Source organism: Periplaneta americana, chromosome 11 (assembly GCF_040183065.1).
Source record: "Periplaneta americana isolate PAMFEO1 chromosome 11, P.americana_PAMFEO1_priV1, whole genome shotgun sequence".
In the NCBI taxonomy this organism is placed as follows: Eukaryota; Metazoa; Arthropoda; class Insecta; order Blattodea; family Blattidae; genus Periplaneta; species Periplaneta americana.
This window is the reverse complement of record NC_091127.1, coordinates 175045717-175307521: the sequence shown is the minus strand read 5'-3', so window position 1 is coordinate 175307521 and position 261805 is coordinate 175045717. Positions and strand designations below refer to the sequence as shown.

General features: G+C 35.9%; 3 protein-coding genes across 6 annotated transcripts in view; all 3 read left to right on the top strand.

The window, feature by feature from the left end:
* Window positions 1–6609, top strand: part of LOC138709628 (uncharacterized) — a 539469-nt gene extending 532860 nt beyond the window's left edge. Inside the window, exons 4-5 of the mRNA XM_069840532.1 lie at window positions 1335–1503; window positions 4701–6609. Of these exons, the coding sequence (XP_069696633.1) occupies window positions 1335–1503; window positions 4701–6408 (1877 nt within the window). The 3' untranslated portion in view covers window positions 6409–6609. The remainder of the gene's footprint in view (window positions 1–1334; window positions 1504–4700) is intronic.
* Window positions 6610–20926: 14317 nt separating this feature from the next.
* Window positions 20927–138861, top strand: LOC138709625 (excitatory amino acid transporter-like). 2 transcript variants are annotated; one of them, XM_069840528.1, is made up of 11 exons: window positions 20927–21337; window positions 88098–88194; window positions 92656–92854; window positions 98650–98857; window positions 100511–100574; window positions 105595–105697; window positions 106564–106690; window positions 111646–111879; window positions 124383–124577; window positions 133370–133504; window positions 138130–138861. In XM_069840528.1, exons 1-11 carry the CDS (start codon window positions 21213–21215, stop codon window positions 138326–138328), a joined length of 1686 nt encoding a protein of 561 aa, XP_069696629.1. In that variant the 5' UTR covers window positions 20927–21212; the 3' UTR covers window positions 138329–138861. The 2 variants fall into 2 exon arrangements, with proteins under 2 accessions (XP_069696629.1, XP_069696630.1); XM_069840529.1 differs by having other exon boundaries at window positions 21152–21337; window positions 88103–88194; window positions 138130–138467.
* Window positions 138862–155297: 16436 nt separating this feature from the next.
* Window positions 155298–223636, top strand: LOC138709624 (excitatory amino acid transporter-like). Of its 3 annotated transcripts, none has more exons than XM_069840524.1 (11): window positions 155298–155579; window positions 157161–157260; window positions 160365–160563; window positions 163972–164179; window positions 165316–165379; window positions 166683–166791; window positions 168857–168983; window positions 169145–169378; window positions 171681–171875; window positions 174133–174267; window positions 181116–184307. In XM_069840524.1, the coding sequence occupies exons 1-11, from the start codon at window positions 155485–155487 to the stop codon at window positions 181357–181359; spliced, it is 1710 nt and encodes a 569-aa protein (XP_069696625.1). In that variant the 5' UTR covers window positions 155298–155484; the 3' UTR covers window positions 181360–184307. The 3 variants fall into 3 exon arrangements, with proteins under 3 accessions (XP_069696625.1, XP_069696628.1, XP_069696626.1); XM_069840527.1 differs by lacking the exons at window positions 157161–157260; window positions 160365–160563; window positions 163972–164179; ... (5 more) ...; window positions 174133–174267; window positions 181116–184307 and adding exons at window positions 196515–196611; window positions 200797–200995; window positions 202801–203008; ... (5 more) ...; window positions 216784–216918; window positions 221408–223636 and having other exon boundaries at window positions 155470–155579; XM_069840525.1 differs by lacking the exons at window positions 155298–155579; window positions 157161–157260; window positions 160365–160563; ... (6 more) ...; window positions 174133–174267; window positions 181116–184307 and adding exons at window positions 193641–193865; window positions 196515–196611; window positions 200797–200995; ... (6 more) ...; window positions 216784–216918; window positions 221408–223636.
* Window positions 223637–261805: the final 38169 nt, after the last annotated feature.

The following is a 261805-nucleotide window of genomic DNA, read 5'->3' as shown; positions in this document are numbered from 1 at the left end:
GGCAGAAACCCAACACATGTCCTGGTGTGAAAAAACTAAGCGTAAATTCTGGAATAAATGTTCTCATGTATTTGACCCCATAGAGGTGTTGTTTTTTCGTAATGCTTTCAATGGATGGAGGAGAATTGATGAAATCGTAACAGTAAAGACGGACTTAATCCGAGAAATCTATTTCATCACCACCATTGTCCTCCACAAATTCCATTTCAAAATATCCGAATTTTGATCTGGAACTCCGATGTGGAAAACCTACTGATCGAAACTGTCATTATCATCTTCAGGGCTAAGTTCTTTGCCCTGTTGCTAGCTTGTGGCGTAACTGGTACAACTTAATAAGCTGACTGGAACTGGAGACAGAAGAAGAAGAAGAAGAAGAAGAAGAAGAAGAAGAAGAAGAAGAAGAAGAAGAAAATGCTCTAGCTCTACGACAGAAATTCTCTAAGAAAATATTGTCATCATTTTCGTGAATTAAGAAGTGGGTCCCACATAAGCTCATCTCGGCGTAATGCATGATAATTTACGGGTAGCATGAAAACAACCCCGATTCATGGATTGTATGAACTTAGAATTTATTGTGGTGAGACTATAGAGGCAGTGTTGTCTCAGTAAACTTCTATGCGGTATGAATTTTTATGGAAAAAACAACTTTTCACAATATATTTGACTGAAAAAAATGGCTATAGAATAATGAAAATTGCAGTCTTCCATGAACTGGACAAGAAATTTCTACAAAAAAGTCACGAAAAATATTTTTAATGTTTTGAAGCTCGAAAATTGATAACTGTGATAAAGCGGCAAAAAAAATTGTATCTTTCAAATATTATAGATTTAGTGACCTGAAAGGAGATGATAATAATAATAATAATAATAATAATAATAATAATAATAATAATAATGTATATTTATTTATTCTGGAGAAGTTAAGGCAATCAGGCCTTCTCTTCCACTTAGCCAGAAACAAAAGAAGCTGATACAATTTTACAGACTAATATCGCCAGCGCTCTTTGAAATTCTCCAATTTAATTTCAAAAAAGAGACTGAATTTATCATTTATTGTAGTTGCTACAGTAATAAGTTGGTTTGAACAGTTTAATCCTTCATGAGAACGGAACAAGATTGTTTGTGCTTAATCAATATTTGGCTGATGATGATGATGATGATGATGATGATGATGATGATGATGATGATGATGATGATGATGATGATGATAACGACGACGATGATGGTGATGACATTAAAATGTTGCTATAGATTTCAGAGCATTATTGAATTTGTGGAACTAGTGCAAAAAAAAACGAGTTATTTTTAGAGCTGTATGGTACGTTCATTTGCAGAAATAGACGCCCGTGGATTTCACGAGTCGGTGTTCGATGGCCTTGGAGACTACTATCCTCCTTGGAGACGGCAGAAGAGGGATCCACTAGGAATCAACTCTCGTGGGTTTCATGATGACGTGTTCAATCGAGATTTCGGCAGTTTCCATCCCGTAAAGAGAGCAAACACGTAAGTCACAATGTAATTTAGGCTGTAGTATAGGCTATCATTTTTGTCGATAGTAATCATTACCGTTAAGTAACGGTTTCTGTGTCTGGCCATGCCTTGGACTAGCTCTGGTTCGAGTCTCCATGGGGGAAATATATTATCTCATGATATTTCGGCCTGTGTATTAGACCGATGCCCACCCAGCATCATGATGGATTTGGGTACAGTGAACCTGCTGTAACGCCTATGGGGATCATCGTGCTAGCCACACGTTACTCCCTATTGATTGGATGATCGTTCACTTCTGCTAAGTGGAAAAAGTCATACCGTACTTTAGCCCATCAAGAAATCTCCTACTTTCTGCTGTCCACTCGCTTGTGTTTCCTTTACTCATCTGAAGAAGAAGACACATTCAATCTTTGATATTATCTGATCTGTCTATTTCACTAGCAGCTTTAAAAACACAGCCCAAAATTCTTTTAGTTCAGAAAGTTTTCTTTCTTATGTACCGTGTTATCGATAATGATCGTGATTGTGTTGATGATGATAAATAAATAGTTGTAAAATAACTTTAAAAGAAAGATAAATAATAAACTTTTGTGAAATGCATGTAAATGGATAAAATACATCCTAATATTGCATTAACATTCTCTGATTATGGTTCTGGCCGACATGTAGGCTACGTCTTTCATCGGACAGTGCATCTCACTTGACGATATGTGTGAGAGGAAGAACAATTGTTTGTATGCATCTGAATCTGACTAGTGTATATGTAGCTAGTCGATGATGTATGCAATGGAGGGGGAAAGGAACTGGCTACTCTACCCCATTATCTCCTAGCCTAGTTGCCTCATAAGTGGTGCCTTCTTGGTCTGTCTTCGGACAGTTGACTAAGCAACAACAACAATTCATTAATCTACAAGTTTGTAATGTAGAGGCGAGTTGGGTAGTATCGGACAGTTAAGGATTGATTGGATTTATGGCCTACAATTAATTTTGAATTGAATAATTAATATACCATAAGAAGAGCATACTTATTTTTACTAAAAGTGAATAACAAAATTATGCAATGGTAACTTTAACATATGAAATTTAAATTCAGAGTAATGTTCTAAAATAGTGAAATCAAGAAGAGTGTCGGCTAGTACCGGACACAACCTAAACATTGTTACTTTTTATTATCTGTGGTTAGAAAAGTCAAAACCAATTCACTTTTGTATTTTTTTCTGTTATTTAATACCAATCACATTTGTAAAATACTCTAGTTCATTCGGTGTAAGCATAGTTCTCATGTGCCAAACCCTGACAGAAGTCACACTTGATCCAGCTTTCCTGGAAGGTTCACCACAAATGATGCATTCTGTTTCCCCTTCAAAATGTTTTCCGTCCATGGTTTTAGTTCTTGTTTCGACTTGTTAGCTCTTTCATTTGTGCTGTCTTGCATTAACCCTTTCTTTTTCCATTCTTCAAAACCTGTATCTATTCCAGCTGAGTTTTGTTAAGGGCTTGATGAGAGTAGCCCACTTCTGGCAGCTCGTCTCCTTCTCACATTAAGTACTCGTTGAGCAGCTTCTGCAATTGGTGAAATCTGTTTAATGATGCGACTAAAATAGGGAGTCAGAGGTAGTGTGTTTGAGCGACATTTTGACGTTGACGTTGATGCTGGATCAAGATGCTAATTGGGTGATTTCGAGCATGAAGCATGTGTTATAAATCCAAAAGATGATTGTTTTGAACTTGAGATTGGGAACAGCTGGAAAGAAGTGGACTGCTTGGCAGTGCACAAAGTAGGTTCTGGCTTAAATGCTGAAGCTTCTTGTACTTCTGGAGGCTGAGGAATGTCCTCTACAGTTGTCTCAGGACCTTTAGATCCACCATTCCTGGACTCTTCAAGAAAACATCAGGAATATCAAGACCCTTCAGATGGCATGTAGCCTAAGTCGGTGAAAATGTTTCAGTTGATGAATGTCAGCACATTCAAACCCTTTTATTGCTAATCCATGCGGCATATCCGTGAAAAACCAAAGTTGACCAGTTCTGCGACTTTATAATCAATAATTCTTGAGAAAGGATTTCTGGGCATCCATCCAGAGCAAGCTTCATTATAGGCATCCTTGAAGGACTTCATAACTCTTCTGTCTAATGGTTGAAGCCTATGCGTTGTATGAGGAGGGGGACCCAATATGTTTTTTAAAAATTGTCCGATAGTACGCGATAAAGTTCTGTCCGATACTACCCGAATTACACCGTCATTATATTGGCACCCAAATTTAAACTATATAATAATTTTCATTGTAACTAATACACCAATCTATTATTTAAGAGTAACTTTACACTGTATTTAAGATATATTGTATCAATACTTAAAGTGCGAGAAAGGTAGACTACCAAACTTAAGTCGATGCAGAGAAACTAAACCACACAAACACAAAATGGCATCTGCAAAGTGTACTCGTCGGGCGAATGATTTCAACTGAAAGCAGTGGTCAGATGTCGCATACAGAAACGTAACCATGTCACTTAGGTACTACCATCTGGTGGTAGATGAAAGAAACATCACTGTCCGATATTACCCGATGTCCGATACTACCCAACTCTCCCCTATAAGGTGTTCTGTATTAACCCTTTCAATGTCAGTTCACGAGTACAGTACTCTAATTACGAAAATTGTCATGCCACTTTTGTTGAAAATGCATATATTGTAAACAAAATTTTATCGTCACAAATTTCAAGATGTAACGCGGGAAAAATTAGGTTCAGTTCGTAGGTACTTTCTAATTCAAAATGACTTCTTAAAAATCTGTTTTAGTTTCGATACAGTACGCACAAAAATTTCACAATCAAATAAAAAGTCCTGTCCAGTAGAATAACCCGTGGCATTTTTTGCACTGACTGATTAGAATCGCTGGCCGGCGCCTAAGGAGTTAATTCTAGCATAAGACAATTGTTTTTCTCCAGCATCACATAAATGATTTAAATAATGCCAGATTTTTATAAAGTGACTACGTATTTTACTAAATAATGGTTGGAGATGTCATAAGATACTAGAAAGATAATGACATCAAAATACATGTCAACTTTTGAATTAGGTTGCAAGATATTTCATATAATGCCTGGGGTGATTCTATAGAGAGCCTGCATTGTACGAATAATACAGACATATCTTCTTCATATACAATTTTACTACTGCTTACATTAATTTATTTTATGCTTTCTAGGAGACATTCTTCGCCTGACGCTGCGGATGCAATACTACAGAAATATGTAAGTAACTTCACCCCAATACAACGCAAGAAAAGGGAGACTGGTGGAACTCATACTCCGACTGAAACACACAAGATGAAAGAAAATCAATTCGATGAGCAAAAGGAGCAGCATGAGTCCGCATCGAAATACCGAAGAGATACTTCCAGCGTCGATATGAACGACGCAGCTGACAAGAGACGGCCCGAGAAGGACAGTTCCGGCTTCCATGGGGACACCTTCCACGGAGGATTCGGGGACTTCTGGACGATGAAGAAAAAAGGAGACCAAAATTCTTCAGGGCAATATAACCTCAATGATTACTGGACCCAGCACAAACGAAGACTTGGAATGGGACCTTCAGGGTTTCATGGGGACACTTTTACTAGTGGATTTGGAGACTTCTCCACAATGAAAAAGAGCGAAATAGGAGATAGCGCTGATGACAGTGCTATCCAGACATCTAAACGGAAACCAGAAATGGGTTCTTCCGGCTTCCATGGAGATACCTTCACCCATGGATTTGGAGACTTCTGGACAATGAAAAGAAATACAGAAACAGAAAAGGATGAAAGCCCTCTTGGCCGTATGGAACACAAGAGGCGTCCTGAAATGGATGCGTCTGGCTTCCATGGTGATACTTTCCGTAATGGATTTGGAGATTTCTGGACCATGAAGAAGAGGAGACCGGAAATGGATTCTTCCGGTTTTCACGGAGACACGTTTAATAGTGGCTTTGGAGATTTCTGGACCATGAAGAAGAGGAGACCAGAAATGGATTCTTCCGGTTTTCACGGGGATACCTTCAATAGTGGCTTTGGAGACTTTTGGACTATGAAGAAAAGAAAGCCTGAAATGGATTCCTCTGGTTTTCATGGTGATACATTTCGCAACGGTTTTGGAGAATTCTGGACAATGAAAAAAAGAAAACCAGAAATGGATTCCTCTGGTTTTCACGGAGACACCTTCCGTAATGGCTTTGGAGAGTTCTGGCCAATGAAGAGAAAACCAGAGATGGATGCTTCGGGATTCCACGGTGACACTTTTCGCAATGGCTTCGGAGATTTCTGGACTATGAAAAAAAGGAGACCAGAAATGGACTCTTCAGGTTTCCATGGCGACACGTTTAGGAACGGTTTTGGAGACTTTTGGACAATGAAGAAACGTAAGCCAGAAATGGACTCCTCTGGTTTTCATGGAGATCTTTTCAAAGGTGGTTTCGGAGATTTTTGGACTATGAAGAAACGGAGACCAGAAATGGATTCTGCAGGCTTCCATGGTGACACATTTCGGAACGGTTTTGGAGACTTTTGGACAATGAAGAAACGAAGACCTGAAATGGATGCTTCTGGATTTCATGGAGATACGTTTAATAGTGGATTTGGAGATTTTTGGCCTATGAAGAAACGTAAACCAGAAATGGATTCTTATGGTTTTCACGGAGATACTTTTAATAGAGGATTTGGAGAATTCTGGCCAATGAAGAAAAGAAAACCGGAAATGGATTCATCCGGATTTTATGGAGATACTTTTAATAGAGGATTTGGCGACTTCTGGACAATGAAAAAGCGATCTAGATCTGCGAATAATTCAACCAACGGCCATAACGAACGAGCCTGCAGCGGCTGCACAGATGGTTCAACAGACCTTGCACACAGCACGCAGAGTTCGACAAGCCATTAATATTGAAACACAGAAAAAGGATAAAAACTTGCGTTCCATTTTATTAGTACAACAATGTATAGCTATACATACATAAATATTCCAACCTAGTTATTCTTTATCATGTTGAAATGGAAGTGATAAATAATTACTTCTCTAGTAAAATATTGGTGGAACACGTGGAAAGTCAAGAAAGTCTACACTGAAACGATTTTTTTTGTAGCAGGTAGGCCCTAATTTGTAAATATGTTTTCAATGAAAATATTATTAAAATATTTAAAACTTCAAGGATATATACTTTTATGCGAATGTATGCATAGTTAAAAGTTATGAAAGAAGGTAATTATTATAGAGCATTTCAGAGCAACACTCCATATTTATCTTGAAGAAAATACATACTTAATTAATATTTTTATATATTTCCGCAATAATCATTTGTATTAAAATCAAATAGTCTATCCTTTTTTTTTCTGAAACAGTTCAACAATACGTACGAATAGAATATGTGACATCTTGAATTGTTACGTATTTCTTGAGTCTCACTCGTTTGACATGTATATAGTACATCCTCTTTAATATGATGCCACTATTCCACAGATTCGTGCCAAAATATTTGTAATTTTCACATAAGTTAAATGATACGAACTTATACAAAACAGTTCGTGCTATTATTTACCAGATAAGCGGGTACATATTTAAAGAAAACAATTGAAAGAAGAGATTATAAGATTATTTAAATTTAATTTCTAATTTGAATGTCAGTTAGTTCTAAGTTGCAACTAGCTGTCTTTATATGAAATGCATATTTAAACTTTAGTAAATATCTTGTCACAATGATTTTAAACGATTTTCCATGTGTTCCTAACCCTTTCCTCTTTTTCTGTAGATATCCCGAAGACAGTATATGAATGTAATTATTTTTCTGATGAAGTAATCAATGACGTCAATTGCAATTATCTTAGACGCAATTAAGAAACCAATGTGAGAATTGCTCTCTTGACTGATATTTCGATAAATTAACAGCCTAAACCAAAGTTAGTGTACAATAGATTGTAAGCACTGTACATGTTGGCAGGAAGAAGCCCTTATTATGACAGTACAGAGTTTATTCACACATATATAGCCTGCTATATTCCTTCTAACATTTACAACATGTTTAAGGTATTTAAAACTTAATGTACTGACTACATTATACGATATACATAAAGTTTCGAAATAATAAAACCGCAGTAACATCTGTTATATAGGGTATTTTTGTGGAAGAAAGGAAGAAGTGTTGTTATGAAATTTATTTTCTAGTGATTATTTACAAAACATGATATTGAAGTCCCGGCTAGAATTCCAAATATGTCCAACGAAAGTTCTACAATGTATATGTGAAAAACGTAATAATACGAGCAAGAAATTTATTCAGATGTTCATTTATTTATAGTGTTATTTTTAATGTTCAATTTTATGTATGGATACTGTGTTGTGAAGAAAGAATTTTAACAAAAAGAAATATTTCCGCCGCCTGAAATTATCACATTTATATGCACGGATTTTATAAACACGATCCGTGGCAGATATTGTGCAATTCCATACTTGTACATATTTGCAAATATTAATTCGTCACAAAGTTACGATATCCTATCATTTTGTGAGTTGGTGGATATCATAACCAGAACACTAACGTCAATTTCACGAATATTGTAGGCGAAAATAATTTCTTTTTGAAGTAAACCGAATTTTATGCTGAGTAAATGTGCGCTGTTTGTTCCTAAACACAGGAAACTGTGAAAGCTTCACAATATTTTGAGGTTGACATTTCTTTAATACGATAACTATTACCGTTAACAGTTACCTATATTGTTACTTCACTGTAGCGCTGATTGTGCTCTGCAGTTCCTTCGAGGAAAGTATTACAACATATAGAAATAGCGTTAGCACTCAATCCTGTTGGACAAAATTAACAAGATAATGAGGCAAATCCATTGCCGAGAGATCGTTGTAAAAGCTACAATATATTTAATTACGTCCACATGTACCTGAGTCATGGCCAGGCAGATGTACTGCTGATTGTCAGACTGGAGCACTCTGTTCTTGGCAAAAAATAGTTTATTTTCACCATTAAGATGTACTAGTTCTCAAAATTTTATGGATAACATTCTATTGCTGGTTCAATGGATGACAAACTTAAAAAAAGAAAAGTCGTTCTTCGTCAGGAGATGTTCTTTGTCTGCGAGTAAATAGTTCCGAGTCTTCTTCTCTATGTAAAACCTCAAAAGCAAATTGTGTGTACATAGCACTGCAGCTCGAGCCGACGCGACGTGTGCTAGCATCCTTGGAGCTGTGACTACTTATACCATGGGAAACTCCTTTTGGAAGAAAATGAGAAATAAAAATATTATTAAAACTATACAAATGTTTATTATTTGTAAAATATTGTATTTGCAATAGCATGAGTTACTTCTCCATATTTTCTTCCAATAAAATAAGTTCCAAAGTTTCCCGTCCTTACACTCGATATTTAAAAGGTAAAGTACGAATATCCGAAGGAGACTGTTAAAAATTAATGTAGAGTTAGCCTATCTTGTCTCTTAAGGAATATTCAATTCCTTACTTTTGAGTGTAAAAATATAGTAGAATATATAAATCAAACATAATTCACTCTCTGCAGAATCGAAGACAAACAAATATGACATTAAATGATTTTCCAAATAATTCAGAAGACTGACTACACATGTTTAACATAGCATTATTATCAGAGTGCTGCATTGGAGTTTAATCGCTCGTTTGAACTCGGTCGAGTGTCCCACCCTCGAGTGAGATAAGATCGGTCGTGATACGCTCGTAATAAATAGAAGCACAGTACAAGGTCATCTCACCGACATATCTTATCTTGTATGGAAGACGACAGATAAGATACACATATGTTTTGCTCACACGGTAAAAATAAGGCTTTATTTTCTGCGTTTATGATAAACGTTTAATGGAACAGTCAATGGAACGTACCAAAACAGGAACATGAAGTTATAAATAAAATAGTATGAAAAACTTCGATATACAGTTATTATTGCTAATTGATAATTATTCAATATTTGATTTACCACATAAATAATATGATGGGTCCTTAAATAATGTTCCGCCTATATACTGCGACAATGTAGAAACGTTTTACAAAATATTATTAAATAGCAGTAGATTAATAACAATATTAGTACAGAGATAACGTCACAGGAAATATAATAAAACGAATAATCATGCTGCACAACTATTACAGACGCAAAGATTGATACACTAATTATTATTATTATTATTATTATTATTATTATTATTATTATTATTATTACTACTACTACAAAACTTGGTACGGTTCTTGCATTATCGTGATTGTGTTCTCCGTTTATAATAATTACATTTACATCCAATAACATCTATCAGATGTGGCAAAATCAAAATCACTCCTGTAGGGGGGGGGGAAACATTTACCTACAACATGTATATTACATTTTAAAGCAAGTTTTGTAGTTGTACTATGGAGAGGTTAATTAAACACTGTAAAGTTTTGAAATGATAAACATCTATGACGTTACTACACAGTTCATCACTGTAACAAGAACGAATGTCTAACGCTCGGCTTATACCGTTCGAGGATTTATCGCTCGTGACAATTTTACCCATCATGCATGTGCGCTACCTATCGGATTATGCTATGAACTACTTGGCGCTCGAGCGAAAACGTCCGATGCAGACCTCTGATTATTATAACGGGAAGACATTCACATGGACGCTAATACACACCCGTGATTGATTCTACCTGCGAAATTATTACATACTTCCCACATGTCTGGACTGATATTTAGGCTGCCTAAACAAAAATTAACGTCTGGGACAGAAAGGCTTAAATCAGACACCCTGTACATATCAGTCACAACCTGAATCAGAGGTACACACTATACTAACAGTGGTAACATACTCATTTTATCACCTTGATTAACATGTATAAAACGCGTTATATCACGAACAGACCGGAAGCTCCTTGCAAACCCAAAACACACTTCCGTATTTTTCTTTTTTAGTTGGTTACTTTACGACTCTGCATCAACATCTCAGGTTATTTAGCGTCTGAATGAAATGAAGGTGATAATGCCGGTGAAATGAGTCCGGGGTCCAGCACCGATAGTTACCCAGCATTTGCTCACATGAAGTTGAGGGAAAACCCCAGAAAAACCTCAACCAGGTAACATACTCCAACCGGGAATCGAACCCGGGTCACCTGGTTTCGCGATCAGACGCGCTAACCGTTACTCCACAGATGTGGACACTTCCATATTGTGTCTTATGTGTTAAGTACTACTTAACAAAATTGTGTACCTAACATAATTTACACATCCAGTTAATAACAAGTTCAATCTAACACATGCATTAAAATTTTCGAGAAAAAATATTTAGTAATAAATATGAACTTTCACTTGAGCTTGATTTCATCAATCAGCTCTAACAGGAAGTAGGGTCAGTGACGTATCATTTTAAAATTTCAAATGAGAGTCGGGGTCAAATATGGTACCATTTGATAGAGCTCTTCAAAACAAACAACTTTCATAGGAAGGGTTTTTATTAATTCCTATTCTTTCAATGAGAAAACGTACGAAAAGACTATGGGTGATTCGGATCACACGTGTCATTAATTTCGGAATCTAGTGCATTAAAATTTTCGAGACAAAAATATTTATTACTAAACCACATGTGAACTTTCACTTAAGCTTGACGGTTAGAAAACATCGTTTATCAAGACTGTCCCACAATAAGAGATGGCATAAAACAGCGAATCCGGGAGACCTGCCAGTCACTTGACCACGCCGAAGTATTAGGAGTCACTGACAGTGTTAGAAGAAGAGTACAGGTGTGTGCTGCTCAGAACGGCAGACAGTTGAACATTTATAAAAATTAATGGAATTGTCCAGTCTTTCAGTACAATGTTGACATTAATTGTCTTGTTTACATTTTCGTCTTTTAACATTTCTCAATATTGATGGCATCTTTTTGTACGTTTTCTCATTGAAAGAGTAGGAATTGGTAAAAACGTTTGCTATGAAAGTTGTTTGTTGTGAAGAGCTCTATCAAATGGTACCTTATTTGACCCGGACTCCCATTTGAAATTTTAAAGTGATACGTCACTGACCCTACTTCCTGTTACAGCTGATTGATGAAATCAAGCTCAAGTGAAAGTTCACATGTGGTTTAGTAATAAATATTTTTGTCTCGAAAATGTTAATGCACTAGATTCCGAAATAAATAACTACGTTTGGTCCGAATCACCCATTGCCTTTTCGTACGTTTTCTCATTGAAAGAATAGGAATTAATAAAAACGTTTCCTATGAAAGTTGTTTGTTTTGAAGAGCTCTATCAAATGGTACCTTATTTGACCCGGACTCCCATTTGAAATTTTAAAGTGATACGCCACTGACCCTACTTCCTGTTACAGCTGATTGATGAAATCAAGCTCAAGTGAAAGTTCACATGTGGTTTAGTAATAAATATTTTTGTCTCGAAAATGTTAATGCACTAGATTCCGAAATAAATAACTACGTTTGGTCCGAATCACCCATTGCCTTTTCGTACGTTTTCTCATTGAAAGAATAGGAATTAATAAAAACCCTTCCTATGAAAGTTGTTTGTTTTGAAGAGCTCTATCAAATGTTACCGTATTTGATCCATACTCCCATTTGAAAGTGATACGCCACTGACCCTACTTCCTGTTACAGCTGATTGATGAAATCAAGCTCAAGTGAAAGTTCACATGTAGTTTAGTTATAAATATTTTTGTCTCGAAAATTTTAATGCACTCGATTCCGAAATAAATGACACTTGTGGTCCGAATCACCCATTGCCTTTTCGTACGTTTTCTCATTGAAAGAATAGGAATTAATAAAAACGTTTCCTATGAAAGTTGTTTTTTTTTTTTTGAAGAGCTCTATCAAATGGTACCTTATTTGACCCGGACTCCCATTTGAAATTTTAAAGTGATACGCCACTGACCCTACTTCCTGTTACAGCTGATTGATGAAATTAAGCTCAAGTGAAAGTTCACATGTGGTTTAGTAATAAATACTTTTCTCGAAAATTTTAATGCATTAGTTTCCGAAATAAATTATTGTTACGGGTGGTCTGAATCACCCTGTATACTTACGCGTTTCTCTGACTTTTCTTTAACATATGCCAGACATAATTTATTTTATGCAAATTCTTGTCTTGACATATTTTACATACCCACCCGTCAATTATTTTGTGTAGAAATAACAATGCAAGTTTAAAGAATTAAATTCATTCTGAAGAGTAACCATAGAAATACATTTAAATTAACACAAGTGAGTTGCATCTAGGCAAGTCAACATGGAGCCAACATATCCACAAAATTCACAACTGAGAGAACTGCTGCGTCAAGAATTAATATTCCGAGAAGAAGCACGTTCCCAATTAGACAACTATAAACAACTTATAGAGAAACAGCTAAAATCTCTGAGGCGTATAGCAGAGGATATGAAAAGCTCAAATCTTGAATGTTCTACTAAGGAAATCTTGGTAAGTGACGAAAGCAATGACTTGGACAAAGATTTGTGTACCGACAAAATATCTACTAAACAACACCAAAATAATGAAAAGCCTTTTGCCTCTCACACGAAGTTAGGTGCAGTGCCAAAGGCATCTACTTCCTTAACAGAAGCTTCGCAACCAAAGCCAATGGCAATCAATTCAATATCTGGACATAGGATGCATTTCAAAGAAAGATTTCCTTTTCATTCATCACGGAATGAAGTTCATTCTACTTTTCCTGTCAACATAAAGCCATTCAAGGAGAGATTTCCCGATCACTTTTCAACTGAGCAGAACAATAGACTTAAAATGGCAGCAGAACACAAAAAGGTTGAGTTTGATAATCAACGAGAAACAAACATGAGCGTGAATGATGACATCAGTAATTCAGCATCTTCAAGCATATTTAACATAAATTCACAGCATTCAAGATCTTCACTTGAGATGAACGACCAAAAACATTATTTGGAATCGATGTACGAGGTAAGAAACAGTCTTCCTGGTCTGAATGAAGGGAAATGTAGCGGTAATGCGTCAGGCGGTTATGAACGTCGGGAAGTCAACATGGAGCTGTTACCCAAAATCACACACAGTTCCAGAAATATTAATTCTGTCACTGGCGAAAACGGAGTTACTACATTTATTATACCCATAAACGAAACAAATTCGTCTATTAGCAAGAAGCAACATCAACTTTCCGAAACGAAAGAAGATTTGAAGGCACTGAAGACTAGGATGAATGAGTTGCTATACAAATACACCATTTGCAAAGAATAACTTACAATGATAAATCTCGATTTGATCTTTACGATAAGTTAAGCTGAAAATTTTATGGGTGTTGCCTGAAATAACTGAATGAATCAAGTAATAAATCTACAATGCTATACTGAACTTAATAAATATTATTGTTATTATTATCATTATTATTATTTTGTTTGTGGTCCACCCCTAGAACATAATACGTCTCGTCGCCCTCGGTAGCGTAGTTGGTATGGCGCTGGCCTTCTATGCTCAAGGTTGCGGGTTCGATCCCGGCAGAGGTCGATGGCATTTAAGTGTGTTTAAATGCGACAGGCTCATGCCAGTAGATTTACAGGCACACTGGCGACGCTGATATATCACCTCTGCAGTTGCTAGCATCATTAAATAAGCCATAATTTAAAAAAATAATTTTATTTAATTATTTAATTTACTATGTTTAAATTTCACCCTTAAATACTATCGACAGGTTAATATGTAGTGACCACTATTTCGAATCTCATCTATGGGATTAGTAATTTTCCGTTATTAATTTTATATAGATTACTTCTGATTGAGGTTCTGGCTAATATGTACATCTATTATCAGGCAGTACATCTCACTTGACGATATATGTCAGAGAAAGAACAATTGTTTGTATGTATCTGAAGTCTGACTAGTGTAATGGAGAGGGAACACATCATCGAAAGTCCATCTTTTATAATTTACGCACAGTACCAGGTTCAAGAGCGGAAATACTGTCATCCTCTGAGGAGTTTAGTGCTGAGAGGAATGCGGTTCCGACTAGTCTAGCGCGGTACTGGAGTGGGAGGGAACAGTGACAGCGGCAGTCTGGAAGGAAGTACAATCATACTGGAAACATTCGCCCAATTTACGAGAGCAGTATGCCTATTAGTTTTCTAACGTATTTTTGGGGAGTTAGAGATACAACCATTCGTACTTACGTGTTCAGAGAAGAAAAATATTGTAGAAAATTGTATTTATTTATTACTTATTTATTATTTATTTTGGTGAAGTCCACACCTGTGGAGTAACGGTCAGCGCGTCTGGCTGCGAAACCAGGTGGCCCGGGTTCGAATCCAGGTCGGGGCAAGTTACCTGGTTGAGGTTTTTTCCGGGGTTTTCCCTCAACCCAATACGAGCAAATGCTGGGTAACTTTCGGTGCTGGACCCCGGACTCATTTCACCGGCATTATCACCTTCATATCATTCAGACGCTAAATAACCTAGATGTTGATACAGCGTCGTAAAATAACCCAATACAATTTTGGTGAAGTTAAGGCCATCACACCACCAGAAATACAAATACAATAAAAGAAATAAAAAAATCATAATACAACTACAATAATATAAATGAAAAGAAGAATCATACTATAAAATTTAGTGATTAGTAGAATTGAATTAAATTTGTAAAGTAATCAATTTCAATATACTGTACTGCTGAACTCACTTGAGAAGTATAACTACTTGATTTTGTATTTTAAGATATCACCAACAAATGATTTTCGCATGACATTACAGGAATCTGTTTTTCACGATACCAGTCACAAATATTCTAAAATTCCAATAGAATAAAACCAAAGATTTTTCACAGCATGTTTCCTTAAAAATGACTTGTAACGGTGAAATATTTAATGAGTAATTTATATAATATTAACATAGCTAACATCAGGGAGAAGACTGAAGACTGCATATTCTTGGACGATTATAGTCTGTGTGATGTATCGTGTCTCACTGTGAAAAGAGAGACTAAGGAGATATGTCTTACTTCGTCTGTATTGTTATGGCAATGGGGGAGTGGAACTTTGCCGTCCATCCATCCAGTGGCGGAAGGGACCAGTTGATACATTCTGTAGCGCAAAATAAAATTACAAAATATCTCTTCGTACTGTGTAGTTCCGTCACTGAGCTTGTCTTTCAAGTAATTGAGTTCCGGCAGCCTGTACAATAACAAGGTTTTGAAAGGAATACTGAAAATTTACAACCCTCCTATAATCTCCACCCTCATTTGAAGGGACTTGGTTTTATTGCTACTGAGACAAGATAAACCTTACCAGGTATAATACTTCCCACTCCACTCGGCTCGGCTTGGCTGTAGCAACAAAAGAATCTACCTGCAACCCCCCGCACCGATGGCAAGAATACCTCAGGGCCAGCGCTAAACTCGTCGGAGGAAGACAGTATGTCTTTGGATAAAACATCGGCAGCGATATACGAACCTTTGAAATACTGGATATAACTTTAAGTATCATCATGGACATCATAGTTTGAGATCATGAGCCCTGTTTCATCCACATTTCAATTAAGTTAGGAACTAGTCAATCCATTTGTTTTAGGATATTAGATATCTTTTATGTATTGTTGCTGCGATGTTTTTGGATATTTGCACTGTTTTAAATGTAGAAACACCCAACATTTCGGAGATACATATCAGCTCCATTATCAGAGAAGGCAGAGAAAGTGAAACCTACCTGTTGGATAATTTACCAAAAAATAAGTTTCCCCTGTCCCCTTCCCTGATAATGGAGCCGATACATAACTTCGAAACGTTGGATATCTCTACAACTAGAGCAAGCTGCAAATATACAAAAACCTCGCAATACGCTGATCACAGCAAAAGTTTGAAATCATATCTCGCTTTCTTATTTGGAGCTCAATGTATGATTTATAGGGACGTCGTCAATTTATATAATCATATAATGTGTTCAATACACTGATTATATTAATCAGCTTATACGATGTTTTACTCCGTTTATCAACTACTACAGTTATCTAGCTTCTGGGTGATATAAAAGTGATAAAGCAATCGCGGACAGCCATAAGGGGTGGTCCTCCAGCTTAGGGGTTGGACGAAGGGCTAACAACCCATCGTCCAACCCCAAAATAAGCCTCGGAATGGTACCGATTCTCTGGCACGACCACAGACCTTTGGGGAGGCCGAGACGTAGATGGGAGGATAATATTAAATTGGATTTGAGGGATGTGGGATATTACTGTAGAGACTGGACTAATCTTACTCAGGATAGGGACCGATGACGGGCTTATGTGAGGGCGGCAATGAACCTGGTTTCTTATGGGGACCCGGACATATTTTTTCTATATTTTCAACATATATACTTTTCCTTTTTTTCTCTGGAAATAACAAAGATATCTGCATGGAATTTTTAATATAGATTTACAATAGTACAGTAAATAATAATAATATTAAACTGCCCCCCCCCCATTGAGAGTAGCCCTTACGGACTCAGTATATCCTAAAAAACATTATTAAGTTACCGTATACATATGTAAACATAGATATTAAATTTTAAAGAAGGGAAACAAAGAAAAGGGCGTGAAAAATTACAATTACTATTAATGTGGCACCATGTGATTAATTAAGATTTGGTAGGATTTTTTTTAACACAATTAGGCTATCACGATGTCATCCCTCAGAGATGTTGGCAGAGCAAACTGATGTCGAAATTCTTCGAAAAAAGCTGGTATAGTCCCTCGAGCACCTATGAGCAAACCGAATACCTCAACGTGAATTAAGGCATATTTCAGCTTGAAATAGTTGACTTTAGGCTCATAGATCGACTTCTTCTCAAGGTGGACCTCGGCTATCTGATGACATTCTACTTCAAAACATATCGTGGGGTCCACAATGATGCCCTGTTTAGTGTCAGCATTGTACGCTAAATACTGAAAAGTACATTGAAGTTGGAAAAGTAGTTTCATCACAATAATAATTAAAGAAATAAAAGAAAATAAAAAACAATATCGCTTTCAAATATAAGTATCTCTGGATGCATTAATCACATGGGAGAATATGTCATTTCCTTGTATCAAGAATGAGGAGGAAATTATAATATGCCTAAAATTATTACTATTGAGGTCATTATACATGGAAAATTAAGTAATGAAATTTTCTAATTATAAATTAATAAATTTAATCAATTTTATTAATTAATTTTCCATATATAATGATCTTAGTAATAGTAATTTTAAGGCATATTATACAGGTAATTTTCTCCTCATTCTTGATACAAGGAAATGACAAATTCTCCCATGTGATAAATAAGCTTATGTCCAGAGATATTGGTACTTAAATTCGACACTGTTTTTAATTTTGTTTTATTTTTATCTAGAATTAAGATTTTTATTGTGATCAAATTACTTTTTTCCAACATCAATGTACTTTTCAATTTACTCACTGTACTATTGTAAATCTACATTAAGGGAAGAGGATGGTATTTTTTGTGAAAAATGAGTAAATTAAAAAAAATTCTTTAAAATACCCTGTGATATGTGTGGAATGCATAGCATAACATTTTTTGGGTATTTGTGTCCTTGTCGGATGTTGAGTCGCCATTTTTAAACTTCCTGCGCTATGGATTTTTAAATGACACGCCCGCTTTTATCGGTTTCCAGTAACTTCTTTTTTTTTTTTTTTTGATACATTGCCAGACAAAAATGGATATAATTTCTGAACTATTAAAGATACATGCATGAAATTCAGAACACGCATTCTTTAGACTATTAGGAAACTTTTCTCTGTAATAGAAGTTTGTTAATTGATTTCATTTTAAAAATACATCCGATTGTTTGCAACAAAAGGAATTCAGAAAATTGTTATTAAATTTTAATTGTTTATTTTACAACCGTACGCACAAATATCAAAATTCTGTTACAGACAGTTTGTAGAACATGCTTTTGCAAATACATTGAAAAAAACTGTTTGAATCTATCTTTAAAAACGGTTTAGATATATTGGTTTTAGTACAATCCTGCATTGGGTATTATTTTTTTTCACATTTGGGCCCCCAAAATTTTTTTTTCAAAATATTTTTATTTGGTTGAATTGCCACAGCTATGAGCTCTGTATATACAAAAAATTAATACTTTACACCAAATAGGAAAAAACTTAAAAAAAATACCATCCTCTCCCCTTAAAAATTTCATGCAGATATTTTTTTATATTTCAAGAGAAAAAATGAAAAGTATTATTATATGTGTGTTGAAAATGTAGAAAACACACGTTCGCATCTCCTTAAAGCCGTCAGTAAGTAAGTAAGTAAATGTCAGCGAAATGAGTCCAGGGTCCACCGTCGAAAGTTACCCAGCATTTACTCTTAATGGATTGAAGGTTGACGTAAAAACCTCAGCAAAAACTCCAACCAGGTAATTTGTCCCAACCAGGATTTGAACTCGGACCCGCTCGTTGCACGGTCAGGAATGCTAGCCGTTAGTCCGTGGAGGTTTTATCACTGTTCAGATTGCTGGTATTAAATATGCAATTGAAGAGCCCACTGCAAGAATGATGGATGTCACTTTCTTGTCGATAATGAACCAAGACTGTCAATGCATAGTTTAAGACGTATACAGAGTGATTTATATAGAACTGGCACATTTCTTTCATTAATTGTTTCAAAACGAATTGTGCTAGCGACAACTTATTATACCTAAAATGTAGATGAAGTTTGGGACATTATTTACCTCTATAGCAAATGTTGTCCGACGTTGTCAAATCCGGAAATCTCGGTGGCCACAGGTTCCTGGAAATTATTCGGTCGTCACATAACCGGATAAATGGAACCATGCTTCATCTGTGAACCATGTGATGGACAATATGGCAGGATTTTGCACAATGAACGTCTGAAACCAACAGCAGAATGTTCTGGAGTTTCGATTCCTTGTCACTAGATGCGCAGATGTTTATGTTTTCTTCCTATTGTTGGCAGCTGTTTTCGACATTTTGTGTCAACGTGAAAATGCAGTACACATTAAATCAACGACTCTTCCTTGTGAAGCAATACTGGATTACGAATTCAATTACAGCTACTCAAAGGGCATACCAGAGAGAATTTGGTGTTCGCAATCCTCCCAAAAGAAACACAATACTGGGACTGGTAAAAAAATTGAAAACAACTGGATCTCTGGTGAGTGAAAAGGGCAAGCATCGTTCATCTAGGCTTCCCACGGTTGTTGTTGACGTAAGAGCACGACTGGAGCAGTCACCCAAAAAATCACTAAGACGTTTGTCGCAGGAGACAGGGTACACCTACTCAATGTGTCAGAGAGCCTAAATCCATATAGAGTTACGGTTGTTCATCAGCTACAGGAACCAGATAAAGATAAAAGATTGAATTAATGTCGTTGGTTTCAGACGTTCATTGTGCAAAATCCTGCCATATTGTCCATCACATGGTTCACAGATGAAGCATGGTTCCATTTATCTTATGTGACGACCGAATAATTTCCAGGAACCTGTGGCCACCGAGATCTCCAGATTTGACAACACCGGACAACATTTACTATAGAGGTAAATAATCTCCCAAAATTCCTCTACATTTTAGGTATAATAAGTTATCGCTAGCACAATTCGTTTTGAAACAATTAATGAAAGAAATGTGTCAGTTCTATATAAATCACTCTGTAGGATGTACATAGAGTTATAAAGCATTAACACTGATAGTCATTGTCCAGTAATAATCGGGAAATCACAGTTAAGCTTTGAGCACTAAGCAGTTCAAACTTTCAATTGCTTCTCCTGCAAAATGTATTCCAAATGACATTCTCAAATATTAAATTAATTATAATTCATTGAATTAAATTAGCTCATAAATTAAGTTACTACTTTACCTTATAGATTTATCTAAATTTAAATAAATGTGTAGTGAAGATTATTGCTGGAGATCCTTTTAAGTGTAATGAAAATATTTGTAATTTAAATTTATGTATTGTATTGATTAAGGCTGGTTGAGTGGAAGAGAAGGCTTTATGGCCTTAACTCTGCCAGCGAAAATAAAACATTATTATTATTATTATTATTATCCATCATTCTTGCAGTGGACTCTTCAATTTATTATTATTATTATCATTATTATTATTATTATTATTATTATTATTATTATTATTATTATTATTATTTTGTTCTAAGAGATCAACGGTTTCCTTGCGACACACAGATCTCGCTGCTGCCGAGTGCGATCTCCCGCCAGAGGCCGTAACTTGGAGGGTGGAGTGTACAGGCATAACCAAATATTAGCTCATTGATTCACGACCTTAATTGCTCGAAAAATTCCAGTACAAGCGAAAATAAAAAGATGTGGCAACGGAGCAGAGTACCCATTTCCTGCCACCATGCAGGCAGGTTATCGGTGGGCGGAGAGGGCTTGGTTTAACCAGGTTTTCCTGGGGGGAACAGAGAGCGCTATTATCTCATTGCCAGCATCCATCCTGCCGCTGCAATCACTTCCACCGCAGCAGCGGGGACACTCCGACTCGTACACTCGGAGTGGCAGCAGGTGAAGAGCGCTAGGTGGCACAACCAGCGGGCTCGGGGCCCCCGCCTCCCCACATCCAAACTTTGGCCGGACAGGAATTAGAACCTTCCCCCTCTCACAACAATGGTACGCTGACAGACGTCGGCCTCGGGATGTGCTACCTGCCGCCGCTGATAGCGTGTGATCGTGGTCGGTGTTGAGTGTCCACCTGGCGGGTGGGGATGTCTTCTCTCGGACAGCAGCTCCAAGGTTCGCTGTCTGCCGTCGGGCGAGCCATCAGCGTCCTCAAGAACTCCACGCAGGTCGGCAAGGATGGGGGAGAGCAGCAAGCCGCCGCTCAAGACGCGTGAGTATCTGCGTGCCAACCTGGGAGTCACACTACTCAGATCCGGAGATTCCGAATACTACAACAGAGGCATGTTTGTCGGCATTTGACAGATTGTACGGGCTATTCCATCTCAAATCGACCGAAATATAGAGAAAATTGACCTTACAATTCAAAAATACAATGAAACTTTTTCTGTCCGTAGACAACTGTCATACAATGCTATGTGCAAAGTTTGAGGCATCAGAGCTTCATAGTGTTTAAATTAAAAATATTTAAATTTATCGTATTTTCATAAAATTTGCAACTTTAAACTGTTGTGGCTCCGAAACCCTTTCACCCAATGATCAAAATCATGGTTTATTTTGATGCTGAAAAGTTAAAGTTTATATTGACATGTAAACAGATTTTCTTACTTTTTATGGAAATGGAGAAATTTAGATTTTTCTTAATTAAGACACCTTTGCCCACGAAAATTTTTTTTAAAATATATGGTTAGATTCCGCATTGAAAGTACAAATAAACACATATTTTTTTACTGGTGCAACGTTGATAAGAAAGTATTGAAAAATAAAATAAAGAAAATAAATAGTACGCGCGTGAGCTAACCAGCTGACTGTGAGGCGGGAGCTAGCCTAAGCAAGCAAGGCCAGGAGACTTCAACACGTGATGTTTCGTCTAGTAGCGCATAGCTGGGCTAGCATTATCACAGGTTTTCATAAACAAAGGAGTAAAATGACGCCCAATGCTCGCCTATCTTCAGCTCTCGGCCAGTGCGTGCGGTACTGCGCCGTTCAAGTCTAGGCGTGTGAAAATAATCTATTTAATACCCCCGAAACTTATTGCCGTGACAATAACCAAACAATGCCGAATCCCTCTTAATAATGCAAGGTTTTTTCTCAATTTTTTTTACATTTTTACAAATTGGCAAAAAGCCTAAAAGTAAGTAAAATCAGATTATATGTCTCTCTGTATACAATAAAAATAAGGATTACTTCTTAACATAACCTACCAAATGTCAGCTTCAAAATGAGCTCTCGTTCAATGTTCTGCAGTAAATGGTTCCAGAGTTCTGAGCGCTGAAAGAGGCTTGTTTTTATAAAATACGCTAAATTTGTCGCTCAACAACACGATAACCGTTTGACTTTCGATAGTATATTTTTGAAAATGCACTCCCCTCAGCACCTTGTATAAATAGGGAAAAAATTAGAGTATAAAAAAATGCGAGTTTTTTTACTGATCGATTTCATATGGAATAGCCCGCATGAGATTATGAAAGCTAATCGATGGCTAAGAAGTGATACCTCGTATGTGTAAATTTGCAGGCGATTCAAACAACTGCTACAAAAATTAATTTTTTCCAGATTAGACAACATTTTGTATAAAATGTTTCTGCTTTGCAAGATCCTCTACGCGAGGGCAAAATATTAGATAATTTTCCAATTTTGTGAACATTAATAATGTGGTTTAACTAAATGCTAATATTTGTAGATACAAGGTATCATTTCTTAGCCATCATAATAGTTTTCCTGAATAGTTAATGTTAATCATGCAAAGCTTTTGCGAAAGAAACAATGCTTTAAAAAGAGAAATATTTATGAGGTTTCTTTTCTGACAATTTTCATTAAATCTATTGTGTGTAGGAACCAAGTTCTTCTTGAAAAGAAACATATTCTTAAAAAAAAAGGCTTTACCCTATAAGAAATTGAGTTTAATATTTTTGCAGATTATCAGGCCATACATAACTACTCGGTTTGAAGATAAGCAATCAAAAAATTTGCAGAATCTTTTAACGCGACAAGAGAAAAATCAATGAACGACAACTAAAATAAGGCTTCAACAAGTAACACATTAAAAACAATTATTAATCATCAAGTATTAAAGTTTAGGTCGGTTAATAATAACATTAAATTAATAATAATAACAGATATGTAATTCATGATATAGAGCTGAATTAAATCAAATATTTTAAAGTGGAAGCAAATTACTCTGAAATGAAAGACGTAGGTAAGGGAAATTAAACCATTTCCATACTAAATAAAACACTTGCTACTGAATTAATGTAAAAAAGTAAAGAATTTTGTAAATAGGCCTACATCTCTTACCGTTAAAACCTGAAATGCATAAAAACCAATTTCAAATATTAAAAACTAGTTTTAAAAATGTAGATAGAGAGAAAGCAAGTTTTCGTAAGATCTAGAATAAGTGACGGGTTATATTTGGTTTCTTTAGGCTTTACGAAACAAACACCTAAACAAATCAAATCTAACCTGTCATTGATTCTAGATCTTACGAAAACTAGCTTTCTATCTACCTACATTTGTTTTGACGGATTTCAGGTTTTAACGGTGACATCTAGAATAGTAACCATTTCAGAATTAAAATATGACTAAGAAACGGGGACTTCTATCAAAATACCTTTATAACGACTGAATTTTTAAATAATTATTATAACATAAATTTGAGTTATATATAAATGAATAATTCAAGTTATTATTTTTCTTCATTTTCAAATGCTTTCACAACTATCTGAGAAAATTTATTCCTGGAATATCGATATTTCAGTTTCATATCTTGGCCCGGTTGCAGAAACGCAAATCAAATCAGTCCCTGATCGCCAATCAGCTGATGTCTGATTTATTTGATTGTTCATTGCGTTGCATAAACGTGAATCTCCAATCAACTTGTTTCGATTTACTAATTGCTGATTTGAGAAAGAAATGCATTTGACAACAGCGCTATTTAGCAACCACGGCCAATTTGATGCTCTTTAAAAGCAGCGAAACGAATGCATCAAGTGGGCGGTGACTAGGAAAACAAGCGAATGCTTTGCTGTTTTGTTGCTTTTTGTAGAAAGGAAACAGGCGGATTCTATTTGTATATAGACTACAATACAGTGAAAAAAAAAATGAAGCAAAAAAAACGTGAGGGGGCTTCTGTTGTGGGATTTGCTAGGGGAGTCGACAAGATATTGGAATATGCATAGCCTCCATACCCCAAAATAATTCCATTTCCCATCTCTCTATTTACAAATGGAGTTCGTAACCTACTCATTAAAAATATTGTGTTGTCGTGTGTAGAACCCTGCCAACGGGCTACAACATTCCAGAATTTCAATGATGGTTAGACTACATATTGCCTGTATATTCACAGAAAAGGAACCTTTTCTATTTCGATAAAGTTCGGCATCATTTCAACCAGGTGACTGGATGGGGATGTGGGCAGTCTATACAACCAATATTAGGCTACTCTTGGAAATCCTGACATGGCTGAAAATTCTCTCTGGATTTCAAATCGTTCCCTGTCTGAGGTTGGAGGCTTTATGAGATCCTGCGATAACAAAGCATTTTCATACGTAGCATTCCTAACTAATCGGCAAATAGTTGATTTGTGGACCCCAACAAGATCACCCAAGACTGAAAAATTCTAACAGCATAAAATCTCAGCGTTATTAGAACTTCGTTCATAGGAGAAAGTGGAAGGTTTCGATTTGTCGTCTGCATAAGTTTGTTTCAATTTTTGAAAGTAACATAACACACGAATCCTTACTTAACCTAAATCTTTGCTCAAATTCTCTATCATTATACATAAAAACAATTCATGTCTATCACGGAAATGCCTTCTTCTTAATAATATTTTTATATTCTAAAATTTTTTCATCAGAAGAATCCATTACCGGTATGTAGAAAACAATATTGTTACGCTATAACTATTTACTATATAAATTACAGTAACAGCACTATAAAGAGAACAACATAAACACTTGATCAATGGTGAGTCACTTAACCAGAAAAAATCTGTCGATCAAACCTGATGGAAGATTGATCTCCGATCAAATACTGATTGTTCTTTCTGCAACAGAAATAATGGCCAATCAAACCCTCCTTGATCGCCAATCATATTTGATCGGTGTTTCTGCAACCGGGCAAGAAATGAAAAAAAAAAAAATGCTGAAATTTCATCCTTATTACAAACCCCACTTTTAACACAGCGATGTACGAGTATGTATTATAATATCAAAGAAATTTTACGTATTTAATTTGAATGTTACGATTTAATAAGAAAGAAAAAAATCCTTCTTTTTAACTGTTGAACCAGAGATACAACAATTTCAGGGAACGTTTACTCTGACCTATTTACATTGCAGATGAAAGATAGAAACTCAATATTTTATTGTGTTGGTTGCCGACGAAGATTCAAGCTGTGCTGTTTAAGAAGAGAATTTGAGTCTAGTACTTGGTAACGACTTTAACAAACGTTTCCTTTCTATGTTACCCTGATGATGCAGCCGATACGTAGCTCCGAAACTTAGGGTATTTCTGGATGTGATACTGTGTGGAATCGAAAATATCTCTCACCACCTGCAACACTGTGAAGTCTAAAATCATAAGAAAATAATTATGAGATCGATCCGTTTCCAAACTTCCATCTTCTGACGAGGCATGAGAAAAGAAGTTAAATTTAGGACACGAGTGACGTAACAGTAAAAGTGCATTCCAATATTTAAAAAAAAAACTAAGGGGCTTTCCCGGATCACGAATACAGAGTCTTAATCCACACGAATATTACAATCCGAAGATAAAAGTCCAGTCAAAAAAATGTTGGCATAAATGGGATAATATTATATTATAACTAGATAAAAGAATTATAACGTCACACTTAGGTGCCATAAAGTGTTGTATCCAACTCGTGGATAATTTTATTATGACACTCACTATCGTTCGTGCGACAAACATTCACTCATGCAATAATCATCAAAATTATCCACTTGTTGTATAAATAACTATCTATACTAATAATAAATCTGTAGCCGAAATTTTTCTGGTAATTTTCGATTTTCCAAAAATAATTGGTCCTAACATATATAATTAACCATCCTGAAACCGAAAATCGCTTTTTAGAAATTTTTGTTTGTATGTCTGTCTGTATGTTTGTTACCTTTTCACGCGATAATGGCTGAACGGATTTCGATGAAAATTGGAATATAAATTAAGTTCGTTGTATCTTAGATTTTAGGCTATATGGCATTCAAAATACATTATTTAAAAGGGGGGTTATAAGGGTGCCTGAATTAAATAAATCGAAATATCTCGCTTATTATTGATTTTTGTGAAAAATGTTACATAACAAAAGTTTCTTTAAATGTAATTTGCGATAAGTTTTATTCCTTGAAAAAGTTTGATAGGACTGATATTTAATGAGATAAATGAGTTTTAAAATTAAAATAACTGCCATCTAAGGCCGTGTAATGAATTAAAAAGCAAATGACTTCGTCTATAAGGGGCCTTGGACAGCAACAATCGAAAGCTATGAAAGATAGCCTACAGAGAATGTTTCTGTGTTTATATGAAGTAATATCGAAAGCTAAATTAACCGATTTGTATAATTAATTATTATTTCACCATTGGAAAGTGTAGTTTCTCTAGATGGACATAATGCTATAATGTTATTACAGTAACATCTGATATAATATAATGTAATATAATATACTATAATATAATATGTAATATTATATAATATAATTTGTTACTTAAAGGATTCACAACCATATTGGGCCAAGCGCCATTTACTGAATACGTAGAAAACAGGGGTTAAAATTAAGTTATTACCATAATTAAATGGAAATCTATAACAAGTAAAATAAAATATACACATTAAATCTAAATGTCAATCTTCATTAAACTATGGTTGCATGTAATAAAAATTAAGAAACATGTTAAAGGAATTGTCATTGCACCAAATGAGTGTCTCTGGACAAAAATGATCGCATTTTAATTATTTGGATGCAATTTAAATTAAGTAACATATTAAACGATTTATCCTTCTATCAAACACGAATTTTCCCTGGATCAAATGTCCTATTTTAATTATGTAATTACTTTATATTTATTTCTAACGGGTGCAGCGGAGAGCACGGGTACGGCTAGTTATACAATAAATTATCTTATTTTAACTGGTTTTAATTTTATAAACGCAGCATTTTAATTTCGTACGAACTTTTAAATTTCTATTGACACCATGGCGAAGTGTAACTTCAATTCCCTATTCAAGGTTATCCACCACTCAGCTGAATCACACTCATACCCTATCAGCATCGTCTAGTGCATCAGCACACTTTACTATTCGATAATATGGATCGTTTCATTGACCGTCATTTTCTGTTCTCCTACATACTTCTGAAGGTGCAACTTCAAGCAGTAAATGTATTAGTCCTGTAGTATAAAAGCACGATTATATCTCTGTCAGTGACACCGTTGATTATCAAGTGCCTTATCTTGGTCGTGGGCGTCAGAGTAATAAAAAAAACATAACAAAAATACCTGGTTGCCTCGATTCCGATGCTCTGGTCACTGATTACCTGACAGTTTAGACATAATTTTTCTCACAGATTAGTATAACCTTTTGTCATCTTTCATAACCGATATCGTAAACTCTTACGTTGCACAGAGGCAGAGATATAATTTTACTGGGTTATTTTACGACGCTGTATCAACATCTAGGTTATTTAGCGTCTGAATGAAATGAAGGTGATAATGCCGGTGAAATGAGTCCGGGGTCCAGCACCGAAAGTTACCCAGCATTTGCTCGTATTGAGGGAAAACCCCGGAAAAAAACCTCAACCAGGTAACTTGCCTCGACCGGGATTCGAACCCGGGCCACCTGGTTTCGCGGCCAAACGCGCTGACCGTTACTCCACAGGTGTGGACGGCAGAGATATAATACGAGATCAGTATTTAAATAAGCATTTTTTTTATTTATTCCTTCAAATTATTATTATTCAATCTCCATAGGATGTCGATGTTTACCTTCTATATCTGTTGCCTTGTGTTGTCTTAGACGGTGATCTAACGCCATGATGATCACATTAACAACGTAATGGTGATTTTTATATAATCGCATTTTCAAATATTTTTTTCTTCAATGAGGTAAAAATCCTAAAAGCAATGTTTTTCCGTGGTCCAAAATTTTGTGTGTTTTCGCATGTTATCACAGGCGTAGAAACATTCAACGTTTCGGATTTACGTAACTACCCATCATCAGGATAGGCAAGGAAAGGGGACCCTATTTGTGTGGATTCGTTGCTAAAAACTGAATGGCTAATGAACAGCTCATTTACCGTTAATGAAATCGACAGGAATTTCCGAAACGCTGCCTATTTTTACATCTATGACACAGGATAAAATCTATGATTGAGAGGTGCTCTGCAATAACAAGTTATGTGTAAGAAGTGGGTGTCTGACACTAAGTAAAGTAATATTGTTTTCATTGACAAAGAAAGGCCTTCGCAAATCTGCGCTTTTGAATTAATATTATTGATAGTTGGCTCGTGTGGCAAGAGTCGTATAAACGAACCTAAAAGGGAGAGGTTAAACTAAGGTAAAGAAAGAAATTATTGATAGTTTATATGTATAAGTTTCATGTATTATTCATCAAAATCTCGTTACAGAGTTTGTTATTTTGATACATTAATTGTGGCGACTATACCGAGATATGTGTACATACCTTGTTATTGCACAACACCTTTCAATTGTCGCACCGCGTTGCACAAAGCTTATTTAATGTTTTCTTGCACTGAAGAAAACAGTAATTTATATTGGTTAGTTGAATACAGTACAGAAAAGTGTATGAATTTTTGTCAATGAAGTCTGAGTAACATTAGATATATTAAGTACGGTCATACAGATATACCTTTTGGACGCTGGAAACGGAAAGACAGCTCTAACTTCTATAAATATGACTTGCGTAGTTTTAATAGAGGGTGAAAGGGAACTTGTTAAATTAATTCACAGATCAAGTCAATGCGAACAAATCTGGCCAAATGTTCTGATTCGTCCAATAGATTTGAGAATACGAAAGGAACGTGTTGCAACGCTGCAACGCTCCTTGCGGTCATTGCTCTGCAGTGAGGGTGAGAGTAACTGCAATCACTCATTCCGCAAGACTTGCGAGAGGAAAATGTAAACAAAACGTTTCGATCAAATTACTGTACGGGCTATTCCAAATGAAATCGATCAGTAAAAAACCTCGCACATTTGATACTCTAATTTTTTCCCTATTTATACAAGGTGCTGAGGACAGTGCATTTTTAAAAATATACTATCGAAAGTCAAACGGTTTACGTATTATTGAGCGACAAATTTAGCGTATTTTATAAAAGCAAGCTTTTTTCAGCGCTGAGAACTCTGGAACCATTTACTGCAGAACATTGAACGGGAGCTCATATTGAAGCTGAGATTTGGTAGGTTATGATAAGAAGTAATCCTTATTTTTATTGTAAACAGAGAGACAGATAATCTGATTTTACTTACTTTGTAAAAATGTAGAAGAATAATGAGAAAAAAACCTTGCATTATTAAGAGGGATTCGGCATTGTTTGGTTAGTGGTACGGCAATAAGTTTCGAAGGTATTAAATAGATTATTTTCACACGCCTAGACTTGAACGGCGCAGTACCGCACGCACTGGCCGAGAGATGAAGATAAGCGAGCATTGGGCATCATTTTACTCCTGTGTTTATGAAAAACTATGATAAAGCTAGCACAGCCATGACTGCTAGACGACACATCACGTGTTTGTCTCCTGGCCTTGCTTACCTCGGCTAGCTCCCGCCTCACAGTCAGCTGGTTAGTTCACGCGCGTACTATTCATTTTCTTTATTTGATATTTTCAATACTTTCTTATCAACGTGCCATCAGTAAAAAATATGTTTATTTGTACTTTCAATGCGGAATCTAACTATATATTTTTAAAATATTTTTTCCTTGGCAAAGGTGTCTTAATGAGGAAAAATCTAAATTTCTCCATTTCCATAAAAAAGTAAGAAAATCTGTTTACATGTCAATATAAACTTTAATTTCTCAGCATCAAAATAAACCATGATTTTGATTATTGAGTGAAAGGGTTTCGGAGCTACAACAGTTTAAAGTTCCAAATTTTATGAAAATACGATAAATTTAAATATTTTTAATTTAAACACTATGAAGTTCTGATGCCTCAAACTTTGCACAAAGCATTGTATTACAGTTCTCTACGTACAAAAAAGTTTTATTGTATTTAGAAATTGTAAGGTCAATTTTCTCTATATTTCGGTCGACTTGACGTGGAATAGCTCGTACATTCGTAACACTTAGCATATTACTTAACATTACTATAAACTTACATTCTTTTCTAAATTAATTTATTTTTAATTTCTTCACAGCTAATAACTTAAATGGAGATTGAGTTACAGAATGTGTATTTGTAATAATGTTATTTTGAGTTTTCATCAAATTTAAAGAAATATGCAATGGAAATAGCTTTGTTTTATAGAATATACATTCTTTACTATTTTTAATTACGTAAAAAGCAGAGAAATCAACAGATGCTGTGAATGATAAATAAGTTTCATGAATTAAATAAAGTTGAAGAGGTTACAGCGTAATAAAGAATGTTAAAACAATCTGCGTAATCAATTTATTCAATACTTCACGTTTTCATTTACAGTAATGATCTCAAAGAGCGTTGCACGTTATATTTCGTAGTCTGAAAACTACTGGACGTATCAAAAATCTTATTTTACAAAACTTGTTCGCACTGGCTTAATCTACTGACACCGTAAATTAATGTAATAGATTATTTATTTCTTAACACATTTTATTTTTTCATGTTGTTAAGGATAATAATAGGAGTGCGTTATATGGCAGTAAAAATTTAATAGCCTCCCAATGGATATAAAAAATCAAACTCAAAACATAAGATTGTTTAGGGCCAAATTAAAGAAGTACCGTCAACTCGGGCTACTCTGACCCTTAAGGTGTTACTTGAACCCAGAAGAAAAAAATGTTTTCGTCGATGTAAAATAACAGTTTGGTGTCGAAAGTTGTGGTCTTTTTTTTTTCTCTGCAAACTTTCATCTGTACAAATATTTTCACTTAAGTTACTCCAATGATAAGTAAACATTTTTTTCTTCTGGGTTCAAGTAACACCTTAAGGGTCAAAGTAGCCCGCGTTGACGGTACCTAATTTCTGACGCTTTCTATTCTGTAGGTGAATTTATGACACCCAACAACGCTGATGAATATTTTTGTCTTGTATTAAGTATCGATACTAACACCTTCTGTTGTAATAGTATATACTGAAACTCTTCTGTATATACAGTATTTCAACTAGACAGTGACTATAATTAAGACTTTTTAAAGATTTTTTTAACATGTCCCATATTCCGAGGCTTATTGTAGGGAATATTGACTGCCATTAGGAAAGTTCAGGATAACAGGCAGGGTTTGGAATTGAACGGGTTACATCAGCTTCTTGTCTATGCGGATGACGTGAATATGTTAGGAGAAAACACGGAAAATTTACTTGAAGCAAGTAAAGCGATAGGTTTGGAAGTAAATCCCGAAAAGACAAAGTATATGATTATGTCTCGTGACCAGAATATTGTATGAAATGGAAATATAAAAATTGGAGATTTATCCTTCGAAGAGGTGGAAAAATTCAAATATCTTGGAGAAACAGTAACTAATATAAATGACACTCGGGAGGAAATTAAACGCAGGATAAATATGGGAAATGCGTGTTATTATTCGGTTGAGAAGCTCATATCATCCAGTCTGCTGTCCAAAAATCTGAAAATTAGAATTTATAAAACACTTATATTACCGGTTGTTCTGTATAGTTGTGAAACTTGGACTCTCACTCTGAGAGAGGAACAAAGGTTAAGGGTGTTTGAAAATAAGGTGCTTAGGAAAATATTTGGGGTTAAGCGGGATAAAGTTACAGGAGAATAGAGAAAGTTGCACAACACAGAACTGCACGCATTGTATTCTTCACCTGACATAATTAGGAACATTAAATCCAGACGTTTGAGATGGGCAGGGCATGTAGCAGGTATGGGCGAATCCAGAAATGTATATTAGAGTGTTAATTGGGAGACCGGAGGGAAAAAGACCTTTAGGAAGGCCGAGACGTAGATGGGAGGATAATATTAAAATGGATTTGAGGGAGGTGGTGTATGATGATAGAGACTGGATTAATCTTGCACAGGATAGGGACCGCTGGCGGGCTTATGTGAGGGCGGCAATGAACCTTCGGGTTCCTTAAAAGCCATTTGTAAGTAACTAAGTAAGTATGTCCCATATTCCAGCTGTAAGGCGATGTACAAATTCCAAGAAATGTAAGTAAATACAATACAATCCAATACATTTCAGGAGTGGATCGAACGTAGTAGGGTGCTATGGATTGGCTATCACGTTATCTGTATCTATTTTATCTACAGGAGATAGCTAAGCATGGCAAAAGTACATTTCTCATCCTCAACAAACTTGGACGACTTGAAAATGCATCTAATATCAATAATGGAGATAAATCTTTATTGTCATGCATTATTTCGTGAATCGCTTATCAAGTCGTGTCTGAAATGTAGCCCTATTGGAAAAACGAAACACTGTTTGCAAATACATATACAGGGACATCATTTTATTTTTACTTCAATTTTTATTGTACCTGAGTTTTTGAATGTACTTCACTCCCACCCCTTCTACTAATGAAGTTCCAACTCCACACATTACCAAGACCGCAGATAGTAAGCAGTACTGAGTTACTGGGTATAGTACGTTCCAGAAATATCTTCGCGTTTTCCAGTGACGAAAGAGCTTTCAATATTGAATCATATTTTCGCACAGGTACTGTCCGTTTGCCTACGTCGCATCCCGATTTCCCCCACCTGCTTCTGCTCGCCCCTCTGTAAAAGCTGGGCTGTCTTAGCTCTTTTCTGAAAACATTAATTCCTCTTAGGAATTGGACGTTTACGTAATATTATACAGCTGTTTAATTTAACTTAAATAAAAGGGCCTCGTTAAGTAATTAACTGTCACGTGATTTCCTCCCTTTCTACAATCCTGCGGCATAACTACTTGGACGGACAGTAGATAGCATGTCTGAGTAATTTTATATTTTCGGGTCGGGCAGAAGTGAAGATTGAATTCACAGTACGTAGAGTAGGTACAGAATTATTTCAACATGAGTTACTAGTACGAAGGACGAAACTGGCAATTGGAATTAGATGCAATAGTCTATAGTGCGATAATATGCACAAAAGAACTGAAGCCTGTATCGAAATGAACGGCCACCATTTTCAAAATTGTGTTTAAATATTCATATTATGATTATTTTTCAATTTAACTTCTTTCTCTATATTGTACGCTAATGTGCTGTAGACAGTATAATATACACTGCATAATGAAAACGTCCGCATGGATAACTCACTTCGTGAGTAAAAACACTTATTCTTAATACAGTACTGTACTTTGATTAAAGAAAAACCTAATGAAAATTATCAAACTCAAAATCGCGATATTTCCTAGTTTACGTAAATGGATGAACTACTTCTCTTCCTTCCTATACCTAGTAGAGTGATTTGTGTTTTACGCCAGTATCATCGAACTCCAGTCTTGGAGGGGGGAGCAAGCGGTGTTTCCGGTTCTCTAAAGGTATAGACAGTTTAATATTAAAAATGTTGGTAAAATAAAATGATGTCCCTGTATAAACAATGGAAGTTAGATAAGTGAAATTTTACACGTGAAATAAATTATTGTGTTGGAGAAAACTGACTGTGGCGCAACAACGCAATTTGTTTGAGGGGTAAGAATTTTGTTGTGTGCAATTTCCTTCATAAGTCCTGCCATAATTGAATACTTCCACGGAATATGGTTGTAATCAACAACACACGTTTCAGGAGAGAAAAGAAAATAATTTCAGGGCCAGATTTCCTTAGGCCTATATTTACTACCAGAACTCTTCGACTAACCAAGGATACAATTTTATTTTGCTATTGGATGCAATAATTTATTGTTATAAATGAATGCTTCAAAATTACTTTTTCCTCTGAAGTCACATATTTAATTAATTTTTGGATACAACCTTTTTCCGGGGAGTTCTTCAATTGTGATGGAAGATTAGAAAAAAAATTGAATAATGAAAAAAGTAATAATTCCATATTATGAAATTGATTTGAAATAAATGTTTTAGAAATATTACGTTAAATGCTAATTTTTATAAAGTTGAATATTACAGAATTACAAAAAAAAAATGAAACATGTTTAAACTTCATCTGAGTAGCTTAATAATAATAATAATAATAATAATAATAATAATAATAATAATAATAATAATCCACAACCGATGAGCGAAAACACGGGAATTTTACTGGAAGCAAGTAAAGAGATAGGTTTGGAAGTAAATCCCGAAAAGACAAAGTATATGATTATGTCTCGTGACGAGAATATTGTTCGAAATGGAAATATAAAAATTGGAAATTTGTCTTTCGAAGAGGTGGAGATGTTCAAATATCTTGGTGCAACAGTAACAATATAAATGATACTCGGGAGGAAATTAAACACAGAATAAATATGGGAAATGTCTGTTATTATTCGGTTGAGAAGCTTTTATCATCCAGTCTGCTGTCGAAAAATCTGAAAGTTAGAATTTATAAAACAGTTATATTACCGGTTGTTCTTTATGGTTGTGAAACTTGGACTCTAACTTTGAGAGAGGAACACAGGTTAAGGTTGTTTGAGAATAAGGTGCTTAGGAAAATATTTGGGGTTAAAAGGGATGAAGTTACAGGAGAATGGAGAATGTTACACAACACAGAACTGCACGCATTGTATTCTTCACCTGACATAATTAGGAACATTAATTCCAGACGTTTGAGATGGACAGGGCATGTAGCACGTATGGGCGAATCCATAAATGCATATAGAGTGTTAGTTGGGAGGCCGGAGGGAAAAAGACCTTTAGGGAGGCCGAGACGTAGATGGGAAGATAATATTAAAATGGATTTGAGGGAGGTGGGATATGATGATAGAGAATGGATTAATCTTGCTCAGGTTAGGGACCAATGGCGGGCTTATGTGAGGGCGGCAATGAACTTCCGGGTTACTTAAAAGTAAGTAAGTAAGTAAGTAAGTAAGTAATAATAATAATAATAATAATAATAATAATAATCATCATCATCATCATCCTTCACGAATTAGGCCTCTGTAGACCTGTTTCGGCCCCATCTAGCAGTCTTCTTAAAGGTCTTCCTGGTCGACGATGTCCTCTAGGTTTATATTGCATCGTAATTTTTGGGATTCTTGAATGTTCCATTATTCTTACATGATCTAGCCAATTGAATTTCTATCTGCTGATTTTTTCTTCTACTGACTCTACTTCTAATTGTTCTAAAATTTCTTCATTCTTTTTTCGGTCTAAAAGAGTATATCCTGCTGTCCTCCTGAAAAATTTCATTTCCGTTCCTTTGATTCTGTTCATGTCTTTTTTCTTTAATGACCAAATCTCGCTTCCGTATAAAAGGGAGGGTAATGCTAGTGTATTATATATTTTTATTCTTGTAGATTTTTGTACTAATTTAGCTTTTAATGTAATGTTTATTATTCCTAGAATTCGTGTAAATTTGGTAATTTTCTTGTTCACATCTTTTTCATTTTGATAAGATATTTCACAACCCAGATAATAATAATAATATTAATAATAATAATAATAATAATAATAATAATAATAATAATAATAATAATAAACCAAAACCTTGCACCACCACCAAATAAACTGATGATCACATAAACAAGAAACAGCATGTTGATCGTCCGACTTCGATAATGTTGATACTTCTACTGCATTCGTTGTTGTGATGTATTTAACCACAGACAAAAAGTACGAGTACATTCGTGTGATGGTCGCAATTGTTCTAATTTTTTTATTATAATAAAGTGACTTTGAAGTTCTCAATAAAATAAATAAATTATAAACTTTAAATGTTGGTCACGAAGGAGAACTATACTATATTATATCTAATAATTTAGGAGAGCAATATTCACCCCTCTGAATTTTTAGGGGGGCATATTTGATCTCCTTGCTCCCCTGTTGTTACGGTTCTACAAACTGAGTTTTACGACACTCTGTATATTTTTGACTGAGAATATATCCATTTCAATATGTTTATTTCCTTTTCATTCTCATATGTTTACAAGTCTACAGAGGCCTAAGTTATTTTACTGCTCTTCAGATTCATTCGTAACTATAATCGCGACGCTGTTATTTCCGGCGTGACTCCTCCTCTTTGCTTACATCTTAGGAAGTGAAGACTCTATAAAGTCTAGGTAGGTAGTATCGTTCGCCATTTTTGTTCCTTCGTTGCCGAGCTACCAGACGAGGAATCTATTTGCCACACCGTTAAACATTATCATATCGTAGCTCCTATGATAATAAATCAAACGCACTGTAATTCATCAAATAATTGAGCGGCAAATAACGTCCTCGTGTGCTTTTTGCGGACGCCAACGAAAGAGCCAAAATGGCGGGCGATTATATTAAGTATTTATCGAACCTTAGGAAATTCATAACGTCTTCATCAGCGAATCACTAGACGCACACGTTTAAATGTAGCCGATCTGCAACGTGATTGGCTACCGGAAATTAGAGCGACAGGTCTATAGTTGTGAGCAGTGTCACCAGTTAGAACAACACCGGACAAACACCAAACGAGGGACACACATGCAGTTACTATAAAAGAAAGATGTTTGCTTCCCAGCCGGGAATCGAACATGAGTCAACTGCCTTTTTGATCTCACAGGCTACAATTTTTACCAAAATAGAGAATTGGTTTACCATTGTCGGCAACGCGTTAACTCAAGTTATAAACCGTTAAACTTCTGAGATTTGGGGGGGGGGGAATCACCGCTTATCGCTACCAGTTTAGATGAAACGTTCCAGGCTTTCAAGTATGGGCTTGATTCGATCCTCAGCGCGAACTTGACACATACTCGTGACGTCACTGATAGAGTCTACTTACTGTGAGAGGCAACAGAAGTTGAGCTGACCTTCGTCATTAATAGCCATCAATCAATGTCGCAGTGGCGGTAATTACTACACGGCTGGCTTATGTACGCAGGTCAGTTAATCTGTGACTGCTTTAAATTTGCTTGTGATACAATTTTTCTTAACATGTGTTATACCGTCGAACTTTCAGAGATATCATGAGGTACTGCGCAGCTTGTCATAAGAAAGTACTATTCCTCATCTTATATACAGGGTGTCCGGGACAAAATTTACCAATAAGAAAGTTTAATAACTCACCAAATAATTGATGGATGAAAATGCTGTTTGCGGGAATTGACAAAGGGACTTCCAAAGTTTCGAATGACCACTAATAAATTTCTATGTGTGCACCTCTTGTAGCACGACAGATGTCCAGACGATATTCAAGTCCTTGCCATGTGCTTCGTAACATCTCTGGAGTGACAGTTGCACAAGCAGCGACAATTCTCCGACGCAGATCCTCCAAATCTGCCACTACAGTCTTGTACACAATGTCTTTTATGTATCCCCAATTATGCCTGTTGACGATCCCACAGACGTGGAAGGTGGACTCATCACTAAACACGAGCTTCTGCAGATATCCATTTTCAATATCAATTTTCAACAGCATGTCACTAGCGAAATCATATCGTGCAGGCAAGTCGTTTGGTTTCAACTTCTGAACCAATTGAATCTTGTATGCTTTCTATGCCAAGTTGTTATTGTGTGCCTATCTGGTGGTTGCTTCTCAGGCCACTGTTGTCTAAATCTTCTCTCCACTATCTTCAGATACTTGAATTCGGCAAGCCAATAGCAGCATTGAACTTTTTGTTGCACTGTGAACGCCATTTTAATTACAGCTATGTCAACAACAATGACCAAATGTTGCCAACATCACACATAAAACTTAAAATGTCCGTCTTTCATTTGCCGCAAATTTCATTTACCTATCTCCATTATTATGCGAGTTATTAAACTTTCTTATTGGTAAATTTTGTCCCGGACACAGTGTATAAAAGTCGATCTCGCTATGTATGTATGTATGTATGTATGTATGTATGTATGTATGTATGTATGTATGTATGTATGTATGTATGTATGTATGTATGTATGTATGTATGTATGTATGTATGTATGTATGTATGTACTCTATACAAATCTACACGCTTTTACAGATATTTGTCAAAGTTTCCACATTTAACCTTCATAACCAGGAGAAGAACATAGGCTACATTAAAATCGGACAAATGGAGGTTAAAAATTAATTAAAAAGATAAAAAATAAAAATAAATACGATGAAACATTGATGTATAATATTAAAATGTAATCTTATACAGTCAATTGTTCTTTATTATTGTCTGTTGTATTCAACATCGACTTCCATGAGGCCATGGAAAAATAACACGACATGAAATAAGATTGTTGATACATCATGAAGGCCAAATCTAGACGATCTAGATTGTGTGATTGTAGCCTGTATATATTTTCATTTGGTTTTACTTTGTTTATAATTTGATTTTCTATTATTTTATTCATATTTCTGGCGGTGTGGAAGAAGGCCTAATGACCTTAACTACGTCAGAATATAAATAAATAGATAAATAAATAAACCAACAAACAAAAACAAATATACATATTATATTAAAAACAGTTGAACGTAAGGCATATGACGAAATACTTGATCTACAGGTGATTAATTGAGTTAACCCTGGCAGGCATTTGGCTAAGAAGTTCATTAGTTCAAGTACGAGAACGCTATAGAAAGATTCACCTTTTAGGGATGAGGAAAGCTCAGTAAAGACAATTCGTTTGGGTTGTCTGTAGTTGGATTTCCGAGATTTCCGAAAAGCCTAACAACCAGTTTAATTAAAAATAGAAGCAGAAAGGAAAACACAGGCAACGACGGGTTATTTCAGCTAGTTTACGATATTTACCACAACAAAGTCTTTTAAATATTAGTAAGTTGTATTGAAATATTTAAATCACAAGCACAGTGCCATAGAAATCCATAATACAGAAATGCAATGCCATTTCAATTCTATTCAATTAAAATAAATGTATAATGGCGAAATCTGTACGTTGAGACTACATGGATAACGCGTGCGCTTCCCAACCAAGCGTTCCGAGATTCGGTTCACGGTGTGGGCAATGGAACGAGACTGGATGTTCCTTCGTTATCTTGTGATGGTCCTGTGATGTCTCTGCGGTAGCCCTGCGTCACGTCGATCCTATGACCGTGGAGGCCGGCATTTGTGACAGTCTAATGTACGATCAGATGAATCCTCCTCCTACCGACAGTGGTGTGTAAGTCGGATAACATAGGAGGTTAAGAAGTGTTAACAGTAAAGAAAGGTGGAAGATAAATTTCCAATTTGTTTCAAATCATCATTAAGAAGAATATACGAAAATGGAAGATTTTTAGGGTGGTATTCATAGACATTTCGCAGCACGCGCTACGAGCGTACTAAGCTAGCCCCGGCTATCCACTGGTTACTAGTACAGAATTCAAATCATATCCTATCGCTAACACTGGTTTATGAATACTAAAAACGCTGATAATCCACCGAAAGCCCGCGCTAAAAATGTCTATGAATACGGCCCTTATTGTCTATCGTAATTGTCTAGTCTTAAAAAGGTAGGAAAAGGAATATAAATGAAACATCCAACATTGGACTATTTATCCTGTGGAGTTTTCATGATTGCAAATCACAAAGTTATGGCTGTATAAATTCATCATTTTTTTTACATAGTATTTGTTAAGGTAACGCAGGTCTTAGCTGTTTACCTTCGGACTACAAAGTTCTAAATACGTAGACTCATTATTATTATTGTTATTGTTATTATTATTGCTGTTAATAATAATAATAATAATAATAATAATAATAATAATAATAATAATAATAAGCAATAAAATCTGTCCATTAATATGATATGACATGATATGATATGATATGATATGATATGATATGATATGATATGATATGATATGATATGATATGATATGATATGATATGATATGATATGATATGATACGATATGATACGATATGATACGATATTATATGATATGATATGATATGATATGATATGATATGATATGATATGATATGATATGATATGATATGATATGATATGATATGATATGATATGATACGATACGATACGATATATGATATATGATATGAGATATGATATGATATGATATGATATGATATGATATGATATGATATATTTCTTCACAGCCCTTCTTTACATGTAATGGTGTACCTCACATTTCTGTATCCGGTGCCACCATTAACATATTATTACAATAACACATTATTTGCAGTACACGTCTACACAGATACTCCCAATTCAACTATGTACCTTTTTTTGTTACTTGGTCAAACTCGCCTTCAGTATTTGTCCTACATTTCATTTGCTATTCTCTATTTCTTCATTAATCCTAATACATCTAATATTCTATACTACTTTCAAACCACCTTTTTCCTCTAACTACTATTCACTAAAATCTCAATTTCAATTTTCCTCTATAAATGATCGTATTGAATTATTTGTCCTATTTGTTCTTTGACCTTTCCTCCTATCTTTCTCTTATATTCATTTACTGTTCCAACGTTCAAATATTAGTACTAATTTTATGTTGTCACTTGTACACTTCTCTTAACCCTTTCTCACTATTTTCACTCATTCCTATTTGCGCTCACTTTCACTTTCTCACTATTCTGCTTACACCTAATCCTTTGTCACTATTCTCACTTCCTATAAATACCTATATTTTATTCTACACATCTGCTTATACACTTTCTTTCTCCTCTATACTTCTCGATCTTTTCCAGTTTCACTTGCAGTTTTTGATCACATCCCCACATTTTTTTAAACGTATCAAATATCTCTGCTATATCCTCAGCTGTCGCAGGTTCTGACCTTTCTTTACTGTTCGTCTCTGCCTTATTTCTATCTCTGTCTTTCTTTCTATTTATTTCTTCCTCTATTCCTCTTTTATTTTTCCCTCCCAAGCTTTCACTTTCACATACTAGATTTCCACTTACACTTGGACCCTTGTTCTTTTCACTATATCCATTAATAGAACAAATGACTGTACACAACTAATAGACGGAAATGAAACAAAACACGCAAAAACAAAAAAATAATATCTGTAATGCTCGTGTTACGAAATAAACTTGAATTAAATGTATCATTCTCCGGCTATTTTAAAAGCACAAAATTCTCGCCTTCGTTGGACGGGAGATTGAGTGATTGAGTGAAATTCGTCCTAAATATAACGCGAAGAGAAAATCCTTTGCCTCCGGCGAGAATCGATTGCATTTATCTCCAGTACACTTTGAGTTGTTTTGCCGACTGAGTTATTTCGACTAATATGGGGTGAAATATAAATACAGAATGAAATGGAAAACTGTTTCAACACATACGTTTATCTTTAAATACTTTCTAATGTTGAGTTTCCCTTCATGTTACAAAGAGCATGCAAAACTCACTCTAGAAAATGTTAACAGCGTATTTATTTAATGAAAACGCGGAGGTGAATTTCTCTCAATGTTTGCATTTTGTCTGTGTTTCTTGCTAAGCTACTGCTAATGTGATTTTATAGAAGCTATTGTACAGATTTTTTTAGGTTTAAAGTCATTTAGCCTTTTATTTTAATGAAGACTAAATTGAATTATAGGTCTGAATTTGGTGGCTGGAAGTAAAAATCCGCTCTCGTACAATTTCGTAACTATTAACAATTATACTATTTCACGTAAGAGATTCTTAGCCAGCATACATAGGCCTACCTACATACAGACTTTTGTGTTACAGTAAAATCTTCCTTTCCCGGATATTCACATGAAATTATATTTTGCCTTTAATTTAAGATGTCCCATTTTTGATCCTATATTTAAATAATTTAAATGATTGGAATGACCTACCTGCAGCGGTCTTTGAGGGCTGTCCTTCCTTAAGGAGATTCAAGAATAACTTAAAAAGTTGTGTATAAAGTGCAAATTAAAATTAAGCTGACATTTAACATTTAATTTTTTAAGGTGACATGTATTTATTTAGCTTGACGAGTTACTTCCTTCGTTTGAATTGTAAATTACTTAAAAATAGCGTGCAAGAGGGCCTTAGACTAGAAATGATTAGCTTAAATGTAGTTCTGTTTATAAGTATGCATAAGAGTGTAATTATTTGACTTATTTGAACTGTTGTATCAGTGAAGCGAGGTGAGTCAGTGAAGTTATGGTTTTACAGTGCAGTGAATAGTTCCGAACAGTGATAATTTATAGCGTCAATGAAATGTGTTCTATAGTGTCAGTGAAATGTGTTATAGAGTGTTAGTGAAATGTGTCGTAAAGTGTCAGTGAAATGCATCATAGTGCCACTACAGTGAGTGAGATGAGAGTAAAGTGAAAGACTACTGAAACGTATGTAGGGCTTATACATATGTAGGTTGTATTGTAAAATTAGGTATTTTATTTATGTTTTAATATTAATTGTAATTATTGTGTTAAATTGTATTGTGTATTGTATAATTGTGTTATATAGTGTAAATTTTATTGTGTATTGTTTATGATTTTATTGTGTATTGTTTATCATTTTATTTTGTACTGTTTATATTGTGTATACCACTGCCACCTTCGAGCATTAAAGTAAATAGAGAGGGCGTTGAATACTACTCTACCGGATGAACGTGGCACCAAAATAACAGCTCTCTCAGATCAGCTGATCTCGGGCAAAACATTACACAGTATGCTGTACGTATATGCAGTTTATTACAATAATTGTGGATATGACAGCAAATCCTAGAATGTATTAAGATAAAAAAATGTTTCGGTAGATCCTAATGGAACAAGTGTCTTGTTTTAATGCCTTGTTTTATAATAAAACATGAAATAACTTAAAGATAAGCCTACTATAAATGTCTTATTAACGTATAGGATACTTTTACTGTCGACGTTTTAGTAGGGAAATTGAAGTTACAAGTTACTAAATTGTATTAAGTAAGATTGAAATGAACGAGTTGACAAAAGAAAGGACACTATTGTTAAAAAAAAATAATTATGACAATTTCTTTGCGACATTCGACAGTACTTTGCATTTCTTAGTCTGACAAGTACCCTCACTTGGGGGGAGTGAAAACATAGGTTATGTAACTTTTATTGATCTGAAAACTGTAATAGTGTGAGAGAGATGTGTCTTACAGAATAGCCTATTACATATAATAGCTTTGATTTTGTGATTAACATCTTGACGGCTCTACCGAGCCTTATATTCTAGAAATTATTCGTAAGTTCGGGAAGTTTATTTACTAGTAAAACTGGAATACAGGCCTACCGTGTCTTTATATAATACTTTAATTCGCAGATTAATTAAAAATATAATTATGTAATCCCATAAACAGGAATAGGTCACAAACTGGCAACTACTTATACAAAGAGTAATGGGAAAGAACATGATTTTTCGCTCTTTAACATAAAATGAATGTTTGAAAAAATGTAACGAAACATGTTAACCCATTATGTTTTAAAATTCCCTTGGTAATTATACGTAGGTAACAATGAAACTGGATGTCTTGTAAATTATAATTAAATCCTCACAATAGACCTTATAACTAAATATAAAACAATAATAATAATAATAATAATAATAATAATAATAATAATAATAATAGGCTAGGTAGTGTTAAAATGAAAGCTTACAAATGAAATCATGACACAATAATTATTTATATAAAAACTAGAGGAAAATAATATTTCTAGGTTACGTCACATAAATTGGATATTTATATTGGAATAAAAACAATTTACATAACAGTGTAGGCCTAACATTTTTTTTTATTTTCATACAATGTATGGTGGTTTTGTATGTATGTATTTATTTACACTGCAAGAGGGCAATCACCCGGTGGCAGTGGTGTATACAATATAAACAATACACAATAAAATGATAAGCAATACACAATAAAATTTACAATACACAATACAATTTTACAACACATATACAATTTTATACACAATACAATAAGAATACACAATACAATTTAACACAATAATAATAAAACATAAATAAAATACCTAATTTTACAATACAACCTACATAATTATGTATAGGTCCTACATAAGTTTCAATAGTCTTTCACTTTACTCTCATCTCATTCCCTGTAGTGGCACTATGACGCATTTCGCTGACACTTTAGCACACATTTCACTGGCACTCTGTAACACATTTCACTGACACTATAGAACACATTTCATTGACGCTATAAATTATCATTGATCGGAACTGTTCACTGCATTGTAAAACCATAACTTCACTGACTCACCTCGCTTCACTGATACAACAGTTCAAATAAGTCAAATAATTACATCCTTATGCATACTTATAAACAGAACTACATTTAAACTAAACATTTCTAGCCTAAGGCCCTCTTACACGCTATTTTTAAATAATTTACAATTCAAACCAAGGAAGTAAACTCGTCAGGCTAGATAAATACATGTCACCTTAAAAAATTAAATGTTAAATGTCAGCTTAATTTTAATTTGCACTTTATACACAACTTTTTAAGTTATTCTTGAATCTCCTTAAGGAAGGACAGCCCTCAAAGACCGCTGCAGGTAGGTCATTCCAATCATTTATAGTTTTGTTTCAAACCTGGATAAAACTGCTCTTGAATCAATTCATGCCCTTATAAAATATCTATGTTTTCTACCCATAGTGGAAGTGGACGCTTCAGTCACAAGCTTCGTGCACTTCTTAACTAGCTCAGTGTGACAAGGAAATAAAGAAAGCTCCAACGCCGAAATTTCTTTATCATTGAGCAGTACTTCGATGCCATTTTCTTGACATAAGTTTGAAAACTGGTGGTGCTGTAATTCAATTTTCGGCTAAACTAGCACTGAGGTAGTTCCCTTTGTACTCAGATTATATACCTTGCATATTCGAATCTGAGAAAGGTTAAGTTTGGCTAGTTTAGGCGTTTGTTATGCCTTGCATATACGATCAACTGCATATCCACAAAAAAATCCTTCTATATGAAACGATTTTCACTTCCAAAATCACGGGAACTACCTGAACGCTTACCATTTCTACAATTTAATAGGACACCGTAGTTACTTTGTTGAAATAACCTGAGACGTATTGAAGATTCGATTGCAAAACTGAAACAGGTAGGCCTACACGAAACGAATAGGGTAATTTGGTAACTTGAAGTAAGCCTAGGCCTATTTGTTTTTCTGTATTTGAATTCGTAAGCGTAATTATGCGCATTCGATAAACACACACAAATCTGCTCCTTTTTTAAAGATAAATTGCTGGCAGTGAGGAAATCGTACACGCATTGGAGTTTTCCAAAATAAACATTATTAAATAACGTTATCGCGCTTTAATACATTCCAGTGAGGTTATTAATATGCATCAAGTGTAACCACATACGAAATATTATCGTTATTTCTATTTTTTGTGCCAAAATCAATCCAAAACACTCATATTCCGCTAGACATACATTGGCCTTTCTATAATCCATATCGCTTCTGCTCTAGATCAGCTGATCGAACTCTGGTGCCACTATCCAGCAAGCCTTGCCCCTTCTATCTATTTTATGTTCGAAGACTGCCACCTTGTGCTTGCCCACTTGCAGTGTAAATACATACATACATACATACATACATACATACATACATACATACATACATACATACATTTCTTCAAAGTTACTTTCAACAAAACTATACAATTACCACGAATCTATACTAATAATAAATCTGTAGCCCAAATTTTTCTGGTAATTTTCGATTTTTCAAAAATAATTGCTCCTAACATAATAATACATATATAATAATATAGGTTTTCTACTTATTTAAATGTGCCCTATCATCCCTTCATTATACAAAGTTATTTCACTTCCAGTCTTGCGTAAACCTGCCTACAACTCAATTGGTTGGGATTGTCCCAATTTCGTGTTTGTGTTTTTTTTTCTACATATGTTCATTCGACATTATGTCTACAAGGCCATAGTTCTAAAAAGTGTTTCAATATTTACATTATTAATCACCAAATACTTTATTTCCTTTTACACATTTTTTTGATGGGAGCCATATAACAGGCGATCCTGTGCCAAATACAAAAGAGAAATGTTGTGGAGGTGTTCCAATAGACATATTTCCACAGTAGGCTCCCTAGAGGCAAAAGAGTTGTCGTTTAGGAGACTAATTACGGTGGGTGGGAAAAGGTGGAAGTGAAATAACCTTGCAAATTGAAAGGGACGTTAAGGTACACTCAAAAAGAAAGTAAACACAATTAATTTACAAATTGAAATGCAATAGTTGCCCACATTTTTATATAGGACAAACAGGATGATCCTTTCAAAGAAGCTATAAAGAACACATTAAAGCTAGGTACAGGGACAACATTTTATTTTTACTTCAATTTTTATTGTACCTGAGTTTTTTAATCTACTTCACTCCCACCCCTTCTACTAAGGAAGTTCCAACTCCACACAGAACCAAGACCGCAGATAGTAAGCAATACTGAGTTACTGAGTATAGTATGTTCCAGAAATATGTTCGCGTTTTCCAGTGACGAAAGAGCTTTCAATATTGAATCATATTTTCGCACAGGTACTGTCCGTTTGCTTACGTCGCATCCCGATTTCCCCCACGTGCTTCTGCTCGCCCCTCTGTAATAGCTGGGCTGTCTTAGCTCTTTTCTGAAAACATTAATTCCTCTTAGGAATTGGACGTTTACGTAATATTATACAGCTGTTTAATTTAACTTAAATAAAAGGGCCTCGTTAAGTAATTAACTGTCACGTGATTTCCTCCCTTTCTACAATCCTGCGGCATAACCACTTGGACGGACAGTAGATAGCATGTCTGAGTAATTTTATATTTTCGGGTCGGGCAGAAGTGAAGATTGAATTTACAGTACGTAGAGTAGGTACAGAATTATTTCAACATGAGTTACTAGTACGAAGGACGAAACTGGCAATTGGAATTAGATGCAATAGTCTATAGTGCGATAATATGCACAAGAGAACTGAAGCCTGTATCGAAATGAACGGCCACGATTTTCAAAATTGTGTTTAAATATTCATATTATGATTATTTTTCAATTTAACTTCTTTCTCTATATTGTACGCTAATGTTCTGTAGACAGTATAATATACACTGGATAATGAATACGTTCGCATGGATAACTCACTTCGTGAGTAAAAACACTTATTCTTAATACAGTACTGTACTTTGATTAAAGAAAAACCTAATGAAAATTATCAAACTCGAAATCGCGATATTTCCTAGTTTACGTAAATGGATAAACTACTTTTCTTCCTTCCTATACCTAGTAGAGTGATTTGTGTTTTACGCCAGTATCATCGAACTCCAGTCTTGGAGGGGGGAGCAAGCGGTGTTTCCGGTTCTCTAAAGGTATAGACAGGTTAAAATTAAAAATGTTAGTAAAAATAAAATGATGTCCCTGTATAACTAAACCATATATCACATCAAATTACGCAGAACATATTATCACCAATAATCATGACTACAATAATATAGAAACAGATATGGAAATTCTACACATCACACCAAAAAGTCCACAGTTGAACATCTTAGAACAATACGAAATATACAAACATACAAACATTCTCACAATATATACTTAATACACAATCACAGTTCAATACCCACACATTATTCGATATCATGATAAATAGTACACAAACAAACACCCCCCCCCACCATAGGAGCAATATATGATCCACATATCTTAATATCTTCTATGATCTGATATCTTCTTCTACCCCGAACTCTTCTCCCGTTCACCATTTCTTCCAATGCATCCTTCAATAGACAGTTTCTTCTCAGCCAGTGACCCAACCAAATTCTTTTTCTCTTCCTGATCAGTTTCAGCATCATTCTTTCTTCACCCACTCTTTCAAACACAGCTTCATTTCTTATTCTGTCTGTCCACTCCACACGTTCCATTCTTCTCCATATCCACATTTCAAATGCTTCTATTCGCTTCTCTTCACTTCGTCGTAATGTCCATGTTTCTGCCCCATACAATGCCACACTCCATACAAAGCACTTCACTAGTCTCTTTCTTAATTCTTTCTCCAGAGGTCCGCAGAAGATGCTCCTTTTTCTATTAAAAGCTTCCTTTTCCATTGCTATCCTCCTTTTGACTTCCTGACAACAGCTCATGTTACTGCTTATAGTACACCCCAAGTATATGAAGCTGTCCACTTGCTCTACTGCCTCATTTAGAATTCGCAAGTTTATCTTCTGTATTTTTCTTCCTCTGACCATGGTCTTCGTCTTGTTTGCATTTATCTTCATCCCATACTGCTCACAGCTGTCATTTAGCTCTAGTAGCATATCTTTCAGTACCATTTCCTCTTCGAGACAAGTTTAATAAATAGTTAAGAGACATGAAACTGATGAATGGGTAAAATTTATACACATTCATACGTAAAATTTAATGATCATTCGGAATAAGTTAATTTTAATATAGGGTGCCATTTAAAAAATAAAATTTACTATCACATTCCGTATGCCTGAATAATTAACTATTTTCGAACCCTGGTATCATATTGCATGGTTTATCTCCAACACCTTTTGTGTATATATATATTGTAAAATTAAAATTTAAGAAGTTATAAGCAATATTCCATACTTACTGTCCACTCTGTATATTTGTGTTCTGTGTATAGTGATCAAAACTGACTGACTGCAACGTGTTCATAATGCGTGTGTTCGTTTCATTTGTAATGTCCGCTACTACGATCACATTTCGCCTTCTTTCGAAAAATTATTGTGGCTCAGGTTAAATGAGATGAGAAAGTTACATTCCCTTTCTCTCTTATACCGAATTTTGCACACCTCTACTCCCTCTTACTTATCTGTCCGATTCCACAATCTTTCTCGGTATCATAACTTAAATACTCGGTCACAATGTGATAACACGCTAGAAATACCACTGCACACATCACCTCTTTATTCTTCATCTTTCACTGTTGCTACTTCTCGTCACTGGAATTCTCTGCCGTCTGAAGTCAAGGGCTGCCGAACTTTAATTTCCTTTAAATGTAAATAAGAAAAATATCTTATGATGAGTTGCCAGACCTAACGCGTTGCAAATATTTAATGGAATGTGTTCCACTGTATTTATTTATTTTTTTTTGTTTCTTATTTTTATTATCTAAATCGTGTTTATTTATCACTTAACGCCAGTATGTATCCCACTGTGTTGTTGTTTTTTTATTATTAATCTATTTTTGTGTACATTTTATTCAATTGTTGGTTTCTGGTTTAATTATGTAAATCCTACTTAATTGTAATCTAATACTAATATGTATACTAATGTGTTTATTTTTATTTTTACTGGTACTTTTTTATTGAATTATCGGCTTCTGTTTTTATGTGATTCGTATTTGATTCTAACAACATTAATATGTATTTCACTATGTTTATTTTTATTTTATGAGGTAAATTTTATGTAACTACCTCTTTTGATCTCATTATGTACCTAAATTGTATCAGTATGTAATTACTTAATTCCGATCCAGTTTTATGTTCAACTGTGTAAGCAAGTTTTAATCCTGGTTGAGTGTAAGAGAAGGCCTTACGGCCTTAACTCTGCAAGGTTAAATAAAGCCATTATTATTATTATTATTATTATTATTATTATTATTATTATTATTATTATTATTATTATTATTATTATTATTATTATTAGTATATTAGTGCATGCATGGATACCTTAACATGAATTATTTGTTTCATAATATGAAAGTTTTATGTACGGTATATTTATCCCTGTTTGATTTTTATCATATCAGTGTTGGGACCACAGTTCGAAGGGCTCAGAAAATTCTTTAATATTTTTCTCAGTATATGAATCATATGCGGAGACCGTTTTATGTCAACGCCTAGCGAAGTAACAAAATTCCTTATTATCAGTCCAACGCCTGGTAAGACCAGATTGTTTGTGATAATTTGTATTCTAACTATTATTTCATTAGTACTGTAATTACTATTTTCATTCATGCCTCTATACAGTTAAATAGGAAACAGAAAGTTGAAATCAATACAACTATGAAATTTGCATCGACATGGGGAACTATTAATAATGGAATTCATCAAGGATCAATATTAGGTCCCCTACTTTTTCTAGTGTTTATAAATGATCTTGCCCCCCTAATAAAAGATATAGGTCATCCCATATTATTTGCAGATGACACAAGTATCGTAATTACAGCCAATAACTCCAACACATTCCAAACTTCAACAGAGTAAATTCTCTTAAAAATATGTGACTGGTTCGCAGTCAATAAATTGGTAATGAATTGTAACAAAACTAACATAATTCAATTTAAATCCTGTCCAAATTCAACCTCGCAAATTTCTAGCGCAATAATTAACAATAGATCCCTATTAGAAACAACAACAACCAAATTTCTTGGCTTAAAAATCGATAATGCGTTTAATTGGAAAAATCATATTAAAGAAATTACCCCCCAACTAAATTCAGCTTGTTTTTCTAATTAGATCTATGCAAAAGATAGTAAATATCAATACCTTAAAAACAATCTAAAAATTAGAATAATTTTAGATTACAATATAGATACATAATAAATTAAGAAATATCGGAAGTAGAGGCTATAGCAGTGCCACTGAATTGTTGAGCTAATATGGACTATTATTATTATTATTATTATTATTATTATTATAAATAGACGTGCACTCGTACTATCTACATGAAATTCAATCGCAATTCCAAAGGAACGCACAATGTTATGGATATGGAGCCCAAGGATATTTACAGCTTTTAACGCAGGTGATGTTTCCTCATTTCGATAATCAACTGAGGCCGTAAAACAAAGCCACAAACCGGGGACACACATGGCTATTAATTAAAGCTGTTTTATTCATTCTCATTTTCACGTGTACCGAAATATGAAAGGTTATTTCCATTTCCACCGTCCGCGGGTTAGGAAACTGACAAGCCAGCAGGGGATACAATGAATGCAAGGAAGTCCAAGATTGGATCGCTACGTGTTGGCAGAATAATATCGCGAAAACTTCAACATAAATATAATAGCTTTCTCTTCTCAGAATAGTGTCATCTGCAAAGACATTTACGTTCTCATTACACATTTTCTAGTTCCTGTCATGAAAAGTAAAAAGTCAATCTCATTTTTCGTTCTAAACATATGTTACGAATTTTGCCACAGTCATGATAAACAGCAGTGGAGAGTACTTATAATAAATTGATTTCTCTTATTTTAAAAATGTGCTAAATAAACGTGGCTATAAATTTATATTCATCATTGTCATCAACATTATCAAAGATGATAATAATAATAATAATAATAATAATAATAATAATAATAATAATAATAATAATTTATCTTTTGAAGAGGTGGAAAAATTCAAATACCTGGGAGCAACAGTAACAAACATAAATGATACTCGGGAGGAAATTAAACACACAATAAATATGGGAAATGCCTGTTATTATTCGGTTGAGAAGCTTTTATCATCCAGTCTACCGTCAAAAAATCTGCAAGTTAGAATTTATAAAATAGTTATATTACCGGTTGTTCTTTATAGTTGTGAAACTTGGACTCTCACTTTGGGACAGGAACATAGGTTAAGGGTGTTTGAGAATAAGGTGCTTAGGAAAATATTTGGGGCTAACAGGGATGAAGTTACAGGAGAATGGAGAAAGTTACACAACACAGAACTGCACGCATTGTATTCTTTACCTGACATAATTAGGAACATTAAATCCAGACGTTTGAGATGGGCAAGGCATGTAGCACGTATGGGCGAATCCAGAAATGCATATAGAGTGTTAATTGGGAGACCGGAGGGAAAAAAGACCTTTGGGGAGGCCGAGACGTAGATGGGAAGATAATATTAAAATGGATTTGAGGGAGATTGGATATGATGATAGAGACTGGATTAATCTTGCTCAGGATAGGGATCAATAGTGGGCTTATGTGAGAGCGGCAATGAACCTCCGGGTTCCTTAAAAGCCAGTAAGTAAGTAATTAAGTAAGTAAGTAAGTAAGTAAGTAAGTAATAATAATAATAATAATAATAATAATAATAATAATAATAATAATAATAAATCACATCCACCTCCACCGTACGAAGTATTACTTAGGATTACACATTGTGTTTATGCCTATAATACTCTTGATAGATCTATCGTGTTGATAATGACGGTCTCGTGGAAGATAAGAACCTGATCATTTCACAATTCTGTATCTTTCCACGTACTGTAATGACTATACCAGGGACGAAATTATGATCACGTAAGTCGTAATGTATTGTGAAGCGGTTAGGCGTAATTTCATGAAACGCATTTGTGTTCTATCTGAAAATTCCTTCTATTTAAAGTCAAAATTTCTGAACCGTAACTTACTGAAGTTTTACTTTTGATGATTTCATTTTTAACAGTTATTTTGTATGAACGTTATTTATTTATCTCTAAATAAGCCATTTACGTTACTGTCGCGGCTGGGGGATTGTCGTGCTAACCACACATTCCGTATAGGTTAGAAGGTGAGCGGCATGTGAACGTCCATGAGTTGTGGTGCCACGGAATTACCTGTCTATCTATCTATCTATCTATCTATCTATCTATCTATCTATCTATCTATCTATCTATCTATCTATCTATCTATCTATCTATCTATCTATCTATCTATCTATCTATCTATCTATCTATCTATCTATCTATCTATCTATCTATCTATCTATCTATCTATCTATCTATCTATCTATCTATCTATCTATCTATCTATCTATCTATCTATCTATCTATCTATCTATCTATCTATCTATCTATCTATCTATCTATCTATCTATCTATCTATCTATCTATCTATCTATCTATCTATCTATCTATCTATCTATCTATCTATCTATCTATCTATCTATCTATCTATCTATCTATCTATCTATCTATCTATCTATCTATCTATCTATCTATCTATCTATCTATCTATCTATCTATCTATCTATCTATCTATCTATCTATCTATCTATCTATCTATCTATCTATCTATCTATCTATCTATCTATCTATCTATCTATCTATCTATCTATCTATCTATCTATCTATCTATCTATCTATCTATCTATCTATCTATCTATCTATCTATCTATCTATCTATCTATCTATCTATCTATCTATCTATCTATCTATCTATCTATCTATCTATCTATCTATCTATCTATCTATCTATCTATCTATCTATCTATCTATCTATCTATCTATCTATCTATCTATCTATCTATCTATCTATCTATCTATCTATCTATCTATCTATCTATCTATCTATCTATCTATCTATCTATCTATCTATCTATCTATCTATCTATCTATCTATCTATCTATCTATCTATCTATCTATCTATCTATCTATCTATCTATCTATCTATCTATCTATCTATCTATCTATCTATCTATCTATCTATCTATCTATCTATCTATCTATCTATCTATCTATCTATCTATCTATCTATCTATCTATCTATCTATCTATCTATCTATCTATCTATCTATCTATCTATCTATCTATCTATCTATCTATCTATCTATCTATCTATCTATCTATCTATCTATCTATCTATCTATCTATCTATCTATCTATCTATCTATCTATCTATCTATCTATCTATCTATCTATCTATCTATCTATCTATCTATCTATCTATCTATCTATCTATCTATCTATCTATCTATCTATCTATCTATCTATCTATCTATCTATCTATCTATCTATCTATCTATCTATCTATCTATCTATCTATCTATCTATCTATCTATCTATCTATCTATCTATCTATCTATCTATCTATCTATCTATCTATCTATCTATCTATCTATCTATCTATCTATCTATCTATCTATCTATCTATCTATCTATCTATCTATCTATCTATCTATCTATCTATCTATCTATCTATCTATCTATCTATCTATCTATCTATCTATCTATCTATCTATCTATCTATCTATCTATCTATCTATCTATCTATCTATCTATCTATCTATCTATCTATCTATCTATCTATCTATCTATCTATCTATCTATCTATCTATCTATCTATCTATCTATCTATCTATCTATCTATCTATCTATCTATCTATCTATCTATCTATCTATCTATCTATCTATCTATCTATCTATCTATCTATCTATCTATCTATCTATCTATCTATCTATCTATCTATCTATCTATCTATCTATCTATCTATCTATCTATCTATCTATCTATCTATCTATCTATCTATCTATCTATCTATCTATCTATCTATCTATCTATCTATCTATCTATCTATCTATCTATCTATCTATCTATCTATCTATCTATCTATCTATCTATCTATCTATCTATCTATCTATCTATCTATCTATCTATCTATCTATCTATCTATCTATCTATCTATCTATCTATCTATCTATCTATCTATCTATCTATCTATCTATCTATCTATCTATCTATCTATCTATCTATCTATCTATCTATCTATCTATCTATCTATCTATCTATCTATCTATCTATCTATCTATCTATCTATCTATCTATCTATCTATCTATCTATCTATCTATCTATCTATCTATCTATCTATCTATCTATCTATCTATCTATCTATCTATCTATCTATCTATCTATCTATCTATCTATCTATCTATCTATCTATCTATCTATCTATCTATCTATCTATCTATCTATCTATCTATCTATCTATCTATCTATCTATCTATCTATCTATCTATCTATCTATCTATCTATCTATCTATCTATCTATCTATCTATCTATCTATCTATCTATCTATCTATCTATCTATCTATCTATCTATCTATCTATCTATCTATCTATCTATCTATCTATCTATCTATCTATCTATCTATCTATCTATCTATCTATCTATCTATCTATCTATCTATCTATCTATCTATCTATCTATCTATCTATCTATCTATCTATCTATCTATCTATCTATCTATCTATCTATCTATCTATCTATCTATCTATCTATCTATCTATCTATCTATCTATCTATCTATCTATCTATCTATCTATCTATCTATCTATCTATCTATCTATCTATCTATCTATCTATCTATCTATCTATCTATCTATCTATCTATCTATCTATCTATCTATCTATCTATCTATCTATCTATCTATCTATCTATCTATCTATCTATCTATCTATCTATCTATCTATCTATCTATCTATCTATCTATCTATCTATCTATCTATCTATCTATCTATCTATCTATCTATCTATCTATCTATCTATCTATCTATCTATCTATCTATCTATCTATCTATCTATCTATCTATCTATCTATCTATCTATCTATCTATCTATCTATCTATCTATCTATCTATCTATCTATCTATCTATCTATCTATCTATCTATCTATCTATCTATCTATCTATCTATCTATCTATCTATCTATCTATCTATCTATCTATCTATCTATCTATCTATCTATCTATCTATCTATCTATCTATCTATCTATCTATCTATCTATCTATCTATCTATCTATCTATCTATCTATCTATCTATCTATCTATCTATCTATCTATCTATCTATCTATCTATCTATCTATCTATCTATCTATCTATCTATCTATCTATCTATCTATCTATCTATCTATCTATCTATCTATCTATCTATCTATCTATCTATCTATCTATCTATCTATCTATCTATCTATCTATCTATCTATCTATCTATCTATCTATCTATCTATCTATCTATCTATCTATCTATCTATCTATCTATCTATCTATCTATCTATCTATCTATCTATCTATCTATCTATCTATCTATCTATCTATCTATCTATCTATCTATCTATCTATCTATCTATCTATCTATCTATCTATCTATCTATCTATCTATCTATCTATCTATCTATCTATCTATCTATCTATCTATCTATCTATCTATCTATCTATCTATCTATCTATCTATCTATCTATCTATCTATCTATCTATCTATCTATCTATCTATCTATCTATCTATCTATCTATCTATCTATCTATCTATCTATCTATCTATCTATCTATCTATCTATCTATCTATCTATCTATCTATCTATCTATCTATCTATCTATCTATCTATCTATCTATCTATCTATCTATCTATCTATCTATCTATCTATCTATCTATCTATCTATCTATCTATCTATCTATCTATCTATCTATCTATCTATCTATCTATCTATCTATCTATCTATCTATCTATCTATCTATCTATCTATCTATCTATCTATCTATCTATCTATCTATCTATCTATCTATCTATCTATCTATCTATCTATCTATCTATCTATCTATCTATCTATCTATCTATCTATCTATCTATCTATCTATCTATCTATCTATCTATCTATCTATCTATCTATCTATCTATCTATCTATCTATCTATCTATCTATCTATCTATCTATCTATCTATCTATCTATCTATCTATCTATCTATCTATCTATCTATCTATCTATCTATCTATCTATCTATCTATCTATCTATCTATCTATCTATCTATCTATCTATCTATCTATCTATCTATCTATCTATCTATCTATCTATCTATCTATCTATCTATCTATCTATCTATCTATCTATCTATCTATCTATCTATCTATCTATCTATCTATCTATCTATCTATCTATCTATCTATCTATCTATCTATCTATCTATCTATCTATCTATCTATCTATCTATCTATCTATCTATCTATCTATCTATCTATCTATCTATCTATCTATCTATCTATCTATCTATCTATCTATCTATCTATCTATCTATCTATCTATCTATCTATCTATCTATCTATCTATCTATCTATCTATCTATCTATCTATCTATCTATCTATCTATCTATCTATCTATCTATCTATCTATCTATCTATCTATCTATCTATCTATCTATCTATCTATCTATCTATCTATCTATCTATCTATCTATCTATCTATCTATCTATCTATCTATCTATCTATCTATCTATCTATCTATCTATCTATCTATCTATCTATCTATCTATCTATCTATCTATCTATCTATCTATCTATCTATCTATCTATCTATCTATCTATCTATCTATCTATCTATCTATCTATCTATCTATCTATCTATCTATCTATCTATCTATCTATCTATCTATCTATCTATCTATCTATCTATCTATCTATCTATCTATCTATCTATCTATCTATCTATCTATCTATCTATCTATCTATCTATCTATCTATCTATCTATCTATCTATCTATCTATCTATCTATCTATCTATCTATCTATCTATCTATCTATCTATCTATCTATCTATCTATCTATCTATCTATCTATCTATCTATCTATCTATCTATCTATCTATCTATCTATCTATCTATCTATCTATCTATCTATCTATCTATCTATCTATCTATCTATCTATCTATCTATCTATCTATCTATCTATCTATCTATCTATCTATCTATCTATCTATCTATCTATCTATCTATCTATCTATCTATCTATCTATCTATCTATCTATCTATCTATCTATCTATCTATCTATCTATCTATCTATCTATCTATCTATCTATCTATCTATCTATCTATCTATCTATCTATCTATCTATCTATCTATCTATCTATCTATCTATCTATCTATCTATCTATCTATCTATCTATCTATCTATCTATCTATCTATCTATCTATCTATCTATCTATCTACTGTACATTTTTTAAACTTCATATTTAAAGCATTTCCAAGGCAGTAACACAAAAGAAATCCTTAGCTTTTAATCTATTTATATGATCTTCGTTACTTATATACTGTTACCATATATTGCTTTTGTTTCAGGTTATAAAGTAGAGAGTTCCATGTCATACGGTACTTATTTTAAGTTTTGTTTATCTGGTGATATGTAAATTTTACCTCGTTTCCGGATTTTGCTCTAAACAATTACTTGCTTATAACTTATTCATATTATAAGTCCACACCTGTAGAGTAACGGTTAGCGCGTCTGGCCGCGAAACCAGGTGACTCGGGTTTGAATCCCTATCCGGACAAGTTACCTGGTTGAGTTTTTTCCAGAGTTTTCCCTCAATCCAATATGAGCAAATGCTGTATCTATCGGTGCTGGACCCCAGACTCATTTCATCGGCATTATAATCTTCATCTCATTCAGACGCTAAATAACCTAAGATATTGATATAGCGTCGTAAAATAACCTACTAAATAAAATAATTCATATTATAATATGAATTATAATTTGAATTGTGTTATTTCTTCTAGTTAAGTTCAATTCTATAGATCTATAATGTCTTACTATTCTTTAATTTTTGGGTATATACAGTGTGTTCTCAAAATGCTGGTATCAAATTCTGGGCGGAGAGGGGAGCGAGTTTATATAAAAATAACTAAAAGTTAAGATAAGCAAAAGTTCGGAAACGAATATTTTTAGAGATCTGTGGCTCATTTGCACATATATACTTTACGGAGACTATGTCAAAGCATATGTTCGAAATGCATGCCATCCGTTTCAGAATAAGTGTGAACATGGTGCTGCATTAACTTCTTACACGAAACAATATCCCTACTTGTACAGCGAGCTTAGAGTAATATAAACTAAACCAAACATTTCAAATCTCCAGACGAGAACAATGTATATAGGCATATTGGTTGAAAAGGTAACACGTTAGCCCACCTTTTATTGGTGCTGATCGTGAGAAAACCTGCGGAATGCTTGGTGATGTAAAGTTCTACGTCCTAGGAATTTTTTCTCGTAGACTCGGACTTCCTTCTCTTTCGTTATTGTTTTCTATAAACGTAAGTCACGTGGCATTTGTATAATTTTAGATTAACAATAAAATAGAAGTACAATTAAACACTATGTACTAATAGTACATTATGCAACGAGCCTATAGTGATAGTAATTAAGATGCGAGGATGTTTATGAAACGAGCGCAAGCGAGTTTCATAATTTTCATATGAGCATCTTAATTATCATTATAGGCAAGTTTCATACGACTTTTTATGCTCGACCATATTTCTAACTTGAAATTATTCATAAGTATTCATGTTATTCCTTTGTGACTGGGGAGCGAACTGACCTTGTGCAATCTCGTAAATTATGAGATGTGCGCAGACGCGAAAGTATTGATTTTTTCCGGGCAACGAATGTCGACGACCTTGATATAATCTAGAGAGTAAAATAAACGTTAAACTTGATATAACCTTGAAATTGAATTCGACATTGAAAAACGAGATGCCAAATTGAATTTATTTGAATATTATTTACAATTAACAATAATTATTATAGTAACAGAGCATAACCTTCTGCGACAGTATTGGATTTCCAGCCTGCGTGACATTTTGCTAGTTGTCTTTCGATTGCATATCCGAGAATAATCGAAAACCTGAACTTTAATGAATAGATGTACTTTAGTGACATGCTTTAAAGGGCTGCTACCAGGTGTGTAATTACTACATTTCGGCATGGTCGAGCATAAACAATACATAGGAATAATGTGCGAATGTACATGGTTCTGACCCCAAAGGTCGGAAATGCAAATCTAGCTGAACAAAATAACTTTGATACAAATTTACCGATTTAAATTAAGTCTTATATTTATATCTTTTTAGAGATATTTTTATATTTGTAACGTAGGTTTTTACTTTAATTCAATAAAAATATTATCTCTTTATACTCCAGTGAATTTCCAGTTCTTTTCACTCTGCGCCGGTAAATTTAGGATGTTTTGTTGTGTTATTCGTCACATGACATTACGGCTTGTATAAATTATGCAACTGTCTACATTAACGAAATGTTCGATCCTTTAGAAAACGGTTGAAATATTTTATTTGAATACGTAGGAAACGCACGGATCCTATTATTTAACATGGCTAAAATTCGATTATTCAAAATGAACATAATAAAGGGTAGCAAAAAGTTACAGTTTTGAATAATGGCAGATTGTCTCTTCACTTCAGCCCTTAAGCTTTGACGCTGGCAGATATTTTATCTCATTAAAGCAAGCCTCTAAAATGGAATAATCTTCTTTTTCCTTCCCTTAATAACTACTATTCAGGAATAACTTTTTGGTAACCTGCAGTTAATGTTTTTATTCTTCTCTTAAGTGGTAAAAACTGTACTGACTTCCAGGTACGTCATTCATATTACATTTGTAAAACTGAATTATCTTTCTGTTGCTAGTTTCTACTTTTAAATAACCTGATAACAAAATTGTCTAATATTTTGTTTATTTATCACTTCAATTCCATTTTTTCTCAAATATTTTTATTCCCCGGCTACTAAGAACGTAAATTAAAACGCATGCATATTTGCTTAATTCAAACCTTTCCCCTCACCGTACTTTAATACACTCGACGCTAGATAGCAAAGTCAGAAATGAAAATAACATAACCGGCGAAGAGACAGCTTGGGCAGCGAATTTTCGCTCATGGAGTTAGTTCAAGTGTTATTCTAATCCTGAAGGCAGAAGTATCTGGTTGTGCTCACTCGAATCTCTTTATAAATCAATTCAACTGAATACATTCAGCTAATTTGTGACAATGCCACCACAGATTCTGTAAGACTCTGAAAACTATTAAATTAATGCAATTAATTATAGTTATAGCAAATTTATATCTCAAAACAACTTCTTCACATACGAATAATTTCAAGGGAAAAATTGTTCCGGGGCCGGGTATCGATCCCGGGACCTCTGGTTGAACGTACCAGCGCTCTTTCCAACTGAGCTACCCGGGAACTCCACCCGACACCGTCTCAACTTTTCCCTTTATATCCACACAACTCGCGTGGGCTGACGAAACGCCAGAGACCCACATCGAGTGCACACAATCTGTGTGACTTGGAATTGTGGTTTTCTGTTAACGTACACAGTGACATATATTATGCAAATCTAGTCTTTCAGGTAAGGCTCCCTGTAAAGCAGATTTGAATAATTTCAAGGGAAAAATTGTTCCGGGGCCGGGTATCTTCACATACGGTTAGTATACTGGCTTCTAGATCTGCATCTCCTGGGTTTGATTTCCGGGCTGAGCTATCGGGAAATTTTCCTTGAACAAGGAACGTTCCCTGAGTGTCTAGAATCTGAAAATTTGTATGAATGTAGTCTGACGGGTCATTAATTAACCAATCTTCAAATACATATCAGGACTGTCACTGGGCAGAAACCTGAAAACAGTTTTCAACGTTATATTGTTGGCAAGTAACGAAATCATTGAGTACTATGAGGAGCCACTAAGAGATGCTACGGAGTTAACAGTGAACAAAAAAAGAAGTCTTTGTACATTTTTATTTTAAGCGTTTATATATGAATTCAGGAAAAAAATCGATGAAGACCCATTCTGAATTACGATTTATATTCTTTTGAATAAGTGTTCATTATTTCTTAATAACATTATATTACAGGTACATACGACAATTCAACCAAATCTGTCCAATAGTATAGAATAAATCAATTTATCCGCACAATCAAGTAATCACAGATAGCACACCAGGGACGCTGGACGTTTATTTCCATGAACATTCTGTACAGAATCCCAATAGGCCTACTTTCTCTTCATGCATTGGACAAAGAGAAATTGCAATAAGAATTTATGTTTAGCTGTCCTAAATTCGTTAATTTATTAAGTGCAATAATATTATAAAATTAATTAATTACTTATACATATGAACTATTTTGAGCCACAATAATCAGATTACTAAAAATCCAAAGGGATTCATTCATTCATTCATTGTTTTCTGCCATAGGGTAAATCTTTCGTAGCAAACCCAGCATTCTCCAATCTTTCCTATTTTCTGCCTTCCTCTTAGTGTTCTCATATGATCCATATATATTTATATCGTTTATAATCTTACACCTTCTTCTTCCCCGAACTCCTTTTCTGTTCACCATTCCTTCCAATACATCCTTCAGTAGGCAGTTTCTTCTCAGTCAGTGACCCAACCAATTCCTTTTTTGTTTTCCTGATCAGTTTCAGCATCATTCTTTCTTCACCCACTCTTTCTAGCACAGCTTCATTTCTTATTCTGTCTGTCCACTTCACACGCTCCATTATTTTCTATATCAACGCTTCAAATGTTTCTAGTTGCTTCTCTTCACTTCCTCGTGATGTCCTTGTTTCTATTACATACAATGCTACACTCCATACAAAGGAGTTCACTAGTCTCTTCCTTAATTTTTTTTCTAGAGGTCCGCAGAAGTTGCTCCTTTTTCAAGTAAACACTTCCTTTGTGAATTGAATTGAAAGAGGTGAATTGGGAGGACAAATTTAAAAGGTACGCAGTCGCGTCGTTGCAAGGGGTTCGGGGCTGCAAGAAACTAAATATGTGAGCTCCAAGCCTGTTGGCCACTAGTCTCACTCCGGGTTACGCTGCTCCATTGAAGGAGCTCTAGAAAATTTTGAAGGAGAAAACCGACAATGGACGTAACCTCTTAGGTACCACATACGCAAGGGGGGCGGAAATGTGATCAAAATGATCACGGGACGGGACGAGGAGGAGATGGCTGGTGTAAATCTGCACATTGAAATGAACTTCCTTTGTCATTGCTATCCTCCTTTGGACTTCCTGGTAGCAGCTCATGTTACTGCAGAGATGTTTCCATTTAAGGTGGTTTGAAATCCTTAATATTGAAGACTGATCAACCACATCGCCCATTTCTATAATGAAGTTGATGATTGTAATGAGGATGACGATGGTGGTGGTGATGTGAACAAGCAATATCGTGCTAATAATTAAAGAACATCAGAGAATTACAAAAATTAAACAAGTAATAAGAACTGAATATAAATTATGGGATGTAAATCATTTTACATTATATTTTGCTGATATATAAATAACCGACATTTACACCTGAAGTGGTAGAATTAATGTACAATGCTACTTCGACGTACAAATATCCACAGTTCGTCTACTCTCATCTCTGAGGAATACATCTAACAGTTAATTCTCGTGCCATGGAGCAACAGGCATCCGGTAGAAAACCTTATCTTTCAATAGTTGCATGCTGAAAACGATTAAAATAATTGCAACTTGTTTGTAAACAAAATTCTGGCAAATTTTTATAGTAACATTACACGAAGTGACTAAACCATTCTTAGTGGTTCCAATCTGTCAGTATACAGTGTTTTCTCTTTGTCCACCAAATCTGCGCTATTATCATGTCACATGATAATATTTTCAAGAAGCATTCATGCCAAGTAAAGAGTCGTTAGCTAGTAGATACACTTATGAGCAAACGAAGAAAAACTGGCGGGGCAAAAAAAGGAAAATGGCTTTGACTAGCCTGGATTCTTCTTTCCGCTGTAAATTTACAAAACGTGATCTCTGGTTTTACTTCTCGTCCAAAATTTAAGCCACGGTAATCGCTGAGAGCGAGATCCGGGCAGTAGGGTGGATGTTAAAACACATCCCAGCGGAACTCCTGCAGAAGATCTGTAGTGTGCAGAGTCGTATGTGGCCGAGCGATTACTATCGTTTCTTACACCTCAAGAAATTCCTGTCCGGTCAGTATTTTCACAGTGCAGAGAAATGCAGATGGCTGGCACACACTGGTTTCGATCCCAGGCGGCAGACGTGTACGACACAGGTATACAAAAGTTGATCCCACGGTATGACAAATGTCTCAATTCCGGTGGGGAATATGTTGAAAAATAGCTCAACAATTGCTGTATTTGTTCTAACAAATCTTTCCATGAAACTGTGTTTTATTTCTGTAAACGGCCACAGGGAAACTTACCACAATTGAGCGCTGCAAGCAATGGGCAAAGACTATTTTTTTCTCCTTAACGGTGCTTCATCGAAGGAAAAGAGTAATAAAAGTTTTGTTATATTTAACATACAGAATCACTTCTTAAATTTTGGTGCATCGGTCTCCTTCCACCCTGTACAGCGTCTAAGCCGATCTAATTTAACTTTCCGTTAAATCCAAGATCATGAAATCGACTTCCACATACATCATGGAAGTTTCTCAGTTGCCAATATATCTTTTTCCTGTGATATTCATATTGTTCATCTCATGTTCATGTTCATCTCGTGTCTGTCTGAATTCAGGTTCAGGCACGCAAAATTCTTGTTACGTATGTACAATCTACTACAGAAAATTAAAATCTAAAAATCTTGTTATATTCTATTGTATATGTGTCTTACAAAGTCAAAGTCAGTCTATCAAAGTTTCTACTAAGAAAAACTGTAAACGTTTGCTTCATTTCATATATTATTTATCGTGTCTCACTTAAAACAACAATAAAAATGGCTATAACTTAAAATACACACTCCACAGATAAATAAGGCGTATATATTTTAAGCTACAGTCATTTCTTTTATCGGTGTTTTAAGTTGGACGCGGTATATATTACACTAATCTAAGAGCAGACCTTTAGAGCAATCGAATAGCGTCTATTCAATCGTTCATTCTCCGTCACACATAGCTATGTATGCTGACGATACAGTTCTCTTTTATTCTCATAGTAACCTAAATACTGCAATCAGTACTCTTCAGACATCCTTACAGGAGCTGTCTAAATGGTTCTCTGACTGGAGATTGCTACTCAACATTACCAAGACAGAAGCTAAAACCTTCTCTTTAAGGCCTATTCATAATCCACCTCCTTTGATTCTTCTAAATGAAAAAGTTACATGGCTCTCTATTCAAGAAGCTGTCAAATATTTGGGAATATTATTGGACACGAAACTTACATGGAATGCCCATATAACTCGCATTGTTACACTAACCTCTTCTAGAATTCGAAAATTATACCCTTTGGTTAATAGACGTTCACAAATTGGATTGGACTGTTCAATGCTACTCTACACCTCGCTTGTACGACCTCTTTTAACTTATGCAGCGCCAGTGTGGGGGACTGCAAATAAGACACACATGCATCGCCTACAAGTTCTCCAGAACAAGTTCCTGCGTACTGCAACAAATGCCCTCTGGTTTGTAAGAAATCAACAACTGCATCAAGAATTGGGAATTCTTCCACTAGAACAGTACATCCATTCAATGTCAAAATCTTTCAACAAACTTCCTGGTGTTCCTGGAGCTGTGACACATAACATTGGAGCAAGATCTTGTCAGCCATCTCGAATTAAAAGGAAACTCCCTCAAGACATCCTTCTTAGTGATACTGACGACTCTTCATAAATTTAACACAGAAAATCGTCATATTTTTATTCACATAATTCACAAAAATGTTTAATTAATTAATTTAAATTAATTAGAGGAGCCTTTAGAGCCAACCTCAGCATGATATTCTGCATGTGTTATTCCATAATTTAACAGTGGTCTGTATAGCAAGTTTGCTGGTCGACCAATATGAAACATAAAAAAAATCGTTCATTCTCTCTGTGTTAGGGATGATAAGTTTTCCCGTTCAACATTTTTATCTAACACTTACTGAAACAAAGCAGCAAGCTGCGGTGATAGTCTGTTCTGGATAGCTTTTATAAATTGCACTGAAGTAAGTTATTATGGAATTACCAGCAGTTACTGGTAATTAACATGTAAAAAATATTTTAGAGCCTCAAGCAAAATGTAGGCTACTTCTAAAAGAAATACAGATTATGACATCGGAATGTTATAATTTTTTTGTAGGTTATTTTACGACGCCACATCAACATCTCAGGTTATTTAGCGTCTGACTGTAATGCCGGTGAAATAACTCCGGAGTCCAGCACCGATAGTTACCCAGCATTTGCTCATATTGGGTTGAGGGAAAACCCCGGAAAAAACCTCAATCAGGTAACTTGCCCCGACCGGGATTCGAACCCGAGCCATTTGGTTTCGCAGCCAGACGCGCCAGAAATGTTCTTATGTGTGTAAAGGAATAGATAGTTCAGTACAGGATGGTTTGCGTTTTGAACATAAGCTTGTGGTACGTAATATTGTAACGTCAAGTGTTTCGTTCAAGGTACTGCCGCAAGAGAAAAAGCGCAGCATGACAACGCTTTCTGCGAAATTAATTTCATGCACGTGCAGACTCTCTCGTTTCAGAAGATGGGCGTCAGGGAATTGAAGATCCTAATTTCCGCTGCTGATCCAAGAATTGGATTCTACGAGAAAAAATTTCCATCTCATCACACATTGGCCGAGTAACCCAGAAGACGGAATAGTCTGTACAGTAAAGCGAACTTTCTTTTACTACAGCAGTGGATCACATACAATGTTGTTAAGCTTTTATTATTTTATTAAGATTGAACTTCCATTATTGCTTTACATTAACATTTTCATAATCATTCTCTTCTTCATCGCCATTATTTTTCTGTGTGGTCTCCACCATCTCTTTACTTCTCTTTTTCGTAATCATATTTACCATTTTCCCCATCATTATTTATTCTCTTCTATACTTACTTACTTACTAGCTTTTAAGGAACCCGGAGGTTCATTGCCGCCCTCACATAAGCCCGCCATTGGTCCTTATCCTGAGCAAAATTAATCCATTCTCCATCATCATATCCCACCTCCCTCAAATCCATTTTAATATTATCTTCCCACCTTGTCAAAATATTAATGTTAAAAATACAATTATTGATTATAATCAAACTAAACAATATGTGGACATTTACTTACTTACTGGCTTTTAAGGAACCCGGAGGTTCATTGCCGCCCTCACATAAGCCCGTCATCGGTCCCTATCCTAAGCAAGATTAATCCAGTCTCTACCATCATATCCTACCTCCCTCAAATCCATTTTAATATTATCTTCCCATCTACGTCTCGGTCTCCCCAAAGGTCTTTTTCCCTCCGGCCTCCCAACTGACACTTTATATGCATTTCTGGATTCGTCCATACGTGCTGCATGTCCTGCCCTTCTCAAACGTCTGGATTTAATGTTCATAATTATGTCAGGTGAAGACTACAATGCATGCAGTTCTGCGTTGTGTAACTTTCTCCATTCTCCTGTAACTTCATCCCTCTTAGCCCCAAATATTTTCCTAAGAACCTTATTCTCAAACACCCTTAATCTCTGTTCCTCTCTCAAAGTTTCACAACCATAAAGAACAACCGGTAATAAAACCGTTTTATAAATTCTAACTTTCAGATTTTTTGACAGAAGACTAGATGACAAAAGCTTCTCAACCGAATAATAACAGGCATTTCCCATATTTATTCTGCGTTTAATTTCCTCCCGAGTGTCATTTAGATTTGCTACTGTTGCTCCAAGATATTTGAATTTTTCCACCTCTTCGAAGGACAAACCTCCAATTTTTATAGTTCCATTTCGTAGAATTTTCTGGTCACGAGACATAATCATATACTTAGTATTTTCGGGATTTACTTCCAACCCTATCGCTCTACTTACTTCAACAAGAATTTCCGTGTTTTCCCTAATTGTTTGTGGATTTTCTCCTAACATATTCACGTCATCCGCATAATTTATTCTCTTCTATAACCTTCTTAAACTTTACAGTCATTATTATCAATTTTTCTTTTTCATATTATTCATATCTCCCTTTTTTCGTCTTCCCCATCATCATCATCATCACCAGCAACAGCAGCAGCAACAGCAATTTCTTCAATATGTTCTTTCTGTTTACCTTCTTCTTCGTCACTCGCATGTTTCTTCTTCTGCATTCTCACCGTTTATTTTTTTCATTTCCTCCACTCTTTCTTCGGTTATCTTCTCCTTATCTTCGTTTTCTCCTTTATCTTCTTCATCTTTCTCCTCTTAATTTCCTATTCTTCATAATTGTCGCCTTAGTCTCTTTCTTCAATATCATCTTCATCTCGTATATTCTTTTACACCATCATCTTCATCTTTTAGATCATAATTTTCTTTTTCATCATCATCATCATCATCATTTTCTGTTTTCTCCTCTTCTTCATTACATCATATTATTAACTTAATATTCTTCATCTTTATTACCATCAGAAACCTTTAGTTTTTCGGTCATTTTAATTTCCTTCGTAATCATCTTCACTGTCGCCTTCTTTCTTCCCACCAACTTCACATTTTGCTTTTCTTCCACATCCTCATTTTACCTTTCTTATTTTCCTCTTATCACTTCACTACCTGCAATCTCATTCTTTAAGTTAAGGTGCGCCTTAATTGCAAAACAAAAATAGTATTTCTTAGTCGCTAATCGAGGAAGAAAACACACAGTTTAAGACAATATAGATTTTGAATAAGAAGCAGGCTATAAAGCGCGATTCAAATCGATTTTCACAGATTGATGCAAACAACTTTATATACAGTAGTTCTACCTAAGGGATTATTATTGTGTGTCCGATAAGATATCACGGGAGCAGTCATATAAAAAATGAAACTGCACTTTATCAAAATATCTGATTTGTCAGAAAAGACGAAAAACTAGTGCAGTTAGGCCGGGTGCACACAGAATCAGACCCGGCGCGGGTCTTTGCGACCCTTTTTAGTGTCTCACAACGCCTCGCGACAGCTTAACACTGTCTGCTCACAACTGATCTGTTGGCGTGTGGCATTTTTTTTTTTTCATTTCATGTGGTGTTCTGCCTAAGGGCAGGTGTTTCACTGCAAACCAACTTTCTCTAATATTTCCTATTTTCTGCCTTCCTCTTCGTTTCCTCATATGATCCATATATTTTAATATTGTCTATGATCTGTTATCATCTTCTACCCTGAACTCTTCTCCCGTTCACCATTCTTTCCAGTGCAACCTTGAGTAGGCAGTTTCTTCTCAACCAGTGAACCAACTAATTCCTTTTCCTCTTCCTGATCAGTTTCAGCGCCATTCTTTCTTCACCCACTCTTTCCAACATAGATCCAATTCTTATTTTGTCTGTCCATTTCACACGTTCTATTCTTCTTCATATCCACATTTCAAATGCTTCTAGTCGCTTCTCTTCACTTCGTCGTAATGTTCATGTTTCTGCCCCATACAATACCACACTCCACACAAAGCACTTCACTAGTCTCTCCCTTAGTTCTTTTTCCAGAGTTCCGCAGAAAATCCTCATTTTTCTGTTAAAAGTTTCCTTTGCCATTGCAATCCTTCTTCTGACTTCCTGGCAGCACCTCATGTTACTGTTTATAGTACATCCCAAGTATTTGAAGCTGTCCACTTGCTCTACTGTCTCATTTAGAATTTGCAAGTTTACCTTCTTCATGTGTTTTCCTATGACCATGGTCTTCGTCTTATTTGCATTTATCTTCATCCCATACTGCTCACAGCTGTCATTTAGCTCCAGTAGCTAGTATCATCTCCTCTTCTGCTAACAACGCCAATCTTATGCACTTTATTCTTCTTCCTCCTACTATCATTACTTCCATGTTCTGAAAACAGTTCATTACTAAATCCTCCAAGTAAATTTATTGGGTTTTTTACGACGCTGTATCAACATCTAGGTTATTTAGCGTCTGAATGAGATGAAGGTGAAATGAGTCCGGGGTCCAGCACCGAAAGTTACCCAGCATTTGCTCATATTGGGTTGAGGGAAAACCCCGGAAAAAACTATACCAGGTAACTTGCCCCGACCAGGATTCGAACCCGGGCCACCCAACGGCTGACCGTTACTCCACAGGTGTGGACTCCTCCAAGTAAATTTTGAACAGGGTAGGTGATAAAGATCATCCTTGAAGTACTCCTCTCAATTTCACTTACTTCTGACATTTCTTCTCCTATCCTGACTTTCATTCGCTGTTCACTGGCCTACGCTAAAAATGGCGTCAATGAATGAGACTGTTTATATGAGAAATTCTATTGCATTTGGGTATTATTTCCTAAGGACGTTTAATATGCCTAAAAATCTATACAACTGAAGGCGTCTTGTAATGAAATACTACTAATGTAGTGCACAAACGTCATTTTCTATGTTTATGGCTACTTCACAAGCCACAATAATGAAAAATATATTAAATCAACAATGAGTGATAGTACAGACCATAGAATTAGACCTACTACAACTTATTATTATTAATTTTTATTCACTAATGCTTTTACCTCATTTGAAATTTGCTCCAATATTTTTAGAAACCACATTACTGTCGTGATATTGATTCAAAGTGAGATTGTACGGAACGTAACTAAATTATCCGCATCGAGATCCATTTTTGAATACTGTGCACTACACAACAACAGTATCTGTAGATAGAGGAAGCGTGTATTCCTGGACGTGGATACTCACGCATGCGCAGTGCGCTGCAGTTATCAGACCGTCTGCTCGCGACGGAGTTCAATCAGTCATCCAATCACAGTTTAGTACAGGCATGTCAATTGATGCCCACAGAAGCAAGCGCGCGCTTTAGAGCCCAGGAGAGTCTGAGCGCTTTACAGCGGAAACGAAAGAGACAGACGAAAGAGGTGGTAGGCTATATGCCGCTTGGTCGAGCTATATTCAGGGATGGCCAGCATTGATTCAATAGATAAAGGGAAGAGAACTTATTAAAACTGTATCCATGTTAATTTTCAGATTTGTCTGAGAAGTATAAGTGCATTATAAGAATGCAAGTTTTAATTTTAATGCTCATTTTTCACAAGTTTGATTTTTTTTTTTTTTTGTTCAAAAGGAATATTTTCTCAACTTTTCGTATACAAAAGTGAAATTTTCAGGTATAGGCCTATTTATTTAGTAGCCTTACAGAATGTTTTCGTAAATCTAAGATACCGTATATACGTATTACTGAAGATAGCGTATTGAAAATTTTGAAAATATTCGCATGGAAATTGTTTGTAAGGAAATGAATTAACAAAGCAACTACTGTTACATCATAAGCAAACGATACGTGCCCATGTGTTGTAAAAATGTCAGCCCTATAACTTCAGCAGATTTCGAGAAAATAATTTAATATTCTGATGATAGGAAGTTGCTCACAAATATCACCTTAAAAGCATAATGCGATAAGAGTTTTGTGACGTAATAATTATTACTTACACTTAAAACAGATACAGTACGTAGGTAACTTTGCTTTGTACTGTAATATTGTTTTGATTAGTTTATTGATTGCTTTTGTAAGGCTAAAGATACCATAAATATAAATTCCAACTTATCATGTCATACTCAATCTCTTTCTTTGGAATATCACTTTCTTTATGAATGATGTGTTTCATCCACTTAATACGGTATAATATTATACCACTATGGAATTTAAGTGAATATTCCTTCTTAACTCTCTATTATGTTATTAAGATTTAAAACACAAGTGAAATATTAAGAAATCAGTGTTAGTACTTTTGTTTTACAGACAATATAGATAATATTAAACAGAAAGAAGCCATAGAAAAATAACCACATAAAATTTCACGTTCCGTTTGAAGTTCGTGCACCATTGTTTTCTTAATCCAACAGGCTGCTTATTCATACACACAACCCTTCTACTTTCCATACTTAGCGCTTGCTGCCCGCGCACGAAGTCAAGGTCAGAAAAATGCGCTTGCTTTGACATCACTGTACTAGGCTGCGATCCAATGTTGTCTCCCCGTGTCTCCTTCTATCTGTTCGCGACCGTGTTGTCGCGTCTGATTGTGTGCATCACATCATGCGAAATCAATAGGAAAAAAGTACCATCGGACAAAATGTTGCGTCGCGCCGCGCCGCGCCGCGCCGCGTCTGATCCGGCCTGAAGACTCCAAACGGTGATTTTACCACTGAAGTTAAGGCAGATAAATTCCAGTTTGATTCCAAATGAGCAGTTTAACACATTCCCTGGAAAATGGAGTTGCTGTTTCCCATGGCTAAATTGCAATGAAAGGGCTAGAACGAGTTAATGGGATAGCGTGTTGCGCAAAAACTGAAGAAAGACGGCTACTTGGACGCAAAAACTACAATTACTGTACTTCTACGAACAGTCCCAACGCGCGTTTCTAGTCATGACTGTCTTACTCCAACAATGCAGTGCAGTCTTATGCGAATGTCTCCAAAGTAATATAGTACAGTTTCATTTTTCCAAGTAGGCCTATTACTAAAGCTAGAGAAATTAATTTTAAATGCGCCATACTTCTGACTTTCTTTTAGTTGACATTGTTAAGCTATAGAATCTTCTTCCTGTACTCTATCTTCAAAGTTCAACAGAAGCTGCCCTGTAAAACATAACACAGATAAAAGCGTTGACACAGAAGACTCGTGTTTGTTACGTTGCAAGTTACCGTGTAAACAAATTTTTACTCTACTACAGCGGTGGCAAAAATGTAATCGTGCGCCGAGCCACTGTGTAAGCTGCAACGTGCATAGCACCTATGGAAGGAGGCGGACACCCGAAGGGGAAGTGAAGCAACTGTCTGACTTATTAACGGATTTTCATTTTCCTTACGTCAAGCACTTAAATATAATTTTATACAGTACAAGGCTACAAACTAATGTTTAGTACGTGTAACGAAGAAAGAAATGAACAAGAAAACATAGGACAGATTATCACAACCTAAAATTAACTGTCTTCAGAATGTCTCAGCGACAAAGTTTCAAAATCAGGAATTATGTCACTTACTGCCAGTCGTAGTTGATCACGAAGGTATTTGTCTGTCAGTCGTAATCTAAATTTGGTTTTTACTATTTTAATTGTTGAAAATAATTTTTCACGAACGTAAGTTGTAGCGAGCAAACGAAAGAACGAAGCTTCGGATATTTATTTTTTGGCAAAGATTTGAAAAGTCCAACATTTGTCAACTCCTTACATCTAGCTTTCATTTGACATCACATAGTAAATCAGTGAGTTCAAATTGAAGATCTAACCGCATTATTCGTACATCTGCTGAAAAAGGGTCGACATACAGAGATGATGATGATGATGATGATGATGATGATGATGATTATGATAACAACAATAACACTTAACCTTTTAATGTTTAATCAGTAACATGTAGTATAATGGCGTTTTATGTTATACAACCGTTTTCCTCGTAATACTAGTGAACAAATCATACATTTAATATTCTCATCATATTGACAGCAAAAAAATGCGTCCTCCCATCTTACTTGGAACCTTCGTACATGGTTTCGAGGGAGACATATGCCACTCGCAGGTCAGAGACAAATACAAATGGAACGGAGTTTGACTCCAGTGAGTGAGAGGGTGGGGGTTGGTGGAGGTTAGAAGCAAGCGAAATGCACATCTATCACTGCGAGCCACAATGCCTTGCGAGTCACGTTCTCGCCACGGCTGCTCTACTACATTAATATTTGAACCTTACTTATATTTCCTGCAAATTTCACTTATCTCCACCGGATGGAGTGGCTGAAGCAGTGGAAGTATAATCTTGTATAGCCCATTATATGTTGGGATATATTCATAGGCGCCTATATTGGGGGGGGGGAAGACTCTGAAAAAAGTCTGATAAAATTTTAATTGCGTTTCTGAAACATGTCGTTACGTATTTTTAAGAAAATAATATCGTCTGATTTGTTACATAATACATACCCCAATATGGTTGAATACTACGGTCTTTATACACAGCCTTTTCCCTTCCACCGCTTTGTTAAGCGTTTGTTTATTCGAGCATGAGCTATTAGTTTTACTGCTACTACTACAACCCACTTTATCATTGTGTCCGTTCATTGTATTTTTATTTTCGACAGTTTTATTTATTAAAATCTATTCATTACCAATAGTTACATCGCGATCGCTAATGAGTTAACAAGCTCACACTCGCGACGACGATCATCATAAGAAACTGCATGTTGAAAACAGTTATTTTAAAATTTAGACACGAATTTAGTTGTTTATGAAAAAATGTTGAACATTATTTACAATTTGGTAACTATTAGGTGAAAATACAGTAAAGTACATTATTAACTGAAATACTGTGGTTCGGATTGTTTACTGTTAGGTCTACACAATATTCCAACCATTTATACTTTCAGTCTCATTCTCCTTAATGAAGTGTAACATTATTAAATCAAATCACTCCACATTACGTACTGTTGAAATGAAAGACATCTACTCTACTTCTTTGTTAATGAAGGATTTATCATAAACTACTCCTGAATTTATTACTAAAAGATTACACGCTTATAACCAGGCTTCGAGACTTCGGACCCGATAGAGCAGTTCAATGGGAAATCCGCATAACGGCGCACTGAGTATAGTGGTAAAGCGTACAGTGGGTGGGGGTACCAACAAATACGCAAAGGAAAACGCTCTGGATTGAAGGTTCTGGCGAATAATTTGGTTTTCATACAAACTGTGTCTGAAACTATTACACGGTTAGAAAAGTCAGAGCAAGAGATGCCGGAAACCCTCAACTTAATTTAAAAAATGATGCAGAGAACTAATGACACATCAAGTACACCGGTTACTGAACGTGTAAAACAGAAGTGGAAATCAATTTTATGTAAAAATAACGGATATGGAACAGTGTGTAACATAAACAGCAAATTAGTGGACATAGAGTCACCCGAGAATAAAGGACTGTCTCTTAGAGACTGCAATGATGTTAGGTTTCTTCGTTTTGCTCCTATCACGTCATGCGACGTAGAGCGCAGCTTTCCACAGTACAAACTTTGGCAGATAACCGAAAAAGATTTACGTTTGAGACACTGAGAATGTATCTTGTAGTAGGTACATTGCAATTCGGGACTGTAACTGCACTTCCTAAAGACGACCAATAGGATAAATGAAAAAATTAAAATTGCTACATGCTTATTTCCACCCAGAAGAACTACAGTCAATGCTCCAACAACTCTGTACACAAAGCAAAACCGCAGGTCTATCAATGAACATGACAAAAACACAGCTGATGACAAACAGACAAGAAATCCCCATCTCAATTGACGGAACAACGCTACCATATGCAACGGAATACACATACCTAGGCCAACTAATTTCCTTTAAAGACAAGACTGGAAAAGAAATAAGAAGAAGAATATCCTTAACTTGGAAATCCTTCTGGTCCCTCCAGTTCATACTTCTGGATAAGACAATCAGCAGAAGACTCAAATTCGAAGTACTACAAACCTGCGTCTACCCAACACTACTTTATGGATGCCAAACATGGTCGACAACAAACAGACAGATGAATGCGCTAGAAATATGCCAAAGGAAAATGGAACGAAAGATATTGGGAATAACTATGAGAGACAGAATTTCCAATGATTCGCTGTCCCAAATGGCATCAACAACAAACGTCACACAAAGAGCAAACAAATTGAAGTGGAAGTGGGGAGGCCACATCGCGCGGATGAAAGACGAAAGATGGACATACAGAGCCACCATGTGGGACCCGCGCACAGGAGACCGGCACAGAGGCAGACCAAGGAAGAGGTGGGCAGACTTCTACACAACACAAGCAGGCCAGCAATGGTCCAGAATAGCAAGAAGCAGGGGAACATGGAGAACAATTGGAAGTCGACTACAAACGAAGACAGTGCCAGCCACAAACAACATCCCAAGTTGACTCAGTGATAGTGCATTCAATATAATAAAAGTGTTAGTGAAATCAAATTAATCAAAGTGACAGCGAAATCAACTCCAACCAGACAAAGAAACACTAGACACAACCTAACGCGGAGTAGCTCACCGCGTTAGTGAAACAGAGCTACCCTCTAGCAGGAGGCCTTTGCCCTTCAAGGGACACATTGGGCTATTATTATTATTATTATTATTATTATTATTATTATTATTATTATTAGTAATAGTATTATTATTAGTATTATTATTATTATTATTATTTCCACCATTAACACTGTGTATAAACACAAATGCTTATAAAAGACAGGAGAATAAATGCTTTTCACATTCTTTTGGCATTATCATTGTGTAATATATATTTACTTTCAGAATGTACTTATGTGTGTTTCCCCATACTACAATACTCTATTCTAAATAGCAACGTTGTTACCTCAACACATCTCTATCTACCTGCAGCGAGTCAACAACCTATAGTGCATGCACAGTAAACTTATTGTATCGGGTCCAAAGTCTCGAAGCCTGCTTATAACATAACTCTTGAACGGGTATAGACATATAATAGCGCAGGAGGCAGAGACCACCCTTGCTGAACGCGACTTTGGATTGCAAGTTGAAGCACGCTGCTACGCGCACCTCGCCGATTGCATCACGACGTGTATCTCACGCAGCTCCCTCTGTATCACATCCGTGATTCTGATTACGATATCCCCTCGCGGAAGTCGCATGGTCTAACCCTGCCGCGTATTTACAGACCCTCTCTAGCTACGGCACTAACAAGCCGTACATTCTGATTGGCAGTTTTAATTTATGCTTTAAGTACAGAATGCTTCAAGTCCTACCCGCCATCCTGCCTGTACTTAAGTTCTTGTGGTTTCCCAAAAGTCAAATGTCGAAATGAATCCTGCTAATTGTTCAACATATAGTTTGCATTATTGGCCTTAACCCAGATATGCCGAAAATTTTTCACTGAATGGCAAATTTTAAGTGCAGATGCAAGAATAATTTAGCGCAACTCCGCAATGAATTGACCGGTAATCATGAAACAAGTTCTGGGTATATCTTAGCGTATATTATCATAATAAATACATAAAATACAAAATAAATGTGCATAGTAATACATGTATAAAATTAACAAAACAGGTCCCATACTGCGGTGCATCTATCTGGCATGTTGCACCACCGTTTATTTTACATGGGCCCTCCCCGTCCAAACCCACAGGCAGCAGTGCAACTAGCCTCTACGGAAGAGCGACAAGGACCGACTTTCAAGTGGCTGACACCAAATTACTACATCAGGGAAATAAGCATGCAACACATATCAAATTCATGCACACTAAGTCCTCCAAGTAGATGCTGAACAGGGTAGGTGATAAAGGACATTCCTGACGTACTCCTCTTAGGGTAGAATAGCATAAATCGCACCGCTTCCTAAATCACACCACTGCTAGTTTAAAACAAATTACTATAGGCCTAGTAGTGTGGCATCTAGTGGTATTGTTACACTCTACCATATGAACTTCCACCATGTCACTTGACTTCTGCCACTTCTTTGTGTCAGCAGAGTGGTGATAGTGTATCTAATATAATCGCTCAGATGGATGTATATTTAGCTAACATTTTGTAACTAAATAACGGATTTGTATGCAAAGGAATCCATAATCATAAGATGTTATTCGCTTAAAGAGATATTAAAGAACATTTAACTTAGTACGATTTTCGAACATGTGGTGATTATAGGCTAGGATGAAGGAAATAATAACTTATGGCGTAGTTTCTCAATTCGCACCACTTTGTAGGTGCCTAATTCGCACCGCTGCGATATGAGCAACTGTAGCAATTCTAACCGTACAAAAGAAGGCCCCAAAAATTTTAACTGAACCAGGAATGCATCAGGTGGGTGCAATATCAAGTGGTGAAAAGGGCGTTAATACAACAAGTGTGTGTTGTACAAGCGCACCAGGTATTTTGTGCCACCTGTGAAAATTTTTAAACATCAAATAGTGCATCCTTCATTATCAGCTGGTGTTCCACCAAGATCGTTATTTGTTTGCTCTGAGTCAGGTTACATCAACAGTGAACTATTTGTCGAATAGCTCAAACATTTTATTTGCCACTCAAACCTGCCATAGAAAAAAGTGCTGCTTCTGTATATCCATCTATACGACCCATTCCAAAAATGTAGAAGCTAGATTATCTCGGGAAAATGGTGTGCTCCTGTTTCAGCTTCCTCGTCATAATACTCATAGGCCCAGCCTTTAGATGTTTCTATCTTCAAACCATTTCAGACAGCTATATCATGAAGCAGTTCTTAGGTGGCTTCGGGATAATCGTGGAGAAAAGATGACGCAGTTTACAGTCTGAACTGCCTGGTGAAGCACATGGCAAATGTGTAACAATAAAAAACGGATTCAGAAAGTTTAAATGTTACGTAATTTACGCTCTATTTTTTCAATTTCATTTGAAGATACGTTACTCTCTTTCATTAATTTCAATAAACTTGTAATTTGCATTTATTACATTACTTACTTATTTACAAATGGCTTTTAAAGAACCCGAAGGTTCATTGCCGCCCTCACATAAGCCCGCCATCGGTCCCTATCCTGTGCAAGATTAATCCAGTCTCTATCATCACACCTCACCTCCCTCAAATCCATTTTAATATTATCCTCCCATCTACGTTTCGGCCTCCCTAAAGGTCTTTTTCCATGCGGTCTCCCAACTAACACTCTATATGCATTTCTGGATTCGCCCATACGTGCTACATGCCCTACCCATCTCAAACGTCTGGATTTTAAGTTACTAATTATGTTAGGTGAAGAATACAATGCGTGCAGTTCTGTGTTGTGTAACTTTCTCCATTCTCCTGTAACTTCATCCCGCTTAGCCCCAAATATTTTCCTAAACACCTTATTCTCAAACACCCTTAACCTATGTTCCTCTCTCAGAGTGAGAGTCCAAGTTTCACAACCATACAGAACAACCGGTAATATAACTGATTTATAAATTCTAACTTTCAGATTTTTGGACAGCAGACTGGATGATAAGAGCTTCTCAACCGAATAATAACACGCATTTCCCATATTTATTCTGCGTTTAATTTCCTCCCGAGTGTCATTTATATTTGTTACTGTTGCTCCAAGATATTTGAATTTTTCCACCTCTTCGAAGGATAAATCTCCAATTTTTATATTTCCATTTCGTACAATATTCTGGTCACGAGACATAATCATATACTTTGTCTTTTCGGGATTTACTTCCAAACCGATCGCTTTACTTGCTTCAAGTAAAATTTCCGTGTTTTCCCTAATCGTTTGTGTATTTTCTCTTAACATATTCACGTCATCTGCATAGATAAGAAGCTGATGTAACCCGTTCAATTTGGCATATTCCTGAGCGAAATTAAAAGTAAAGGTGATAGTGCATCTCCCTGCTTTAGCCCGCAGTGACTTGGAAAAGCATAAGATAGAAACTGACCTATACGGACTCTGCTGCATGTTTCACTGAGACACATTTTAATTAATCGTACTAGCATTTATTACATTATTCATTCAAATACTGTTCAATATGTTCAATATTAAAAGCTTTCCTTCATCCTGTTCCCTGCAGTTAAAGAGGTGCGATTTAAGAAACCACAGGTGCTATTTAGGAAACTAGTTGCCTTAATGGCACCACTTACATGTGTTTCGAAAATGTAATTTTAATTAAAAAATATTAAATAAAATTCAATGATTCTTTTTTACGTCAAAGCTAAATGTTCTGGGAATGTATCTCTGTAAAGGAATGCAGAAAATAAAAACTGTACTGTTGAATAAAAATTATAAATGCTAAAGTGGTGCGATATAGGCAACCTTACCCTATAATCAAATATAAGTCAATAATAACTCGAATATGAGAATCTTTATAGAAATAAAATTAAGGTATGTACAGATACGGAAATAAAATTTGGAACGCCCTTACTGTGCAAGTTTCGCTTACAACACACTGCGCATGTGCAGGAAACAAGAGCGCCTGTATATATGCTACTTGTGGACAGTCTTGTAAAATTGTTGCCTACATACAGGTGTACACCCATCACGACTCGCTCCAAATTTTAATTCCGTATACGTATTCTTTTCGTTTTGTTAAGAGCTTTTACACATTGCGATTTGATTTGGGCAGACAGCTGTTCAGACACGTTGTCTGCTGTACTGCAAGTTACGCAGTGTAAGTGGAGAGTGACCTTTAGCCACTATCGATGTAATGCACACTTCCGCGTAATTAACGTTGCTTATGCAAACACACTCATGAACTTGTCGATCAACAATGTAAGATTGCAGTACTTCGCATACATGGAGTTTGTAACGAAATACAATGCAAAGCAATGCAGCCCGAACGTCGAGAGGTATAGTGGGGCTCACATAACAGTAGTTCCTAAATGACTAATTTGGCCGTATCTTCAGTGTTGCCAACTAATACCAGATATCACCAAAGAAGGTAAAATCACAATGCCATGCACTGAAACATTGTAATAATAATAATAATAATAATAATAATAATAATAATAATAATAATAATAATAATAATAATAATAATATGTATTAACAACAATAATATCTTGCTTATTTACTTATTCACCATATGTCATTTTTATTTTGGGAGGTGTTTTCTAAACGGTCCAATATTTTGTGAAAGAGTAGGCCTATATAGGCTGATCCCTTTTGGTATGGATAATATTAATTTATTCGGAATATGTATGATAAGAATTTTTCTTGTGTAAAAATTTTAACGTACCTTGTTTACATGTTTCGACCTTTTATGGGTCATCTTCAGAACTGGTCGCTGTTGGTCTTGGCGCCTCTTGTTGTTTCCTGTGTGGGTGCGTTCGTAGTGTAGAGTCAAAGAGTGTATGTGTTTTGAAATTTAGTTGTGTGTTGAGAATATCGTTGGGGTGTGTTTTCGTGTGTCTGTATATTTCATATTGTTCTAGCGTGTTGAGTTTCTGGCTTTTTGGTTGGATGTGCAGTATTTCCATGTCTGTGTTGATGTCTCTGTAGGTGTGGTTGGCATTTGTGATGTGTTCTGCATTTGTGGAGGTGTTTTGTAATTCTGTTATGGCTGTGATGTGTTCTTTGTAACGTGTTTGAAATGATCTGCCTGTCTGTTCTTTGCAGAAGTTGTTGCAGGTGTTACATTTGAGTTTGTATACACCTGTGTGGTTGTATTTGTTTGTTTGTGCGTTGAGATGTTTTTGTAGAGTGTTATTTGTTCTGTATGCGATGTTGTAATTTAATTTCTTGAATGGGGTTGCAATTGTATGTGTGTTTTTGTTTTGGTATGTTAGTGTGATGTATTTTTTGTGTTCTTGTGTTTGTGTCGAAATAGGTCGAAACATGTAAACAAGGTACGTTAAAATTTAACACAAGAAAGTCTTATCATACATATTCCGAAGTGATACAGTGTTAAAAGTTGTGTAATCAAGATGTATTAATTTATTATTGTAAAACTATCATGATAGTATAAGAAATATCTTGCTGGTAATATCCTACTTAAAAGATGGGAGTTTCCATACATGGCAAGAATGAAAATCAACAACGCATAATGTGAAATGAAAATCGTAAATGATTTAAAGGGGCTGCTACAAATCGACAGCGGGTACAATTTGCTCTTTGTTATGCTACAAATTTGAGAGTGTTTAACAGTTCAAAGAGAATTTCGACGTGAATATGGTGTACGTTATGTAAACCTAAATACAATTCCTTAATGTTCTGTTTTGTGTTAAAAAAAAACATGTGGTTCGTTTCAATTTTGCATCCATGATGTGCCAACAGATTGCATAAGATGACGGCTTCTTAAACAAATGGCTATTTACAGATGAAGCAGCTTTTCATGTTTAGTGGGAGAGTAATCTCACACAATTGCATGTCTCCTACGAGCTTGAAAAGACCAAAAGTTCACGTATGGTGTGGAGTGGGCAGCAATAAAGTGTATGAACGATCCTTCTTTGCACAAAAGACAATACGCTATGGATTTTACTTGGATATGTTGCAGTTGTTTCCATTGAAGACAACAATATGAACATTGCATTCCAGCAAGATGATGCACCCCCTCACTAGGCATGGGAGGTTCGTCATTTTCAATCGTATGTGGTGTTGTCGTGATGGACCAATTGCTTGACCCCCAAATTTCCCAGATCTAACCCCTCGTGACTTCTTCGTGTGGGGTTTTGTTATTTTAATTTATTGGTCTGACCCAATATTTTGGGTTTGCCCTGCGACACAGAATAGCTCACAATAAAATTTAAAATGAAAAATGATATAAAAAAAAGGTTTCAGACAAAATTGATTAAGACATAAGAAAAAAAAATAGAACCAAATATAATTTAAATTGAAAGTACACCATAAAGATGCTGACGAAATATCGCTACAGAAATCTTGAAGATCTCTCGTCAGCTTGTATTTTTCCCTCCGCTTTACAAAGGCTTTCGGAATGGTGCCTCTCGTTCCGAAGAAGAGACCGGTAACTGCGATTTTTTTATGTTGTATTTCGCCGATAAGTACTGAATCTTGGGTTCGTAGATTTTCTTTTTCTCTTCGTTCACTTCAGATGGTTGAATGGCTGAGATTTCAAATCTGATTGTAGGATCAATTATTTCGCCTATCTGTTTATTTCTATTTATAGCTATGATATCGATCCTACGATTGCTCCCACCATCAGCAATACAATGAACTTCCTCGTGAACGTCTAGATTTCTGGATCGAAGTGCATCTGCGATCATAGAACGTATGATGTTGTGACGTTTTATTCTGAGTACTTCTCCCTGTGGGTAACTTCCAAGCACATGTGGTAAAGTTTCATACTCACTGCAGTGCCTACAGTGGATTGTGCCTGTAGAGCGACCAGGGAGAGAACGTACTGGTGCCACCATCGCAGTCATTTTTAGAATACTGTCATACTGTCTATTCACAGAAACCAAGGAACATTGATGATCTAACAAACCACCCCGCTAATGTATTTCAACGGACATGGGCTGAATTGCATCACCGTTATGAGTTGTGCAGAGTGAGCACTGGAGGTCATGTAGAGTTCTGAGAAATATCCCATCTTTCAATGCTGTATACACAAAGTTTCAACTAATAAAGTTCAATAGTAAATTTTAACAGTGGTTTTTATTTATCCATAAACAAACTGATCACCCTGTATTTTCCTCCTGTACCTCTCGCACATTATGTTGGTAATTAGTAGATTAAAATGATCTAATAATGTATTTTGCTTGACAACATAAAATTCATTGCTTTGACTAAACGGTTTACGATTCACGAGTCCTAACCTGTAATGTATTCTGTTTGATGACGTGAAATAATTTGTATTAATTCCGAAAACAGAATATCACTTTGAAGTGTATACCCTACTCAAAAAAGTCGCTACGATGCTATCTCTTGGACATTTCCACAAAAATTTGAGCATTAAAAAATATATTTCTGTCCACTAGCCACATGCATATTTTATTCAAAGTAGTCCTATGTCTGTAAGTTATATATTATTTAATTACACTTACCTGGATATGGTGTTGAATTGGAATCACTACGCGACACAACTAAATTATGTATTGGTATTAATATTAATAGCCTGCCGGTATTACTAATTAATTATTAATTACGTTAAAATTTCACAAGCTTATTAGATACTTCCATTTCACCAGATTCCTTCTACCGCAAACCAAAAATATTGCTGCCAACATAACAGTTACAAAATAACCACCAGTTGTCGTATTTGTAAGTACTCGAAATTTGAAACCAAGCTGGTAAAAGAAAATTCAACATGATATGTAGAAACGCACTATAATCCACTAGGATATTTAGTAATAGGAGAGAAATGATTAGGTATCACACTTAGGGTATTAAGTAAGCTGATCTGGACTATACACAAAACTATTGACAATATAATTTATTATTGAGAGAAATATACTAGTTATTACACGCTGATGACATTGTAATTATAAAAAAATAGAGGTCTTTACGTCACTTAAACAACGTATGTAAATATTATGGCATTAAAATCTCAGTAGAAAATACCAAAATGTTGAAATTCTGGGGAAAATCACTAACACAAGTAAGGATTGTATTTGAAGAAAACTCTGCCGGACATGTTAAAGATCTTAATTATCTAGACTACGACATAAGCACAATAAATTAAACATAAAAATATGTAAACAATAAAATATCAAACTTTTAAATGATGTATAAGGGACTATTCCTGCAACATTTAAGAATAAAACAAGAAGGGAGACCAGAATAAATTTTTATAAAACAATGGCTACACCTCTTCTTCTCTATAGGGCAGAAACATGGATATACAATCACAGAAAATTCTGAATAAAATTAGATGTGCTGAAATGAATTTTAAGAGATGAAAAGGATGTAGCCTACTGTACAAGTTTAGATCATATAAAAATGTTGGCATAAGGAGTGAACGGCAGATCTCTAGTTTGTATGATAACAATGCTGTAATAATTGTTCAGCATCTAGATAGGATTATAGCATGAGGTTATAAAAATAGTGTATAAAACCAACAGGAATAAAAGGCATAGGGAGACCGAAAATACGTACAAATGATCAACTGTGAAGCCAGAACAGACAAATATACCTACTCCGTGTAATGAAGGAGAAAAGTATATCAGTACTGTACAATATGATGTATCAAATCGTATTATGTCAAAGAAATAATGTTTTTACAGGAATGAAGAAAAACTGAATTACTCGTAAACCGGACGTTTTTTCATTACACTACCCACAACCATTTTAAAGTACTTGTTTCAAGGTTTACAAATACATCGACTTGAAACTTCACAATATGAAAGATAAAGTAAGGAAAAATAACTAATTCAATTTCATCCACCGGTGGACTTAATATGTTTAGAAACGATGTTGCTCATATACAATATGTTAGACGAAACCCAATTTTTTGACGACACGTTTATGAATTAAACAAATTAGACATAGACAACATAGACATAGTGAATGAAATAAAAGACAAACAAATCTCACACAATACAACATTAGCAACTTTCGACATAACTAACCTATACACAAACATACCGTACCCATAAAAGATACACTATAGATACTATAACAAATGCTCAAAAACAACACACCACAAGAACACATTAAAGAAATCATCCACACCACAAACATCATCACAAAACAAAACTACTTCACATACAATAACAAATATTACACACAAACTGAAGGCCTACCCACGGGATCACCCATTTCCAGCATACTAGCAGAAATATTCTTACACCACGTAGAACAGACATACATATTAAACAAAGACAACAACAAACACGCAGACAACATCATATATTGGCACAGATACGTAGATGACATACTAATACTATACAAAGAAAACAAAAGACAGATCCAAAACCTGCATCAACACATAAACAAAATACACCCAAAGCTACACTACACATTAGAAATGGAAAACAACACATTCCTAAATTTTCTAGACATCACAATAACAAAAGTAGACAACAAACACATATTCAAAGTGTACAGAAAACCCACTACAACAACAACACGCATACACAACACATCCAACGACCCCACACAACACAAACAAGCTGCATTCCGAACAATGGTACACAGACTACTCAACATACCTATGAACCAACAGGATTACAACGAAGAGCTAAACACAATCAAATACATAGCACAAGAAAACGGATACAACCCTAACATAATAGACAACACAATACGTAAGACAAAACATAATCACAAAAAACATAAGAATACAACACAAACGCAAGAACACAAAAAATACATCACACTAACATACGAAAACAAAAACACACATAAAATTGGAACCTCATTCAAGAAATTAAATTACAACATCGCATACAGAACAAATAACACTCTACAAAAACATCTCAACATACAAACAACACAAACAAACAAATACAACCACACAGGCGTATACAAACTCAAATGTAACACCTGCAACAGCTTCTACATAGGACAGACAGGCAGATCATTTCGAACACGTTACAAAGAACACATCACAGCCATAACAAAATTACAGAACACCTCCACATATGCAGAACACATCACAAATACTAACCACACCTACAGAGACATCAACACAGACATGGAAATACTACACATCCAACCAAAAAGCCAGAAACTAAACACACTAGAACAATATGAAATATACAGACACACAAAAACACACCCCAACGAAATTCTCAACACACAACTCAACTTCAAAACACACACACTCTTTGACTTACACTATACCACATGAACACACCCTCACAGGAAACAGAACAAGTGGCGCCAATACCAACAACGACCAGTTCTGAGGATGACCCATAAATAGGTCGAAATTTAACACAGGAAAGTCTTACCATACATATTCCGATGTTATACAGTGTTAAAAGTTGTGTAATCAAGATGTACAAACAAATTATATGACACATATGGTAAAATTTGTTTTCGAGATGTATTCATTGAATGAAACTTTCATTTGTAGGGGAATACATGACGAAGTTGTGAGGGTGAAACATGAAACCAAAATGTTGGCAATTTAGTGATATCTCTTCCACGAATGACACATGGCCATTAGAACTCTGTCATAGCTGACAGCTAACCTACAAAGTGAATTATAATAGACAACGCCCATAGCTTATAGGTAAGGTTTACACTACTCTGTCGTGGAATTTAATGTGCATGTGGCAGAATAGATATATCTGCGACACAGAAATATTATAGTTCCTGTATATGCATCCAAAGGAAAAACGTGACATTAAACATCAAAGGGAAGGAATGATGAGCGAGAGAAATGTTCGGGGCAGAAGATACCGGATGATAGGCAACATTAAGGTACATGGAGACAAAGAGGAAGACGAGAGAATGCTGCATTTACAGTGAAGGGCCTGCCCTTGGGCAGAAAACTGTCATTGAGTGAATGATAGGCAGTCTTTTCTCGAACACCGACGTAGCTCAGGCGGAAGCACGTTTGCCTTTTCATCCAAGGATGCATCCCGTCCGCTTACTCCAATTCCGTTTGCACTGATCACCCTGAACAATACCATCTCGCTATCATCAACTTCACTGATGCTAGATAATCTCACAGCTGCTATAGCGGCGGTAAATAACAGACTTACAAAGTATTTTCTTCGTTGTGGTTAATGAGGTTGAGCATCCCGCTACAAAATCAGCGAAGCCGTTCGATTTCTTAGAGGGAGAAGCGGAAATGTTCTTCTTTATCATTATTAGGATCAGTCGTATTCCCGCTCGTTTATATTGTGCTGCCTGAATTTGTGGTCTTGCGCCATGGTGGCGACATGATTAAAAGTTTCGATATTTGTTAGCATTGAGTATTGATTAATAAATTTCCATAAGCTTTAGAACTCTACAGGCCGAAGGGAGTCAAGTATTGAATATTACAACGATAAGTGGCATTTTAACTTTTTTGCACGTTACAGCAAACTGCTACCACGATTAAAGTTGATTTTACTGAATTCAGAGTTGCCAACCTATTGAAATAATACAAATAACTGCTCTAGGGTTATAATGAAAACCACTGTCTTCTATGTATGCTGCAATGTATGTTAAATTCATATGCAAAAGGCAATGTTAATTAATATACATTATACGAAACAAATCACAGCATTTGAAATGTAGTGAACTTTATTTAAAAAATTCACACTTCACTTAACAACAATAAATAAATAAATAAAAAATAAAAATTATTCCAATTGTACACGAAATATGACAAGTACTTGGTTCATTTTTATTCCTTCACATCGATGTTGACGGTGAAGTTCGCACGTTGCCCAGACTGCTAACATCAGTCAGCTGTTAATAGTTTTTTCAGTAGTTATTTTACGACGCTTTATCAACATCTAGTTATTTAGCGTCTGAATGAGATGAAGGTGAAGCGGCTTCCATTTGCTTCGATTTACATGAAACTTTGCAAGAATACTCAGAATATTGCAATACACAAAGCAGTGCATGGAATCAGCTCTTCATTGAAAAATTTTCATGATATGATTTATTTTTAACTTCTAAAAATTATGGAAAATTATCAAGCAAACATTATGATTTGTAAGATGACTTCTATCTTATGAATCAATTCTCACATTTAAAAATCCATGTGCAGTTTTCTTTATCATGAAATGTAAGCCCTTCAAAGAAGATATTTAAAACCAAAAACAATTCTGAAGCCGTTAGGGATGTTTAGAATTTATGCATAATTTAATATCATTAAAATATGAGAAAATTAGTATCTAAGGATTTAATGAATAAAACTTGATGAAAAAAACTTGGTACTCGTGGAGTTTTGAAGACAAGGGATTTGCTTTGATTTTTCAATATTGAAATACTTCTAAAAATCATATTTCCAAGAAAGATCTTTCAGTATTTGAAGTGATGTAGTGAAAAATAAGGATAAAGGACAAAAAAAAGGAATCCCAAAAAAAATATACAAGTTCAACTGATTGGTCAGTGACCGTACTCGAGGAAATGAACAGACCAAGTTAAACAATGCTTTCATAGCATCGCCCGTTTCTGTTGCAGGGCAGATATGGGATCTGGCGAGGATGACGAGAAACAAGAAGTCTTCCAGAGTCACGTGATCAACATGGATACGTCCGCCAGGTCTAAAGTTGACTTGGTATGTATTTTGCAAAAGTCTACTTCAAAATTTCAAATAATATTCAACATCTAAGCAAGCCTTCACATCCTGTCACACTTTTTTTTTTGTTAGACTTTCCATAATCAAGTTTAGTTTGTCGTCTTTAGGCCCGGTTGCAGAAACGCAAATCAAATCAGTCCCTGATCGCCAATCAGTTGATGTCTAATTTATCTGATTGTTCATTGCGTTGCACAAACGTGAATCTCCAATCAACTTGTCTCAATTTACTAATTGCTGATTTGAGAAAGAAATACATTTGACAACAGCGCTATTTAGCAACCACAGCCAATTTGATGCCCTTTAAAAGTCGCGAAACGAATGCATCAAGTGGGCGGTGACTAGGAAAACAAGTGAATGTTCAAGTGAATGTTTTGCTGTTTTGTTGCTTTTTGTAGAAAGGAAACAGGCGGATTCTATTTGTATATAGACTACAATATAGTGAGAAAAAAATGAAGCAAAAAAAACGTGAGGGGGCTTCTGTTGTGGGATTTGCTAGGGGAGTCGACAAGATATTGGAATATGCATAGCCTCCATAACCCAAAATAATTCCATTTCCCATCTCTCTGTTTACAAATGGAGCTCGTAACCTACTCATTAAAAATATTGTGTTGTCATGTGTAGAACCCTGCCAGCCGGCTACAACATTCCAGAATTTCAATGATGGCGTAAACTACATATTGCCAGTATATTCACAGAAAAGGAACCTTTTCTATTTCGATAAAGTTCGGCATCATTTTAACCAGGTGATTGGATGGGGATGTGAGCAGTCTATACAACTAATATTAGGCTACTCTTGGAAATCCTGACATGGCTGAAAATTCTCTCTGGATTTCAAATCGTTCCGTGTTTGAAGTTTGGGGATTTATGAGACCCTGCCATAACAAAGTAATTTCATAGGTAACATTCCTAACTACTCGGCAAATAGTTGATTTGTGGACCCTAATAAGATAACCCAAGACCGCCTGAAAAATTCCAACAGCATAAAATCTCAGCATTATTAGAACTTGGTTCATAGGAGAAAGTGGAAGGTTTCGATTTGTCTGTCTGCATATATCAATTTTTGAAAATAACAAAACACACGAATCCTTACTTAACCTAAATCTTTGCTCAAATTCTCTGTCATTATACATAAAAACAATTCATGTCTATCACGGAAACGCCTTCTTCTTAATAATATATTTTTCATTCTAAAATTTCTTCATCAGAAGAATCCATTATGTCGAAAAAATATTGTTACGCTATAACTATTTACTATATACATTACAGTAACTGCATTATAAACAGAACAACATAAATAGCCTACTTGATCTATGATCAGTGACTTAACCAGCAAAAATCTGTTGATCAAATCTGATGGAAGACTGATCTCCGATCAAACACTAATTGTTCTTTCTGCAACAGAAATAGAACTGATGGCCAATCAAACCCTCCTTGACTGCCAATCATATTTTGATCGGTGTTTCTGCAACCGGGCCTTAGGATTGGAAAAAAAAAAAAGACTATCGACACGACGGAAACTTTTGCTCATACTAAAACTGTCATTGTTCTTATTTCTCTTCCCTTCCTATCTTCTTCTTGTTAATATTATTCCCTCACTCACTCCCTTTCTTTTTTTTTTCATTTCCCTTTTTCACTCACTAAATGTCCCTTCAGACCAGACCACTTTTAGTGGCGCGTTAGTAGCGCTGCTAACGGACGACTCTTGGGCCACGAATTCCCTGCTCCATCACGACAGTGTACAGGCTTAATTAGAAAAATTTGCCACGGCAGAATAATATAGAATTACGATGGTAATAATAATAATAATAATAATAATAATAATAATAATAATAATAATAATAATAATAATCATTGGGGAGACTGTTGTACCTTTAAACACTTGATACTTTATTTTTTTTTTTAATTTTGAGAAATGAAAATTTTTTAATGAAAAAATGCTTGAAATAATTATTGATGATTCCTTTACAACTTCCTGTATGTATTTTCCTGTTTTACAGATCTATTAAGGATGGAAAAAATAAAATGAAGGGATATGTAATGTGTTCAAAGGTACAACAGGATCATGTACCTTGGAACATACACTCTTGTAAATTGGGACACATGGAATATAGGTGGGAATATAGCTGTAAAAACTGACAATCGTATTTAAAATGTATTTGCAATCATAAACCAGAGCAGGCTTCTCTGATTGAGATTTTATTTCCTGGAGAAGCAATAATTGCTTCAACAGCTTTCTTCAAGACATCCGGATCAATTGGGGATCTCTTAACTCCAGACTTACTTCGTGACATGACCTTAAAATAAAAGAAAAACAAAAACCGATAGTATCGTGTAATTTGGAACATGTTTCATGGTACAAGATGTTTTGTGTTCAAAGGTACAAGAGGGTGCACGTTTAAACAAATATGGCTCCGAAAACTAGAGAGTCAAATAAATCATGGAAATTAAAATGTGTTATTACTCACCAGATGATAGGGAACACACCGTACTTGAAAGATATTAACAAATGCAATCTGGTTTTGTGTTAGAAAACATACATCAATGAACGAAATGTTTACTTTTGGTACTAAAAAAATTCTTTTGTCCACGGAACTCACACTTTGCAGTAAATCAAACTGAAACTACGACCAGAGTTACGTAGCGGCTTTCTCTACAATCTACTTCATTTTGAGTCCTCTAGGTAGCAGCAAAAATTAAAAAACAAAAAATGTTCAAACGTACACTATGCTAAAGGTACAACAGTCTCCCCTAATAATAATAATAGTAATAATAATAATAAAACCATAGACTACAAAATTGCTGGACTAGTGCGAATTATGGATATATTATTTATTTATTTCACGTTACAATAAAAAAACGCATCTAAAATAATGTACTAAATAAAATATTAACAAACAGATGAAAAATTAACTGATCTCAGGTTCGAACCTGGGTTCAATTACACCACGCCTTTGACTTTGCCATTACCCTACAGACACCAATTTCTAGTATATTGGCTGAATTACTTGTACGTGCTGTGATTGGTTTCATGTTTGGTGCCTATTATATTTAATTTTGAATTCTTAACAGGTAAACAAAATGTGTAATTTTAAATTCTGTAATTCTGATGTATATCATCAAACAAGGTATGGGATAGTCCTCAATTCTGTCTTTCTAAAATTAATGGATGGACTCAAACTCTTCTTCTATTTTACGTCTATTCTTTCTCCGTATGAGCAAATTTGCCAAAAGTATATCTCCTTCTACTAACATGCGTTCGCAGCGCCACTAAAAGTGGCCTTGTCTGAAGCCACCCTAAAACAATCCTAAGATTTTAGCATTCGCTACGTCCTTCTTCAGAAAAGAAGATATATTGTCCGTAATAGAATTCAGCCTCCTACGGAATATCACTCTTGTTATAGCTTCCTTCCCTCTTCCCCTGATAGTTACACGTTATTAACGTAAGGTTTCCATTTAGCAGTCTGTTATTTTCTTATTCTCAAGGTACGGTCACACGTCGCTACTTTTGCACCGCTGCAGTACAATAAACTGCGCAACTCTCGTACTGTGACGTGTGAACAACGGTGCAACCCGAAAAGTAGTGGCTGCCGAACCTGCTGCCCGCTACTTTTCCATGCTGCGCGCAGCTTAAAAGTAGCGACGTGTGAACAGGGTTCTCAGGGTTGCAGCCGCAGCATTTTTGATATCGGTTTTGTTGAAACGTTTGCTGCGGTTGCGACCAGTGTTGCCACCCAAATGTGTCAATGATACTTTTATTGTTTGGATGTATTTTAGTGTTAGATGTGATGAAAATCAATTATTTGTAACAGTTATTAAATGCACAACACAGTCTGAGCATATTTGCTGACGATATAATTCACTTTTTAAATTTTCTGTAGCGTAGTTTCAAACAGGACGGTTGCCAACAATGATTACGTGAATATGCTGTTGGTTATCATTTAAGTATATAGGCGTTTTTAAAAGCTTTATAGTAAAAATAATGTCAATTTCTGAATACTAGTTAGGACAGAAAAGCAAATAATAAATAAGTAAGCTTTCGCATGAGTTTCTTAATAATGCGAACATAACCACAAAATGTATATTGAGAAGTCAACACGGAGATGGAAACCTGCATCATGGCTGCGGCTGCAAAAGTAGCGCCTTGTGTGTGAACAGACTCGCAACCTCCAGTTGCAACTTTTGCAGCACTCGGGTTGCGCAGCACGAAAAGTAGCGTGCAGCGCTCTACTTTTGGCTTACGTGTCAACACGACACGCAACTTTTGCAGCTGCAGTACAAAAGTTGCGCAGCAAAAGTAGCGACGTGTGACCGTTCCGTCAGTGTTCTTTAACAATATAGGTCTATGGTACATTCCTTGTATTACCTTTCTATTAAATTATAATTTCATTCTTTCTATTGTTGTTAAATAACCAACTATAAACACACATTTGGTTCGTTCAGGTGTTGGAATGGCTGCGGACCAACCTCCTGCTCGCCCTCACCGTCGGTGGAGTGGTGGTGGGGGTGCTGGTTGGATTCCTGGGGCGCCTCGCCAGGTTCTCGGACGAATCTATCATGCTTGTCTCCTTCCCTGGAGAGATTCTCATGAGACTGCTCAAGATGTTCATCCTTCCGCTCATCATCTCATCACTCGTATCAGGTGAGCACCTATGTACTCGTAAAATACACACGTGGTTAAGCCACGACGGTCTAGTGCAAGCATGTCAATTGATGCCCACAGGAGCAAGCGCGCGCTTTAGAGCCCAGGAGAGCCTGAGCGCTTTACAGCGGAAAGGAAAGAGACAGACGAAAGAGGTGGTAGGCTATATGCCGCTTGGTCGAGCTATATTCAGAGATGGCCAGCACTGATTCAATAGATAAAGGGAAGAGAACTCATCAAAACTGTATCCATGTTAATTTTTAGATTTGCCTGAGAAGTATAAGTGCATTATAAGAATGTAAGTTTTAATTTTAATGCTCATTTTTCACAAGTTTGATTTTTTTATTCAAAAGATATATTTTCTCAACTTTTCGTATAGAAAAGTGAAATTTTCAGGTATAGGCCTATTTATTTAGTAGCCTTACAGAATGTTTTCGTAAATCTAATATACCGTATATACGTATTACTGAAGATAGTGTATTGAAAATTTTGAAAATATTCGCATGGAAATTGTTTGTAAGGAAATGAATTAACAAAGCAACTGCTGTTATATCAAAAGCAAAAGATACGTGCCCATGTGTTGTAAAAATGTCAGCTCTATAGCTTCAGCAGATTTCGAGAAAATAATTTAATATCCTGAAGATAGGAAGCTGCTCACAAATATCACCTTAAAAGCATAATGCGGTAAGAGTTTTGTTATGTAATATTAGTTACACTTAAAACAGATACAGCACCTAGGTAACTTTACTTTGTACTGTAATATTGTTTTGATTTGTTTATTGATTACTTTTGTAAGGCTAAAGATACCATCAATATAAATTCCAACTTATCATGTCATACTCAATCTCTTTCTTTGGAATATCACTTTCTTTATGAATGATGTGTTTCATCCACTTAATACAGCATAATATTATACTACTATGGAATTTAAGTGAATATTCCTTCTTAACTCTCTATTATGTTATTAAGATTTAAAACACAAGTGCAATATTAAGAAATCAGTGTTAGTACTTTTGTTTTACAGACAATATACTAGGTAATATTAAACAGAAAGAAGCCATATAAAAATAACGACATAAAATTTCACGTTCCGTTTGAAGTTTGTGCACCATTGTTTTCTTAATCCAACAGGCTGCTTATTCATATACACAACCCTTCCTCTTTCCATGCTTAGCTCTTGCTGCTCGCGCACGACGTCAAGGTCAGAAGAATACGCTTGCTTTGACATCACTGGTCTAGTGCATGCCTGTTGAACTCGTGTTCTCAAGGCGCGAACGACTACGGAGGGGGTGGTTACTGGTCTACTGACTGCTTCATGCCTCTTGCATTGCCTCAACATAAGATAGGTCAGGGCGCGTGAACGTAAACAGAGCTGATGTACTAGTAACAGTGGCGGCTGGTACTGTGCATACACAGACTCCTTCAAAAAGAATGAACCAGTTTTGAAGCTTTATTTCGCAATACGCAAGCAACGCATCGGAACGAGTCGCATGGCATTACAAAGAGCGTATTTTCAAGGTTCCAATAGTTGCCGGTAGAGTGCTCTGTCGTGCCCCCTCCTCCCGACCTGCAGCTCACAGTATTTGCCGCTTGAATCTCAGAATGGCAACACCTCGGCAAAAAGCGTTCTGTGTTCTCGAGTTCGCAAGGTTAAATCTCCCACGGAAAGCACGTTGCACTGTGACCACACTAATCTTATAGCGATGGCTAAACACATACATATGTCAGATGCGCGAATTGGAATGTTTACAGATTTACTCAAGGGTAATTAATGAGGCAGGCCCTAGAAGACAAATTGTGAAAAGACTGTGATCGCACTTTGAAAGATAAGATGAGCAATATGAGAAACACAGAACAATTCCATATTTCAATGTAAATGAAATTATTGCAGGCAGAAATAAATTAAGAATCGATGTACAGCACACAGGGTAGTGGTCACAAGTTGTAAAGCTGCAGAGTCGTAAAATAGAGAACTCTAAGCATACGGAATGTAACTTCTATTCAGATTTTATATAACAAAACTTAACTTTATTTTTTACTGCACGATAATTTATTTATCTATTTAAATCCACCAACAACGCTTTCAATTACAGGTGGCTTACACAGATACATACACAAAATACATAATAAGAAAAAAAAACAAACAACACAAACAAAAGAAAGAAAATACATAACGGTAAAAGATGCTAGAATATAATATTGCAGTTAATATAGTGCCAAATGTCAATATAATGATGCAAAATTATTTAAAAACTAGAGTAAAAACATTATAATACACTTCTTCATAATTTAAATATCTAAGGAAATACAATTCTTTGTAATATTGTATGAAATTTTTCAACTGTTAAACTGAAATCTAATTGAGAATCACAGTTTAAAGACAGAGAGTTGTAAGTATTACACATAACAAACAATGGAGAGTTCTTGAAGAAAACAGTTCTAGGAATGGGAATGACAAAAGGTTGCCTATGACGTAATTATGTTTTTTTTTTTACATTGAACTGAAGGAATTTAAGACAATCACATTTATTCAGTATACCGTTAACAGTCTTATAGAGTAAAATTTGACTATTTATTATTCGTCGAGATTTTTAAGTTTTATGATTAAATTAAAAAAGTAACTGATTATATGAAATTTGCTTGTCATAAGACGACACGTGATGTTTTTTTAAATATAAATAACGTAAAAATCTTTTCAGTATCCTTTCTATTTGCATCTGATGGGACTGGAACTGATGTTACCATATTACAGACGCATACTCTAGCTTACTCCTAACTAGAGTTTTATATAGAGCATCAATAGTATTTAGATTTTTTTATTCTTTTATATTTCTGATTATAAATACTAATTTTCTACATGCATCAATTACCACGTAATTTAATTTACATAATTAAAAATTCGGGATACTACAAGAACACTATTGTCAATAAACCATAACTAGAATGTCAGGAAACGAGCAGAACTTCCGAAAAGAAATTAACAAATCAACGTTTCACTTGGGATGAGTCAAAATGGAGCTAGTAGCTGAGACGGATAATAATTATATTTGTGACTGACATTATGATTATCATTATCATAATTAGTGTAGTGAAAGCTATCAAAATAGTTACAATTAGGCACACCGAAAGGATTACAAATCGTAAGGTAATATACCAAAACTGATAATAATTGTATCATAAGATTAAATATTTTTAGAAACATTATGATTACGTTAACATGATTGAAGCTGAGGCAATCGCAATACATAAGGCCCGTTACACACTTGCAGAGTTTTCGCCAGCGAGAAATGTGTTGCGAGAAAATTAAAAAATTGATAACATGGATTCAAATGGACGTCCACACACTGGAAGAGATTCTCGTTCGAGGCAAAAAAAAACCTCGCGCGAGTTTCTCGCTGGAATCGGTAGCTCAGAGAATTTTCTTGACACATTTATCAAAGATGTTTGACATTTATACTCATTATGACGATTGAATGTAGAAAAAGATATGACAGGTGGCGATGAATTGTATTGTTTTTATTTGAAAATGAGGAAGATGGCTGATAATTGTAGTCAGAAACTTATCGAACTTGTACGATGTCACCCGTAGGCCTATTTATATGATACACGGGATGAAAACTATAAAAACACGAAACTTAAAGAAGAAATCTGGAGACAAATATCAGATTATCTGAAAATAAATAGGGTTATATTTTATTTTGATGAGATTTAATAGTATTGATTAAACATTTGAAATAATGTATCTATATGTCTTAACAGTTTACGTAATTTTAATCAGAATATAGCAAAGAATTCTCTATCATATGAATGGCAAAAAAAAAAAATTGTGGTCCATTAAACCCGAAATTACGCCTAAACGTATCATCATTCAAATCGAAACCAGTGTCCAAAACTCGTCCTTATTTTCGTAAGATACAATGTGATTTTCAGATATTTCTGGCTTTAATTTTAGGCTTACTTTTTCTTTTCATTAACAAAATATGTTCATGTAACTCCATTTCCTCATCACCTGAATACTCAGATTCAACATAGCGTTCGTACGTAATTTGTAAAGTACGACAATATACTTACAGGTTATATATTTAAGTACGACAATATACGTAAATACATAACCTATAATATTTCCCCCAACGAGTCATTACTACAATCAGAAAAATGCTTTCTGCATGAAAGCAGTGCATAGATGATCATAGCGAGAACTCGCCAAGTGTGTGGAGGTAGACTCTTCGCCTCTTTCTCGCAACACATTTCTCGCTAGCGAAAACTCTGCAAGTGTGTTACGGGCCTAATGTAGGTTTTTGAACCCTCGTTTCATAAGCAAAATAGTTTCAAACTGAACTGAGTTACATTTCGAGAGGGGAGACTACCAACCAGCACTGCGACTTTTTACAATCTATTGCGCTAACCCTCAAGCTAGGTGCATTCCCAAACTCACATCGACTAACTAGTACACTACCGTTTTCGCGCTACGAGTTGGCGCGCGGAGTAGATAGGCGGGACGGGGGAACTTAACTCTTCACTCTGGCCTGAAAACTTCGGTCCACTTACTTGGCTACAAGGGAACGAAGTCAGACATAAAAGATTCCGCGTCTTCGGTGTTGTCGCTATGACTATCATTATCCCAGTTTTCAAAATTGTTGGAGTATCATCTGTCCATGATAATCGTCTGTTTATGTTCCAGCCGTGTATATTATTAACTCGAATCTCTCAACAAAGCCATTAGCCCCACCATGATGGATAACAGTGTGTCTTCTGGACACATTTATGGTAGTCAAAACTCCCGTAACATTTTTATCCTGCCAGTACTTGTAAAAAGTTAAATTGATAGGCCTATCTATCCGCATCTCGTCCAGATACAAAATAAGTTTTTCCACTTTCCTAATCTTTCTTATTTGCTGTAGATATCTTCACATATTCTAATTTACAGTGTTTTCCTCTTCCACTTTTTTTCTCGATGAACACTTCTTCCATCTGAAATCCATTTCCTTCGGCATTCGTCTTAATGTTGTCTTTCATTTCAAATCCAGGGATAAAAGTTTGTTGCAGCTTGGCACTACTTTTTTTACTTGGTTATTTAACGATACTGTAATAACTACTAGCTTCTTTAGTGTAGATTGAATTGATGATGGCGAGATAATATTTGGCGAAATGAAACTAAGGATTCGCCATAGATTACCTGACATTCGCCTTCCGCTTGGTAAAACCTCGGAAAAAACCCAAAAAGGTAGTCAGCTCAGGCGGGAATCGAACTCACGCCAGAGAGCAACTGCAGATCATCAGGCAAACGCGCTACCTCCTGAGCTACACCGTTGGCGTATTATCAACACTAAAAGCACACGATAACTAAAGCAATACAAAGACTTGCGGTATATTGAAAACAATTGGCCTGTTGAAACAAAACACTACAATAAAAACCAAAACTATTATTTCACAAAGTCGCAAAGACTCTTAGACACGTGTAGTAGATGTTTGTGAAACAGGAATATTGCAGCGAACAGCGCGGTGCGCATGCGCGACTGTTTCCCCTCCGCCCCGTCTAAGTACTTCAGGCGACTTCTCCTGGCGTGACAACAGTAAGGTTCGCTGCGTAATCTAGTTTTCGAGCGGGTAACCACACTCGTTCCCAGGCCAGCCCCCTCCGTGCGTCGCCAGTCGGCGTTCGGGGAATGCTATGGAATGACGACGAAATGGAGAAATGTTGACGAAATGATGTATATGCCTAGTCACTACAGATTTGTCAAAGACAGGCTGAAATTCTGACCTCAGTCGCCGCAGTAACTGTGTCTGTGACGCAGGCATGGCACAGCTGGATGCCCGGTCATCCGGTCGAATGGGCTCGCGCGCCCTGCTGTACTACATCACCACCACCATCCTGGCGGCCATCGTGGGCATCTTCATGGTACTCATCATTCATCCTGGAGATCCGAGCATCAAGACGCGAGTTGAAGGAGGCTCTACCGACACCAAAGTATCTACACTGGACGCCATATTGGATATAGTGAGGTACGCATGGGTTGTACGTTTTAAGCTTACACACATTTATATTAATTGGCATCAAAATTATATTAATAATGATCCGCTTCTAAATTACATGAATAATTTCATAACTAATTTTTTTTTATTTTATAGAGAAGTTCTTTATAAACGCCACCGGTTATCGCTTCCCGCACAGTCGTTCATAGTTAACCCAGCGTATAGGTAACTAAGTATGGACACTTCGCGTCGGTACCTTTGATGTAGATTGTAGCCGGACTGATTTCAATGACCTTCAAGACAGCTAGAGCGTGAGATTCTGCTTTCTCCCTAGAGTTGGCGCTGACATCACACCAGCTAGCAGTCGACACAGCGGAAATATAACACATAATTAATACATTTAGGTATATTATGTACTCAAATAAAATAAATTGGATCCATAAAATAATAAATCCGTCATTAACTGTAATGTCTAGACTCTAGAGTTCCTTTATAATGAGAGTTGAGACGTTGACCCCAACAACAATTAAAATATGTAATGATTTGAGAGCAGTGAAAATGGAAAAATAAAACTCTTATGAGAAGTAAAACCATATACCTATATTATATTATATACAAATATTAAACGAATTTGATACATAATTTTATAATATAATTTATTATATCTGAAATATAAAAAAAAATATTATTACAACTAGTTTGTCACTCAGAAATAAGGAAAAGCTGTTAACTTGAATTTATTTGAAGCAAAGCCTTACTGGATTATGCAATAAGGTAGGCGATGTTTGAATCCTGTGTCTCAACTCTGTTCTCAATTATTATCTTTGCGTGTGCTCGATTACACTAACCTCTAGCGCTTGAAAGTAGAACTAAACGCCGGCGCACAGAGAAACAAAATACAGGAAAATTCGCTCAGTGTCCATTCTTTATAATCCCTATTCGCTGGTTAACCCTTAACTTTGCAAAGCTTCATTTCTGACACTAGTTTATTAAATCTTGTCGGACCGTAAAGAAAACAACTATCGCAATGTCCATATTTTTATATATTGTACAATATTATAGTATTGTGAAATTTTAATTTCCCTACCAATTGTTTTCTATTGTTCTATTAAAATTATAGCGTATAGCCTATTAACCTGCTGTATCCTATAGGGTACACTGTCAATTTAAGGGTTAACTTGGAACTCGCTTTCATGATTGTTACCTGCTGCATGTCACGCTTGGGCTATATGATGTCCTACTTTTCAGTACGATTCAAGTCTTTAAAATACGAGGGCTGATCAAGGAAGACTGAGACTATTTTTTTCACTGATGTGTATTACACAACTTCAGATATTTTTGAAAGTAGTCCCTTTCTATTTGAATGCACTTGTTATAGAGTTTCTTCCAGTTCTTGAACACATGATGCAGGCCATTCTTTGCCAGACTTAGTAGGCCTATATCCAACACAGAATGCTGTAGTATGCCTATCAAAATCATCTTATCCTAAAAATTATCCTAGCAATACTGCTGGAAGTGAAAGTCACAGAAAATATCATTCTTTCAGTCAATGATGTTCTTTCTTCGTTTTATGTTTACTGACTTGATTTGCTTATTACGAAGATAGTTATACTCGTAATGAGGTATGATTGAAGTACAGGTCTCTCATGTATCATTTTGTGAATCTGTTCTTCTCTAATACAGGAACCTGTTTCCAGACAACTTGATGCAAGCTTGCTTTCAACAAGTGCAGACAACTTATAAAAAGGTGATTATTAGTACGATATATTATCAGTTATAACATATACGAACACAATGCGTGTGCAAAGTACTTATATGACAACTGGGAGCCTCAAGATTTTCTTTTGTACTATCTTAAGTGATAGTTCTGCAACATATAACCAGGCAGTAAGTCACACAATTTGTGAGTGTTCATTATTGATTTATAATTATAGTGCGTATTCGACGGAATGAGGCAAAGGACATAATCTCTCAAAGTACATGATTATCATCAGAACTATTTAATCTGCAATGAACTACAACAGTACAATAATTGCTCGAACATGCAATCACTTTAATATTGCTATAAATGCAACATCTAGGGCACTCAGCTTTAAGCGTGGCTTCGAATCCTATCTATGTAGAACAGACGTGGCGAAAATGTGATCGTGCGCCGAGCCACTGTGTAACCTGCAACGTGCATAGCACCTATGGAGGGAGGCGGACACCCGAAGGTGAAGTAAAGCAACTGTCTGACTTATTAACGGATTTTCATTTTCCTTACGTCAAGCACTTAAATATAATTTTATACAGTACAAGGTTACAAACTAATGTTTAGTACGTGTAACGAAGAAAGAAATGAACAAGAACACATAGGACACATTATCACAACCTAAAATTAACTGTCTACAGAATGCCTCTGCGACAGTGTTTCAAAATCAGGAATTATGTCACTTACTACCAGTCGTAGTTGATCACGAAGGTATTTGTCTGTCAGTCGTGATCTAAATTTGGTTTTTACTATTTTCACTGTTGAAAATAATTCTTCACTAATGTAAGTTGCAGCGAACATGGCTTCAACAGAGCAAGCGAAAGAACGAAACTTCCTATATTTATTTTTTGGAAAATATTTAGAAAGTTCAACATTAATTTGTCAACTCCTTATCTCTAGCTTTCATTTAACATCACATTGTAAATCTGTGAGTTTATGAGTTTAAATTGAAGATCTAACCGCATTATTCGTACATCTGCTGAAAAAGGATCGATGTACAGAGATGATAATAATAATAATAATAATAATAATAATAATAATAATAATAACACTTAACCTTGTAATATTTCATGAGTGACATGTAGTATAATGCCATTTTATGTTATAGAACCGTTTTCCTCGTAATACTTGTGAACAAATCATACATTTAACATTCTCACCATATTGGCAAAAAAAAAAAGCGTCCTCCCATCCTACTTGAATTTTCGTTTTTGTAGAGGTACATGGTTTCGAGAGAGATATTGCGACGATACGCCACTCGCAGGTCAGAGACAAATACAAATGGAACGGAGTTTGACTCCAGTGAGTGAGAGGGTGGGGATTAGGGGAGGTAGGAAGCAAGCAAAGCTATCATTGCGAGCCACAATGTACTCGTGAGTCACATTTTCGCCACGGCTGATGTAGAACATTGAAATTAATGCGATGTCAGTGTTATTTTGTAAGAGGTGGAGACCCGGCGTCATGCTGACCCAACATGACGGAGCCTCACATTTTTCAAGTAGCGTAGAATGATTATAATAAAAAGGGCTTAGGGTAAATTCCACTAGTGTTACTAAACGCTTAACAGAGTGATAGATCAACGAACAGGCAGAAGACAAATAACACAGTATAAGATAGGTAGACAAATGACAGACGAATGTAGATGTACATTATAAACAGCATTTTTTATTTTAAACTTTACTATTGTCAACATACCCATGAGGCAACAACACTACAATAAAGAAGTGAACACAATCAAATACATAGCACAAGAAAATGGTTACAACCCAAACATAATAGACAACATCATAAGGAAGACAAAAGAAAAACTCAACAAACACAAAACACACAAAACACAACACAAACACAAGAACACAAGAAATACATCACACTAACATACGAAAACAAAAACACACACAAGATCGTATCCTCATTCAGAAAACAGAAATACAACATAGCATACAGAACAGAAAACACACTACAAAGACATCTCAACACACAAACAACACAAACAAATAAATACAATCACACAGGCGTATACAAACTCACATGTAATAGTTGCGACAAGTTCTACATTGGACAGACAGGCAGATCATTCCAAACTCGATACAAAGAATACATTAAAGCAATAACCAGAAGACACAATACATCTACATATGCCGAACACATAACCAATGCTAACCACACATACAGTAACATAAATATAGACATGGAAATCCTACACATACAACCCAAAAACTCAACACACTAGAACAATATGAAATATACAGACACAACAAAACACGCCCTGATCAAATTCTCAACACACAGATCAATTTCAGAACACACACACTATTTGACACAACTCTTCACCACACGAACGCACCCACACAACAGGCAGCGAAGTTGAGATAGCGCCGAGATCTAGTAGGCTCTGAGGATGGTGTCGAACAGCACCGAAACAGCTGTAAGCCGCACATGCTTACATAATTAACACGAGTAAGATCGCCATTTAATCAATTATTAACTATTGTATTGTTATTTCAAGTAAAATTTGAGTATTGATGTCTGAAAATAACTACATTTCCTACTTGTGTTTTCAAACACATTATTTATCCATCTCAAAACATAAAAGCACGCATGAATTGCAAATTTAGAAGTGATTTTAAATTTAATTGCGTATAACAAATTATTAATCTACTACATTGTCTTCATTGACGAAACTGACTAAGACGTAATGCTGCAAAACTGCACAGCAAGATTGATATACAAAAAATTAACCTCGGAAGATCTGCTAAAGAAAGAAGAATTGGTGTCTGACCCATGACGTTAGCGGCAATTTTTAAATGTTTCAGGTTGACGACAACATCACGGTACATTCATCACTCTGTCAGATTCTAATTGAGATAATGTCAAACATAATTAAACAGAAATCTGCTGTAAAGTAACTTTCACTCTCAGTTTGTTTTACTCAACGTCAACTTGGACTGAAGACAAAAATGACATTTACAGCAACTGTATTACACTTCTTGCGAACATAAGTTCCGAAATCAATCTTCTTTATCTACTTTCGATCTAAAAATATGAAATTATTAATCATTTTATAATAAAAGTTTATTTTATTCTTTGGCGATTAGACGACATTTATTGAACCTTGTCCACCGCTGTGGAATACCAGTTAGCACGCCTGACCATGAAAGGATCGGGCTTGGGTTAAAATCCTGACAACAATATGCGTACACATTACAACAGCATGTGTATATTGTGAAACGATGTTTCAAACAAAGAGTGATATCACGGTGCGTCATGAATTTAGAGCGAAATTCGAGTACACAGAATCATCGAGCAGGTAAGTTATAAAGACATTAGTGAAGGAGTTATAAAATGTACAGGATATCAAGCAGTGTATCATCTGTGAGAAATGGTCAGTTAGAACGTCGGAGAGCATTCAGTGTGCTATTCAAATTTTGATAAAACGTGTACAGTTCAACAACTCGATTTGTCAAAACGTACAGGATGATTCCGAAAGATGTAAATCTCTCTCCGTACAAAATTCAAACGAACCAAGCCCTTCATGCAGTACATAAAGCTAGGAGTAGTTTTAAGATGTTTGTGAGAACTAATTGTGAAGTACCTACAAGTACTTCAGAATATATGGTTGGCTGACGAGGCTCATTTCCATTTGAGTGGGTACGTCAACAACCAAAATGTGCGTGTTTCGACCAGTGAGCTCTTGCATACCATAATTCCTTCAAAATGCTCAGTATGGTGTGTCGGATTACCATTGACATTCATTCACAGTGTTCTGTCCAAGGGCATATCTTTCACTGCAAACCCAGTTTTCTCCAATCTTTCCTGTTTCCTGCCTTCCTCTTAGTCTCCGCATACGATCCACATATCTTAATGTCGTCTATCTTCTGATATCTTCTTCTGCCAGATTTTTTTCTCCCGTTCACCATTCCTTCAGTGTATCATTTAGTAGGCACTTTATTCTCAGCCAGTGACTCAACCAATTCCTTTTCCTCTTCCTGATCAGTTTCAGCATCATTCTTTCTTCACCTACTCTTTCTATTACAGCTTAATTTCTTATTCTGTCTGTCCATTTCCCACGTTCCATTCTTCTCCATATCCACATTTCAAACGCTTCTAGTCGTTTCTCTTCACTTCGTTGTGATGTCCATGTTTCTGCCCCATAAACGTACTGTTGTCCGACAGGTTTCCGGAACGATTGGGTTACGAATGATCCTGGCCACCATACTCACCTGACTTCAATCCCTAGGATTACTTTTTATGAATTTCCTCAGACTCTTGTGAAGTTGTGGAGAACTTCAGAAATCGGTTACACATGATCTTGAAGACGAATAGAATGCATATGACAAATATTTTCACATGATTACCATTTTACCAAGTTTACTGATCACATGTACACACAAATCGTCAGGCTTATTTCGTAGTTTTAAGTAAAACTGAGTTAAAACTGAAGCGTCTTTTTTTATAATTATATTTCCATATTAATTTATGTAACTGAAATTTAGACATTGAATCAAACATGTAACAGTATTAAAATAGCTTCTAATAGTAAGATCGAATGCAATCTAAGGCCAGTTTGTTCGATACTATTAATTAGAGAACATGGAATTAAAATATTACTTTCTCTCTTGCTCCTAAAGTTGGATCTTTTATTTGACCTCTCAAAGTTCATTTTCTCTATTATGCAACATATCTTACCTCTTTAACTCACAGTAGCCAAAATTAATAATTTTGTTTTAATAACAATAAATAAAACATAGAGAACTTTCTAGCACGACTGTTTAGTAAATGACAACAAGTTCCTTTTAATTGGTGTAAACTGTGATTTCTTCTAGAGACAAGGGTCTATGCCTTTTTGTTTTGTTAAATGTAGAAATTATATAGCCTACATGTGTATTTGAGAGACAATTTCACAATACAGATCAAAGATCGTTTCTACTCACATTAAAAACTGTCAACATTTTTTATTTTTGTTTTAACTTCTATATCAGTAAATTACTTAATTAACTTCTGTTTTAATTCTCTTCAGGTGAACAAACCGTTAGTGTTTCATGAGCCCAATTCTTCCGACGATTCGCCTGGCTTCATTCTCAAGCCACAGCTTGTCTACAAAGATGGTACCAACGTCATGGGTGAGGAAATTCTAACCTTCACACTACATTACTTCCACTATACTATTCCTGTCATGTGTAAACTGAAACAAAGATGGACTTTAATTTAAAATGTAGTACAGCTAACGATATTTCAGTATTAAGACAGTATAGTGTCAAATGTGTTTTAACAGTGTGATATTGTATTTTTAACTGAAAACTTCTCAAGCATAAGCAAAATTAATTAAAATTTTGGGTCTCCTATAACACGCGACACTGAAGGTTTTTTTTTTTTTTTTTTTTTTTTTTGACGAAAGAAATGGAAAAATGGTATAATTTTCAGAGGGGAGATGGTTTTGAACGTGAAGAATTCATAATGCCAGCTGAATTGAAAACATATTAGAAAGTAGGTAAAAATTGGAAACAATTGATCGGTGTAGGTAACCTAAAAGTGATTATTTAATAATACTTGAAATAAAGAGGTGGAAACACTTCAAAATGAACGTGAAATGTATATTTCACTTCACTTAGTGTATGGATGGCACAATAAAAATCTAAACTAACCTAACATAACCTGTCACAGATTCGTATATGGAAGGCATACCAAAAGTCTAAACTAATCTAACCCAACTGTGAGATTCGTATATGCAAGGCATACGAAGAGCCTAAACTAACCTAACTTGTCATAAATTTCCGCAGCATAGAACATATAAAAGTTGAAATTATATATATATGATCAGGGCTAGAACTTAGAAAAATGCAAGCTGGAAGTTTCAGTGTCGCGTAGCCAAAATTTTAACATATAAACAATTCAGAGACCTCATCTTTGACAAAATAGTAATTAACGTAATTATTTTTACAAAGTCACGTACCATGTCGATCTCAACGAATTAATTGTAATGTTCCAGGAATGATTGTGTTTTGCCTGGCATTTGGACTTCTGGCTGGTCAGATGGGCGCGAAAGGCAGGCTCATGGTTGATTTCTTTGTTGTGCTCAATGACATCGTGATGAAGTTAGTGGGTGTAGTTATGTGGTAAGTTCTGTTACGAATGAAAATTCTCATAACTTATATACATCTACAGGGTGGGGCATGGGAACCAAGTGTTTTTAATGGCCTGTACTCGGTCATTATGAAATGGAGAGACGTGCTGCATGTGACATTCCATTCCGTGGCTCATAGCACTTCACCTGCAGTCGGCATCATGGAGCAGTGGACGCATGTTTGCGTAAGATTGTTTTGTTAGAAATGACGAGTCGGTGACCGCGATACGGCGTGAGTTTTGCTACAGATTCAATATTAATCGCAATGATTCTGTTCCCGTGCGTGACACAATCTTATGTTGGGTTAAAAAATCTTAAAAAAAAAAGTCGCAATACTAAAGAATAAATCGCCCGGCCCCCAACACAGAGTCCGTACTCCAGAAATTTTTCAGTCAGACAAGCGATACTGCGCAGCCCAGGCCGCTCTGCTCGAAGGCATTCAGCTGCTCTTGGAATCAGCAATCATACGGTAAGACGGATTTTGCATGGCGATTTACATTTACACCCAAACAAGATGGGTGGTTTCAGCAACATGGGGCCACGGCGCATATCTTCAGAGCGTCAATGGCAGTTCTTTGCCTCCTGTTTTCCAATCGTCTCATTTCGAGATTTGGTGATGTTCCATGGCTCCCTCGGTCCCCTGACTTGTCCACGTGATTTTTTTTTCTATGTGGGTACGTGTTTACGATGATAAGCCTCGAATATTAGATGAATTAAAGGACACAGTACGTCAACACATCACTCAAATCAACAGAGATCTCCTGGAAAGAATAGAGGTGAATTTTCGTCAGCGCCTTAAACAATGCGTCAACACAGACGGACATCACATGCCAGATGTAATTTTCCGCTCATAATTGAAATGGTATGTTCTCACAAACGTTATTCTACCAATAAAATGTATTGAAAACAAAAACTAACTGTTCTATGATTATTTTAAAAACACTTGGTTCCTTTGCCCCACTCTGTACATCCATTTTTATCTATCCATATGTTTCCCTTCTATACTTACACATTCATTTACTTATTATGTCCGCATTAACGTCATCAGGAATGGAAAGCTGCCGCTCTTCTGAGCGATACGTCATACTTCCTCTGCATCTTTATATACAAACTTCTTTAGGGTGTAGCTAGTGAAACAAACACATGGACATTAGTTTCCAGTATTGCACCGATATTTCAGTGGCTTGGTAGCATTGCAATAAGAGACACTCCTTACCAACTCCGCAAGGAATGTAGAGATGAATATTTTTTGTGTAGTATGTATATTGCACATCTGGCGGTCAACTAGTTCAGTTGTCACACAACTGACTACGGACTGGAAGATCTCAGGTTCAATCCAAGATGGTGACGAGATTTTTTTCGTTGCCGAAACTTCCAGGAAGGTCCCAGGATCCACTCACTCTCCTGTCAAATTGAGTACCGGATCTTTCCCTGAGTCAGAAGCCTGTCGGTACCGACCACATCATCTCATTCAGTGCCGAGGTCAAGAAAGCATGCAATTTACCTTCATATCTTTTATAGGCCTTAGTGATGTCTAAAGAAAACACATTTCTATTTTACGTCAATAAATACTATCGATAAAAGAAAGAAACTGAACAATTTAAAGAGGTTTTTCGTGAGGGGTTATACGTAATTCAAGTACAATATAATATATTAATTAGTTTTCGCGATAAAATAGGATTTGTTTTATAGTACCATTATCAGACGAGGATTTTCCTAATCTATGTTCATTTATAAAACGTTTACTTTGTATGTTTGTCCCATTTGAGCAGTTATTCTTCAAAATCAACTTATCAAAAGCGTGTCGTGTGCTAGCGTGATAGATTTTCACTTGGCTGGTTCCCTCAAACTACGTTAGTGCTGTCTTCTATCGATACTGACAAATTGGTGAAAGAAAGAAATGTCATAGGTCTTCAGCATGCCATGAAAATTAGTTATAATTTGTTTATATATTGTAAAAGTAACGGGTAATTTGAGAAAACCCCAATGATTGTGCGTAACGTTTACACAGGAATTAGGATAATGGACTTAGGATAAATAAATACAATATATTGTAAGATTTAAGCGTTTCTATCGAACGGAATGAAATAAACTATGAATAATAGTCAATCCTATAATAATAATAATAATAATAATAATAATAATAATAATAATAATAATAATAATAATAATAATAATAATAATAATAATAATAATAATAATAATTATAATTATAATTATAATTATAATTATAATAATAATAATAATAATAATAATAATAATGACGTATTAAAACAGATAGTAATATTAAGAGGAAAGGTAAATAACGTTTTTGAGCCAAAAAGAATTTTATTAATAATTAACTAGTAGGCCTATACTATATTTCAGCACATGAGAATATCTCGTAATTATAGTTGTTGCTATCCCACGTGTATATGAGTAATGCCAACCTTGTGGTAAATGTCTATAAGTTATAGTTATGCATTAGAGATGAACAAAACTAACTGCTGCTCTCGCTCGCTGTATTTGTCTTTCGAGTCTCGTCTCGTCATTCTCGTGCGCTTCGAGTCCCGCTCTTCATTCTCGAAATAGCATTTGGTCGGCGTGGAAAGATTTCGTAACTTTGAATAACATACATCGTTGAAATAAATAACATAAATGTTTAAATGACACAAAAAGACAAAACAGAACAGTATCTTAGTTATCAAAATGTTCTGATTCTATTATATGATATTACCTATGGTTATATAAATAGAAAAAAAAATTCTAAAATAAATTTGCATTTCTAAGAATCATAAAACATAACGTTAATATCTTTTTACTCCAGATTACGTACTTTATCGCAAACATACGGAAAGAAAATTCCTAGTCTTTTAATAAGGCCCTAATAATTAAATAAAGACTGGGAAACGGATTATTATACACTGAAAGGTAGAGATGATGTTTCAAATAGGCTACTTGCTTGTTTATACATATATAACAGTTGCCAAAGTAGATGAAAGTTCAGTCAGGTATAAAAAACAGTGGCCATTCAAGGCTGCTTGACGTTCGGGACTTCGGGAGTGATCAATCTCGACGTCTCGAAACACTCACAAGCAGTCTTTACGTCAACGACGCGACGTATACAACATTGTCGTGCGGGTTTTCGGCTTTGCGGGCGCTGTTAGTCTTGATTTCTCGATCGTTGTTCATCTCGATTACGCATGTATCGTGTACGTGTCCATTTCGCGTGCAAGTCAAAGCACAACTGAATAAAATTAATATTTTAAATAGTATATTGAAACTTTACATGGTTTATAATAAGTTCTTCCAAGGAAGTGATGTATATATATATATGGATTTCCCTTGTGTATAGGAATGGACTCGTTCACATTAAGTTTATTGTATATGACTTAAGCATTTCAATGGCGACCAGCGTGATTTCCCTTCCACGAAATCCTTTGATTTCTTCTATTAATGTAGGTTGAATACAGAACCATTGCCCATGAAGTTGATATTCAAAATGAAAATATCATAAAAATATGAAGAATGTGCCAACAAGTTACCGTTTGCGCAAGAAGTAACATTTTCACGATGTTTAAATAAGAACATGATGGACTTGGTCGCTATTACTGTTCCTTCACGTCGTTCTCGGTGGAATAGAGTTTACCATGCTGGCCGTTTGATGCGAGATTCGCGGGTTCAAATCTGGCTAAAAACGATAGAATTAAAAGCGCGATAAAATCCTTAATATGGCTTCTCCCGGGATGTAAGTAAAGCAATGGTTCTTCGATTCGGACTAGATAAAGATAATCATTTTGGGTGCTATTCATAGACATTTCGCTAGCCCTCGCTACGAGCGTGCTAAACAGGATTCATATCATATTATCATATCGCTAACACTGGTTTATGAATACGAAAGACGTTAGTTCGCTGATCATCCACCGAAAGCCCGGGCTAAGAATGTCTATGAATACGGCCCATAGATTTTACACAAAATATAGACTGAAATAAAATACACAGTATCAGCACACAGTCCATGAATGTATTAAATTTGTAGCGAAGTATCTGAGAAATAGACCGACCTAGTTGCTCTGAGACTTTGGATAAAAATGAACTTTAATGTACTCGTGCATGGCAAATATGATCTATCTCAGTGATGCCAACGAGAGCGCAAGCGTGCCTCATCGCCCGTATGCGCTGTGGAGAGCACGTACGGCACGCAGGTACAAGTCACTGATGAACTCAAGGGTTGTACATTGCACATTGAGGAAGAAGTCGTTCAGTAAGTTTTAGGCTGACTGGACTCCTGACTTTTTATGGGTGAAAGAGACGAAAATGTTCTTTGTCTGATATATGGAAAACATTTAGTTACGAAGTGGAGCAATGCGAAACGCCTGAAATTATTAATTGATGTACATAATGATGTACTGAAATTTTGTTGTTTTATTGACATTAAATAGAATAAATATAATTTAGATGTACTGTAGAGGTTCTTCCTCGCTACATTGCATTTAAGTTTACAGAATAAACTACAAAATTATGGATGCTAATAGCGTAGACTCGTTATGAATTCTGTCTAAAAATTGTGAAGATATGTCGTCTATAGATTTTCAGTTTGACAATGGTCCTTACCATTGTGATGTCCTTTGGTTAAGCCGAGGAAAAGTTCTCTCGAGGTTCTTTGAAATGCGTGAAGAGTCAAGTTGGAAGTTCGCTTTGCATAATTCTTTGCATTTATTAGAGAGGTACACTCTACAAAACACGTACTGATTTCTTGTCGTCTTGTAAGAATGTAACACGTTATCTATTTAAAAACAGTTTAATTTATCTTGCAGTGACAGGCCAATAGACTTCACTTTGCTCACCCTTTCTTATTCTCTGTTGCTGCCTGCATTGCAACCAGTGAGCGCTTGATTGCACGCAGAACTGTCCACGTGCTCCTGACCTTGACATCACTGATCTATCTCGATCGTGACGTGTGTTCAGGTACTCTCCCTTCGGAATCCTGTGTCTGATCGCGGGGAAGATCATGAGCATCGAGAACCTGGCGGCCACCGCCCAGCAGCTGGGCCTGTACATGATCACCGTGATCCTGGGGCTGCTACTGCACGCCCTCATCACGCTGCCCGGCATCTACTACATCTTCACGCGCAAGAACCCCGCTGTCTTCTTCCAAGGCATGCTGCAGGCATGGGTCACGGCGCTGGGAACTGCCTCCAGGTAAGAAGGCTTCCGTGCACTCGAAGTTTATCAGAGACGATTGGTGAGCAGGCGGTTCTAAAAACTGTGCAGAGTTAAATAGCAGGAAACTTTCCATCCTCTTCCATGGTAACCTAACCACGCTGGCAAATTTTATAGCTTGCCTTTCTCCAAAATTTTCACGTCATTACTTTCTTGTCTTTCAATTTGAACATGTTTCTCAAAGATGTGATATGATATGGCAGTTTATTAAAGAAATTACAGTAGAACCTCTACTATCCGTGGTAATGATGGGGTTAGACTGAACAGTTAACCCTTTCTAATCCAAATTAAATTTACAAGCAATCCATGTTGAAACAAATAGCTGTATTAGGACCAATTCAGTGACCAAGTTACGGGAGTGGCAACATTTGAAACAAAACTACATTGATGAAAATGTATTGAAATAGAAGTTATCCAGCAAAATTTACCTTCATATGTAACACACAAGTATATAAATGCTATAAAGTTAATTATTGCCATATGGTATCTATAGGTAAGAAAGGGTTAATCGAAAAAATCGGATAATCCGTACCCTAAAATATTTTGTAATTTTCTCTGTTGTGTTGTGTTTAACAAGCTAGGTAGTGGATCAGTTCACTAATTTCAGTCTGGTTGTCAACAACGGATTTTTTAAGAAGCAAGAAAACTCCTTGTAATGGCTGTGTACAGAAAAATAGTAATAATGGAGCTCTCATTTGTAGATTTACATACATTATACACTTTATATATATATTTTTTAAATAAAGCAGTTATACAGTAACTTCAATCTCGTGTTCTGATGCGAGATGAGCCATAGTTTTCCTTTCCCAAACCATTCAATTATTTGCACTTTTTTTTCGATACGTTGTCTCTTTACACACATGGAAGACATTTTATATAGAAGTTATACAGTAGGTCCACCGCTGTGGAGTAACGGTTACCATGGACGACCGTGAAATGAGCGGGCCCGGATTCAAATCCTGGTTGAGGTTTATTCCTGGGTTTTCCCTCAAACCATTAAGAGCAAATGATGGATAACTTTAAGCGCTGGACCCTGGTCTCATTTCGCTGGTATTATCACCTTCATCTCATTTTAACGCTAATAACCTTAGAAGTTGATAAAAACGTCGTAAAGTAAACAATTAAATAAAATAAAAGTTATACAGTACGGCAATTCGAATAGTAGACCATACTGTGTAGGCTACCGATAAAGGATTGTAATAAGGCTCTTTTGATAAAATACGTAGGCCTACTAATACAAATCTGGGCGTCATTAACTCGATTGAGCCGCTGCAGATCACCCCTTAACTCCCTACTCCACCTTCCCCTGCTAAGACACTTATGTTTTGGTACGGTACAAGCGGAGAGGAAGTCAGTGACGGATTTTATCAGGCCTTCACGAACTTACGGCTCTCGCTGGTCGCCTAAAATCCAACACTGCTGCACAGAGCCTTACTCTGCTTTTGTTTATAAGCGATAAGGACATGGGTGAAGATGTCTTTGTTCTTTTCACTTCCCGTCTTATGCCAGGACTGTACTAATGTAATGTAGGATACAAAACAGTATTTCACGTAAATTATTTCTGAAATAAAAGCGAAACAAAAACAGTCGGATAATCCGCCAATCGGTTAATAGGGTGACGGATAATCGGGGTTCTACTGTACGAGAGGAAGTTCTGACAATGTGGCCGAATGACAATCTGAGTGCTTGTTTCTTTGACAGCTGTATTAGTAAACACTACTGTCAGAGTCAGAATTAATCACTGTCCCTTGCCTCTGCAACTATACTGTTTATTGTGCCTAAAGCAAGATATTGAACTTCCAATAGTAATTATTTCTATACTCCGTTCAATAATGTCTGACAGGAGATGTAAACATTGCCGGCAGTGTAGGAGAGAGGTATAATTATTGTTATTCCACCAATGGCAGAAATCTTGAAGTTGGGCGGTCTGAAGCGTTCTACCCCCGCCCTACTTCAAAATAAGCTCGCGTTTAAATATAGCTACTCATTGGGGCAAGTTACCTGGTTCAGGTTTCTTCCGAGGTTTTCCCTCAACCAATCGAGCAGAACTGCTGGATAACTTTCGGAGTTAGACCTCGGACTCATTTCGCCATCACAATTACACTTCCCCTCTTTCATCATCATCTCCGTTTCTTTCCTAGGTTTCGAGCTTGCTTCGATATAGAATCGGTTGCGGGTCACCGCCGTTGGACCCCGTGATATGTGGTCATTCGTTGTTGGTGGTAGTGGGCTCTCCACTGAGCTCATGGTAACTCATGGGACAGAGGATGAGGAACCGTGGTGAGACCTACGCGGAAAATTAAAGGGATCATGCAGGCTGTAGGGGAGTTCGGAGGCGGCGCGGAGGGGGATCTGTGGTGCGGGGGGACTTAGGCCATGCATACCATTCCATCTCCGGTAGTACAATGGGCCCATCCGATCGGCCTGCGCGCGAGGACAGTCCCAGTCAGTGCCCTCCCCTGTAGGGGCACTAGTAGATAGGGATCCAATAGAACAGCGAGAGAAAGAATATTACTTACGTTTGTTATGCATATGTACGTAAAGACCAATACGAAAACCTGTGTAGCTACTGTACTGGTGAAAAGAATTAATTATATTACAGAGAACAAGAAATATTGACAAATGTGTCCATAAAACTTCAAATATACATAAAATTCCACACTGACGAAATAAATGTTGCAATAACTAAAATTGAGGCGGTAGCCGGAAAAAGGTCCCATAAGCAAAAGTCATGTTTCGAGAAAACAATGATTGAAAAATTTATTTGTATGTCATTGCGATTTGGATGCACTTTTATCAGCATAACAATTTTCATACTGTTACAATAACATTTGTCTACAAGTTTTTGTTAAATAATATATTCCGAATTTAATAGTGTTAATAAAAGAATATATTTTATTGAAGCATTTTATAGGCCCTTTTTTCAGAGAACAAGTTTATTTTATCAAAATATTTTCAGTATGATTATATTTTAGCAAAATTTGATATCATCATTGAACGGCGCACATTACAGATGTTTACGATTTCTTAATAATTTTAGTAAAATTATATTTCTTACATATATCTCATAATTACGTCATAAATTGTACCGAATTCGTAAGAATCAAGAATATCTACTGGGTACAGAATACAGATTACAAGTTATTTAATATTAATCTAGAATGTATTCACACTCAGTGCAGTTTACACTTCAGTGCACATCCTTGATGGACTCACACACACTTTGGGAATCATCTAAGTAGGCCTACATTGATGTTTTCTCCCACTCTCTTCAATATGTTTTGCACTTCACATTCAGTTTTTCACCAGTCTTTTCTTTGTAATAATCACAGAATAACCCAAAGAGAATCTTGATACTTAGGTTTGGGTTAGTGGACAATAAAGGATCTTGCTATGTGGAATGGATTGCAGGTGTGACTGCAGTAAATCCCATTATATTGTTGTTAATTTTATATGGTCTGTTTTCATGGGAACTCCTGTTTCCTTCAAATCTTGCACTTATTTTCCCTTGTATTACTCTCAGTCTTTTGACAAACATTTTTAAGATTTCCAAAATCATTTGACGACACACTTCTAGCTGAACGCCACTTCGACGCAGAGAATATGTCCATACATTTTCACGACTTACTTTTGGATTTTAAGTTACATTTATGACAAGTTTTTTTTTTAATAATAAGCCTGCCACTGTAGCATCCTGCAGTAACTTTGTTTTCCCACTGTAAAATATTTCGAAGAGATCTTTCTTTTCATCAGCAGTGAACTTGGAGAAACATTCCTTCTGGCAGCAGGAGGTATTGGGTGCAAAAACTTACCTTCAACAATAGCACCTTTCGAAGTTACATACGTGATATCATGTTGTTTGTTCATTTTTCTGTCTTCCCGTTTTAAGTTCATTTTTATGTCCTGTCTCCTCTTTTTTCGTTTATGTTCATTTCATTCCATTTTGAAACAATTCAGATCGCACACAGATCTCAACTGCTACACACAACACAATTATACTGCCTGCAGTGCCAGCCTCAAGCTGACTGTGTTGATGTTTGCTGCATTTCACAACTACGCAAGAGTCGATGGGTTCATTCAATTAGCTACCCTGCCCTCTGTGTACAAGATATTGAAACGAAACTATGTAAGCAAATAGATTTTAGCACGGAGAACCGATTTAAACATTCTCCCGAAAAAGAGCCTATAGACCCATGGGCCCCTTTTCCGGCTACCGCCTCAATTAATGACGATCTGGACTCAATCTGGACATGGACACGGAAATTCCGACTTAAACCAAATCCAGAAAAATCACAGTCAATCATTGTGGGCCATTCAAGTTTGTTAAGCACTATTACCATACCAAATTTGTCCCCGATTAAAATATACGGCACCGAAATTCCGTTCAGTGAATCAGTAAAGAATCTAGGTATTTATATGGATAAAAGTTTAAATTTGAACATTCAAGTTGCAGAAACGTGCAAAAAAGTATTCTCATTAATCCACTCGTTTAGGCGATTGAAGAATTTTCTACCCTTTTCCATGAAAAAAATGTTAGTGCAAACACTCGTGATGCCCCACTTCGATTACTGTGATATTCTGCTTACTGACCTAAGCGTTACTTCGGCGCAGAGACTACAACGTGTTCATAATATGTGCGTCCGTTTCGTCTGCAATATTCGCCGGGCTGATCACGTAACACCATCCCTCGAAATGTTGTCCTGGCTCCGTCTAGAAGATCGTAGGGAAATCCACTGTCTTTCCCTTCTCTTTCACATATTGCATTTCTCCACTCCTGTCTATCTTGCGTCTCGTTTTCAAAATTTATCCACCCATCATAACCTAGACACACGATCACAATACTCCTCAATATTATCCATTCCCTCCCACCGAACATCCTCATATTCATCTTCTTTCACTGTGGCTGTTCCTCGGCTTTGGAATTCCCTACCGAGTAATGTCAGGGACTGTCAGACATCAAACCAATTTAAGAATAGACTAACGAAATACTTTTCTAACAATTCTTGTTAACAATAATAGCTGTTTCATATTTCTCAATGTTTAATGGTTATATATATATGAGATAAATATCTAAATTAGCTCATTATTATTATTATTATTATTATTATTATTATTATTATTTCTTACCAATGTTTATTATTGTCACACTAACATTAATTATCCAACTTTCATTATTTACTTTCATGTTGTTTTATGGTCTAGCTATTACTGTAATAACTAGACTCCGTGGACTTGCGACGAGAATCGCAAGGTTTACTGCGCACGCGGTATAGACTGTATGAGAAGGGGGCGTCCAAAGGATGGAGTACAGTTATAATGTAAACACTGAACAGTATACTACGGTTACAATAAAACCTGTATCCTGCATTCAAGAAATATAATGAATGATCATTGAAGTAGAAAATGTCTAAATATGTACAGTACATACACAATTATTTTGTAGTGAGATATATTAACTCTTAAAATTTAATGTAATACACTCATATCATCCTTGAATATGTGCATTGCAGTGAAGAGTTACGTACATTTTGAGCGACTGCAAAGTAACCTCCTCCGATGGTCACTTAAACAGTTTTTATATTGGGAAATGTACGTTCAACATCACACGATGTAATACGTGCATATTTGAAGAACGGAACGTCACAACTTTTTAGTACACCAACTTCAGACTTCTTGTCGTTACCTGATAGTACATCATTTATAATACGAAGTTGTGCATAGGCAGAATTTTTAGCAATAATGTTTCTCAACTTACATTTCACTTTTTCTGAAACTAGTGAATTGTTATTTTGGATAACGGTTTGTGATACTTTATCCACTATATTAAGGGCTTCTGAGAGTTGTAGTTTAGACGATTCTAACAGGGTGATGCTTTTGGACACGATTTTAAAATTAGAGTCAATGAAAAGAATATCTTCCAATATTCAGAAGGCAATAATTTTACAGCTGCAACATCGGAACTGTCTGTGCTATCCAATGCGTCAATTACCTCCATTATTTTGCCGTAATGTTTTGCATAATAATTAACAGAAAACAACCACGTTCCCCAACGGGTCAAGACTGGCTGCGGGGGTAAGGATATTCCCGGGGCAATTATTTGGAACAGCAACACTCTCATTGTAGTATGTTTGATTGAATTCTTGTCTGCACTGAACAAATGTTAAGCTTTGACTATTTCGACCACAGTAATGCAAAAACAAGTGCTTACATAGGTATACATTAGCTGTAGCTGCTCTATATATTTGGACCGGTCACAACTCTTAACATGAACTGCTTATACTACGAGACCGGGCGGTCGCTCACCTCCTCTATACTACCGTACATCGGCAACCTGACTGCATGCTGCGTGTGGCAATCAACGAAGTCTAGTAATAACTATGTATGCAATTGTATTCAATTAGAATTAGAGTCGGGCTGGGCGGAAGAGAAGGCCTACTGGCCTTAGCTCTGCCAGATTAAATAAATAAATTATTATTATTATTATTATTATTATTAAGACTTGCATAGGCTAATTAAATCATAATTTTCAGACCGCACGAGACATATTATATGTGTCTATTAAAATGTGAGAAACACAGTAAGATAAAGAGAGTAGTTAATGAAATGGCATTTGTTTCATTTACTTATTAAATTCCTCTCACGCACAATGCATTACTTACAGTTCACCCTGTATATTGTGACGTTGCCATTTCGCTGTGCTCGCTGTCACTCAAATTTCTCGCTGCAGTTAAGCCAACATCTGCACATCTCCAATGTATATCATGAAAACATAACAAGATGGTTACTAACTCTTTTCTGAACAATGTCATACACAAATGATTCAGCATAACATTTAACTACTGTGTTATGTCGTGAGCTGTGTTTATACTCTACTCGGAACGTCATGAGACGGGGAAAGTGACGAGATGCGCGGACAGGGAATGCAGAATATTTAATCGCAGATTTCTGTTTCTCTCAACCGACACAATCAAGACTGAACCACAGCAGATAATTGCAACTTTAGCTGGATTAATAACTAAACAGCTGTGAATTAAATCCATCCACTGCCAGGGTTATGCAGGACTGTATGAATAAGTGATGCACACCACGTCTGTATGAAATCGCCTACTGAATTTACTGGACTATCGGTTTCTATATACGTTCACAGGATAAGCAAAGAGCTTACATTGAACTACAGATTTAATGAGGATTTAGTGACAGTGGTCTGATCTAGCGATCGTGTATATTAAACCAGTAGGAATGGTGCACAGACTGTATGAAAGACGCTTAAATTTATTAACGGGGTTTCTTTAGGAAATAACGATTTCTAATATTCTTTATACATCTTGATTACACAACTTTTAACACTGTATCACTTCGGAATATGTATGATAAGCTGCATTCCGAACAATGGTATACAGACTACTCAACATACCAATGAACCAACAGGATTACAACGAAGAACTAAACACAATCAAATACATAGCACAAGAAAACGGATACAACCCCAACATAATATACAACATAACACGTAAGACAAAACAAAACCACAAAAAAACAGAAGAATACAACATAAACACAAGAACACAAAAAATACATTACACTAACATACGAAAACAAAAACACACACAAAATTGCAACCTCATTCAAGAAATTAAATTACAACATCGCATACAGAAGAAATAACACTCTACAAAAACATCTCAACACACAACACAAACAAATACAACCACACAGGCGTGTACAAACTCAAATGTAACACCTGCAACAACTTCTACATTGGACAGACAGGCAGATCATTTCAAACACGTTACAAAGAACACATCACAGCCATAACAAAATTACAAAACACCTCCACATATGCAGAACACATCACAAATGCCAACCACACATACAGAGACATCAACACAGACATGGAAATACTGCACATCCAACCAAAAAGCCAGAAACTCAACACACTAGAACAATATGAAATATACAGACACACGAAAACACACCCCAACGATATTCTCAACACACAACTCAATTTCAAAACACATACACTCTTTGACTCTGCACTACGAACGCACCCTCACAGGAAACAAGAGGCGCCTAGACCAACAACGACCAGTTCTGAAGATGACCCAAAATAGGTCGAACATGTACGTTAAAATTGAACACAAAAAAGTTCTTATCATACATATTCCGAAGTAATATTCTTTGTTGTTTATTTTATTTCTTCCAAATCTATCTTGAATTTAAATAAAGTCTGTTATAAAATATTATAAAACGAAAAACTGCTTAATAAAGAAAAATTATTGCATTCACTGTAAAATGTCTATTAACTTGCAATACCCGTTGAAAATCAACGGGAAACTCGCAAAATAATACGTAACATGACATTCAGCGTTAGAGCTATTTTATGAGGTAGAGAATGTAAGCGAATTCTCCCATTACAGCCCAAAAGACCACATTAGGCCTATATCTAACATCTTAATAGAGGAGAAAACCTTTTGGCCGTATATAATCCATGCACAAAAGGACGTATCGAAAAAAAAATTCAAAACGTAAGAGTGCACAAAAGTTGTCTTGTAGTCTCTGCTATAAGCAGTAAAAAAAACTAGGTCTTAGAATATATTTTTCACCGAGCGGCAGGAAATCTGCATTTATTTATTTTCATAATTCTTCGGTGCACGGTCAATAGGGGCTTAAGTCACTTCTTTTTTTAACATTTTTATTATCTGCAAGTTATTAAAAAGAAAAAGTTATGTTTTGATTTAGTATTACGGACTTGTGTCTGGTGGAATACAAGTCATAATACAGTAAATTGATCAATTTTCCTTAAGTCTTATTTTCTAACATTTTGTCGCAGTTAACGGTTTATGTCGACATATGCCCTTCGTATGATCACTATATGATGTACTGGAGAAATATTATGTTGACCACTTAAGACTTTTATGCCTCTGTACTTTAACAGGTGCCAACACTGCAATAATGAGGAAGCTTGTAATATTTATATTTCCACTGTTGTTACATTCTAGAATATAAAAGAACAGCATTAATGACATATTTTCTGTAACAATAATACTGTGACCACACGATGCAATTAAACGTATAGCCGTATTTCTGACACACTCTCTACATCTCCTTTTTGAAAACGTATCTGGGTGTTGTTCATATTCACTCTCGAACACCTTTGATCACGTCTTCGCAATCCTCGAAGCGCTTGGTTTCCAAGTCTCATTTAAGTCTCCAGACATGCAGCCTAGAGTCACTCGGGACTAAATTTTGGCTATAACAAGAGATTCAGGTTCAGTAGTTTCTGTTTTTTATTGGCAGTTTGAAACCTCGCATTGTCTTCCAGGAAGAAGATTCGATTTCCTCTCGTCTTCTTCTTGGATTGGGTCTATTTATCTACTTCCTTGGACAAAATCTCTGAATAATAATCTACATTTAGTTCCTGTCGACGTAGATAACTTCCAGAAGAACATCGCCATCACTTTTCCAACTGTGCATGTCCTTCCTAGTCTCTGTGAACTGATATGGGGATTGTCTCTCAATCATTTGCTGATGACAATCAGGAATAAAAGAGTTGCACCCATGTCTCTTGAAGCCAAGAATATTATTCTTCTTCAAACCGTCCCCTTTAACTGCGAGGTTGTCTAGCATCGGTGAAATCTGTGATTACAAGATATTTTGTATAAAAGTGGTAGCTAATTACCAAAGATCGGAACTTGGGGACTTGTGTGTCGTGCACTTGAGTAAGGTCACAGGTACAGCGTACACAATGTTCACGCTGCAAGTGCTCAGGGACAGTCGCATGTACTAAGAAAGTGGTCACATCGAATGACAGGAAGACGAACGAAGAAACTGTGTCATGTCGAAGCCAATGACATTAAGAGAATTACAGGTAAATGGTCTGTCTGAGGAATGAGAAAATACGTGTTATTCGAATGGGTGTTATGGAAGTTTGAAAATACATTTCTTAAATTTTAGGTACAGAATTTCGTGGAGGAATTCTGAGGAGATACATTATTTTCTTCTAATGCAGAGTTTATATTTTGTAAGTTGTGCCACACATAAACTAGAGCTGGAAACGGGCATTCATTGAAATACATTGCAGTCCTTTAAATTGATGGAAAATTTGTCCATAGCCATGGATCAAGTCGTAGACGGACCTTCCATAGTAGTGATACACTAATTGAAAACTATTTGCGAGAAAAATTTAGGATATACTTATCTTTCTCAGATACGAGATCTGCTGAAAATCGAACAGGAAATTGTGACAGTGAAAATATTCAGTATTTTATTTAGGCCCAAGACTTTATAATAAAATTTCAAACCATTTTCCAAATTTGAAATTTTTTAAAATTGAAACTTTTAAAAAAGAAATTTGTAAAATTATCCATGATATAGCCTATAATAGTAACAAATGTACTTTTTTTGCCTTTTATTTCTATCGACTATATTCAAGTTTTTATTGAATATCACTACCTTCTGTCGGATTATCAATTTATATTAAATGTGTATTTTTCTCTCGTTTTCTCTTTCTTCTTTATTCTTGCTCTTGTGTTGTATTTATTGGTTTGAATTAAGTTAGTTACTGTATTTAGTAAACTGTCCTTGTAAATTGTATGTTATATTATTGACTAAGACCACACCGTACACGAGCCTGGCTCTTACGGTAGTGGCTAGAAACATTTTTGTTTTATAAATGTAATTTGTATTCAGTAGGTAGCTAGTTAAAATAAATAAAATAAAAAAAATAATTTTGCTCCCGTCACTTCACGTGACGTGGAAATAAGTTTCTTTCGTTTCAAATCATGTTTAACTAACAGACGAAGAAGGTATGGGTTCGAAAAATCTTCGAATGCATGTAGTCATACACTGTAATAAAATATACAGAGCAGAACTGTAAATTTGATATATTTTGCATGTTTGTTTATATATATGCTATAAAATTACTTGTTTCAACCTACCATAATATTATCATTATGTTGTTCCAGCAAGGAACCACTTTTATAGCAGAGTTGACAGTACCTCTGTGCTGGAAGCGGGAGTTTGTTGACATTGAAGTCCGGTCGCTTAGCCACGTTCAAAGACACAAGTCCCCAAGTTCCGAGCTTTGCTAATTACACTCAATAAATGTTCATACACGCACAAGTACCATTCACAATTTTGCCAAAAATGAGACCGAAAATTCACAATGGACTGATTGCCTGACATTCGCCAGTGAATAGCTCCGAAAAATCCAACCAGGTAATCAGCCCAAGCGGGATTAGATTACACGCTCGAGCACAGACTCGCAACAACCAGCTTCTTACCCCTGAGCTACTGCGAAGGTCTTCTTTACTGCTAGCCGGTAAAATGCAAATAACAAGTAGTACGAATATTCCCAGTTAGAATATCTCCATTTCTATAACCGCAAGGATAAGAGATTGATTTAATCAACATATACCTAAGAATCTACAAACGATTAGAGAAAATACGGGAACTTTACTTGAAGCAAGTAAAGAAATAGCTTTGTAAGTAAATCCCAAAAAGACAAAGTATATGATTATGTCTTGTGACGAGAATATTTTACGAAATGGAAAAATAAAAATTGGAAATTTATCCTTTGAAGAGGTGGAAAAATTCAAATACCTGGGAGCAACAGTAACAAATATAAATCATACTCGGGAGGAAATTAAACACAGAATAAATATGGGAAATGCCTGTTATTATTCGGTTGAGAAGCTTTTATCATCCAGTCTGCTGTCAAAAAAATCTGAAAGTTAGAATTTATAAAACAGTTATATTACCGGTTGTTCTTTATAGTTATGAAACTTGGACTCTCACTTTGAAAGAGGAACATAGGTTAAGGGTGTTTGAGAATAAGATGCTTAGGAAAATATTTGGGGCTAAGCGGGATGAAGTTACAGGAGAATGGAGAAAGTTACACAACGCAGAACTGCACGCATTGTATTGTTCACCTGACATAATTAGGAACATTAAATCCAGACGTTTGAGATGGGCGGGGCATGTAGCACGTATGGGCGAATCCAGAAATGCATATAGAGTGTTAGTTGGGAGACCGGAGGGAAAAAACCTTTAGGGAGGCCGAGACGTAGATGGGAGGATAATATTAAAATGGATTTGAGGGAGGTGGGATATGATGATAGAGACTGGATTAATCTTGCACAGGATAGGAACCGGTGGCGGGTTTATTTGAGGGCGGCAATGAACCTCCGGGTTCCTTAAAAGTAAGTAAGTAAGTAAGTAGGCTTAAGTAGGCCTATACCTAAGAATCCAAAATGTAGTCTTGAAAGAAAATGAAACTGAAAAAAAATTCACTTGGACCATTTTTTTACTAAATAATTTGTCCCGTTGTCCCAGGTGAGGAAATGGGGTTGTTTTTACATATTGTTACGGATTCGTTATCAGTTATATTTAGACCTATGTAAAAGATTTAAAATTTTCCATCAGAACAATAGCTAGAACCTAAAGAAGGTAAACTGACTAATCAGAAATTTTATTGCACGCAGTGCTGCCACCTTACCAATCACATTTCGGTGCCTTGAAGAGAATAACAAGATCGACCCCCGTGTCACCCGGTTTGTGGTGGCTGTGGGCGCCACGGTCAACATGGACGGTACGGCGCTGTACGAGGCTGTGGCCGCCATATTTATTGCTCAGATGAATGGGATCCCGCTTGGAATTGGCGAAGTCATCACAGTTAGGTAAGTGAAGCATAATTCCTCAAATATAGCGGCCAGACTTGAAATGGATTATTTTGTTTGAGAAAATTAAAATTTGAGTTATATTTTAGAAAAGAGGAAAAGGGTACCGTGAAAAAAATTGTACCAGTATGAAATGTTTACAAACGACGAAAACAAAATCTAATTTGCTAAAATTGGAATATAATGTAAACAGGTTAGGAATAAATTGGGTATGACAGAAAATTGGTTCATGGTAAAATTATAAATGATAGAAGCAATCCGATAGCGAGGCAAGAAATGTTCACTAATTTGAAAGGAGACTGTGGTCGTTGATTATAGGGGAATGAAAATCCTATGGGGACAGGGAAATAGAATAGGGTAGGGTGGGGTTAGTTGAATCAAGGGGCTAGTAGGATCAATTTAAGCATTTGGCCTACTGCGCACAAACTGTTGCACATACAGGCAGCCATTGCTATTGAGAACTTGTACAGATCAGTTGGCCGTGTTGTTCAAGCGTTTTTAAGTCATTACATACATCTTTCAAGCTTCAGGAGAACTTCAAAGACATATAGGTAAGCGCCATTTGCTTTGTTTTTAATGCCATACAATCTTCAAACGTTAGTAAATAAGGCTTAGTGTTAAAATTATGTAGTTATTCCGTATAACCTATCTGTTGTCAAGTAACATATTACTCCATTCGTTCTTTTACGGTACAACTAGCGCATTCTGTTGCGAAACGTAGGAACTACGTGAGTTATACGTAAATCCAAAGGATGGGGTTAGTTGAATCATTTTTACTGGGGCTACTTGAATCATATCGCTACCTGCTAGCATCAGGGACTGTCGAAATAAAATTCAATTCAAACGCAAACTTACTAGGCACTTGGTCAGTAATTGAGACTCGTTCAGACATGGTTTCTTGTAAATAGTTCTTTTAATCTACCACAAAATATCTCAATATCCGGTAATTTCATCACTATAGAATTTTGTTATTGTAGGTTTAATTTGTAATTTAGTAAATACAAAAATATTCTTTGTTCTTAACTTCTATGATAAAATGTCTAGCTTTCATTAATCAGGTATTCTTGTCGTACTTTAATTTTTATTGTAATTGTAATTGTAAATTTAATATTAATTGTAATCTTATTGTTCATGTTATAGTTGTAATCCCCTGGTAGAGGGGCAGAGAAGGCCTGACGGCCTTATCGCTACCAGGTTAAATAAATAAATCTAATCTAATCTAATCTAATATGATAAAGAAAAATGTAAACAGACAAAAGCAAGCTAATTCTCATCTGACATCCTCTGAAAATATTGAGAAAACCAGAGCGAAGAGAAAGTTACAATTAGAGAAGAGCACACCTGTTAAGGAATCAAGAAACCAATCCACAAAAGGCAAGAAGATAGTTTGCAAAAAAAAAAAAAGTAAACATAAGCAGTTCAGGTGACGAATCATCATAAGAAACGACTGAAGATGACAGTGAACCATGTGGTTTTTGCGGGGTCAATTATTTTGATAAGAATTCGTTCACAAAAGGTGACTGGATAAGATGCCAGTCATGCAAAACCTGATGCCATGAAATGTGCGTAGGAGCAGCCGGACGAAAACAATTTACCTGTGGAAAATGTGTTTAGTTCGCCTATATTATAAGTAGTTTCATGTTCTGAGTTTATAATATTTTTATATTGTTATGATTTTATTAGTTTATAACATTGTGGGTTTGCATTTCAGTACAGTGTTGCAACAAAACATGTAATCCAAATAGCCCCACTAGTGATCCAAATTACCCCACCTTTTGTGAAAAATCAATGTTTCGACATGTTCTATAATATCTTGTTTATCTTGGAATATACTCGCGTATGAAAACTAAATTTGCTATTTCTTAATAGAAAACACCTCACTGCAATGTAAAGTGATGTTCCAATTTTGAAAATGGGAATTCTATAGCTGTGAGTTGAGACTGAAGTAAAATTGATTCAAGTAGCCCCACCCTACCCTACAAATACCCGGCCATAGCATATTCAAAGTGCTATGTTGCGCACCTTTAATGTTGCTTGCAAACTACGGTCGTTATTCGAATCCCGCCTAGGGCACGGATGTTTGTCCGCTGTTAATGTGATATCATGTGTTGTCTTGCTGGAGACCGGTTATCTTGCTGATGCCACGTCACTGGAGTTTCGCCAACCGCACGTCTATTGTACAGCGACATCATTTTATTTCTACTTCAATTTTTTTAATGTACCTGAGTTTTTAATGTACTTCACTCCCACCCCTTCTACTAATGAAGTTCAACCGTCCTCCACACAGAACCAAGACCCCATATACAATCATACTCGCCTTACGGTCATTGTAAACAGTACTGAGTTAGCGAGTATAGTAAGTTCCAGAAATATGTTCGCATTTTCCAGTGAAGAAAGAGCTTTCAGAATTGAATCATATTTTCTCACAGGTACTGTCGTCCATTTGTCTACGTCGCATCTCGGTTTCCCCCATCCGCTTATGCTCGCCCCTCTGTAAAGTCTAGTGGCTGGGCTGCCTTAGCTCTTTTTTGAAAACATTATTTTCTATTAGGAATTGGACGTCTACGTAATATCATACAACTGTTTAAAATAACTTCAACAAAAGGGTTTCGTCAAGTAATTAACTGTCATGTGATTTTAACCCCCTTTCTACGACCCTGCGATAAAACCACTTGGACGAACAGTAGATAGCATGTCTGAGTAATTTTATCTTTTCGGATCGAGCAGAACTGAAGATTGAATTTACAGTACATAAGGTACTTTTTTATAAAGTAGGTACAGAATTATTTCAACATGAGTTACTAGTACGAAGGACGAAACTGGTAATTGGAATTCGGTACAGTAGTCTATAATGCGATAATATGCAGAAAAGAACTGAAGCCTGTATCGAAATGAACGGCCACCATTTTAAAAAATGTGTTTAAATATCCATATTATGATTATTTTTCAATTGAACTTCATTCTCTATATTGTACGCTAATGTGCTGTAGACAGTATAATAGGCTATACACTGCATAATGAATACGTCCACATGGACAGCTCAGTTCGTGCGTAAAAACACTCATTATTAATATTGTACTGTATTTCAATTAAACAAAAACCTAATGAAAATTATCAAATACAAAACCGCGATATTTCCTAGTTTACGTAAATGGATGGACTACTTTTCTTCCCTCCTATACCTAATAAAGTGATTTGTTTGTATACTACGCCAGTATCATCCAACTCCAGCCGTGGAAGGGAGTAGCAAACGGTGTTTCCGGTTCTTAACCGTTCATCCAAAGGTATAGCCAGGTTAATATTAAAAATGTTAGTAAAAATAAAATGATGTCCCGGTATAAAGTTGAAGGTGTCTAAAAAGTGCAAGAGACCAAATTTCTACAAAGCAACGTTAATACAATTACATCTATTTCATTTCTAATTTCTTTTAATATGGCCGCCACATTAATGACAATAAAACTGAAATTACAACATATGAATCAAATGAAAATTGATAAGTGTAGCCCTCGGTGGTCTAACGAATACAGTATTAACCGTAGGGTCCGAGGTTCGTGGATTCAATTCCGGCTGATGGCTATGGATTTTAAAGAGCAATTTGTACTTAAAAGTGTTGTTGAATACAATACTAACGCTAATAGTTACAAATTTCAAATGTTTCTAGTCGTTTCTCTTCACTTCGTCCTAATTTCCATGTTTTTGCTCCATATAATGCCACACTTCACAAAAAGCACTTCACTAGTCTCTTCCTTAGTTCTTTTTGCGAATGTCTGCAGAAAATTCTCCTTTTTCTATTAAAAGCTTCCTTTGTTATAGCTATTCTCCTTTTGACTTCCTTACAGCAGCTCATATTACTACTTATACGTACAATATACCTCAAGTATTTGAAGCTGTCAACTTGTTCTAGTGTATCATTTCGATTTCGCACATTTACCGTCTTTAGTTTTTTTCGATAACTATGGTATTCGTAATATGGGAAACGCCTATTATTATTCGGTTGAGAAGCTTTTATCATCCAGTCTGCTCTCAAAAAATCTGAAAGTTAGAATTTATAAAACAGTTATATTACCGGGTGTTCTTTATAGCTGTGAAACTTGGACTCTCACTTTGAGGGAGGAACATAGGTTAAGGGTGTTTGAGAATAGGGTGCTTAGGAAAATATTTGGGGCTAAGAGAGATGAAGTTACAGGAGAATGGAGAAAGTTACACAACACAGAACTGTACTCATTGTATTCTTCACCTGACAAAATTAGGAACATTAAATCCAGACGTTTGAGATGGGCAGGGCATGTAGCACGTATGAGCGAATCCAGAAATGCATATAGAGTGTTAGTTGGGAGGCCAGAGGGAAAAAGAGCTTTAGGGAGGCCGAGACGTAGATAGGAAGATAATATTAAAATGGGTTTGAGGGAGATGGGATATGATGATAGAGAATGGATTAATCTTGCTCAGGATAGGGACCAATGGCGGGCTTATGTGAGGGCGGCAATGAACCTCCGGGTTCCTTAAAAGCCAGTAAGTAAGTAAGTAACCATGGTATTCGTATTGTTTGCATTTACCTTCATCTCATACTGCCCAAAGCTGTCATTTAGCTTCAGAAGCATAACTCTTAGTATCATTTCCTCTCCTGCTAACGACGCCATATCATCAGAAAATCTTATGCACTTTACTCTTCTACTTCCTACTATTACCCACAGCCTGAAAACAGCCTTCACTAAATCCTCCAAGTAGATGTTGAACAGTATGGGTGATAAGCGTTCTTAAGAGCATAAATATTTTAGATTTTATATATAATCTGTGGTAAAGAAATAAATGTGGCTAGAATTACAGTTGGAACATTATTTCTAGTTTAATTAAATTGAAAAGTACTTTTCAGAGATTTCTTGAGTGCATATTTCCTTGGATACCGAAGATGCAGCACATATTCAAAGTCACTGAAGCAATTACAATGTAGACACTGCTCTCCCCTAAATTTCTCTTTTATTAATTAAAAATCCAGCCTCAAAATGTTTTATTATTTTTGTAAAAATTACATATAGACAGTTAAATATATATTTCCTCCTCTTACACTTAAACGTAAATAATATAAACAAAATTATAATGTACAGATGCCTCAAAATAGCAAGCTATCTCGTTCGCGCAGCCGCATAGAGCACATCTCCCCTACCACTGTCCGCCTCTATGCACTGTGGACTAGATCGGTATAACTCAGTTCTAATAAAATTTGCGAAGGCTGTATTCTGTGTAAGAACATGTCTATGTGTGGCTGTCGTTTATGATGAGTAGTACAGGGACATCATTTTATTTTTACTTGCATTTTTATTGTACCTGCATTTATGAATGTACTTCACTCTTACCCCTTCACTAATGTCCTTGCTCCCGTCAGACACACAAACTTAAGGCCGCTGTTGCATTCGAAGTCTTCAAGCAGTGAAATAAACACTGCAGTGTATAGTGTGTTTCATAAATATGATTGCGTTTTCTATAGAAGAAAGAACCTATATTAATAATATCGTACTAAAAATTATATTGAAGAAACGATAAATTAAATTTCAGAGAATATGCTTCAAAATGTTTTTAATAATATGCGTAAAGAATTGAAGCCTGCATTGTAATGAACGGCAACCATTTTCAGCAACTTGTTTAAAAATTCAGATTAGCTTTTTTTGAATTGAGGTGGCTAGAAGCAAAGGAATCCTAGTGACATTTGTAATAACATGAGTTAAGTGCATCCAGTGTAAGCTAAAGTATCTAAAATTTTAGTGGCAAAGGGATATTTTAATCGCATCACACATTAAAATTTAAATAAAAATTTCACCGGTTTTACGAAAGCTTAAATATTTAATCCCCATTTTCTCAAAAGTAACTTAAGTGCACTTACAGCCCTTTACTTATGACCCCCTCAATTTAAATGCATTTCTATATTGTATGTTAACATCAATAATTAATTTGCTAAATAAAGTAGACATTACATAACGAACATAGCCGCCTGAAAAGTTGAGTTTTTTGAAAAAAAAAATGTTATTACTCTACTGTATTTTGATAAATTCCGTAAAAGTGATGATCAAACTGAAAATCGTAATAACGTATTTCCCTACAACATAAATGGATACACTACTTTTCTCTCCTCCTATACCTAGTAAAATGATTTGTTTACATATTGCACTAGTAACATCAAACTCCTGTAATGGAAGGGGGCAACAGTGTTTCCGAGTATAGCCAGGTTAATGTTAAAAATGTTGGTAAAAATAAAGTGATGTCCCTGTACATTATCGGGCAAAGTTATTCATAGTCAAACTCGCGAGGTAATATATAATGTGATGGAATTCGTGAAAAAAAAGGGGGGGGGGAAGCCGGGATATTTCTCATTGATTTTATGAAGGTGCGGGAAAGAGTGACAGCAGCAACAGGAGTTTCTAAGAAGAGGTTAACTAGGATTGCTGCAAACAACGCTACATTCAAAATGGATGACGACACAGCACTGACAAGAAAAAAATTAATGAAATTACGGAAGAGTCTTGGAAGAAGAATTTTTTTTAGTAGGTTATTTTACGACGCTTTATCAACAGCTTAGGTCATTTAGCGTCTGAATGAGATGAAGGTGATAATGCCGGTGAAATGAGTCCGGAGTCCAGCACCGTAAGTTACCCAGCATTTGCTCATATTGGGTTGAGGGAAAACCCCGGAAAAAACCTCAACCAGGTAACTTGCCCCGACCGGGAATCGAACCCGAGCCACCTGGTTTCGCGGCTAGACGTGCTAACCGTTACTCCACAGGCGTGGACTGGAAGAAGAAGAAGAAGATGATGAGAAATATGTGAAGCAAATTTTTCTAATAGAAGAAGCTGTGGACAATTGCATTATTCATTTAAGTGAGGTGTCTGAAGAATAAGAATAAGAAGAAGAAGAAGAAGAATGAGAAAAAAAAAGTAAGCAGTGATTCAGATCGAGATTTATCGGGAGTAAAGGAGATCCCTTTGGAATGACTAAATAGAAACTCAATTGTCTCTTTCTTTAATTTTATTGTTTGTTCATATTGTGCAGATAAATAAGTGATCTGTTTTCCTCCATTTACAGTGAAAAATTAAAATTTAATGACAACACTATAATCTACTCTTTGGGCACATATGAATAGAAGAATGATGGCACATTTAGATCACACATTTATGATACTAATGAATATACTTTTGCAATTAGAAAATAAATCTTTAGCACCAATAATATTAAACGCATTATTTTGTATTAAAATACTGCTCGAAATATTATAGGGAAGATGCACCTTGAATACATTGTCAAGAGGCCAGCTTTTCAGATAACGTGACTATACATGGGTATCAGAGCGTAGATGGGCCTCCTTCGTTAGCTGTACTACCTTCCCTCACCAGGCAGCTTCCTAGCTTGAGTTATCTGTATTCTAAAGCCTTCCTCAGAATTTCTATATTCTTCTTGCAAGAATCTGTCTCATTAATTAAAAAAATGTTATTAAAATCTTAAATTATTTATAGCTTATCTATACTAATAATAAATCTGAAGCCGAAATTCTTCTGGTAATTTTCGATCTTCCAAAAATAATAGGTCCTAACATATATAATTAACTACCCTGAAACCAAAAATCGCTTTTTTGAAATTTTTGTTTGTATGTCTGTCTGTCTGTCTGTCTGTCTGTCTGTATGTTTGTTACCTTTTCACGCGATAATGGCTGAACGGATTTCGATGAAAATTGGAATATAAATTAAGTTCGTTGTAACTTAGATTTTAGGCTATATGGCATTCAAAATACATTATTTGAAAGGGGGGTTATAAGGGGGCCTGAATTAATTAAATCGAAATACCTCGCTTATTATTTATTTTTGTGAAAAATGTTACATAACAAAAGTTTCTTTAAAACTAGTTTTCGATAAGTTTTATTCCTTGATAAATTTTGATATAACTGATATTTAATGAGATAAATAAGTTTTAAAATTAAAATAACTGCCATCTAAGGCCGTGTAATGAATTAAAAAACAAATGACTTCGTCTATAAGGGGCCTTGGACAGCAACAATCGAAAGCTATGAAAGATAGCCTACAGAGAATGTTTCTGTTTGTATGAAGTAATATCGGAAGCTAAATTAACAGATTTGTATAATTAATTATTTCACCATTGGAAAATGTAGTTTCTCTAGATGGACATAATGCTATAATGTTATTACAGTAACTTCTGATATAATAAAATATAATATAATATAATATAATATAATATAATATGTAATATTATATAATATAATTTGTTACTTGAAGGATTCACAACCATAGTGGGCCAAGCGCCATTTACTGAAAACGTAGAAAATAAAGTTATTACCATAATTCAATGGAAACCTATAACAAGTAAAATAAAATATACACATTACATCTAAATGATGTCAATCTTCATTAAACTATGGTTGCATGTAATAAAAATTAAGAAACATGTTAAAGGAATTGTCATTGCACCAAATGAGTGTCTCTGGACCAAAATGATCGCATTTTAATTATTTGGATGCAATTTAAATTAAGTAACATATTAAACGATTTATCCCTCTATCAAACACGAATATTCCCTGGATCAAATGTCCTATTTTAATTATGTAATTACTTTATATTTATTTCTAACGGGTGCAGCGGAGCGCACGGGTACGGCTAGTAAGAAATAATCTTAATTATCGTACTCAAATTAATGCTATCAAATGTTACGTTAATCTGTTAGGAATGTAGCATATAATTCACAGAGATGGTAAACACAATAATATGCTGTGTAAATGTTGTTTATGCTTCAAGTTTGACGGCGACGCTGGCTAGCATAGGGGCGGCGTCCATCCCCAGCGCCGCTCTCATCACCATGCTGCTCGTGTTGTCCGCCCTCGGCCTGCCAACTTCAGACATCTCCCTGCTCTTCGCCGTCGATTGGCTGCTGTAAGTAACAAACTGCAACCTCCGCTGTTGCTGGATGACCCCTATGCCAAGTCAAGACGATGTGGTACGAGGAACATCCACTTAACATTTTTCTCTTCGCTTTTATACTTCGTCTCCCACAATTTCAGTAAAACTTGGCATCTCCATTCTCCTGTAACTTCATTCCTCTTAGCACCAAATATTTTCCTAAGAACCTTATTCTCAAACACTCTTAGCCTCTGTTCCTCTCTCAAAGTTAGAGTCCAACTTTCACAACCATACAGAACAATCGGAAATACAGGGACATCATTTTATTTTTACCAACATTTTTAACATCAACCTGGCTATACTCGGAAACACTGTTGTCCCCTTCCATTACAGGAGTTTGATATTACTAGTGCAATATGTAAACAAATCATTTTACTAGGTATAGGAGGAGAGAAAAGAAGTGTATCCATTTATGTTGTAGGGAAATACGATATTACGATTTTCAGTTTGATCAGCACTTTTACGGAATTTATCAAAGTACAGCAGAGTAGTAACATTTTTTTTTTCAAAAACTCAAATTTTCAGGTGGCTATGTTCGTTATGTAATGTCTACTTTATTTAGCATATTAGTTATTGATGTTAACATACAATATAGAGAGTGCACTTAAATTGAGGGGGTCATAAGTAAAGGGCTGTAAGTGCACTTAAGTTTCTTTTGAGAAAATGGGGTTTAAATATTTAAGCTTTCGTAAAATCGGTGAAATTTTTATTTAAGTTTTAATATGTGATGCGATTAAAATATCCCTTTGCCACTAAAATTTTAGATACTTTAGCTTACACTGGATGCACTTAACTCATGTTATTACAAATGTCACTAGCATTCCTTTGCTTCTAGCCACCTCAATTCAAAATAAGCTAATATGAATGTTTAAACAAGTTGCTGAAAATGGTTGCCGTTCATTACAATGCAGGCTTCAATTCTTTACGCATATTATTAAAAACATTTTAAAGCATATTCTCTGAAATTGAATTTTTCGTTTCTTGAATATAATTTTTTAGTACGATATTATTAATATAGGTTCTTTCTTCTATACAAAACGCAACCATATTTATGAAACACACTATAAACTGCAGTGTTTACTTCACTGTTTGAAGACTTCGAATGCAACAGCAGCTGTAAGTTTGTGTGTCTGACGGGAGCAAGGACATTAGTGAAGGGGTACAATTAAAATGCAAGTAAAAATAAAATGATGTCCCTGTATAACTGTTTTATAAATTCTAATGTTCACCTTTTTTTGAGAGCAGACTGGATGACAAAAGCTTCTCAACCGAATAATAACAGGCATTTCCCATATTTATTCTGAGTTTAGTTTCCTTCCGAGTGTCATTTATATTTGGTACTATTGTTCCTAGATATTATAATTTTTTCACATTTTGAAACGATAAATTTCCAATTTTTATATTTCCATTTCTCTAGTCACGAGACACAATCATGTAATTTGTCTTTTCAGGATTTACTTCCAAACCTATCTCTTTGCTTGCTTCAAGTAAAATTTCCGTGTCTTGTCGTGTTTCGCCTGCTCCAGTATGAAATTAACAGAAAAACATAATGATTAGAAATACCTTACATTAATTTACTAACAGAGCACTCATTCGAATGATCTTAAAATAGCCGTGGCGAAAATGCGACTCGGGAGCACATTGTGGCTCGCAATGATAGCTGTGCTTTTCTCTTGCTTCCTACCACCCCTAACCCCCACCCTCGCACTCACTGTAGTCAAACTCCGTTCCATTTCTATTTGCCTCTGACCTGCGAGTGGCGTATCGTCGCAATGTATCTCTCGAAACCATGTACTTCTATATAAACGGAAGTTTCAAGTAGGATGGGAGGACGCATTTTTTTTGCTGCCAATATGATGAGAATATTAAATGTATGATTTGTTCACAAGTATTACGAGGAAAACGGTTGTATAAAATACAACGGCATTGTACTACATGTTACTCATGAAAGGTTAAGTGTTACTGACAGACAAATACCTTCGTGATCAACTACGACTGCCAGTAAGTGACATAATTCCTGATTTTGAAACTCTGTCGCAGACACATTCTGAAGACAGTTAATTTTTGGTTGTGATAATGTGTCCTGTTTTCTTATTCATTTCTTTCTTCGTTACACATACTAAACATTAGTTTGTAGCCTTGTACTGTATAAAATTATATTTAAGTGCTTGACGTAAGGAAAATGAAAATCCGTTAATAAGTCAGAAAGTTGCTTCACTTCCCCTTCGGGTGTCCGCCTCCCTCCATAGGTGCTATGCGCGTTGCAGGTTACACAGTGGCTCGGCGCATGATTACATTTTCGCCACGGCTGTCTTAAAATGATTTAGCGTTACGTGTTCCTAACTACCTTATTTTTGTTGACATAATTATGTGGTTCTACTTTGATATATCTGTCAATTTTAAGTCCTCTATTAATATATCTTTATTTTCCTATAATTTCTCGTGTTCTCTTTTCAGTCGTCCTCAATCAACTGGAATTAGGCCTACCGTTTTTATGTTAGGATTTTATTAACGAAGACGTCCAAACTCTGAAATTTCGGGCGCTCTGTATATTCTCAACGGTGGAAAAGTTCACTGCAAACTTTTTACCACGGATAAATATATAATAGAATGCGAAACTGCGGTCAGCACCATCTGGCGGCAGGGGGCTGAAATAAGATGATCAGCGCCCAACGTCGTAGGTGGTGACCATTATAACTACGTATTGGGTACATTACCCAGAGTTCTCTATTTATCCATTCGAGATATTGCTCGAGGAAACAAGATGGCAGAGAGAAACTTGTCAATAAGTGAACATAAAGTGATACTACGTGTGTGTATAAACAGTGATGTTTATGGACGTTGTAAAATAGTGTTGTTGAATATAATGTAAAGTAATAGTAATATAATAAATTGACCTATCTAAGTAGTTGTTGCAGACATTAGAATGGGCTGTACAATAAATACCCAAAGAATACAATCCCAATTATTTAATCTTTTGCTTTATTTTCTGTCTCTGTCTGGTTATATTTTAATTGGGTAGTGTAAAATAGATCGTCTCTTTTATCTTCCTGTTGGCTCCGGTAAGAATTTTCAGTAGAAGATGCTGTGAGGGATAAAAATGTGAATGTTTTATTTTATATTGGGTTAGTTTTGAATATCGATGAGGGTGGAAGGGAATACTTTCTGCACAGTTTAACATTTTCGTCACCAGGTGCGCTGCTAAATGCCTGGAGTAATTAGTTACTCTTTTCGTTACTTGGTGCACTGCTAGATGTAATAACGCCCCTCCTCCCAACAGGTGGCAGCAAGATCAATTTCTACAACAGTTGAAGTCCCCTTACATCAGACTTCCCTTGAAAAAAATCATTTACACTTCTGTTATAAGATCTCAAATAACCTATGGCTTCGAAATCTGGAGCAATGCAAAATTCCAAATTATCAGACGTCTTCATGCTATACAGAGAAAAAATATCCCTAACTATCACTGGTGCAGACTATAGAACCACCAATAAACAACTACAAGACATGCTTGAAATAGAATCATTCTACGACATTATACAGAAATTTACAGAAAAGTTTCATAAGGACTTGCTGTACCACCCCAATCCTCTGATGAGAGCTCTGGCAACAAGAGTATAGAATAATAACTACCGTCAAGATCGGTCACCTGAATTAATAGTACATTATGCAACGAGCCTATAATGATAGTAATTAAGAAAGCGAGTATGGATGTTTATGAAACGAGCGCAAGCGAGTTTCATAATTTTCATACGAGCTTCTTAATTACCATTATAGGCGAGTTTCATACGACTTTTTATGCTCGACCATATTTCTAACTTGAAATTACCGGTATTCAGATGTATACATTTTATTTGTATCTGACAAGATCGGAAGTGACCTTGTTCTAGGTCGTGAATTGTGAGATGTGCGCAGACGCGAAAGTATTGATTTTTTCCGAGGAACAATAATGTCATTGACCTTGTGTAATCCCGTTAAACGTGGTATAACTTTGATTACTGAATTCGACATTGAAAAACGAGATGACAAATTGAATTTATTTGAATATTATTTACAATTAACGCTAATTATTATAGTAACAGAACATAACCTTTTGCGACAGTATTGGATTTCCAGCCTCCGTGACTTTTCGCTAATTCTCTTTCGATTGCATATCCGAGAATGATCGATACTTGCGGTTTTATAACGGTACAAAGCTAACTTCTCATTGGCTAAACACATGTAAGCTGAGTTATCATTGGCTGAAGACCTGTACTTTAATGAGTAGGTGTACTTTAATGACATGCATTAAAGGGCTGCTACCAGGTGTATAATTAGTACATTTCGGCATGGTCGAGCATAAAAATATAAATGTTCCTGCTTGTTAACCATCTCTGTTAAAGTAAAAGCCTTTTCCGGCTGACACTTATGTACCATACATGTTCCTGTTAAAAAAAAAAGCGGCTCTAGTATGTGTTACGGGAAACTCAGTAAGTTTCGCATCCTATTATATATTCATCCATGCTTTTTACGTTTCCTCTCCTCTCTTTTAAAACAATCATGTGGTCTATACGCTTGTACAGAAAAGCTTTAAAATATGTATTTATACGCTGTTGCAGTGACCGCATTCGCACGTCAATCAACGTGCTGGGCGACGCGTACGGAGCGGGGATCGTGTATCACATGTCGAAGGACGAGCTGGACAGGATGGACGCAGAGAGAGGTGCGGACATCATGGAGAGCGGCGCTAAGGCGGCAGAAGCTGCGGACTGCATCAGTCGACCGACACCTGCCGGCAGCTCAGAGACTCAGATATGATAGGGGCCGGCGTCCGTGTCTCGGTCGTATAAGCTATTACAGATCGTATTACGCATTATGACCAAAATCGAAGTATCAACAAATACATATATTACGCTATAATGCAATAAATAATACAGTATAAGTAGAATAGGTTATGTACGTCTTTCGTGACTATATTAAGGTGGAAACTCCAAGGAAATATTAGCTGAGGCATTTCTTCCAAAATATCGTGAAGTATCCATGTATGTATTTATGTATGCACCAATATAGATATTTGTGTAATTGTAATTCATATCGCTAAGAAACTACACCTTTCCTTGACTAATTTTCAGAAGTGTCCGATTAAACACATTTTATGTAATATTCCATTCATTTATAAAATCATCATCAACATCACGGGTTGAGCCGGTAGGCCCGTTCCGTCCTCATTAGAATTGTTCTCTCCAACGAAACCTAGGACGACCAACATTTCTCCTTCCTCTTGGAGCATACTGGAAAGCTTTCTTGGGAATTCGGTGATCCTCCATTCTTTCTAGATGTTCCATCCACCTATTTCGGTGATTTGTTAACTTTTGTGTTATTCCCTCTATCCCTAATTCTTTTCTGATATCTTCATTCCTCTTGTGTTGTAATAAAGAATATCCCGCCACTGATCTTAGGAATTTCATTTCTGAGGCTTCTAGTCGTCTTTTGTCTCTTTCTGTTAAGGTCCAAGTCTCTGCTCCGTAAAGTAGTACTGGAAGGGCTACTGTTTTGTAGAGTTTTAACTGTGTTTCTTTCGTTGTTCTTTTTCCTAAGCTCCGTCTAATTGTTCCACATATACCTTGAAATCTATGCATCTTTTCTTCCATATCTCTTTTTTTCCATATAAGAAATGTTGCATCCTAAATATTTAAAATTACTAACTTGCTCAATAATTTTGGAGTCAATAACTATTTTCGACCTTTTATGCTGGGTCCCTATGAAAGCCATTGTTTTTGTTTTAGTGTGTGATATTTTTAAATTATAGCCTTTATAAAATAATGTTAGTAATTTTCCATTTATCTAAGCAGGATTCTAGAGCTTGCGTTACAGAATTACAGGATATGTAGAGTCGTAAATGAGACAAATTCCATTTAGAGTGTTATACCTCCACTCATACACTGTTAAGGCCGGTTCACAATAAACCGGGAACTGAAACTACAACGAGAACGGAAATAATGTTAAAATACGTGTATTTAAATGTGAGGGTTCACAATAGTTAATTGTGAATGCTCATATTTAAATACATTTATTTTAACAATATTTCCGTTCTCGTTTTCATTCCCGATTTATTGTGAACCAGCCTTTATGTGTCAGGGGTCGTAAAATATATCTAAAAGCGCCTGGGTGTAGACAACCATTCACGAAATGACTGCTATTATCGAATATTTGTACTCTTCTACTTGAACAAATTTTCAAAGTTGTCACCTCCTGTTTTATACAGTGCTCACAAGGGTGCACTTCTTTATTTTTATCTTCTGTGGTTTGAACGATGATATAGATTTCTATAACTCTTAGAATTTTACTTGATTTTTTGACATATACAGTGTACACAAAGTACTTTCCATGGTCACTACTATATAGTCTAATCAAAATTTGAGTAATTTGCAGACCACAGATCTATGGTGTCGTAACGACACAAATGGATATGTTAATCTAAACTGAAAATATATTTATTATCTTCAACATAACTTAAGCCTGTAACGGAAGTTTTAGAACATCCTGTACATAACATATGTCATCATTCTGCAGGCCATGATTCATATTCCAATTTTTAAGTAATATTTCTATACCTATCTAAAATGTTGAAGATAAAACAATAAACCAAACACAAGAGGTGAATAAGCCCCACGGAACAACATATTCAATTTACATTTGTACATTTATTAAAAATATAATACATTGATTTATCATCTTATTGTGACTAGTTGGTAGAATTGATGAGTGATAATTAGCACATAATAATTTATCAGTTAATTTGTAGCGCATAATTCAGTGTAGTAAATATAATTTACAGTAAAAATATCTTCATTGCCATTATCCAAGTTATCATTCGGTAACGTGCTTTGTTCCGCAACAGTGATTGCTATAGATTACACATGTTTGAGCATATACAGTACAAAAATGAGTAGGCATATCTTAAACGCATAAAAACGAATATATTATAAAACATATGCATGACAAGTATTCAAATTAGCTGCATGGCATGCTGGTAGGTATAAAAGTAGATTGGTTGCTTTAAATATAGAGAAAACAACCCAATGAATTATTATGTTATTATTATTGTAGCTATTTACATTTGAATAGAATATTTCTTCTGTAGAATAATGAATACTCACGTCTTCTCATCGCTGAGACTCAAATTCCACAGCAGCTCCCATTGGCACATAAACCTGCAAAATGAATTAAGAATATTAAACTACAATTATGGAATATAATGGCTCAACGTCACGTTATGTTTAAAAAGGAGAGAGAGAAAAATATTGCCACATATGTATTTCATGTTATAATTGCTATTATACGTTTGTAAAATATTTGCATGAATGTATGTTTATGTTAGTGTAGTTAGTGTTCATTAGTGTGAACTTAAGGGCTGGAAGCTCAAGATAATAGCACGGAGATGGACCGTCTGGCGCCGTGTGCAAAATGTATTATTCTAGATAGCATATAATGTATTAATCTAAATGTTACGTGAAGTGAAAGTGAAAAACCGTTGCGAAGGCGCAATTATCCCCCTCCAGAACATCATGCCATCCAGTGAAGCAACAGAAAGACGTTTGAATAAACGATTTAGTACTAAGTATGTAGAGTAAGTTATTCATAAGCTAATATGAAGTTATCGCACTTTAAAGACAATATACTGAAGTTCTTTAAGTTTGTCATAACTGTTGTTTGAAGAATATTTATGTAAGACAACAAACATGTGGAAATAAAAATCTGAAGTACCATTATACTGTATTCTTATGGGTATATTATAGTCTGGCTGGGCGGAAAAGAAGGCCTACTGGCCTTAGCTCTGCCAGATTAATAATATCAAATAGTTGGTTTTTATTTTCAGTCAATCACTTATCAGGTGATTAAATTCTGCCAGATTAAGTAAATAAATAAATTGTTAAATATTATAAACACACGCAGAGAAACTTTCGGTTATTGCGATTATTTTCATTTTGTTTCCGTTTAGTTTACGTTACCTTGCCTCGTCAACAAGTTCAAACCTCACAAGAATAAAATGTCTAGAAAGGAAGTTAAGAACTACAGCGCGTGTTAATTCTACTGTTAGGTCCAGAAAATTTTGAATATGGATTTAGACGAAGGCCCACATCGGCAGGTAATAAGATAAGGTAAGATAAGATAAGATAAAATAAGATAAGATAAAATAAGATAAGATAAGATAAGGTAAGATAAGATAAGATAAGTACTGTTATTTCTGATTTCTGGTTACTTAAGCCGATATTTCTTTATTTGTCCTATTTTGTTGTTGTTATTGTTGTTGTTGCTGTTGTTGTTTTCTAATGCCAGGCGTTTGACAATAAAGTCATTTGACCTCTTGCACTCCAATATTTTTCAAAGATATTATCATGGTCAGCCACTGAAGCACAGATTGTGAGGTGTTCCGAATCCATTTCTTGGTTTGAGTTGCACAATGGGCAGTTAGGGGACTGATATATTCCAATTCTATGCAGGTGTTTGGCCAAATAATCATGGCCTGTTGCCAATCTAAATGCAGCTACAGACGATTTTCGTGGTAAATCGGGAATTAACTGTGGACCAACAGCAGGTGTGGTCCTCCAGACATTCTGGGGGTTGTGTGTAAATGAAGTAGCCACTAAAACGTTAAAATATGGTGTTCACTTAAATCGGTTACAACTTGGCATTTTATGAAATGAGTACCATTAAGGTAAAATTATCCGGAGGTAAAATAGTCCCCCAATCGGATCTCCGGGCGGGGACTACTTTAATGGTACAGAATCAACTAAACATCTTACAATGGAATGCTGGTGGTATAACATCAGCTAAGAAGACTGAACTAGCCAATATACTCTCAGATAATAATGTAGATATCTTCCTTATTCAAGAGGCAAACCTTAATGCTGTCCTATTTTGTGAATTATTAGTTACCTTTAGACTTTCTATTTGTCTTCATAGCGTCTGTGAATACAGTTATTATTTGTCAATATGTTTGCCTTTGCGCCTTTCTGTGTTCTTCCAATTACCCGTCATACAAAGCTGCTAGAGAAGTTGCCGCGATCATGCATTTGGTTCCTTCTCAATTCAGTTTTGGATTTGAGCCACTTTATAAGAAGCTTACAGAAGTATTTTATTTTGTTATGTTGGTAGTATAGTTAGATTACAGAACTTTCCGTTCCACTCCTTAAAACCAGACTGCGGACTGACAGCTTACTACGGTACACGATGTTACAGTGGGATGACAAATCAGTATACTCAGCATAAGACGTATGATTTCTCGTTTCTGTTTGATGTTACGATCAATGACAAATTATTTGATTCAGTACATTGTTATAGTCTGTCAAGAATATGGAATATATATTTTATATTTTTTAAGTTGATTATGTAGTCTACGGTCACCGTTTGGCGGGAGATGGGCGAACTATGTAGCATGCGGAGGCCGTGACGAGTGGACATCTTGACTCGAACGCTCTGTAGTTTGGTGGACACGGCGGACATTAGCATAATAAGCAATGTGAGCAGTACTTCGTGTATTGTGACGCTTCCAAAGAGTCAAGTTATTTGTAGCACATTAAAGGACTACATGAGATATATGTGTACAGTAGTGGCAAAAAAAAAACCGGACAGACCCTTGTAGCTGATTTCAGAGCATTGTTCACTCCAGAGCACGATAGACTGGTAACTAAGACTTTCGTGGTTCGAATCCTGCCTAGGAAGGAAACTTTTTTTTGTTCCTTATTCAAATTTATTCCCAATACTTTTCGATTGCAGCGATACTTTACTACTTAATTAACTTATTATTCCCAGAACATGAATTTTACCAGCAATCGAAAAGTATTGCGAATAAATAATATGAATCATTCAGTGTTGCCAACTGAAGTGTATGGAAAGTCTCCAATGCTCGGCGCACTACAGAATATCCAGTTATGATTCCGTAAGATAAGTATAGCCTCTCTTGATAAAGGAGAGTAAGATAATTCATGTTTTATTATATATTGTAACAGACACTTTCAGACTGAAATGATCCTATTAAATATGGAAATGTGCTAATATCCTAGTTTAAAAGAGAACTATTTTGTAAAGAATACCGACGTAACATATTGAGCGCTCAACATAGCATGCTAGTTATCGATTGCAAAGCCTAGATAACGGTATCATACATGGAATCTTCGCCGTAGTTCATGTTTTATCCACCATACTCGCAGCCGTCTCTTGTCTTTATACAACAATCTTGCACTTATGTTTCGTAACGTTGCAGGCTGTATTCCTATGTTAAGATACTGTTAAACACACGGCTACAACATTGCTTTTCGTCCACGCCTGTGGAGTAACGGTCAGCGCGTCTGGCCGTGAAACCAGGTGGCCCGGGTTCGAATCCCGGTCGGGACAAGTTACCTGGTTGAGGATTTTTCCGGGGTTTTCCCTCAACCCAATACTTTCGGTGTTGGACCTCGGACTCATTTCACCGGCATTATCACTTTCATTTCATTCAGACGCTAAATAACCAAGATGTTGATAAAGCGTCGTAAAATAACCCAATAAAATAAAATAAACATTGCTTTTACAAATGCTAATGTAGGAAAAATATGAAACTACAAGCTATACACGTTGTTCAAGTGTCAGCATTTTAGCGGATTGTACTATTTCGCCTAGAAAATAATAGTAATTAATGAACCCATTTGACACGCGACGTTTGTGACTCACAATATAATAAACGTTAATATCAGTTTTCTTAAAACAACAAACGAAAGTCAAATATACTATATTTCTAAAACAGACAAAATATTAATGTTGACATTGAATTCTGTCACTTTCTTGGATGTCGATCGTTACCTTAAGATAGCACTTCAGTATATAACTTTTAAAATGATTAATTAAACATTGTGCATGACATATTAGGTTGTCATTCCGACTAGACATGTCAACAAAAAGTAAACCGAACACATCTACTCATCTCGAACATTTACAAACTCTGTGTAATTAAATTTATACTCGACTTTCATGACAGTGACATATAACCCGTATCGAGCAGTATTTCATAAATAGAAAGCCAAACAAATCGAACACATTAATACAGGGCCAGATAAGGAATGTTTTAGAAACGAAACGGAAAAATCTTAAATGTGTGTAGGCTAAAGTTTACAGCTTTAATGTTATGTAATGTAATCCGTGGCGCGACAATCCATGAAGCTCAAGGAGGGCCAAAGATTATGTACTCGTATATTACAAAAACAAAAGTGGTTCTGATGCTAAAAATTACTGGCACTGCATTAAACTGCGGGACAAAGAACGTAATGCTGAAGCCATAAGGGACAAAATTCAAATAACAAGTGATGACCAGTCACAACATTCCCATGTACCAGATCGTGAAGAGACAAAAGCGGACTGTCATATTCATGTTTTATAACATATCTGCCTCCAACCAACAAGTCAGATCGCATGTATTTGGATCGCTATCTTTGCAACGCTTTCCAAGTAGAACAATATAAAGGTTGTATGAATTCTACAGGGACATCATTTTATTTTTACTAACATTTTTAATATTAATTTGGCTATACCTCTGGATCAACGCTGTTTGCTACTCCCTTCCATGTCTGGAGTTCTATGATACTGGCGTAGAATACAAACAAATCACTTTACTAGGTATAGGAGGGAAGAAAAGTACTTCATCCATTTACATAAACTAGGAAATGTCGCGCCTTTGAGTTTGATCATTTTCATTAGGTTTTTGTTTAATCAAAATACAGTACAGTATTAACAATGAGTGTTTTTACTCACGAACTGAGCTGTCCATGCGGACGTATTCATTATGCAGTGTATATTATACTGTCTACAGCACATTACCGTACAATATAGAGAATGAAGTTAAATTGAAAAATAATCATAATATGGATATTTAAACACATTTTTTAAATGGTGGCCGTTCATTTCGATAGAGGCTTCAGTTCTTTTGTGCATATTATCGCACTATAGACTATTGTACATAATTCCAATTACCAGTTTCGTCCTTCGTACTAGTAACTCATGTTGAAATAATTCTGTACCTACTCTATAAAAGAGTACCTTACGTACTGTAAATTCAATCTTCACTTCTGCCCGATCCGAAAAGATAAAATTACTCAGACATACTGTCTACTGTCCGTCCAAGTGGTTATGTCGTAAGGTCGTAGAAAGGGAGGAAATCACGTGACAGTTAATTACTTAACGAGGCCTTTTTATTTAAGTTATTTTAAACAGTTGTATAATATTACGTAGACGTCCAATTAATTCCTAACAGAAATTAATGTTCTCAGACAAGAGCTAAGACAGCCCAGCCACTAGTTGGCGAATAAAAGCTGGTGGGGGAAACCGGGATGCGACGTAGGCAGTACCTGTGCGAAAATGATTCTATATTGAAAGCTCTTTCGTCACTGGAAAACGCGAACATATTTTTGCAACGTACTGTTTACTATGACCGTAAGGCTACTATGATTGTATATGCGGTCTTGCATCTGTGTGGAGGACTGTTGAACTTTATTAGTAGAAGGGGTGGGAGTGAAGTACATTCAAAAACTCAAGTACAATAAAAATTGAAGTAAAAATAAAATGATGTCCCTGTACATTGCAGTATACTGTAACTTTGCTGATCCTTTATGAAATATATGTTGTTCCGTTTAATACGTGTTATTCGCAATTCTTATTTCAGTTCATTACTCCAAACACAGTCAAACTGCAAATGATTTCATCATGCTGTAAGATTTTATATAAATGGAGCAATTCGTTACCTAAGCAAATTAAATCCTAACATATCAACTTCACCTTGATGCTTTGCAAATAATTATGTTTGCTTTCCATAATATATGAAGCTTTAAGTGAAATATGACCAAGGTTCGCTCCTTATCACTAAATTAACAGCCTTGTGTTTTCTCACGACTGAGATTATGTAATTTCTCAAAGTTCCATTTTGAAAACGATATAGAAATATAATATGCGTAGATAATCAGCTTTAATTTATAGGCCTAGCTTGTATAATATATTCATAAGCATAATCAAGTCAGTGGTAAATCTGTTGTAGAAATGCCTTGTAAGGTAGCATCCAGTCCAATTTACTTAGAGCAAGACATCTTTCATCACTTCATTCTTCTCAGAAGGTGAAAAAAAATTGAAATATCTTACCACCATTACCACCCCCACTAATGCCGCTGCCACCACCACTACTACTGCTGTCGTTCTTAGTGGTTAGGTTACGCAGTTACCAGTTGCATCCGTGATTTGTAGGTTCAAACCCAGCTGAAGAAAGTGGATTATAAAGAAAAATAAAATCTTTAGCACGGTTTCCACCGAGTGTACCGTAAAGCTGGGAAGTCTGTGTCGTAGACTTACGGCATGTAAAAAAATTCCTTTTCTGTTAAGTAGCTCCAGGCAAAATTCGTCTATTTCTGGCTCACTTCCTCTCGGAGGAGGGCTCGTAGGTAACACCGGAGCCTTAAGCTTATATTGCGATGGTATATGAGGTGCTTAAGACCGCTCTTCAAGCACGTGGTTCTCTGTTTGGTGCCATCTTATCAATTTGGCAATGGCATCCAATTCTGATGAAGTCCGCAAACGCTCCTCTGACTCCCTGTTAATACAGACTACCGCCTCCTCAGATCGATGACATTTGTTTACAATTAACGTCCTCTGACCCTAAGATTGTGCCATCGCAGATTCTGCGACTCACAAAGCTATGTATACTTCCCGATCTGCTGTAGTTCACTGAACTTGTTAAGCTCTCCCAGACAGAATGATGGCATCTGTAGACAAATTCCAAAATCATGTCCGCCACGACAGACCAGAAACTATTAAGATGATACGTGAGTTGAAGCTAATGAAGACGAAATGAGTCAGAGGTCCAGTTCTGCTTCAAGTGGCCGAAGAGGAAAACCCCAAACCAGGTAATCTGTCACAATCAGGAATTGAAATCGGGCCCACTCCTTTCACGGCCAGGCAAGCAAACCTCCACTCCATAGCGATGGACGACTACGACGACGAGTACTACTACTACTACTATTACTACCACTACTACTGCTGCTGCAATTGCTACTACTACTATTACTACTACTACTACTACTACTACTACTACTACTACTACTACTACTTAGGATAATTTTCAAAAGTTTTTAAACTAAAATAATATTGTAGACTAGAATATTGTAATGGAATTCCAAACGTGTGTTCTACTAAAGACAGAGATTTCAAATAAGTTTTATGCATAATCTAGAGATAAATCTGTAGTTTTAATTGAAGTAATATTTTGAGGGACACACAAATAAAAAGGAAAATCCATATTTACAGTACACTGTATTGGTGGCTAGTTAACAGCACACGCAACATGCTAAAAGATGGAAATAAATAAAGTTGAACAGCGGTCATCATACGTGAGTTCTTCGTGGCAGAAATGCTCGTCAGTGTCATGCGGAACTACGAGAAGCATTGGGTGACAATGCGTTGTCATGTTGTCGTGTTGGAGGCCTTCAAACGTGGACGCTTAGCAACTGTTGACCTGCTGCGCAGTGGTCGTCCCTGTCCGCACCTGGCCGTGCAGGCTTATCCACACATACGGGTATATCTGTGCGACAATGTGCTGCATTTTACGACAGGACTTGTAGATGCGCAAAGTGGGTGCCACGTCAGTTAACGGAGTCCCATAAGTGGATTAAATACGACACATGATATATCCATCTGAAGCGACTTCATCGCGAAGGAAACGACATCTTAAATCGAAATATTACAATTTGACGAAACCAGGACACGAACGTACGAACCTGAACTAAAGTGTCAGTCGAATGAATGGCGTCATCCTGCTTCACCACGAAGACAGAATCCATCACCCACGAAGATCATAATCATTTAGGCGTATGGCAAGGTGTTCTGGAGAGTTTCCTGTTCCTGACGGCCACACTGTAATGCCCAGTACTGCTGTGCCATCGTACAATTCGGAGGAAGCGTCCAACACTGCTCGATAACGCCGTGATAATGCAACAGCCCACACTGCAGCTCCTGTCAGCAGCGGGTGTGGTAGATCTTAGAACATCCTCCCTACTAGCCCGATCCCAGTCCATGCCACTTTGATCTCAATTCGCAACTGATGAAGCTGCTGCGAGGGAAGCACTTTCCAAACAAGGGGGACATGTTAGGTTTGTTCGCACAGCAAGTTTGTGATGCTTTGAGAACTGTTTGCAAACTGTCCCAACTTCACTAATGCGCATGATCGGCTTGAAAACCAATTCCAATCCATCCGTGATTTTAACTATACGACGCATTTCCAAACTGGATGGAAGCACTGCCGTCTAGATACTTATTTGAACTTACGACAGCAGAATCAATTAATTAAAATATTATCATACGTACTTCAAATTGTTGAGAGAGATTCTCTGCTACATGGAGAGTTACACGGAAATAATAGGCTAAATTCGTGTTATTGTACCTAGGGATAATATGTTGAAAATAAATTTCATTTTAGGGCCTGTCTCTTTCCTCAGACAATTCCAGCAAGTCCAATTCATCCCCATTGGATATATAAATGTAGTTCTGTTTTTAAATGTAGTTATGTTTATAAGTATGCATAAGGATGTAATTATTTGACTTATTTGAACTGTTGTATCAGTGAAGCGAGGTGAGTCAGTGAAGTTATGGTTTTACAGTGCAGTGCACATTTCCGAACAGTGATAATTTATAGCGTCAATGAAATGTGTTCTATAGTGTCAGTGAAATGTGTTACAGAGTGTCAGTGAAATATGTGCTAAAGTGTCAGTGAAATGCGTCATAGTGCCACTACAGGGAATGTGATGTGAGTAAAGTGAAAGACTATTGAAACTTATGTAGGGCCTATACATAATTATGTAGGTTGTATTGTAAAATTAGGTATTTTATTTATGTTTTATTATTATTGTGTTAAATGGTATTGGGTATTCTTATTGTACTGTGTATAAAATTGTATATGTATTGTAAAATTGTATTGTGTATTGTAAATTTTATTGTATATTGCTTATCATTTTATTGTGTATTGTTTATATTGTATATACTACTGCCACCGGGTGCTTGCCCACTTGCAGTGTAAATAAATACATACATACATACATACATATTCCATATCGTTATCACTTTAAGTGTTTGAATCAGACATCTGAAAGAACAATTACAGGCCTAAATTGCCTAACTTCTATTTTAAAACACTTCCGGAAAATAATTTTGTTACAATTAATCTGGAAACGACTTCAGAATAATACCGCGTAAGTACATAACTTATATGTCGTTATTTCATCATTGGTGCAAGATATTTTTATGCACTTATTTATTTATCTACCCTTGCACCATCAATAAAAAACACGTTTTTTAAATATTTTCAATTTGCACAGTCTTGCTATATAAATGCTTACGCGGTATTCTGAAGTATAGCGTTAATCTTTATCAAGAGCATACTCATAATCACAAACTGTGGATTTTGTTTTAAAAGGGAACTAAATTAAAAACATTAACTTCGTCTATACTATATATTGGTTTTATAAATTAAATAAAAATAGCTTGACATGACGTATCAAGAGAATTAAATGTTACGGCTATTGAATAAAAAATAATAGTACGCTTAAAACTTATGCCGTAAAACTTTCGAATAGTATGCACATTTATAAATAGTATTACCTTCCTGAAAAATTGCAATTATACGAAACAGTACCAAAATACAATTGATTACTTATTTAGGGCATATTCGTATAGGTTATGTTGTAAATAACATGCAGAAAACAATGGCAAAACTATCTTGAAGCGCATGCGTCATCTATGATTTGAGATTGGTTTGCACTTCTGGCTGACAGGAATCGATTTGAGATCAGTTTGACGTGCTGTACGAACGCGTGACTATTAGTCAGAAACAGTTTGAGTTTGAAGTTTGCGCTGTGCGAACAGTAAAATCCATGTGCGCATGACCGGAACCGTTCAAACCAGTTTGGAACTGCTGTGCGAACAAACCTATTAACAACACTTCGAAAGGTTGTACACATTGACGAATCACACAGAAGATATTTAACTCCTCCATTGTTCGCAAAGATGTGTGGAAGCCTTGGGGGGGACTGTATTGAAGGGCGTTAGCTGTGTATAATGTACCTTGTTTCCCTTTGTGCATAATAAAACAATACTTACTTACTTACTTACTGGCTTTTAAGGAACCCGGAGGTTCATTGCCGCCCTCACATAAGCCCGCCATTAGTCCCTATCCTGAGCAAGATTAATCCAGTCCCTACCATGATACCCCACCTCCCTCAAATCCATTTTAATATTATCTTCCCATCTACGTCTCGGCCTTCCCAAAGGACTTTTCCCCTCTGGCCTCCCAACTAACACTCTATATGCATTTCTGGATTCGCCCATATGTGATACATGCCCAGCCCATCTCAAACGTCTGGATTTCTTCTTCTTCTTCTTCTTCTGCACTTCACGGTATAGGCAAAATGCCTGTTCCGTCCTCACAGCATATCTCTCCATCTCTTCTTTGGTCGTCCCACGTCCCTCCTTCCAATCCGTCGGTATTGATACAGTAATTTTGGTAGTCTCGAATTGCTCATCCTATCTACGTGATATAACCAATTATTACGGTAGCTTTCAATTTGTTCGTTTATAGAAACTGTCTGCAATTCTGTTCTAATTTCTTCATTTTTAACTTTGTCCATTAGTGTGCAACCTTTGGTTCTCCTTAGAAAATACATTTCTGCACTTTGAATTTTTCTTTTTGTACTGTTCGAACTTACGCAGACTTCACTTCCATATAATAAAGTTTGGGACTGCCATTGTTTTGTAAAATTTCATTCTAGTTTCTTTTCTTGTTTTATTTCTTAATGTCTTATGGATGGTGCTTTAATGTTCCTAGTTATGTCAGGTGAAGGATACAATGCGTGCAGCTAATAAAACAATACTTGTATAAAAATTCAGCGAGTTATGTGATAGAAAAACAAGGAAGTGCAAACTAAGACGTGTGAGTTGTAACAAGTGAACTAGAGGAGAGATCTGACTTAGTCTGAGGCCTTAGATGCGGTCAAAAATGTATTAGCTCAATTAGTGTAACTGAAGTGGAACTGTGAATAATATAGAGGAACAAGAAATGAAGTGTTAATAGAAGATGAATAGAGTAAATTAGAGAGAAGAAAAGCAATATTGTAGTGAGACTAATAAGAGTAGAAGATAGTATGTAAATAATAGGTAGGGTTTGATGTAATTGAGAGGGAAAATATGGGAAGTGAGGAGGTAGAAAGTGAGTGCAAGTAGTGAGAGTGAACCGTAAAAGTTATCCAATAAAGTGAAAAAGTGATAAGTGAATCGAACAAGAAATAGCAAGGAGGTATCACAAACATTAGAACATTGCATTAATAATTGAGACAAATAATATAATAAGATAAAGTAGATGAGATAGTAGACACATCCCCATGGTCCCTTAATTATTCTAATTATTAATAATAACATCTATCATAAATCAATAAATCAAACGACCTATTACTTAAAAGCCAAATTGACTAGTCTCTTATATTGAAACAACTCATCCTGCCTAAGGTATTTCCGTGGTTTTCCTAAGGCGTTAAGACAATGTCGGGATGAACTCTAAGAGAAATGGGCCACGGACCTATATGCCCTTCCCCATAAAATCCCCCTTTTTCTTTTCTAACAAACGACTTGACTTAATGCCCTAGTTCAGATTTATAAAATTACTAAATACATGTGCGAGTCACTCATGTAGTCGCAATGCGAAAGGACAGGGAACTTTCCAAATTGCAGATTCAGAATTCACGGCGTCTCTCCTGGCGGTCTTCACCTGCCTTGTCATCGAACAACAGACGACAGAGTCTTCTCGACTCCTGCACTGCGAAATGACACAGTTAATTTCAATGTGCAGATTTACACCAGCCATCTCCTCCTCGTCCCGTCCTGTGATCACTTGATCACATTTCCGTCCCCCTCGCGTATGTGGTACCTACCTAAGAGGTTACGTCCATTTTCGGTTTTCCCCTTCAAAATTTTCTAGAGCTCCTTCAGTGGAGCAGCGTAACCCGGAGTGAGACTAGTGGCCAACAGGCTTGGAGCTCACATATTTAGTTTCGTACAGCCCCCAACCCCTTGCAAGGATGCGTTTCCGTACCTTTTAAATTTCTCCTCCTAATTCTCCTCTTTCGATTTTCGAGATAGTAGAAATATTAGTGAATACTAGTCAGAGATAAAAAGGTTTTTAACGATAAACATAAAAGTAGGGATAACAGTAATGAAAGATGACAATGATAGTAGTAGAGATGGAGGAGTAGATATAGACGAGAATGTTTCTATATAAGAGTAAGGTGGACAGTAGTGCATAGTATTTGAAAATTATATTGAGGGAAGATAAAGAAGGTTAAGAGTTGTAAATATTATACATCAGAAAGGATGGAGGAAGAAATAGACAGAACCAGGGTTAAACTTTAGATAATTGGAAGATTTGGGGAGACATAGATGATAAGAGAAATATAATAGGATATATGGTGAGGAGATAGTAAAAGACTTAAGAGTGGGAACTTCTCAAGTCAAGACGACGAAAAACCAGACTCGCCGCATTGTTCAAGGCACAAATGGGACACAAAGCATGGACCGATATCAATGCTAGATTAGCAACACCATCATACTTAGGAAGGACTGATCATATTAGGAAGTTTAAATGTAGAAAACAAATAACGGACGTGGCAAAATTTTCCTTTGTTAACCGCACAATAGTAGACTGGAACAGCTTACCTTGCGGCAATGTTTCTGGGTGGTCCTCTTAAAATCAATACATTTAAGGAAAGGTTGGGAAGATTAGACTGAAAATTTAATTGGAGGTGCAGTGTAATTATTTAAGTTGTGTCATGTAATTAATTGAGTTGTTTTCTAATTAATTAAGTTGATATGTAATTAATTAAGATCATATGTAATTTAGTTGATATGTAAATAAATTAAGGTGATATGTAATTAATTAAGATGATGTGTAATTAAGTTCGTATGTAATTAATTAAGGTGATATGTAATTACTTAAATTGGTAATAGTTGGGTGAAATAGAAGTACTTATAAGTTAGATTTACTTTTGCTTATCGTAAGCGTTATTATAGAATAGTTTTTATTTATAGTCCTAGGTTTATTGCATCTACTATTTATAGATTTACGTTTATTTTATTTTATTTCATTTACGTTTATTTTATTTTATTTCATGTAATTGTAATTATTGTATATTATATATCACTATCACCGGGTGTATACCCAATTGTAATGTTAATAAATACATACATATGATGGAATGTAAGCATGGTAGTGGTGGACCTTATGCAGAAATGTGAGGGAAACCACTACCTGAAAGCCGTATGATGGCAATAAATATAGTACGTCCGCTCAAATGAGAGCCACTTGGAACGTGCGATTGGACACACTTACTGCAGGGAGCAAGTAGGCACGCGACTCCGAACAGGATCCATGTAAACAACGCTGCATTGCCATCTCTCCCTTTCAGCGGCCTTCGTGTGCGTCTTGTAAATACAGAAATAAAACATGAACACCTCCTATTCAAAGTCTGTTGAGTCAATTACACAATATTACAAGCTAGCTTCTAAGGAGCGATTATCACTTTCTTTTGTCGATATACTTTACCCAATGCTTTTTATTATTAATGTCATCCATCACATTTACTATCAAATCGCGTAGGCCTACTTCTTGAACAGATTTGTTTCCCAATCCATTTTCTGACCGGACATTTCTCTTCAGTTCCGTCCAAACGAATTCTATGGCAATGGTAGCGGGGGGGGGCAGTCATAGTACAACATGGCCGTATTTCATTGATAGTTCGTCAATTACATACATCTTTTTCCTGTAATGGCTACGTTTTATCTCTTGTAGCAGATGTAACTTTGTTGTTGGGACTGGCGTGGGCAAAGGGATGTTATTTTAACGTTTTAATGACATGTATAGTTACTCTGTATTCCGTAAATACGAAGACCGCTACATCCGTATTCGTAATGATTCCATTGCTGCTGGTTGAGATCCATGAATTTTATATTTAAACCCCATTGAATGTAATAGTTCTATTAAAGTATTTCTTTGATACGGAAACTCATGTTGGGTAGCTTGTGTTTTATTACGCATTGCGTTGAGAAGTTTATTTGACGTTGAAGCTATTTTATTTGTTATTTATATTATATGGAACACGAAAGCCACAATATACATTTATGGTCTTCTGCCTCGTTCTGAGCTAACTGTATTATATTTGCGGGCTCCTCTGAAACCGAATACTATATGAACTTGTTCTCGGAGCACCGACTTAGATCTGTCAACAGCGCTTACGTACCAACAACCAGCCGCGTGCTTCAAGACTGAAACACCTGACGCCTCCCGCTCAAGGTAGATGCAAGTGGCTCTCATTTGAGCGGACGTACTATATGACAATATTACAATAAAACAATGATTTATGTTTACGCATCTTTCGATTTCCCCCCTGTCTGTTGGCTCCTGTACCCAGGCCCCATTTAGTGCTAAAATTGCGACCCAATTCCAGTGACCTCCAAATGCATATACAGGATTTCCATTGCTGCAGCTTTATCGGCTGATATAACACAGTTGCCATGACTTATGAAAAGACCCTCGTATATTACGTTATCTTACTGTAGATCCTCGCAGTCTACATAGGCACAATGTATTTGTACTCTTTGATCTTATTGTAATGAGATAATGTTTGAAAGTGATAACAAAAACTACGATATTCTACGTCACTTGGTTACACACTGTTTAACATTTAAACTCTTCGAAGGTATTAGATGAAATTGCACTGCAAAGTGCGACTACTTCTTGTAAAGATCAGTCACGTCAGTCGGCGTAATAGAAGTAAAAGTGTCACAGTTCTATAGAATAGAGGGACTGAAACGAATTTCAAGTGAATTTGCAGAATATTTTGATTTAGTATTGTGTGATTCAAATGGAAAATAACGACAGTGTTACAAAGCCTATGGAACAAAAACTTTCAACGACACAAAATTATTTCTTTGAGGCCAAAGGTGGAAGTGGAAAAAGGTAAGAACGAATCTTTTAGTGTATATCGATTCAAAACAGTGTAATGTGAAATGGTGCTATCCTAACAACAAACATTTTATACAGACATTAAAAAGACCTATTTGAAATCAAATACATTACATTAATTGGGTACGACTGCGACCATTTCTTATTTCCAGCAGATGATCTTGTCAGTGCGGGATAACGTTTAAAAGCAATTGTAAATTTGTCAAATTCATCTGTAAACAATTTGAAAGAAGTAAATTATATTTCAATGTTTTGTACAAAGATTGAGTATAAATAGTTTTACATACTACAAAAAGTATCACAGACTTTGAATTTAAATAATGTGATTATAGTTCCAACATACTGAATCTAAAAGGTATACTTTTCTTGGCAAATGTACAGCGAAATGGTTCACATTTATTTTCTGTTTTCAGTAATATAATCAGATTTACTATGTGAGACAATAATTTCCAAAAGCACTAAGTTCTAAGAGTAAACTAAAATTATTTTATTTTAATGTACGGAAGTACATATGATATTGCCATGCAGATATTCTGCGTCATCATACGATGAAAGAGTAGTGGAACGGAGAAAAATTCTCTCCGGCACCGGGATTTGAACCCGGGTTTTCAGCTCTACGTGCACCTCAGCACATGCGTGGACTTCGGTCCTACGTTCATAGACATCTATGACGTAGTGCAGACGGCGGCCACTAGAGGGAACCCAAGAGTTGGAACTTAAATTGAGACAATTCTGTCCGGCACAGAGATGGGTATCCGGTGTGGCTTAGTGGATAAAGCATCAGCACGTACAGCTGAAAACCCGGGTTCAAATCCCGGTACCGGAGAGAATTTCTCTCAGTTCCACTACTCTTTCATCATAAAATTATTTTGTTCTGTCATTAGACTCCATATACGACCCAGTTTATAATATTATTAATCTTACATGTTTATTTTATTAATAATGGCATACATTTATATAAAAATTGTTACTAATTTTTTTTTTTTACAAAATCAGCAAATAAATAGAAATAACGTACAAAAACCGTAACAAAATAGCTGCAAGTACGAATGTCACACATTACTCCATCTCATAAAGTGTAATTTAATTTTTCCTAAATAGTTCATGAAAACCTATATAAGCCCAAATATTTTTGTTGGGAAAAATTCTCAACTGGAGGCGTAATTACGAATTCGTGTAATTTATCTCGCAATTTTTATTTTTTAAAGACCTAGTTCTATGCGATTCTCTTTGCTACAGAACAATTTTATCCTGGCCTAGTAAATCCCTATTACATTATTCTCCGAGCAATCTAACAATCATAAACCGAATTAAAATATAATGGTAAATGTTTAAAGAAAAAAAAATAATTTTTCCATATTCAAAATGCTCGTCGTAGCCTCAATTCTTCCGTCACCACATTAGACGAAGAGGTAAAGAGCAGGAAGAGACGGCGCAAAATAATTCTACGTTTTGGAGTTTCAAATTGTAAGCTCAAATGATAACAAATCTGAAACTAAAGAGTAAATGCATAGGCAATTTAAGATGTATTGCACTGGATGTTTGCAGAGAAATTTCCGTTTGTGTTTGTTCCAGGATGGATTATATGGGATCTGGCGAGGATGACAACAAAGAAAAAGTCTTCCAGAGTCACGTGACCGACACGGATACATCCGCCAAGTCAAAAGTTGACTTAGTATGGATTTTGTATATTCCTAAATTACATGAATATCTTACGTAAGATTAGGCAGACAAACACGTTTTACTCGATGAGAATTTTGATGGTACAAACTAATTATTTCCGTTTTTATGATGGCAGAAAGCTTTAACATGGCAAGAATGCTATTTCTTATAAAGCTGTGCTCTTTTTTTCTCACTGCTATCCTATTCTCATTCTTCTCTGTCGTTCCTTTTCTTCCATTTATTATCTTACTTCTCTCACGCATTGACTAGTAAGTGAGACTAAATAGTACACGCTTCGCTTGGTGAGAATGGAAAAGTTAACATAATTACAAAACATATTCCTTCCCCTATTCATATGTCACTGTGGGCAGATCTTCAGCCCGCCACGCAGGCGGTCCTGGTTCGAATCCCTCTCAGATCTTGGATTTTTCATTGAATAATCCATAGTGACACTTGTGACGATCAAGGCCGCATTTGGGGATTTTCTCGGGGTTCTCCCGTTTCCCCATATTAGGTATCTATATCATTCCGTCACCATTTTTCCATTTCGTCACCATTCTACAGCATTCCCCGAACGCCAACTGGCGACGCTGGCCTAAGGTCGAGGAGAAGTTGTCTACTCGAAACCTGGGTACACCCAAACCTTAGTGTAGTCAGTGGATTTGGGAGTGCGCCAAGTTTGAGGGTTAGCGCAATAGATCCACGTATATTCGAAGTTTGAAGGCTTAGAACGGCCAGGTACAATGGAGAGGGAGATTCTTTTTTAAGTAGAACTACGTCTTTTTTCTTACTAGTTATGGGCGGTAACTCAAGAATTGACTGTCAAAAAAGTATGCAACTCCCTTTTTTCTCCTTGTATTTCCCTTATTCTCCTTATATTCGGTTTGTTCTAATTTCATTTCCCACGTCTCCTTATACCCTTCTTGTATTTCCCACTTCTCCTTTTATTCCCCTTATTCTCTTTATACTCGCCTTGTTCTCCTCATATTTCCCTTGTTCTCCTTGTACTCTTTTTGTATTTCTCTCTTCTCCTTTTATTCCCCTTATTCTCTTTATACTCGCCTTGTTCTCCTCATATTTCCCTTCTTCTCCTTGTACTCTTTTTCTATTTCTCTCTTCTCCTTTTATTCCCCTTATTCTCTTTATACTCGCCTCGTTCTTCTATATTTCCCTTGTTCTCCTCATATTTCCCTTGTTCTCCTCATATTTCCCTTGTTCTCCTTGTACTCTTTTTCTATTTCTCTCTTCTCCTTTTATTCCCCTTATTCTCTTTATACTCGCCTCGTTCTTCTATATTTCCCTTGTTCTCCTCATATTTCCCTTGTTCTCCTTGTACTCTTTTTCTATTTCTCTCTTCTCCTTTTATTCCCCTTATTCTCTTTATACTCGCCTCGTTCTTCTATATTTCCCTTGTTCTCCTTGTACTCTTTTTCTATTTCTCTCTTCTCCTTTTATTCCCCTTATTCTCTTTATACTCGCCTCGTTCTTCTATATTTCCCTTGTTCTCCTCATATTTCCCTTGTTCTCCTTGTACTCTTTTTCTATTTCTCTCTTCTCCTTTTATTCCCCTTATTCTCTTTATACTCGCCTCGTTCTTCTATATTTCCCTTGTTCTCCTCATATTTCCCTTGTTCTCCTCATATTTCCCTTGTTCTCCTTGTACTCTTTTTCTATTTCTCTCTTCTCCTTTTATTCCCCTTATTCTCTTTATACTCGCCTCGTTCTTCTATATTTCCCTTGTTCTCCTTGCACTCTTTTTCTATTTCTCTCTTCTCCTTTTATTCCCCTTATTCTCTTTATACTCGCCTCGTTCTTCTATATTTCCCTTGTTCTCCTCATATTTACCTTGTTCTCCTTGTACTCTTTTTCTATTTCTCTCTTCTCCTTTTATTCCCCTTATTATCTTTAAACTCGCCTTGTTCTTCTATATTTCCCTTGTTCTCCTCATATTTCCCTTGTTATCCTCATATTTCCCTTGTTCTCCTCATATTTCCCTTGTTCTCCTTGTACTCTTTTTCTATTTCTCTCTTCTCCTTTTATTCCCCTTATTCTCTTTATACTCGCCTCGTTCTTCTATATTTCCCTTGTTCTCCTCATATTTCCCTTGTTCTCCTCATATTTCCCTTGTTCTCCTTTTACTTTTTTCGTATTTCCCTCTTCTCCTTTTATTCCCCTTATTATCTTTAAACTCGCCTTGTTCTTCTATATTTACCTTGTTCTCCTCATATTTCTCTTGTTCTCCTCATATTTCCCTTGTTCTCCTCATATTTCCCTTGTTCTCCTTGTATCTTTTTGTATTTCCCTCTTCTCCTTTTATTCCCCTTATTATTTTTAAACTCGCCTTGTTCTTCTATATTTCCCTTGTTCTCCTCATATTTCCCTTGTTCTCCTTGTATCTTCTTGTATTTCCCTCTTCTCCTTGTAATCCATTTATTCTCTTTATATTCGCCTTGTTCACATTATATTTCCCTGGTTCTTCTTGGACTCCTCTTGCATTTTCCTCTTCTCCTTATACTCTACTTATTTTTCTTATATTTGCCTTGTTCATATTATATTTCCCTTGTTCTCCTTGTACTCTTCTTGTATTTTCCTATTCTCATTGTGTACCCTTGTTATCATTATATTTCCCTGGTTCCCCTTGGACTTTTCTTGTATTTCCCCGTTCTTCTTGTAATCCCCTTATATTGGCGTCGTTCTCATTGTATTTCCCTTATTCTTCTTACCTTATCCTGGCTGGTAATGCGCTGTTCGTTAAAAATCCCTTCTACATAAATGTATTCAGCATAATGAAGATATGCACCTCCAATCTCTCCGTGAACTCCAGCATTCTGTACTGTAAGCCAATACTTATAACTTAATAAACTGGTGTTTCGTAAGCATTTGTTTCGGTGTTGTGTTGATCTAGTAGTCAACACAATACTAGTATTCTGAAGAGTCAAAATATAGCGGCGTAATTATCGAGGATTGCACTCCTTCAAATGATAATTTACTCAAAACGATATAAGCTTAACTCTGTGTAATTTGTAATAACTACAAAAATATAAATAGTGAAACGATTTCCTGACTCTTAACGAATATTGTATTACAATTGTTATAAACAGAGAAATATGTGTGTAGGTATTACGCTGGCTTCGAACCAACCTCCTGCTCACGCTCACCATCTGCGGAGTGTTGGTGGGATTGCTGGTTGGGTTCCTGGGGCGCCTCGCCAGGTTCTCGGACGAATCCATCATGCTTGTCTCCTTCCCTGGAGAGATTCTCATGAGAGTGCTCAAGATGTTCATCATACCCCTCATAATCTCATCGCTCATATCAGGTGAGCATCCATTCTTATTATGCACACATAAGCTCATATGAAATGCAGACTCGTTACTAATCTAAACATATATTTTTTTAGATGTTATGTTAAATCGTTGCAAACATTCCGCTTCATGGGTTAAGGTAGTGTACGAAATACAGTTTGTGTGTTCAAGGATTGATGTTACTAGTTTCACATGCTGCCGATGCACTTGTTGGTGCTCCGCTTACAGGGGCATCTTTTTCTTTTCCTTTGCGCTTTTAAGGCATTCGCACAACAATAGTAATATGTGTTACAAGAGCGGTATGTTGAAGTTTTCATCTTCGAGGAAAAGTTTGAAAAAGCGAAACGTAGTTGAGCTTTTTTAATTTCCGAGAATTGAAAGAAAACATACCGCTCGTGTATCGTACATTATGTTGTGTGAAGATCGTTTACTACATACCTGAAAGAGGAATTTCTAATTAGTTGCAATGAAATCTCCATCTTGGTTTCTGTTCAATGACGGCAAATTTGCAAAACAAAAATATCTATCTTCAACATTGTTGCTTTAAAACGTGTTCTGTGTTTACTATACTCCAGCAGGCCGTGACATACATCTGTCTTTTTTCCCCCAATCTATGATGAGTGTGGAATCTTGTTGATTTTTTCACGGCTTCCTTAATGTTACTTGCATCACGAATGCAGTAACTTTAGTAGAGTTGTAGAGTATACTTAATTTTTGCAAATATTTAAAAACAATAATTAACAGTGCAATTTAGGTGAAATTGCAGAGGTAAGTCTCCAATTTATAATTATTACTATATTGAACGTCTCTAAAAATATGTTAAAAGTCTAAAGCAGTAAAATCAATACGTCACTTAAGCGGTAAGAAGAGGGAAATTGTTATGTGTGTTAGGTTGGGAATACTGAATGTGGAATTTTAGACTTTCCGCGGATTGGTTTTGTGGGAAAACCAAGCAAATACGCACGATCTTGCACAAAAAATATTTCATGTTATGCAGCTGATTTTCCCGAATCCTTCAAGCTGTTCATGATAGTCTTCAATATTTTCTCCCCAGGAAAACTCGAAATTTTATGATCATTCTTTTATCTGTACACAAGAAAATTATATAAAATTTTTTGCTGCAAATAACTGCAGTAAAGATATTGATTTCCGACATAACAAAAAACAACTCGCATTAAGGACATAAAACAAACCAAACTTACCACGTTCTACCAACCTACACAAAAGTTCTTAAATAGCCCAAGTGCCTTAAGTAATATCAGATCCTTAGTTCAAGGAAGTAGACAACAGACAAACCAAGAAAAAGATACGAACAAAATGCTAATATGCATTCATCTCTTTAGAACAGACTTAATATGTTATTAAATAGATCGTAGATTCTTTAGACATTGAAAAGTAGGAAGGAGATAGTAAACGTCACAGTTTAAATGGCGACATATTGTTATTACACAAAATATTGCAAAGCTAATTATAATGCAGACCTTAATAATCCATGACAAGGTGACGAAAACAGCTTATAGTAAAGTGCAATCAGGTATCACAACCAATAAACCTATTGAGACACAATGATTAAGACCACTCAAGCTGACACGAGACCATCGCGATATATCTTGTAGGTTTTGAAGCTGCGCTCTTGGTCTTGAAAGTAAAATCATGGATAAATATATAATAGGATGCGAAACTTAATGAGTTTCCCGTAACACATACTAGAGGCGCTGTTGTAGAAATTGATCTTGCTGCCATCCTTTTCTGGGAGGGGCGTTATTACATCTAGCAGCGCACCAAGTAGCGAAAAGAGTAATTACTCCATGCATTTAGCAGCGCACCTGGCGACGACACTCTCCCTCCCACTCTCATCGATATTCAAAACTAACCCAATTTAAAATAAAACATTCACATTTTTATTCCTCACAGCATCTTCTACTGAAAATTCTTACCGGAGCCAACAGGAAGATAAAAGAGACGATGTGTTTTACACTACCCGATTAAAATATAACCAGACAGAGACAAAAAATAAAGCAAGAGGTTAGATAATTGGGATTGTATTCTTTGGATATTTATTGTACAGCGCAATGGAAAAGTCTGCAAGAACTACTTAGATAGTTCAATTTATTATATTATTATTACTTTACAATACATTCAACAACACTATTTTTACAACGTCCATAAACATCACTGTTTAACATACACTGCTTATACACACACGTATCACTTTATGTTCACTTATTAGCAAGTTTCAGTCCGCCATCTTCAACTTCGACTCTCCCGTACAGCAATATCTCGAACGGATAAATAGAGAACTCTCGGTAATGTACCCAACACGTAGTTCTAATATTCACCACCTACGACGTTGGGCGCTGATCACCTTATTTCAAACCCCCAAATCCAGATTGTGCTGACCGCAGTTTCGCATTCTATTATATATTTATCCATGGTAAAATCCTTTGCTTCTGAAAGTCTATCTTACCAAGTAGACCAGCGATGGGCGTTTGAGTGCATTTGCCCTCCGTGCGCACGGGGATTTCCAAGTGCAGCGAGCTGCAGTGTGCCAGCAGCTGTAACAGATCTTACACAGCTTTTAAATGAGCTGAATTTAGGACTTAAGGGAAAAGAAATTCTTAATACAGAATTTTCAGATAGAATTGCAGCTTTTAAGAAGAAATTGCTGTTATGGATACGTCAAATGCAAAAGGGCGAAATATATCATTTTCCATCCTTATCTAAGCGCATAGAATTTTGAACAATGAAAATTTCGAAATGTACGCATGAATTCTATCCGGTCTATTAGAGGAATTTACATCAAGGTTCCACGATTTAGATTGCCTGGAAATGGATTTGCGTATTTTTGCTACATGCTCTGATCCCAACTGATTATTGATAACGTCCCTCATAATGTGAATTGATTGACCTGCGATGTGATCGAGAGATGCGAGCGAAATATGATTCCAGGTCGAGTCTTATGCAGTTTTATGACAGATTCCCAAGAGGACGCTTTTCCAATCTACATAAGCTGTGTGAGAAAGTTTTGTGTTTATTTGGTTCCACTTATAGATGTGAACAGTTATTTTCTATTACGAAAATACACAAATCTTAAACAAGAAATGATGGGCTTTTAACGGCAATTCTTCGCATACCTTGTGCTAATACAGTTTCTCCAAATCTTGAGAAATAGAGTAATATGAATTAATGTGCAACAGACATGTTTTGTTTTGTGTTTAAGGAAGTGTTTCATTACTTTGTGTTCTTATTTATGTAGTTTGGTAGAATAACATTTTCTCTCGAAACATTCAGTACGTACCGCAACTTGAATAAACCGGTTTTCGTGCACACTACTTCTCTCGTAGTGCACCGTGCAAGCATAATTCTGCCCAACCCTGAAGTAGACTGTGTCTGGTCTTCTATGTGTGACGCTTTGATCGCAGGGATGGCGCAGTTGGACGCCCGTTTGTCCGGTCGAATGGGTACGCACGCCCTGCTCTACTACGTCACCACCACGGTCCTGGCTTCCATACTAGGCATCGTCATGGCAGTTGTCATCCACCCAGGTGATCCGAACCTGAAGACACATGTTGAAGGAGAGTCCACAGATATCGAAGTGTCTACATTCCACGCCATGTTGGATATAATGAGGTTACACACTTTTTGGTACAAGTTGTTAAGTTTAAAGGTCATTGCCAGTACGGGTATGTGGATAGCGTTTCCCAACCAATCGATCCGACGTTCGATTCCCGGCGAGCGCAATGAAATAAATTTACCTAGCATTTTCCGTTGTTTTGTGATTGTCCTGTGGTGTCTCTGCAGTGGTCCTCCGTCATGGCGATCCCATGACTAAGGAGGTCCGTATTTGTGAGATGTCTAGTGTATAGTCAGGGCCATTTAGGAAGACGTCCCAAGAGGAGAAACGTGGGAGTGACAGCCTTGAATTCTCCTCCTCGAGATGCCTTTGGAAGACGTACATGTACTTCTTAGCGCTCGATGCACGAGAGCTTGAGTAACTCTGTAACTGCCTTACTGTTTTTAGATCTTGCGATGAGGACTGGACTTACTACCTTGTAGCACAAAAATCATTTGCCAAATAATGATAAAACAATATTATTTTGAAATGACAAATGCGAAACTATTATTCGATTGAGAAGCTTTTGTTATCCAGTCTGCTTTCAAAAAAACTGAAAGTTAGTATTTATAAAAAGTCATATTACCGATTGTTCTGTATGGTTGTGAAAATTGGACTCTCACTTTGTAGGAAGAATAGAGGCTAAGGGTATTCGAAAATAAATTTTTTAGGAAAATATTTGGGGTAAGAAGGATGAAGTTGCAGGAGAATGGAGAAAGTTACACAACGCAGAACTGCACGCTTTGTATTCTTCACCTAACATAATTAGGAACATTAAATCCAGATATTTGAGATGGTCAGGGCATGTACAACGTATGTGTATAGAGTGTTAGTTGTGAGACCTGAGAGGAAAAAGGCTTTTGTGGAGTCCGAAACGTAGATCGGAGGATAATATTGAAATGGATTAGAGGGAGATGAGATATGATGGTAGGGACTGAATTAATCTTGCTCAGGATAGGAACCGATAGCGGGTTTAGGTTAGTAACTGTAAAGTAGTGAAATACTGAGTTCATTTAATAGGATATAGTGTTCTCTTTTCCTTTTCGCATTTATAATTTTCTACACGTATTTATTAGTTGTTTAGTTATGTCTCAAGTTATTCAAAGTTATTTTAAATGTATCAATTTGTGAATCTATTCTTATCTTAATACAGGAACCTGTTTCCAGACAACTTGATACAAGCTTGCCTACAACAAGTGCAGACAACGTATAAAAAGGTAATTATTAGTACGATACATTATAAGTTTTCCCAACATATTAAGTGTACTAAATTGTATTAAAAAATTAACGCATTTTGGAATTCACTCAAAATAGCTCCCACATCTTCCAAAAAATATTTTAATATAGCTCATATAGAGGATGTAAAAATGTTATATGAATATTGGTTCGGAAACTCTTTATTTCCTTGTTACATCCCTTTTCTTACAACTCTGCCTACACTGTATAATGTGGTACATTATGAAATAAAAATAGCATACCACATGGAAATCTATCTTATGGGGAAGTATCCAAGATGTTCCCGTTAGCACGAATACATGCACCAACCCATCGTCGCATTCAATCTCGGATGTAACCCTGGAGAATGTTGTTTTGTCTCGCAGTTTTACAATATGTAGGCTCGAAAACTATCTTCGTCTTGCAATGGATTCCATTTACAAGCTCTTTTGAATGACATCACAAATAAAAGTTCAGTGAGTTTAAGTCTGGAGAGCGGAGGGGTCAAGGTAGTTATCCATCTCTATCCGTCTGTCACGGGAACTTTGATTTAGAAATAGACGAACATCGACACTGAAATGAACAGAAGCTATATCGTACATGAGTACGTGTTTCGTCGTATTACTAACAGAACAGGTAAGGTGTACTTTAAGAACTCTTTGTATCTTTGTCCGTTGAGCCTGGGTGGAACAACATGAGGTCCCGCCAGAACGTCACCAATAAAGCCACCCCAAACATTGATACTTGCCATGAGGTATGCTAATTTTATTTCACAACCAGTGTAAGCAAAATTATAGAGAAAGGGGTGTAATAAGGAAATAAAGGGTTTTCGGACCAATGTCCATGAAACATTTATTCAACCACTCTATGAGAGGAATACGCTTCTAAAGATTTGACATACATTTTAGTTATAACCTGTATATATATATATATATATATATATATATATATATATATATATATATATATATACAACACAGACGGACGGACGGATGGACATATTGACTGACGGGTAATTATGGATAGACAGCCAAACAGATAAACATAAAAAATGCTGTGAGCTTGTACTTCAGAATATGAAATAATCTTTAAAGCTGTCATTATGCCACTTTCATCACACTTGCAAATTCTAAGCAATGACAACAAACATAAACTCTAAAATGCTAAAAGTAACATTTGCTCTCAATTTATGTTACTTTTCTTGTCGTGTTAAAAGTCACAATGGCGTCATCTCTCATTTTCCTCTCAATTTATGGATTACTTAAGGAGTTAAATAATAAGGGCTTTACTCTTGTTTTTGATCAGGTAGAAGTGAACAAAGCGCTACTATCTCACGAACTCAATTCTTCCAACGACTCACCTGATTTCATTCTCAAGCCAGAACTTGTCTACAAAGATGGCATCAACGTCATGGGTGAGTAAATTCTCAACTAGGTACTGCTTTATTCTCAAACACGCCATTCATTTTGTGTATAAACTGCAACAAAGTCCAACTTTAATTTAAAATATAAAAGTCACTTCAAAATTTTAAAGCGTTATAAACAATATAATATTTGACCCAGAAAAGACAAATACATCGCTGTGTTGGGCAAACAATTGGGTTTCAGTTTTTACAAAATACTGAGAATATGTCTGCTGTTCCCTTGTTCAGCAAACAACAGTCTTTTTACCACACCAGATCAGCATTTGCAGAAAGTGTCTTGGAATGCGATTTCTTGCGAGACATACTCATTAAGTTACTGTGCGATTGTTCGCCGTACGATTAAATTTCATTCTTTAAGGTTACCCCACTACACAAAGGTCCCTCGGAGGTCTGGAGATCGTGAAGGCCATAAATTTGGAACATGGCTACTGATTACACGATCGTCAAATAACCATGTAATTACTGTTCCTAGAGGTGTGGATGTAGGACGGTGCGTCATCTTGTGTGAAGATTTGTTTTCTAGGTCGTGATTCCTCAGTCTAGGGATGATCAAGTTCTATAGGGTACTCTAGTTGCAATCTCCATTCTATACAGTTTGCATTATTAAATTGTCTCGCCTATCTTCTGACTACCTGGCTACCTACCGACCTACCAACGCGACCGCCGACCCATCCATCCATCTATTTAACCTATATTTTCTAGGATAGGTAAAGTCAATAGGCCTTCTCCTCCACACCATCATAAATACAAATACAAATAAAACATAGACAAAAAAATAAATTAAACATTAATCTACAACAATAATGGAAAGAAATATGGACCAATGATGAATTTCGAAGTGAAGTTACACGTACAATGGCTTTTAAATCATGAAGACATTTTTAAATTTACATCTGGTGGTCATTTTCAGACCAAATTCTCAAATTACACGTTTTAATCCCATCATTAAGAAATAAGCATGTTTCGTTTGTCCAGCCAATGATTATTAAGTTCAGTCTCTGACAGCACAAATAAAGAAAATAATATGTTTTCTGTTTGTCACTTTCCTTAAAGGCGAACAATAGTTTCAGTTTATATGGATGTAAAGTAAAACTTTTCTTAGGATTCTCCAAACTGTATTATAACTCATTTGAAGATGCCTGGACACCTGACTAGCACTATTCTACTAATTCCATAGTAATTATTTATACTTATTCTATCACTTATCTGAAGTACTTCCGGAACAACGTCACCACTGATTATTTTTGATCTTCAAACTTTTTTCTTAGCAACAGAATCATTTCTCTTGAAACCTGATTAAATCCCAGCAATTACGAATGAAACATGGACCTTCCCTTAAACATATTGTTAACTGTATCAAATTTTGTCAGACCTTGAGATAGATTCCTATTGATTTTATATTGGCATTACACCAGCTATATCTTGTTGATAGAATCATGGCTTCAATTTGAAAATTCTTAAAGCATGATTAATGTAATCAATCATGTTTTAATCAACAAAATGCTAAGTATGGAAAAGCCAAAAAGTAACAAATTGAAAATGTCATTGTTTGCTCAACACTGTTTTTGTTTACGTCAACTAATATAACTTCTTAACCCTTTGGAGCACAAATTAATTTTTTATGTTTTTCATATCATGAATTATAACAAAGCTTCAATCAATTTTTTTTTTTTTATATTTTAACTCTGCACACAATTTCAAAACACAGATGGCACCTCTGTCTACACTCAAGAGGTGGTTCCTTGGTGGAATATCTGTGCCATAAAATTTAGAAAGAAAGAAAACGGTGGTTCTTCTGAATAACCACTACGCTGCAAAGTGTTAATACTCTAAGTTTGAAGAGGCCTTTCAATGATCTTGCACCACATTATTACATATACGGAAATTTTCTGTGATAATTCGACATTTCATTTTACAACTTAATATTGTCAAAGGATGGATGTATTTAAAGACATTACTTAACATTTAGAATAATGAACAAAACTACAGAAAAGTGGATTATATCCTGCAGCATTACTTACTACATTGCTATTACTGACTGATTATAACATTTCAGGAATGATTCTGTTCTGTATGACATTTGGACTTCTGGCTGGACACATGGGCGCGAAAGGCAAAATTATAGTTGATATCTTCGTCGCGCTTAATGAGATCGTGATGAAGTTCGTGGGTATAATCATGTGGTAAGTCATCTTCCGAGCGAAAATTATCTACTCTACAACTACGCGAAGAATTCAAGTTATCGCGATTAATAAAATGAGAAGACGAAATTGCTGTGAAACTTTAGGTAACATGGATATTGTTGCAGAGGAATTTTACAGACATGAACCCACGTGTGTTTAAGGTACTCTCCCTTCGGAATCCTGTGTCTGGTCGCGGGGAAGATCATGAGCATCGAGAACCTGGCGGCCACCGCCCAGCAGCTGGGCCTGTACATGATCACCGTGATCCTGGGGCTGCTGGTTCACGCCCTCATCACGCTGCCCGCTATCTTCTACCTGTTCACACGCAAGAACCCCGCTGTCTTCTTCCGAGGAATCTTGCAAGCCTGGATCATGGGACTGGCAACCGCCTCCAGGTAATCATATTAAATTTCCAAGGTTTTTGTTTTTTATAACTTCATAGTTTCTTTCTCGTGCAGATTATATCGTACAAGCAGTTTTGCTATTAGGAAAGCTATTATTTATGTTGATTCATTTAAAATCTCTCAGCGGTGCCCCTCAGCTTAGTCCCTTAATCGAAGAAAACTAACAAACTCAGTCCCAGAATACACATAACTGAGTCCCGGGCCAGACATAAACTCAACTGAGTCCCGGGCTAAACATCAACTTATAAAATTTGCTTAATAGCATTGTACTTGTGGGAAGTTAAAAATTCTGTTCTACATTTTATTGCTGTATAAATTGTTGTTATATAAAATACTGTTAATGGTAGTAGAGAGACATTTGAGAGTAACAAAATCTAGGCCAGATATTAGTTCATTATTATATTAGTCTATTTGAGGTCTGATGAAGTTTTCTTTAATAATATACAGTGTCCATGATTAATACAGTATTATTAGATATTAATAAAACAGTATTCCTTCTTTCCCCCTCCAGATAAATGTACGTACTTCAGTGTAAACAGATTGACTAAGTCATAGAATTTATGTTCCAGTTTATATAAATGTTGAATTCCCATACTAGTGAAAGAATGTTTCTGCGTAGCAGTGACAAATTAACAAAGTAATGTATAAAGTGGGAATCGAACCCGGGACACCTGGTTTCGCAGCCAGACGTGCTAACCGTTACTCCACAGGTGTGGACTGGTTACTAAGGCCGTGTCTGAAAGCTACATTTTCAGCTGAAGTGAACTAGATTGTTGACTAAATAGCCGGATGTGACATCAGAAGTTATGATCCAAAGCTACGTAGTGAATAGCAATCAAGTCCGTAGTAGCTAGTAAACGAAAATGCTTGTTTGATGGATGACTTGTATACTAAACAAACATGGATACAATTGGGGATTATGAAATCTGATGCTTTGGAAATAAAATGTGAGTTCAATGTAGAATAACACGCTAACTTGGAACATTGACATTGTTGGTATCTGCGTTACATTTGTTTAATATTGTAATATTTCAGGCTCTTACCTTTTCCACATTAATTTCGATTGTTGATAGCCAAACGTAATTTTCATAGATATCTTTTGAACATCTTTTACAATTTCACATCTTTCTACGTTTCTCAGGAAATTACCATTCAGTTCATAAACCTGAGAATTAAGTTTCTTGAACTGTTTACTCGAAAACAAAGAATTCGAATTTCCAAAAAAATAACAGCTGATAACTCGTAATTAAACTGCATTAGGACACTGCCTTCTTAATTTAGTGCTATACAGTAATTTCATGGCTTTGAGAAAAATAGTCTATGAAGAAGGCCATGATTCCAGCAAACATGTCCAAAGCTCTCTAGTGTGTAGTTTACAAGTCAGCTAGTTCCTAGTCATTAGCATGTAGTAGGCTATAGACTTGAGCTTTGAGACACGGCCTTAATGTCATGTGAGTTAATTCCAATGAAAGCCAAATAACTTAATATATTTTGTAAAAAATAGCTTTATATTTTGACACATGAAGACATAACTCTAAAACAACTAGTGTTCTATTGATCATTGTTAGAGGCACGATAACTTGGATCAGAGTTGGGCACCAAGAGCAAATTCTACTCCAGTGGTCGTCAGCACTCTCTGAAATGTTCAAAGGGTACGCGGTGCCGTCCCGTGTGCACTGTCGTGCAACAGGGAGAGACAGAGAACATACCCGCTAGCATCTACAGAGTGCACCCTAGTGCACTGCGTTTTCCGCGGGTAAGAGAGACTAGCCCTAGCGTGCTCTGTGCTGACGACCCCTGCTCTACTCTCTCACGGGGAGCCATATGATCATCGATCATATGGCTCATCGCGCAGCGATGATGCCGTCATAGATGAATATTAAGCGTCCCCGTTTAGAGTTTGGATTCGTCCCGGTGCCCAGCCCCGACTTAGATGAAGACTTCTATGTTCCTCTAGAGTGAAGTCGAAAGAAAATGAGCCACGATGGGTTTTAAACAAATATCAATGGCCAAAATCTCTCAGAGATATCCGTATAAATTACATACAAGAGTCATTAAAAAAAACTAATAGGCCTACAACTTTTGTTTCTCTTAACAACTAAACACAAATACAATTATTGACATTATTTAGGCCTAAAACTGAACGTCCAAACATAAAAAAATTCATTTAATTCGCCAGATCGATAAAATTATAACATGTAACATACATCTAATTTAAGATTTCTCAAGAAGGGCAACAACTACAGGGCAAAGGTAGGCCTACACTGACTAACGGAAGTGTTAATGTACACAGTGCTGCCACCTTGCCAGTCACATTTCGGTGCCTTGAAGAGAACAACAAGATCGACTCCCGTGTCACCCGGTTTGTGGTGGCCGTGGGAGCTACAGTAAACATGGACGGTGCCGCGCTGTATGAGGCTGTCGCCTCCATTTTTATTGCCCAGATAAATGGCATTCATCTTGGAATCGGCCAGCTAATCACAGTTAGGTAAGTAAACACTGTTATATTGACAGAAAAATAAGAATCTTCTCACTTTTCATGCGAAAATAATAATAATGATGACGATGATGATGCTGATAATAATAATAATAATAATAATAATAATAATAATTATACAGTAAAACCTCATAAGACGCGCCCGCTTATTACGCTATCCCATGTAATACGCTTTTTTTTTTGTCCGGCCCCTGCACATTTCATATATAACGCCTTTATAAAATACCCCGTTTGTTACGCTCAAGTTCCCCATAATACGCTGTTTTTTTTTTGGAATATTTTCAATGTAATTTTCAGCCATGTACTCTAACAGCAATGAAACATCTTGGTCATTGAACTCACTGGTGCCATTAATCTGAAAAGTATTGGTATTCGACCCTTTACCTGCGCATGTAAACCTTCATACTTCATACCTTAGTATCCCCCAACCTCTTGTTACGCTCAATTATTCGACTCCTTATCTGCGTGGTTAAAGCCTACATACAGTTACAATACCTCACCCTCCTGCTAACCTCTCTCTCAAACAGCATTCCTCGCTCGGCCGTAATAAAATTCATTCTGGAAATTTTTGCTGGGCAGTTTGTTGTCCTTTAGTGCATTGAAGAGTCTGTGAATGTGACTACAATGAGTGTTAAAGTCTGTGTGATGTACCTTGTCTCACTGTGAAAAGAGGGAGAAAGGAGATATGTCTTACTTCGTCTGTATTGTTATGGCAATGGGGGTGTGGAGCTTTGCCGTCCATCCATCCAGTGGCGGAAGGGACCAGTTGATACATTCTGTAGCGCAAAATAAAATTACAAAATATCTCTCTTCGTACTGTGTAGTTCCGTCACTGAGCTTGTCTTTCAAGAAATTGAGTTCCGGTAGCCTGTACAATAACAAGGTTTTGAAAGGAATCCTGAAAATTTTCAACCCTGCTATAATCTCCACCCTCATTTGAAGGGACTTGGTTTATTGCTACTGAGACAAGATAAATCTTACCAGGTTATAAACGAAAAGCACTTTCTGTGTAGGAAAAATTGGAAATCTTACGAAAGTACGACGTGAACAGTACTCTTACTCAGAAACAACTCTCTGATTCGTTAGGAATCCCATCATCGATATTAAGGACGAAAATAGAAAATCGCGACTCAATCACTGCAGCTGCGATGTCGGGAGGATGTAATCGCAGGAAACTGAAGTGTGGTAAACATGAGGACATGGAGTACACGCACACGAGAAACAAATACCGTATAAATTACTTTTCTTTTTCGAAAGAATTAAGTACAGTACATATTGTAAATGTCTTTGACGTACAGTACAATAATTACATCATGGAGTAATACTGTATTACCTTTCATGAATCATGTATTTCAATAAAGAAAAATGCTAATAGATACTGTATATAAGTCAAAATTAGTATACCCGCCTAATACGCGGTCCCGGTTAATACGCGGTTTACACCCGGTCCCTTGAACAGCGTCTTATCGGGGTTTTACTATAATACTTACTTACTTACTTACTTACTTGCTTACTTACTTACTTACTTACTTACTTACTTACTTACTTACTGGCTTTTAAGGAACCCGGAGGTTCATTGCCGCCCTCACATAAGCCCGCCATTGGTCCCTATCCTGAGCAAGCAGTCTCTACCATCATATCCCACCTCCCACAAATCCATTTTAATATTATCTTCCCATCTACGTCTCGGCCTCCCTAAAGGTCTTTTTCCCTCCGACATGCCAACTAACACTCTATATCCATTTCTGGATTCGCCCATACGTGCTACATGTCCTGCCCATCTCAAACGTCTGGATTTTATGTTCCTAATTATGTCAGGTGAAGTATACAATGCATTCAGCTCTGTCGTTGTGTAACTTTCTCCATTCTCCTGTAACTTCATCCCTCTTAGCCCCAAATATTTTTCTAAGAACCTTATTCTCAAACACCCTTAATCTCTGTTCCTCTCTCAGAGTGAGAGTCCAAGTTTCACAACCATACAGAACAACCGGTAATATAACTGTTTTATAAATTCTAACTTTCAGACTTTTTAATAGAAGACAAGATGACAAAAGCTTCTCAACCGAATAATAACAGGCATTTCCCATATTTAGTCTGTTTTCTATAATAATAATAATAATAACAATAATAATAATAATAATAATAATAATAATAATCACAGTAAGAAATTTAATAAGTATACTACACAACATAATAATAGCAATAATATAATTTATGCAGAAGCATTATTTTCTCTTCATCTTTTCAGTTTGACAGCGACGTTAACTAGCATCGGGGCGGCGGCTATACCAAGTTCTGCGCTCGTCACCATGCTGGTCATCTTCTCCGCTCTGGGCCTGCCAACTTCTGACATCTCCCTGCTTTTCGCCGTCGACTGGCTGCTGTAAGTGAGCAATGAGAACCCAGCCCACTTCTGATTACTGAATCGTGAATTGCAGGAACCCCAGTTGAGTGAATTTTTCAAGAGATACAAAACACTGATCGGTATTTTGAAGTAACTATCTTTTTTATTAAAGCATAATACGAGTAATAACTTCTAGTGTTTGGCATATGTGAACTTTAATTTTTTCTTTAGTATTTTCTTTTAAATCTGAATTGACTGGACATGTGGAGTTTCTGCAATGCACGACTAGTAACTTATTTACTTACTTACTTACATACTTACTTACTTACTGGCTTTTAAGGAACCCGGAGGTTCATTGCCGCCCTCACATAAGCCCGCCATTGGTCCCTGTCCTGAGCAAGATTAATCCATTCTCTACCATCATATCCCACCTCCCTCAAATCCATTTTAATATTATCTTCCCATCTACGTCTCGGCCTCCCTAAAGGTCTTCTTCCCTCCGGCCTGCCAACTAACACTCTATATGCATTTCTGGATTCGCCCATACCTGCTACATGCCCTGCCCATCTCAAACGTCTGGATTTAATGTTCCTAATTATGTCAGGTGAAGAATACAATGCGTGCAGTTCTGTGTTGTGTAACTTTCTCCATTCTCCTGTAACTCCATCCCTCTTAGCCCCAAATATTTTCGTAAGAACCTTATTCTCAAACACCCTTAATCTCTGTTCCTATCTCAAAGTGAGAGTCCAAGTTTCACAACCATACAGAACAACCGGTAATATAACTGTTTTATAAATTCTAACTTTCTGATTTTTTGACAGCAGACTGGATGATAAAAGCTTCTCAACCGAATAATAACAGGCATTTCCCATATTTATTCTGTGTTTAATTTCCTCCCGAGTATCATTTATATCTGTTACTGTTGCTCCAAGATATTTGAACTTTTCCACCTCTTCAAAAGATAAATTTCCAATTTTTATAGTTCCATTTCGTACAATATTCTGATCACGAGACATAATCATATACTTTGTCTTTTCGCGATTTACTTCCAAACCGATCGCTTTACTTGCTTCAAGTAGAATTTCCGTGTTTTCCTTAATCGTTTGTGTATTTTCTCCTAACATATTCACGTCATCCGCGTAGACATGCAGCTGATGCAACCCGTACACGACTAGTAACACTCATTTTATTTCCTTAAATTTTTATGTAAAGAAAACTAAGAAGGGCTTTTTTTATCTTATAAAGAATTTTAAATGCATATTTAAGCGGAGAAATTAAAAAAGTACAGAAACATACAAAAATGAAAAATTATGTAAATAGCATATTTAATTCTTGAAGCTCCTTCAATCCTAAAAAAGATAAAGAAAAGCAAACCGATTTTTTTTAGTTGTGGTGTTCCCAAAATTTCCTACCGCTGTGGAATGTAAACTGGGCACTGGACGTGTGGGATTTCTGCACCACCTGGCCTTTGTATGAATACGAAAATCCGAATATGAGAAAAAATATGATTTGTGGGGTTTCATCGGGAAATTCGTTTAATTTGCAGTTATGAATTTTCCATTCGAATTAACGTTTCCTTTCAATATTACCTTTAAACCCGAGTCACACGGGGATAGTTTATTGGAGTCAAGTGCTTAAAGCCTCTAAACTTGATGCTATATTTGTGATCACACGGAGATACTAAACTTGAAACCATGCTTGAAAAAAAGCGCGCGCTGAATGTGTTGTATTCGTAGTGGTGTTTGAATTCTTGTATTCTGTAATAGTTAATAAAAATCAATAGTGAACTGGCATTTTTAGTTTAGTGAAACTGAAGATGCTACCAGCACATATTCAAGCATGTGTGCCGCTAATTGGCGCCTTGTTATTGTATGCATTACAGAATATTCTTGGAAAAAAGGAAAAGAGAAAAATGGGTTAAGAAATGGATTCGTAGAAGAATTATGCACGGTGCATCTAATACCTTGTTGATTAGCTGAAGAAGGTCCTGCAGAATACAGGAAACATCTCGGAATGAGTTCTGTTTTAAGGGTTTTTAACTTTTTCAAACCACTTCTACGTCTATGTTTTCGAAACCTTGTTCCATGAGTTCGCTGACTAGTTTCTGGAATAATAATTCCTGCTTGTTTTTATTGAGGTATTCTTTGTCACGTATATTCCATACTTCTCACACACTTCCAAAAACTTTATGATATCGTTGGAATTCCACTTAGGGACGCTCATTATTAATTTACTTCCACAATAGGCCTAAAACTACAAACTTTCTACTTGCCAAGTTGCCACGAGTTCGCATTCACACGCGGGAAGTGGTGGAGTCAAGTTCGTCACGTGACGGGAAAGTGGACACAAAAGTTGACGGGTCGTCAACTCAAATTCTGCTTGACCGCCAAGTCACAACTTGACTGTCTCGACCATATCACACGGGGCAAGTTGAAGGAAAGTCGACTTGCTCCAAGCACTTGACTCCTGTAAACTATCCCCGTGTGAATTAGCCTTTACTTCTGATATTATCCTTACATCGTCTGTTGACTGAATTCTTCATTGTATAGGCCTAGCTGAAAACTGTGCGTTATTTCTTTACTGAGGAGCTGACCCTTCCTCCATATGTCGGTATTTTTCTTTACGACCTAGAGTTGATGTGTTAGGGTTCTTTTGTCCATTGTTCTTTCCATGTTCCTTCTTCTTTTCCTTTTTTCTCATGCTGTGAAAACGATTTATTTTCTTCTCTTATTTACTTTTTGACATGGCGATCAAATCATTTATCTCGGTTTGGAGAAGTAACTAATATAATGCTTTTCTTGATCTTCAAACTGCTAATAGCATTGAAATTACAATATTGTTCTCTCAAGGTGCAAATGCATGTGCTTGTCTAGCAACCCAGACAAAACTAGACTACTACAATAATTTCACTTTTGCTTGACATATGAAGGGTCCAGGGGAAGAACATGCTAAGTCAAATATTTCTGTCTTAATCAAGTTTTTACTCTGTACAATTAAACCACTGAAATCTCTATTGCCTGAGGTATTACATGGCATCCAAAACAAAAAATTGATAAAATTGGACTTAGCACGTTTTTCCCCTGGACCCTTCATATGGTAGGCGCAGCTTTGTCCTTTATAGATGTTTTCATATCCGTACTGCGTAATACAGCTTATATTTTAATATTAACCAATTGAAAAAAGTAATTATTTAAGAAATAATGAGTAAGAGTTAAGTATTTTAATCCCATATTAATTTTAAAAACATTAATCATCACACACGATCCACGAAACAAAAGTGACTATCCAGATTACAATAAATGTTTACCTGTTGTATCGATTACAGTGTAAAATAAAATAATAAATTATTTATCAACAGTAATCTCAGTAGAGATTTTGATTTATCTAGAGAAAATCAAAACTCGAGTCGGATTTAATTGACTATTACACGATTAGAAGAAAGTATATAAAGATTAGAAGAAATAAAGTATTCTAATACAATAAAATAGATGTTAATTGACTTACTGAACTTGTATTTCACTAACGTTAGCTTCACCAAAACCTTTGAATGGAGCCGCCATTTTGAGTGGACTATATATGTTGGAAACATATGACGATCGCAAAGCATGTTTTACAGTACCGTAAAGAATTTGCAGTTTGAAATGTTGGCAAACGAAACAAATACTAGGGAAGTTATAAAAACAAACAAATACTAGAGAAGTGATAAAAATAAACAAATGCTAGGGAAGTGATAAAATTGTGCGATTGTCATGATTGGTTGAAAGACGTCCTTTCGTAACGTTTTATTGGTCAAAAGTAGTATGACGTAGTAAAAGTGGAATAGTAACTGTACTTTTTACAACATTCTTGAAACCAGGTGGCCCGGGTTCGAATCCCGGTCGGGGCAAGTTACCTGGTTGAGGTTTTTTCCGGGGTTTTTCCCTCAGCCCAATACGGGCAAATGCTGGGTAACTTTCGGTGTTGGACCCCCGACTCATTTCACCGGCATTATCACCTTCATATCATTCAGACGCTAAATAACCTAGATGTTGATACAGCGTCGTAAAATAACCCAATAAAAAAAACAACATTCTTCAGGTCTGACCCACAAGTGGGACATCATCTGGGATCCATAAACATAAAAGACTTCGCCGGAACTTAAACTCAAGTCTTACGTGTATTTATTAGTCACTTCACAAGTAGAACTTCACGCTTCGGGAAGAACTCAATCACGTTTTGACTAACTTTCGAATTGTTCATGTCATAGTTCATATTTTTATACAGTTATCATCTTGTAAACTTTATCACTGTATTTATTTGCTTGTAGTTTATCTTTAGCTGTGGCTAGGCGTCAGTGAGTCAAATGAAATTAACTGTTTTAAATATTGGGGAGAACGAGAAGAGGTGCCGGTAAATTCAACCTACAAAGCATTAGATGTTATCTGCTTTATCAACAGTAATATCACTAGACGTTTTGATTTATCTAGAGAAAATCAAAACTCGAGTGGGATTTAACTGACTATTACACGATTAGAAGAAAGTATATAAAGATTAGAAGTAACGAAGTACTCCAATACAATAAAATATTAATTTACTTACGAAAATACAACTGTCTTCAAATGTATTATTGTACCATCTCAATATTACAAATATTACGCTAGATGCATGCTAGATGGCAGTAGTGAGCAATGCCTTCTCGTCGAGAAGTTCTCGATCTATTATACACGATGGCAATGTTACTAGTCAAGAAGGCTTTGTTGATTCAGTTTCATTTTTATTAAAATAGAACATTCCACTTCCTGGAAAGACACAAGCAATCATATTAGGACACAAACGGCAAACCGACGCTGTAAAGCACCTCGACATTTCCCCCGTTAAAGTAAGTACAGTGCATATCCCTTTCAGTTCTTTGGTAAAAAATCTTGGCATTCACATGGATAATAATCTCAACTGGGACATGCAAATCACAGAAACCTGCAGAAAAGTATATTCTATTATTCATGTGCTAAAAAGGATAAATGTTCATCTTCCCTCTTGCTTAAAAAAGTCCCTTGTGCAGACCCTTGTATTTCCCCATTTTGACTATGCTGACATTTTACTGACTGACCTTTCCAGCGACAACAAAATGAAACTTCAACGTGCTCATAATTTGTGTGTACGTTTTGTAAGCAATGTTCGTAAATATGATCATATTACCCCATCCCTGGAAGCAATAGGTTGGCTTAAACTAGATAAGAAAAGAAATTTACATTCACTTCTCTTTCTCTTCGAAATCTTGAACTCTTCTATTCCTTCGTACCTGTCGTCTCGCTTCACTTACCTTTCTTCCCACCACAATCTGAACACACGCTCTCGCCATGAAACAATACTAACAATACCATCCCATCGCACCTCCTCATACTCATCCTCTTTCACAATAGCCCTGCCAAGACTCTGGAATTCGTTACCTGCTAGCATCAGGGACTGTCGAAATAAAATTCAATTCAAACGCAAACTTACTAGGCACTTGGTCAGTAATTGAGACTCGTTCAGACATGGTTTCTTGTAAATAGTTCTTTTAATCTACCACAAAATATCTCAATATCCGGTAATTTCATCACTATAGAATTTTGTTATTGTAGGTTTAATTTGTAATTTAGTAAATACAAAAATATTCTTTGTTCTTAACTTCTATGATAAAATGTCTAGCTTTCATTAATCAGGTATTCTTGTCGTACTTTAATTTTTATTGTAATTGTCATTGTAAATTTAATATTAATTGTAATCTTATTGTTCATGTTATAGTTGTAATCCCCTGGTAGAGGGGCAGAGAAGGCCTGATGGCCTTATCTCTACCAGGTTAAATAAATAAATCTAATCTAATCTAAAATCTAATTATCCGAATCCCAGTAATCAACGTCACTTGACAGATGATTTTCAATAAATCTTAATATTAAACAATCTCTGATACGTGACTATCCATAATATCATATAGCAGGAGCTATAACATAATCTAAATAATATATACAAGTGTTAGAAAAGTTTTAATTAACGACGACGACATAAAAAATAAACATGAATAATTTTAAAAGGAATAATTATTGAATGTACAATTTTCAAATTTGAATGTGGTTGGTGGTTCAATTGATGTTATATTGGACGTGTGTGTAAAAGAAGTGGAACTCTTTGATTTAGGCCTACATGGTGTATTCAACTTATTCAGGATTTCCGAATGAATAATTTTAAAACGAATAATTATTGAATGTACAATTTTCAAATTTGAATGTGGTTGGTGGTTCAATTGATGTTATATTGGACGTGTGCGTAATAGAAGTGGAACTCGTTGATTTAGGCCTACATTCAACTTATTCAGGATTTCCGAATGGTGCTCTTCATTTATTTGTAAATCGGATTTCAGAAGATGCATAGGTATGATCAGTGATTTTTATTAATTCTTGTTCTTGAATGTCAATGCTAGTCATATTTGAAACTGATGTGCATCGACTGAAGTGGTTTGTAATTATATATATATATATATATATATATATATATATATATATATATTGACGTCCAGACCAGCGCAGTTTCAAATGTTGGCAAACAAAGAAACAAATGCTAGGGACGCGATAAAATTAAACAAATGCTAGGGACACGATAAAATTAAACAAATGCTAGGAACGCAATAAAATTGTGCGATAAGCAGCCATGATTGGTTGAAATACGTCCTTTTGTACCGTTTTATTGGTAAAAAGTAGTATGACGTAGTAAGAGTGTAATAGTCAGGAATAAAAACGTTCAACCCTCATGATTATTCTTCAATAGAAGAATCCTTCTATTAGTTCCCTTCCTTTCCATGTCTAAAACAACCATATGCAACACCTTTTCCGCTGAGAAGAGAAAAACATTTGACATGATTTTTCGTTTTACAGTGATCGCCTCCGAACTTCAATCAACATAGTGAGCGACTCGTTCGGTGCAGGAATCGTGTACCACCTGTCGAAGGCCGAGCTGGATAGGATTGACGCCAAGAGAGCTGTGGACGCCTTGGAGAGTGGCCTGGCTCCCAGAGCGAAGGCCGCCAAACAGATTGACTGCATCAGTCCGTCGACATCTGAAGGACTTTCAGAGACACAGATATCTCACGACATCGACGCCAGTGCCTCGGACAAGTAACGCGCGAAGAAACTACTGTGCCATGATCAAAGACTAAGTATTTACGAATACACAATACACGCAGAATAGCATACAAACCCCTATGGAGGGTAACGTCGTCGGTAATAAGCACACGTGTTTATCAGGTAGTGCAAATCTGCAGTAAAACCCGTCTATAGCGGAACCTGCAATAAACGGAAACCTGTTCATGAGGGAATTTCTTCCGCTTTCCTTAAATCTACTGCGACTATTTAGTTTATATGACGTCATTCTATTTTCGACCAATGAAATGTAATGAAATTTTGAATTCCAACCAATCACAGTCAAACATCGCAATAATTTTTGCAGCTAGATTTATCGCTATCAATTTATCGCACGGTCGTTCATTTGTTTAGTCGGTGTCGCCAACTGTTTCCCCGTAAATCGCTGAGCATGAATCCATTAAGATGCAACTACACGGTTAAACTTTTCTCTCAGCTTTACGCATTCAAGCAATGAATGCAAGATTGATATTTAATATTAATATATTTACGTAGTGAAGACGACGTTTAAAACGGCACCATGTAGACACAAAATCTTCATGCATTTTAATTGAACGTAGGCTACCTTTTAAACTTGATTCTTTCAATATTCTTCCCAGATTGCACGCATACGCGATTGGAATATTGAACTGTGTAGATGCAGCTTTAGTTCCGTTACACACTACAGCGAGAATGCGTTTGTCGAGCTATAAAAAATGCTTTCGTGTAGCTTTCGCTTCGCTCGTGGTTTTATCGGCAAATCTCAGACCTCTCGTGACATTACTACAGATAAATTTATACAAAACTACCCGTATTCCGCAAAAACTGTTTAACGCGGAAACTGAAAAGAAAATCAACAGTGCAACGGAAAATAAACGTCTTAATTGTAAATAAGACACAGCTGACATTGGTCCTGCTCCCACAGTTAACATAACCTATAAGTAGCCTATAAAATTTTTATTTTGTGAATGAACTTAAACAGTTAATATAAAGTCAGATGTTCAAATTTATGTAACATCATCGCACATCAAACCCAAAGACCTTGCATAGTAATAATAAGGTCTTTGATCAAACTGCCTTCCGTATGGCGTAATAAAATTCGTGTCTATACAGAGATGGCTTCACTATGTGGCAACATGTCTCGCTGTGAATACATAAGCATTGGTATATAGCTCTCACCACTGTTATTGTTAAATTAAATTATGATTTCAGCAGATAATGAAAATGTATTTATGTTATTATTATAATAATAAGAGAAAAATGCAGTAGGCCTACATGTAATTAACATTGTTAAACCTGTATTTCGCAATTGGCATTACTGAATAACATCGAATTTCTTTATTGCTGTAATCGATATTCATCTACGAGTATTTCAACTTCACAATGTCTGAATAGGTTAAGTATTCATTAATAAACTATTATTAACATTTTGTGATCGAATTTTAGGGATATATTATTATATATTCACGAAATAGTCTTAATAAATGCCACTCGAGGTCTGAGATTTCCCAGATAAATCCACGAGCTTCGCTCATGGATTTATCGGCGAATCTCAGACCTCTCGTGACATTACTACAGATAAATTTATACAAAACTACCCGTATTCCGCAAAAACTGTTTAACGCGGAAACTGAAAACAAAATCAAGATTTCAACGGAAAATGGGCGTCTTAATTGTACTTATTTATAGCAGGTTGTTGTTACAATCAACAATTATTACGGAAAATCAACGGTTTACTCATCCATTCCAATATATTTTTCAGTCAAATACTTTATAAGGTGACATTTAACAAGTAAGATATACAAATCTGGCTTTTTCAAGTATAGCTCCATGTAAAGCTGACTTGAAAAATGCAACGGTATTTTAAGGGTGTTGATTCAAGAAACTCTGCAGCAGAAGTCAGTGGTGTGTAAATGCAATGCCTCCCCACTTCACTTGCGTGCTTCGTTTCCGAATATTGTGGATAGATGGCAGGACTGTGACCCATTTTGAAGTTGCACGCTACTTCGGCGGGCCACGCTGTGCATGATGTGTATCTGTGGAGAGTTATATTGTGTACTAGGGTGAGTGTATGTTTAAGTGTGTTGTGGGAATGGGTGAAGATGATGATGAAGATGAGGAATGGAGAAGGAGAATCCCGGTGCCAAATGTTTAGAGTAGCTTTATTCATAAGAAAAGATGGAATTAACCCACTTTAAGGGGAGAGGATGGTATTTTTTGGTGAAAAATGAGTACATTTTCAAAAAAAATAAAAATAAAATTTCTTTAAAATACCCTTTGATATGTGTGGAATGCATTGCATAACATTGTGTGGGTATTTGTGTCCTTATCGGGTGTTGAGACGTCATTTTTAAACTTCCTGCACTATGGATTTTTAAATCACACTCCCGCTTTTATCGGTTTCCAGTAACTTCATTTTTTTGCTACATTGCCAGACAAAAATGGATATAAGTTCTAAACTATTAAAGATACATGCATGAAATTTAGAACACACATTCTTTAGACTATTAGGAGACTTTTCTCTGTAACAGAATTTTGTTAATTGATTTCATTTTAAAAATACGTCCGTTTGTTTGCAAGAAAGGAAATCAAGAAATTGTTATTAAATGTTAATAGTTTATTTTACAAACGTAGGGACAAATATCAAAATTCTGTTATAGACAGTTTGTAGAACATGCTTTTGCAAATACATTGCAAAAAACTGTTTGAATCTATCTTTAAAAACGGTTTAGATATATCGGTTTTAGTACAATCCTGCATTGGGTACATTTTTTTCAAATTTGGGCCCCCAATTTTTTTTTTTTCAAAATATTTTTATTTCGTTAAGTTGTCACAGCTATGAGCTCTCTACATAAAAAAATTAATATTTTACACCAAATAGGAAAAAAGTTTAAAAAAATACCGTCCTCTCCCCTTGAGGAACAGGATGCTGAAGTTCACATGCTTTTGTTGTAAATGTTCTGATAATAAAAATGTGAAATTCCATTACATTGTTTTCTTTAGCCAGAATATAAAAACACACTATATATGTTGATTATTGTGAGTTAAGTTATTTACTCCATGACACCATTCAATTTTCAAAAGAACAGTTTTAAGTATAGATAACCAAACAAAATGACGAGCTGCTAAAGCGCTCTTCATTTCAAGTAATGCACTGTAAACAAATCTATCGCGAAACAGCAAAAAAGGTACTTTTAACCCTTAGTTGCCTGACGGTACTTAGAAGTACCGTGATTTATTTTGCATACTGGAAGACCTGGAAGAATAATAAACCGCCAGAAATTACGTGCAACCTGATAAATAAAATCCATCAAGTATACTGACAGTACTGTACATAGAAATACGACCTTTTTTAAAATTAAAAAATTAAAAAAAAATAAATAAAATAAATGAAAAAAAAAATAAAAAATTTCTGAAAAAATTACTGTATGTTTTTAATTCATATTCTAACAACATTTACTAAAGAAAACGGGTTTATTTTAATTTTTTCTTATGTCCGGCAACAAAGGGTTAAAGGTAACAAACTCTGATCAGAAACTGCAGATTTACCGTGATTTATCCCACCTTGTACACTAGGGCGTATCGAAAAAAAATTGAAGTTTCACCCTAGACCACAAGCTGTAGAGGAAAACCATTGCTGAATTATTAGAACGCTTTGAAGCCGGAGGGAAGGCCTTTTTGTCCCGGATCGTTACAGGTAACAAAATTTAGGTGCATCATTTTGAAGCGGAGACAAAAAGGGTAGCCAAGGAAACAACATCATCCTCAGTCGCCTAGAGAGAAGAAATTTAAAGTAGCCCCCTCTACAAGAAACGTCATGGTCACTGTCTTTTAGGGTTGTGGAGGCATCATTCTCGTGGATTTGATGCCAAGAGGAGAACCATTAACTCAGAGATGTACATTAACATCCAGAGCAAGCTACAGAAACATGGGTGTTTGTTAAATTATTGAGGCTTTCGTATATTCAAAAGTCAACTCAAAATGGGTTCCACGAGTTTGTGAACCCGGGAAAACATAACATTATGGGCTTGATCGTACTGCCCCACTACCATACAGTCCAGACCTGTCACCTGTCACCTCTTTGGGTCTCTTATAAAAGCTTTGCGTGGAACACATTTTCAAAGTGTCAATAACGTAACTGATGTGAGAAGTGTCTATGCATGCAGCCCAACAGTATGTAGTCTACTGGCAAGGAATACAATGACGCTCTCGTTCCACGTTAGTGTAACGCCGTACAACGCGATGGAGACTTTGTAGAAAAATAGGATGTGAAAAATAACCATTCATTTACAAATCAAGCTTTCAGGTATAACTCCCTGTAAAGTTGATTTGAATAATTTCGGAGGAAAAATTGTTCCGGGGCCAGGTACCGAACCCGGGACCTTTGATTTAACGTACCAACGCTCTACCAACTGAGCTACCCGGGAACTCTACCAGACACCGATCCAGTTTTTCCTTCTATATCCACAGACCTCAAAGTGGGCTGACAACCGTCAAGCAACCAACGTTGAGTGTACACTAACTCTGTGTGACTTAAATTGTGGCTTTCTGTTAACGAAGAGTGACGTGTATTATACAAATCAAGCTTTCAGGTATAACTTCCTGTAAAGTTGATTTGAATAATTTCGAAAGAAAAATTGTTCCGGGGCCAGGTATCGAACCCGGGACCTTTGGTTTAACGTTCCAACGCTCTACCAACTGAGCCACAACTTAAGTCACACAGAGTTAGTGTGCACTCAACGTTGGTTGCTTGACGGTTGTCAGCCCACTTTGAGGTCTGTGGATATAGAAGGAAAAATTGGATCGGTGTCTGTTAGAGTTCCCGGGTAGCTCAGTTGGTAGATCGTTGGTACGTTAAACCAAAGGTCCCGGCTTCGATACCTGGCCCCGGAACAATTTTTCCTTCGAAATTGTTCAAACCATTCATTTACATTGTCACCAAACTGCAAAAATTTCTATATATTCTGAGAAAAATGTAGGGTATTACTTATTGAACGACCCTCGTATTAGGATCTTCGAACCAGTTAAGACGCAAAGCCATTAAAGGCTGGTAGTACGAAAACGAACTCAGACATGGAGAGGTGAACGGATAATGCGAGCAGTGGTGCATTCCTGATTCTCAGTTTAATTCAATATTATAATTTTATAATATTTCAAATACTAGGGGTGTACTATAAACAGTAATTTGAGCTGCTGTCAGGAAGTCAAAAGAAGGATAGCAATGGCAAAGGAGGTTTTGAATAGAAAAAAGAGAATTTTCTGCGAACCTCTGGAAAAAGAACTAAGGAAGAGACTAGTGAAGTGCTTTGTGTAGAGTGTGACATTGTAAGGGGCAGAAACATGGACATTACGACGAAGTGAAGAGAAGCATTTGAAATGTGGATATGGAGAAGAATGGAGCGTGTTAACTGGACAGACAGAATAAGAAATGAAGCTGTGTTTGAAAGAGTGTGAAGAAAGAATGATGCTGAAACTGATCAGGAAGAGGGAAAGAATTGGCTGGGTCACTGGCTGAGAAGAAACTGCCTACTGAAGGATGAACTGGAAGGAATGGTGAATGGGAGAAGAGTTCAGAGCAGAAGAAGATATCAGATGATAGACGACATTACCGATCATACGAGGAGTCTAAGAGGAAGGCAGAAAAATAGGAAAAAAGGGAAAATGCAGGGTTTGCAGTGAAAGATCTACCCTTGGGCAGAACACTGTGTGTGTATCTGTATACATTACACCCATATTACACAGATTTCAATACCGACAGACAGACAGACAGACAGACAGACAGACAGACAGACAGACAGACAGATAGATAGATAGATAGATAGATAGATAGATAGATAGATAGATAGATAGATAGATAGATAGATGAATTTAATGTCATTCATCGATTTACAGCCATAGACAACGTCAGAGTAGATATATATAATACATGGCTACTACAATATGAATAAATGTAAAAATGAAATAAAAAATAAATATACAATCACCAGATAATCACAAAACAGGTTAAAGGTTTTAAAAGAAATAGTATAAAATCAGGTTAAAATGTACAGATTTGTTAATTACGTGAGGTTAAAACAAATAGTATCTAAAACGTAATATTGCTAAAATCATTGACACTGTAGATTGGATTTGCCATCAATGTCCTTCTCACCATCCTTCTGAAAGTAAAATATGACGTGTTTCTTATATGCAATGGTAAAGAGTTATAAAATTTATAAGATACGGAAATAAAACTATTGCTTACATTTCCTTGGCATATACCATCATTTCATGAAAACCAGAGTTTGAGTTACCGCTATTTTCAGTTGAGCCAATAAATGTTCGTCAGTTAAACGCGATCTACATTTTGATTTTGCATACTTCAATCACTAACGCAAATAAGTATATGCAAATATGACCTCATTTTTCAGCTGCAAATAATCGAAATTTCATATGAGTAACAATTGGAAGAAAAAAAAAAAAAAAAAAAAAAAAAAAAAAAAACATTATTACCTACTTTATATTGAAACAACTGTTTAAAAAAGTATCATTTTTATTTCGCAAGGTTATGAAATCGACATTTTGATTTTATAAGTAATCGATGCAAAAGATCGTAACGTCGGAGAAGGTCCCCCTTAACTGTTTAATTAAACCCTAACAATCAGCTACACCTTGATGCGTAGCAAATACGTTTACTTTCCATAACAAGTGAAACTAAAAACATTACGTGAAATTTGGGCAAAGTTCGCTCCTTATCACTAAATTAACAGCATTTTATTTGCTCATGATTCAGATTATGTTCAATTCACAGAGTTCCATTTAGAAAAGACATATTAATGCAATATACGTAATCAGCTTTAATTTATAGCTTGTCTCACATGTTCATAAGCATAATGACGTCAGTAGTAAATTTGTTGTAAGAATGCCTCACAACAAAAAATATTTTCGAATTTACTTCCAGAAAACTGTAGAGTATGAGTATGCAAGACACTTTTAATTACTTCATTGTTCGCAGAAAGGTAAATACAATTTAAATATCTACCACAACACCACCACCACCACCACCACCACCACCACCACCACTACCACCACCACTATTGTCGTCCTCAGTGGTTACGCATTTACCATATCGATTGTTGTATCCTAGGTTTGTGGGTTCAAATCCCGCCGACAACGGTGAATTTTAAAGGAAAATAAAACTTTTCTGAATTGTTAAGAATGGTAACGGATTATTAAAATTAATATATATATATATATATATATACAGCAGCCTTCAAATTAATCCGAACAACGTAATTACTTATGCAAAAACACTCAAACAGGATAAAAAATAGTACATTATGCAACGAGCCTATAATGAAGGTAATTAAGAAGTGAGTATGGATATTTAAGAAACGAGCGCAAGCGAGTTTCATAATATTCATACGAGCTTCTTAATTACCATTACAGGCGAGGTTCATACGACTTTTTATGCTCGACCATATTTATAACTTGATATTATTAATTTTATTGTATATGACCCGGAGCAATGTCCCGTATGTTGTGAGATGTGCGCTGACGCGAAAGTATTGATTTTTTCCGAAGAACAGATGTCCACATTGACCTTGCTAGGCCATAAGAACCTACAGAGATAACATTGAAATAAAATTAGACATTGTAAAACGAGATGACAAATTGTATTTATTTGAATATTATTTACAATTAACGCTAATTATTATAGTAACAGAACATAACCTTCTGCGACAGTATTGGATTTCCAGCCTCCGTGACCTTTCGCTAATTCTTTTTCGATTGCATATCCGAGAATAATCGATACTTGCGGTTTTATAACGGTAGAAAGCTGACATGTCATTGGCTGAACAGTTGTAACCTGAGTCGTCATTGGCTGAAAGACCTGACCTTTAATGAGTAGGTGTACTTTAATGACATGCATTAAAGGTCTGCTACCAGGTGTATAATTACTACGTTTCGGCATGGTAGAGCATAAAAGGATCTAAGACATACCTCAGTAATCTATGTGGCCTCCCTTGTTCCTAATAACAGCTCTGAGACGATTTGGCATGGATTCCACTAATTTCCCACAAATATTCTTCATTTCTTCATCCCGAAACCATACACCAATGAGGGTAGAAATCATCTTCTCCTTTGTAGAACAATCCATTTTTTGCATTCTTATTTTGCAAACTGACCACAAGTTCTCAATGGGGTTGATGTCGGGTGAGTTGCCTGGCCAGGGGAGTACCTGAATATTCTTCTTTTTGAAGAATTCTGTAGTTTTTCGAGACGTATGGCATGGTGTCAGATCTTGTTGGAACACACCTCTGCCATCCGGAAATGATTTTTGCAGCTGGGGTACGATTCTGGTTTCCAATAAGTGAATATATTTGTCAGAATTCATCATTCCCTTGATAGGTATTAATGTTCCAGGCCCTTCATGTGTAAAACAACCCCAAAACATTACTTTAGGGGGTATTTGGGTGCTTGTTGGAGATAAGCTGCTGTTACTTTTTCGGATCCTTTCCGTACGTAAGAAACACGGTGGCCGTGGACCTCGAAATGAGACTCATCGGAAAAAAGTAAATTCTTCCAGTCATTCACTGTCCAGTGTTGATGTAATTTTGCCCACATTAAGCGTTTTTTGCACATAACAGGGTTAGCAGTTGCTTCTTAATAGGCTTACGAGCCCTTCGTCCAGCTTCCAAAAGCCTACGCCGCACTGTTGTGACGTGAATATTCGCCCCAGTGGTAGCCATTAACTCGCGGGTTAAGTCGACAGCAGTTAGTCTAGGATTTAATTTACTTTTCCTGACAATTAAACGATCATCTGCAGGTGAAGTCTTCCTTTTCCGGCCACAGTTTCCTTTTTTCTGGGGTGTGATGGATCCAGTCTCCCTGTATCGTTTTATGATCGAATTAACAGTAGCCAAACCGATGTGGCATTCTGCAGCAATTTGCCTTTGTATCATAGAAGAATGCTCTACTATAATTTTAGTCCGTTTTCGTGGAGTTGTACCCATTTGTGAAGACGACAGAATGTACACAGGACTGCAGTATTAAGTCTTCAATACAACTGAAATGCTTATAAGTACAAAACGACAGGCAAAATGTCACATATAAAAAATAATGACAGACCTTCAACAATGGAATTACACGTACTACAGATGTCAATTAAAGCGGTATAAGCAGCTGTGAGGCCAACAATGACAGAAAATGTAAAAATATGTCGTGTTCGGATTAATTTGCACGCTACTGTGTGTGTGTGTGTGTGTATAATTGGCATACTTAGAGCAAATAAATAAGTACAAACAAAATATTATAGATAACAAAGAAATATACGGCAGTCAAGATTTTATGATCACTTAAAAAAAGGAAGAGGGAAGGCTGGCAAGAAATTTTTGAAATGGGTACCTAAAGCGAAGAAGGAAAGAAACAGAAATTAACTACGAAGAATGGAATAGATATGACAGAAGAGAAATGGAAGAGTGACAATGGAATGAAAGATTGGCTTAGATATTGAGTGTCGAGTGTTAAGCATTAAAGACATACAATGGTAATAACAGTAATACAGAGTGTTAAAAATAACGTTTACAACGTTTCAGGGATGATGAAGGAGGTAAAAACAAACATCTTTTGTAAGTGACAAAACTTTGACAGATGCGCCGTTTATTTTGTACGTTAGTGTAATCCATAAGGAACGAGACCAATTGTCGTTTTAGACGTGGTGTTCAAACTGCCGTCCATTGAAGGCATTGCACAACTGGTACCTTCGTACTATGGAGTGTCTGCAACGCTCAAAAAGACCAACATTGTTTCTAATAACATGTGCAGCTTCAACAACGCGAGCAACTAAGTCTTCTGCCGTATTGAACGGTGTTTCATACACAAGACGTTTCATATCTCCCCATAAAAACAAATCCAGTGGGTTAGGTCCGGTGATCGAGGTGGCCACGGTACCGGTCCACCCCTGCCAATCCAACGATCGGGGAATGTAGCATTTAGGTGGTTCCTGACACGAAGATCAAAGTGTGGAGGGGCACTGTCATCCTGAAACCATATTCGTTCTCTGATGTTCAATGAGATATTTTCTAAAAGTTTTGGTAGGACGTCGAGTAGAAAAACAAAATAATTACCACCACGGAGAGTGTTAGGGACCCTTTTGACTTGTTACAGGCACAGCAGCACAAACAGAACTAACCAGTGTGTGTTGTGACGGAAGTCAAGCCATCTACCCTTCAGGCCATCTTGCGGCAAAACGGCGCATCTGCTAAAGTTTTGTCACTTAAAAAAGATGTTAGTTTTTACCTCCTCTATCAACCCTGGTGTTCACACCTGTGGAGTAACGGTCAGCACGTCTGGCCGCGAAACCAGTTGGCCCGGGTTCGAATCCCGTTTGGGGCAAGTTACCTGTTTGAGGTTTTTTCCGGGGTTTTCCCTCAACCCAATACGAGCAAATGCTGGGTAACTTTCGGTGCTGGACCCCGGACTCATTTCACGGGCATTATTACCTTCATTTAATTGAGACGCTAAATAACCTAGATGTTGATACAGCGTCGTAAAATAACCGAATAAAATAAAATAATAATAATAATAATAAAAAATAATAAAAATAATAAATATCATCCCTGAAGCGTTGTAAACGTTATTTTTAACACTCTGTATACGGCCTGTTTGGTCGTCAAGTGGTGTAAGTAAAAAAAAAAACCCTTGTTCTGAGACATACAGGGTTTTGCGTTCTTTACGTGTGAAAACAATTCTGGAAATTCTAGTAACAATTCGTTCCATTGAGCTGAAATATATGTGATGGAGTAAGTACGTAGGCTGACTGTCCAAATGCATCGGCCTTCCTGGAAGATGAAGATTATCATCGCCCATTAAAGTACATCGTTCACAACTGATTACTAAACTCTCTTCAGATCTAATGAAAAGCCAGCAAGAAAAATCTTCTTTCTTCAGAAATATTCTACAGGCACATCATTTTAATTTTACTAACATTTTTAATATTAACCTGGCTATATCTTTGGATTAAAGGTCTAGAACCGGAAACGCCGCTTGCTCCCTCTTCCAAGATGATACTGGCGTAAAATTCAAATCACTTTACTAGGTATAGAAGGGAAGAAAAGTAGTTCTTCCATTTATGTAAACTAGGAAATATCGCAATTTTGAGTTTGATAATTTTCATTAGGTTTTTGTTTCATCAAAATACAGTACTGTATTAACACTTAGTGTTTCTACTCACGAATTGAGCTATCCATTCGGATGTATTGCTTATTCAGTGTATATTGCACTGTTACAGGACATTAGCGTACAATATAGAGAATGAAGTTAAATTGGAAAATAATCATAATATGGATATTTAAACACATTTTTGAAAATGGTGGCCGTTCATTTCGATACAGGCTTCATTTCTTTTCTGCATATTATCACAATATAGACTATTGTACCTAATTCCAATGACCAGTTTCGTCCTTCGTACGAGTAACTCATGTTGGAATAATTCTATACCTACTCTATAAAAGAGTACCTTACGTACTGTAAATTTAATCTTCACTTCTGCCCGATCCGAAAAGATAAAATTACTCAGAAATGCTATCTACTGTCCGTTCAAGTGGTTTTGTCGCAGGGTCGTAGAAAAAGGTGTAAATCACGTGACAGTTAATTACTTAACGAGGCCCTTTTATTTAAGTTATTTTAAATAGTTGTATAATATTACGTAGACGTCCAATTCCTAACAGAAATTAATGTTTTTAGAAAAGAGTTAAGACAGCCCAGCTACTAGACTTTACAGAGGGACGAACAGAAGCAGGTGGGGGAAACCGGGATGCGACGTAGGCAAACGGACGACAGTACCTGCGCGAAAATATGATTCAATATTGAAAGCTCTTTCGTCACTGGAAAACACGAACATATTTCTTGAACGTACTATACTCACTAACTCAGTACTGCATAAGCGTCCTTGGTTGTGTGTCGAGAACGGTTGGGAGTTTACTAGTAGAAGGGGTGGGAGTGAAGTACATTCAAAAATTCAGGTACAATAAAAATTGAACTAAAAATAAAATGATGTCCCTGTACATGTTGCCCCCAAATTTAGGCTAGCATTCGTACACTGTGTTATCAGAGAATGCTCGCAGTCTACCAGAGCAGAAGTATTGTTCTGTACTACAAGTATTTAATCTTATTGCAATCAGATATTGTTTGCGCAGCGCTGAAGCTGATATCATAAAAATTGTTATTCAACGTGACTTAGTTACACATTGTTTAACGATTTGTGCTTTTGGGATGTGGTAGGTGTATAAAGTGCGACTACTTCTTGGGAAGATCAGTCGCGTACGTCAGTAACAGAAGTAGGAAGTGAGACAATTCTATAGAATAGAGGGATTGAAACGAATTTCAAGTGAATGTACAGAATATTCTGAATGACTACTGTGTAGTTCAAATGGAAAGTAACGACAGTGTTACAAAATATTTGAAACAAAATCTCTCAATGACACAAAATTATTTCTTTGAGGCCAAAGGTGGGAGTGGAAAAAGGTAAGAATTATTCTTACATAGTATTTAATTCAGTGAAAACAGTGTAATCATAAATTGTGCTTACTTTACAATACATAGTTCATAGAGGCATTAAAAAAACTAACTTTTTTTAATATAATCTATTAAAGCAATAAATTGTGCAGAAGAGTGAAAATTTCTTATTTCCATCAGATGATCTTCTTAATACAAGGATTACGTTTAAATGTAATAAAAATTTGTCAAATATCTTCAGAAAATTTCAAAAAAGTAAACTATATTTCAATATTTTACACAAAGTTCGCAAGTGAACAGGTTTACATATTATAAAAAAAAAAACAGTGTACTGTATGTTTTGTTATGAGTTTAAATAAAGTGGTTGTACTGAATCTGAAAGTATATCTGAAGACAATTTGGAACTTTATACTTTTTTCGCAAATGTATAGCGAAACGTTTACATAAACAGTTATTTTTCGTTTACGGTAATACAAATAGATTTCCAAAGCACAAAGTTTTAAAATTAAACTGAAATTTTATTCTCTCATTGCGCCTCATATAGAACCCCTGCTTATAAAATTATTATTATGTTACATCTAAATTTAATAATAATGACATATATTTAAATTAGTAAATGAATGGGTTATTTATGAAAGGGCCTAAGTCTTGAATACTAAATTGTTAGCAACTTAAGAAAAACTGCTTATAGGCCGAAATTTTGAAATTAAGGCTGAAATAAAAATTGTATCATAAATTCTACAAAGCATTAGAGTGTGAAACTTAGTCCTCTTCATATCTAAATCGATGTATCTACACCTAAAGAGCAGTTATTACATTACAAACTCATTTTCACAGAATAATGACTTAGGCCCTTTCATAAATAACCCATTCAAATATGACTATTGTTCACAAAATCATCGAAGGCAAGGAAATACTATATAAAAAAACTCTCACAAAATTGCTGCAAATACAAATGTCACATCTTACTCCACATCATAAGCAATAATTTTATTTTTTCAAAATAGTTCATGAAGAACAGTTTAAGCCATAAAAAAGTCTTCGGATTTCATTATTACACCAAACTTTTGCTGAAATATCTCCAAAGAAATTAAGGCTTAAATATTTTCTTATTACATTATATTACTACACAAAACAACATTACACTCTAAAATTCACGTTCTGAGGTTCAGTGAAATGAAATGAAGCTATGAATAATGTCCTCTATATTTAGGGCAGTTTCAACAGACAAAGCTCGACTGATGGGACAACCTGTCGTAAAGGGTGTAATCTCCAAAAAATATATATTTAAAAATTCAAGGAATTAATAGTAAATGTTTGACAACGATTTCTTTTTTATTTTTCCACATTAAAAATATGGTTCGCAGCCCCAATTCTTTCGTCACCACATTAGATAAAGAAGTAGAGAGCAGACAGAGATAGTGAGTGGAGAGAAGGAGGATTCATAGTTTTTGGAGATATCAGTGTAAGCTCAATTGACAACAAACCACAGCTCTACTCAAGAGTAAAGGTCTAGTGCCCACGTGCATCAACGTCGGTTAGTGTAACCACCAGTTAAAATTGTCATCTAACCTCTGGTTAAGCATTTTTACAGTGGATCGACCTCGGTTACGACTTAAATAGAAGGTTAACCACAGTAATCTATAACCGGCCATTTTCGAGCGGTTAAAGGAGATAACCAGTGATTAGTAGATTAAGTAAAGCAAAATGGCGGCCAGAGCCACAGATGTTTACTTCGAAGACGATTATTATTTTACAGTACTTGAATTATATGGATAGAGCGTGAGCGTGAAGTTTCTTTAGTGGAAAGAGAGAATCTTTACGAGGAATTAGGTGACAGAAAATTTCAGGAGGGATTTTGTTTATCAAAATCTACAAATGGCTCACTTGCAATAACTCAAAAACAGTCATATTTCTTCTGTTGATCAGCTCCTTACGTTAAGATTCTATGTAACTGTTATTTTCTGTATTTTAAGAGGAAATACTTGAATATCTCTTTCTCTGTCACTGTCTCAACAAAGAGAGGTTATGGATGGATCTTAGGATAATGAACAGTAACCTGGTGTAAATGGGATCTTGGGTCGTACACACATTTCTACTAATCTTCTGCATCCTTTTCCTTTATGGATATTCCTTCTGTATTATATAATATATTTAAATCTATTAAGTAAGTCTATCGATACTTAACCTCACATTGGGATATAATCATTTTTGCATTCAATTTTCTATTTTGTACGATTTTAACCTAACAGCAATGAAAAACAAAGAAATGAAACTCGCAAATATAACAGCGCCCAAAGGCAAACAAATGCAACGCGAAAATGTAGGACATGTTCACTTCGATGTAGAACGGAGTGAGCGCAGTCGTTTTTAGATGTTGACTATTATCTTTGCTGTGGTATGAATGCTTTCCTTTAGTCATTTTGTAGAAACAGTGTACCATCATAGACTTTGCTCTGGTTAAATGAAGTGTCAGCTAACTATGTTTAAGTAATTGGTGATTATGAATGGTGCACAGAAATTACATTTTAACCACGGTTACTGTTTAACCGTCGTTTCGTAATCTATGATTACTGCGTTTTTAACCGATGTTGATGCACTTCGCCATAGGACACGTAAAATGTATTACACTGGATGCTTGCATTGTATTTGTTGCAGGGCAGACATGGGATCTGGCGAGGATGAAGACAGACAAGACCATTGCCAGAGTCACGTGACCAACATGGATATGACCGCCAAGTCAAAAATCGACTTAGTATGGATTTTGCATACCCATAAATTCCAAAGAATATCTTGAATAAGATTAGGCTAATGTTTCGACATATTTTACTCGATGATGAAGTTTGATTCAGCAAGTCAGTGATCATTGTTTTAGGATGCTAGAAAAGCCTTCAGCACAAGGACGCTTCTCCTCATAAAGCTCTACAGTTCCTCTCATAGCTCTCTTTTCTTTTGTTTTTCTTATTCTTATCTCTCTTTCCTTCTCTTCCATGTCTTTCATACTTCTCTCATGCTCTGTGCCGTAATATTTTAGTACTTAATTCTGTTTCTTCTTTCAGGTTAGAAGAGAAAGACATTGATGGAAATTAAATTCATCCTTCTACAACGTATTATTTTTCTCCTTATTCTTTTCTTCCATTTCGTTTGCTTACTATTTATTCTATTGTTTTTTCCGCCTACTTTTTTCTCGTGCTTACATTATATCTAATACTGTTCTCTCCTTCTACCTCTGAATGTTACCGTACGTTCATGATGAGGAGCAAACTTTCAAAACCTGACATGTCCATTTTCAAAAATGCTACAAATACGTGTATTTGTAATAAACGAAGATTTTGTATGATGAAATTTTACAATTCAATACTTTAGAGATTATTATTGTCATATACAAGGGCAGATTGAAGTATTTGGCCTATTGTTCGGAGCAAGGGGAACAATTCCAAAATTCTCAGTTGAATGTTTTAAGTCTTTTGGAATTCCTTTAAATATTTTGAAAATTATGGCTATACATGTAATGAAATATTCTGTTCAGATTTTACGTAATCACCTGTACACCTAAATTTCCTTATATTCTATTTGATTACTAGTAATTATTGAATAAAAGTACTTTCCCAAGGGTAGCTTCCATTTGAAAATAAACATCGTAAATAGTGATAACGCAAATGTTTATTTTTATTTTATTTGTTTAGTATGCTGTGTCTTTTGGCAACCCTTACTGAAGGGCAGCTACCCTTGTGGGATTTATAAATATAGCAAAAAAAATCATCTTTAATATTTCATCACAGAAAATATTGCAGAGATGAAAGCTTTGGCATCTGAAGTGTGTTTTCTGAAAATGGACATGTCAAGTTTTGAAAGTTTGTTTCCGAAATTATACTGTTCAAGTGTTTTTCTCATTGTCTCCCCTTAACAATTTTTACAAGGTTTTCGGAAAATATTGTCCCGCACCGTGCTGTCCTGGTCTAAGGAATCCTACCTAGGACTCGCGTTACAGAATGCGCGCTGGTTTGAGTCCTCATTTTCTCATGAAATTTCGGCCAATGTATGGGACCAATGCCCACCCAGCATAGACATGCATTTGAGCAACTACTACTGCGAAATCCGGTTACGAAAGCCAGTTACAACGACTGGGTGATCATCGTGCAAACCACATGATACCTCCATTCTGGTTGGATGATCGTCCACCTCTGCTTCGGCATGTGGGAGTGAAGCCAGCAGCCGGCTGGTCGGTCTGGGCCCTTAAAGGGCTATAGCGCCACGGGTTATTATGATTATTATTATTATTATTATTATTATTATTATTATTATTATTATCATTATTATTATTATATATTATGTTATATTTATTTTATTAGCGTTTTAATCTATACACAATTTATATTCTGATAAATGACACATTTGTGCGATCATCAGGCTTATGATCCGGGACACTTTAGCAACCAATGTCAGTGTACAGAATGGTTCATTAACTTACATAGTCATTATCTATCCAAACCAAGAGCCATTTAATGTATTACTACGCCGTTGTAAACAGAAAAGATCAAGCTCATATTAATGTATAGGTACGTTAGGTTTATTTTAATCTAGCATAATGGTTAATTACATTGCACTGATTTGAATTGACATAATATGTGTAAAAACATTAGTTGTAATGAAATATTTAAAGGACTATATTTTATAGCGTATCAGGGCTTTGGCTTCCAACAAATAGCAGATCAGTCAGTGACGTCATATTGTTTTGGTCTAGTGCGGGTCTTGACTTGAATATTGTGTGTTCATTTCAAAGTGTGTCATGACGTCACTGTTGATGAGTTAGCGATTTGAAGCGAATTTCAGCTTTTGTGTCAGAAAAGTTGCCTATTAATCAAGGCGTTCAATCTGAACTTGAGAACGTGTACGGTATAACTTGAACGTCGTAGCAACAGATGGCAGTCTGTACGGTCTGTGTGCTACCATAACCTCTTTCGAACTGTGTTTTGCGCGGCTAAGTCGTACGCAGGGTATTTGTTATCATCGGTTGCGTACGGTAACATTCCACAGTACAAATCAGATGCTCCGTGTCCATGTTGAGCGTCGAAGTTAATGTCAACAAACACGTAAGTAATCGTCTTAACCCTCTCCACATATCCCAATAGTAAGAAAAAACTCACCTCAGTACGTGTTTCCAAACAGTTCACATTCCTGCCACTACCGGCGTTACCGTACGTATCGGTAAGTACTCTTCTCAACGAACGCCGTACTTGCTAGGCAACTTCTCTGGCACATAAGTAATACACCTCTGCGGAAGTGTAGGAAGATTGTATTCTCTAGGCTCATCGACTAGCCACATGACGGCATACAGCGAGCCATGACACACTTTGAACTGAACACCAGTAGATATTATGAAAATATAGAAAAGTAGACCAATATGAAGAATACTTTTATTGGTAGACTAAGTTTTGATTAACGACTGAAGAAATTGAAGAGAGTCGGTTATCGTTATCACCATCATCTTACTTTCATTCTCACTCTGCATCCTTCATTCATTCATTCATTCATTCATTTATTTTATTCCATAGATCTTACATGAGCAATGAAGCTTTAAGATGTGGAACATGTCAACATTTTACAATATTACAATTACAATTTTTACAAATTTTTATAGTTTTACAATTTAGTAATTTTCTACAATTTTTACAATTTTGTACAATTTTTTTACATTTTTTTACATTTTGGCGAGATGTAGTGAGATGAGATGAGGTCCGAGGATTCGCCAAAATATTACCCGGCATTTGCCTTTTCGGTGGGGGAAACCTCGGAAAAACCCAACCAGGTAATCAAATCAAAGGGGGTAATCAAATCAAAGGGGTTGATGCCAAGGACTCGCCATAGACCATCCGGCTTCAGTCCCACGGCTGGGGAAAACCTCCGAAGAAACCAAAGTCCAAAGGGGGATCCAACCCAAGCCCGAACGCAGCTCCGGATCAGCAGCCCAGCGAGTCTACCGACTGAGCTACATCGATGGCTCTACTAAAAGTATACAATACATAGCCAATCAGATTATTAAATTTACAAACGCAAACGATCTTTCATAAGTTGAGCTATATTATAATACAAAACAATTTAATTAAATTTAAGGCATAAACAATTCAACCAGTTGTGATATACAGAAATTGATAATACATATCATGCAAACTACTTCAAATTAGAAACACAAACAATTTATCAGTAGAGCTATATAGATTACTATTCAATTTAAAGCATATACAATTCATCGGCCAAAACTATACAAATATATACAATACAAAGTAGCATACTTTCATTAAGCTATACAAATTTGTGCAATTAATATCAAGTAGATTAATTCAATTTATAATCATAAACAATTCACCAGTTGAGCTATACATATTACCATTCAATTTACAGTAGGTCTATATACAATTCATCAGTAGAGCTACACAGACTAGTAATCATTTTAAGAACATATACAATTCATCAGCCAAACTATACAAACATATACAATCAAATTAGTTCAATTTACAAACTTATTTTCGTTAAGCTATACAATTCATATGAAGTAGATTAATTCAATTTATAAGCTTAAACAATTCATCAGTTGACCTATACAGTATACTATTCAATTTACAGTACATACAATTCATCAGTTATGCTAAACAAAAAATACAATACATAGTAAACAGATTAAGTCAATATAAAAACATATTTTAGTTGAGCTATATAAAATTGTACATGTCATTTAAGTAGAATAATTCAATTCACAAGCATAAACAATTCATCAATTGTGTAGAAGGTATGAGTATGTAGAAATTTGGTTAATTCTTTTCTGAACCTTTTCTCGTTGTTCTTCAACAAAGATAATTAGGCAATGAAACGACTGCCTCACTTTTGAAGAATACAGCGACATTCGCTCGTTATAAACGTGGAACGTTTCTGGGTCTTGCAGGTGTTGCTGTGGGTGCGAACCAACCTTCTGCTCACGCTCACCATCTGTGGAGTGCTGGTGGGATTGCTGGTTGGGTTCCTGGGGCGCCTTGCCAGCTTCTCGGGCGAATCCATCATGCTTGTCTCCTTCCCTGGAGAGATTCTCATGAGAATGCTCAAGATGTTTATCATACCGCTCATCATCTCATCACTCATATCAGGTAAGCATCCACTCTTAATATGTTCACATAGGTACTTAAGCTCATCGTCCCGCCCCGTAAAGTCGTAATCTAAGGCATCATGCCTAGGACTCGAGATAAAGAAAGTGCTCTAGTTCGAGTCCTTATAGAGAAGGATTTCTCTCATGAAATTTCGGTCAGTATGGGACCGTTGCTCACACATCATCGTGATGAATTTGGAGAGCTACGATGGATAGTGAAATCCGTTTCCGCGAGCCAGCTACAACGACTGTGGTATCTTCGTGCTAACCACACGATACCTGTGTTGTGGTTGGATGATCATCCACCTCTGCTGAGGGATGTGGACGTGAGACCAGCTGATTGGCTATGGTCATTCATGGGCTGTTACGCGTCGGCTTTTCTTACTTAAGTTCATCGGGTAATCACACGGTCTAAGGAGCGCTCTCACTAAGTGACGAGGTCAGAAGTTTGTGGGTTCGAGTCCCTCCTCAGGCATGGTTCAATGGATGTTACTGTTCTGTCCTGCGTGTGTCTCAGTGGAGGCTCCTGACTCCAGGCTAGGGGAGACCCACAAATGTGTTAGTGTCTAGTGTGTTGTCCCCTTCCTTGAAGGCTTGATGTAAGACCTCTAACAGGAGAGGTTAAACAATCGATAAAATTTGACTTCAGATCATACAAAATACAGACCCTCCCATACGTTCTCTACACATACTTTTTTTTAGGTGTTATGTCAGAATACAATATCCAACCATTGAAAATATTCCAGCTTCATGAGTTGCGGTAGTGTACAAAATACTGTGTGTGTGTGTGTTTTTCAAATATTGATTGGTTACATCATACACCAGGGCATTAGAGAAGTAATGGCATCATAGCTACTGTTTCACACTAAATTTATTTAGGTTATTTTGACATCACATATTTCAAATATAGTTCCCTAACATATCAACAATAAGTTACCAAATCCTTGAGAGATGAAGACTCCATCTGCAGCATCATTTCTGGATGTCTCTATCACTTATTGATCTAAAGCTCTTTGGCTGTCACCTCTTGATTGAAAGTGAATGCCTCGCTTCCATCCATCTTGCAATAGTTCATTGTGGTATGATTTCTCTCCCATAAAGCTTCTTTTAATACCCTAAAGCACCGAGTTGCAGTTTTTTCTCTTGCAACTTCGATTTATATGGAGCACCTACTGAACATTGTTAGGGCTGTATTATGTGCTACAAATCAGAAACTGTCACTGTATTTACAAAATATTACTTCGAGAATTTCAATATTGCATATTTATGAAAAATATATGCTGTCTTATATACTACAAGATTTTAATGATCTCTGCTAGGAGCATGATTTACATCATTGTTGCCATTACTTATCGAATGCCCTAGTATTTCAAGAATCAGATGTTTCGTACCCAACAACCACACACATAGGATATTAAAACTTGATACTACTCGTATGTGCAGTTTGATTGTGTAAAATTATAAACTAAAACTTTGTTAATAAAATACAACCCAGAAATTAATAATTCAAATAAGCCTTCTCCTGTAAAGTTTAGTTTTCTAAACTTGGGATGTTGTTTTATATGGGATCTCATTTTTGTAATATAGAACTCAATAATCCACGATAGCTGACAACAATATTTGCAGTAAAGTACAACAAGACGTTCGAAGCATCAGAACATTAATATCTCTAAAGCTGAGATCATCGCAATATATTTTGCAGGTTTTGAAGCTGCGTTCTTGATCTCAAATCCTTAATTCCTGAATGTCTATCTTATCAATTTGAGTGTGTTTCGTCTTCTTCCACGTGTGATGCTTTGATCGCAGGAATGGCGCAGTTGGACGTCCGGTCATCCGGTCGAATGGGTACGCACGCCCTGCTCTACTACGTCATCACTACCGTCCTGGCCTCCATCGTAGGCATCGTTATGGTGGTTGTCATCCACCCAGGTGATCCGAACCTCAAGGCACATGTCACAGGAAAGTCAACAGATATCAAAGTGTCTACACTGCACGCCATGTTGGATATAATAAGGTTACACACTTTTTCCTAAAAATGTTTAAGTTTATGGATCATTATCAATATATGAGTCCGCCACTGTAGCTATGTGGATAGAGAGCGCGCTTCCTAACCAAGCGATCCTAAGTTCTATTCTCGGCGTCAGCAATGGAAGAAATTTATCTTGCGTTCTCTGGACTGGTGATTGTCCGTTATCCTATGATCTCTGTCATAGCACAACGTCATGATGATCCCATGACCAGGGACACTACCATTTGTGAGATGTCGGGGCATTTAGGAACACTCCTGAAAAGGATGTATGCAAACCGTGCAGGGTCGTCTCTAATTTATTTAACGATGTATAATCTTTTCGCTGTAAGAAAAATCCTTATATAAACAATATCACTTGACTGAAGTGAGGCTTCATTGGCCGCTGTTTGGCGGCCTACCGTTGTACATTCTGTTTCATGTTAAACATTTCCCGTTACTCGTCAAGTAGGCCTAACCTCACTACTATGCATTCATATCCTTGGGAAACATTTAATTTATAATTCTGTAATTAAAACTCACTTAACTTATTATATACATTTAAGACTATTTGTTTTTCTCCGCTTTTGAGAGGATTTCCACTCTTATGTTTAATAACCACACACACCGAGGATGCAGAAGCCATACTTCAGTACCACGTGCTTATGTGAATAACTACGAGCTCAAATGACTCCAGCTTGTTACAAGAACAGACTACCTCGGTATTACTGTTGGTATTCATCCGCGTTCATAGTACATAACAAAATATAAAAGTAGCTTTTCTTTTACATAATGTTTTACATATGATTGAAGTTATATGTTTCATTGTATTTAACAACTACAATTCAATTTTTTATTTTCTAATAATATAAGTTGATAGTTTCCAAATACGGACTATATTTTCCTGCGTCATGTGAGTGTTTCGACTGTGAGCCAGTCAAGGTTATGACAGCCATGTGCTTATGTTTACATTAGGATTTTTCTTACAGCGAAAACAGTATAGATTGCGCCACGGTTATTTCGTTATACTTTGTTATACTTTCCACTGCTTGTTAGGTATCGTTTAAACATGAAGTACACACCAATTAGCAAGATTTATGAAACAAAACGAAGTAACAAAAGATATCATAACATACGCCCACTAGCTAGTAATTGACTTATGTTTAAACTCTCACAGTTTTCACAGCCTTGAAAATGGTGTGTTCTGCATTATTGAGGAAAATATGAAACTTCTTATCATCGTTGACAGCTACGAATTCGGACTGAAACATAACGGCGCAGATGTCTTGTAAAGAAAACATCTTTCAGTAGCAATGCGTGTCACAAATCAGGCTATAACACGAACTCACGAAAGTCAAAATTATAACATAATCACAAGCGTGATGAGAACTTAAACTGTCCAATAGTGTGTAATTATCTTAACCTTCTGAATATCAAGCTTTAGAATGTACGCGGAATATCAACACGGATTTTTTTCTCCTTATTTTATTCTCCTGAGTCCTGAGACATTTGTTGTTTTATTTTTAAAGTTCAATATAATTATACACTTCAAAAGTTACTGACATGAAGAAAATGCTGAAAAAATTCTGCAGGTTATAGTTTGGGCAGGTATATTATACTATATTGCACATACACTGCACATACATCTTATATCATAATCATGCATGAAGTATAGTATACTATACTATATTCTCAAACCTCAGACTATAAGAAAGTGAAACCAAGTAAAGAAATATTCATATTCAGACAAATTCTCACTGAAAGATTAATAAATTTAAAGTAATGACATAATTTATTTGATAGGGCATGGTACTCTCAATAATTCACCTCTTTTCCTTCCTCGTATTTATAATTATTTAATACGTATTTATTAGTTGTTAATTAGGCTTTATTTTATTGAAGTTTATTTTGAAATATATTAATTTGTGAATTTATTTTTCTCCAAAACAGGAATCTGTTTCCAGACAACTTGATACAAGCATGCCTACAACAAGTGCAGACAACTTATAAAAAGGTGATTATTAGGACAATACATTACCAGCCATGTCAACATATTGTGTGTGCAAATTGAATACAAAAATTAACGCTCCCATATCTTCTAGAAAAATCCTTTAATATAGGGGAACATGGGGCAGGACGGGGTAGTTAATGTTTGAATGCTTTTATTTGGTATCAAATAATGTAAATGTATGGGTTTTATGACATATATGCTTTTATTACACTGTAAGCAAGTAAAAAATATGCACTTCGAGTGAAATCCGGTCATTATAACCTTAAAATAAATTAGTTTTTCGAAATGTGTGTTTTGCCCCGTTCTGCCCCACGTATGGGGCAAAATCGGGTATCTATTTTTTGTAATAATTAAATTCCAAAGTGACAAAAATTATATACTGAAAGTGTGAATACTACAACATTTTACAAGTTTACTTGAGAAAACGTCATTCGCAAAATACGCAAATGTGCGTGGCATCCTCGCCTTCACTGTCTACTCCTGCGCAACAATTGTGAGCCCATTTCAGACATGATACGCATTTAATCCAACCTTCTTCTGACAAACAACAGAACGAACAACCCATTACAGGAGGTGAAATTTAATTAAATATGGCGTGGGGCAGGACGGGGTACTGCCCTGTTATGCTCCACCCCGTTTTGCCCCACAGTCACAATTTCTAAGTTATGAGGTATTAGCAGGAAAAATAACGCACGAAATTTATGAAAGTTTCGGAATTAAAAGCCAGGTAAGCACTCTGTAATATGACATTAAAATAGATTATCTAAATAAATCTCATTTCTACTTACGTGTGACAAGAGAACACTTTAAAGTTGCAAATGAATGATACAATATGATGCAGCAACCGAATAACATACAACAGATGCAAGAAATGGCAGTTAAGTGTTGTGTTATGATATATTTACATGAGTTGACGAAGTTGTAAAAAAAAAATTCGGTAGATTGCACTACTTGTTGGGAAGATAGAGGCTATACCCCGTCCTGCCCCATATTCCCCTACCTCAAACGTGATAGTGTTGCTTTCCCTTTCGTAGAGTTTCTTTTCAACCTCGCTGACTGTACGATCAGACGATTCCGAATTTTAATGTTGATTTATAATCATAGCTCTCAACTTGTGTGCAAAGAAATAAGAGAAGGGATGCATTCATTCAGTGTAAAGTACGAGAATAGTGATGAAATAACTGCAAATGTTCAAAAAATGTAAGTTAATAATTCTAATTCATTTATTTTATATCATTTATGGTCATCGCTGGTATTATATTTTAATATCTAATAGCCTAAGAGAACACTAGTCAGAGCGATCAATGCAATATTTTGGGCGCTCTTGTTTCAACATTTCGTGTAAGTCATGGTTGATAGCACGAATTCCAAAAAGGATATGGATTTTTGTTCCAGTTTTTCTCAGGAGGAGGCCCAATATTTTTATGACTCCATACCATATTGAGTTTCATATTATTCGTCTCGTTTGGGCGTAAAAATTATTTTAAAAAAATCGGGGCTTACAGTAAATCGCGCTAGAGATAACAAAGAATTCAAAGGAAAGAAACACAGAGAAATTAGAATGGTAAGACGGATAGTCATAGAGACAGATAAATAGAAAAGCAGACAAATATAGCATAGACAGAAGACAGATAGATGAACGGAGAGATGTATACACTTTGACACGGAAATTGGTCGCTGTTCAGACAGTCCCACCTCGGGATAGCTTGGGTATCATCGTGTGCGCCGTGTTTACACGCGTGCGTTTTACATAGGGGGATTCGACGCCCGATCTTTGTAACGAGAAGAAAGAGCTCTATCGCTAAGCTATAAAGACTTCGTAGGGAATATGTCTTTCCATGATATACGATTTGATTTCATCCTCGGACCTCAATGCTTAATATTTCCCAATGTGAATCTCGCATTAAACCGAAAGGCATTCAGAAAAATTCACGCCACAGGAGACCGACCATTTTCCGTGTTAAAGGGTGTACATATGGACAGACAGCATGTCAACCAGATAGATAATATATGAAATGCTGTGAACTTGTGCTTCAAAATATGAAATTATCTTTAACGCTGTTCAATTTCATATTGTGATATGCCGATAAGCTATTAATATTTGACTATAATTATTTATTTACTGTGCCACCTTTGCTTATCTTAAAGTTAATAATTTACATTAACGTTTTCGATACATATGTATCATCTTCAGATGTAGAGTGTTAAATAAATATTTATGATGAAAACCTTGCCTTATGGTACGAAACTTATTATGATTTTCGGATCTTGCTAAAGTGAATTGCTCTAACTTAACCTAATTTGGTCTATAATACACATGTTACATTAAGTTAAAATCATTTACAGTCCATGTAGTACAATTTAAAAGATTTAAAATTGTTTAAAAGTGATATAGAACTATAAATATGATCAGAGTAGGAGCAGTTCTACACACGTCAAATCGTAAGTTATTCTCAAGCAGTAGTTTCTATCAGAAGTAGTTTCAACTAAAATTCAATTAAAATAACACCAGCCAATTTTCAATTCAATTTATTAATATTTACGCATATTGTTACAGACACGCAAGGCTGTATTAAACTCTTGGACTCGACAACCTCCATCTTGTACCAATAACGTCAAACCATCGACACATAGCAACATATATCTATGATTTTAACATCAATCTATTGACCAAAATCGAATGAAATGCTTTAATAATACACATTGTTAATAATTATAGACATGTTAGTGATATAAACAGTACTCCGTTTTAGTTCGTTGTTAAAATCAAGATCAACAGAAGCAGCCCCATCTAACGATGTTAAAAACTGGCAAACACAGCCAACAAGTGCTTACAGTGTTTTAAAGTGTCCTATAACGTTTTATATTCCTCTGATTATATTTATGGTTTTATATCACTTTTAAATAATTTTCAATCTTTTAAATTGTACTATATGGACTGCAAATGATTTTAACTTAATGTAACATGTGTATTATAGACCAAATTAGGTTAAGTTAGAGCAATTCACTTTAGCAAGATCCGAAAATCATAATAAGTTCCATACCATAAGGCAAGGTTTTCATCATAAATGTTTATTTAACACTCTACATCTGAAGATGATACAAATGTATCGAAAACGTTAATGTAAATTATTAACTTTTAAGATAAGCAAAGGTGGCACAGTAAATAAATAATTATAGTTAAATTTAACGCTGTTGTTACGCTCTGCAAATTATTAGTCCAAAAAATAGTAATATGTTTAGTATAATCTCTGGAGTGTCGACAGAAAATATTAATAAGATTTATAATTTTCAAATCACACATATAAGGTCAATTAAACAGTGTTCATGGATCAGATAAGAAACGTACAAAATATATATCACAGTTGTATGAACACTATTAAAATAAAAAAAAAATTATTAAAATTAATAAAATTCAGACTTGTTTCGGAGACTGCCTCTCCACCCTAAGTGACTTTACCACGACGGCTGGTTCAGGTGATCGACCGCTTTGTAGCGTGGCTTAAAGAGTCTCCTTTAAGCCACGCTACAACGCGGGAGAGGCAGTCTCCGAAACATGTCTGAATTTTATTAATTTTAATAATTATTTTATTTTAATAGTGTTCATACAACTGTGATATATATTTTGTGCGAGATCGTGCGTATTTGCTTGCTTTCCGCACAAAACCAATACGCAGTAAGTGTGAAATACCACATTCAGTATTCCCAACATAACACACATAACAATTTCCCTATTCTTACCGCTTAAGCGTCATATTCATTTTACTGCTTTAGGCTTTTAACATATTATTTTTAAAGACGTTCAATATAGTAATAATTATAAATTGGAAACTTACCACTGCAATTTCACCTAAATTGCACTGTTAATTATTGTTTTTAAATATTTGCAAAAATTAAGTAAACTCTACAACACCACAAAAGTTACTGCATTTGCAATGCAAAGTAACATTAAGGAAGCCGTGAAAAAATCAACAAGATTCCAGACTCATCATAGACTGGGTGGAAAAAAAAGACAGACGTATATCACGGCCTGCTGGAGTATAGTAAACACAGAAAACATTTTATAGGAACAATGTCGAAGATAGTTATATTTGTTTTCCAAAGTTGCCGTCATTGAACAGAAAGCAAGATGGAGATTTCATTGCAACTAATTAGAAATTCCTCTTTCTTGTATGTAATAAACGATCTTCGCACAAAATAATGTACGATACACGAGCGGTATGTTTGTTTTCATGTTCTCGGAAATTAAAAAAGCTCAACTACGTTTCGCTTTTTCAATCTTTTCCTCGAACATGAAAACGTCAACATACCGCTCTTGTAACGCATATTAGCCTACTATTGTACGTTTCTTAAGATTTATAATATTGTAAATTATTCTCGAAGTATTTATTAAAGGAAGAAAATCGTAATTTTAGCAGCTATTTTTAAGTACGGTACATTGATGATTGCTTCTTGGCAAGTTCATCACACTTGCGAATTCCAAGTAATAACATCAAATAGAAACTCAAAGGTGTTAAAAATAACTTTAACTCTCAATTTGTTACTTTTCTAGTCGTGTTAAAAGTTACAATGGCGTCATCTCTTATTTTCCTTTTAATTTATGGATCATTAAATAACTTAACCAACAAGATCTCTACCATTATTCTTATCAGGTGGAGGTGAACAAAGTGATAGTATCTCACGAACTCAATTCTTCCTACGATTCACCTGACTTCATTCTCAAGCCAGAACTTGTCTACAGAGATGGCATCAACGTCATGGGTGAGCAAATTCTTTTCAAAACGCCATTAATTTTATTTATAAACTGCAACGAAGTCCTACTTCAATTTAAAATATAGTGTCACTTCACTTTAGACTTTTAAAGCGTTATAAACAGTATAATATTTGAGACAGAGAAAACCAATACATCACTGTGTTGAGCTGATACTCGTATTTGTGTTCGGTTTTCCACAAAACGCTGAGAATATGTCAGCCGTTCTCTTGTTCAAAAAAACACCATTCTTTCTGCGACACTATGTTGAAAATGTCATGGAATACTTATTCCCGATTCTTGAGAGATAGCATCTTTCAGTTACTACAGGATTGTTGACTGTGCCACAAAAATTCGATCTTTAAGGTAACCCCACGACCAAAAGTCGGCCGGATTGAGGTCTGGAGATCGTAGCGGCCATATTGTTGGAAAGTGCCTACTGATGACACGATCACCAAAAATTCGTGTAATTAACTGTTTTTCAGAAACGATAGTCCTGGAACATTGCGGTGTCTTGCATGAATATTACTCGTGTGTTTTCTAGGTCGTGATTTCTCATTGTGTGGATTACGAAGTTTTGTAGCATAGACTACTGTAGTAGCGCTCCCGCCTCTTGTAGTCGTTTATGTCGTTACTTTGTCTTCTTCGAAGAAATATGGACCAGTGATGAATTACGAAATGAAGTCACACCATTCAGTAACATTTAAATCATGAAGCAAGTTACATGTGTTATCTCTACCATTAAGAAATAAGTGTACTTCGTTTGTCCAGAACACTTTGTTCAATCAGAGGTTTTAAATTGAATTTCTGCCAGAAGAAATTAAAAAAAAATCATATTTTTGTACTTAAATTGTTAAGTCTTTCAAGTTTCCTCAGAACTTCAGACAAACTCCGATTGTTTTAATAATGGCACTTCACCAGCTGCACCCTAATGTTAATTTAATGGTAGAATGATGCCATAAAGTTTCAAAATTCCCGTAGCGGTAATAATGAAATCATTAATGTATTCATATAGAAACGCAGAAATTAATAAATTGAAAACCCCATTGTTTCAACACAGCGATGTTATTGTTTACATCAAATAATGATATAGTTATAACGTTCTAAAATTTGAAGGGACTCTACAATTACCTTACTCTACATTTAGGCATTAATACAAACAATTTTAGTATTTAATAATTAATTGGACATTGCATTTTCGTAACTGAATATTTCCGAAGAATGAACAAATTTAAAGACAATGTTTAACGTTTAAAACAAAAGTAAACTGAATTATTAGGCTTAAGCATTACTACATTGATGTTACTAATTGGTTATAATATTTCAGGAATGATTTTGTTCTGTATGACATTTGGACTTCTGGCTGGACAGATGGGCGCGAAAGCCAAAATTATAGTCGACTTCTTCGTCGCGCTTAATAACATCGTGATGAAATTCGTGGGTATAATCATGTGGTAAGCCATCTTCCGAGTGAAATTTCTTATACATTGTTACGGATGAAACTCATGCATGATATAATATGTTTACTTACTTATCTAAGTAAGTGTATACTGTGCATCTATACTAACCAAAATACACTAACATTTTGCCAACGCACAGAAACATCCCTTCACCGCAGCAGTGAGGGAGGTTATGTAGTTAATGTCAACATCAGCCTTTTCTCACGGATGAATGCCCTTATGTCCCGCGGTAATAGGTTGAAGCATGCATCTGGTAACAGCGTTACTAAACATCCATTTCCTAATGTGATTTATAATCAAAGTAAAGTGTTAAAATGTTCTTAAACCGTAAACGTTACAGAAACATTATACAAACTTATTTGTTGAAACTGATCACTGACGTAAAGACGTTTATATGTGCGTTTCTAAATGTCTTTAGAAGATAACGGTATCAAAATTTATAATGTAAAACAATTATTTCTCGGGAAATCTAATATCAAAGGAGGAGAATGGTGGAGGACGTTTTCATTCATTATATGCTCAAAATTCGTGAACACATAATATCCTGTATATAATGTACGACCATCTGTAAATTTTCATTGTCACGTGATCAGATTCTTGTCGTCATTTCTGTATTTTATTTTTAAGGCAGTAGGTATCTAATTTCATTCTATTTCTTAATTTGTATATTGTTTAATATAAGTAATACAATTCGCTATTGTCAAAGGAAATTTCTTTATCCAGTGATCGTCAAAAGCTGTGTCGCGACACATGCCCCTGCCTCCACTCAAATCTTAACTCCCACCCTCTTCTTACCCCCTTCATTTCGTTACAAGTAAAGGTCACTGGTCATCTCTTGTAAACAAATGCTTGTGTGCGCCGTAGTATATAGTAAGAACTTTATGGTGAGGCTGAGTGAGTTCGCTTGCTACAAGGAGAAGCGTAGCGAGAGAGGAAAGCTTCTCAGTCTACTTTCTTCTTCCCCTGATGCGTAGATAGGTTTCACGAGATTCTGAATGACTATATCAGCAGCAGACAGTAAGTGTGGTGGAGACTGTGTTTCGAAATGTGTCTTTCAAAACAGGAACCAAATATGCAAAAAAAATGGGAGAAACAGTTTTTCTTTCGACCTGATGAAGAAAATATTAGGTGCCCAATTTCTTGTAAAATGTTAAATGACATCGTACATTTTTCTTGTCATAAAAATTACTACATCCTTGCCAGTAAGTTGAATATTTAATTACTGTACAAACAATAAAAATTTCCCACTTCACCTCTCTCTTTCTCTCTCTGTGATAACGATGTTCGGACTGTATTTCGTATTACGACATAATTTCGTGGCGTTTGGCAACCACCTCTCTATACGTTTATATTAATTTATCAGCTGTGATTTTCACGCACGGTAACATTTAAACTGCACATCTTAATATTTAGTACACTGTATAAAAAGTCGGAAGCTCCAAGTACAGGGACATCATTTTATTTTTACTTTAATTTTTATTGTACCTGAGTTTTTTAATGTACTTCACTCCCACCCCTTCTACTAATGAAGTTCAACCGTCCTCCACACAGATCCAAGACCTTATATATATATATATATATATATATATATCCATAGTAGCCTTACGGTCATAGTAAACAGTACGTTCCAAAAATATGTTCGCGTTTTCCAGTGACGAAAGAGCTTTCAATATTGAATCATTTTCGCACAGATACTGTCGTCCGTTTGCCTACGTCGTATCTCGGTTCCCCCCCCCCACCAGCTTTTATTCGCCAGCTAGTGGCTGGGCTGTCTTAGCTCTTTTCTGAGAACATTAATTTCTGTTAGGAACTGGACGTCTATGTAATATTATACAACTGTTTAAAATAACTTAAATAAAAGGGCCTCGTTAAGTAATTAAGTGTCACGTGATTTCCTCCCTTTCTACGACCCTACGACATAACCACTTGGACAGACAGTAGATAGTATGTCTGAGTAATTTTATCTTTTCGGATCGAGCAGAAGTGAAGATTGAATTTGCAGTACGTAAGGTACTCTTTTATAGAGTAGATACAGAATTATTTCAACATGAGTTACTAGTACGAAGAACGAAACTGGTAATTGGAATTACGTACAATAGTCTATAGTGCGATAATATGCACATTACAACTGAAGTCTGTATCGAAATGAACGGCCACCATTTTCAAAAATGTGTTTAAATATCCATATTATGATTATTTTTCAATTTAACTTCATTCTCTATATTGTACGCTAATATGCTGTAAACAGTATAATATACACTGCATAATGAATACGTCCGCATGGACAGCTCAGTTCGTGAGTAAAAACACTCATTGTTAACACGTACTGTATTTTGATTAAACAAAAACCTAATGAAAATGATCAAACTCAAAAGCGCAATATTTCCTAGTTTATGTAAATGGATGAACTACTTTTCTTCCCTCCTATACCTAGTAACGTGATTTGTTTGTATATTACGCCAGTATCATCGAACTCCAGTCGTGGAAGGGGGCAGCAATCGGCGTTGATCCAGAGGTATAGGCAAGTTAATATTAAAAATGTTAGTAAAAATAAAATGATGTCCCTGTACAATATTTTACATAAATATATTACAGTATAATTCCTCATATGGTTAGATATCTCTTTTACAATCATGGCCAATCCTTCCAGAGCATCCTTCAGTAAGCAGTTTCTCCTCAGCCAGTGACCGAGCCAATTTATTTTTCTCTTCCTGATCAGCTTCAGTATTAGGCCTATTCTTTCTTCACCAACTCTAATTTCTTTATCTGTCTGTCTATTTCACACGCTCTATTCTTCTCCATATCCACATTTCAAATACTTCTAGTCGGTTCTCTTGACTTCGTCTTGATGCTGCCACACTCTGTGCAAAGGTCCGCATAAGATGCTTCTTTTTCTATTAAAAGCTTCACTTTCCCGAAGCACCTCCTGTTAGGCCTACTACTTTCAGTGCACTTTAAGTTTTGATGTTTAATAAAATTTGGCGACGAAGTTGCTGTGAAACGTTACGTAAAATGGCTTCTATTCCAGAAGAAGTTTACAGACATGAACCCACGTGTATTTAAGGTACTCTCCCTTCGGAATCCTGTGTCTGATCGCGGGGAAGATCATGAGCATCGAGAACCTGGCGGCCACCGCCCAGCAGCTGGGCCTGTACATGATCACCGTGATCCTGGGGCTGCTGGTTCATGCCCTCATCACGCTGCCCGCTATCTTCTACCTGTTCACACGCAAGAACCCCGCTGCCTTCTTCCGAGGAATCTTGCAAGCCTGGATCATGGGACTGGCAACTGCCTCCAGGTAATCATATTTTCTAAGTTTACCCTTCAGTTGTTGTTTCAAAACGACTTCTCCCAAACTTAATACTTCGTTTATGTTCAAACCTTTCCACATCTCTTATTTTTTACGATATATCTTTCATAGTTTGTTTGCCGTACAGATTAGGCCTATATCTACAAGCTGTTATGCTATTAGAAAATTATTAATTATGTCGATTCATTTAAAATATCCCCTCAAGTTCATGTAAGATTGTTATTATGGTCATCTTTGGTTACTAACTTTTATGCCGTGATTACGTACCAAAGTAGTCCGTGAATTCCAATGTATTAACCAAATAAATTAATAATTGCGATACAGCAAGGTGCAACTCAAAAATCACTAGTGTACCACAGAACATTTCTCAAGACACGATGCCTTGGATGAAAACTTCTATGTTCATCTAGTGTCAAGACCCTGAGAGATACTTATAAATCACTTTTAGAAAAGCAGGAATTTCATTGCCGCCCTCACTTAAGCCCGCCATTGGTCCATATCCTAAGCAAGATTAACTCTGGGAGATATCCGTATAAACTGCACATAAGCGTCATTAACAAAAAGCTAATACAATTTATGTTTCTATTAACAACGAAATGCAAAGAAAATTACAATGGTATTGACGCTATATAGACCTATCTGTTTTAGTGAAGTACAAAGATCAATTTTATTATGAATTATAACATAACGTACCAACATGAAACATCGGAATCTTACATGTAAACTTGAAATAACGTTGAATCTCACAGTCAATACTTATACACATGAGTTCATTTAATTTACAGTAAGATTTCTCAAGAAGGACAACAACTAGATCCTAGCGAGGGTAAACTGACTAACGAAAGTGTTATTGTATACAGTGCTGCCACCTTACCAGTCACATTTCGGTGCCTTGAAGAGAACAACAAGATCGATTCTCGTGTCACCCGATTTGTGGTGGCTGTGGGAGCTACGATAAACATGGACGGTACCGCCCTGTATGAGGCCGTCGCCTCCATATTTGTTGCGCAGATGAATGGTATTCAGCTTGGAATCGGCCAGCTAATCACAGTTAGGTAAGCACACAACTTTATACTAACAATAATAATAATTTATTATTATTATTATTATTATTATTATTATTATTATTATTCACAAAAATAATTTAATGTTAGCATAACTGACCATGAAACGAGCGAGATCAGGTTCAAATCTTGGTTGAGGCAAGTTACATGGTTGAGGTCACGGATGCCAAACATGTGCTCCCTAAAGCGCAAACATTACCATCCCTACTTCCTCCACCTCCTTCAGTGGCGAGTAGTTTACAGAACATTTGAAAATAACACTGTCTACAGTACCAAGACACAGCTCCAGTGACGAATGGGAATATGGCTATTTTGTTGTTGAAGGAGATGATAAAGGTTGGCTTTGTTCCGTTCAATTTCGTTATATACGGAATTATAATATAAGACGTCATTTCAATGCTGCCCGTTTTAAAGATTATGAGAAAAACAAACTTGTACGTAATTATGTAAAACTGTCGTTGTGTTGCTTGTTTTATGGAATCTTGCTTTTATTTGGGATTTTTTAATTTCATAATGACAAAATGGTGAAACGATTTGTTGCCAGTAGTATTATAAAGACTTTAAGGAAAAGTGGTCGAGATTTATATACTAGTTATTAGCAACAGAAATGTATCTTATCATGAAAAATGATGCAGTTTGTATAATTGCAGTGTTTGTCGACATATTATTGTGAACAGTATTTTTGTAAAGAATCAGTGTAGGCTAAATCAGCTGTACGCTGGAGGTTCAATGATGGTCATCTTGACTTTGTTCTGCATCTATGTAATAACACAATCCAGCCGAATATTGATACATTAGTGGAAAACATGAGGTGTCTGCGATTAGTTAATCTCTAAATAGATTAATGTTCAGTAGTTTGTGTGTGGACTTATCAATCGTATCCTATCTTATGTTTAGAGTGGTGATTGTTTTTACAACACGAGTTTATGTACTACCCGCCACTGAAGCAAGTTTTTGATTGAGAGCGATGCATGGACGTCAATCGTATCTGAAATTTTGGAGTGAGGTTGACGTCATATCTTCGCGTTCAACTGAGTTTGGCATGCCTGGTTGAGGTTTCTCCGGAGTTCTCCTTCAAGCTATTAAGAGCAAATAGACTCATTTCGTTGGCACTGTGACCTTTATTTCACTCATGACAGTTTAATAATTTGTGTTGACAATACAGAGGCATTTCTTTTTATGCTTTCAGTTTGACGGCGACATTAACCAGTATAGGGGCGGCGGCCATCCCCAGCGCCGCTCTGATCACCATGCTAGTCATCTTCTCCGCTCTGGGCTTGCCAGCTTCTGACATCTCCCTGCTTTTCGCCGTCGATTGGATGCTGTAAGTGAGAATTATCATAATAATCGTGAACACAGCAACGTGATTTATTTATGTAATCTGAATCGTCCTGTATAGTTTAGCAATTACCATGCCTGTCATTAGCTCCGGGATTGCGAGTTCCAATCCTGTGGAGAGAGATAGAATTCCAACGACGATAAAAGTTCTTGGAAAGACTTCCTTAAACAGAAAATTCGTTTGATTTGCAGCTCTGAATTTTCTTTAGCTCTGATATTATCCTTATGCCATCTGTTTTCTTTTTATTGCCGTGTGTTGTGCTCTTACAGAGAAGTCGACGTTTTCTCCCGATGCTATATGTTACTGTACTATCTATCTATCGATGTGTGTGGTTCTTCTGGTCCATTGTTCTTTCCATGTTTTTTTCCTTTTCATTTCCTTCCTTGCTGTGAACTGGCTTTCTTTTCTTCTATTACGTAGCCTACTTATTAAGTGGCGTGGTGATCAACTCATTTATTTCGGTTTGAGAAAGTAAAATATCATACTACGCCTCTCTTTCCAAGTAGTAATAACTCTGAAGTTACGATGTTAATGCTTGTGCCACTCTTGTAACTTCTTACACTGGCATCATTTATAATATCGCAAACAACACTGAACCACCTCATTTTTATTTTTACTTCATATTGTCCACTAGACATAGTGGGATCCGTATAAGAATTGATATAATATGAAATGTTAATTAATTAAGACAAGACGAATATTTAAGAAATACTATGAAAGAGTTAATTATTTAAATCCCAAATTAATAAAAAGAAAAAAAAAAGAACACTCATCATACAGGTCAAGAGTGGGAGTAACTGCAGCTCTTGTATCGATTACTGTGTAGAGTAAAATATGCAATTACTGTTCAGGTTTGACTCACATGTGGGACAACAGAGATGTTGCTAACGTCGGACCTCAAATTCAAGTCTTAAACATATCAGTCATTTCACAGGACAGTTTAAATATCAATTGAGTAGCTTAATATCAAAGACGACATCTGTCATCTCCATAGTTTTGATCTAGAGGCAATTTTTTAATTCACAGTGTTCTTTGTAATATTTAAAACAATTTATTTTATAAATATAGTATTAAAATTTGCATATGGTTTCACTATAACTGGAAAAAGCATGAAAAATTGTATAAAAAACCACAGCTATCTAAATTTCGATTGAGGTCAGATGTCCGTCTTCGATATTAAGCTACTCAATTAGTTCCTTCTCGAACGAAGACAACAACATTAAATTCATTAGCTATCTCGTTAAGCGATATTTCAGTAGATTGGACTTAAAATTAAAACTTCACGCTTAGTGAAGAGCTCAATCATGTCTTGACTAACTTTGTTTTCTGTCGGTTTCTTTATAATTATCATCGTCCATATTTTTATACAGTTATCATCTTGTAAGCCGCATCATTATCTATTTATTTGCTTGTAGTATGTATAACTTTGTCTATGGTTAGCCGTCAGTCAATCAAATGATATTAACAATGTTAGTCCACTCCTCTGGTGTAACATTTAGCATGTCTGACCGTAAAAGGAGCGGGACCGGGTTCAAATCCTGATTGGAGAAGTTACCTGGTTGGGATTTTTCCTGGGTTTTGCTAGGTAATTTTCGGCGTTCGACCTCGGTCCCATTTCACCATCGTAATTCACATATCATCATAATCATCGTCATCATCATCATCATCATCCATAGAATAGCCCGGGTTATGTTCATGGCGCAGCGTACTGCATTTGTACAAGAGCGCGACCTTTCGGCTGCAAATATTACCAGAAAAGGAGTGATAAGCACATTAAGCATACACTGTATGCCTTCGGGTCCCTCCTCCGTAAAAAAAACAGAAAAACATTTTAAAATCTAACGAAGAAGTGGAACATTCTAAATATTATATCTTAGTCACACTATCAGTACGGTATATAAAAAGTTGAACCCTCATGTCCCTTCAATAGTAACTATTAGTTCCCACGTCTAAAACGACTACTGGGTGTTTATTTCAAAGTGTGTCATGACGCCACTGTTGTGAGTCAGCGATTTGAAGCGAGTTTCAGCTTTTATGTCACAGAACTTGCCTATTAATCAAGGCGTGCAATCTGAACTTGAGAACGTGTACGGTATAACTTGAACGTCGTAGCAACAGATGGCGGTCTGTACGGTCTGTGTGCTACCATAACCTCCTTCGAACTGTGTTTTGCGCGGGCAAGTTGTACCCAGGGTATTTGTTATCATCGGTTGCGTACGGCAACATTCCTCAACACAAATCAAATGTTCCGTGTCCATGTTGACCGTCGAAGTTAATGTCAACAAATACGTAAGTAATCGTCTTAACCCTCTCCCCATATCCCGACAGTAAGAAAAAAAACTCACCTCAGTACGTGTTTCCAAACAGTTCACATTCCTGCCACTACCGGCGTTACGGTATGTAGAGCTGAGACGAGATGTTATGGCACCATCCTGCGCGAAGTTTTAAATTGCCGGCCAGCAGGGTAGAGGAGTGGGGTTGTTTGGGTTACGGTTCTCAAGCTCAGAGCGGCAGGCATATCCGTTTCATCTCTTTCTAAAAACATTCGTCTTACCTTAGTACCACCACTTTCCTACTCAAGAGTCCGAAGGTACTTAATGGAATTACGCCGCTATTCCAGCTTTATATTTTTATTCTCCGTCCGAATCAGACGACTGATCTGTGCTGGAATGAGATGTCCCTAAGTTTATGGAAATGTTCTCCAAAATACTGTCTATCATGTGCTCACTTTCAATATAATTGTTCTCTACTTTCCTCACATAATCATACACTGATATCCATTCTTGGAAGAAGCAATTACAGAGTCGGCTTATGCATAGCGTAGAAATTATAGATGAAACTTCTTATGACTTCCTCATCAAAACTGTCTAAAGCTGCAACAATCTTCTTCATCTTCGGCTGTGATTTTTCCGAACTGGAGAAAGAATCTGCTGTTCCTGCCTCAATATTTTTCCCTTCTTTCCTAATTCTTGTCAAGGTTTCCTTTGAAATACCACTGGCAGCCAGTACTATGTACACACGCTTTTCAATGGAATTGGTATTGCATTTACAACCTCTTCTGACTGAATTTCCATACATTGTATGCTATTTCATGTCCTTGACTATTAACTACTCTATGATTTCACATCTTAGACAATGCCATAATGAGGGCGCTCAGAAGGACAATGTTTTCAGTATTAGCAATAGCGGTAGTAGCAGAACGATCTGAACATGGAATGCTAGTAACCAACTAACTCAACACCCCTCCAGTTGAGTGTGAGGGCGAGTCCAAGCAAACGAACTAAAATGCGTCCCTCGCGCTGGTGCCATAACTTCTCGTCCGGGCTCTATCGGTAAGTAATCTTCCGAATGAATGCCGTACTTGCCAGGCAACTTCTCTGGCACATAGGTAATACGCCTCTGCGGAAGTGTAGTAAGATTGAATTCTCTAGGCTCATCAGCAGGCTTCGAGACTTCGGACCCGATAGAGCAGATCAGTGGGAAATCCGCATAACTGCGCACTGAGTATAGTGGTAAAGCGTACAATGGGTGGGGGTAATGTATAATGAATGACAACAAATACGCAAAAGAAAACGCTCTGGATTTGAAGGTTCTGACGAATAATTTGGTTTTCATACAAACTGTGTCTGAAACTATTACACGGTTAGAAAAGTCAGAGCAAGAGATGCCGGAAGCCCTCAAATTAATTTAGAAAATGATGCAGAGAATTAATGAGACACCAAGTACACCGGTTACTGAACGTGTAAAACAGAAGTGGAAATCAATGTTATGCAAAATTAATGGATATGGAACATTGTGTAACATAAACAGCAAATTAGTGGACATAGAGTCACCCGAGAATAAAGGACTGTCTCTTAGAGACTGCAATGATGTTAAGTTTTTTCGTTTTGCTCCTATCACGTCATGCGACGTAGAGCGCAGCTTTCTACAGTACAAACTTTGGCAGATAACCGAAAAAGATTTACGTTTGAGACACTGAGAATGTATCTTGTAGTAGGTACATTGCAATTCGGTACTGTAACTGCACTTCCTAAAGACGATCAATAGGATAAATGAAAAAAGTAAAATTGCTACATGCTTATTTCCACCATTATCACTGTGTATAATTAAACACAAATGTTTATAAAAGACAGGAGAATAAATACTTTTCACATTCTTTTGACAATTTCATAGTGTAAGGTATATTTACTTTCAGAATGTACATATGTGTGTTTCCCCATACTACCGTACTCTACTGTAAATAGCAACGTTGTTACCTCAACACATCTCTATCTACCTGCAGCGAGTCAACAACCTATAGTGCATGCACAGTAAACTTATTGTATCGGGTCCAAAGTCTCGAAGCCTGCTCATCAACTACCCACATGACGAAATACAGCGAGCCATGACACACTTTGAACTGAACACGCAGTATATGACCCATATTCTTTCTACAGGAAGAGAAAGATGTTTGACATGACTCTTCATTTTACAGTGACCGCATCCGCACTTCAATCAACATAGTGGGCGACTCGTTCGGCGCAGGAATCGTGTACCACCTGTCGAAGGCCGAGCTGGATAGGATTGACGCCAAGAGAGCTGTGGACGCCTTGGAGAGTGGCCTGGCTCCTAGCGCGAAGGCCGATAAAGAGACTGACTGCATCAAGCGGTCGACACCTGACGGAATTTCAGAGATACACGTCGATGCCCGTACGTCGGACGAGTAACAAGTGGAAGGTGGTGAAAAAACTGCCTTGCGGTCATTCACTGTGCCATGGCCAAAGACAAAGAGCGTATTCCGAACCTCACCGGTCCGGTGGCATCAATGACGTCACGTTGCAGCGAAATAAGGAACAAAACTGCTGGAAGGATCGATGTCTGTCATGGCGACTGTACAAGTTGTTGTCTGTGCTAAGCTAGCAAAATTTTGCGAAATTTTCGTACTCCCATCTCGTTCAAAAAAAAAGATAGCATAAACAATTTATTTCTTGAACCGGTAGTAATAACGGGTCCGTTGACATGTTCGCTCATAAGCCATTAACATATTGTTTTTACGTTGTGCTCATTACAAACAATACAGCAGAACTAAAGCAGAACACACCGCCATCACACAACAGTGCACGATGTTATTCGTCTGCAAGTTGATGGCACCGGTGCGACACCGGTGGAGCATCAATGACGTCATCGGTGGAATTCGGAACACCGTGATGCCATCTGATTGCTCACCGGTGAGATTCGGAATACGCTCAAATACATAATATACGCAGAATAGCAAACATATGACTATCGCATTGTAAAGTCGTCGGTATAAATAGTCAGTATTAAGCACACAATTGTTTATCAGAAAATGAAAATGTCTACAGCGGAATCTGCAATAAACGGAAACCTGTTCATAAGGGAATTTCTTCTTGGTCCCTTAAATTTATTGCTATAAAATTTTACCAAACTATCCGTACTTGGCAACAATTTTATTGTCTAACTTGGAAACTCAAAAGAAAATCAAGACTGCAATGGAAAATAATTAATTAATTTATACTATGATTCTGTTCCAACCAACAATTAATACGGAAAATCAAAGCTGTACATACAGATTTCAATGTAATATATTTTCTTCAGTCGAAGACTTTATCAGGAGACCGCATAAAAAACCTACATTAATATGATACAAAAGTATTTTAAGAATGTACATTCAAGAAGGCTCAGAGTATAAGTCGATGACTTATGTAACCACAAATTTTTATACACGTGTCAAAGTTGTCACGGCCTATCAACTGTTCTTCCTTCCCAACATTTACAATTAAAGAGAATAGAGATATAAATATATTGCACGTACGAGTATGTATTTCATGTCATGATTGAAATTGTTATCGTATGCTTTATGCTTTTCATTACTATAGTTTATGTTATTTTGGTTTAGTGTTGTTACTGTGTAGTTTAAGAACTGAAAGCTCAGATAATAGAGAGATACGGAATTAGTGATACAACCCTCATACGTCATGTGTGCGCTTTACTATTATTTTTATTCTTATTATTACGTAGTGATAAGAGTATAACCCCTTAAATTTTAAGTGAACTGGAAGTAAGTAACTATTATAAAGGAACTGTTATCACTCTCCAGAACATTGTTCTATTCAATGAGATAAGAAAAGCAAACCAATTTTAATACCAAATGTTTAGAGTAGAGTAACTTCACTCAAAAGCAAAGCTGGTTAAGAGACAAGATACTGAAGTCCGAAAGTTTCCATTAAATGTATCCAATGCCTCCCCATTTCACTAATGTGAGAATTTTAACTACTATTACGACATCAGCAAGGAGCAAATTTCTCTGAGTATAGGATTAGGTAAGACGTAAGACCACTGACTGAAACAAAACAAAAACAATACAAATTTACACACACCTGCTAAGAACCAAACCCCGAGTTCGTATCTGAAAACGCCACAGCTTGTGCCGAAGTGCACAACATAATAATATAAATGATGTAAATTAAAATGAGTGAAGTTCGTTTTCATAAATTTTAAAATTAAATAATTATTGATTTTTCTCAAGTAAGGTAATAATTTCAGATAATAAATTCATAAACAAATAAAACGTGTAATATATCATCGAGCTAAAAGTCAACAGAGTACTGAAGTTGGCATTGAATTATACTATTTTCTGTAATTTTGATCATTATCCTTATCACTTTTATGTATTCAAATAAAGCATATTATAAGGCAGCTTAAATCGTTATTTCCATAAAAATATGTCTATGAAAACTGATCATTTCTAGTCTTCAGAGTAGTATAATTTATTTTTATTATTATTGTTATTATAGCCTTTTGAACAAGAAGAGTATGTTTAACAAGTAACAAAGCATAGCCATCTCGAACTTTCTCCGCTTTACTACAAACAATTAGTCACATGTTGGTTCCCACACAACGATTCGGATAAAAGCAAGTGATCATTTATTTTAACATCAAGTGACAGTAGTTAAGCTTAATATGGGAATCAATTTCTCTGCTCTAACCATATCTAAGTACCTATATAGTCGTACTTCAAGTAGTAAGCCTGCATTTACATACTTAGTTGCGTCAGTTAAATAGCATTCGGTACTACTAGACGCACTTATCAATCTATCGGAATTAAACTTCTGGAATTACCTCTATTGCAATGAAACATTTGCAACGTGGTGTCGTAGTTTTCTTATTCATGCAGTTCTTCAGCACTTCACTATCTATACCGCCTACACCTGAGTTTGAAGTTACTGGGACTATAATCGCCCTGTTAAATCACTTCCGTTCACAGTGTGTTTATTTTCTGCAGTTCGACGAGACATCATATCAAAGTAAGAGACTTTATTTTGCATTTTCAAAATAAAATCAAATATTTTAATTTATTAATTATTTTATGTAAGAGCCGTTTATGTGCTTATCAAAGTAAAAATATTCATTAAATACTATAGTACATATATAAGAGATCAATGATCAACGTTTTCGGCATATTTTCCATCTTCAGATCAACGATGTAACACATTATTATAACCAGGCTTCGGTCCTGGGCACAGAAACTCACGAAGTTCAGAACGCACGGACGATAGTGTTGTGTTGGTCGAGTGGATTGGGAGATGAAGCGCTCAGTTACTTAGTGTCTCAACATGTAAACAGTCCGTCATAGTACAGCACAAAATATATTTCACCCTGTACAGTTGCAGTATATACAGTACATTCCTAGTGTAGACAATAAATGTCTACCATTAAAGTATGAACGTGAGTTGTAACCTTCAATCAGGTGTCCCTACGCCGAAGCCTGTTACACGTACCGCAGCCAAGCAGCAATAGGCCTACACACAACGGTAATGCACATTACGGACCCATCTGTGCTGTTGCACACGGGTCATGACGTCATTTATACTCCGTGTACTCTAAACCTCATATTGGTTACTCTGTGTCCTTAGGCCGAAGCCTGATTATAACACACAGTAATACATATTGGTAGAAATTCAATTAACAATATATGCCTATACAAATTGTTCACAGAATAAAATATATGGTTAAAATTGAACATGTTGAATAGGTTAAAATTAACAAATTACGTGCCTAGCAGTTTTGTATCACTATGAAACTAATTTTAGGCCTACAGTTTCTCCTGTTGGAAGGTATTCACAGTTGCGGAAGTCACCTTTGGCCGAGTTTGACTGTGAAAACGGATCAAGTATTGTAAGGGATTTATTCGTACTATGTGTTTCTGCTAGAAAATGTTTTATATATAATACAAGACTTACCCATAATACAAGACTTACCCACAATACATGATAGACAAATGAGGAAATTAGAAGTAAATGTAGAATACAAGACGTGACAAAATGGATCAAAGGAAGAAGAAAAGGATGGAGAGATCACGTTTCAAGAATGACAGATGAACGACTTCCAAAAATCGCGATGGTAGGAAAATTATACATCCCAAAACCTTTGGGACGACCTCCTAAACGATGGAAAGAAAGCTGGTCACCATTATCAGAATAGGCAACGTTGGAAAAGACAGGATTTAATCCTACAATACGAAGAAGAAGAAGAAGAAGAAGAAGAAGAAGAAGAAGAAGAAGAAGAAGACAAGACTTACGTGATGATGAGGAGTTTCTACTACTTGTCGCCTGATAAACGATATGCACTTTTAATGAAAACAAATGGACATTACAATGAAGGTTGTTTTTAAAGGGAGAAGTAATTTGTAGCAGAAATGTTTATACCACCGCCACCAAGTAATGGCGGGCTTCTAATAGGGTGTTAGAATGCAATGATCTTCTGGGAACTAAAATTTCGTTCCAAAAATTATTCTTCGTAATGGGAAGAAGACTGCGTACCAGATAAGTTCCAATGTAGATAATGGTATGAATAGAAAGGGTGAGAATGATATAGCTCTAAGTCACATAGCAAAATTTTACAGGAAAGCGTGTCAAAGGTTTAGAGTCCAATGCTATTAGGTGCGGTGTCACAATTTCTTCGGCGTTGTACTTATGTCATTTGTTGAGTAATATATATAATATTTTAATAGTAGCTTCCACACATGTGTAAGAAATAAAAACATTTTTGTTAAAAGTGAGGCTTTGGAGTATCTCATTTTCATCCCTTCAATAATTTAAACAACTACAATTTCTGTGAACAATGATGACATAGTTATGGTACAACATGCATAACCATGTTGAAAATGAACCATCTCTACCAGCTTCAATTCAATTTTTTAAAACGGTCCTAAAACATTATCAGAATTGACAGAATCATGAAAGAACTAGATAACTTAAATTTTTACACTGAAGAAAACTAAAAATGTGTTTACACTGGCTGGACTCAAAACTAGTTTTAATAGGACACAATAAGTTTCTATTTTTTTTAAATATTATACGTTGTCAGTTAATATTATTTTCTACGATGAAAAACCTATTATGTTGCAAAAACAAGAGAAATGAAGTAAACAAAAAAAATTGATTATTGAAAACCATTCAAAACAATTTACACGTACTATGACAATATTGAAAAGACTTATTGGATCCGAAAGAGTGACCAAAAGTGACATATGAACTACTACTTATTTTCTTTTGACTTCTCGAATACAGTGACGCTACGAGTTCAATTACTCCAAAGGAGATTTTGAGATTTCCCTTTACCTTGGGAATCCTGGAGTGTTGGTGAAATGGGTAGCTTGGCTATTTAAAGTATTGCCTGAAAAACATCTCTATTGCCTCCTTACAATGTAAGGAGAGTCCGGTTCAGTGGGAGTTACATAAATATTAATGGAGTAGGAAAAGGCGTACAAATATGAAACAAATATAAAAGATTTTATGAGATATGAGAACTTCACTATAAAATTATGAGATGTGAAAATTTTTGGGGTTAATTTAATTTTACACATAGATAATCATGATCCATATGTTTCATATTTTAGTTATAAAGTACTGAAATATGCGGTGGCGAAAATGTAATCGTGCGCCGAGCCACTGTGTAACCTGCAACGTGCATAGTACCTATTGAGGGAGGCGCACACCCGAAGGGGAAGTGAAGCAACTGTCTGACTTATTAACGGATTTTCGTTTTCCTTACATCAAGCACTTAAATATAATTTTATACAGTACAAGGCTACAAACTAATGTTTAGTACGTGTAACGAAGAAAGAAATGAACAATAAATGAACGATATCACAACCTAAAATTAACTGTCTTCAGAATGTCTCTGCGACAAAGTTTCAAAATCAGGAATTATGTCACTTACTGCCAGTCGTTGTTGATCACGAAGGTATTTGTCTGTCAATCGTGATCTGAATTTGGTTTTTACTATTTTAATTGTTGAAAATAATTGTTCACAAACGTAAGTTGTAGCGAACATGGCTTCAACAGAGCAAGCGAAAGAACGAAGCTTCGGATATTTATTTTTTGGCAAAGATTTGAAAGTTCAACATTTGTCAAGTCCTTAAATCTAGCTTTCATTGCACATCACATAGTAAATCAGTGAGTTCAAATTGAAGAGCTAACCGCATTATTCGTACATCTGCTGAAAAAGGATCGACGTACAGAGATGATGATGATGATGATGACGATGATGATGATGATAACAATACTTAACCTTTTAATGTTTCATCAGTAGCATGTAGTATAATGCCGTTTTATGTTATACAACCGTTTCCTCGTAATACTTGTGAACAAATCATGCATTTAATATTCTCATCATATTGACAGCAAAAAAATGCGTCCTCCCATCCTGCTTGGAATTTTCGTACATGGTTTCGAGAGAGACATATGCCACTCGCAGGTCAGAGACAAATACAAATGGAACGGAGTGAGTGAGAGGGTGGGGGTTGGCGGAGGTTAGAAGTAAGTGAAATGCACAGCTATTACTGCGAGCCACAATGTCTCGCGAGTCACGTTCTTGCCACGGCTGCGATAGAGGTTAAAATAAACACATCAGATCTATAAACTGCTGTTCTAGTGTTGTGCAGAACCACGTTCGTAAGTTCGAATCCAGACTATGACATTATTAGGAGGACAAAATAGGAAAGATAACCAAAGAAAAGGATTGGAAACCTAGCAGGAGTGAGGAGAGAAGGTGGAAGTAAGAGAAAAGAGATGAGGAGGCGAGCTGAGAGCAGGAGAGAGGGAAGAGAGAAAGATAAATCTTTTGTAGAATATTTTAAATTACTACGCAACATTTTCGTGTCGACTCAAGTGCCATGAAGCATGTTATTAACCCTGTAATTCAAAGGATATCGATCGATGTCGAGATATCCTGACCTGTAATTGTTAAGTCACACCGTAACATTTATTATCGTTCAGAGCGACAGAATATTGGTAAAGAACTACAAACAGCTAGCTGAGACGGATCCCTGACGATTCGGTCAGCGGCGGCGCAACATGGCTTGCAGCTACTGTACTGAATTACGTCTGTGTCTTTGGCAAACACATATTATGATTTTTATTATTACTTTTTGACATGAATACGTCAAGTTCGGTCCAATACTACGGTGTCATCTCAGAAAATCGATCAAACCATTTCAGGCCAGCTTTGTCACGCCTGTAGGCCTAATTTCTAAACTACACGACGTCTTCCAATGAAATAAACAGCGACAGACAGCTGAAGGATTAATGCAGCGGTTTTCAAACTGTGGGTCGTGTATAGAGCTGAGAGAGGTCGCGAAATGATTTATAAAATAAAATAAAAGCAAACATTACACATCGACGTAGTGGACAGCTTCAAATACGTGGAGTGTAATATAAGTACGTAGGAACAAGAGCTGCTATCAGGAATTCAAAAAGGAGGATAGCAATGACAAAGGCAGTTTTAATAGACAAAGAAGCATCTTCTCCGGACCTCTGGAGTGAGGTGTTTGTGTGGAGTGTGGCACTATATGGTGCAGAAACATGGACGAAGTGAAGGGAAAAAATTGGTAGCATTTGAAATGTGGATATGGAGAAGAATGGAGCATGTGAAATGGACAGACAGAATAAGAAATGAAGCTGTGCTAGGAAGTGTGCGTGAAGAAAGAATAATCCTGAAACTGGAAGAGAAGAGAAAAATAAATTGGCTGGGTCACTGTCTGAGAAGAAACTGCCTACTGAAGAGAATGATGAACGGGAAAAAAGTTCAGGGTAGAAGAAGATATCAGATGATATACGACATTAAGATAATATATGGATTTTATGCGGAGACCAATAGGAAGGCGGAAAATAGGGAAGATTGAACCATACTGGGTTTGCAGTGAAAGACCTGCCCTTGGCAGGAAACTATGAATGACTGAAGACATTATACAGTATAATTTATTTTACATTTTCACCTTAATTTAATTGTATCTTTTTGTATTGACGCGCATTGCACATTCATAAATTCAACGTGTGATATGTAAATTTCCATCTGTACAGTACACTCATTTTATTATCTCAATGTTTCTTACTCCGAAGAATATAATAGATTTAGACGCTCTTTCTTCCACAGAAATGTATTTATTTTATATGCAATATTTGATTCTATTTTTATCTACACATTTACAGATCTTCACAATAAACATTTTCTTATTCAGCTAGCAAGAGAAGTAAGTAAACTTGGAAAGCCGATTCTAGATCTGCACCTCGAAGTTCTGAATGGAACAAGTATGGAGTCTCAAGTGTGTAGGAATCCATTAATTGTCATTCTACCACACTACCAACATGCCAAAGTATATTTACGAAAGGTTAGTACAAAATACGTTATATTATTACGTTTGTTATATCGAACACTTTTATATTAGGTTTATATCATAAGAAAGTGTACAATTGCACGCATCATAACTTGTAGGAAATTAAATAGAGCGAAGCTTATTGTACTTTTACTAGCGTGTAGATCGGCTTTTTGTTTCCTGTTTAAATTAAATTTAACTGTCTATTATAAAGTAGCAAATTGTGATACTAAACTTTGTGAAATAACTTCAACGACAAATTAATTGTGAAATTTAATGATAACATATAAATAACACATATTTCCTCAATATACATTTTATAACATGTCTAAACCGCGGGAGTGCGGGCCCTTTACCGTCAAGTTGAGTATGACTGGAGCGTTCCGTGGCGAGTGTACTGAACTCTCAGGTAAGCAACTCACTGTGCGTGCTTCAGAAGTACAGTCTTGAGTATATGAATTGCATACATACAATAATCATACATTTCGTACTTATGTAATTGATGCGATGTCGACGGAATTTTGCAGTCCGTGCGCCAGACAAGTTAAATGCACCATGTTGGAATACCGCTCTTTAAGTTGTTTTGCTGCCTTAATAATATATGGAGCTGCATCAGTGACAAAAAGTACATTATTCTATTTAATTCTTTCCGGCCATAAAAGGCGCACAGCCTTATAAAAAACTTGGACAATAGTTGCATGGTTTACCTTTTCCAGTTTCTCTGAAGTTAGCACAAATTTTTTCCCTACACAGTTCTCGGAAAGTAGGCTATACCGACCACACATTTGCCACATATCTACCACTGACGTCTGTAGACTCATCAACTGAAACCCATATATTTTCTGATCGTTTAAGCTTTCTCGAATTTTGGCAGTCGTATTCTGATATGAAATTGGTAAATATTCTTTACGTATTGTTGCTTCTCGTGGAATATGTTGATTTGTGTATTTTTCCAGAAATGATCTAAAGTGGGGATTGTCTAAAGTTCTGAATGCAAAGTTTGTGTGTACCAACATGTCACATAAGTCTATAAATTGAATTGTGACCGACTATTTGAACTCGATTGGTTCTTGTTTGAATTACGTTCAATATTTTCATTGTGTGCTTTACTATTACAGTATCTTTCAAAATAGTACTTCTTAGTTCGTAATAATCTGAATTACACATGACACATACAGCACTTTCTCCTTCTATAATAGCCTAAGTATATCGCATCCGAATTGTTCCACTAAATTATTTAGTATTTCACTTCGTGAACGAGTTGTTTTAGGCATTGTAATATGTGTCATTTCACACAAAAAAAATCTTCAGTATGACAGCCAAAGACACTCTGAATGTTTCGGGTTTGATGCACGGAACAGTACGGCGAAAGGCGAGAGAGACTTACGTCATACTCTATACCCGTCTGCATAGTCAACTGTAATCACCGTATAGGGCCCGCACTTCCGCGGTCTACTTATGTCAAATGCAATGAGTGATACCAACAGCCCAATAGATTGCTGTCTCTTCTCAAATTCATAGCCTAAGCCTTCTATCATTTTAAAGACTTGCGCTAAAATCGGAACGTAATCTTCCGGAATTTCAACGAGTTATTACAGTCTCCTGGTAAAGTTTACTTGTGGTACAGGCATTACAACATGCAGGCATGTCTTATGATTTGCCTAACTTCTTATTCTATAGTGATATGAGCGGTTCAGAGCAAAAGTAGTGTAAGTCAAAATTGAGTAATGAGGTTTAAAGTAAAAATTCTGTAAAATACAGCGCAAAGTAGCAATTAATATGCCCTTCTTGCTATCCACTGACTACTAATAGTTTAAATAAACTGAATATTAATTGCTTTTTTGCGCTGTATTTTAGAGAATGTTTACTTTAACCCTCATTACCCATTTTTGACTTACACCACTTCTGCTCTGAACGGCTCATATATCGCGGCGGTACCGGAGGTGAAATCAAAGTAGCAATTAATATGCCCTTCTTGCTATCCACTGACAACTAATAGTTTAAATAAACTGACTATTAATTGCTTTTTTGCGCTGTATTTTAGAGAATGTTTACTTTAACCCTCATTACCCATTTTTTACTTACACCACTTCTACTCTGAACGGCTCATATATCGCGGCGGTACCGGAGGTGAAATCAAAGTAGCAATTAATATGCCCTTCTTGCTATTCACTGACTACTAATAGTTTAAATAAACTGACTATTAATTGCTTTTTTGCGCTGTATTTTAGAGAATGTTTACTTTAACCCTCATTACCCATTTTTGACTTACACCACTTCTACTCTGAACGGCTCATATATCGCGGCGGTACCGGAGGTGAAATCAAAGTAGCAATTAATATGCCCTTCTTGCTATCCACTGACTACTAATAGTTTAAATAAACTGACTATTAATTGCTTTTTTGCGCTGTATTTTAGAGAATGTTTACTTTAACCCTCATTACCCATTTTTGACTTACACCACTTCTACTCTGAACGGCTCATATATCGCGGCGGTACCGGAGGTGAAATCAAAGTAGCAATTAATATGCCCTTCTTGCTATCCACTGACTACTAATAGTTTAAATAAACTGAATATTAATTGCTTTTTGCGCTGTATTTTAGAGAATGTTTACTTTAACCCTCATTACCCATTTTTGACTTACACCACTTCTACTCTGAACGGCTCATATATCGCGGCGGTACCGGAGGTGAAATCAAAGTAGCAATTAATATGCCCTTCTTGCTATCCACTGACTACTAATAGTTTAAATAAACTGAATATTAATTGCTTTCTTGCGCTGTATTTTACAGAATGTTTACTTTAACCCTCATTACCCATTTTTGACTTACACCACTTCTGCTCTGAACGGCTCATATATCGCGGCGGTACCGGAGGTGAAATCCTATTCTAAAAAATTTCTCTGGCTCTCTCTTGTAACCATACAACTTTCAATACTTCGTATAGCATTGACTCCACAATTGCACCCTACTTCTCTGTACGGTATATTATAATATTTCGTGTTGCGTACGTTCTCCTTTTTTGTTTCGTGGCTGTCAGTTTATGAGAGCGAAGTCGGCGGGTTCCGAACAGATGGCGATTTAAACGTTCCACATTAAAAATAATTTTGAAGAAAGTTTAAATGAATAAATAAATAACAAAATTGAAATAAATTTGAACTTAACACAAGGATCAGGGTAAAAAGTACGTTTCGTCACTTTCCTATGATCATCTGTAATAATTTTGGCAAATTTAGTACGAAATCATTTTATCACTGAATACTATCATACGAAACAACGCACAGAGACATTTTTATGACGTGAGGCGAGAAAACGGCGGGTAACTGGCGGCCGCTACCTGCACGGTCTGCGATGCGCGGCCTGTTAGAGGTGTGGCGTAGATCCTCAGTCGCCATATGGCATTCGCTGTAGTCACAAGTCGTGTTACAAAAGTCTTGATTCTTCAAGTGTAGAAAGTTAGTGTATGAAGTTTAATCTTTATTGTGTATTTAGGTAATGCCTACCAACAAATTCTCATTGTGTGAACGTGTGTATATGTACAATAAATACAGTAGTGGCAAAAAAAACCGGACCGACGGAATAATTAAAGTCCTCGAAATGAGCCACTGCGCATGCCACGCCCGCATTCACAAGATAGCGAGTTATCTATTGAAATTGTTGTAGTTTCGACTGCTGACGTAGCCCATTTCGAAAGCAATTAGAAAATAAGCTGGTAAAATTCATGTTCTGGGAATAATAAGTTAATTAAGTAATAAAATATCGCTACAATCGAAAAGTATTGGGAATAAATTTGAATAAGGAACAAAAAAAGTTTCCTTCCCAGGCAGGATTCGAACCACGAAAGTCTTAGTTACCAGTCTATCGTGCTGTCACTGTGAACATGACTCTGAAATCAGCTATAAGGGTCGGTCCGGTTTTTTTGCCACTACTGTACATAAAAGGCAGAAGGTCGTGTGCGAAAACAAGACGTAAATTTCGAATAAAGTTTCCAAACAGATCTGTGCCTTCTGCCAAAACAATTAGCAGACTATATACGAGAAGAAACAGAGGCTATCAATCATGTGGAACTTCAGAGTGTTGTTCATTCATCAGTAGATGTCAGTTGTGTGTGGCGGCAAATGGGAGTCATTTTCAGCATCGACTGTGAGCATGGTAAGTTCAAATTATTGAACATATTTTGTTAGTACTGTTATGTATTGTAGAAGTGCCGGAGAACTAGCAGTGGGCCACAAGTCACCCGCCTTTTTCTCGGCTCACGTCATAATAATGCCTAATGAAATTTGCACGAAATAAATTTTATTTAATAAAACAAGACATCTATGTCTGTTTCAACAAATACGAATAAGTTATATTTTTCCTGAAATTACAAATAATTGTCTTTGGATATTTTTGTGACTGTAAAATTATTAACTTACACCTAACACATCCCGAACAGAATTTCTTCTGCGACTCAGTGACGCACTGGCTGCTGTTTCTGGAATCTGAGCCCATAATCGACTTCTTCAGAGACATTAACATACCGTTCGACTGTGAATTCTTGGTAGCTCAGAGCAGCGGAGATGAAGTGCAGCTGACAGAGGTTTATCGAGTCGCATCTGATCTTCCTCTCAAAGCTGTTCACTTCGGTACCTGGAGTCGAACCGGCGGTACGAAGATCACAGCACAACGACTTGTGCAAAGGAGACATTCACTGGAAGGAAGTTTGATCAACGCGATCTCAATTAACGTAAGTGAAAAGAGCCGTAAATCGTCGTTTATTGTAGAGTAGCTTCCTGATGCGTCCCAAATTCGGCCGAATGCCGTAAAAGCCCTTAGGCCTGATGCACACAGAATCAGACGCGGCGCGAAGCAACATTTTGTCCGGTGGTACCTGTCGCCATTGATATCTTGTGATGGGATGCACACAGAATCAGACGCGACGAGAACAGTCGCGAGCAGACACGAGGAGACAACATTGGATGACTGCTTGAACTTGATCGCGAGCAGATCGTCTGATACCTGCAGTGTACTGCGCATGCGTGAGTAGCCGCGTCCACGATTGCACGCTTCCACAATCTACAGATACTATTGTTGTGTTGTTATTTAGTCAACTGTCCGAAGATAGGTCTGAACCTCACAAGTGATACCAAGAAGGCACCACTTATGAGGCAACTAGGCTAGGAGATAATGGGACAGGGTGGCCAGTTCCCTTCCCCCTCCATTGCATACATCGCCGACTAGCTACACATTACACTAATCACACTTCAGATGGATACAAACAATTGTTCTTCCTCTGACACATAAGTACTGCCTGATAATAGATGTAGCCAGAACCTCAATCAGAGGATTTATTGTTGTGTAGTGTACATTATTCAGAATGGAGCTCAATGCGAATAAATTAGGGAAGTCTTTGTACATAAGCACTTCCGTGATATTCTGAAGTTTAGCGTAAATTAGTTGCTTTAGTACAGGAAAGATACGTTCTGTATAATCCCACTTTGAATCAATATCACGACAATAATGTGGTTTCTAAAACGTGGGAGGAAACTGCAAATGAGATGAAAGCATCAGGTGAATAATAATAATAATAATAATAATAATAATAATAATAATAATAATAATAATTATAATAATTATAATAATAATTTGTAGTAGGTCTACTATTCTCCTCTAAACATCACTCATTATTGATTTAATATATTATTATTCATTATTGTGGCTTATGAGGTAGTCATATACATACAAAATGACGATTGTGCACTACATTAGTACAGGGACATCATTTTATTTTTGCTAACATTTTTAATATTAACCTGTCTATACCTTTAGAGAACCGGAAACACCGCTTGCTCCCCCCTCCAAGACTGAAGTTCGATGATATTGGCGTAAAACACAAATCACTTTACTAGGTATAGGAGGAAGAAAGGTAGTTCATCCATTTATGTAAACTAGGAAATATCGCGATTTTGAGTTTGATAATTTTCATTAGGTTTTTGTTTAATCTAAGTACAGTACTGTATTAAGAATAAGTGTTTTTACTCACGAAGTGAGTTATCCATGCGAACGTATTCATTATGCAGTGTATATTATACTGTCTACAGCACATTAGCGTACAATATAGAGAAAGAAGTTAAATTGAAAAATAATCATAATATGAATATTTAAACACAATTTTGAAAATGGTGGCCGTTCATTTCGATACAGGCTTCAGTTCTTTTGTGCATATTATCGCACTATAGACTATTGCATCTAATTCCAATTGCCAGTTTCGTCCTTCGTACTAGTAACTCATGTTGAAATAATTCTGTACCTACTCTACGTACTGTAAATTCAATCTTCACTTCTGCCCGACCCGAAAATATAAAATTACTCAGACATGCTATCTACTGTCCGTCCAAGTGGTTATGCCGCAGGATTGTAGAAAGGGAGGAAATCACGTGACAGTTAATTACTTAACGAGGCCCTTTTATTTAAGTTAAATTTAAACAGCTGTATAATATTACGTAAACGTCCAATTCCTAAGAGAAATTAATGTTTTCAGAAAAGAGCTAAGACAGCCCAGCTATTACAGAGGGGCGAGCAGAAGCAGGTGGGGGAAATCGGGATGCGACGTAGGCAAACGGACAGTACCTGTGCGAAAATATGATTCAATATTGAAAGCTCTTTCGTCACTGGAAAACGCGAACATATTTCTGGAACGTACTATACTCACTAACTCAGTACTGTTTACTATCTGCGGTCTTGGTTCTGTGTGGAGTTGGAACTTCCTTAGTAGAAGGGGTGGGAGTGAAGTACATTCAAAAACTCAGGTACAATAAAAATTGAAGTAAAAATAAAATGATGTCCCTGTATTACTCGACTAAGGCCAGTGGAGTCCTGCAGTCCGGAGCCGTAGCGTTACTGCTCCTGCGTTCGTAATACCGCATCGCGATAGTTCACATTACGCCGCGGCTCCACTCGCCTTGGTCGAGTAATAGTATTTACTTATAAGATGCTTTCAATCATATAGATTTTTAGGCGTATTAGGCGTCCTTAGAAAATAATAACTACATAATTTCTGATATAGGCAGTCCTCATTCATTGACGTCATTTTCTAGCCTAGGCGCCATAGCCAGTAAATCAGTTGTCGCGAGCAGAAAGCGTCAAGCTGTCACTAGGCGCTGTGAGATACTATAAAGCAAAACGCCCCGTCTGATTGTGTGTGCGCCCGTTTTAAGGAGATGAAAAGAATCACAATATATTACATAGATTTCAAATGAAAATATCGCTTATTCTTTATAATTTTGATATCCTCACTGAGAATACTCATTCACACGAATCTAATACTTTCTTTTACAGCTCCCTCCTTTCTTTAGTGCCGCAAAGGAACGCCACACCATGAGAGTCGCTGGAGCCTTCGGGAGTATCTGGAGCGAGATCGAGACACGCGCTAACTTCACGTAATATCAGATTGCTGCTTCCCACTATCTTTATAATCGGACGAAATTGAAGAGCTTGTTTCCAAAGTGACGTACGAGTAAATCCATGAAATACAAAACCTCAGAAATCAATATCTTTATTTTCTTATAACTATATTCAGATATGATTATCAATATAATGTAGTTTCATTCATTACCTGCACACATATCGTGACACTGTGTTTTAAAAATATTGTGTCATTGGAAGTGGTGATAATTACCTCATGTACTGTAACCTGAAGTTACGACGTTTTTGAGCTAATTATTTATTGACATATGTTTTGAGTGACATTTATGAACATTTAAATGGTATGAACACAACAATGAACACCTACATTTCAAATATATATTATCTATATATATATAATTTGAACTGGTAATGGAAATTACGGGAAAACGGCTGAACGGATTTTAATAAATGGCCCCTCATTTTGAAGCTTGGAACCTAAAGTTTTTCGGAAAAGTAGTAGTTTTCAGTGAAATGTCAATTTTCCTACATAATTTTTCTATTTTCCAAAATCCCTCTGTTGTCAGTTTTGAGAACTAATTTTATTCAATAACGGCCGACTTGATTGAATTTCAGAACAAAACACACCCTACAATAAACAATAGGCTATTACACGAAGGCCATGACCTGCAGATTGCCGACATATTTAGAGCTCAATTCAATTTGTTATTAAAAACTGATTCTGCAGTGTATAATTTTCTGAGTACAGCTGTGTATTGGATATTCAAATCTACGAAACTTGAGGTAGTTTGATGACATTATTACCATTAGAAATTAAATATTATTATAGTTAATATCATGATGCATCTATTTTTTTATTAATTGTACATAGTATTGATGCTATATTGATGACATGAAAGTGAAACGTTTTGTGGTTATGTAAGTAAATATAGAGAATATCTTAATTTAGATCTTCATTTCTATAATTTACTGAGTGGCTGCTATATATAACTACAAAACTTAAGTAAGATAATAATATTGTTATTAAAAATCAAATATTTTTATACTTATTAGCCCAGTGGGGTTGGGTCTTTTTCATATACTTAATGGCGGTGTAGTGTAGATATTGATATGTGTCATTGTCTTCAGTATTGGCTCGAGAGAGCGCAAAAATTACAGTTCCTAATGGCGGTGTAGTGTAGATATTGATATGTGTCATTGTCTTCAGTATTGGCTCGAGAGAGCGCGAAAATTGCAGTTCCTAAGGAAAGATCAAAAGGTATTACTTACTGATAAAATAAGAGGCCTAGAAAATTTTGTAGTCTCCAGATCATCTCAGCAAGATCTCTTAGTAGGATAAAATGATTTTACGCTCTACATTTCAAGTTCTACACGAAAATGCTATTGTTCGAAAGCTTAGCAAACCTTTTTTAACTTTTGCCTACAATCCACAATGACCTGAAATAGCTACTGCTATCGTCCTGACATTGATACTTGCGTTTTCGCGTTGAAACTCAAAACCTGAAGTTGGATAGGTTCAAGAAAAAGTATTTGGCCTAAAAAATCCATTCAGAGGGAGCATGTTTCATTATTATGGAAGCAAATAACTATCAAAAAGATAAGTATTCTTCATTGAAAATAAATCTGAAAATTTTTTATTTGAACGTCTAACGAACTTAGTTTGCAGCAGCATTTGCTGCACAAGCCACTAGTATTGATTATAAATTAAGTCTACCAGTTATTACAGCAAACATGAGCAAAATACATCTTAAATGTTCAAACATGAAGTACATTCCATTGTCTTCAATCACAGCCATCACTTTCACTATCATTATGAATATTGCCAGCTACAGAAAATATTGCAGGATGGTTCTTACTTATGCAGAGTTTATTTAAAAACATTTTATGTGCTTAATCTTTCCCTGATTCACTGGGTGGCCTATCCGTTCTTGTCAAGGCTTGAGAGACGACCATTTTTTACCCTCTTCAACAATGTGTGAAAACATCCTGGCATTCCTGAATATGTGCGAGGACGATCGGGTGCTCGTGTAAAGGGGGTTAAGTATGATTTGGCTAAACTGGAATAAGTACAGATTTAAACTATCCACAATTACTTTTCTCTTGTGTTAAAGGGGTTAAGGGAAGAGGATGGTATTTTTTGGTGAAAAATGAGTAAATTTTCGAAAAATAAGATTTTTTCCTTAAAATACTCTGTGATATGTGTGGAATATATTGTATGATATTTTGTGGGTATTTGTGCCCTTATCGGATGTTGAAACGCCATTTTTAAACTTCCTGCTCTCTGGATTTTTAAATCACACCGCCCTTTGTTTGTTGTTTCCGGAACTTCATTTTTTTTTTCAAAACCAAATTTTTCTTTAAAATACTCTGTGATGTGTGTGGAATACGTACATTGTATAACTTTTGTGGATATCTGTGCTCTTATTGGATGTTGAGACGCCATTTTTAAAGTTCCTGCGCTCTGGATTATTAAATCACACTCCCTTTGATTGCTGTTTCTGGAACTTTATTTTTTTGCTACATTGCCAGACAAAAATCGATATAATTTTTGAAGTATTAAATATATATGTATGAAATTTAGAATACACATTGTCTAGACTACTAGGAAACTTTTCTCTGTAACAGAATTTTCGTAATTGATTTCATTTTAAAAATAAGTCTGTCTGTTTGCAAGAAAGAAAATAAAAAAAATATAATTAAATTTTAATTGTTTATTTTACAAATGTAGGGATTAATATCAAAATTCTGTTATAGACAGTTTGTAGAACATGCTTTTACAAATAAATTGTAACAAACTGTTTGAATTTATCTTTAAAAATTGCTTAGATATATCGAGTTTAGTAAAATCCTGCATTGGGTAGATTTTTGTTTTCAAATCTGGCTCCCAAACATTTTTTTCAAAATATTTATATTTGGATGAGTTGCTATAGCCATGAGCTCTCTACATACAAAAAATTAATATTTTACACCAAATAGGAAAAAAGTTTTAAAAAATACCATCCTCTCCCCTTAAGTCGTTCTTCTATCTATATTGCAGTTACAGTGCTTTATATTTTGTGACAAAGGGGTTTTGTTCAGTACCAAAGGAGAGAAGTTTACAAACCTTGCAATCTGACTTAACCCCCTTTACACAAGCACCCGCGGATTATTTTTCGCTGGCCTTCCGATATCTCTTCTTTTAACAAATATGTAATAGATTATCATTTACTATATACAGTCGTCATTCATTTTGTTCTTCATTTCTTTCTGTTTTACGTTATTCATTCACTCATAGTGTTCTGCCCAAGTGCATGTCTTCCACTGCAAACCCAGCATTCTCCAATCTTTCCTATTTTCTGCCTTCCTCTTAGTCTCCGCATATGATCCATATATCTTAATGTCGTCTATTATTTGATATCTTCTTCTAACCTCGAACTCTTCTCCCGTTCACTATTCTCTCCAGTACATCCTTCAGTAGACAGTGACTCAGCCAATTCCTTCTTCTCTTCCTGATCAGTTTCATTTCCGTTATTATGTCTCATAATTTAAACATGTCTAATTCTAAACATAATTATACTCTTATCTTAATTTATTTCAGTATCTAGTAGTAGGCATGTATTCCTCATTGTTAGTTAGAAATCAAATTTCCGTTTCAACTTATTTTTTTTTACCTTCCTCCTAGTCTACTTTTTGTTATAACCCAGACAGCATAGGCATATTGTACATAACTATATACTATCTCTTTAATTTTCTATTTATATTTACAAGAATTTTATAGTAGACCATAACTTGTTGTAATACTGAATGGTTAGTTTGAATTTCTCTTGCTTGACATTTGGTTACGTTTTAATTTACCAGTACAAATGTGACCGTGGTGCGAGAAGCGGTGTACGGCATGGCTCTGGAAAACGGATCCTGGACCGGGATGACAGGCATGCTGGAGCGCGAGGAGACAAAGATTGCGATAGCCACATTTACCATGACGTCAGCCAGAACCAATGTCCTGCGCTTCGCACCACCTTTGTTTAATACTAGGTGAGTCAAAGTTCTCGCGAAAATGTATTTACTTACAGCCCAGTTACTTTATGGTGACAGCTCGTCGATGCGAGAGAGGAGAAGGTTCGGCTGTGGGAGGGAGACCGATCCGAGACGGAGGGAGCGTCTTATGAATGGAGGGAGGGAAATACAGTCATATTAGAAATAAAGTCTCACGTTGCGCTCCCGCACATAGCGGCGTCTGCATAATTTTGAGCTCCTGTCACTGTGTTCACTTCATACTCCGGAACAATAGTCACTAATAAACACTAAAGAAATACACTAACATGGAAATACAATGAGCAGCAGTTCGGAACAATAGTCACTAATAAACACTAAAGTAGTAAACTAATAGAAATACAAAGAGCAGGAGTTCGGAACAATAATAAACACTAAAGATATAAACCAATGTGGAAATACAATGAGCAGCAATCGAATCATTATATTTAACAGTTAATCACTAATTAACAATGAAATATACTCATGCGGAAATACCGGTAATGTTCATCAGTGCTTCACTGTTACCTTTCCCATCATCATCATCATCATCATCATCATCATCATCATCATCATCATCATCATCTTCCATGTAAAAGATGGAGCGGCCTTCTTCTCTGTACTTCTTTATTTTCCTCAAATACTGCAAACTTTTGGCCCTAATGCTGTGATGCTCCATCACAATTTGGCGATTATTTTTTTTTCCAATGAAATCCTAATTTCAAAATAACTTTCCTTAAAGTCGGGATACCTCCCTGAAAGCCGATAGTCTTTCAATTTCAATAATATATTTTTTTTTAAGTGTGGGGCGCTATTTCTGTGAAATATAGAACTCGTGCTTTGGTTCGTCTCATGACAGTTGATTTTGGCGCCGATTATCAATGTCTTTACTCTCCCTTATTATTTGGCTAACACAGCTCTCAGACACAGCGGTAAACTCTGCTACAAGTTTTCCAACATTTATTACGTTTTTTCTTCCGACGCTATCTTCATAAAGCGCTACACGTTGCTCACGACTTCTCGCGACTGCGAATGCAATACCAAACCTTTCAGTTTGCTTCTAACAGGCAGAATTTTTACAAACAGAAAATAGCAGTGAATCTAGACAATAAATACTACATTCTAAACAATACAAAACAGAAGCACTACAACTATTTAAGTAACTAAATGAAATGTACGTAACAAACACACTAAATTGCAATATACAAAGACAGTGGTGGTGTAGTACGTCCTTAGCGCGACTGTACGCCCACACTAACGCTCCCGAGATGTAACCGGTAACGCAGCCAGGGGAAGACTAAAATGAACACCCCTTCGAACAAACAGTGAACTCGCCCAAACCACTGCGTCGCCAGGCCAGAGCTGTCACCATAAAGTAACTGGCCTGTACAAGGAGAGGACACGCTCTGTTTATCACCGAATGGAATAAGATTGTGTGAGATGAAAGTACAAGACGTACCGTTTAAAGTCATACCTGGTATGGGTGGCCAATGACCCCTCGTTTTGAAAATATTGGCTATTGTTTGTGACATACTTCCGTTAGGTGCCTAACAGGGAAGCATTAGACTGTGTAACAGCGTAGCCCATATGGTTGGGTGCTGAGTTGTTATCCAGACAACTTAAGTTCGAACCTTAACTGGTCCTATATATTTTTTTCTTTTAACAATGATTAATATCGTGATCACAGTAATCTATTTATATATATCATATTTCTCAATGTATTGAACGCTTCATCATGTTTTAAACAAATTATAATTAACTAACATTGTATTGTAAAGGATAAACAATGAAATATTGCCCATGTAGGCAGGTAAGATGTGTCACTGGTGTCTGTTCTATTTCTGTAGCAGCTGTTCCATTTCATTGTGTCCCGATTCATTATGATGTCATAAAAACACACAAAACATACATATTTCCTGCACTATGCACAGCAAATGAAAAAAGGTTGTCCACAGTCACATTTTTCCGCACCTCTGCTGCGAAACAGATATCCTTCACATTCACAAACACTTCTCATTCGTTTATTAATTTTGATGCATACCACGCATATTTCAACATGGCTTTGAATATAGGAGCTGACAACTGAAAGTGAATAAAAAAAATAAAAAATTAATAATAATAATACTAATACTAATACTAATAATAATAATAATAATAATAATAATAATAATAATAATAATAATAATATCAAGCTTTAAAAAATGAGAAGGCATTAGGATTCGAACTCAAGTTGCCTGGATGACAACTCAGCATCCAACCATATGAGCTACGCCGTTACACAGTCTAACGTTTTCCTATTAGACACCTAACGGAAGTATGTCACAAACAATAGCCAATATTTCAAAAACGAGGGGTCATTGGCCACCCATACCAGGTATGACTTTAAACAGTACGTCTTGTACTTTAAAATCTTATTTAATTCTGTGATATACAGAGCGTGTCCTCTCCTTGGTAGTATCCATAAGGAAACATAAAACTAAAATAAAGTTCAAGGCATGTGACTAGTCGACGGTAGTCAAGGCAATGAAATCAAACAACAATTAGTGGATTGTCTTCTGGAGTAGAACTCACAAGGAGAGACAAACATTTGGGATCCCAATATTGATAATTAGTTTCGAGGAGAATTTAATAGTGCAAAATACAAAATATAACGAAACCAAACTATAGAATGGGTACCGGTACTCAAAAGTTTTCGTTATTGACATCAAAAAGTTGCCATTTGCGCCTCTTCATTCTAACGATCCTTTTCTTATTCATTCTCGTCTCTATTTTTGTGAAGATACTGCGTTTTTATTCGCCATCCTGACTCCAACATCAGGATGGACAATTTTCTAGCCCCGCTGACTGCAAGTCTCTGGGTCATGGTGATTGGCTCAGCTGTAACTTTTTCGGCAACTCTCTTCGTCTTCCGCCACATCGGACATAAATTCGGGGACAAAGTGAGAACCTGTCCATCTTTCGGCGAAGCGGTCTTCACAATTGTGAGCACGTATTGTCTACAAGGTAAGTATCGTTCACAACAAAATCTGCTTCCTCAGAGTATTTGGTGCGACAATATACAGGGCATATCAAAAGTCCAGTAACACTTTCAATATTTTATTACACAAAAACTACTAATGATAGCACTTTCAAACACACGTCAGTTAAAGTCAAACTCTCAAAGTTCGTTTTACACCTTACAGAGATTCAATGTGTGAACCACGAGTGACTCGGCAGATGTCCAAACGATAATCAAACTCTTCCCATTCCCTTTTCAACATATCCCCTGTGACCGTGGCGGCAGCTTCTCGAATTCTGGTCTTTAGTTCCTCTAAATCACGTGACAAAGGCGGTACAAACACACGGTCCTTTAGATACCCCCATAGAAAAAAGTCACATGCAGTAATATCGGGTGACCTTGGTGGCCATGTCATGAAACATCTGTCCGTCCTGTATGACTTGAGGCTTTCCCGGCGTTTGATGTAGAATAACTCTTCTCGGGTTCTCAGCCAGGTGAGTTGGAGATTAGCTTCCAAGCTTTCGACGGCTAGCTCTGCCATCTTCTTCATGGACGAAGTGATGTGGGACCACGTCTAGCCAGCCGGTATATATGCAAAAGTACTACTAGACGGCTAGATGTGGTCCCACATCACTTCGTCCCTGAAGAAGATGGCAGAGCTAGCCGTCGAAAGCTTGGAAGCTAATCTCCAACTCACCTGGCTGAGAACCCGAGAATCTGTCCGTCCTATCCAACGATCAGACATCTGCGTATTCAGGTAAGCACGAACTGCATTGTGGAAATGTGGCGGAGCCCCATCTTGCTGAAAGATGAAATCGTCATCGAGATCTTGTTTAAGTTGAGGCACCAACCATTGCTCCAACATGTCCAGATATGAATGTCCAGTCACAGTAGCCTCAATGAAGAAGAAAGGTCCGTACAATTTTCGTTGTGACAACGCGCAGAAAACATTCACCTTTGGTGAATCAAGCTCATGTTCAATGATTCTGTGAGGTTTCTGTGTACCCCAAACACGACAGTTGTGCTTGTTAATTTTCTCACTCGTATGGAATGTCGCTTCGTCGCTGAAAAGTAAGCGGCTGAATAAGTCATCGTCGTCTGCTACGAGTTTTCTTGCCAGCTACAACAACAGGCAGCAAAGGTGAATGTTGGATAGGACGTGATGGAGTAAGGGACAGATTTTTCATGACATGGCCACCAAGGTCACCCGATATGACTGCATGTGCCTTTTTTCTATGGGGGTAACTAAAGGACCGTGTGTTTGTACCGCCTTTGCCAAGTGATTTAGAGGGACTAAAAACCAGAATTCGAGAAGCTGCCGCCACGGTCACAGAGGATATGTTGAAAAGGGTATGGGAAGAGTTTGATTATCGTTTGGACATCTGCCGAGTCACTCGTGGTTCACACATTGAATCTCTGTAAGGTGTAAAACGAACTTTGAGAGTTTGACTTTAACTGACGTGCGTTTGAAAGTGTTATCATTAGTAGTTTTTGTGTAATAAAATATTGAATGTGTTACCGGACTTTTAATATGCCCTGTATTATTTGGTGCGACAATTACGTTATTATTCCAGTGTTCTTTGACATACATGTTTCAAAATGATTTACGACCACAGCCAGCAGCTATATAAAATTGTGTTGCGCAGGCATTGAGGTTGAGTGGCGATGGTGGTCGTGTCGCCTGCTACAGACCACCGGCTACGTCACGGCCATCACGGTGCTCGCCGCATATTCCGCGGCCCTCATATCGTCCCTCACTTTTCAAACTGCAGAACTTCCATTCGACTCATTCCAGGGACTTCTGCAAGATGGGTCATACAAAGTTGGTGTGCGAAACCACACGGCAGAGTTCAGCAATTTCAAGGTGTGTAATCAACAAGTTATTTTCGATTATGCTAACAGTTAAAGTATTTGCACAGATTTATATATCCGCTGACAATCACTACAGTTCGTGTCTCAGAGTTTGATAGTGATTAGATTTATTTCTCATTACATGAGTTACAAGTGAGATTTGGTCTGATTGCTTGGTTAAATTATATTACTTGTTTTCCTTTCTCATGCCCTATTCCTGCTGTGCCATTGACAATCAATAAATCAATTCACTTACCCACCAATCTGTCTGTCTTTCGATCCGTCCGACCATCCATCCATTTGTGTATGTTCCGCTTTCTCCTTGTCCCTGTCTTTCTCTGTTTCCCTTTTGCTCTGTAAATTTCACAGCCTTCTCTGAACCTCTCTTTCGCTATTTTCCCACTGTCCCTTTCGTTCCACTTTTTGTCTTTCCTTTTTTTTGCATTCTTTATTTCTCGTTTCCTCCATCATATCTCTCACTTCTTTGATCCTTTGCTCTCTTTCTTTCTATTTTTCTTTACCTTCGTTTTCTTCCGTTTCTTTTTATTTCTTTGTTCCTGTACTCCCTATTATTCCATTCGTTTCCTATCTTACTTTCATTCACTTTCTTTATTTTCTTCTATTTTATTTCTTTCTTTCTTTCTTTCTTACATTCGCCACCTTCTCAGTTTATATTCCACCTATTTGTTATATTTATTTTTATCGCTACTTTCGTTACCTCCTTTCATTCTATTGTTTTATTGATATCATTTTTTTTTTCATTATAAGACGATAACAACTCTATCTTGGTAATTACAGGCGATTAATTGAAGTTAATATTATTCATTATTATTATTATTACTATTAATATTATTATTATTGTTACTATTATTATTATTATTACTATCATTATTATTATTACTATTACTATTATTATTATTACTATTACTATTATTATCCCTTATATTATGCATATTCATTTTAACTTCATTTGTTTGTGTTGTTTTTAGCTTTTCTGCATCATGTATTTTTGTAATTATCTATTCAATTTGTCATTATTGTTTGTTTGTATTTGACTGTAATTTTAATAATTATTTATGCACTGTTTTTTATATCTATTCATTATGTCGTTCATTATATTTAATTGCCATTATTTTTAATTATCTCACTGAACTAATTTTAATAATTATTTGTGCTATCTAACTTTGTTGCATTTGGTCAATGATTTATGTAGACTATTATATTGTTTGTATTTTCATCTCATTCCTATTTTCTATCATTCATTCTCATCATCATTTGTTGTTTTGTTCTATTCTGTATTGTGCTAAACAGTAATTGGCCTTGTGCTGTTGTCTTGCACGTTAATATTCTAAATAAATAAATTATTATTATCATTACTATTACTATTATTATTATTACTATTATTATTACTATTATTATTACTATTATTATTACTATTACTATTATTATTATTATTATTATTACTATTATTAATATTATTATTACTATTATTATTACTATTAATATTATTATTACTATTATTATTACTATTACTGTTATTATTACTATTATTATTACTATTATTATTATTATTACTATTATTATCATTATTATTATTCACAGAGGAAATATGAAGGAAACGGAGAGAGAGGAAAAGGAGAACAGAGATCTAAGAAATAGTGATGAATACCATACTGCTGTTTATACATTACATTATATTTTAAAATGTTCAATGGAGGTAATAAATTGAAGTGGAGAAATCTTTGAAAATCATCACTGTGGTTAAATTTTGTTCTATTACTTCAACACTTGAAGGAAGCAGCTATGATCTTCCAAACTGCAGAAATTATTTTTGGGCTATAAATCGAGATACCTAGTATGAATTTCTGACAAAATATGAACTCGGAATGAGGTTGATGCGAAATTTTAAACTGACACATCTTCAATAGTTTCGATAGATACAGGCCAATTCCGCGTCTGTGGCTCAACACTACCGTGTCATTTTTCTATCAAGGCGACCCAGATTCGATTCCAGGCCAGGTCGTGGTGAAATTAATGGAGGACAAAGCAGGCGTTGCAGAGTTTTTTAATCCTCTTGCACTCTGTAATTCTACCAACACACTCCACTTTTCCCTCATTTCGCCTATTATCTCCAATAGAAAAAATAGACTGACGTAATGTCTTGGCAGTAGTTTGGATTTCCGAGGTAGGACGTCCCATCCGCCAGCATCGGATTCATGAAAACCACTCATGCTACCTGTCGGACTGGACAATCATCGCACAATGGGTTAAAACAAATCTAAGTGTAAGGATCCGCCCCTAGTCCAACCCTGGAGAAATCAAGCATGATTTAGGCCAATTACATACAAGCACTAATTATACATTTTTTTTCCAGGATGCCAACAACACCATGCTTCACAGACTGTATACGAAGCACCTATTGCCTGATGTTCATAACATTGTTGACAGCTATGAGGAGGGTATCCGTCGAATGTGTAGCATGAAATACGCATTTCTAGGACCCGTAGAGACAACCGTGCATTACTTGAAACTGTTACCAGAATGCAAGACTATAATGATACCCGGGTGCTGTACCAGATCGTCGATGGCAATAGCATTGACAAAGAAGAATCCCTACCATTTTGTTATCAGGCATCAGTAAGTAAAACACATTTCATCATTATAATTATTAAAATATTATAGTAAAGCAGTAATGTATTCACAATTTTCTCTGGATTTCTTTATACAGAAATTCTGAATTATACTAGAAAACGGTCTTCTTTATTCCAAATTTTATTCAAGAATTATGATTAAGCTTATAAAAAAAGAAATTAAGTGCTTCGTAGATCACAGGAACATCTCCAATCAACAAGATAAGACTGTCGTAAGTATTTTGCATGACTAGGCCCTATCTACGGTTGTGAGCTGCGTGTTCTGTCGTTCGGTAGATTCAGCAGTATACAGAATTCGGTTCTTTATCCTCCTCAACACTCTCCTCATATCCTCGTTCCGGACTCTATCAATCCTAGAAATTAGAACGATTCTGCGAAGGAAATCCGTATATAGGTCTATCATTAATTATTGTTTATTCCTTTTTCTAAAAACCTATAACTTACTCTCATACAGGCAAGTTCCGGTAGTTACGTATTCCATACGTGAAGCTTGAATGCCATATTATACGGGACTCAGAAATAGGCGATGTTGAGTTCATCTTCTGGCACCGTGCGGAAGATAAGGGGGAATTACTGCTATGCCTGCCACGTTCTTCAATGCTTTTTTTTTTTTCAATGTGTATCATGAAGCTGTCTAATACTCTAATACAGACGTCTCAATAGGGCCTTCTCAGAGCACTTCCTCCTCTTTCTCTTTTTCAATGTAAGAGTGGAACAAGATGCAGGAGCAGTTCGTGTATCTCCGGATGACGTCATTGACCGCGACGTTTGAATAGACATCTGCAACCGCTACGATGTAACAGTCCGTCATTGTGTCCATCTCCGAGGAAAGAATGTTCTTATTACCGCAAATGTATGAAGAAATAAAAGCTTTCATAGGGAAAGCGAAATTGTGGGAGACGCAAGTTTCAGTGGGTAACTGTTACCACTTTATTAATCTAAAATTGTTACCTGATTTGAATCAAGACCAGTGTAACAAATATAATGAAGTACTGAAGGACTTGAGAAAAGAATTTCAGACCAGATTTAATATTTGAATAGTTCTAATTTAAAATAATTGCTTGTGAATTTCTGAGATGTTTAGGTTATTTTTAATTACTGAAAATATTACGAAATATATTACTTAACCATTATTGTAATTAATAAATTAATATTAGTGTAACGTAAAAATAGTTACTTTAACAACCAACAAGTTTAATTGTAATTTTATTTTATTAAATATGGTATAAACTTAAAAACAGAGCGATACCAAAAACCTTTAGGCCTACTAGAAATGAAATATTGTTATTGTTTGGTCAACTGTTCGAAGATAGGTCTGAACCTCACAAGTGATGCCAACAAGGCACCACTTATGAGTCAACTAGGCCAGGAGATAATGGTTCCTTGTGCTTAAATAATTACGTAACATGTATGGTTCTTCATGCTTCAGATGTCTTCTTTTTACTCATTGATAGTATATAATTAGAAAATAAATGTATTATTATTATTATTATTATTATTATTATTATTATTATTATTATTATTATTACTGCAAACTACTTAAGAAATTTTATTCCTTCCGAAAACAACCGTCTATTGTGCCAGTACAACTCAAAAGTGCAGCTTTGTGGCATTTCTCCCGCGACGGTTACAACTTAGCTCGCTAATGCTTGTAACATGAATCAGCGATCGGCTATCTTCGGGTATTGCGCTTATCTCTTCATCTGACTACGTTATCTACACTTGCTCCCTGTGACAACTTTTATGCGTTGGCCTTGAGACGCCTGCTCTAATATATCGGGAAGAAAGCGGTTTGTGTTATAATCCTTTGGCATGATAACATTATCTCTCTTCCTTATGAATGAATTATTTTATTCCTTTCTGGAGGAGATATGAAGGACTGAGAGCCATAGTGGGCCAAGTCCATTTTCAGAGTTTTGAAACTCACCTCATCTGTTGATTGCCTGCTGAGTCAGGTACTCAACAGATAGCGTTATTTGGTCCAAGTCCCTCACGTTATGAAATAATTAAGATAAAAAAATACTCGTACACTGTCAAGAAAACGTCATTTATTTTGAAATTAAAAGTGGGCCATATCCATATAAATTGCATAAATGGATTGCATTGTGAGTATAACTTAGTCGGCCTACTGTATATCAGTCGTTTCCTTATCAGCCGAGATATGGACTCCACAGCGTAAAGTGCTGTGCGTGCTGATTTTCATCCATATGTCGAAACATCGCAGCACCGAAATCAGCTCTTTTATGACAATCGCCTGGTTTAAGTTGATCAAGGATTTGGAGATTGTAAGCACGCAAACGAAGACGCTTGTGAAGAATGTCGCAGACTGTTGAATGAGAAACTTGCAATTCCGTACTAGTCAGTCTAATTGACTTGCGTAGGTTTCTAGCATATGACTGACGCACCTGATATACAGTCTCCTCGGTCACACGTTTTTAGGATATTTCCTTGCTTTTGAAATCAACTTTCCTATCTCTCACTCCTAAATGGACTTACTTATGCACGCCGCTGAACATGTGTAACTGATTAAAGTCTGCAAACCAGAGCACGCACTGCACTTTGTGCTGTGGCGTCCACATCTCGACTGACAGGAAACGTCTGGTGCATAACGTGTCCTCATTTCGTTTCTGCGCTTGTGCTGTAGGTTATGCAAGTGACTCTGCAAATGTAACAGAACAAATCTCGGAGAGGCTTTCTATGGATTCCGCTTTCCATTATACAATTATATTTATGTATACTTTTAGCACTGTCACGTCCGTCTAGATCGCAGTTCTGAACAGATGCTCTCATTTGAACAGATAAGAAATGACTCCTTATGTGACTATGGTGTTTAGGCCGGGTGCAAACGGAGCCACAAGTAACCGCCAACGATGGCGAAATACAATCATGTTCTCCACTTTATGCAGACTTTTTCTCCAACCGCTCGTCAGTAGAAAAATGGAAGCAATAGTCACAATACTAATACTACAACGCCGATGTAAACGATTATAAGAACATCGGCGTTCTTGGATAGGTATAGTACATCCAATATTGAGAACTCGCAGCGAACACGGCCATTTTGCTATGCTTTTCCAGAAGCTAAAGAGTTACGAAGATAATTTTTAAAGTATCTATTTTTGAATGAGTTTGACAACATTCAATAAATTACAGGGACATCATTTTAATTTTACTTCAATTTTTATTGTACCTGAGTTTTTTAATGTACTTCACTCCCACCCCCTGTACTAGTAAACATCCAACCGTTCTCCACACAGAACCAAGACCGTGTAGGCCTGTACAGTACTGAGTTAGTGAGTACAGTACCTTCCAGAAATATGTTCACGTTTTCCAGTGACGAAAGAGCTTTCAATATTGAATCATATTTTCGCACAGGTACTGTCGTCCTTTTGCCTACGTCGCATCCCGGTTTCCCCCACCTGCTTTTGTTCGCCCCTCTGTAAAGTCTAGTGGCTGGACTGTCTTAGCTTTTTTCTGAAAACATTAATTTCTGTTAGGAATTGGACGTCTACGTAATATTATACAACTGTTTAAAATAACTTATATAAAAGGGCCTCGTTAAGTAATTAACTGTCACGTGATTCCCCCCTCCTTTCTACGACCCTGCGACAAAACCACTTGAACGGACAGTAGATAGCATGTCTGAGTAATTTTATCTTTTCGGATCGGGCAGAAGTGAAGATTAAATTTACAGTACGTAAGGTACTCTTTTATAGAGTAGGTACAGAATTATTTCAAAATGAGTTACTAGTACGAAGGACGAAACCGGTAATTGGAATTAGGTACAATAGTCAATAGTGCGATAATATGCACAAAAGAACTGAAGCCTGTATCGAAATGAACGGCCACCATTTTCAAAAATGTGTTTAAATATCCACATTATGATTATTTTTCAATTTAACTTCATTCTCTATATTGTACGCTAATGTGCTGTAACAGTACACTGCATAATTAATACGTCCGAATGGATAGTTCAATTCGTGAGTAAAAACACTAAGTGTTAGTACAGTAATGTATTTTGATTAAACAAAAACCTAATGAAAATTATCAAACTCAAAATCGCGATATTTCCTAGTTTACATAAATGGATGAACTACTTTTCTTCCCTCCTATAGGCTACCTAGTAAAGTGATTTGTATTTTACGCCAGTATCATCGAACTCCAGTCTTGGAAGGGGGAGCAAGCGGTGTTTGCGGTTCTAGACCTTTAATCCAAAGATATAGCCAGGTTAATATTAAAAATGTTAGTAAAAAATGATGTCCCTGTATTATGTGAGCTAGGAATGGCGTGGCGAACTCAAGTGGCAGTGTTTGCACGGGATAAACGGTGGTCTAACCCAGCCACAAGCAGCGAGATATCCTCTATCGTAGCATGTAGCCCGTCCATGTCTGCGCCGTGTCTTTTAAAACTGCATACAAAATACGGACCGCAGTTTGTGGCAGAGGTGATCAGAGGTTCCGTTTGCGCCCACCTTAGACACTGCTGCTAAGCTATTCCGTAAACGTGAAACAATTTTTTGAAAAAAAAAAAAAAAAATACAAATTTTGTACCGACAGGATATAAAAAATTACAATAGTTCAGAAAGATTGTATTCAAGTGCGTACTAAGCGTAAGACTTACTCAGTATGAAAAACTAGTATTGTTTCATTTCAGTTTGAATATAATGCTACGCAATGGTCTCCTTCAAAAAGTGAATAACGTTCTTCGACCAGATGGAATGGTAACGGACGAAGTTGAGACAATTGAAGTTAGCCTCAAGAATGCTGCTCCTATCTTTTTTGTTCTACTGATTGGAATGGTGGCATCGCTGGTGATCTTATCATTGGAAAGAGCCTGAGACTACATGCACAGCGTTGACTCTCCAAAGTAAATTCAACCACTTAACATACAAAAATTATCACTCTAGCATATCGTTAAGAGAGTATGCATGACCACATAATTCTGTTGTCTCTAAATTACACGGACAAAATTTGGGATTAGATAGATTATCATGTTCAAAATCCTTTTTGTAAAGGAGCAAAATATGGGCTGTAGTATATTGGGTTGAGACTCCTAATATGGCAGTAATTTTTCGGAATATGTATGGTAAGACTTTCCTGTGTTAAATTTCAACGTACTTCGTTTACATGTTTCGACCTATTTATGGGTCATCTTCAGAACTGGTCGTTGTTGGTCTTGGCGCCACTTGCTCTGTTCCCTGTGAGGGTGTGTTCCTGTGATATAGTGTAGAGTCAAAGAGTGTGTGTGTTTTGAAGTTGAGTTGTGTGTTGAGAATTTCGTTGGGGTGTGTTTTTGTGTGTCTCTATATTTCATAAATAGGTCGAAACATGTAAACGAGGTACGTTGAAATTTAACACAGGAAAGTCTTACCATACATATTCTGAAGTGATACAGTGTTAAAAGTTGTGTAATCAAGATGTATGAGTAATTTTTCGTTTTGTTTATGTTTTCTGTATAGAAATAAATACCTATAGGCCTAACATTAGTGCTTTTTTTTAAGAAATTCATTAATTAAATTTTTAGTAACCTAAATCTCGTGCTGTAAGAACGCCCAATTAATGACAAAACCTTGTACTGAAACGAAATGTCGTAGTCCATTTGTTTTTTAAATTGTATCTATCGGATCCCAAACTTTGTCGGTTTAATTGAGAGACACCTGTAACTTAATGTATTTTAATGCGAAGCAACACGTAGCACTTCTAATAATAATTGACGTGAAAGTCAGTACATATAGAATCGATATTATCTAGATTAGGTCTGCATTATTAGAAATGCAAACTCAATTTTTTGAAAATCTAGTGTATAAATTACGGTTGTCCTTCCTGAAATGTTCTAGGTTCCAGTGGTATTTTTGTTTTAAAATAATAATCCACTGAAATGAAATTTAAGGACATGATATGAAGTATCTCTATGAAATGAAAACACGGAAAATAAATTTGTCACATAATTTTCTCTGGGTAATTTTTATGTGCTTTCCGAGAGCAGGGTTGAGAAATTAACAGAGTATTTCTTTATCATCCAGAATCTTTGTTTATGAACGTGATCTTTAACTTCATCAAGTGTTTATTCTCACATTAAAAGAAGATAATATTTATGCATTAATTTACACACTTTTGATACTTAATTTTGCAGTATAAATACCAATGCTTTCATGCTGTTTCATACTGTAATGATACCATAAATATAGCACCAGAAGCAGTAGCAGTAGCGGTAGCAGTAGTAGTAGTAGTAGTAGTAGTAGTAGTAGTTTCATTTTTCCTGGCCATACATACGGCCTTCTCTTCCACTCAACCAAGTTTGAATAATATACATGTAATACATAAACTGAATACAAACAATACAAAAGTAGACACCTTAGAGATTACATAAAATAAAGTAAAAGAGTACATACGATAAAAATATTATTGCTAAATAAAATTGGAAGTGGTGCAAGATATTCCTAAAGCCTGGTTAAATCATTCCTTAAATGGTTTCTATGATCGATTGACACATTGTAAAGCAGCTGAGGGCTACCAATTTGAACACATAATTTAGAAGGTGAGCTAGCTTTGTTTTGTTTTTGTTAAGGAAGGAGTATTTTATTATTTTAATATTCGATACACTTTTCTGTTTTGTTGACTTAGCAACACTGAATTTGTACAGAAGTATCAAGTGTGGGTAATTTTTGAAAAGCTCTTAATGAGTACTATTCAAAAAAAGAATAATATATTGGGTATTCAATTTAAAATAAGAGAGTTGGAGTTACTTCTGGTTAAACCGGAAGTGGAAAAAACTCGGTAATACCATTATTAAGTTCATAGTATATGGTTATCCTCACATACCAAGTTCCATGTCACTGAATCGTATGCTTCAAAAGTTATATAGGTGGTGCGGGACTTTTAACTAACTCTGTATAACGTTTGTCTAACTTGAGAAAAAAATGACTGTCTAAACTTTTTTACTCCCCTGCAAATTTACAGATGCGAGGTATCACTTCTTAGCCACCGATGTATAAGCCAAGATTCCACTTCAGTACTTTTTTTATCTTTATGTATTGACTGCGTTGTTCTCTCAGCGCGATATGCAAACTCAACGGATAATTTCCATTTTGTGTCCGCTACTACGACCTCTCTCAAACACACATCAAGGAATTTCGTTGAGGTAAGAACTTCTACCGCTAGGTCAAGATCCGCCGCAGTACTGATTATTATGAGAACACTGCGGCATGCAAGTTCAGTGAACGATACACACGTACGTACACAGGTAAGTCCTATTTCAGTGCCTTTTGCTACAAGATAAAAAATACCAAATATATATATATAGTTTTTCATTCAGAATGTTCTAATTCATATACAGGGACATAATTTTATTTTTACTAACATTTTTAATATTAACCTGGCTATACCTATAGCGAACCGGAAACACAGTTTGTTACCCCCTTCCACGACTGTATTTCGATGATACTGGCGTAAAACACAAACAAATCACTCTACTAGGTATAGGAGGGAACAAAAGGAGTTGATCCATTTGCGTAAACTAGGAAATATCGCGATTTTGAGTTTGATAATTTTCATTAGGTTTTTGTTTAATCAAAATACAATACTATATTAACATTAAGTGTTTTTACTCACAAATTGAGTTATCTATGCGAAAGTATTCATTATGCAGTGTATATTATACTGTCTACAGCACATTAGCGTACAATATAGAGAAAGAAGTTAAATTGAAAAATAATAATAATATGAATATTTAAACACATTTTTTAAAATGGTGGCCGTTCATTTCGATACAGGCTTCAGTTCTTTTCTGCATATTATCGCACTATAGACTATTGCATCTAATTCCAATAATTGCCAGTTTCGTCCTTCGTACTAGTAACTCATATTGAAATAATTCTGTACCTACTCTATAAAAGAGTACCTTACGTACTTTAAATTCAATCTTCACTTCTGCCCGATCCGAAAAGATAAAATTACTCAGACATGCTATCTACTGTCCGTCCAAGTGGTCCTGCCGCAGGATCTTAGAAAGGGGGGAAAATCAGGTGACAGTTAATTACTTAATGAGGTCCTTTTATTCAAGTATTTTAAACGGTTGTATAATATTACGTAAACGTCCAATTCCTAACAGAAATTAATGTTTTCAGAAAAGAGCTAAGACAGCCCAGCTTTTACAGAGGGGCGAGCAGAAGCAGGTGGGGGAAATCGGGATGCGACGTAGGCAAACGGACGGTACCTGTGCGAAAATATGATTCAATATTGAAAGCTCTTTCGTCACTGGAAAACACGAACATATTTTTTGAACGTACTATACTCACTAACTCAGTACTGCTTACTATATGCGGCCTTAGTTCTGTGTGGAGGACAGTTGGAACTTCATTAGTAGAAGGGTTGGGAGTGAAGTACATTCAAAAAATGAGGTACAATAAAAATTGAAGTAAAAATAAAATGATGTCCTTGTACATTATAGAATTTACAATTTCATGGACCGGATTTAGTGTTGCCGTACACTGTAAGTCTATCCCAGAATGCATTGCAGGAAAAACATACTTTTCTTTTTCGACAAGCAAATGTTATTTTGTAGCGTGACTTTATGAGCGACATTATTTCAGATATTGGATTCTGTAAATAAGGACTCTTTTCGTTAATTATATTCATACTACTACTTCGAGGGTGAATGTCATAAGCAGGCTTCGAGACTTTGGACCCGATACAATAAGTTTACTGTGCATGCACTATAGGTTGTTGACTCGCTGCAGGTAAATAGAGATGTGTTGAGGTAACAACGTTGCTATTTAGAATAGAGTACGGTAGTATGGGGAAACACATACATGTGTACATTCTGAAATTAAATATACATTACACAATGACAATGTCAAAAGAATGTGAAAAGCATTTTTTCTCCTGTTTTTATAAGCATTTATGTTTAATTATACACAGTGTCAATGGTGGAAATAAACATGTAGCAATTTTAATTTCTTCATTTATCCTATTGCACGTCTTTAGGAAGTGCAGTTACAGTACCGAATTGCAATGTACCTACTACAAGATACATTCTCAGTGTCTCAAACATAAATCTTTTTCAGTTGTCTACCAAACAAAGTTTGTATTGTGAAAAGCTGCGCTCTCCGTCGCATGACGTGATAGGAGCAAAACGGAAAAACCTAACATCATTGCAGTCTCTAAGAGACAGTCATTCATTCTGGGGTGACTCTATGTCCACTAATTTGCTATTTATATTACACAATGTTCCATATCCGTTATTTTTACATAAAATTGATTTCCACTTCTGTTTTACACGTTCAGTACCCGGTGTACTTGGTGTCTCATTAATTCTCTGGGCCATTTCCTCAACTAATTTGAGGGCTTCCAGCATCTCTTGCTATGACTTTTCTAACCGTGTAATAGTTTCAGACACAGTTTGAAAATAGGTTTGTATGAAAACCAAATTATTCGTCAGAACCGTTCAAATCCAGAGCGCTTTTCTTTGCGTATTTGTTGTCATTCATTCTACAGTACCCCCACCCACCGTACGCTTTACCACTATACTCAATATTCCGTTATGCTGATATCCTACTGAACTGCTCTATTGGGTCCGAAGTCTCGAAGCCTAGTCATAAGGTAGGCTACCACAATAAAGTTAAACAGCATAAAACACAAATACTGTATAATCTCCACAGTGGTTCCAGTGGTACAGGGACATCATTTTATTTTTACTTCAATTTTTATTGTACCTGAGTTTTTCAATGTACTTCACTCCCACCCCTCCACACAGGTCCAAGACCGCAAATACAGTCATAGTAGCCTTACGGTCATAGTAAACAGTACGTTCCAAAAATATGTTCGCGTTTTCCAGTGACGAAAGAGCTTCCAATATTGCATCATTTTCCATTTGCCTACGTCGCATCCCGGTTTCCCCCACCTGCTTCTATTCGCCTCTCTGTAAATTCTAGTGGCTGGGCTGTCTTAGCTCTTTGCTGAGAACATTAATTTCTGTTAGGAATTGGACGTCTACGTAATATTATACCCATACAATTGTTTAAAATATCTTAAATAAAAGGGCTTCGTTAAGTAATTAACTGTCACGTGATTTCCTCCCTTTCTACGACGCTGCGACGTAACCACTTGGACGGACAGTAGATAGCATGCCTGAGTAATTTTATCTTTTCGGACCGGGCAGAAGTGAAGATTGAATTTACAGTACGTAAGGTCTCTTTTATTGAGTAGGTGCAGAATTATTTCAACATGAGTTACTGATACGAAGTACGAACCTGGTAATTGGAATTACGTATAATAGTATACAGTGCGATAATATGGATATTAGAACTGAAGCCTGTATCGAAATGAGCGGCCACCATTTTCAAAAATGTGTTTAAATGTCCTTATTATGATTATTTTTCAATTTAACTTCATTCTCTATAGTGTACGCCTACGCTAATGTGCTGTAGACAGTATAATATACACTGCATAATGAATACGTCCGCATGGAAAGCTAAGTTCGTCAGTAAAAACACTCATTGTTAATACAGTACTGTATTTTGATTAAACAAAACCTTAATGAAAATTATCAAACTCAAAATCGAGACATTTCCTAGTTTACATAAATGGATGAACTACTTTTCTGCCCTCCTATACCTAGTAAAGTGACTTGTTTGTGTATTACGCCAGTATCATCGAACTCCAGTCCTGGAAGGGGGAGCAAACGGTGTTTCCGGTTCTTAATCGCTGATCCAAAGGTATAGCCAGGTTAATATTAAAAATGTTGGTAAAAATGAAATGATGTCCCTGTAGATTTTTATAGCTGTAAACAGTGTGGGGCTGGATTCAAATCTCTAAATTAAACTTGACATTTGTGCGTGTGTCATCAGGACATAGTCTGTAAGTTCCTTGTCGTTGTGTTGTCTTAGCGCCTCTCGCCACAATATGAGGCTTTCAAATGCAAAACTCGCCTTATCCAGGTAAAGTGATTTGACAGAAAACAGGTAAAATCGTTATGGATATGGACAGTTTTGTATTTGATAGTAGTTTTCTGAGCTCTATGGAAGAGGAATTAGACAAGATTTGCACAAAATGATTACATCAGTAGATAGAGAGCTGCAAGAAGTACAACATCGCATATGTAACTCATTTTTTTTAATTTTGGATCAGGCGAGTTTTGAACCTGATAGCCTTATGTGATGCTCACATAAATTGAAAGCATTGATACTTGTGGATATTTAATTATACTTCCTAACGGGTCGAACATATACAACCAAATAAGGATCACCATAACCTATACGGGTAAATCATTCTGTTCATTTTAAAATCTTATCAAACAAAAGGATTTATATAAAATTTTGACAAATTTATCTATAGTAATGTCACAAGAAGTCTGAGATTTATTAGGACTATTTCGTGAATAAAATAAAAATGTAAATAATATATCCCTAAAATTCGCTCACAAAATGTTAGTAATTGTATATTTATGAATACTTAACCTGTTCAGATATTGTAAAGTCGAAATAGATGAATAACGATTACTGCACTGAAGAAATTGAATGTTATTCAGTAATGCCAATTGAGAAAAGCGAAATATAGGTTTAAAATGTTAATTACATGTACTGCGCTTTTGTCTTGTTATTATAACAGAAATACGTTTTCATTATCTACTGAAATCATAATTTAATTTAAACATTTATAGTATAATTACAAATAACGTGATTAATTCATTACCATAATAGTACATTATGCAACGAGCCTATAATGAAGGCAATTAAGAAATGAGTATGGATATTTATGAAACGAGCGCAAGCGAGTTTCATAATTTTCATACGAGCTTCTTAATTACCATTATAGGCGAGTTTCATACGACTTTTTATGCTCGACCATATTTCTAACTTGATATTATTAATTTTATTGTATCTGACCTTGACCAATGTCCAGTATGTTGTGAGATGTGCGCAGACGCGAAAGTATTGATTTTTTCCGAGGAACAGATGTGCACATTGACCTTGCTAGGCCATGAGAACCTACAGAGATAACATTTAAATTAAATTAGACATTGAAAAACGAGATGACAAATTGAATTTATTTTAATATTATTTACAATTAACTCTAATTATTATAGTAACAGAACATAACCTTCTGCGACAGTATTGGATTTCCAGCCTCCGTGACTTTTCGCTAATTCTCTTTCGATTGCATATCCGAGAATAATCGATACTTGCGGTTTTATAACGGTAGAAAGCTGACCTGTCATTGGCTGAACAGTTGTAACCTGAGTCGTCATTGGCTGAAAGACCTGACCTTTAATAAGTAGGTGTACTTTAATGACATACATTAAAGGTCTGCTACCAGGTGTATAATTATTACATTTCGGCATGGTCGAGCATAAAAATATGAACAATTGTTATGAAGGAGTGTCAGTTTCTTTAGATACTGTACAATGGACATGGAATTAGAAGATGAAGTTGTAGATGTGGAAGTAGGATTTCGCACTTTATTTAGTACAATGGATTATGCTCATCGATTTACATGGAAACAGTTGGCGACATTGACTAAAGAAAAGAACGACCGTGCGATAAATTGATAGTGATAAATCGAGCTGCAGAAATTATCGCGATGTAGGACTGTGATTGTTTGGAATTCAAAATTTCATTACACTTCATTCGCCGAAAATGTAGTGACGTGATATAAACAAAATAGTCAGTCAAATTTACACTGATGTGAACGAAGGGGAGAAGAAGGGAGAGCACACAGTGAATTGTTCAATGGTTGAGCTGTTTGCACTTTTTCCTTTGCTAATTTTCAAAATTATAGTACAGCGTTTCGAAGAGTGGATCTCTCTTAGTTGTCAGGTGAAAACCTACCGTGGGGATCGTTACAACAGCTAGCTTGTCTGACTGATCGACGACCGTCAGGTCGGTGCGAAATAAAAAGACCGAAAATATGACGTCATAAGCTGTTGTAACGCGAACTATATAGAATGAAAACAAGAACAATCACGGAATTCTTCGCATGTAATCACTGCAGCTCGAGTTTTGATCACCGCTGCTGTAAGTAGACAACGTAAACGTAAGATGAATACAATATGTGTAAGATGTATAGATAAATACACATAAATAAGGTGTAGGCCCTACATAGGAATAAAATTATTTAATTTCCACACAACTATTTTTGCTTGTAACTTTCGACTCGGTCATTTCCGGGCCAGGGTTCCTTATCTCAAATTGATACATGTGCCCTTCGCCATCATCCCTGAAAGTTTGTAACACCACCTCGGAAACACCCTGTATATTATTGAAGACATAGAGATGTGCCTTTTTCACAGTTATTATTGGGCAGCTTT

What these genes read in the sequence shown, in the direction of transcription:
- LOC138709625 (XM_069840528.1), top strand. Translation starts at nt 21,213, where the DNA reads ATGTCTTCTCTCGGACAGCAGCTCCAAGGTTCGCTGTCTGCCGTCGGG. An exon ending in GCGCTGGGAACTGCCTCCAG is followed by an intron (nt 111,880 to 124,382) that starts GTAAGAAGGCTT and finishes TATTGCACGCAG; the next exon opens with TGCTGCCACCTTACCAATCA. An exon ending in TTCGCCGTCGATTGGCTGCT is followed by an intron (nt 133,505 to 138,129) that starts GTAAGTAACAAA and finishes ACGCTGTTGCAG; the next exon opens with TGACCGCATTCGCACGTCAA.
- LOC138709624 (XM_069840524.1), top strand. Translation starts at nt 155,485, where the DNA reads ATGGAAAATAACGACAGTGTTACAAAGCCTATGGAACAAAAACTTTCA. An exon ending in GCCATGTTGGATATAATGAG is followed by an intron (nt 164,180 to 165,315) that starts GTTACACACTTT and finishes ATCTTAATACAG; the next exon opens with GAACCTGTTTCCAGACAACT. An exon ending in AGATGGCATCAACGTCATGG is followed by an intron (nt 166,792 to 168,856) that starts GTGAGTAAATTC and finishes ATAACATTTCAG; the next exon opens with GAATGATTCTGTTCTGTATG.